At 52.6% G+C, this 206,148-nt stretch overlaps 7 protein-coding genes across 9 annotated transcripts; 2 read left to right on the top strand and 5 right to left on the bottom strand.

The window, feature by feature from the left end:
* Positions 1 to 4,847: 4,847 nt before the first annotated feature.
* R3HCC1L (R3H domain and coiled-coil containing 1 like) lies at positions 4,848 to 17,421 on the top strand. 2 transcript variants are annotated; one of them, XM_074908412.1, is made up of 7 exons: positions 4,848 to 4,919; positions 10,811 to 12,282; positions 15,967 to 16,142; positions 16,257 to 16,327; positions 16,446 to 16,541; positions 16,701 to 16,841; positions 17,020 to 17,421. In XM_074908412.1, the coding sequence occupies exons 2-7, from the start codon at positions 10,825 to 10,827 to the stop codon at positions 17,073 to 17,075; spliced, it is 1,998 nt and encodes a 665-aa protein (XP_074764513.1). In that variant the 5' UTR covers positions 4,848 to 4,919; positions 10,811 to 10,824; the 3' UTR covers positions 17,076 to 17,421. The 2 variants fall into 2 exon arrangements, with proteins under 2 accessions (XP_074764513.1, XP_074764512.1); XM_074908411.1 differs by lacking the exon at positions 4,848 to 4,919 and adding an exon at positions 5,335 to 5,373.
* A 1,690-nt stretch (positions 17,422 to 19,111) lies between these two features.
* Positions 19,112 to 24,454, bottom strand: LOXL4 (lysyl oxidase like 4). 2 transcript variants are annotated; one of them, XM_074908410.1, is made up of 15 exons: positions 24,184 to 24,454; positions 23,808 to 23,986; positions 23,746 to 23,748; positions 23,444 to 23,655; positions 22,832 to 22,870; positions 22,491 to 22,707; positions 22,158 to 22,341; positions 21,734 to 21,888; positions 21,245 to 21,412; positions 20,880 to 21,042; positions 20,504 to 20,747; positions 20,125 to 20,240; positions 19,891 to 20,027; positions 19,587 to 19,698; positions 19,112 to 19,474 (listed from the first exon to the last, which is right to left on the bottom strand). In XM_074908410.1, exons 1-15 carry the CDS (start codon positions 24,452 to 24,454, stop codon positions 19,404 to 19,406), a joined length of 2,271 nt encoding a protein of 756 aa, XP_074764511.1. In that variant the 3' UTR covers positions 19,112 to 19,403. The 2 variants fall into 2 exon arrangements, with proteins under 2 accessions (XP_074764511.1, XP_074764510.1); XM_074908409.1 differs by lacking the exon at positions 23,746 to 23,748 and having other exon boundaries at positions 22,476 to 22,707.
* Positions 24,455 to 27,535: 3,081 nt separating this feature from the next.
* Positions 27,536 to 32,171, bottom strand: PYROXD2 (pyridine nucleotide-disulphide oxidoreductase domain 2). Its single transcript, XM_074908031.1, has 16 exons — positions 32,015 to 32,171; positions 31,570 to 31,589; positions 31,239 to 31,332; positions 31,086 to 31,159; positions 30,828 to 30,974; positions 30,558 to 30,711; positions 30,265 to 30,326; positions 30,054 to 30,151; positions 29,485 to 29,626; positions 29,259 to 29,393; positions 29,085 to 29,157; positions 28,818 to 28,974; positions 28,555 to 28,709; positions 28,297 to 28,403; positions 28,068 to 28,188; positions 27,536 to 27,847 (listed from the first exon to the last, which is right to left on the bottom strand). The coding sequence occupies exons 1-16, from the start codon at positions 32,169 to 32,171 to the stop codon at positions 27,777 to 27,779; spliced, it is 1,767 nt and encodes a 588-aa protein (XP_074764132.1). The 3' UTR covers positions 27,536 to 27,776.
* A 1,249-nt stretch (positions 32,172 to 33,420) lies between these two features.
* On the bottom strand, positions 33,421 to 38,335 carry HPS1 (HPS1 biogenesis of lysosomal organelles complex 3 subunit 1). Its single transcript, XM_074908406.1, has 18 exons — positions 38,159 to 38,335; positions 37,891 to 38,028; positions 37,676 to 37,818; positions 37,342 to 37,450; positions 36,993 to 37,153; positions 36,808 to 36,910; positions 36,603 to 36,710; positions 36,442 to 36,511; positions 36,262 to 36,329; positions 35,500 to 35,667; positions 35,249 to 35,425; positions 35,111 to 35,178; positions 34,864 to 34,986; positions 34,697 to 34,761; positions 34,355 to 34,500; positions 34,144 to 34,257; positions 33,922 to 34,004; positions 33,421 to 33,639 (listed from the first exon to the last, which is right to left on the bottom strand). The coding sequence occupies exons 1-18, from the start codon at positions 38,255 to 38,257 to the stop codon at positions 33,477 to 33,479; spliced, it is 2,106 nt and encodes a 701-aa protein (XP_074764507.1). The 5' UTR covers positions 38,258 to 38,335; the 3' UTR covers positions 33,421 to 33,476.
* A 607-nt stretch (positions 38,336 to 38,942) lies between these two features.
* On the bottom strand, positions 38,943 to 154,159 carry HPSE2 (heparanase 2 (inactive)). The gene is made up of 12 exons (XM_074908408.1): positions 153,900 to 154,159; positions 152,648 to 152,805; positions 140,810 to 140,971; positions 77,596 to 77,769; positions 76,839 to 77,010; positions 66,050 to 66,097; positions 57,283 to 57,376; positions 54,653 to 54,759; positions 53,396 to 53,510; positions 40,715 to 40,860; positions 39,568 to 39,714; positions 38,943 to 39,486 (listed from the first exon to the last, which is right to left on the bottom strand). The coding sequence occupies exons 1-12, from the start codon at positions 154,157 to 154,159 to the stop codon at positions 39,321 to 39,323; spliced, it is 1,749 nt and encodes a 582-aa protein (XP_074764509.1). The 3' UTR covers positions 38,943 to 39,320.
* An 11,219-nt stretch (positions 154,160 to 165,378) lies between these two features.
* Positions 165,379 to 184,932, top strand: CNNM1 (cyclin and CBS domain divalent metal cation transport mediator 1). The gene is made up of 13 exons (XM_074908405.1): positions 165,379 to 166,894; positions 176,889 to 177,032; positions 177,573 to 177,713; positions 177,990 to 178,159; positions 178,350 to 178,449; positions 178,627 to 178,674; positions 181,705 to 181,767; positions 182,798 to 182,961; positions 183,175 to 183,350; positions 183,702 to 183,811; positions 183,914 to 184,030; positions 184,320 to 184,447; positions 184,817 to 184,932. The coding sequence occupies exons 1-12, from the start codon at positions 165,379 to 165,381 to the stop codon at positions 184,397 to 184,399; spliced, it is 2,829 nt and encodes a 942-aa protein (XP_074764506.1). The 3' UTR covers positions 184,400 to 184,447; positions 184,817 to 184,932.
* A 2,342-nt stretch (positions 184,933 to 187,274) lies between these two features.
* GOT1 (glutamic-oxaloacetic transaminase 1) lies at positions 187,275 to 191,713 on the bottom strand. Its single transcript, XM_074907534.1, has 9 exons — positions 191,506 to 191,713; positions 191,022 to 191,203; positions 190,323 to 190,446; positions 189,977 to 190,089; positions 189,673 to 189,777; positions 188,822 to 188,972; positions 188,521 to 188,686; positions 188,251 to 188,393; positions 187,275 to 187,965 (listed from the first exon to the last, which is right to left on the bottom strand). The coding sequence occupies exons 1-9, from the start codon at positions 191,618 to 191,620 to the stop codon at positions 187,826 to 187,828; spliced, it is 1,239 nt and encodes a 412-aa protein (XP_074763635.1). The 5' UTR covers positions 191,621 to 191,713; the 3' UTR covers positions 187,275 to 187,825.
* Positions 191,714 to 206,148: the final 14,435 nt, after the last annotated feature.

Genomic DNA, 206,148 nt, shown 5'->3' with positions numbered 1-206,148 from the left:
CTGTCACCGTGTGCAGTGCCCCCAGGTCCCCACTTGGACTCTTCCTGTCGCCGGGACATCATTAGAAATGTTAATTATTAATTATCACTAAAAGCCCTTTTTGCTGCATTGCTGTTCTCTGCCTATCTCTCTGCCCCATGCTGCCTGTAACCAGATCCGCCCGTGCTCGCCTCCCGCCTCGCAGTCCTCGTCCCTGCTTTCCCTCGCTACCTGCTGGGGCACAGGGTGGGGGAGTGCCCTCACTCCCCCACCCTGCTGCATGATGGCCCCATGGGACGAGCTGGACTTGTCCCCCCTGGGATCCTGGAGCTGTGGTGGGCATGGAGGTGAACCAGTGCCAGCACTCAGACCAGGGACTGCCCTGACCTGTGCCAGGAGAGGGGACAGCAGGCCAGAGGAGAGACCTGGCTGACACTGCAATGGAGCTGGGGACCATCAGCTCTTCTTGGCCAGGGATGATGGCATCCCTCGTGAAAGGAGCACTGGGATGGGGGTCCCTGGCTGGGGGAGTCTCAGCAGGGTGGAGGCAATGGACTGTGCTCTAGCCCATGCGGGCATCATCCCTGGCTGGGGAAGAGCAAACAGGCTGCAGGGAAACCTGGGGCACTGCCGACAGCTGGCTGGGTCTGCAGGATCTGTGGGGCTGGTACACACAGCTGGCTGCTTTGGAGGAGCTGTGCAGCTGCAGGGAGCCAGGAGGATGCCCAGCTTGCCCAGTTCAGCCTCCTCTGCCAGGGCTCCTGAAAGATTTATCAGCCCCGAGTGGATCCTACTGATGAATCAATTCAAATCACGGTTTATTGAAAGCAGCCAGGTTCCTTCCCAAGGGGCAGCAGTTGTCACCCCACATGGCAGCACTGCCATGGCCAGCACTAGGCGAGATTGGGAGCTGCTTCCAATCACAGAATCCCCAAGCACTGTCTGCCAGGCAGAAACTGACTCCTGGCAGCATCTCTGCCAGCCAAAGCTGGCCACAGCACTCTGGTACCTCCTAGGGACCATAGCAGGATGGGCCAATGGAGCAGGCTGCCACACGGTGCCAATGGGGCTACCTCGAGTTAGGATAAAACCTGGATGCCCCCTAAGAAGTGTCTCCTCTTTAGTCCCCCCCACCTCCTGAAGGAGCCAGGCTATCTAGGTTAGCAAACTCCTCAGTCTAGGGCTGTCACTGGCCACCCCATGCTGCTGAACAGTCCTTCTGAGAGTGCTGGAAAGCAAGACAATAGCGAGGAGACAACGGCGATAGCTCAGGGAGAGGCGTTCGGGGGGCAGGCTCCCGGGGGAGTGCAGGGAGGAGCACCCAGGCCGCTCCTGGAGCAGAATTGATTCCTGCAGCACAAACGCTGCCTCTTGTGCCTGTTCTTGTGGATGTGCAGGAAAATGGGGAACAAGAGACCCCGGCTCCTCCCTTCCACAGCCAGCCCACTCTCCTAGGGGCATGGCCCCATTGCCTCCCTGCCTGTGAGCTGCCAGCAGCACCGGAGCCTGCCCGCACCACGGGCTGCTTCCCCACATTATACAGCGCTGTCACGAGCTGCTGAGTCCCCAGGTGTTTGGTGAAATAATGCAAAACAGATCTAATCCACCCCAGCCCTGAGCTCTCTGCAGTCCCCTCCCCGCAGGCTAAGTGTGTCCCCTGGCTGGGCATGGAGGAAAGACCCAGGGCTACGGGTGTTCTGGGTGCCCCCAGCATGCTGCGATTCCCTCCTTGCTCCTGCGTGCCCGTTGCAGCTCCCCAGGGCTTTTCTCTGCCAAAAGTGCTCTGTAAGCATTTGCTCCGCAGCAATAAATCAGAGGGATGCTCACACGAGCATGGGCCGGCACTGGGCTCCCTGGGACCGGGGCGCAGTGAGGCGCTGGAGGCGATGCTCGATCCAAGAACAACTCCCAACATCTAAGTGCTAATCCCTGTGTTCACAGCTCAGTGTGGGGGTCCCAGGCCACACTGGCATGTCTTTGATCTCCCTGGGTTGTCTGGCTCCTTCAGAGCCGGAGCAGAGCAAGCAGGGACTCCTCTGCACCCTGTGTGCGGTCCCAGAGGGTCCCCAGGGCTGGCTGGGGGCTGAAGTGGTTGCAGCAGCCTCAGTACCCCAGAATAAGGTGGTTCCCTGTCCCTGGACCATGCCTGGCTATTGGTGTTTCTCTTGCTCACAGCATGGCAGGGAGCTGGGAGGGTAGCTAAAACCTTCTGACACCCCCATGTGTGTGTTGAGCCAGCAAGTTCTCAGCTCCCTGAGAGTCACAGGGATGACAGGCTCCCTGGCGACTGGAAGGAAGCTCCAGGACTCAGAGGCAGGGCTGGGGGAGAAAAGGCTGCCTGGGGAGACAAAGCAGAGCTGAGGTTGTCCTGTGCTGCCCCTCCTTCCCACCCTGAGGCCCAGCGCAGGATGCTGCATGAGCGGGAGCTGGATGAACAGCTCGCCTGCCATCAGACCCAGATCGGGAGGTGCTGACAGCTCCTTTCTCTCCCCCACTACTCCTTTCAGCCTGTGCCTCCCCACGGCCCCGGCTGACGCAGTTGCAGATGAACAGACAAGGAGAGCCAGGCAGCACTCCCGGCCCGCTCTGCCATCCCCTGGGAGGCACAGACATGGCAGCTTTAGATCAAGACTCTTTGGAAGCAAAGGCAGCCCCAGCTATCAGCAGATAGCGGCCAGCAAGCTCCCGGCACTTGCTCCCACTGCCTGCATGGCATGGGCAGTGGGTTTTAGGACACTGAGGCAACCAGGACTGAGCACATGGGGCATGGCTGGGCTGGGGGCAGACCCGGCAGCAAGAGCCAACACTCTGCCCCAGCACTGGGAGCAGTGGGAGCCCAGTGCCACCCTCTCTGTGCAGAACATCAGTCAGCTCCTGGGGAATGGGATGTCCATGCCTGGGAAGACTCCCAGGACCCCTGAGACGCCCCTAGCCCAGGAGAAGGTGGGATACGTCCAAGCAAAGTCCTGCAGCCCCACTCTAGGGTAGCTGACCTCAGGAGTTGGTGCAAGAGGGGTGCCTTTACACTACCCCCTTGTTCTCACCCATGCCCTCTTTCCTGGAGAGCATGGGGGTGGGGGTGTCAGAGGTGCAGTGGGTCCCTGTCCCCATGGGTGGCAGTCTGGAGGGTACCACAGTGTCTGTTGTGGGAGGCAGGAGCACAGACACAGCTGCTGGGGCTGGAGGGGACATGTGAGGATGTCTCCAGTAGGGGAAAACGAGGGGTTCCTTCGGCAGCCCACACCTCCCAGCGCTTGGACCGTGCTGCTGCTGCCATGGAAACTGCTGTGGAGCATCATCCTGCTGCACTGGCCAGGGCAACCAGGCCACCACGGTCTCCAGCCTTCCTTGGGCTCTGTCCACGGGCACCCAAGTTGACAGGGTGGGAGAGGCTGGGTGTTCCCTGCCCACCACACTCCCTGGGTCACCCTGGGGCAGTGATGGGAGAGGGGGCACCCCTCGGTGGGACGCCCAGGGCAAGGCAGGGACGGAGAGGCTGGGGAAGTGCTGGCAGGGGGTGTCTGGTGCCATTCCCAGACAAACCCAGCTCCCACGCGGCCAGGGGCTCCACGCTGCTTGGCCTCCCACAAACATAAATCATTTTCTAATTTATAACATGAATAATTGATTTTGCCTCTGTAGCTGGCGATAAATCTCCTGTGCGCACATGCATAAGAAAATAATAATAATGAAAGCGATCAGGATCTGCTGGCATCGATTACTTGCGAGAGGGACCACGGTCCCCTGTGTGCTACAGTGGGCTGGGGCAGGGGCTGTTCCCTGGGGGATGCCCAGTGGCTCTGCCTGGTGTGAACCTTCCTTGTCCTGCACAGAGTACACAGCTGGGGCAGGACGACCCTACATATCTGAGTCTGAGCCCCTGTGGCTGTACTGGGATCCCTCGGGGCAGTCGGGGACGTCTGAGTCCTTCAGGGCATCCCAGACCTCAGGCGTTAGCCCTGTAGCTGCCCCCGAGGAGCGAGAAGATGCTTGGCACAGCCCCATGCACTGGTGCCCTATGCAGTGCCTCAGTGACACCTTGCCAAGGTGGCAGGGAGCTGCTGCAGGCCCTGTTCGCTCAGCACCTGTGCAGCCTCTGGGGAGCCGCAGAAGCCACGCTGGCTCTGCCGGCTGCCTGGGCACTGGCCTTGAATCCACCACAGGCAGGTGGTGTGCATGCTATGGGGCACCGCTCCTCCCTCACCCGCACCATGAGGCTGCCGGGGGAGCAGCTGCTTGGGAATTGCATCGAAGAGCTTCAGCTCATTAGGAAGCAGGCCCTGGAGGGGGGGGGGGGGGCAGACACCCCCTGTCCACCAGCCATACAAAGCAGGGTGGCTGCACCAGCCTGCCCAAAGCCTTCACAGCCCTGTGCCCCAGTGAGCCCGGTCACAGCCGTGCTCTGCCCTCGGCCCGCAGTGACAGCAAGTCCCACACCTGCCCTGCAGCCCCTGGGCTGCCCCTTCTCCCCTGCCAGCCCTCGCCCTGCCTGTGGGAGAGCCCAGCCCAGTTCCCCAGGGCGCCCCATCCTTCCCTGGCAGGTGCAGGCCCCAGGTTGGGAGCGCTCTGCAGCATCAGCGCCTCATGAGGAGCTGGTGAGTGCTCGGGGCCCCGGGCACGCTCCGCTCGCTGCCTTCGAGTGCGTACGAGCCCTGGGGGCCCCCTTCGTTATCTGCCCGGCGCAGGCAGGCTGCTCCTCGCCAAACCCCAGGAAGGAAGCGGAGCAAACCTGCCTGGCGCAGGCACCTTCTGCCGTCGGGGCAGCCGGCGCGCCGGCCAGCCCGCAGCCCTGCGGCCGGAGCGGGGGATGTGGCCGGGGGCGCCTGACCCCCCCGGCAACGCCCCCCGGGCACCCCCTGCGGCGGGAGCAGGGTTCTGCCGGCCCAGCCAGCACAGCCGCAGCGAGCACCGCTGCCCTCGCCTAGTGCCTGACAGCAACGGTAACGGGAAACCCACGGCAGCCTCCCGCGGGGTCACCCGGGGCGGGAGCAGGGGTCGCTCGCCCCCCCGCAGCCCTGTGCCCATCAACCCCCCCCCCGCCACGGAGCGCCCCGGCCCCGGCCCCCGGCTGCTGGGTGGTGGCTGGGGGAGGAAGGGTCGCGGTGGTACCGGGGCCGCCCCTGGTGGTTCCAGCTCCGGGGACGCGCCGAGGGCCAGGGCGGGGCGGGGGGGTAAGGTGGCGGCCCAACTTCCCGCCGGGTGCCGGGGGCTGCGGGGCTGCCCCGCGGGGGAGGGGCGGCCGGCCGGGGCGCGGGGCGGGGCGGCTGCCGGTGCCGTGTCGGTGCCGCACTACAGGTCCCGGCGCTCCCCGCGGCGGGGCGGGATGGGGCGGGCTCGGCGCGGCGGAAGCGGCGGCGGCGGCGCGGAGCGGCGGGGGACCCGGCGCGGCCACTGGTAACGGCGGGGGCCTGGCAGGCGGCACGGCCCGGCGGGGCGCTCGGGGCGGGGGCACAGCAGCCCGGGGGCCGCGTCCTGCCCGGTGCGCGGGCTGCACACTGTGCCTCTGCCCCGCTCTTCCCCAGCCCCTGGCCCGGTCCTGTCCTGTCCCACAACCCGTTGTCCCAGCTCTGACCCCACCCCGCGTCCCTGCCCTGTCCTCACCCCCTATCCGAGACCTGACCCCAGCCCATGTCCCAGCCTTGTCCCTACTCCCTGCCCCAGCCCCGGCTCCACTCCCTGCCCCAGCCCTGACCCTCACTCCATGTCCCAGCCCTGTCCCCGACTCCGCTGGCATGCAGCCCCTGGAGCACCCGGGTAACACGGCACGTTGCAGACCCCATAACTCTCCCCAACTTACTGAGTCACGGGGTGATGCCGGCAGTGACAGCCCTCCAGGGCCGGGGAGTTATACGGCATCCCCGGGCACTCAGTGCACCGGGCTCCCATGGCTCGTAAAACACGTGCCTGGTGCTCCCAGGCACTGGATGCTGTCTTTCACAGCTGCCTGCCTGCTCTCGGTGTCCCCTCCATCCTTCATGCTGCCTGTGGGGCTCTGTGAGCTGCCCGCTGTGGGGCTATCGCAGACCTGGGGTGGCCCATGGGCACGGTGCTGGTGACCGGCTTCTGCCCCTTGCACATTTTGAGGTGGTCAGCCCGGTCACCTGCTTTCTGGTCTGAGCACACTTCAGGGCTCTGGGCCTTGCTTTCCAGGCTGCTCCTGCCCACCAAGTAGCTGCTTCAGGTTATTTTACCTTCGTTTTCCCAGACTGGGCTGCACTTGGTTTCTTGCCTACATTTCCTGGATCCTTTGAATGATTTCTTTGCTTTGGCCAGTGTTTGCAACACCTCTCTGCTCAGTATCATCCGCAAATTTAATTACAATTCACTATTAAAGTGAAAGTTTTGGAGATGGTGTAAAACAATACCCTGAAGTTCAGCTAAATTGTGTCTTGCTTGCCTTATCCAAAAGATTTGCCCAGCAATTCTTCTGAAATAACTCCTGCCAGGCAAGCCAACGTCCTTCATCCAGGAGCCCATTGCAGTGGGTGTGCAGGCTCCTTCCTCCACCCGTTATGCTCTGCGCTAGGGATGGGCACAGGGTTTATTCTGCACCCAACACCAGTTTTATTGTCCTTTCTCACACAGAAAATCAGTGCCTGCTTTGTTCTTGCTGTCACCAGGGCCCTGGTTTCTTCCCGGCACCACGTGTCTGTCAGCGGGTTAATCAGTTCATCTTGGCGCTGGCCACGCTGGCCAGGTGACCGTGTCTATGTGGAGATGCTGTTTTTGCTTTCCCTGCAGCTGTTTTTTGCGATGCCTCTGCCTCATTTGCATTTTTATGGTTAAAAACAGTAATTTTGCCCTTTTGAGTCATCTTTATTTTTGAGCCATCATTAATTTTCTCTCCCTCCTGTTTATTAATAGATCTTTTCACTTTTGTGCTGATTCTGCCTGGGTATATTTGTAAAGTCCTTTGTATTCCCCTTAGCCCTCTGGCTGTTAACTCCTGCTGGTTTGTCTTTCCTTTTCTCCCCTGCAGCTGTGAGGGGACACTGTTGACTTACAGATCCTCCTCCTGTCTGAAACGTTCCCCTTCTCTTATTCCAGGTATCTCCTAAGAGCATCTGTTCCAGGTATCTCCTAGGAGCATTGCAAATGAAAGGCATGATTGAAATCTCTCTTTTCTCGGTGCCTTTGCCGCCTCCTCGCCTAGCCAGCATTTGCTCTGTCTGCTGGAGAGCATCTTTCTCCTGACAGCAGGGGACAGGGACGTCATAAAGCCCAGGGGGCTGTGGGCAGGCATCTGACAGGACGTGGCTCTCTGCTCCTTGAAGCTCTTTGCTTTGCCTCATGCCAGCAGCTCTGTGTTCTTGCCTTTGCTTTGCCTCTCCCTGCCAGGTATCCAGGTCCTTCCCTGGCCCCGTCATCTGCTACATGAGCCAGGCAGGCTGGGCTGGAACTCTGCTGAGAGTAGGAGAGGTGCAGGGTAGCCGAATCCTCTGATAATCCTTACCCAGGCTGCCAGGCGCTGGTGTTGTGCAGTCAGCGAGCGTGCCACAGCATGTGCCTGGCATGGGATGAGTCCTGTGAGCGGCAAGTTCCCCAGTGGGGCTGTTTAGAATCTCCTTGTACCTGTCTTTTTATTAGTTTTGTTATTATATTTATTTTTTTTCCCCTCCAAAGAGCCCAATCTGCAGCAGGCCGTAAAGAGTGACATTGCGGGTGTGCGAGCTGCATGCTGAGGCTGTACATGGTCCCCCAAGGCTCCCGGTCCCCCATGCTGCCATCCCTGTTCACTGACAAGGCTTTAAGGTTATCTGCTCTATTGATGAGAGTATGGATTGAGTGGAATTAGAAACCTCGAAGGCTAAAAATACAGCTCCCTGCCAGGAAATGCGGCAGCCTGCTGGGAGGGCGCTGGGTGGCACCGAAACTTTTCCGGGAACTGGCATGCTCCATGTGAGCCCCACAGCACAGCATCTGTGCCTGTCCCTGGGTTACCTGAGCGGGACTGTGGCCGGCATCTCTGCCCACAGCAGCAGAAGGCGGCGGGAGCCCTGGCTTTGCTGTCAGAGCTGTGCTGTAGGTGTCCTCACCTGCCAGGCAAAGGTGCAGATGATGGAGGGAATTTGGTGATGCACTGTGCAGTGTGAAGTAGTCTGTGATGTGGAGAGCCCTGTCTTGCTGTTGTTGGGGTCCTTTGCTAGATGGGAGGGGGAGAGAAATCAGGGAGAAAACACTGCCTATTCATGCTGCATAGAATCGGTAGAGGAGAAACTCAGGTGGGCACATCACCTGGGCATCTGCTCTGAGACCTCGCAAACTCATGCCATGAGCGGTGTGTTTCTGGAGAATGGTGTGAGGGGAGCCACTGCCCATGGGGAGCCCCAGCCACCTCTGTGCTGATGCTGCAGCATCCCGCTGACCATGCCAGGCTGTGCTGCGCCGGGCTGGCGGGCATGACGTGCCAGGCAGCTGGGCAGTGCTCCCACCACCACTCTTACCATGGTACCATGGTGTGCCCCGTCCAGAGCTGCTTTTCCCTGCTTGGTGCCGCAATGCCAACCTGTTTTACTTGCTGGCTCCAAAAAGCAGGGCAGGACCTGGGGCACCACGGGCCCTTTTGGGGATGTGCGACCAATCACTGCCTGGCTTTGCGGGGCGAGCTCGGTCCTGGAGTCTGGAAGGGACAGGGTTGCCCTGCCCAGCGTAGTGTGAATGAGACCCGAAGCCAGGGCTGTTGCTCTGCCTCCTGGAGCGTGAAATCAGTCGGTGCCGACGCGTGGCCGTGGCATCGATGAAGTGTGTAATAGGCTGGAGGCAGGAGCGGTGATGCCCTGTGGGGGAAAAGCAAAGTGCTGCAGCATCCCTGCCAGTATGGGCCAGCCACCACCCTGCGGTGCTTCTCCCCAGGCTGCGGGAAGTGGCTCTTCCCCAGCAGCATGCAGCAGGCAGAGGCAAAGCTGTGCGGGGAGAGGATGCTCCCAGCACCAGCCGTCTGGCTAATGCTGCACCATCTGCTTTGAGGGTGAGGCAAGGTGAACGGTAAGCTTTCGAGGAGCCCATAAATCCAGTGTGCAAAGGCTCTTCTTGGAGGTGACTCAGGATGTGTGTGGAGCAGTGCTGCTCCTGGCTGCTCCCTGTGCTGGAAATTCTTGGGAAGTGGAGTTTGGGCGGGATCAGTGATCCCACAGAAGGCATTTGGTGATGTCCCATGGGCTGAGACTCTGCTTGCCTGGGAAAAGTCCTTTAGCAGACATGCTTTGGTGCAGCTGGAAGCTCTGCATGGGTGAAAATGGTGGTGCCAGGGGGGCTTCCAGTGCTCCCTCCCTTTCAGCACCTAGGCTGCTGCTCGCTGAGAAAATGTATAAGGCCTCGGTGTTGAAAAATGACTAATCCAGACCTTGGAGGGTTTGTAGGATATGTTCCTTTCTTGCGGTCGATAAAGATAAAGGGCATCGTTCTGCCAGCAAAATTAGCGTATCAAAGAAAGGGAAAAAAAATGACAAGTGCTACGCAGACAGAAAAATGGTTGGGGCAGCCCCAGGATGGTGCCCAGCATCACCACGGCACCCATGTCTGCACCTTGTGCTGCAGAAGTGTGCAGGGCTATGCACCCCACGTTCCTGCCCACCTCCGCGGCACGAGGTACAGACACAGGTGCCGCAGTGATGCTGGGGAACGCTGCCCTGCCCGGGCTTGCTGGTGGTTTCCAAAGAGCCGTGGGAGACCCATCCATCACACCGAGGCAGCCGTCTGTCTGTCTGTCTGTCCATCAGGAAGAGGGGATGATGCCGTGTGGCACGGGCAGCCCCGGCCGCTTTCCAGCCGGTGGTTGGCCTCCCCTCGCCTTCCCGGCACCGCTGCCGGCTGTCGGTGAGGGGCCACGGGGAGCGTTCGCGCCTCGGCCGGGGGCTGCGTGGAGGGGAGGCTAATGTACCGGAGGTGCCTCGGAAATGAGAGCCTTGGATGGGTTCCTGGCCCTATTGATCCGCCGGCAGTTTATGCATCCTGACATTCATAATCTCAGTCGGCGCTGATGGTCCAGATTAATGGGCCCGGGGGCTGTCCATCCGTCACTTCACATTAATTACTGAAGAGGTGTTTTTCCAGTGATTTACCTGACAGCGGCCCGTGATGAATCCCCCTAAACAGAGTGGGCAGTGATTAATCACGGGTCCCCGGCCCAGCCCCGCTCTGCCTTCCCCTCAACCGCAGCGCAGCCCCCCATGCCATCCGTCTCCATAAACCCTGCCTGATGCATATTTATAGGGGCAGGGGGGCCTGGCAGCTCATGGCATGCCTGCTGCTGCCAAAGATGATGAAAAATAAATCTCTGCCGGGATGGGGCAGCAGGTGAGAGGGGCTGTGGCATGCCGGAGTGGCAGCTATGGTCCTGCTCCAGGGTGTCCCCAGGCTGGGGTTTGGTCTATGGTGCTCCATGGCTGCTGTGGGCTTCTCCGTGGTTTTTGATGCATGTATGGTTCTATGTCCTATGGCCCTATGTCCCATAAGGGCTCTATGTCCTGCTTCGGCCACGGCTGCTGGCCCCTGGGTCTGGGGAGGACCCAAGCAGCAGTTGCCGGAGCGGGCCAGGTGCCCTGGTGATGCTGGCAGAGTTTTCCTGCTTCCCCCAAGTCCGGTATATACCCCACTGAAGGCTGTAGGGCTGCGGGGTATCCGGCTGCCAAACCCCATCTGCAGAGCTGCTACCATGGGTGCAGCGTTGGGGCTCTGCTATCCATCACTGTGTGCCAGCTGCTGTGGGAGTGAGGGTGGGTGCCAGGCTGGGAACCCAACCCACTGACCCGGGCGGGGGCTGCCCGCTGCCTGCCCAGCTGTGGGGCCATTGGGATACGGGCAGGGCAGTAACACTGTCTCTCCTTGACAGGCAGCAGTGGCACCATGCAGCAGGAGGTGGAGGGCGGCCGGCCGCGCCGCAGGAAGCCTGACTTGCCCCTCTACGTGCCCAAAGCACGGCGGGAGAGAGCGGCGCAAGTGGCGGGTGACACGCTGGCTGGGCACTGTCAGGAGCCCAAGAACCACCGCCTGGTGCAGGACACTTGCCGGAACAGTGGCGAAGGGCAGCGGCGAAGCCCCTGTGCCAGGACACAGGCGGGCAGAGCGTCAAAGAGGGAGAACAAGGTGGATGCTGGCCTGAAGGAGCCACGGGCAGCTTCTGCTGTGCACTGCCGGAGACCGGGCAGCAGCTGCTCCACTGCACTAGAGGGCCTGGAGGCATCACCCAGCATGCGGGAGCTGTGCCCGGATCTGGCTCTTGCCCAGTCCTGGGACGGACAGGACAAAGCATCCCATGATGAAGGACTTGGGGAGCTCAGTCACAGCCACCACATGATGAGGACTGAGCCTGACCGTCCATCCCCACCGAGTGCCCAGTCTGGGGCCATGGAAGCAACCCCTGAGCCTGGGGGCAACCCTACTAGCCCAGCACCCCCTGCTAGCCCAGTGCTGGCATGTCGGACAGGGCCAAGCGGCATGTCGGAGCATTTGGGGGACAGCACCCCAGATCCAGCCAGGGACCTCTCCCAGCACCCAGGAGAGGGTGTTATGCAGGTGGCAGTGCTGGAAAACCAGGGCAGTGTTCCTGGGCTGGCATGGGAGCTTGCAGGTCCAAAAACCCAGGAAGAGGAGAGGGAGTGTGGGGGGTCTCTTCTGGCAGGGCAGAGCAAGAGCTGTGCCGTTGGGGTGCTAGAGGAGGAAAAGGAGAGGTGGGAAGGCACGGCTGAGCTTGCTGGGGAGAGGGCCTTGGATGCACCAGGAGGAGCCAGCTGCAAACCTGGGTGCTCGAGTGGTGGCATGGGTGATGCACCAGTGCTCCCAGTGGAGAGCACCTCAGGGCAGGGCACTGTCAGCCTGTCCCAGCTCCCATCTGGCAAGGAGGAGAGCACTGCCAGTGCTAGGCATCCTGATGGGGATGGTGACCTGGTGTCTGCTGTGGAGGGAGCAGGCAGCACCTCTGCCTGCACAGACGGTAGTGCTGGGGCTGAGAGCAGCCTGCTGAGTGCTGATGAGGAGCCGGTGAGCGGTGTGTGGGAGGGGGCACCCACGGAGAGCCACAAGCTCCTGCCACCCCTCGAGCTGCTGTGCCATGGCGTAGAGGAGCTCTTGCCCACAGCCTGGGCTGAGGATCTGACGGGGGCAAACAAGGATGTGGAATTACCACAGCAGAACCAGTGTGACCAGGATGCTGAGGAGGAAGAGGGAGGTTTCCACAGAGATTCCCCAAAGGCAGAGCAGACCAGTTCTGGGACCCCGAGCCAGGCCAGCCCAGGCGCCGAGGAGAGCTGGGACGCTCTGTTCAATGACGACGGGGACTGCCTGGACCCACGCCTGCTGGAGGAGGTATGTCCTGCGAGCCAGTCCCTGCGGGGCTTTGCAGGGATGGCGGCTGCTGCCTGCTGGGATGTGGGGATGGGTCCATGGCGGTCGTCTGTCCTTGCGTCCTCTGGGGTGGGTGCACAGTGGAGCAGGCTACACCCGGGACACGTGACCAGCCCGGCTGAGCTGCCTGCTGTCACCGCCAGCCATCCCCAAGGGCACGAACTACCTGCAGTTCTGAAGCGCCTGGGACCTCCACCTTCCCCCAATGGCTGGTTCCCATCCTCTGCTACTGGTGAAGGCTGGGCGAGAGCTTTCCTCTATAGTACATAAAACGCACCCAGTAAAACCTGCTTGAGCACCATAAACCACAAGTGCACCCTCATGAAACCGGGGCTGGTGATAAAGAAATGGGCTGAGACGTATGGGCTCCCATTGAAATAGCAACGGGAAGTTTCCTCGAAACTACGGCTTCTTAATCAGCTGTGGCTCATTACCATCCCCTCCTGCACGCGTGCGGCTGAATTTACTACAATTAGCTGCTTAGCACCGGGACCCACGCCGTTTTCCTGCCATTCGTGAGGAAAGCTCGGCTTCTGCAGTGAGGCTGGATATCCCTTATTGCATTTTAAATCAGTAGCATCAAACCGGTAATTTTCCGAAGGACATTAATGTGCCCAAAGTAACAAACAACACTAATATTGTTACAGCCAGCGTCCGTCCAGCCCAGGCTGGAAGCAGGGTGTGAAGTGGCAGATGGTGCCTGATAACCAGCTTCTGGGAAGGGATGAGATTAACTCAGGATCATTGTTACTGGGGAACACTGGTACCCACCTCATCCATGGGGCCATGTTCGGGCTGGTGTGCCCTCGCCAAGCCCCACATGGGGCTGGGACAGGATGTGGAGTGCACAGAGCTTGCCTCTGGGGCTGCTCGGAGGGAGACGTGGAAGAGTTTTGGGTACCCTCATCCCTGCCTGGCTATGTTCCCCCCAGCTCCAGGCAGGAGGTTGCGGTGAGCACTGGTGTGAGGAGGACAGTACTGCTGCTCCAGTGTCAGCTGGCAGGTGTGGTGCTGGCACTGGCTTTCCATGGACTGGCATGGCAGGCATGGCTTTGTCCTGGGGCGCAGCAGAGCAGCTGCCTGGCCCCACAGGGAGGCAGGGCAGGGAGGGCCTGTGTGATGGTGCAGCTGTAGGATGCTGTGGAAAACGTTGTGTGATGCAGCACCCGTGCTAACTGTGAACAGCTCTGGAGCATCCATGTTAGGTCCCCTGTGCACAAGCTCTGAGCAAAGTTTGAGCTTTCCAGGGAGCTTCTGAAAATGAGTGAATAAGAACCTAAAAAAGGGATTTATCTATTAAAAGTTGACATCTTAACCCCCCTGCAGATTTCCATGCTGAGCCTGGAGCTTCCCAAGCCCTCCAAGCTCTCGGCAGGCAGACGCGGCTGCTCAGGAGGGCGCAGGCTCTTGGGGAGATGGAGCTGTTGTTAATTAACAAAAAGGACAAGAAAATTAGTAGTGTTCTTCCTCATAACCAAATCCTTATGTGCTGCAGATAGCTGGCAGAGAGCAAGATTTATGACTTTCTATATGTAGGAGAGATTTCTGATAGCAGACAGCTCTTTAATCTAGCAGGAAAAACACCACAGCGAGATCCATTGGCTGGAAGCTGAAACCAGACAAATTCAGAGAAGAAATCAGTTTGAACGCAGAGTGTAATTAAGCAGTGGACCATTTCCTTGCAGGCTTGGTGGACTCTCCATCAGCTGGTGTGGCGGGGTGGGGGCCATGGTGCATGCGTACCAGCACACGCCTCCCCTCCAGCTCTGGAGGTACGCTCCCAGCAAGTGAGCAGGAGTGTAAGCGAGCGGCCACGGCCCCTTCTGATATGCTCCAGCTAGGGTGCGTCTTTCCAGAGCAGCGAGGCATGACGGACAGGCTTCATTTCCTGCCTCCGCTATCTGTCTGACCATCCATTAGCAGACCCTTCCCAGTGCCAGGTGCCTGCCAGGCCTGGGGTCCATACCCCAGCTCCCGCTCCCTGCCCTGCCCCACGGCTGGGGGCTGTGGGAACCCTGTGTGTCCAGGCGGGCAGCGCGGCAGGACCTGTTGAGCTGTGCCTGCCGTGCGGCTGAGCCCAGCTGCCAGACGGCTCCTGTCCTTGCCGCCCCGCCACACTTGGTGATTTGTGAAGGTCAAGGACCGCTCTGGCACTCTGTGCTCCTGCTCTCTAATCATCTTCCCAGTGCCTGGCACTACCCGAGTGCTCCGCTCCCTCAAGCGGCACCACAGGGCTTCATCCTGCCCGGGGAGGGCTCCTTCGCCTCCCCTGAGGGGGCAGGGGTGCCTGATGAGTGCGCTGCCCCGCACGGGGTGCGCTCAGTTAATGGGTGATGGTGGTGAGGCAGGCGGCTCTGCTGGCAGCCCTAGCCTGTCCCGTGAGCTACATAACTCAGCTCTACCCTCCACCGGCATCCAGCCACCCTGGCAGCACCCCCTCACCTGCCGTGAATCCGTCTTCCCCATAAAATTGTCGGAATGAGCACTTTTTATTGACTGAGCTGGCTGGGATTTATGGACTCTAACCTTCCAGCCGTGGTGTGCTCTGCTACGATCGCTTGGGGGATCGGGCTGGGAACCTGTCTGAGTTATGTACCTGCTCCCCAGCACCACACCACCCCCATGCTCTGGGGGGGACTGGGGAGCCCCCACTGGCTTTGGGCTGCACCTGGCCCAGTGTCCCAGCCAGAGCAGGGCTGTGAACCCCCCTTGGCCTCCAGCACAGTGCAGTTTGGAAAGCAGCGGTGCAGTTAGCGGTGCAGGGTGGCCCATCAGCACGGTGTTGCAGGGTGGAGGGGAGCAGGGGGGGCAGCTGCACCCCTGTGTCATGGCAGTGAGAGACTGCTGCCCATGTTTTAAAATAAAGGTTAAAAAATGGGAGAGGTAGAAAAGTGCTACAGCTGTCATCTTTTAGGGCTGGAGAAAGTGCCCCGCTGTGAGATACTAAAGGCGCACAACCCGTTTAGCTTATCAAGACGAAGATTGAGAAGGGACTTGATTAGTGTGAGTAAGTGCCATCACGGGGAGGGGACTGGCGACTGAGGGCTCTTTAATCCAACAGAGAGGCAGAACAAGAACCGCTGGCTGGAAAGCGAAGCCGGACAAATTCAAATGAGAAATAAGGCATAAATTTTTAGCTGCGCAGGTGATTAACCACCAGAACTTGCTCCTCAGGGGAGTGCTGGCTTTTCCATCTTGGTGTCTGGGGTGCCGATGGGCTGCTCCAGTGCATGTGCTGCAGCCAGGGCATGTCGAGCCTGATGCTCCCGTGTGGCAGGCAGATGTCAGTCTTTCCTCCTGGCCTTGCTGTTCTGCTTCTTGTTGTTCCCCAAATGTATTTCCTGTAGAAGGAGGGGTGTGTTTGGGGGGTGCATGCGCTGTCTCACTGGTGCCATTCTACTGTGTCCCCAGTGGGACTGCAGAGCATGACAAGTGAAGGGATGCTGGTAATGGGAACAGCAAGTGCATGGCGTGAGAGCACTGGTCAATAACTCCTAATATCTCAATGCCATGAATCCATCTGCAGTGCTGGGGCGGGGTGCAGGGGCTGGGCCACTTCCCAGGGAGCGCTTACCATGGATCTGGAGCTGGAGTGGGGTGAGCAGGCATGGGTTGCTCATTGCTCTGCCTCTCCCATCTCTGCAGCTCTTGGGAGGTGAGAAGCACCGGGAGAGCCAGCAGTCACCCCGCTTCGACTACTATGGGGCTGAGCCCACCACACTGGACCTTAGCGATGCCGAGCTGCCCCACGTCATTGAGATCTATGATTTCCCCTCGGATTTCCGCACTGAGGACCTGCTGCGTGTCTTCTGCAGCTATCAGTGAGTCTGCTGGCAATGTCCTGTTCCCAGCAATGGGGTCCCCTGCCTGGGCTCTGCTCCAAACCCCTGCCCGCCTGGTGCTGATGCCTTGCTGAGCTTCCCTCTCTCTGACAGGAAAAAAGGCTTTGATATTAAGTGGGTGGATGATACACACGCCCTGGGCATCTTCTCGAGCCCCATAACAGGTATTGCTCCCAGTTTGGCTGGGGATAGGCAGAGGGGAGGCATCCCTGCCTCTTCTATGGCCAGATTCTGGGCATGGGGCTGGCCCCACACGCAGACACCGCTGCTCTCTCCCTGCAGCACGCGATGCCCTCAGCACCAAGCACCTGATGGTGAAGACGCGCCCGCTCTCCCAGGGCACCCGCGCCTCTAAAGCCAAAGCCAGGGCATACGCCGGTGAGTGATGCTGGCCTGTGCCAGCTTGTGCTGCAGCATCTTCATTCCTATAACTGGGGAAGGACAGGGCAGCTGGCATGGATCCACAGCATTTATGTACCGGGTGCCCCGTCCCTCCTGGGATGCCCCTACTGATGTCCCCCATCTCTGCTCACCCAGACTACCTGCAGCCAGCCAAGGAGCGCCCTGAAACATCGGCTGCCCTGGCCAGGCGGCTGGTGATCGGTGCCCTGGGGGTACGCAGCAACCAGACACCAGCCCAGCGAGATGCTGAGCGCAGGAAGCTGCAAGAAGCCCGGGGTGAGATTTGGATATCCAGGGGGGATGCCGTGTGTGGGGACTCCTAGTGGGTGCCTCTTCTCACAGGGTGCTGGGTGGGAAGGGGCTGTGCTAGGGTGGGCTGCAGCCACCTCCGTGGGGAAGTGGGCAGCTGTGGGGTGATGGGGACATGGGGTTGACCCTCCTCTTGTCTCTGCAGAGAGAAAGCGCTTGGAGAACAAGCAGCGGGAGGATGCCTGGGAGGGTCGGGACTGAGGTGGGAAGCTGTACCTTCAGCCCTACTGGGAACCTCCCTGGGGCACCTTGCATCTTAGAGCTGGGACAGATGCCGCACTGCATCCAAAAGCACTGGACTGCTCCCCCGAAAGGGCTGAGCAGGATGTGCGCAGGCTGGTTGGTGCCATGCAGATGTTGTCGCCGTCAGGCAGCGCTGCCCATCCTGCCCAGGGCAGGATCCCTGGTGCTGCCTGCTGCAGTGAGAGTAGCTGGTGGAACACAGGGAGCTCAGCAGTGAGCATGCGGGGCCGTGCGGGGTGGCCCTGGCCACCTGGCAGGGCTTTGCAAGTGAGAGTTTCTGTCCTTTATTTTGCTAATAAATACCATTTATTTTACTGTGCCTGGTCTGGACATAGCTCTCCATGCTCCTGCGTGCCGGAGGGGGTTTGCGTGCCAGAGGCTGCTGTGCATGGCCCCCACTGCCATGGGGATGTCCACCCCTCCCAGGTGGTGAGTGTCCCCGGCAAGCGGGTGGGGGGCGCAGGCAGGAGGGGTCGGGCAGGGCAGTGAGCAGGAATGTTCTGGCAGGGACCCTGTTTACTTCCATGGAGCAGCTGCGGCCCCGAACAGCAGGGCCCTTGTCGGTGCACAGGGAGGGCCCCGTTCCCGGCCACGTGTGGGGCTGTGATGTGGTGGCGCTGCTGGCCCTGGTGGGCTGGGGGCTTCCTGCCCTGCCCCGGGGTGAGGGTGCAGGCAGGCAGCTGGGACCTGCCTTTAGATCCTCTGCTTTGCATCATCTCTCAGCACCCGAAAAACAGCCTCAGCACTCCCACTGTGTAGCCCCCCAAACTCTCAGGGCCATGGTTTGTGGGGCTCCCGTGCCTTTCACAGCAGGTGGGGACGGGGACGGTGCTTTTCTGCCACCCCTGCCAGTGGTTTGCATGTTTTCAGTGGTGGCTGTCTTGCCCCAGCCTGCGCTTGTGTGGCTGCCCTGTGTCCCCTGGCTGTCCCCCAGCCTGGCGGCGGTGGAGCCGGTCATGACCCCGTGGCAGTGGCCGCCTGCCCCCGTGCTGGCGGTGCTGCCAGCTGGGGGCCATCTTGGCCGCTGCTCCCGGCCACTCGCAGCTCGACCCGTGGAAAGCTAAGGGCATGAAGCTGCTCTCATGTGGAAAGCATCTTCCCCACCGTCTGGCATCCCTTGAACTCTGACCACAGCGGATCAGGCCTCTGCCAGCATGCGCCTCGCCTTGGCCCCTGGCTTTAGGCCACCTCAGTGTGTCAGTGCTGTCCCTGGCAGCTCCTCCATGTGTGGGAACCATCACATGTGAGTATAACCCAGCCTGTCCTGGCTGTGCAGGGCTGAAGTGGGTGCTGGCAGCCCCCCCACCCCAGGCTGGTGTCTGCCAGCAAGGTGGGGATGGGCAGGGGTGTGTAAGGGAAGGGGTGGCACTGCCTGGTAGCTGGCTCGCCTTGGGCTGGGCAGTACAGAGTGTGGGTTGGTGGCATTCCAATTTATTTCCTTTTATTAAAACAAAGCTAGAAACCACGGGAGGAAAGACACACAGAGCAAGGACACGGTGTTCCCTGTGTCCCCACCCTGTGCCCAGGAGAAAGGGCTTCAAGAGCCCCATCCTTCCTCCTGGCACTGGGAAGCTGCCAGGGCAGCCCCTGGGAAAGCCCGGCATGGCAGCTGCAGCCATGGTGGCCAGTGGGCTGGCTGCCGGCCCGTGCTGCCACGGAGCTGGCCCAGTCCCTTTATGTGCATGGGGTCAGTCAGTTCCGAGCCAGGGTTCCCCAGCCATGAGCTGGCGCTGCTGGGCACCAGTCACAGGCAGACAGATAGAGGGTTGGTGGCCCTGGGTGGCAGCAGGGGGACACTGCCTGACCAGGGGGGCATCATCTAGACAAGGGTTGTTCCAGGCCAGATCCTGATATGGAAGAGTGCAGGGAAAGGAGCAGGGGCTTGTGGGGTTGATAAGGGAGTACCCTCTCTCCCATAGCACAGCACCTTTATTGAGGACAGGACTAGTGCACAGTGGCAGTGGCTGGGGCCTGTCCTGAGCCTGCTGGGGCAGGGGGGCCGGGTAGGCAGGCTGAGGTAGTTGTCCTGGGGGCACTGGAGCCACGGAGGTGGGGGCTGCTGCAGTACCTGGATCCTCTCTTGCAGGTCCCACCGGCAGCACAGGGCTGAACACCCCCAGGTGCTCCCCGCCAGCCCCAGTGCTCATCTCCACTCTCTGCAGCAGCGTCAATAAATACAAGTCTTCGAGTCCCTGAGCTCAGTCTGGTGCTGCCAGGGTGCAGGGCCTGGGGTGTGGGAGGCAGGCTGCCCTGTGGCGTTGCCAGGGGCGTGCTGGTGCCAGGGGGTCACAAAAGGTTGTTGGCCAGGCGCTCCCGTCGCTCCAGATCGCTCACCACATCAGCGCCATAGGCATCACCTGGGGAGTGTGATGGCATGGGTCAGGGGGACACGGGAGCTGCAGCAGCCCCAGGCCTGCCACTTACCCCCACTCTGCCCACCATGCCCTCTCTGCTCCCATCCCTCCGTACTTGTGTGGCAGCTGTGCATCCAGATGCGCTGCCCATCATATTTGCACTGGCATCGCATCACGTTGTTGGAGAAGTCTGACTCGGCCACCTCATGCTTGGGGTTCACGACCACCTGGGGAGGGTGAGGGGCAAGGCTGGGGGCACTGCTGTTGTGCCTTGCCCAGGCAGGGCCATGGCATGCACTGTGGGGTGCAGAGCAGCACCCAGATGTGCAGGGTGAGAGGTGCTGGTGGTGCCCATGGAGGGTGTCCCCCAGCCCTGAGCTCCGGTGGCTCGATGTGCCCCTGCCCCTCCGTCCCCATACCTGGAAGGTGTAGCTGCCCGGCGGCACATCAGTGATGTCGATCCACTGGCAGTCGATGTCGTGGCGGTAGGTGTCCCAGCACCCCACACTCACCCCCTGCTCCCCAAAGTTGGCACAGGCAAAGCGTCGCTGTAGCCCTGTGGGAGGGAGGGGAGGTGAGGGAGGGCACAGGCAGAGCCCCCCTCAGGGAGCAGGACTGGGAGGTTCACTGGCAGCTCTGTGGCTGGCACCTACCTTCGGGGCAGTTGGTATCCTCCAGGCAAAAGCTGGCCTTGTGCCCTTCAGCCACCTTGGAGCCGTTGAGTGTCAGCAGGTCATAGTGGGTGAAGACCTCGATGCTGTGGAAGTGTCTGTGGGGACAGGAGCTGAGCGTGGGGGAGTGCCTGGCTGAGGAGCATGCGGCCAGCCCAGCCGCCCAGCTGGGAACGGGCAGCACCCAGAGGCTCTGAGCAAATTACAGCCTTGAAGCCAAATAAAGCCGTAATGACAGTGCCAGCACGGACGCTGCTAATTACCCCGGGTGGGCCAGCTTCTGTGGGACGTGTGCCACCATGTCCTGCCTGGCCTGGGGAGGGGGCAGCCCCCTGCCAGCTCCTGCCCATGGGCTACTCACCGGTGGCACTGGTGCCAGGTCCAGGCATGGCGCCCCATCTTGGGTCGGAAATCGGCTCTGCCCAGGTTGTGGATCTGGGAGGAGAAGCGGAGGAGGCGGCGGTGGCCGTAGGGCCAGTGCATGTCGTCAGCGGAGCGGGAGAGGCAGCGCTCCTCATGGGCGCAGTACAGCAGCTCCAGCGGCCGGTCCTCCAGGTAGGCTGTCTCCTGCACTAGCTGGGCATTCATCACCAGGTCTGGGGCATCTGGCACGGAGAGGATCAGTGTGGATGGAGCAGATGATCCCCACCCCGCATAGCTCCCCCACCCCTGCTCTCTGTGACAGGAGAAGGGGGGTGCCCCCTCCCAGCAGTACCCTATGGGCTCCTGGTACTCACGGGCGGTGCAGGTGACCCCCGCCGAGAAGCGTCCCCCACCACTGGGGCAGTGGACAGGGCCGTGGCGCTGGCACTGCTGGAGGGCCAGCTCGGTGCCGGCGCAGCGCACCCCGCTCATCACCACCCGGGCGGCATCAGGGTTGCCTGCCCAGTACCACGTCTCCTGGGCAGAGGAGGAGCACAGCACTCGGACCAGCCCTTGCACACCCTGCCAACCCCCACCCCTCCTCCCCTGCCAGCCTCCCTGCCCCAGCACTGCCACCAGGGCTTGACCCCTTGGGCTGTCCCATCCCAGAGCCCCTGGCCACCCCATGCATCCCACTGGACCCCTCACAGTGCAGGCCACAGACTGGGACCCCACTCACCTGGAGGGCATGGCTGGCAAAGCCCAGCCCCAGCTGCCGGCAGACGACCATGGCCTCGTTCAGGCCCCACTGTGCACCACACACTGCACCCCACTGTAGCCGGCCCTGCACTGGTACCAGCACCTCCACCACACCCTCCTCAGGGCTGCGGCCCCCCGCCAGCCGCACCTGTGGACAAAGAGGGACTGAGCTGGAACGTGTGACAGACCCCCAGCCCTCCCACCTAGAGCTGCAATGTGGCAGGCAGCCCCATGCATCCAGCTGAACATCTCCCCCACCTTCCTCTTCTTCCTTTCCTCCCCACAAGGCCACTTTTGCCACCAGTTCATCCTGCGGACCCCCATCAGTGTGCTGCTCTGTGTTCCCCCATCCCCTGGATCACCCCAGGGCTGCTCTGAGCATCCACACACCAGGCACAGAGCCTGGGGGACAGGGGCTGTGCAATGGGGCTGGGGCTCCACAGGCTCTGGGGAGGAGGCAGGGGCTCACCTGGCTCTGGAAGTCCATGTGGGGCACGTGGCAGCGTACGGCGGCATCAGCCTCGTGCCGGCACCCGCTTCGCTCGGCGTCCTGGAATCGGCACTCGCCCAGGGAGCGCTCGTGGCCGGTGCACCGTACCGCACTCATGTGGATGGGCCCCAGGCCTGAAGCGGAGGGAGGCTCAGAGCTCCCTGCTCCATGCCCATCCTGGAGCAGGGAGGACCCCCACCCTCTTTCTCCTGGTCTGGGTGTTTGCTATGGGAACGGGGCTGCCTGTGGGTGGAGCAGCCAGAGGAGCCCAATCCCAGTGCAGAATGGAGCTGCCTGGGCATCCCAGGATGCTCCAGCAGCACCCAGTAGACCAGAGGCTTTCCCCATTGTGCCCCTCCGAGCTCAGCAGCACCCCAAGTCCCTGCAGTGCCACCTGCCTTACCTTGGCCCATCTGGGCTCCCACCAGGGCTTGCTTTGCCGTCCCATAGCCCAGCTGCCGGCACACCACGCTGGCCGCGGCCAGGTCCCACTGCTTGTCACACACGGTGCCCCACTGCCCGTGGTGCAGCACCTCCACCCGGCCCTCGCCGGCATGGGTGCCTGCTCGCAGCCGCACTGGGAGCACCTGGGCAATGGGGAGCAGCCAGTCAGTGGCCCCAGGGCATGGCCACCCGCCTGCACCATGGGCACAAGTACAAACAGGGTGGCCAGGTGCTTCTCGGCTACAGGACCCTCCGTTGGCAGGATGGGGTATGAGGCCATGCCGCGGCTCACCTTCCCTGGGGAGGTCTTGCTCCTGCCCTTGCCCGTGCTCTTCTGGAAGACAGGGCCAGGGAGGCAGCTGACGATGGCATGCATGCCACGGGGGCAGGCGAGCTGGCCAGGAGCCAGCGGGGCAACCTGTGTGGGGCAGCGGGCCAGGTGGGGCTCCGTGCCCTGGCACCGCACCCTGTGGACCCAGAAGCTGTTCTTCTGGCTGAGGGTCTTCAGGCTGCCAAGGGAGAGGCACAGGGGCCAGCATCAGCTCAGGTGTCAGAGACTCTCCCCCACCCAATACTGGTGCTGGGTGCCCACCCAGGGTGCCCCTGCCCACCCTGCCCAGGGCTGAGCCCTACCTGGAGTTGGGGTCCTTCAGCTTCATGTTCCAGAGCTTTCTGTGGGTCCAGAGAACCAGGAGGTTGGGGGGGGGGACCATGCCAAACCTGATGGGCTCTGGATCCCCCACCCCATCATCCCTGCCCTCCTCAGCACCCTGTGGCAGGAACTGGAGCCGTGGGGTCCTCCCACAGCATGGCAGGGTGAGGACAGGTCCCCTCCCCACTGGCAATTACCGTGCCAAGCCTGGCTGTGCCGTGTGTCCCAGCAGGACTTCGTGACTCCTGGCACCGGCAGGGGCTCATTATGGACTGTATTTATAGCCCCAGCCCGAGGCGGGGGCGGAAGGGCCGAGGGCCGCTGGTCTCTCCTCTCCTTCCACCCACGCTGTGCTGGCCATGGCTGGCGACTGTCCCCACAGCCTCCTGGCCGCTGCTGAGCCCCGCTCTGCCCCTTGTTGAGACCCCAAGAAGGGGACCCGGGCGTGGCCAGGCCATACCAGCACTCCACACACCCACCCACATGTGCATCCCTTCCTCGACAGCCCTGAGTCTCTTCCCCCACAGCGTGTCCAGCCAGGCCCCCTGCCCCATGTGCCCCACGGCTGCGATGCAGGTCTCCTGCATCCCTACCGGTAGAAGCTGGTGTTGATGTGCTTCTCCTGGGGGAAGCCCAGCATCCCGCAGACCACGCGGCTGTTGTTCCTGGTCCAGCCAGCATCGCACACCTGCCTCCAGCGCCCATTGTGCTTCACCTCCACAGCACCCTCTGTCACTGGCATGCTCAGCTTGGCCCGTGCCAGGATGGGCTTGAGCCGCACCTCCTCCAGGCTCAGCCCCGGCACCTGCCGTGGTGGGCACAGGGGTGGGCACGGGGGCTCCAGCATCCAGGGCAGGGTGTTCAGGATGGGGACAAGGGGAAGGGCCAGAAGGACCTGCTCCAGTCCCCCTGGTGTACTCTGCTGGGCACAGGGCAACCCCATGTCCCCCCACTCACCTCTCCCTGGTGACCAGAGGTGGTGGCCTGGGGAGGGCTGCCAGGCAGACGCTGTTCCAAGCACACCACACCGGCATCCTCGCCGTGGTGGCAGTCGCTGGTGCCCCAGCCATTGTGGATGCACTCTGCCAGGGAGCCCTCACTGCCCCCGCACCGCACGTTGTCCAGCCAGATGGGGCCTGGGGATGCATATGCAAGGCTGCGGGTCACCGTTGCTGGGGGGGTCCCCATGTCCCTCCCCAGCACCATGGGCCCACCCAGTGCCCCTCACAGCCTGCCCGCACCTACAGCCCCTCAGGCAGGCTCCCCCAGCCAGCGTTAAGCACACTGCCCTTGCCAGGACCCCCTGCCCCTCCATTCCCCACCTGCACCCTACCTTCCCCTTGGCCGTAGGTGGCACTGTGTGTCCAGGTGACGGCCGCGGTGTAGCCCAGCTGCCGGCAGGCGACGGTGGCCGCATGGAAGTCGAAGCCATCATCGCAGACGGTGCCCCAATGTCCCTGGTACAACACCTCCAGACGACCCTCCCCAGCTGGCCCCCGTGGCCCCACCAGCCGCAGCTGCACTGGGGCTGGCTCCTCCTTGCTGGGGGCCACCCAGCATAGCAGCAGCAGCAGGATGGGGCTCGTGCCAGCGGGTATCACCATCGTGGTTCTGGGGCGTGGGGTGCCTGGGGACAGCCTGACACTGAGCCCTTAGGGACCACGGTAGGGTGGGGGGTGCTGCTGCAGCCCCCCCTGTGCCCCAAAAGCTGCATGCTGGTGAAAGGGTATCATGCCCCCTCACACAGCAGTGACAACCCTGTCCCTGCACTGTGGGGGACGCAGGGCTGGTCCCCACTATGCACAGCTCACAGCATCCCCCACCCGGGGATCAGTCCCCAACCTCACACCCATCTGCCCCTCACCGGGGTCACCCAGCCCCGGCAGAGCTCTCCCAGGGACCCACAGCCCCGTGCTCAGCTCTGGCTGCAACACTCACAGGCAGCCCCACGAACACTGCCCTGCCCCTGTTGTTCCTGCCTGCCCCATGATTCGGGACGTGGGTGGGGGCTCCCCAGAGCCCCCCTTTATACCCCACCCAAACCCTGTGCCAGACACCTGAGTCCCATCCCCATCCTGCACACAGCCCCTGTTCCCCATCACCCCACCTCTCCCCCTGTATCCCCACTCAGAACACTAGTGGGGTTGCTGCCCCCCCCACTCCAGTTGCCCAGACCGCCCCCCCGGGGCCATCCCCAGCACTCACCCTGGCAGGGGTGATGGTGCAGGACAGGCAGCAGCTTGGGGCAGGCAGTGACGAGGGGACGCGGTGCTGGCTCACGCCGGCCTCCAGCAGCTCTCCTGCTGCCGAGCACCGCCTGCTGCCGCTTTTATGGTGCGGCGGAGTGGGCCGCCCCGGGTGGGGGCCCACGCTGCCCAGCCCGGCCCCGGGCCCCCCCGCACCGTGCCTGGAGCCCAGCCCTGCACTCTGCACCCTTCCCAGCCCTCCTCTGCCACCCTGGGGCAAACCTCCCAACCCCTTCCCCCCACGCCCAGCTTGGGGGTGTCCAAGCACCCCTGGGATAGCCCCTACCTGCCGTGAGCATGGATTCCCCCCCCCCCAATGAATGCACCCAATGCCTGCATTCAGGAATGCCTTCCCCCCAGTACCACCACACCGTGGGGCTGGCGCCCAGCCAGGCAGAACATGGGTTTTCTGGGGGTGACAAACTGCCACACTAGGGACACCCCAGAAAGACACCCCTTGCCCCTTCCCACCCCATGCAGCAGTTCAAGCAGGTGAGCAGACATGGAGTGCCTGGGGCTACTGCAATGGAGCCATGACTTGTGAGGCAGAGACCAGGGGAGGCTGTGGGGAGGCACGGGGAGCACAGAGCAGAGTCCTCCCAGGGCTCAGGGCATCACCTGGGCCATCACCAGACAGGCTGGCTGAGGGGGTCCCCAGGCACAGCCCCCATCCCTGGGACCTGGAGACAGGGGATGCCCTCCCAACCTGCCCCAGGAACAACCTCTGGCTTGGGGTGCTGCCAGTCCCCGGGGCATCCTGCTGCCCACCGTCCCGTCGTGCCACGCTGTGGGACTGGGATAAACAGGAAGCCCTGTGCCCATGCCTTGGCCGAGGGCTGGCCAGGAATGTGCCGGTGGCCACCAGGCTGTTTGTTTGGCGTCAAAGCAACTGGTTCCTGCCGGGAGGAGCCAGGATCAACACGGCCGGGAATAGCGCGTGAGCTCATCGCCACGTCCTGTGGGAGCCTTCAGCACCCCTGGGCATGCAGGGGTGCATGGCCCCAGGCCCCCCTGCAGGGCACCCTCATCCCAGCCCTATGCCCCAGCAGGGCTGGGGGCACATGCTGGAGCATCTCCTGGGGTGGGGGTCCCTTGCCAGCCCCAACATGAGGGCTGTGGAAAGCCCTGGGGAGGGGCAGGGCTGGGGCCAGCAGTGAAACCCATGACTCGTTCATGTCTCGACGTTTTGGAGCTCAATTACTCAAGTGCGAGGCCAGGAGCCCCCCCGAAGCTCCCCAGGGCAGCTGCTGTCAGGGGTGCAGGGCAGGCGGGTGCTGGGTCCGGCTCCCAGAGCTGCCTCTGCTCCTGGGCACAGAGAGAGGAGGGCAGCGAGGGGTCCGATGGGCTCTCCCACACCTGGGACCTGCCAGCCTCAACCCGCAGTGGCAGGGACACAGTGTCCTGCTGCTCACTGTGACCGTGGCAGGCTGGAGATGTGCCCCCTTGCTGTCATCCCCCTGGGGCTCACTGGGTGACAGGACCTGTCGCCCCGGGGCAGCCAGTAACTGCGACAGCTAAAAATACACTGCCGGCAGCAGGGCAGCCCCGTGCGCGGGAAGCTGTGGGCAGCGGGGCAGGCGTGCGGGGCTATTCTCAGAGGGCTGCGGGACTATTCCTGGCCAGTCAATATTGATTCAGCCAGCTCAGGTGCAACAGCTCAGCCGGGCAGCACCCTATTTAGGGCCCGGCGGGAGGCGAGGCGGGCGGCTGAATCGGGAGCATTGTCTGGGGGAGGAAGAGGGCAGGGAGAGGATGTGAGCTCTGTAATCTGCAGCGAGCGGCTGCCGGCAGCAGCCCGGGAGAGGGGCACGCCCCGGGCCTGCCGCTGGCTGAGGGGTGGCCAGCGAGTGCCGCTGGGCTGCACGGAGCCTCTGCCCTTGGGATGGAGGGATGGGGCCAGAACACGTGCGGGCAGCTCCCGGCAGGAATGGGGGGGTGGGGGTGGGAGGAGTGGGGCACGGGGGGGACAGCTGCCAGTCCCGGCTCCTACAGACTCTGAGCTGCTGGGCATGTGGCTGTTGTGCCCACAGCCACCAAGGGCCAGGGGGACAGAGAACAGCTGGGAGCTCCAGGTAGCAAAGCGGGTCTCAAGCAGCTCCCTGGTTCCCTGCTTATCCAAGGCACCTTGGGGTGGTCCAGGCCAGCCTGGAGTTGGGTGGCTCCAGCTAAATAGCCCTGCACATGCCTGAGCCTGCATCAGTGAGCAGAGGAGAGGCTGAGGGGCTGGTTGTTCCCATTCAGTGCTCTGGGACATGCCTGTCCCCTCCGGCAGCTCTTCCAGGGCAGTATTGCCAGCCCAGTGCAAGATGGCACAGTGCAACCCCCCCAGATTGGGAGCTGCACAAAGAGTAGAAAAACCACAGTGAGAGTGCTCCAGACAGAGCCTAGCCCAGGGTTTATTTCCACAGGTGCAGGCAGGGGCTGAGTGAGGCTCGCCATGGCCGCCTGGTGCAAGGCTGGCCTGGGGCTGTGGCGGCCTGGGAGCAGCCACATGTTCAAGGTCATGATAGCTGCTGGGAGCACAAGGGACCCTGACAGCCAGCACCCCCCAGCTCTCAGGGGGTGCTCCTGCCCTGCAGTGCTTGGGAATCAATTTGGGGACAGGCAGGCTTTGCACGGGGTCAACACAGCTTGTTGCAGCCACAACCCTACGTAGGCGAAATCAGTGTCACCACTGCCATCACAGGCACCTGAAGTCCTTGAGGGCCACCTGGGCAGCATTGCGTCCTGCTGCTCCCATCACTCCTCCGCCTGGAAGAGAGCAGAAATAGGGAGTGGTGTGAAGCTCCAGACTCAGAAGATGGGTCTCAGGGTTGCACCAGCAGAGCTGCCTCACCTCCCTACCTGTGCAAGGGCAGAGAGGGGAGTGGACATCCCCTCCTCGCCCCATGCTGCGCTTACGACTTGCCCACATGCCCCTCCCCTCCTTCTGCAGCCCCGAAGGAGGGTCTCAGCTCCCAGCCCTGCTCACCTGGGTGGGCTCCACTTCCACACAGGTACAAGCCAGGAATTGGGGACCGGTAGCCTGAGTAGGCTGGTGCTGGCCGGGCAAAGTACAGCTGGTCCAAAGACATCCCTCCATGGAAGATGTTCTGCAAGCAGAGCTCTGTGTGACGTGGCTGTGTCTGGCCCAGGGCTGTGTGTGCCCACCAGTGCTAGCACCAGAATGATGCTCAGAGCTGAGCCCACATGGTGCCCACCCCGCCAGGCAGCCCGAAGATCCTCTCCAGGTCTGGTGGTGTCAGGATGTCCCTGCCGATGACAGATGCCTTGAACCCCGGGGCATAGGCTTCGATGCAGTCAAACACTAGACAGGGATGGAGGGACTGGTGGGCAGCTTTGGGTGACATGGTGGCTGGCCCCTGAGCAGCTCTGCTCATGGGCAGGGACCAGTCTTCCCAGTGTTAGCTGGCTTCGCGTATGCATTATGTACCCACATCCACATACGCATTACGTACCCGTGTCCGCGTATGCATTTCTGGCCTGCTCATCCCAGGGCTGCCCACCCGCCAGCACAGAGGGGGTGTACTGGGTGAAGAGGGACACGACGTGGCAGCCCTGTGGGGCCAGCTCTGGGTCCAGCACCGAGGGGATGCAGAGCTCGATCATGGGCCTGGGGGAGCAGAACACCAGCTGGGTAGGCAGATGGGGAGCCAGCCACCCACCATGGCCATCTTGCCACTTAACCAGGGCACCAACATATGCTGATGCAGGTTCCTACCTGCTGGATGGGTGCCCATGGGTGGCCTCAGTGAAGGCCTGGTGCAGGAGGTGGGTGCCCTCACAGTTGAGATGGATGGAGCATTGGTGGTGGGGCAAGGGCTGGCCATCACGGGCATTAGGGGCAGCCAGAAAGCTGGGCAGGCGATCCACTGCCACTGGGCACAGGAGGGATGGGTGGGGGAAGTAGGGTCCAGCCTCTTGCTGAGCCTGGCACCAGTGTCCTTCCAATGGGGATGGTGGTGGAGGTGGCCCTGTCACTACCTACCGTTGATCTTAGTGACAGGGGAGCGTGTATCAACCTGCTGGATCCTCTGGACAAAATCCTTTGGCAGCTGCTCCTGGGGTGGGAGATGCCAGTGCAGAGGCTGGCTGTGAGGGGATAGTGAGGCTGGGGGGACACTGCCACGCCAAGCCCCCACCAGCCCTCTGTGCCCCATACCTGGGAGATGAGCTCCAGGAAGGTGATTTGGGGGGAGGCGTTGGACAGCACTATTTTGCTCTTCACCTCTGTCCCATCTCGCAGCACGATGCCCTGTGCCTGCCCATCCTTGCCCAGCAGGATGTGGCACACTGCCTGGGCAGACAGAGGGGATGGAACTTCACTAATAGCATCCCTGCTGACTGCAGGCTGGCCAGGCAGCTCCCCACGCCCTGACACCCTGTACCTTCTCAGCAAAGATGTGGGCTCCTCGGGCAGCTGCTGCACGGGCAATGGCTTGGGACAGAGCCCCCATCCCACCGGCCACGTAGCCCCAGGCCCCCCGCTGTCCCTCCAGCTCGCCCATGACGTGGTGCACCAGCACGTACCTGCAGTGGCAGGACCTCATGTTAGCTGCCAGCTGAGGGGATGGGTCTGTCCCCTGCATGGGCATAGTGAGGATGGTGCCATGACCCCCAAAGATGGGACTGCGTCAGCTCATGGGAGTTGGCTCAGTTACAGGGAGCACCCACTGGCCAGGACTTGACCTGACCTGGGGACAGAGGTGTCCAAACAGAAAAGGGGCAGGTGGGGAACACTCAGGAGAGCCATATGGCAGGGATGGGGGCGCAGTCCCTTGTACAGCCTCAACCCCTGGGCCACCTTGGCAAGGCTGAGCGGGTGGCGGAAGGAAGAGGCAGTTGGGCAGGACATGGGGTACTGGGAGGCAGCAGACACGAGGAGCTGCCAGCACAGAGGATGGTGTGGGGAAAAGGTGCAGCCATGAGCCCTGGGGTGGGGGAAAGTGACCCTCACCCGCTGCCAGGGGTGTGGGGGCTAGCCATGGCTCCAATCACTGCGTCAGTAGCCAGAGTTGCCTTCAGGGGCTCCGACTCAAACCACTGATCCAGGATCTGGCCCAGGACAAAAAGAGAGCGCCAGACTCAGGGTGGGGGGCTGCTGCAGCACCCTCGCAGTCAAGCAGCAGGGCAGCTGGTAGCTCCACACCGCTACGGCTGTCACTCACCTTGGAGATGGGGGCTGTGAGCACCTCGTAATAGTGGGGCAGCTGCCGCCCCAGCGCCAGCCCTGGGGGTGGAGAGGTGGTGTGACACCTGCATGGCTGTGCCAGGCCAGCCGTTTGTGCCCAGCTGGGTTTGGTGGTCAGGCAGCAGGACCAAGGTGGGCACGCCTGCCAAAGCCTGCTGCCAGCCCAGCTGGGGCTCCGGAGGAGCCTGTGCCCTGGGAGGGGGCAGCTCTGATCACCTGCTGCAGGCAAACGCCCACGGCCATTGGTGTCCCCCACCATCCCAGATGTACCTGCCCACAGCAAGGGCCGCAGGTCTCGCAGGGCCCTGAGCCTCTGGAGCAGGGAGCCCTGCCCCAGGGCAGCCATATCCGCTGGGGGGGCATCCAGCAGCGGGTTGAGGGCTGACACTAAGCCCCCCATGAATGCCTCGTACTCAGGGTAAGCCTGAAAGGAGACAGAGCAGGGACAACAAGGACTGTGCTGTGTTGAGTGCAATGGGTATCTCACCCAGCCGCAGCCCCTGGGGGCTTTGCCATGCCGGGTACATGCCCCCACCGTACCTGGGCATCCTTCTGGGAGAACTGAGCAATCTGCTGCTGGGTCTGGGCCATGTTGTGCCCCAGCAGGAGGGAGCGGGGGGGACTCCTGTCTTCCAACAGCGGGGTGAAGGAGTAGGGGTCCCGTGGGAGCACCCTCAAACCATGCCGCTGCAAGACAGGGACAGCAGGAACAACTCTGTGGGGACAGCCCGGAAGCAGGCACACCCTACCAGCATGCCAGGAGGTGCCAGCAGCCTGTCAAGGGATTGGTGCCAGTACCTGCAGCTCCAGCTCAGTGTAGATCTGTGGCCGCAGTAGGCTGAGCAGGTACGATGCCCGGGAGAACTTGAAGCCTGGAAGATGTGGGGTGGTGGGGGGTGCCCATGCCCAGGGCTGGCTGGGGGCAGGGGGACAGTGAGTGTGCAGGGGTACCTGGCACAATCTCCTCTGTGACAGCCGCACCGCCCAGCACGTGGCGTTTCTCCAGCACAGCCGTGCGCACCCCTGCCCGCTGCAGATAGGTAGCCTGCGGGGAGCACGGCATCACACTGCCCATCCCTCCAGGTGGGATATATCCATGTCACCCTGAGCACCCTCTTGCACATGGTACCCCCCTCATCAGGGAGCACTCCACTCCTCACAGCCCGCGGGATCCCCCAGCCCCATGGGCACTGCCACCAACACCCTCCCTTGGCCATGGTGCAGACCCTCCCCCTGTTCCCCACAGATGCAGGAGACGCAGCACCCCACTCTTGGTACTCACTGCCACCAGCCCGTTGTGCCCTGCAAGGAGAGAGCCAAGCCCAGCGTCAGGGTGGTCCCATGGCACAAGGCACCCTGCCATGCTGGGGTGTGGGGCTGCCACAGCCACCCAAATACTGGGGTTCTGGACACTGGAATACAGGTGACAGGGAGCATCCTCCACTGTCCCTACAGCCCTGACCCTAACGGTGCAGCAGAGGGGGACAGAGGTGCTCAAAGCAGATGCCCCAGCTGTGCTCTGCATGCTGGGAGGCTGTAATGTGTGTCCAGTCATGCCAGATCCCTGCATACTCCCTGGCACAAGTTGCACACCGGGGGTCTGCACCGTGCCCAGCACCACTGTGGTCCCCACCTGGACACTACCCCTCCCACCTGCCCTGGGGGGAGGCAGTTAGGGGTCCCCACTGGCTCCCCGCAGCCCGGCACTGGCTCCCGTGCTGTGTTACCTGCCCCAATCACCACCGCGTCATATTCCCGCTGCAGCCGGTCTGCAGCTCCAGCATGGGCCAGCCGTGCTCCTGGCAGCCCTGGGGACAGTCGCCAGCCCCGCAGCCAGCAGGAAGGGTAACCAGGGCCCAGCCTTGCCCAGAGCCTGGCTGCCATCACCCCGCAGTGCCCAGCCACGGCTGCCCTGCACCCGGCAGCCTGGACTTTGCTTTCATGGTGGAACTTTTCCCAGGGCTTCTGCACGCAGGAAGGGGACGGGGGGGGGCAGGGCAGGGGACGCTTTGGCACAGGGCCAGACACTGCATGCCAGAGCTTGCGGGGAGGCTGGGCAGGACAGGGGCACATGTTGAGTGCTGCCCCACCAACACTGCCCGCAGCAAGGTGCTGACCCTGGCAGAGAAAGCTCTGGAGACCAGCCCCAGTGATGAGAAAGCAACAGGGTTGGATCCTTCCTGGTGCTCAGCAGGATGCCAGGTGCTCCCCAGCCTGTACCCCAGGAAGGCGCTGGGCAGGCAGGCAGCAGCCTGAGAGCCCCGCCAGACCCTGTTCTGCTCCAGGGAGGACCCAAAGGCACATGGCCAGGGTGTTGGGCCAACAAGCACTGCAGGACAGCAGGAGCTTGGCCCCCCCTGAGCAGGAAAGCCCCAAGAACAACCCTGAGAGCAGTGGGAAAAGGGGCAGCTTAGGGGTGAGCAAACGCAGAACCCAGAGCTCTGGCTTGGCAGGGCAAATTCCTGTCCAGCAGGACGGGGCAAAGGCCCTGCCACGGTCCAGTGCTTCCTGAACTGTTGTCCCCAGCACCAGCACGTGGCACAGTGACATGGGGCAACGGCTGCCAGAGTCCTCTGGGGCTGGCCCCATCCCCAGCTGTGCCTGGGGGGTTTGCACATGCACTGAGCCCTAGCGTGCCTGGGAAACACAAGCTGCCTTGGCTTTACCCACTGTTCACAGCCGAGCTTGGCCCCGCAGCTGACTGCTGCCTGGGAACTTGGGTATGGGGAAGGAGGTGCAGGCTGGGCTGCACCTCCCCAGAGTCTGCCAAGCCCCCGAGGGCCCCACACCCCACATTTGGGGAGGAGGTGGAAGGGGGATGCACCCTGAGCCATTCCTCCACACAGGCTTGGCTACTCCCTTTCGTTCTCCAGCCAAAGCCTGGCGGTGATGCCAAGCCAACACTATAAATCCTGCTTTGGAAACACACTTTTCAGCAAGATGGTGATTTGCCAACAACCTCTCAGCCCCACTCTCCGCCTGTCCCTGGAGGCTGCTGGGTGCCAGTGAAGCCTGCGGGGAGTGGGGAATCAGGCAGTGCCAGCCCCGGCCGGGCTGAAAGATGGGAAGGTTGCCCGTGGCTGCCTGCAGGCACAGCCAACAGCACACAGACACCAAGAAAGCAGCCCAGGCGCCGGGAACACCCACACACCCACTTTAATCCCGGCCCCGAGGTGGCTTGGAGGCAGCTCAGAGCAGGGGGATGCGGGAGGGTTCCCAGAGGCGCCGGGCCAAGTCGGAGGCCTGCTGCACCATGAGCTCAGAGGGGATGATGCCCAGGTGCACGGTCAGCAGCTCGTAGCACTTCACCACCTCTGCCTGGTGGTTCTTGCTGTAGTAACGCAGCAGCTTCCTGGGGAACAGAAGGCAGGGGGCTCGGCAGGCACAGCACAGACCAGCACCCTCTTTCTAACGACCTTCCCCCTAGAAAGTCCCTGTCAAGGACACAGAGCCCATCCACTGGCAAGACCACGGCACCAGGCTGGGGAGAAGGGCTGGTGCAACCCCAGTGACACAACAGCACTGGTACCACCCTGCAGTGACATCCCAGCGAGGACAGCATCACTCACGGGGACCCCTGTGCCAGCACAGCCCCAGGCCCTGGTGATAACCTGCAGAGCTGGGGACTGCTCACCTGTAGTAGTCTCCTGCCAGCATCCCAATGGGAGCAGAATCATCAGAGAGAACCGGCACCTCCATCACCTCCAGCTTGTAACCCTGGGGAGTGATAACAGCAGACAGCATGAGCAGGGAAGGGACTGCCAAGGAGCTGGAGCTGGCTGTACCTACAGCCCTGCTCCTTGCCCCAAGAAGGTGCCAGGGGAGAGGGGTTCAGCCCCTTCCTGGCCCCACATACCAGCTCGTTCTCAAACCAGAGGAAGTAGGAGCAGCAGTAGTCGCCATCCTGCAGCATGAGCGTCGTGTAGCCCTTCTGTAGGTATCGCCGGGCCAATGTGATCAGGGACCAGACCTGAGGGACATGGGACACCTGAAGCCTGAGCAGAAAACCCTCCAACCATCACCGCCTCCTGTGGTCCTCATTGCACACCTATCCCCCTGAGCAGTACCTTCCTCTTGATGAAGGTGGCCAGGGGTCCCTTGCCCAGCTCTGAGCTGGACTTCTCTGTCATGCTGAGCGATGGTGCCATCATCTGCCCGGCCGTGCGGTCCACATAGATGAAGTGCACCAGGCCAGGAAAGTCCTCCAGGTATGTGTGGTGGGTTAAGGGTGTCCAACAACTCTGGTGCCCTTCCAGGACAGCCCTTGAGGCTTGCGGAAACCTCCTTTTCCCACCACACTTCTCCCCTTGAGCCCGGTGCCGCAGGGACGGGGTCCCACTCCCACCTCTGCTACCCCCTTTGGAACCCCTTCTCACTGGGCTGGGTTCCCAGCCGCAGGGACGGGTATGACACCATGGTGATATTGCGCCTGCTCTTCACCAGCAGAAAGTCCCGCCAGTCCAGCAGCTTCTCCCTGACAAGAAGAGGCATGGTGAGAGGCCAGGACCCCCCAAGCCCCAGCATAGCTGGGTATGAGGCCGCCCCCCAGGGATGCCAGCCACACCCATGCACTCACCTCATCAGCTTCTGGGCACGGTCCCGCAGCCCCTGGGACAGGCTGTGGCCAGTGGAGGCCAGAAAGAGCTGGCGGTACACAGAGCAGAGCTGCCGCTTCACGTTGGCCACTGCCTGCAGCAGCCTGAGCCAGGAGACACAGATGGTGCTGAGTTTGGCCCCTGTATCCCTCCTATAGCTGTGCCACCCCCAGGCTAGGAAAGGTCCCTGCCTGCCCTGGAGACTTTCCCTGACCACCCTGTACTCACTCCAGGGAGCTCCCAGGCTCGCTCCGTGAAAATATCTTGTTCTTGAAGTCCATCCATGTGTTCTGCAACTAGAGAAACAGGGCTCAGTGTCAGGCTGTGGGGACAGCAAGACAGGGTCCTTCGCATCCCCACTCCCACCTGGATGTCCTGCCCGCTCAGCTTCTTCACAAACTTATCCATGCGCTGTCGCAGCTCGACCAAGAATGGGTAGGAGCGTGGGGCTCCCATCTCCGGCCCCTCTTCCAGCTTCCTCTCCAGCAACAAGAAACCATCCAGAAGCTGGTACAAGGTGACAGCCACCTGGGTCATGGGACCCTGCCAGGGAGGGGAGAGGTGTGTCAGCCAGGAGCCAGCCCAGCATCGCTTCCCTCACCTTAGAGGCAGCTCACCTTGGTCAGGAGAACAAGGCAGATGCCCGGCCAGAGCGGGAGGCAGTGCATGGTGTGCGGCAGCAAGGGGCAGTAACCATCCCTCAAGTTGGCGTCCAGGAAGATCCTTCTGGGGTTTGAAGCTTCAGGAACAAGAGGCTCCAAGGTCTGGAGCAAGTCCTCTGCCATCTGGGGAGAGAGGGGAGATGCTCAGCCCCTTGTGGGGGTGACAGCCCGCACCAACCCAGGACACTCTGGAAGAACACAGCAATGCCCTGAAAACTGAAACCAGGCATGACAGATCCGAGGGAGCTGGAGAGGCTATGTGGCAAAAGATGAGCAGTGAGGGAAGTGCCCAGGGACCCCAAAACAGCAGCAAGTAAAGGAGAAGCTGTTTGCAAAGACATGGTTTGCAAACACCTTACACAGGGGCTAGCAGTTGCTTTCAGAGAGTGTGTGAGGCTCTGCAGTATCTGTCAGGGAAGCAGCCCAGAAAGCCCAGAGGCAGCAGAGGGAGACACCAGACTGCTCTGAGGCAGCCCCAGCCCCTCTGTGCTGACAGCTCTGGACAGGGAGACCATAAGCAGTGCCTCTGAGAGGGCAATCAGGGCTGTGACAGTTATGCACAACATGGGGGATGCAGGGCACACCCCCAGCCCTAGATCCTGGGGTACCCACAGCTGCAGCACAGCAAGGGACAAGTGACAAGAACCAGAGACCACAAAGAGCACCAGGACAGGCTGAGGTGTGGAGCCAGGAGGGACTGCAGGAATCCCTACTCACCTGGACATCTGCAGCATCTGCCTCCTCGGTGCCCAGCATCTCAGCGCCCTCCAACCAGCTCTCGCTGCCTGCAAGGAGCATGGAAGGTCATTGCCTCTCCCCACCAGCCCCCCACGCAGCCCTGGAGCCTCTGGAGGGCTCAGGGGCATGGGCAGGGCTGCTGCCCGGCTGGGCACTCACCCGTGCTGTGCCCGCCCGGAGAGGGCTCAGGTGTGTAGTAAACCTCGGGCACAGAGAGATCGTCTGTGTCCTGCCAGTGAGAACGGCTGGGTCAGTGATGGGAGCGATGCAGGCAGCCCAGCCAGCGTCCTACCCTGCAGCTCCTGATCCTGGGGACTCACCTGATCATCTGAGTCCTTCTCTGCAGCTCCGTAGGAGCCAGGACTGCTCACAGGGATGCTCTCGCTTCTCTTGGGTCCTTGCGGGAGCACCTTCCCGACCACAGGCTGCTGAGAAGAGGGAAAAAATATTACGCCCTGGCTGTCAGGGCATCACCTCACTGAGAAACTCCGACCTACTGCCCCCCCCCAGCCTGCTCTGGAGCACCTGGAGGCCGAGCTCCTCCTCGGCGCTCTGGCTGGGGTACAGGTCCTGCACCAGGAGGATGAGGATGAGCAGGTCGGCAGGGCGGATGGAGCTGGCGTTGCGGCTGTGGGCCAGAGAAAGGAAGGGTCAGCCAGGAGGGCAAGTGGCTGCCCTGGGGAAGGTAGTGGGGCTGGGGCCGGGCGCACCTGGAGTAGAAAGCCAGCAGCTTGGTGTGCACCAGGAGGAAGGCATGGCCCACCTCGTCTCCCCCACGCTCAGGGCTGGCGTTGATGTACTGCACCACCTGCCGCTCCAGGAACTCGATGCACTGCTCGCACAGCTGAGGGTGGATCAGCCGCTCCACGGCCTGGGGTGCAGGTGGGGGGAAGGCTGCTGAGCCCCCCCAGACCCAGCTACACAGCACCGGGGGCAGGTCTGAGCTTCTACTGCTCCAGGGAGCTGCCCCAGAGTCCTCAGCCCAGAGCCTTTCCCCACATCCCAGGACTCCATGCAACCTGACACCCCAAAGGCGAGGGACACCCTGGGGCATGGTACCTCCACCGCAAAGCTCTGGTCCTCCTCCCGTAGACGGCTGTAGGTCTCCAGCAGACCCCGCAGCAGGCTCCAGACACGCTCCCGCTGCTCCGAATCAGCCGGCCGCAACCTGCAATGGCCAGAGTGTGAGCTGAGAGCCGGCTGACACCTCCCCAGGTGGGATGGGAACACTAAAACCCAGCTGCAGGCCAGCAGGCAGGAGGTCCTGCCGCAAAGGGGAGTCCCAGCTGCAAACACCCACTCCCACCCCCCCGGGGCTGCATGAAGGTCCCGCTTGGCAGCTGCCCCAGCACCCTGGCATGCCAGCCCGTGCCGGTGAGCCATGCCCGCTCACTCCTTGCGGATGAGGTGGGAGTCGAGCGTGACGAGGCCACAGTGAGCCTCCACCAAGTGCCGCAGCACGAACAGCGTCCGGCGCAGGTCGTCCTCGCTCTCCGTCCCGTCACCGTTGACTGCGATGTACAGGCAATCCCCGAACTGCAACCAGCAGCGGGGTCAGGTGGGGGCCAGCCAGGGCGCCCCAGTCCCTGGTGCCGGTGCCGGCCCTACCATGTGCAGCACGTGGAGGTGCCGCCCGCGCTCGGTCGCGAAGCAGGTGTAGGTGTCGGCGAGCTTCTCCAGCAGTGCCGCGCAGGAGATGATGAGGGGCGCGAAGAGGGTGTTGAGGCTGTCCTCCAGCGCCGGGCCCTGAGGCACACGCTCCCGGCTCAGCGCCCACGCGCGACCGCGCCCCACGCACCCGCGCCGCCGCCGCCGCCCCCCCCCCCCCGTCCCGTCCCGTCCCGTCCCGTCCCGTCCCGTCCCGCCTCGTTCCCACCTGCCCGGCGTGGGGCGGCCGCAGCCGGCGGAGGAAGGCGGCATCGGCCCAGTAGAAGAGCAGCTCGGCCGCGGTGCTGGCGATCAGGACGCAGCGCATTGCCCGGCCCGGCCCCGGCGGGGAGCTGTGGGGGGGCACCGGGACCGCGCGGCTCCGCCCGCCCCGCGCCGCTTCCTGCTCCGCCGCGCGTGACCGCCGCACACACGGCGCAGCGCCCCCGGCGGCCCGGCGCGGCCCTGCAGGGCGGTGGCGCCCCGCCCCGGGAGTGCCCCGCCCCGGGAGTGCCCCGCCCCGGGAGTGCCCCGCCCCGGGAGTGCCCCGCCCCCCGCTCCCGGCCCGGCCCCGGCCCGTGGCGGACAGGAGACGCCGGCGCGGTTGAACAGCCCAACTTTATTACACCTCCGGTAGAGCCCCGGCACGTCTCGGCTGCTCCTGCCCGCGACTCCGCCCCTCTCCCGGGCAGGACACACCCACGGCCCGGCGGCCGCCGCCGCTCCCGCCCGTGGGGGGCCGGGGCTGCCCGCCGGCCCCGCCTCCCGCCGCTCCCCTCCGGGCCGTATAATTTAATTATCGACATTTCCAGCCGCGGACCCTCGAGCCCCGCCCGCTCGCCCGCCCGGGGCGGACCCCGGCGCCCCTTCTCCCGGCCCGCCGCATCCCGGCGCCGGTCCCAGTCGGGCTGGCGGCAGCAGAGGGAGCTGCTTCCATGCGCTTGCTGCGTCGGAACCCGGGAAGAGCGCAGGGGAAAGGGGGGCCCGGCTGCTAGAAGGGTCCCCGTGCGGGGCAGCGGGACTGTGGCGGCCGGGGAGGGTGCCCCCCCCGGCTACACCAGGGCTTAGCACCCCAGCCCTGCCCAGCAGCCGGTGGGCACCAGAGCCCGGGTGCTTCTCGCAGCTCGCGGGACGGATGGCAGCAGGCCCTGCAAATTCACCGTCACACCGCTCTGGCAGGATGGTGGCCAGGGCCAAGCGGAGCTCTGCGGTCACAGGGCGGGAGAGGGTGCCAGGCCAGAGGGCATCCAGAGTGCAAGGACGGGGGCACGACGTGGTGCCCACCCGACGTGGCCCTGCTGCAAGGCTGTGGGGGTTGCCAAGGAGGCAGTGTGTCTTGGGGAGTGCACGGAGGCAGGAGCGGGGCTGGCAGGTCCATTCTGGGCCACGGGCTATCGGTACCGGCAGGCCAGCGCGTTCACGTTCTTCACCACGTAGAAGCTCATGGTCAGTGGGGGGATGACCAGGGTGCGGCCGGCCCGCAGCGGGCGAGGCTTCAGCTCGGGGAGGGTCCCATCGTCCACCATGGCCAGCGGCTGCCCATTGAGCTGGACGGACCTGTGGGACCAGGAGAGGGTCAGGGTGGTGGCATCAAGGATGGGTGGTGGTGGCAGCCCCAGCCATCGGCATCACACTTACTTGGAGTGGAGCCCGTCTTTGCCGTAGGGCTGCAGCAGGTACTGGTGGACGATCTTATCCCGCAGTGTCCCTGCCAGCTTGATTTTCTTCCGGGAGCGATGCAGGTTGATGATGTAAAGGGTGATGGACCCCCGGACGTAGTTGTGGCTGCAAAGGGGAGAGCGGGAGCTAAGGGGTGCACTGGCACATGCCCTGGGACCATCGCCTCCAGTAAGTGGTTTGGGGATCTCTGCAAGAACCAGCCTTGTGCAGCCATCATCCAGAGGGGACATTGCTGTCCCAGCTGCCCCCCCACAGGGAGATGTCACCTCCCCATTGCAAAGCCTGGCTCTGTGATGATACCTTTCTGATCTCCTCCTCCCCTCCTCAGCCAGGGGTGGCATGGCTCAAGAGGGTGCTGTGCCAGTGTCTGGAGCTGGGGGGGTGGTGGTCCTGGGGCAGCCCCCCCAGGGTGTCACAAGGAGGAGGCTAAGAATGGAGGGGAGCTCTCTGCACAAGTGGCGTCTGCCCCTGCTGCCCTGGGCACCTAACTGACAGGTCCAGACACTGATCCTCTGTCCCTGCCTAATCAGGCAGCCCCAAACAAAGGCTATAAAGCACTTTGCACCTGTCAGTTACTGGACAAGGTTTCCTACCGAGCTGGAGGCATGTTGAAAGCATCTGGACTGTGTAAAGAAACAGACTCTCCTCCTCCACAATAGCAACTTGTGTCTGCAGAGGAGGTGGCCGCCCCCCTGGCTCGCTGGGGCGCTTTCAAAGACCTTATCAGCGAAACAATAACCAGGCCGGGCTCCCCGGCAGCACGGCCTGGCAGGTAACCTGACCGATCAGGGGCCCCTCGTGTGAAATCCACTCCCTTGATCTCTGCTGCTGGGGCTGCCCAGCGGCCACCACACCAGCCCTGGCCGGCCCCGTTCCCAGGCACAGGCCTGCCACAACTTTCATCAGAAGCATCGCCATTCCGGCGCGCTCCCTCCACTGCCACAGCAGCCAGAGCAGCGCCCGAGGGAGTCCCCTGGGAAGCCAACCTGCCTTGCCGGAGCCAGACACTGAGCTCCTGCCCCAGCATGCCTTTGGTGGTAACCATCTCCTGGGGGTCCCACTTAACCCCCCACCTGCAGCTCCCAGCCTCCCTCACTCCGCTTACTTGTGGTAGCTGGTGCAGTGAGCGTAAATGCGGAGCTTGTCACGAATGACCCTGCCGGGACGGGGTTTCCTCTGAAGACCGGCCACGTGGATTGCCAGGACCTTGGGACCGATGAGGCGCTTGTAGAGCAGGGACAGCCAGTAGTCCTGGGGGACAGAGGGGACAGTCAGCAGCACGAAGGTCCTCCCGACTCACAGCGGGAGTGGGCAGGAGAGGCTGGCTTCCCTCCTTACAGCCTAGCAAAATTTTGGCTGTGGGGGTGAAAATGTTGAGTGCCAGATATCTGCCTTGGGGTGAGCTTTTTTTGTGCAGTCCAAGCCAAAATGACATCGCTGTTTCCAGGAAAGAGATTAAGGGAGGAATACATTTCTCTGCCCACGCTGAGAGACATCAATACCCTCTAAAGGGGCTCAGCCTTTGGCTGGGCTGGCTGCAGAATGTGGGGAGTGGCAAGGATGCCCTCACGCATTCCCACGGACCTGCACAGCCATGCTGTGGCCCTGTGCACCAGCTCCAGCTGATGCAGACAGGATGGTGATGTCTCTGGAGCAGGCAGGTCTCCCTCTACCCCACTCTTTACACGGGGCTGGAGCACACCAGAGCTCCCCCATGCTCTCCAGCTCTGTTCATGGTACTCTGGTTTTGGTGACTGCTGGGGGTGCTCCACTTCCCAGAGGTATTTCTCCCATTTTAAAGCCTGCCATGGAGTTAAACACCCATGAACATAGCACAGGGAAGCCAAGCATTCAAGAAATAGGAAATGCTCAGCCTCTGCACACATGCATTAATGATGCAGCCTTTAATTACATCACCACATACTACTTTTTCCCGCAGGGCATGGCCTTGCTCAGCACAGAGGATGGGCCCCAAGCCCCAGGGAGGGAGGTGAGGCTGTGCGGTGACGGAGGCCGCTGCCGGCAGGGCCCCCCACTCATCCGCTGCAGAAGCTGGGAGGTGTGCGGTAAATGAAGCAGGATTCTGGGAAGGGAAAGAGAAGGCTCAGGCGCTCGCCTGCTATTCTGCAAGACAGGTTCTGGCCCTGCTGCTGCTCTGGGCACCCTGGGTGACGCTGGGGAGATGGAGCCTCTCACGCTGCTTCTCTGGGTGCTGCCTGTGGGTGCACTGGGCACCACCGGGGTGCAGGGGCACCTTCGCATTCATGAGCACTCTGGATAAACCCCCTCTGCGTGACCCAGATTGGCTGCCCCAGAGGGAACACGTGCCCCAGGGCAATTGGGATGATCCCCCATCTCAGCTGGCAACGTCGAACTCCCAGTAGCGATGGTCAGCTGGCACCAGGCACTGCTCTGCCTGGCAGCGTCTGACCTGCATGGCGAGGAGGGCTGCTGATGTGGAAAGGAGCATGGATCAAGCACCCTATGGCTCTGCACACTGCCTGGGGAGGCATGAAGAAAGTCCTGTGGTCAGGATAGTGACAGGAAGGGTCTGCCACCCCAGAGGGGCGGGGGGGGGGGGGAGGGGCCAGAATGGGCTGTCCAGGGCACCAGGCTACAGGGCAGGATGGGCAGGTGGAATTGCGGATCCCCTACCCATCCCGTGGGTGGGAAGCCCTCACAGAGAGCGCAATTAATAGTCATTTTGAATGAAGAGGCCAGCAGATGAAACACAAAGCAGTGCTGCAGTAGCACGAGGGGAATATCCACCCAACGGGCTGGACTGTGGGCCCCCTCCTCTCTCCAGCCCAGCTCAGCAGAAGCTGACCTGTTCGAGCAGCGCTGGGTTGGCTTGACAAAGGGAGATCCAAACCCACTTCCCACTTTCTGGGTAAGCCTTTGCCACAATGCTGAAGGAAGAGCCGCCTCCTGCTCTTCTCTCACTGCTCCCAGCCAAAACCACGGGGCTTTGTGCCACACCAGCCTGGTAACTGCTTCCTCTGCAAAACCCAGGCCCTGGAGGAGACACGAAGGTGAAAGGGAGAGGCTTGTGCATCCCGAGAAGGCTCAGCCCAAGAGGCTGAAGCTCCTGAGGAGGACGAGCTGCAGTTGCTTAATACCTCAGACGTGTGCCACCCCCCAGGTGCATGCCACCGTCTCTGTCCCTGCTGGCTGGCAATGCTGCCCCGCACCCTGGGGCTGTCCCTGCCTGCATCACGTTGCAGGGGCTGTGCCAGCCTTTCCCTGCCGTGGGAAGCTGTGTCAGCCCTCCCTGCTCAGACTCCTGGCAGGTGGCAGAAGCAGTGCCCAGCACATTGCCGGCTCCCCAGTGAGCCACGCCAATTAGCAGGCGTCATTAGATGAGTAATTACTTGAGTTTACTGCAAGGCCAAAGGTGAGCACAGATTGCAGTGTTTAGCCCCATGGACATGAGTTAAAAATAAATGAGTTCAGTGCCCCAAGCTACATGTCAGCTCAGGCTCTTAGGTCTTTCTAGCAGCCCCCTTGGGTCTTCTTGCCTCCTCTCCTTATTTCCACCGAAGGGTTGCTGCTTTCACACACAGGTTATGGGAATGCTAGAGGCCAAAGACTTCGTGGCTGCCCTCAAAATTTCCATATGGGTCTCAAAAAGCGGGGGGGGTTTGCGACAAACTTGTCATGATGGGGAGCTGGCACCAATGGCTCCCCTCCAGGCAGGGTGGTCCCCAGGGGTTTGCTGCTTTGACACCGGTGTCCCTCCACTCCCAAGGCTCAGCAGCAGTAAGGTGTGCAATGTGGGGTGCAGGGAGCTGCCCAGTCCCACGACCTGCCCTGGTTGCTGCCAAATCTCACGTCTCAGCATACAGTCTTCCCAAAGGTGCTCTGACAAACCCTGCTCCCTTGCAGAGCTGGGGGAGCTGAGCCCAGGGCTCTTGCCATGGCAGCTGAAAGAGCTGTGCCATTCAGCATCTCCTGAGCTGAGCACAAGGACAGATGCTTGTCTCTCTGGGAAGCATTGGCCACGTTCTGTGAGTTTCTGATCCAGCAAAGGGTACACAGCTTTTTTGAGAAAAACCGTGCAGATGCTATGAGTAAGGCAGTCAGCAATGATGCAGGGTGAGCTGTTCTGCAAAGTGTGAGATGACCACAGCTCAGTGTGTAGTATTTCAGTGCAGGCAATGCCCCCAAGGCAGCATGGGGACTGACCTCTCCCTCCAGCATCTGCAGAAGGTGAGGGGAGAGCAGTGATTTTAACTTGCCTTGCTGGCAAGGCTAGCTCTGAAGTCTCTGTTTTGAGAAGGATGTGGAAATACCAAAGAGAGTTCAAAGGAGGGCCAGAAAAACGACCCAGGGCTAGAAAAGGAGTTGTCAGTGCTGGCCTGGAGGCACTTGAGCTCTTCAGCTTACTGCAGGGAAGCGCTGAAGACAGCTGCAGCTTTTCGCATCATCGCAAGCCCGCTTGCGGCAAGGGCCAAAATCACGTTACTTGCAATAAATTACCAGGAGCTGGTGACACTGAGCATTTGGATGATGAATTACACACACACCTAGCATGATGGAAACAAACTTGCTGGGTGCAGGCGCTTCCCCCAGTTGGGCTGGTGCTCCGGGGCTGCTCCTACCACTGCCATGAGTTAAAATCACACCAGGGCTGCTGGGGACCTGCAGCTACTGGCTTCTGTTCAAATGGTGATCAGCTTGGGAAGCAGTTGCTCTTGAAACCCAGCTTGGCTGCAACCAGGGTGGCTTTTCCACTGATCAGTGACCTCTTCCTAGACTGCTGAGAGCACCTGGCACCCCCTCCCATATGGCAGCACTCTCATGCCCCTTGCAAAGACAAGTGCCCACCTGGCAGTGTGGTGCCTGGCATCTTGACGGAGGCAGCCCTGACAATGCCTAGGGAGACGTGTGGCTCCAAGCAGTGCAAACATAGAAAGGATTTGGCTTCTGGAGTCGCAGAGGGCTCCCGTTGTGAGGGCTGAGCCAGCACTACAGCTGTAGCAGCAGAGGAGGAATAGCAGACAGGAATCTGGTCTGCTATTAGTCCCCCGGGAATCAAGGGAGCTTTCCTGCTTTAATTGTTTTGCAGACCCATTAAGCAGTGCTGCCACTGCAGCCCTCAAAGCTGCAGGCGAGGAGCACCTGAAGGCAGAGCCGTCCTGCGCCTCAGGAGGTCTCCTGGCCAGGAGGGGCACTTGACTCCAGTGAGTTGATGTGCAGACCTCAGGTCAGCCACATCTTCCAAGCCCCATGGGGCCAGTGAAGATCCACGAACTTTCCACTAGACAGGGAAAGCTCAGAGGGTCACAACTGATCTCTTTGCACATTTTAATTAATTGCAGGAGCTTTTAGAGACTTCAGCTTTTGGAAATAAGACTGATTAGGCAGAACTTCAGACAGACAGACCTATTAACCAGGCTCTCCTGTCTCCAGAACCATCAGGAAGGGTGCAGGAGTATATATCCCCATGCTCCCTCCTAGAGGCAGCAAAGCAACTTTACAGCCCACCTGAGTTTGTTCAGCTTCGCGCTCACCACATGTGAGAAGATGTTGCCATAACCAGAAAACTGGAGTAACAGAGCTGTAGCCCTTTGCTCTCCCAGGGACTGTAACTGGCAAAGGAAGCCAAACTTAAAATGAGCAGGCTGCTGACCCCACAGTGCACAGCCTCCTCTGGCTGGGGCTGCCAGGGCATGGCTCTGTATCCCCATGTCACTGGCAGCATCAGCTGGCTGCTGCTCACCCACCTCCTCTTCCTTCTGCTCTTCCCTCTCCTAAAGCTGCCCAAGCTCTTCCTCCATCCCTCAGACACACTTGAGTTTCAACAGCCTGTTATAGATCGCTCCATTCCTGCACCTTCATCTGCCTTTTTCCACAGTCCAAGCAACCCGTATAGAGATAAGGTCTGCCTGGTCTGCCTTCCTGTACATCACAGCATGGAGCTTTGCTCTTTTATCCCTCTGTTGAGCTTGATGGCTCGTTTTTGGCAAAAGCATATTCCAGAAAAGTAGTGATTGTGGTTGTGAGGGCTTGGAGGGACGGAGAAGCTGCCACTTCCCAGGGAGTCTGTTCCAGCGGTTAAACATCCGCACTGTTAACAATCCCACCCCTTATTTTCAGCTTGAATTTGTCTGGCTTCAGCTTCCAACCAGTGGTTCTTGTTCTTTCTTTTTCCACTATATTAAAGAGATCCTCAGCATCCAAAGCTTTCTCCCTGTGGAGGTCCTTACATCCTGTTCAAGCCACGGCTGGTCGTTCCTTCAGCAAGGCTGGACTAATGCCGCTTTTAACATTATCCCTGAGTTTTATGTGCTTCTTGGACTGTGGGAGTTCGAGGCTTTCTCACCCAAATCCTGTGCCTTGCAGATAAGCAGAGCCTCTCCCCAAAGGGACCATTTGCTGAAGTCAAAATGATCGCCTCCAGGAGTGGGCACTGATGCTTTCCTCACGAGTTCACATGCACCCATCCTCAGGGACATGAGCTGTTTGCCATTTTGCATGTGCACCCTCCTTGTGGGGAGGTCCTGAAGAGCTGAGGACTTGGTGAGCAGTCTCCTACAATATTTGCTGCCTTACTGGGGGAATATGCAGGTGTGCCCTGAGCACCACGGGGGACAGTCAAGAGAGGGTCTATGAACAGGAACAACACTCCTCCCAGCCCCAAATGAGGGGACTGCCGGGACCTGGTGGCATCAGCAGAGCAGGATGGGGCCAGCACACATGGAGGTGCTGCAGCAAAGTGGCCCCTTGCCTCTTCCCTCTGTTGTGCCCACACAGCCCTGCCCGTCCGGGGTAGGACAGACCCTTGCTTTGATCCAGGCACCTGCATATATGAAAGGATTGGCCAACACTGCCCAAATCCTTTCTTGCATAGCCTCGGTCCCTGCAGGTGCCCACCACCAGTCCCCCAAACCTGCTGACATCTCTGCCTGGGCATCGGTTGCTTTAACCATCCTGATCTTCTTCCTTCCTGCTCTAATGGCAGCAAACGCCTCATCTCACACCACTCTTTCCTGCATCGCCTTCCACCTTCACATCTTCCTAGAAGCTTTCTTTGCTGGCAAGAGGTCTACAGCTGAAGTGTGACATAAGGAACTGCCAGTCCTGCACGCCAGTGCCTTTCAGTTAAGGAAGGCAAGGTGAAGAGATGGGCATGGCAAGGGAGGGCAATGGCTCCATTAGCCGGGGCAGGGGCAGCTCTGTAGAGCAGAAGAGTTGCTACTGTGGCTGTGTTGTGTGTCCTGTGCACTTATGGGGGATTATGGCAGACTGCTCTTGTCTGGCCCTGGGGACTGAGTATCTACTCATGGTTAGGGAAAGGAAACCAGGTTACATTTTACAAAAGCTCTTCAGTAAATCCCAAAGCGCAGAATGTGGGGGCAGACAGGAGAGTTGCTCCTGTCCCATATGATCTGCTAATGTGTGTGCACCCATGGGCTTGGAAAGCAGCATTCTCATCCACCGAGAAGCATCACAAGTTCTGTGTTTGGGCTGAGCATCAGCCGTTCATCCTACAGCCTGGGGTCTCCTCCCCAGCTATGCCAGCAGCACAACCCACCAAGCCTCCGATGAGCATCACGTCTTCCCAGCCTTCAAGACACTGCACCTTTTGCTCAGCTCCTCTCCCTTGTCTCTGTTTCTTCTGCTCTTTTTCTCCATCAGGGAGAAAGACCAAACACTGACATTAAGGCAAAATTCCTGCTGTAGGAGTGGCCATCACGGGAACTGCTGCCAGGCACTGGTGGCACCGAGGGGACCGCCTGTCCAGGCACTGGGAAAATGCCAAGTGAGAAGTGGCCCCTGCCTACTCCTGACCTTTGCAAGCTGGCCCCCAGCCAATGGCCTCTACCTTCCCAGGGAGCTGAGCAGATGGAGGAAGAGCCAAACCTTTCTTTTGTCATCACCTCTCCCTAACATGGTCCAGGCGATGGAGGCCACAGGAAGGGAGCAGAGCTGCTGGATCAGAGGGCTTGGAAACCAAATGCAACTTCTTTGCTGTTTTCTGTTCTTCTGCTGCTTTTCATCATAATGCTACTTCCCTCTTCTCCACCAGCAAGCACCAACCCACCCTGGGAAGGGTTTCGCTGTGTCCCCTCCTCCACAGCCCCAGGATGACTGTCATGAAGGTGGGCAGGTCTGCCACTAGCACAGTGCCTCTGGGAGATGTGGGCAGTGGTGTGTCCATCCTTCCAAGTACAAGCCACTGCTGCTGGTCCCAGATGGTGTGCGTCTGCCTCAGTCTCCAGTGCGAGAGGAGCAGCCCAGTTCTGGGTCTGCACATGTCCTGCAGCTCCATGGGTGGGTGCCAGAGCTGCTAGCTGCAGCGTGGCTTTGATGCATTTGACAGGCTAAGCATACGAACTTCAGAGACATTCTTTATGGTGCACTAAGATGGAAAGGCCCCTTAACCCGCTGACAGCAAGCAGAGTTTAGGTGCTTTAAATGTTTCCTTTATCTCAGGTAAAACAAGCTTCAGAGCAGACTTAGAGCTCCTGGAAGGCTGAATGCAGTGAGGGTGCAAGGAGCAGAGGATGCTGCAGTTCTTGAGACATGGTATGATCATGGTTGAAAGGAAAAGGCAGTGGAGGGGATGCCCTGCTCAGATCTGCTTCAGGTGCTTGTGCCAAGGCTGGCTGGGATGTCTCTGCAGGGCACCATTTCCACTCCGTGCTTCAGCGGGCCGTGCTCTGGCTTGACATCTCCTGGGAGAGCCTTTACCCTGCACACACTTGAACTGCCTAGGATTTCCGCCCTCCCTTCCATGGCCAGAGCAAACATCCCATACCAAGAGCTCCTGTCCATCTTTGCCTCTCCCACCCCTTCCTCATCTGCAGGCGTCGCTCCTGTCAGACCCAGTGCTCCAACATGCGGGGCAGATGGGGGTGCCAGACGCCTGCGTGGCAGATTTACAGTCACCGGGAACAGTTTCCATGTGTATGCGAGCTCCACTGGACCTGCTCCCTCTCCCCACCCTTTGACACTCCCAGGCTTGGGACAGTGCCTCTGCCTGCGTGATGCATGGCACACTGCAGCCTGACCTGGCTGCCCTCTCCCCAACAGTGACCACAAAGCTGAGGGTCCCTGCTGGGGGGAACAGCAGCCGCAGTCCTACCCCTGGCAGCTCGGCTGTCTGCCTGAGCGCAGCGCAGTGACTCAGTGCTGGGCGTGCAGATGGGCCGGCGCAGCAGCAGGGCTGAATTCCCCCGGCCCCACAGCCAGCTGGCTGGGCTCAGTGGTGGGAGCGGGAGCGCTTGCAGGAAAGGGCTCTCCGTAATCTTCCTGCTATGGATGCCTGTCTCCTCTTCACCCCTAGACACTGCCCAGCCCAGCAGCCAGGCAGCCACCAGGCAAGCGGATGGCAGGGTAGGGATAGGTGCAGGTGGGCGAGGACCTGGCCCCTGCAGCCTTGAGCTAGGGAGAGCCCCCTCCTGTGCAGCACAGGAGTGGGAGAGGCACTGTCTGGGGAGATGGCTAGGACCTCCACCTGCAATTAGCAACACCTCTGGCCAAGCCTGCTCAGCTAATGAGAGCACCAGGGAGTGTGTACATGCAGCATGCAGGAGTGTGGCCAGGCGACCCACTCCCACCCCTGCTACCCAGCACAGGACCTCCCTAGCACCCAGAGACTGGGGTCCCAGCCCGTGTCCCATTGGGGAGGTGTTCAGGACGCATGGGGCAGGTGCCATTGGTACCCAAACACCAGGTGCAGCCCAAGAGCACGGCTCACACCATGGCTCTCCCCTAGGGACCTCGAGGGATGCTGGGGACAGCCACAGCCTGGCACTGAGCTCGTTCACACCATGGCTTTTATGAAAGCCTGGTTAGGAAGGGAACAGATCACTAAGGACAGACCTGATCCAAGCCTGGGGTCCTTCCTCCTCCAAGACAGACAGTAACTTTCCCAACAAGTTCCTCAGTGCCTTTGGACTAAGCAAAGGAGGTGAGAAATCACCTGCAGCATCCAGGCATCTGATGACCACGGCACTGTCAGGCACAGACCTCTGCACCGCTGTGATGCTTTCTCAAGGACGCCATCAATTCACAGGCAATATCATATTGACTTCTACTACCACAGCTGAGCAGGCAGCCCCTGCTGTCTCTTCACCCTGTGATTCCTCTGGGCCTTTCTCATGCTGTGTATGAAACTTATAGTCAGAAAGGAAGTTTTAGCATCTACCTAACTCAGGAGAACCAAGTATCTCACCATCCACAGTCTTTAGGAGAAGGTCCAAGAGAAGCCACAGTTATCAGGAAATGGAATCCTAGATTTCAGCTTCAGCTTTTCCATGGGGTTTGTGTTGCTTGGGTTCTGCATAGAAATATGTCCAGTTTTCCATGCATAGGTATAACCTTACAGCACTGTGCATTAAGGGAGCAGAAATTACTACAAAGAATGGGTAAAACCCAGGCAAGTACCACGTGGAAGAGCATTCAGAAAGGTCATTAGCATGCTGTAACAATCTGAAGAGATTACCAACCTCTTCAATCTCTGAAGAGATTGTTACCTACTTGGGGGGCTCTCCAGTGAAATACATGTATTGGCATCCCTCTGGACTGTTTCAGAGAGATATTAAGGAAAGGGATGGAATATGTACACTGCATGCCTGAAATGAGCCTAGAGCTACTAAATGCTAGAGTGGCATTTCAAAGGCACTGCCCTGTGAAGGGTGAATATCAGTGCTGCTTCTTCCGTCCTTTCTTCTGCTCCTCACTCCCACACACATGTACAGATGGGTTTGGGTGCAGACAGGCAGACTGACATACCTGTGAAAGGTTTTATTTGAAGGGCTTCTCAAGCACAAGCCCTGACTATTATACAGCTGGCTGCCTCAATCACTCAGGAAGGCAAAGCACTCCAACCATACATGAAAATGTTATCTCAAAAATAACAAGGCATTAAAACACTTCAGCTCAGTTGCATTAAGGTCAGCTGGAACATTTCTATTCCCCAGCCTAATCACATCTGTGTGAAGGCCAGGGAACCTCATGTTGCCCAGTTTCTCCTGCTTTGCTTCCCATTAGTCCGGCAAAAGAAACCCACTTCCTTAGATCTGCACCTGGAGGGAGGCTCAGAGAGACAACCTTGCGTTCCCCTGCTGCACCCATCCCTCACATGGGACTTAGAGGTCGCCATCTCCGAGGAGAGGGTGGATGGGCAATTCTGGCAGCCAGGATGGGCACTCAGAGCTGCTCTTTCATGAGTGAAGGACCTGGATGGGCGCCCAAAGGCCATGCCCCTTGCAAGATGCCTCAGAAGCTATAAGACACTGCTTAGCTCATAAGCCAGCTGTGTGTGTAAAGCCCAGTAGAGACAAGTGCATCTCCTTCATTTCACCGTGAAGCTGCAGTGCCCCTTGGCCACACTGCTGGCACCTGAGACCATTTTTGGGGAGCCAGACTGCATTACAATGGTAAGCCACCATGGCCAGGGCATACGCCAGCTTAAACCTCTGCTTTCAAGGTTTCACTGCATTCCTGCCTGCAAGCAGCTATTTCCACGTGCTCTTGCATTTCCCACCAGTTTACCTGGCCAGAGTTTACAAGCTGACTTTCAAGCCAAGGCTAACCCTCAGAAAACACAGAGCAAGCCCCACCAGGCTGCCCAAGTTTGCTGCCTAGTGCCCATGCCCAGAGCGCTGGTACCCCTTGCTCGCTAGCAGCATGGCCCATGACAGCAACTATCACCCTGCTATACATAGAGCAGTGCAGTGATTTGTTTGATTTCTCTTGTACATAAAAAATCCCCCCAGTGCTGCAGTCCCTGGGGAAGAGGCAGAAAGAAACGTGGTGGTTTAGAAGCTGAGACGCCCACAGCGGTCCCCACCACATGACCTCCATTATCTGCATTCTCCAATCCCCAACATGGCACCCACACCACATTTTACAAGCTTCCTCACGCCACCCACTGTAACATGCTCTAACAGAGACAGTACTAACATGAGCAAGACCAGAAGCATCCGAGGGGCCCAGCTGAAGGACAGGAAGGAGGGCTCACATGGCAGTAGCATAGTACTCGTACAGCGACGTACTACAAATCACTTAGTTTTATATGGGAAGCTCTTTAGCACAAGGATGGAGGGTTGTATTTGTATCGCTGCACCATCCCTGGACCATGCAGGAAACTCTCCCTGGACCATGCAGCTACCTGGCACCTAAGGACACTGCTGTAAAAGACTCAGCTTCAGCTCAGCATCCCAAACCACACCATCTTCTTATCTGACAAGCAGGGATCAGTAGTGGCAGGGGAAGAGGAGGAGGTGCAAAGGCTGCTAAGGGGAGCCCAGCCCTGGCTCCCGGAGGAGCTGCCAGCCGGAGCACGATTGATGCTGTGGCAGTGCGACCCTTCTCTCAGCAGGCAGCTGCCTCACGCCCAGCCGGCATGCAGAAACCTCTTTGTCGTGGCAGCTAATGAGCAGATTGTATTTCACAGTGCCGCGGCCCTACGCAGGTACGGCCAGAGGCTTTCATCTCCCTGATAGCTCCCACGGGAAAAGAGCAGCCGCTGCCCCACAGAGCAGGTCACAGTTCGGTCTCACCAGGTTTTTTGGTGCTTGCAGTTTTTAAACCCCCTGTTAGTTTGCACCTGCCTGTGGCTCCTTCATAGCACATGAGTGGAGGAAAAGGGGTTGGGGAAGCACCCACTGGAGTTTGTGCAGAAGCACAGTGGTGGGACATGAGATTAACGCTGAAGAACATCAAAGAGTGAGGAAAAAGCCATGAGGGGGGTAGCATCTAACTTATGGGAGACATCTTTAAAACAACAGCAAAATCCATTTTAAAGACCTCCATTTTGTTTAACAGCCCAGAGTTTATTCCTCTCACTCCTCTCTTGGCTTTAATCTAGCTCTTAACTGCACGCCTGCTCCAGCCACTCTGGGGCTGCTGCCCCTGCTGAGCCACGAGAGCTGGCCACGGGCCACCCACTGCCCCTCCTGTGCCAAGAGAACTGGACATGGGCCACCTGCTGTCCCCACTTGCACAGCCCGCAGGAGCTAGCTTGCACCCATCAGCTGGGAGCAATCCGGGGGGGGCCCTGAGGCCCTGGGGAGGGGGGCAATGTGGTTTGACCAGGGGAATTGGCTCTTCCAAAGAAATTCATTAAGTCTCAGTCTCAGATTCATCTCAAACAATGTTCAAAGTCCCCCAGGATCCCCCCAGACCAGGACCCCAGAGCTGACAGGTCTTGCTGGAGGGGAGCATGTGGCAGCAGCCCAGGGTGCTCCTGGAGATACCCGGAGCAGCACAAGCAGGGGACCATAGTCTCCGGCTCACTGGTTTGCTCTCCAGAGCCACCCACCAGGCCATGCTGTGAGGGTTAGCACAGACTTCATTTCACCAACACCTCCCGCATCCTGCCTTGACACTCAGGGATGCTGTAGCAGGGATGCTGTTTTCATTGACTGAGTAGGTAGAGCCGACTGAGATGCAGCTCCAGCCTGGCTTCCCCCAGGCCCGCTCACCACTAACGATCCAGCTGCCCACCCTGTGTCATGCATGGTGCTCCTGCCACATTGCTCCCTCTCTCCGACATCACAGTCTGTGCTGGCATCCCTCAGAGGCACAAGCCTCCCTCCCATTCTACCAAGCCCGGGCACTAGATGAAGTTTGAGCTACAGAGGTATCACTCTCCCATCTGCCTCCAACATGTTGCATTTGACATGAACTAACATCTCCTATTAACACTGCAAGAAACAGATCTGGAAAAAAATTATTTTCAAGCAGAGTTCAGACAGGTCACAAGGAAAGATTCCCCCCAAAATGAGCGGGGAGAAGCCAGCATCAGCACGACGCCCCCAGGCAGACCTACCGGCAAGGGGTTGAAGTTCTGGTCCACCAGATGGTTGTGGCCATGGTCGAGGAAGGAGTGCCGCACCACCACGTCGATGCCCCGGCTGGCCAGCAAGCCCAGCGTGTTCAGCCACCTGGGGATGGAGGGAGCAGAATTAGGCCACCGCAGGGGGACCCCCCGGCCCCAGTGGCATAGCTGTGCTCAGCACATGGTGTAAGTCTGATGCACCTGACCTGGTGCCTGCCCCCAGCACCTGAGCTCAAGCCTTCAGGTGGTTTTGTGAGCTGGGTATTAACCAGCTTCCACCATCCCTATCCCAGCAAGCCTGCACACCTCTCTCCCCACCACAGCCACCTCCACCCTAGTTGTGCCTGGCTTGCATGTCCCAGCACAGTGTCTGAGCCCCTGCATGCACCCCAGCACTGCAGCCCTATGCCCCAAACCTGGGGTGCTCCCCCAGCCTGCCAGCACTCTGCACCTGCTGTCTCAGCAAAGAGAACTGGACCTTTGCACCAGTCTGTTTCCTCACAGTCCCCGGGGAAAATCTTCAACCCTCACAGCTTGTCACAGGCCTGATACCCTGGGCATGTCCCCACGCCTCCCCACAAAGCCTGGATAATCTTCCTCCATCTTTCATGACCACAGCCAGCTCTGAAGATCTGCACTGGAGCTTTGCAGCAAGATGCCCACGCCACAAGGCCGTGCCAGTAGGCAAGCCCCAGGAGCCAGGAATGCTTACAGCTTTGAAGAAGGAGAAAAAATGGTTTCCAGAGCAGAGCCCTGTTGAGCACTTCCCTGGGCAGATGCCCCAGGAGTGAATGCAAGCAAGGACACGTGGATGCAGCCTGAACCAAAAATGCAGAGCAGGTGAAGGGCAGGGCAATCCTGAGCTGCCAAGTGAGGCAAGCCTGTCGGGATGACAGCCCTGGGGTCCCAGAGCTGGCATGCTTGGATCATACCTCCCTTCCACACCCATACCCTGCAAGCACACCATAGGTACCGGTGTGGGACCCTGCGCTGTCCACTCCTTACGCTGCTACTCTGGGCATGCCAGAGACTGGGTCATCTGCAGGAAAGCAGAGCTGAGGAGGGGTAATAGGGATGCTATGGAGAAAACAATGGTCCCCAGGCTGCTGGGGAGTACCAAGGGGGTACAGGTGGTGTCTCTGGGCACAGAGCTGGCCCTCTCCCAACCGCAGTGTCTTTACAGCACTGAAGCCTGCAGAGCCCATAGGGGTAGCAGTGCCCCAGCACTGGTGAGCTGGCATAACTCACAGGAACCCAGCCGCATAGGAATCGGAGAGGTTGTTCATGCCTCCAGCCGAAGTTGCACCAACACCTTCCAGCCAGATCTTCTTCCCTGGTGTGTATGTGTTCACTACCTGCATGGGAGACAAAAGCAACCAAAGTGAGTTTCATCAACCTGTGATTTAAAGCCAAGGCAGACATCTCCTGTGCTACACCATGGAGAGAATTATGGAGACCTTTTGTAATGATGCTGCTGGGCAGTCAGTGCCTGCCTGGCCCTGGCATGATCACTCGGTGCCTTCACCATGGCTGGGTGGTGGGAGACTTCCTCACTCTCTTCTGCCACTGCCATATGTTCACTACACATCTTCTGGAGATGCTCCAAACACACTCTCCCAAACATGCTCTCATGCTCCCAAATCCAGACCCTACTCTTTCCCCATGGTCTCCCCACGCACTCCATCCCACAGGCTGCCCTGCCACGTTGCCTCAGCTCTCCATGTCTTCACACAAGGTGGCTGCCAGCCACAGGGAGCTCTGAGCCCCAGTGGCTCTATGGCGTGAGAGGACTAGGACACATACTGGAGCCACATGGAGGAATAGTGGGCACCCAAGAAGGAAGCAGTGAAAGCCCCTAGACACGGGTAGAGCCCCCATGGCTGAGCAGGGGCTGCTTCGCCTCCTGAGGGGTCCCTGGCACAGGCAGGACATGCATGTCCAAGCATGCTGGCCCACCCCTTACAAGGCTCCAGCTGCAGCACTAACACCCATGAGATGCCAGGTAAGACAGGAGGGCCTGGATGACTGGAGCTGCCCTCTCCCAGCACAAGCAACCTCCAGCACCACACAACACCCTGTCCTCTCTCCCGCAATCCCACTTCTCCAGGCCGGGCGATGAGTTCCTGCAACCAGATGTCTGCAAACCCAGCGGCCTGAGGAGCGCTCCGTGCAGCCTGATGGATCCTGCCCCATTAGTGAGGAGCGCTGGAATGTGCTAGATGGACTGGGATCCCTCAAAGATGTTAAATACGCCAGCTCTGGGCTGCCTCCCACTCACAGCCTGTGAGAGTCGACATCCCTGACTGAAGCCCCAGAGGTGTTGGCATCCTGCCTATAATTATCTAAGCCCGCCACCTTCCCCCGTCGGAGAGGAAGCAATAAAACAGGCAAGTGGACAAGCCCAGCTGCTCTAATCAGCCCCGGCAGGATGCACGGACTCAAAGCCAAGCTGGAGGCTATTAGCACCCAGTGCTGTGCTTTTGCTCAGCCACACTGGCATTCCCGGGAGAGCCCTTCCCCAGCACTGCCCTGTGCAGACCAAACCCTGCCCTGTGGGTGAGAGGGTTCCCCCAACCCACACTGAGGGTGGCTCCTTGCTGCCTCTGGTCTGGATGGTGTCCTGCTCCCTTCCCAACAGGTTCCCAACCCTCAGCAGAAGTGGGACTTGTGCCACCACTTTTGGTGGGGTATTGTATCCCCAGTGGGAGCGGGGTCAGCAGGTGCCTCTTGCTTGCCCCCACGCTGATCCCACTGGCTGCCCAGCCATGCCTCCCGGCAGCAGGAGAATCATTCACATGTGTGGACGATTCCCAGCTTGTGCCAGAGGACTCAGCAAGCAGCTCCTCTCCTCCAGTTTTGCTGTGCCAACCCTTGCATCCCCTTTTCTGGGGCCTCTTTGAGTTGTTTACTCATCCTATGGTTTCTCTCTGCAGGAATTTCAACAGTAAGACATTGTGGTGACTGGTATGGTACGAAAACCTAGAAAAGACAGATGGATGGACATCTCTAGTCCCTAAAGACTTACCCACTTACTAGAGGTTCCTTTTTTCTTCTGGGACTGACAGTTGAGTGGGCTAGTCACAGCCCTGACCCCTGTATCAGCCAAAGTGGGGGGACCCTATAAAGACCCCATCACCTACCCTGTTGCTAGAGATGCAATCCAGGTCCCCCCGACTGGCAGGGAGAGGAGTGCTCGCTGCAGGCTGCACTGGCCAGGCAGAGCTGTGGGCTCTGACACAGCACGCCAGCAACAGATGGGTTTTATAACATGATCATCAAGGAAAAAAAACCAGTTGTTCATAATGATCATGATTCTCTACTAGTGAAAATCATCCTGAAAATGCAACTGTCACAACTTTTAGTTGCAAGCAACATTTTTAGTCACTGACAGTAAGCAGGGCAAGACATTGCAGTAGGAGCCTCCTCCTCTCCTTGTCCCCTGGAGCAAGTTTTGGAGAATACCCATGTTACACGCTGCTCCCTTCAGGAACGGACAGATGGGAGACTTAAGTAAGACAGATGCTTGAGAAAGGCTTTGCACAGCAGTGTCTGCTCCTGTCCTGTGCACCCAGCCCGCAGCCTGGCACACCCGCACGTGCTACACCTGTGGCTGCTTCCCTCCTGACCCACTGCACATCCCATACTGGGGCCAGGCATCGTGCTGCCTGGTCCTTCCACCCATTCCCTGGATGAGGGCTGGCTGCATTTAGGCTGCGAGCACAGCCGCCTCAGTAGCCACCCTCCATCCCTGCCCCACACCAGCTCCTCTGGGAGCGCATCGGTGCTGAGGCCAGAGCCCTAGCCACGAGCTGTGCCAAGGCCAGGCACCACGGGCATGGTGCGCCCTCACCCCTTGCAGAACCTTTGCACTCACGCACTTTCTGGATTTTCCTGATCTGGTCAGAGAGTGTGTCTAACAGCCGTGTTTTCAGGAAGTCCGTCACTTTGGCCACTCGGCCATCAATGTAGTAACTGGAAGGAAAATAAGAAGATAAGTATCAGACAGATGGGAGGAGTTCTGCCCCAAATCACGTCCTCTTGTCCTGCTCCTGTCTCAAGCCGAGAAGCGTCCTCTGCACCAGGGAGTCCCTGGTTGCACCCTGCCCTGCCATGGCTCTCTGGCTGTGCCTGAGTCTGGCAGATGTTTTCAGTCTCCAAAACAAAGTGTGAGGTGGATGCACCCTGAATGCTGAGCATTCTGCACTGCGGAAACCACAGGAAGTTTTGCCCTTTCTTAACTATTTCTGATGAAATGCTGGGAGCAGAACACCAAAGGCTGGGAGCAAAACTCCACCCACAAAGGTTTTGCAGCACCCTTTTCACTGGTCTCACGGACACACTACAAAAAGAGACCCTCCAACACGATGCCTGTGATAGCAGCACCTGGGCTCCATGACCAGGGAGATCTTGAAAGATCTTCCACTCACCTGGCTTGTCCTGCCTGTATCTGTCCTGACTTAGGGACACACTTTTTCAAAATGCAGATAAGCTAGTCAGTCCTCAACCCAGTATCATTGCTACTGGAAAGATTGCTTTTATGGGATGGCAAAATGGAAGATGTAAATCTAATGGCTGAAACAAAGGGCCCCTTAAGCCACAGGAGGACACTATGCAGACACCAGAGAGGAGAAGGGTCCTGACTGGCAAATACCCTCTCTGAGACATACTGGAAATTGCTGCAGTAAGCACCCAGAAGGGGATGGAGGAGGCTGCCTGTGTTCCCAGCTGTGGGATTAACTGCATCGCTCTGCCCAGGTCGTGAGACACTCTCCTTTCAGCGGCTGGTCTGCAGGTGAGACTGTCCAGAGCCTCTTCTGGTCTGAGAACCAGAATTGCTTGTGGACTCCCTGCTGCAGTAACACCCCTCCAGGCTACACACTGATGGTGTTTCTGAGCGAGGATTAGTGACTGTGGGGTGTACAGGCTGAGGACCTACAGCACCTTGCACCAGAGCAAGCCCTGCTCCCAGCACCCCTGCATCACGTGCATCTTCCTCGCTCGATCTTCCAACAAAATCCGCAGCTGAATCCCCCACTCAAGAAATGCCAGGGCTGTTACCTGCAGGGGAAGTCCTGCTCTCACAGAAATTCCTTCTGCCCTGGGAATGCCAGGGAGTATTTCCCATACCTCTGTATGGAAATATCAGCAGGCTGATTTCTGCTCTTCATATGATTGCTTATATAAAACACAGCTATAGTGCTGCCAGTCATGATGTGAATCATCTGTCTCTTAAGTGTGGGGGGAAGGCTCTGAAATACCTCAGTAGTGTCTCCTGGCTCGAGGACATAAGGTGAAGCCGTTTGTCCTGGAGTGCAAATACCCTGTGGCTGGACGTAATCCCAACCAGCTCCTCCTGAGGAAGTACCTGGGCTGGCACCTCTGTCCCCACACAGGGAACAGTGGCAGCCCTTGCACATCTCCCAGACTTGCAGGGACACCAGGATGCCTGCTGCAGCATGCACTGGCATACCCCTGGGACAGCCGTTTGGCTGATAGATAGGTTTTGCAAGAGAAACTTTCTGAACTTCCTTCTCCCAAATCTGCAGCGTGCATCAGCTGCTTGACACGGCCAGCCCCAGGGTGTGTTGGACCTGTGCTGGGGGGACAGAAGGGCATGGGAATTACAGCAGCTCTGGCTGGGGCTGGAAAGGCTCAGCCATTGCCTCTGGAGCAGTGTCTACTCGGCATTCACCAGAGTTACACAGACCCTTCTCCCTCTCCACAGACTTCTGTGCAACCATGGGTGCTGGGATGTGTAACGGGCTGAAGACCTGAGGTCTGAAGAAAGGTGGATTCACCTTTCCAGGGCTGATTTCTCCATAACATGCATCTCATCCACACCAGCAAGCAGCTGTAGTGGCCGTGGTGGCTGCTTAACTTGGGTGCTGGAATACAGGAGCATTGCCAAAGGGTGCCGTGAGCTAACTCAGCCTCAGCCAGAGCACCCAGCACATGTGAAACATGCATGAGTGTTCAGAGAGGATTTTTGTGTCTCATTGCTCCAAGTCACTACCCAAGTAACAGAGTAAATGCACTTGGAGCTGTGCAGGGCTGTGGTGAAAGGGGAACAATGCCAGCACTCTCCCAGAACAGAAATGTGTTACAGGCTCAATTTGCAAATGCATTAAATGAGAAGAACCTCCTCTGTCAACCTTCCTCCAGGCGTGTGGTCCCAGCTATGTCCCCAGCAAAGCATGAATCATGCCAGCCACACCACAATTTCACTCCAACATTGTGTAACCTGGGGAAGGGGCAAGAGGCGTTCTGTGGTGACTGGAAGGTGCTAAGGGCAGAGAGTATCTCCAGGTGGAATTTAGGAAGTGTTCAAAATCCTTCCGATCACTTATACACTATCGAACCACTGGCTGCTGGGAGGAAAGCAGATCTGTAAGCAGCAGGCAGCAGTGGGGTTTACAGAGATTACTTTTTAAGACAAAATTACAAAGCAATGGACTCTGGGGATGGCAGATGTTTGGATTTTAGCACAGCACTGAAGAACTGAACAGAAACAATTTTTTCAGACTGCTGTGGACTAAAAACCCATCACCTGGGCCGAAAACTGGCTGAAAGGCCATAAAAAGAAGGTTTCACTGACTGGGAAAAGATGTAGTTAGAGAGACCTCAGCCTGCATATGGTCCCTCCAATGCAGCAGGCTTTCTGCAGGGTTCGGCTTGTCTGTGCAAGCCAATATGGCCCCAGAGCCCAGAATAAAGCCCTCGGAGAGCAAAGGCAGGCTTGCACCTCCTCATCATCTCATTCAAGCACAAGGGGTGCTCTGACCTACAGCTCTGCTGCCAAGGGTGAGGACCACCTCTCCAGGAGCAGCCCCAGAGGCGGCTCTGCCCTGCCAGGGACTGCAAGGAGGAGGCAGCCTGGGAAGGTGCTGCTGTGCTGAGCCCAGATGAGACCCTGCAAGGAAGAGACATGCCCCAGGACAGTGTCACGGTCACGTTTTTTGACACCTTCATTAACAACCCAGAGAAATAGGGACTGGTAGACGGATGAAAGACAAAAATAAACCTGCTTCAGTATCAGGAAGTAGAATGTCTCCTGGGGGACTAAGGAGGGCAGGGGAGCATCCTGGCTTTGGGTATTTAAGCAGAGCATGAAGGCAGTTACAAGCTTCTGTAAGATGGGCAAGGATCTCTTGCAGGTCTGCCTGGGAAGTTCTCGGGCACCAATAGGTACTTTCAACCTCCCCAGACTGGGAAAGAGTGAAAACGGCACCAGCTGCACAAGGCTTGCGAGGAAGAGAGAGGCACTGAGGTCTTCACTGGTACCAAGCTACTCAGGAACAGTGAGCCATTTCCAGCTGTAGGCTTTGTCACTGAGACGAGGGCACTTCCTTTTGAGAACTTTAACCATCAGTAAAGGCAGGGTAGAAATCCACAAAATGCAAACAACTGACAGGCCTTTAAAGCAGGAGAAGTGCTCGTTAGGCGTGGATTATTCCCAGCAGCAAAGGCTGCAGCTTTGCTGATATTTACAATGACTCAGTGCACTTGACTTTAGAAAAAAAAAACCCTGAACAGTCACAACTCTCCAACCTCTAAAAAAGCCAGCAGCAGCTGCAGAGCTCCAGCGCTGACAAGTACCTCCCCAGGCAGCAGCACAGTGCACAGGCAGCTGGGCTGAGGCAGACCCAGCAGTGGCAGCATCCACATCCTCCTCTCCCAATGCCAGTGAGGTCTGAGTGCCAAAGGAGACAAATGGACAGAACCTCCCCAGCACGGGCAGGAGTCTGGCAGCCACAACTCTGCAGAGGCAGAGGACATGTAGGTCATGGACAAGCTTTTTGTCTCCAACACAGGCTGGCAGATATTCCAGTGGGCGTTGGGTATGATGCAGCACCAGAGTTGGCCCTGAAGCCTAGGAAACAGCATGCCCACCATGGGCACAGACCATACCATTTCTCATAATATAGGAGAGAACAGATAGGGGCAATTACATGTAGAGCTGACTCATCGTGTCCCCCAGTTTGATCTACTATTGTTGCAGGCAGACAATCTGCAGGAACATAAGAACAGACAGCCCCACTTCTAAAAATCCCATTTGAATATGACCTAGAAATCCGGGATGGGATCAGTGCACTTTGCAAAGGGAGGTGTGACTCTATCATTCTGGAGGTGGCCAAACCAGAGGGAGAGGCTCAGGGGGAGGACTTGGCCAAGGGCTGGGGAGGGATTTGTGCCAGTGCTAGGAAATGCACCACCTCAATTCCCAGCACTCATCCCTGGCTGGAACTGTAGCATGAGACTTGAGACACAAAGACAAGAACTGGGAACAGTACTGAGTCAGGGATGAGCACAGCTGCCAGTCACAAATGCCCTTGTTCTGGGGCAGGCTGCAAGGCCAGGATGAACAAAGCTCCCCAGTGCCTCCCAGAGAAGGACAGTGGCAGGCACCAGGGCACTTGGGCAAACCTGGAGCTGCCTACAATATCTCTATCCTGTCACCTCCAGGTCTTGTGCTGCCTTTAAAATGGTTTTATGGAAAGAGTCACAATTTGGTGCATGGGACCATGAGCATCATCCCATGTTTAATGAAGGCAGTGCACTAGCTCCTGGGCAGCTGGTTTCATTTACCTCCTATTTCATTTTAAAGAGAAACCTTTGCCCCTATTACCTGACCTCTTCTTCTGTTGCAGTTAATTATATTAAAGCCCACTTCCCAAAGCTCAGGAATTTCCGGATCTACTTTGTTGCCTGCTGCTATGGGGAGAATCTGCTAGGAATTAGGGCACTTGCCTGCTGGGGACGCTGAGTGGCGCAGATCCCTGCTGTCAGCATGACACCCACTGTCACCACAACTGTGAAACTGAGACATCTCTGCTGACAGAGTGACCTCCATCCCTGAGCATCTTCCCGAGAAGAGGGCAGAGCCCTCATCTGCAGCACAGGACACAGGCAGCCCCACTGCTCCCCACAGAGAGGAGAGGTGGGATGCAACCTGCTCCCCCCAGGTAAAGACCTGAGGGCACAGAAGAGAGGTACTGCCCACCTCCAGCCAACTATTAATGCACTGGTAAAGAAGAATGACCGTGGGCTGCTCTCTGGCCCCAAAGGCACAACTCACACCTATGCCTTTCTCTGCCCCGAGTCAAGGTGCCTCTCTGTCTATCCTGCTGGTGAGAGCCATCTCTGGCCCATGCCATCTCCCTAGCCAAACCCTGGCATCAACCTGGGACCATGCTGGTGGACAGAGCCACGATGCTGCCAGGGACTGTGCCCTCTATCAGAGCAGAGGATGCCAAGCCAGTGGGAAAAGCCATGCCCAGCCAGGTTTATTTAGAGGTCGAAATGGGCCAGTGATTTCTTCATGCAACCCCTTCCTCCAGGCATACCCTCCAAAGACACTGTGTTCTGAGCACTCACAGAAGGCTCACACAAGCCCAAATATACACCCTTGGTATATACCTTGGTATGTGTGTGCATGCTGGGCAACTCTCCCCTGGCACCTTTGGGAAACCTGTCCCCTGCGACTGCCTCATGAGCATCTCCACCTACACACTCAACATGTCTAAGCCAGAACAGATGTCACACAAACCAAGCCCAGCAAAAGCATTTTAAGCAGCATCTCACACATGCCCATGTGCCTAGCATCTCTGATTTGCCACACAGAGCAAGTGACTTTCCATCTTGGAAGATAATATGGCATTCTCCAAGGAGCCACAGGGGTAGATATCCACTGGCTTTGAAGACACATTTACTTTCTCCCTAAGTAATATGGATTTGTGCTTCAGAGGCAGCATTGCATAACGATTTGCCCATTAAATATGCCAAATTTGGAGCTGTGCACAAGACTTCTGATGGAAAACCAGTCCTACAGCCTGGGAGAGCACACCCAGGGACAGAACTGGGCATGGCTGCAGGTTTAAGCAGGTAGTGAATCTTCACCATGCGTGAGGACACCAGCGCTGAGCAAAAAGATGGCTGTGTGGAGGTTTCTGAGCAGTGGAAACCTGCATCCAAAGGCTGAGAGGGTCTGCAATAAACCCAGCATTTACTCATAACCAAACACCACTGACAAACTAAATTATCAGGGAAATGCCAAAACTCTCTGAGCCACTGTCAGTCCCACCTGCCACACCCTCCTTTAGTGGAAATTCCCTGAGAGTTTTGAAGCCATTCACACATCCCTCTCCAGCAACACATTACTTCTGAAGAGGGAGGCACACATGCTGAGTTACATATGTAAGCAAAACCATACTCAGAAAGGCTGGCGAGGCTGCTTATTTCCACCCAGTGTCACTTTTCTGTCAGATACATTTCAAATATATTCTGTTTTCACACAGAGAATAGGGATCCCTGCAAAGTATTCCCTTCTCAATTCCCTTTCTGGATTGAGCGCAGCCTTTTCAAAGGAATAACAGATTTGACAAATTTATAACCAATATCCCAGGAGAACGTTAGGGTTTGGAACAGAAATATTCATACTTGAAGTTAGACAGCAGTTTAGTTTCCTGCTAATAATTTTCTTCTTGGATACAAAGGAACTTGTTTTGTTTTGTTTTGCTGTTTGGAGCAGAGGGATGAGACACTGTTTTGACATTTATTCATAAACAGTACAGAAGCCCAGCTCGGAGTTGTGGCCATTGCCAGTCCTCACAAACTCATACGGGTGCAATCTCCAGAGCTGCAAACCCAGGCTGGGAGTGAAGTGCCTCCTACGCTGCCAGGGACGTGGGTCAGCAAACAGCATCTCAGCTCTGCCGACCCTTGCAGGGAACTGCACCAGCCCTCCTGCTTGCAGATTGCTGCTTCAGCACAGCCACTCAGAATCAGAGCCGCCGAGCACTTTGCACTGCTCCTATAAGAAAAGGTTTCAAAGCAGTGGTGCAGTCAGATTCCCTGCACACCAGGATGAAACCCTACATCTGAAGCCTGGAAGTTTGTTCCTTCAACTCATCCAAGGGCTTGGCCCAGTGATCAAGCCCTGTTGCAGAAAGCAAATTCCTGGACTAAGTAAATGTGATCAGCACATCGTGTAATCATGAAAAGCAAATTCCCAGCTGAGACATAGATCATCATTGCACAGCATGAGCCTGTAAGTAACACAAATCTAGCTCCAAATGCTCTGCTACCCCACTGCCCCCATTGCAGCAAGCTGCTGCTGCCTGGCAGGGAAGCCCCAGGAGTCAAACACCCAAGCAAGCAACACTGTGGCACAGCAGGACAAGCTCAGCTCCTTGAGGAATGGGACTTGCTGTATGCTGGTCATGCCTGGTGCTATAAACCACTCTGAGATGCCAACAGTTGCTTCTGCAGGAGGCTCCAAGATTAACAGACCAACCCAGAGACTGTGAGTGCACCTGCAAGAAAACCTCATGTCTTAAAATCCGCTGAGCTCTTTTAAAGAGCCGGTCTCAGGTGGGCTTTACAAGAGATGGGCCTTGCAAACCACACTGCTGCACTTCAGCAAAGCAACCTGAGCACTCCACAAAGGGCCACTGTGAAGGACCAGCTTGGGGAACAAGCCCTGTGGGCAGCACACACAAGCCCACCTTGGACCTGAGACCCTGGCTCCTGTGCTCAAGGCCAGTGCCCCATGTGGGAAGTTTAACCCAGTGTCAGAGCAAACCCACTTTTTCTGGAAACAGGGGAGTCTCACCATGTTTTTTTCGCCAGTGAATGCCTGTCTCTGAAATGTGTCCTTCCTGTTGCAGGAAGAGTCTGCCCCACAAACCCTTTTTCTATCAATTCTGGCAGTCACTGCTGTGCTTGAACATCGCCTCACCTTTGCACTGGCATTTGCACTCCCACTGCAGAGAACCACAGGCTGCTGGGGAGCCTACCTCTGGCCACAGTGTGCAAACCGAGATAGTTGGAAATAAGAGGAGAAAAAAGGTATTTATGGATTTTCCTCCAAATAAGAAAACCTTTCTCTCCACTTGGTGCTTGTCACACTCAGTGCTACAGCTCAGAGCTTGCTTTGCTCTTCTGAACAGCAGCACACGTAGGAACTCACATTATCAGCATCTCTCTGGCAGCCCCAGCTGAGCCTGGATCTTGGATGTTCACCCCCTTTCCATCGACACCTGCTCCTGGGGCTCCATCTGCAGTGTAGGACTGCAGCATGTCTATGAACATCCGAGACCCTTACAAAGCAGAGCAGGGACTGGGGCATTATGCATTTACCATTGGACTAAGCTCCTCTCCCTCCTCTGGGCCAACCCAATTTAGCTTCAGGCCAGCGGTCACCAAGAGACAGTGATTAGGGTGAAAGGAACAGGGCTTTCTGATAGTCCCATACATCTGCCACACACGGCTTTTTCTTCCCTGCCATCCCCACCCCATCCACCACCAGAGCTGCCTGTCCTCCCAGCTGCCTCTGGGGACCCGGTGGTCCAGCGCAGGGCTTTGTTTCCAGCAATCAGGCAGGCCAGGCAAACAGGCAGTGGTATTTTTAGCCTCTGTCTCAGCTACAGTGGTAAAGGTTAATATATCCCCTCCTGTATTTGTTCGAGAGACTCCAGAAGGAGGGGCAGAGACTCTTACATCTATTTAAATGCAGCAGGAGGACAGAGGAAGTGGCTGTCACACGTTTGCCCCCTTTCACACCCAGACAGCACATCAGCTCTGCTCCCAGCATTGTCTGATCACTGCAATTAGTGTTGGAAAGTAGAAGGAATGATGAATACCTACTGTTGCCAGGTAACAGCATCCACCGTGCTGCCAGCCACTTTCATGAACCTATAGGAAACAGAGGAAGAAACTATATAAACCAATGTTGTCACAGGGGAACTCCTAAAACAACCGATGACCATCCAACATGATGAGACACCAAAGGTGGTCACCACACTCACAGACCCTTTCTAATGAAACCTTTGCATCCTTAAATGGAAGGAATCACTTAATACACATGCCTGTAGCAAGCACACCTGAGAATAACAGAATAACAGAATGAGAATAACAGAATGAAACACAACTGGCAGCAGAGCTCTGAGCATCATTTTAGGGCAGATAGGGAGAGCTTTTGGACCACAACAGCATTTCAGGAACAACACCTTGGTGTATGTACTTAGTTCTATGACTGCAACAACACTCAACAGCAATTAAAGAAAAAGTTTTAAATGCCCATCTTAAAAGGACACACTTCTTCACCCAACATGTATTTAAGCTGAGGAACTCCTTGTCTGGATTCAACAAGGACTAGAAAAATAGAAGAAAATTGAAATAAAACCTAGCAAATCTATTAGATGCAAAGACGCCACCTCCAGCTCAGGAAGCCCCTGAGCACTGGAGGATGGGAGGAAAGGCTGGACAAATGCTGCTACATGCTTCCCTTTTTTGATGATCTTTCTTTGCCATTGGCTGTTAGCAAACTGATGGGATTTTGAGCTGGGTGCACTCTGGATTTGTCCCATTCCTATGACTAACCATAGCACTTCCATGCACAAGGTTACAGTGAGTTATAGATATGTATTAGACTTCTGATGGCTTGTGACCCAACTATCTTAAAGAAAATACATCTCTTCCAGACAGCTCCTGTTTGATGCAGATTTGAGGCTACACAGGTGTATCTGACTACACTGCTAATGTCAAAAACAAAGCGATTTCTAATCTTGGGGACCATATGCAACCCCCAAAGCAGCAGCCTCTAGCACAGGCTTGCTAGAGCACAGGCATCCAGGATGGGCCCTCCCTGGCTCCCTGGTCCAGCAATCCAAACTGCACCTTGGAAAACTGCAGTTCCAATGAGGAAGCCCAAGCAGCTACTATATTCTTACTCTCAGAAGCACAGATATGAAAATACACCAACTGCACAGGCACACTTTTCTGTTCAGTAGTGTAAAGTATGCTGTGTGGTTGATGCATTTTGTTAGTGATAATGTATGCACATGGCCAGGGACACTGGCTTGAGCAAGTGAACATGATGAGAAAGAAACTGATGCTGTATTGTCCCAGGCTGCTCTTTGGTGCATGGGGATCCCAGGAACACAACAGGAATCACACAGCTGTCCTGATCCACCAGGACACAGAGATGAGTGGCCCTGGGTCCTGCAACCCCAACTCCCCCAGGACAGCCCCATGACCAAGGGTGGGGAAAGGAAGTTTTGTGAGGAGAGATGAGACCTTTCATCAGACTAGTTGTCATGGCAGGGATGAGCAGCAAGCTTTCCAGCACACGAGCCTCTCATCAGATCTAAACCAAGTACATCAAGCTTCAGGCTAAATATAGCTCAGAAACAACCATTCTGACTTTAAATTAATGACGATGGTCAATTATAGACGGGGACAAAAGGGCAGCTGGACCCTGTGAAGCATAAGAATACACTGGCAAAGGCAGCAGTAATAAATCCCTGCAGACAGAGAGGGAAGAGGTACAATTAGAAATGGAAAAACAGTAACATGCTGTAAAACCCTGTAGCACTGATGCATCCCTGATTCTGCTGCCTAGCAGTGCTGTGAACTTGAGTTCCTGGGCTCACCTTTCAAAGACGCTTTTCCATTTCTCTTGAGGGTCAGGCCCAGGAGACCAGTGCCAGGGAAGTGGTTTGAGAATGATTCCTTCCCAGCTGAGCAGGGTGAGGAGAACAGCTGGACCAGCCCCAGTGCAGCCAGAGGGAGAAGTGTGAGCTACTTGCCACCCACACTGGTCATCTGGCCAAAAGGGGATTTTGCAAATATTGCTAAGGAGAGGCTGCTGTTCTACAAACCTAGGTGTGAAGAAATATGCCAAAAGGATCGAAAAACCCAACTCCCAGGTTTTAAATGCTCAGCACAGGGACTGCTGCCTAAAATATAATGCATGCAGTGTACAAGCATGAACTAATGATCTCTATACTGAAATTATGGATTCAATCTATATTGGATTTGAAGATCGATATATTGCACTTGGGTTTGAGGATTAGCCCATCTTGCTTTCTAACCTCAAATGCTTTATGTTCTGGCTGCAAAAGAAACCATCCTGGTCTTTACTAAATCACCTCTTCAGGCTCAGCTTTGCACTCTCCACTCATAGTCCAAAACCATGAGCAGACCAAGCTCAGAGGAAGAAGCTCTCCAGTTTTCCTCGCCACTTCCACAGTGTCTACAGCCCTGCTCCAGACACACCCACTAGTGGTCTTTGGGAAGGGACTGAAAAGCAAAGCAAACCCATGGTATAACCTCCAGCATCCCTGTAGCAGCAGAAGCAGGACATCCATCTATCCCATCTCCCACATCTCTTGGAAGCTAATTGGACTGTTGCTAAAAAGCTCATGAGAAAATTTTGTTGTAGGACACGGTATCACTCAGACAAGCCAGTGCAGACCAAAAGCAGGACAGAAAAGGCCCTGGGTTGCTTAGTGTTGCTCTTCTGTCTCCATAAGACAAAAATAAATTGGTTAGTTCTGGTAATTTTCAAATTTTAACATAAAAGATACATATCTAGCTCAATTTTTGCTTTCCATGTCTGTTTTTCTTTTTTTTTTTTTCTTTTTCCTTTTATTGAGATTTTTTTCAGGATAAAGTTCAAAAGTTCCTGGTAAAACTTCAAGTTCTGCCTTATGGTGGAGTTGTGCCCGGAGTACCCCAGATGACTTGGACAATGGTCTCTACCCTCCAAAGGGAGCCTAGAGCAGCTCAGCAGCCAACAAGCCATACTGCACGAGCAAGAGATGAAAGCCCAGGGCAGGTGGAGATGCAGTGGTGCACAGGTATCTGAATATCCCCGGTTTAGGAATACAGATGTTACTAATCCCTTTATTCCTGTAGCACCTGTGGTACTCAAACCACAGATTTTGAGGCCAGTGAAGACCCATATGGTCCAAACGGCCAGCACTGGCACATTTTTATCTGGGATTTCCTGGACTGTGATGTCCGTGTGTGCAGCACAGCACAGGCAGAGCAAACCAGACGCTTCCGGGAGGGCTCAGATCCCTGCACATGTGCTGCACAGATGGGCTGGGCTGGCGCAGTAAATCTGCCATTTTCCTACACATTGGGCTTTCTCTGTGAGCACCAATGGACCGCACAGCGCATGTGTAGTAAATCCCAGCCAGGAGCGGTGGGACAAACTCAGCCCGTGCTGTGCAGGCAATGTGGGCAACCCCTGTAGAGATACCCCATAATTCAGATGGGTGGCAGCCCCAGGGCATGTCTCTGCAGTGTCCCAGGCTGGACTTCCATACAGCAGAAAGCTGGGCAAATGGAAAAGTCCTCAAAATCTGCTGGGGCAGCATCTCTAGGTGGGAAAGCAAAACATGTCAGAGGCACATGGAGGAACAGGAGCCTCAGGCCGGGAGTTGGTGATACTGAGGATGAGACAAAGCCACTGAGCCTGGGTATGTCCATCTCCTTACCCTTGCAGCTGCCTGTGTGCCTGCATCCCATGCCAGCATTACTACTTTTGGGGTCCTGCAATGAGATATAACTGAGGTTCAAACTTGTTTTTAAATAAGCACTATGAAAAATGTAATTTAACATTGTTCAGTCACCCAAACAGTTCACAGCTCTGTCCCAGAAATGGTAATACTGGCACAAGGTGGGACAGCACCTCACAAGTCAGGAATGAGCTGTGGGAGAACTGGGTGGGAGGTCTGCAACACCACAAGATGTTACTGACCCCAAAACTCTGTATTGTGAAACCATGGCTCAAACCTGACCTCTCCCAGAGCATCTCCCATAGCCACATGTCTCAGGACCGCAACTTTCACTTGAGTGTGGGCACGTCTTTGAAATAGATCTCCTGTCCTGATTCAATACTTACCAGTCATGGAGCACCTCCTGCAACCTTAAGCAAATTGCTCCCATGGTTAATTAGCTTCCAAGTATGTTATTTCTCAACTGAATGTGTCTGGCTTCAGCTTCCAGTCACTGGAACTTCCTAGGCTTATTCCTGATACATTAAAGAGCCATCTGTACTTGGAAATCGCTTTCTCATGCAGGTAATTGCAGATTGTCATCCTTTAAATAATTTTTAAAAGTGATGCTGTAACAAAGAATGCAGCTGCACAAGAAGACAAGTTACCATCACACAGGCTCCCACGTGGTTTAGCATTATTGTCTGACTCTAGGGTGCTGGACTTCACAAACACAGGTTATTTCATCTGCTGCTCCCTGGAGTACTACAGAAGTAAACTGACCCTTCCCAAGTCCCAAATGTAGGAGCAGTACTGGCCTGCCTGTGGTACCATGGTGGATCTCTAGAGGTGGATGGCAGATCTCTGCCCTTTGAGCCAACAGTGATGGGTAGAAATAGCTTTATCTGGTGTCTGAATTGGTTGGTGAGGGGGACTAAAGCATAGGCTTCACTTATGAACTTTTTCAGGTTCCAGCAGCACAACCAGATACCTATAGCAACAGAGAGACCCAATTCATGCCACCTGCTGCAAACACTTTGACAAGCAGTGCCAGATTTCAGACGGGGTTTCTCTCCCAGGAGCAAAACCTGGTGGGCACTATGTATAAATCTGCTGCTATATTGTATTCTCTCTCTGCTCAGCACCATCTTTCTTCAACCAACCTTACCTATGGTAGGGCTGCACAAGCCTTCTAGCAAAGAGGGCTTTATGTCCCAGATTGCCCCACCTAGCCTTGGTAATCTGCACTCCAGGGACTGTGGAGGTTGCATTTGGACCATGACGTTGCATTTCCATTGATGTTTTTTCCCACCATTGATTTGTCCAGGCCCTTTCTGAACACGCACCTCTGGCCTCCACAATACCCTGTGACAATGACTTCTAAAATGCCATCGCATACCATGTGAAAAAGCTTCCTCCTTCTTTCCAAAGCTTCCTTCCAAACTACTTTCTGCACTGTGAAAAAACCCACCTCATTCACAGGCTCACGCACCTCGATAACATTCCCCCTGGGCTGTCCATCTTCTGAGCCAAAGAGGCACAGCCTATTTAATGTCTTATCATGTGAAGACATAGCATACCTCCACACATCCTCAGCTCCTCTCCCTGTAACCCTCCTGATTCTGTTACATCTTTTCTGAGATGAAATTACTAAGATTGTAGATAGCAATCAGGATGAAGGTACACTGTGTGCTTATACAGTGACATAATCTTATCTGTCTTTTCTTACTCATTTTGTTCTTCCTATACAGGTGACTCTGATTTTGGCATTCCAGCCTAGATCAAGTTTCAGCAACAAGTATCTTAACCCTTTCCTCCTGGAAGAATAATAGCTAAATCCTCTGCTTATACCTCAGATCCTTGACCCTGCTATATAATGAACCGCAGAATGCCTCATCAAATCCTTCACACCTCATTTCAATGTACTTATGAATGGAGGCACTCATAAATTGAATGCTACCAGAGCTTGAGTTCATGCTGCAGTGACCTCCTCCTCCCTTTGTATCATTAGTTTAATGTTGTTTGTCTTGTGGCTTGATTTTTTGCACAAAATTCTTGCTCTGGACCTATTCAGTGTCCTGGGACACTCTGTGCCACCAGCCTTGCTGTATCTTGCATAAGGGTGAAGCTTCTTTCTCTGCTGACCGAGAAACACTCGCCTCTGTGGCATCACTAAAGAGCCTTAGACCAATACAGAAAGGATGTACTTTTTAAAGAAAGTCAAACAGACAAAGCAGAGCTGCTAAAAAATGCAGTGCTTACAAGTCGCCTGTGTTGAACAGGGCAGAAGTCCTTGTCAGGAAGAAGACAGGACAAATACATACATTTATTCCTGAAACCCACCCAGAGTCATTCCCTCTGCCAGATACCACCTACACTGGGCTCTCCCTGTTTCTTTTACCCACATGAATTTAAACAAACAAGCTCTGTCCATATGATGCCTTTGGCTGCTAATCCAGAACAAGTCATGAATAAAAAGCAATGCCTAGACCAACTGATGCATGCTGGCCCACTCAGACAGCCGTAGCCCTCTTTGTCCTCGTGGTGGCATGGGCAGTCATAATAAAAATACTACCAAAGACTCTCACATTTTTAGCATCTTGATTTTTGCTTTGGCCACTGGTGGTTTTGGAACCCAAGTGTACAGTCTGTGCCATTTCATTAACTATAAGCTAACTCCTCCCTACCACATAAGGATCAACACAGGAACTTGGGTTTGAGGTTGATTTGTGGATGCAAGGAGCAGGTCTGAGGACTGGGACAGGTTTTAAACTGACCTCTACCTGGGCTGCCCACAGATAATCAACACATCATCTCCATGCCCCCTCCCAGCCCTGCCATGCCCACAGCTGGCAGGGAGGAAGGGCTTCATCATGACTGACAAACATGCTTCCTCAAGTTTATGGGCTCCTTTCAGAGCACTGTGGAATAACATCATCACCAAAAGGAGCCAAAGTGACCCAGATGGGTGGTTAACTCTCCACATTTACTACAAACCAGGAGTAGGAGGCAGTAAAGTCATGAAAGATGAGAAATTCTTGTGCCTTGTGAGGTAAGGACTGACTTGTGGGAGCTTCCTCGCCTGCTGCTGCCACCTGTCTGGAGGTGCTGTGGCTCTGTGACCAGAGTCTGGATGTGCAATGGTGACAGCAGTAGCAAGAAGGGGCCAAGAAGGCTGGAAGAGGGCAGACAGAAATCCAAGGAGGCAGCTGGTCTGGTGGCTCTGAGAGCTGGGGGATGAGGAGGTAGGGAAAGACTGTAGCTCCGGACAAGAAAGATTTTAACTTCTCCAGTGACTTCAGCAAGGTCAGGACCCAAAGTGGTCACAGAGCATCAACAACAGCCAGCCTAGTGTGGACACAAGTGCCTGCCAGCCTTTATCCTCCTGGCACTGCAGCTCCTGCCATCATGGAGGTAACACCCCAACACTTTTGAGTGTCCCGTGGCAAAATCTGGGCTACACCAGCCGAGGAACAACAGGTCATGAGTTCGCCAAGCCAAAACTGCCCAGACATGCTGGCCTAAGTTTTGTACCAAATGTTCTGAGCTTTAACACATGTTAGCATCTCTTCTTCCTAATAGCTTTCCCTCATGTTTCTTCTCTTCCAGCACTGAATGTGTGATTCAGTCATGCATTAACCTTTGTGTCTGATTTCTGATCTGCTGTTAAAATCTATGTTAATTCCTTAGAATCTCACAATCTTTTCCCCAAGCAAATTCTGAGCAGTTCTGGGATTCCTGTACCCACAGACGCAGTAGGTAGCTAACATGGTCTGCTCTCCAACAGCTCAGGCTGCATGAATGGTCTAATTAACACCTCATCAAACACAACTCTTGGTTGTGTCTGGAGAAATTCCCTCTTGCACCTGTGCATTCACGAGACACCACTTCTAGCCTCCCGCACAGCAGGCCCCAGCCATCAGAGCCATGCTCCCTCACAGCAGAGCCTGTCCTTGTATCAGCAGTAGTGGCCCTGGCCCTTGCCAGCCCAGTGTGACACTGATTATGCTCTGTGACTGCTCTGAGCCATTGCAGGGTGGTGCAAGAGTTCGGGAGCAACGACTCAACAGTGAAGGGTGTGCAAAGCCCATGCTGCTGTGTTTCAGGTAGGGCTCTCCTCCTCTCATCTTATCTCCATCATCAGAAAGAGCATGGGTTTCACCCAGCAGAGCTCAGTGTCACCCCCCTAAGGACAGCCTTTGCAGTGAGACAGCGTGCACACACCCCTGCAGGCTGCAAACCTTCGGGTACCTGATTTGCACTCATCATCTAGCCTGTCTAGCAGACTCCCAGAGAAAGGGGTTCAGTCCCACCGTGTCCTGCAGGACAGGCCCTGGAGGTGTCCATCTTCCACCACTGAGACAGACACAGAACCTGGTGCGCAGCAGAGAACAATGCCCAAATCATGATGATACTGTCATTATTGCAGGAAAATCTTTAAACATAAAGAGTAAGTTTAGTTTGGTTGCTTGAGATAACAGTTAAACAATAGACTGCAATGTTTGGAACACAGAGTATGCAACAGGAAAATGTAATTTTAGGTAATACTTCACAATGAGACTTTTTTCTCTGAGTGTTTCAGGACGTCAGGTAACTCTAGGGTAGGGACTTTCCCTGGAGAACATCAAATACCAGCTTCTACTGTCAGAGATCACTCCCTGGGCCTCTCTGAGCTGTCCTCTCCCACTTCAGCTCATTTCCATTATTTCCCCCACCAAAAGCTGCTTCCTCACTGTGTAACAGAGCACTGCTTGCCTGGCAGACTAATCCACCCACCCTGACTGCTGCTCTGGGTGCTTATCTCTCCCCTCCTTACTTAAACCTTACTTAAGCCTTATTTAACACGTGAGTCTTAATCTTCCACTTGACATATCTCTTCCTACCTGGTCGACTTTTGCTGTTCATCGCATTTTTTTAAAATAAGCGAAAAACTGTGTAGATTTTGCGTCATCAAGACTAGTAACTGCACACACTTTATTTGCTCTGGACCTACTTGCTCTTCAACCTACTGTGAGCCCTATGTAGAACACCCATGGTGGTCTAGCAAGGCAGACAGCAGGCTTGCCATTGAGAGCACCTTCTTAATTTTTTTCTCCTCTCTCCTGCTTGCTGACTCTTTGGGGTTCATTCAGGATTCTGAGAGGCATGTCCTGGCCATGACAGCCCCAGGCACATGCTGAGTCACAGCCCATTGACCAGTTCTGTGATGCTCCTGCAGAAGGCAGAGCTCAGTCGCACTGAATGCTGAAGTGTCAGGGAGCTGCTGGGAACAAAGCTCACACTGTCAAGCAGCTTAGGCACTGGGGTTTATTTATTCATCCTTTAGCAACTCCATTTCCAAATACTGCAAATGAGCGTTTAGCCCTTTGTCTTTGTGTAATCAAACCTGCTCCTTCTCTTTACGCCCTGCCTGGTCATAATGGGGTCTTTATGTGGAAAGAGAAACAACTCTTTTCTCAGAGGACCCCATGGGCTGTAAGGTCATGCAGGCACGTGCCACTCGCCACGAGCTGCATGCACCAGGGTCTGGAGTGCAGGACACAACGTTTCTCCATGGGAGAGAGAAATCACTTGAGTGCTTGTGGACCAGCGTCACCCTGGCAGGCAAGGACGGCAGCAGAGAAACAGCATACAGCTTGGAGATCAGGCATGCTCATTACAGCTCCTTCAGATCAGTGTGGGGGTCTGGTGAGCCCCCACCATCCTGTCACCAGGGCTGTTCAAACCCTAGGTGTTACCTACCTTTCCTTTCATTTGAGATGGCATTTCTGCCATCCTCTCCATCAGATTGTATGCTACAGTCTCGCTCCCAAGGTTGCCGTCAGTCAAACTGCAGCTCCAGCAACACAGAGCCGCCAGACCACCCTGGCCGTGCAACTCAGCTCTTCCGACCCCTCTTCCCTGGGACCCGGCTGCGGCGCACGAAGGGCAAACACAGCAGTAGGACTTCCCTTTCTCTAAGAGCTTCTTGGCTCTCTCTCATCCCTGTTGTTTTCCTTACTCAGCCCGCTCCTCCCGGCGCTAATAGATTTCCTGCTGATCAAGGCTACTACAACATTTTGTAATTCCCCTTGCGCCACTTTCACGGCACCATACCGAATGCGGGGGCTCCAGCAAGAGATGCGCTCACGTGGCATCGGCGACAGTCGTGGTGTGGGTGCATGGGCTGCTCCCCCACTTTCGTCAGCAGGAGGGATGCTGGTGTTGCAGATGGTTCAACCAGCTTTATGGTCTCTTTGTGCTGCTGCAGCAGAGCTAAGAATCTGGCCCTGGCTCCCTCCCCGCCTCACCAGGGACTGCATCAGTGTGCTGTTTATTGTTTCTGCCAGATCATTCATGCAGATGTTAATGAATGCTAGACCCAGCTTTGCTCCCAGCAGAGTCCCTTCCACACCTCCCCCTGCCCAGCCCTCTGCACTGGAGTTTCTGTTTACAGTCCTGCAGGGAATTTTCCTTCTGCTGCACGGTCTTCGAGCCACACAGTCCCAATTCCTGCTGCCAGCAGGCTCCCACACCTCCCTGGTTCCTGTAGCTGTCCAGTGTCACCTCCAGGTGTCTGCATCCCTCACTGTCACCATTCTTTCTCCACCTCTGGCCTCCCCAAACTAGAGACATTAGAGACATGCCAATTCTCCTAGGAGGGAGCCAAGGGCTTGGCCAGTGAAGAAAGTTGCTACAGGTTCTTCCTCTGCACAGATGGAGAGAGCACAGGGAAAAGAAGTCACCAAATGGGAAGAGCAAAGCAATTTGTCCAGAAGGACTCTGAGACAATATCTACACTGGTAAGGGGTGCCAGGATCTACCTCCTGGTCCTGCAGTCCACAGGAATGCGGAAGCCTGCATCCACACCGCTGCATTATCTTCACATCCCAACAAGGTGGGCACCTCAGTCTGCCTATAATTGGGAAATGCTGGGAATACTTGGGAGAGTGTTGATCAGCCCAGCCAGAAATCCCACCAGGGACCTCTGCAGAAGCTTAGTAGCACAGATTACCATGTCCTCAGGCCTGTGGTACTGTTGTGGCTGAGCCACACAGATCCTTGTTGTCCTGGCAGCTGTTGGACATCAGGAAGCCAAAGAGCAAGTCTACCTGCTGCAAAGGGCATCAGTCTCAGGACAGATTTCTGATCTCTTCTTGATCACTTACCCTTCCAGGAGACCAATGACATTCTTTCTGGGCCTCCCAATGTTTGGCCCATAGAGGTTTGCTCTGGAATAAGTGCGGATAAGCTGCAGCAGGCTTCTCAGCTGGATGTAGTCCTTCCCCAGCTGGCTGCCGTTCACTGAGCGGCCAATCAGGGTCCGATAGTTATTGGGCTCTGGGAAAACAAAAATAGACAAGCAAGGCTTGCCAGCTCTGCTCCTTCATCTGTGCTTCCGGAGAGAGACACATAGCTCATGCTGTCACACAGCTTGAGCTCCACAGAGCTGCCTGCCTACTCTGCGGAGCAGCAGAAGGAGCCTCTGAGGAGTGGATGAGGGCCATCGTTTGTTCTTCTGTGCCAGCATTCCTCCTGCACCCCTTTTTCTGTGTGCTGGGTGAAGCACCTGCACCTTGGTGTCATGCTCCTCCCCTCGTAGGGTCCCCCACTTCCCCTGGTGCTGCAGCCACCCTACAAGTCCATACAGCTGCTGGTCTGGCCACCCCAGAACTGGCTGTGCCCAGCAGCCAGGGCAGAAACATTTCATGTGCTTAATACCAACTGATGAAAACATCCAGCTAAGGGTCTAGCACATGCCACGTCCATCTAAAAGGTTGTGCTGCTTTATAGCAGGGACCTTTAAATCCCTCTGAAACCACATTGGCAAAGCATCCTGAGATCTGCAAATATCCTCTTCCAAAAGGGAATACCTTTCTGCTACAGTGAGCTCCATTCCTGTGGCTCTCCTGTTCTCACACTCACCATTGCCCAGCTCCCAGGAGATGTTGTACTTCTTGCTGGCACTGTACTTCAGCAGGCTGAGAGCATTGGAGCTGTTCCAAGAGTTGTTGGGATTTCGGCGCAAAGCATTCAGTGCAAAGATCAGGTGAAGGCCAGAGCAGTCAGCAAAGTTATAGAGTTTGTCTAGAGACCTGGCTGGGAAGAAACAAAAAACAGTTTGTAATTCAAATGAAAGCTAGTTCCAGGGAGGTTCAAATGATCCTGCTGTCCATCAGACCTTGCCTTCTGTGTAGGATGAGCCAGGGTCAAATGCCATCCCCACGACATCTGTAACTACAGAAATGCACCTGACCTTTGAAACTGGGATAGGGTTCCAGTTATAGGCTCATCTCCTTCCAGCATGAAACTTGGATGAACTCCACCACTGTGTCAAGAGCTAGGGGCCATGTTACCAGAGACAAGTGACTTTATAACATCTCTTTTCATCTGCTCTTGGCAAGGAAAGTTCAGCCTTTCCTGTGCTTATCCTGCCCTGCATCTCTTTCAGAGCAGATCCCTGCAGTGCCTGGGGGGCAGAGGAGGAAATCACCACTCCAGGGTTGCCATCTCACAGCCACCTCTCCTGCATGCCACCACAGCCTGCTCTCTGCTCCCACAGTCCCCTCTGCAGTAACCAAGCCCCAGCAATAATCCAGTAGAGCCTCCAAGGTGTGCACCACGCACCCAGCTAACCTCCACTCTGCATGCAAAGAGAGGAGCTTCATGCCACCCCTTGAGCTTGGGGATAGAGGAGGACTCCCTGTCTGGCGACAGTCTGGCCAAGCCCCGCAACTGGGGTGGTCCTCCTGGGGTGCTGGGGTCTTTGTGGGATTCGTCTCCTACCTGCTGGCCTCAAAGGTCCCCAGCTGGCATCTCGCCTGATGTACTGTGGCCTTGATGAGCAGTGGGGCACCAGCCACCAGCAGGAGGGAAGGAAGAGCTGATTAGGGAGGATTGCCTTTAGCACAGGGCATTGCTAGGAGAGCCAAAACACTTTATGTCTTTTTTTGCTTCAATCTTCACTACAAAACTCAAAAGCAATCAAAAGCCTGACGAAGCTAATGCTAGTGATAGCAGGATACAAACTCATGCGACAGCGAGAGGAGATTTGGTTAGAGAGTAATTAGATAACTGTGGTGTTTTCAATCATCCCTGCCTGTTGAACTGCATCCCAGGACACTTCACGAGCTTCCTGAAGCAGCCTTGGAGATGCAACCACTTAACTGTGAGGAGCCACCGGGGATGGGGAGGTTCCAGGGGGCTGGGAGGGCAGACCGAGGGCTCCGCTTTCAGAAGAGGGGAAGGAGGCGCTGGGGAATTACAGAGTAGGCAGACCAGCTTCAGGTCCCAGAAAAATACTTGGACAAATAATCAAGCTGCTTGTCAGCACTTACAAAATATAAGGAGATGATCAACAGCCACAGGAATGTGTCAAGAACAAATCACACTGAAGCAATCTACTGACAGGAGAGCAGGGTCTGCAGGCAGTAAAGCAGCCGTTTAAGTCTTATACCTTGATAGTTTTTAAGGCTTTTGACAGAATTGCACATGACGTTCTCTCTAGAAAGTGAGATAACCCTGATCTAGACTGGACTGCAGTAAGAAATATGCACACCAAGAGCATCTACCAGTAATTTGCTGTTAAACTGAAGGGTCTAGGCAGCCTTCTCTGGGTCTTTTTATACATTTACAATAAAGGGGGGTATAAAGGATTAGAGGATACATACATTAGACTTGCCATGGCATTAAGGTGATAGCGTGCACCACCATGGCCAAGGGAGCTGAAGGGGTTAGAGAAGAGGCGGCCCCACGCCCAGGGAATTGCTCTAAGCCCAGGGGTGATACTCTGAGATTCCCCGTACCCTTACTGCCCGACCAAAGTGCAAGTGAGCTGGAAGTTACTTGCTCCAGCCAGGATAAGCTGCTCACAGCCTGTATGTCTGTATTTATTCTGTCACCTTTCCTGGTCACTGAAAGCCTTGGTGAATATGGAGCCAGCTCTGAGGTCTGAGAAGAATAAACTTATTTTTAAAGTACTGTTTTAAGGAGGGTCAAGGAAATAAGCTAACTGAATAGCTAATGTTTAATGGAATGCAGCAAAGACATGCAAAGGAGAAGAAAGGAAAAATGTGGAAAAGAAATTCCTAATCCCTTTCACAACCTTTTTTTTTTTTTTTTTTTTAAATGCTACTGGTTGTTTGAGTGAAAAGTAGCTGAATTAGATTAATCTAATGTATTCATTTCACTAGTTCAGGCACATTAGCTGTTTTTCTGGATGTTTAGTGAATTAGAGACAGATACAGTTACTTAATACTCCTTTACTTCAGACCTCCAGGCAAAAAGCTGCACTTGAAATGGCACTCCAATAAAGAGGGTAAGACAGACACCTAAATGACAATATGAAGATAGCAAAAAGGTGTTACCTGCAGTTCCCTTGCTAGAAATGAAACGGTTTTGCTGGTGCAAAACAGCTGTAGTTCTTAAATACTACAGGAGGAGATTTGGTTCATGTTTAGGAGCCTCTGCAGAGGACTGGGAATGGATTTTCCATGCATCCACCAGAGGAAACAAGCCGTCTGTTTATCCCAAGTGCAGGGCCTGCCACTGTGAAATTATATTTTTCCCATGACACTTATTTTGTTTCTGTGCGCCTGGACAGAGAGATGCCACGTGTACTTCATGTTCTGCCATGACTTTCCAAACTGGAAACCTCAGCGATCAGGGGAGAGAGCTAGGAGAAACACACAGATGTCTGCGGGTCGCTCCTGAATGTTTCCAGTGATCTCCCAGCATACAAACCGACCTACAGATTGCAACAAGGCCACAAAGAGCAGAAAACTACTAATAAACCTATCTCTGCATCAAACCAGATTATTAATAAGGGCACTCTTGGTATCAGGAATATCAGGTATCAAGTCCACTTATCTCCTTCATCCTTGGCAGCTGTCTTGGGATAGTGTGAACCTGGAAGCACGAGTCTCTCCAGTGACTCTAGCAGAGCCTTGACCAGTTTGCACAAGATGCCCAACCGTTAGTGGTTAAAGGGCCTGTCTGACCCCTCCTGAGCTGACCGATTTAAACTGGATGTCTCTGTTGCAGACAGCTGCAGTTAGATGAGAACAGTACTGTCATGGGTGGCTAAAACACAAAAAGAAGCATATTTAGAAGACCTCGAGTGATGTCCAGCCCTCCATAAGTACAAACAGAGCCAAAAGAGAATGCTATAAATATTTTACTGCCATGACTAGGGATGGCCACATTACTTCTGAGTAATGAGAACATGAAGAATCGCAGTATTATTAACAGCTGGCTAAAACTCACTTTGAATTCTGGATAATTGCACTGTTCTTCAGCAAATACAGAAAATCTTGCAGGAATTTAACCTCTTCCCAGCTAACAGATCATTAGGCAAGGCTTTCACAAAGCATTTCAATAGAAAAAGCCATTGTCATACCAGAATGAATCTTAATAGAGCAGAACTAGATTTATAAGACATTCTCTCTGCCCCTTGTGCAGAGACTCACACACTCAGCATTCACATGCCACTGAGCTCAGGGAGAAGGAATAAAACAAAACAAAACAAAAAAAAAGAGAATAAAAAAAGTGCAAGGATACGGAGAGCCAGCTTCTGCCACTTACTAATGCTCACGTAGTTGGAGTGAGGCTAACCAAGGCAACAAAGCTATGTGCTCTGTTCCCTCGCACCGAGCGGCAGTGCTTGCTGGCAGGTTTCAGCAGGGATGGGCGCCTGCCTCAGTGGGTTTGGGACTAACAGCAGCCAGTAGGTAGAGACAGAGGCCCCATGGCCTTGGCACAAAAAAGAAATCAGGAGATATTTGGGCTTTCTCAACCTTTTACATCCTCGGTTGCAGAGGCTTGAACGCATCTGGAGAGTGAATACTGCCCGACGATGCATGGCTGGGTGGCCGCCGGTGAAGATCTGCTCGCAATCCTGCTCTCAACTGAAGCTCTGCACAGGAATTAAAGATTTTGGCTGTTTGCATAGATCTCTCACCCTGCAAAGAGGGATACAAACAATTTCAAAATGCAGGAGAAGGCGTCTGTGAGGCCACAAATGGCGGTGGGGTTCATGGGACAAGTACGTTCTTTGGGATCCTTTCCCATTTTTCTTCTTTTTATACAAGACTAAATTTTAAAGTTCTCTGAAAGATGGATGGCACTTAACTCTATGGCATGCCAACACAAAATCTGAGGCACATTAAAACGTCTCTGGCAGTTTAAAATAATTGGAAAGACTTTCTAGTTGTAGTTACTGAATTAAACATTATACTAGAGACTTTATAAAGAACATAGTATTGACTGCCATTTGGTAAGAGGGACAGTTCAACAATCTCTGGGTTTGAAAGTCTTCCACGTTTTTTATTTTGCTTCAGGAATTTTGCTTTGGCAGGATTTAACACAAAGAGTGGAAATTCATGTGCACACTGAGATGGAGGCTGAAATCAGCCAGTGGGCTGAGGGGTGGCGGGGCATGGCATGGTGTGCTGGGGGCTTTCGTAACTCTGGGAAGACAACCAGGAGGACAGGAAAGAAGAGCCTGTTCTCCCTCTACCCCCATCGTTCACCACGTCTGTCTCTCGCACGTACAGCTCATGCCAGTGCTGAGGAAGACAGGGCAAGAGCTGAGCACAGAGCGGGCAGCACACACCACACTCCCCAAATCTGCAGGTTAGCTGAGAGACCAAGAAAACGCACAACAGATGAACCCTTCTGTTGATAAAGCAAAGAAATGAGGTTCTAGAAATATCGATTTCAACTAATCATGGGTATTGCTCGACTCAGCATTCCCCATAAATTCTGAGCAATGCCTGGAGTATCCCTGCAAAGAGCTCCTAGTGCCAACATCAAAGCCAGCAGCATCCCCTGCTCCTCAAACACACCGCAGGAGATAGCATAGGGAAGGGATTGGGAAAGACCTGGCAAAGAGCAAACAGAAGCCCAAAGAGAGCTTTACAGTGAGGGGGTAGAAAGGGCGGTACAGAGTGTTCAGACAAGAGATGAGTAAGACGGCTGGCGAGAGCAATGACTGGAAAAAAAAGGTATTCCTGCTTATAGAAGAACAAGTGGGTACATGGAAAATTTATTTACAAACAAATTGCCACCATAGTCCACTGAATCCCATTTGCACTGGCTCTCTTGGGCGAAAATCCTCATAAAACCACATGTGTGTGGCAAGGACTTAATGTTTTCTTAGCAAATAAATATGAATCAGAAGATATGCAACAGGCAATCAGAGTAACTCTAGACCCATGGAACAGGTCTGCCAAACTGGCTTAAAATCTCCCCATGGATTCCATCCCCAGTCACGGTAGGGTTTCAGATAGGGAAACCCCATCCATAATTTGCACAGTCAGAGCACCAAAGAGTAACCTTCACCACCACTGCAAGTTCAGAGGAAAAGCAACATCCCACACTGTCCGCATGCACTATAACATCCAGCTTGATCCACTGGATCATGGGACGATTTTCCTATTCTAGCTGCATGCTAAACCAGTCCTTCAAAGTTGCTGCTTAATGAGAATTTTAAAGATTTTGAGGCTACCAAGAAACCCACACAGTTGCTGGAAATTGCATTCTAATGATGACCATCCCAGCTGGAAAGCTGTTTGGTTTTAATTCAGTCTTCTGAAGCATTTTGCTATGCAGTAAAACCACACTATGTAAAGATGCTGAAGAATTCCCAGGCAAAGTTGCCGGCAGGAGGGAAAAGTTTGCTTGCCTCAGAGACGCGTTTCACCTGAAATGCTCCCTCTACCTGATCAGCTCCTGATTTCCCTCAAAGAGGATGGAGATGTGCAGAACCGTCCCTTGCTCTCATTTACTTCCCAGGCTTCCTTATTGCTTTACAGGACAGCAAAGGCTGGGGGCGTGCTGCGCATGGGAAGCACTTCCCAGGGCAAGGTACAGTGTTGGAGGTCCGCTCTGAGTGACAAGAAGTGCTTTGGCAGAGCCTAACAGTGCTATAGAAAGGGGATCTAGTTTAATCCCATCAGAAGAATACCTGAAAGTTGGAGGAACTGGCTTTAATACTGCCAGCCAGTAAAGAAATGCTGCACACTGTGTTAATGAGAACCTGGATTTTATATCCAGCTGGATGACAGATGGGGGATCTGGTGCTATTCCCCCCGGAGTATCAAGGGGGCCTTGTTCCAAGGGAATTGTTGTCATCATCCATGGTCTTTAAGCAGCTGAACACTGACCCTCAATATTCATTCAAGTCTTTAACTAAATTTTTCATTTCACTGCCAATGCAGAGGTGATTATGCTGACCACGTGAGCTACGTTTAGGCCTTAACACCACCATACAGAAATAGCAGTCTGGGGGCTTGGTGTCAATCTCTCGCCAATAAGGAGCTTGGCCGGCAGCCATGGATTGTGGGCTGAGTTCCCAGCTGGCATATAACTTGGAAGACAACCACGAGGTCTGGGTTCAATATCCAATTGCTAAGGAGTCTGGCTGACAGCCTTATTTTGTGGAATGAATCCCAAATTAATATAATGCTTTTGATACCAGACAAGGGGCATGGCCCACTTCCAAATGCTCTAAGGGCTCAGATAAAAGCCGCAGGCATTGGGTGCAGTGTGTAAATGGTATCAAGGTCGGATAACAGTCAGGATTGGGCTTAATCCTCAGATGGTGAGAAAAAGGAATGAGCCCTGAGCTCTGCCCTCATGCAAAAAAGAGCTCAAACGAGCAGAATAGCTCTGTTTTCAATCCTCATGTGGTAAAGAGTGCACAGGACAGTAATAGTTTCTAGAAACAAGTGTAAATTGTCATGGAGCTTCAGAAGAGATGTGGGATCTGGGTTCAATCTCCAAATGCTGTAAAGCTCAGATAATGGCCAGAAGGGCAATTTCCAAACCCTGGTGCTTGGGAGCGGACCAAGATCACATTACAACTAAGAAAGCTGTTTTCTTCTGCTGCATAACTTAAGGCATTTGCCCTTTTGGATCAGGATGAATTCAGCATCTTCTAAAATTTCAGAGGCAGATGGAGGTGGGTGGGTAGAGGACTACAGGTCTGAGCAAAGCAAAAGAACAGAGCAAGAGAAAATAAGACTGTGAGCATCACTTGCGCACCTTGTTGGCCACCCTAGATCACTGGGCTTGAGCCACGGAAATTGCTCCACAGAAAACATGGGTACAGCTCATCAGCATCTTCCACAGTGCCTGAAACATTGGGTGTCCTCGGGGCCTCTGTGGGAGGCAGCCCATCCCACAGAGAGATGGTGACGGCCTGCATTGTGGTTACTTCTCACAGACACCGCTTGCCCAAGAGATTGGTGTGAAACAGTGTGCGCAGCAATAACTCACTGCTGCTCTCATAACTCACTCGTGGAGTAGCCTCCTGATGTAGCTAGGCTAGTTTACTTGAAGTTGTTCCATTTTGCATAAAGGAATGCAAATAAAATGTGTATAAAATATTCAAATACTATTTTGAGCGGGCATTTAAAGTTGGTCTGTTACATAGGAAACCCTTCCTGGATGATGTTTTATCAACAGCAATACTGATCCCGTGAAAAGCTTCAATTTGATAAATTGGCACTATCTCCCTTCCCTTGAGGAAATTCTTTAAAATCTAAATCTGGTCCTTGATACTCTCAGCTTTAGCTCTAAAGTCCAAATAGGATGGACCACAGAGGACAGGGCCTGATTGTTGGGATTCTAGAGGACTTTCTGCGAGAGAATGGACATGTGAGCAATCCTGCATGAAAACAAGACTGATAAGAGCCTCAGCCAAGCAAGAATGCGATAAGGATGTGACCCTAAATGAGGGGGGAGAAACTCGATGAGACAAACAACCCCTGGAAGGGGTTGGGACGGAAGACGAAGTTACACAAGGCAGGAAGCCTGGCAAGGCTGATGTGGCACCTTTTATCCAATCATAAGAAGGTTTAAAGCACGGGCTAAGTTAATGGTCCAATCTTGAGGACTTGTACTGCATGTTACTCACGTGTGCGGGAGAACATTATAAAAGGGCTTTCTTAGTTGTAATAAATGGGCATTGCTTGATCACATTGGTCGTGTGCATGCTCAGCTCTCCCACACCTGATCACTGTGAGTGCTGCTATAACAAGATGTGGTTTGTCAATCTGACCTCTAGCTACCCACTTTTGAGCAGCCACTGCAGACATGGTGTAAAAAAAAACAAAAACACCTTCTCAGGGCAGCAACTACCCATTCCTAACAACCAAGGATGCTGAAGACAAGCCCTGTCAGCACCATCTCCTGCAAGGGCAGTGGGCAGAGCCCAACATTTTGTTCCTTGCCCCGTGCAAAACTATGACGCTGGAGACAGGTTACAGCCCATGCCACAAAGCCACCTTCCTCTGGGCTTTACCTAGGCACGTGGAGGGAGCAAACCCGCCAGGCTTGGAAACACGGCTGCAGATATAACCCAGCTCTGCTGCCAGACCGTTTGCTGACAGAATGACTGTTTTATATGGCTATAAGAGCAGCTATAAGCGCAGCTGTCTGAAAAGCAACAAAATCTATGATGTGTGTTTCTAAATCCAATGACAGCTGGCAGTGCTGCACTGCAGCTCATTCCTTCTTTTACACAGTTTAGCTAAAACACTTCTCTGCAATCACCCTGATTTATCAACAAACAGCAGTTTCTGGAACAATTTAAAAGCATTCCCAAATAGGCAAGAAGTGGTCAGCTCTTCAAGCACTCAGCGATCTGCGAGCTCCCAAATAGGCAGGCAGCTGGAGATGGATGGGGACGGCTGATGAGAGCACGAAATGCCCTCCCTGGCCACCTCACAGGGAGGACAGGGCTGTGGATCACATTGGGATGGGGGCCTTTGAGGTAGGGGTACCTGGGCAGCTGCAGAGCATTACCCATGGGTGGGAGGAATGTGATTTACATGGTTTAAAGCTGGCTTAGGCACAAAAGTGAGCCTTTTCTGTGTTGCCAGGGAGGGGAAGTAACTTGGTCCCTGCATGGTGCTGCTCCTCAGCCGAGGAAGCCACATGGAGGTGGATCTCCTCCTGCGACCGAGTCTCACCTCCCAGACATGGGAAGCCCCATGCAGCCCGAACCTACACAGGTGTGTAGAAGATAATGCTCTAACTTGCTGTACAGCCATAGACTAACATGAGGCAGAGTGAGAAGACACAAGGACAGGTACCATGCCTGTCCCCATGTTCACCTCCTCCTGCCAGCTGCAGGGCAGACAACACTAGCCATCTAGGGGACCCACTCCCCTGTGCATCACTTCCTGCTCAGGCAAGTTGCATCCGTATCATTCTTTCAAAGTGCCACAGTGCAAGGCAGAGGTTTTCTTTATAAATACTTTTTCTTGACAGCACCTGAAGTGTTAACACTGCAACAAGAGAATGGATGTTTTCAGCACTTTCCTCCAAAAAGTGAGCTGGACAGCATGGGCTGAGCAACACCCTGTGCACATGCTGTCTGACTAAACTGAAATGAAAGATGTACAGGTATGAAGCGTGTTTTTAACATGTTCATTTAATCCCAGTAAAATGCTTGACCCAGGTAACTGTGCACCTAGCTCACAGATTCCCTTCAGCCTGGCCAGCAGCTCCCATACTTTGTTTTTGCTGCCTGAACTGCTGTCATGTGGCAGACACACAGCTTGATTCAGAAGAGCCTGGGGCAGGGATGTGAGCCAACCTGAGAGCATCCCTGGAGCCGAAGAAGGTGTGGCGCCTTGTACCGGACCTCTCTACCTCCTGCCTCCTGGGTCTCCTGTTGCTCCAGAGGAGAGTGATACTGATCAGTCATGGTAGGAAGCCGAAATACCACATCGGGAACAAATTCAAACTAAGGACTTCAGCGTTGCCAAACCCCAACATTCAAAAATCATGAGTCAAACTCCCAAAAATCATGGGACTGGCTCTAGAAACCCGTTTTTAACATAATTTTCATTGTCTGCTGTTTTCAAAAATTTTGGGTGCCTTCATAGGACATTTTAAATCTCTTCTATACCAGGAGAGCTTAAATCTGGCTTGTTTTTATTTTTCCTTTTAACAACAGTTGATGTGCAGCAAAAAACCCTGTTTTATTTTACAAGTTGTTTGGGTTGGCCTTGCCTCTCCACGGGTGGGAGCTGCAACCGGGTGGCCAGGGATGGCAGGGACATATCTGACACCCCTTGCCAGCGGGCACTGCAACAGAGATGCTCTGCCATTAAGCAAGGATCTGCCCATCTCCTCTTACAATCCCTAGCTATTTAGGGGGTAAACCCAGAATCCACAAAAATCAGGTGCTTCATTTTACAGGTCTGAGTCAACGTTTCCTATCGTGCAAGGAGCCACAGCCATGGTGTGCCTCTGAAAACTGCCAGTCCCTGGCCTGGCCCATCCTCTCCTGCCGGCTGACCCTATTCTCACCATTGGCCGTCCCTGGCTGTTCCCGCTTGGCGGAGCAGCTGATTTCCCTGGGAGGAAGAGGGAGTGACTGGGGCTCTTTGCACACTTTGTGAGCTGGGCATCTGGTATTTTTCAAAACTCTAAAACATTTTAACTGAAAACGGTCCTAAAAAAAAAAAAAACACAACCAAAAAACAACGCATAAAACCGGAAATGTTTCAATCTGAAATCCTTAATTAAAACCACACTCTTTAGTACATAAAGAAGGAAGTTAAAACAGAAATGTACTTTTGCACATTACAGACAGCATTATAATAAACACAAAGCGCTGCCAAGAAAGAGGCATTTTCAAGGCTAAAGTAGATGCCTCCAGCTGCACTCAAATAATGTCAGAGGGCTGGTCCACACTGCCGAGTGTCATTGCATTTGAACGCAATAGCAAACAACCAAGCTAGGCAGATGAAGAAGACAGCAATTATTGGCGCGGACCGTTAGCGCTGCAGCAAGGACCACAATCCGCTGGGGTCTGTGAACTTCACTGACTTCCCACAGATCCCAGACCCTGGTCTTAATCTGTAAAATATTTGAAGGAACTGGCCCTGGCTCTTCCTGCTCCTCTGGGCTCGCAGATACAGCTCAGCTGGAGGGACCCGGTTTGGCAGGAGCTCTCCCCAGCTAATCTTTGGGGAAATCTTGTACCAAAGGACACAGGGTGGAGTCTGAACCTGATTTTGGAGTCATAGATGAATGGCTGGAAAAGGCAAGCATCATTAGCCTGATGTCCTGCATCACGCAGCCTGGGACACACACAAGGAGTCAGGAGTCAAACCCAGTCCCTCAACAGGACAGATCAGATCTTTTGTAAAGGTATCCACTGCCATCTTAGAATTTGCTGCAAGTATGGAAATCAGCCTATCCCCATGTAAAAATTTGCAGTTATTTAACCTCCATGTTCAAAATATGCACCTGTCTTCTAATCTAAACTTACCTGTTTTGGCCTTCTAATGACTGAATCTTGCTATACCCCTGCCTGCTAAGTCTTCATTTCTGGTGGATAGCTCAAGATTAAGATCAAGCCTCCTCTAAATACACTTTCATTAAGCAGCATTTGTTTCAGGTCTTCAGTGTTTTCACAGTAATGCAAGTTGTTCCAAGCTTCCAATCAATTCTGCAGCTCTTTGCTGTCCTACAAGCCTTATCAGGCTATATCAACAAACCAATGCTACATAAGACATTTAGGATCTCATAAAAAAATACTGATGTGCTGAGGGAGAATAGGTGTGCTCAGACTCCTGCTCCTCCACACCAGCCACGGAGCCATGCTCGAGTGCTTGCTGCCAACAGCCCAGCGCTGCTGCCTGGGCAAGATGGTCTTGTGCAGAGTGAGGATGCTGGAAAAAAGTAGTGTCTGGGTGAAGATGATTGGTACCTCTCCAATCTAGAGAGGGGTCTCAAAACTAGGTCTGAAGGAAGACACTCACAAAAGCTAGTGGATGCCCTAACACCAACTGAAAGCTTAGGCTATGGCTAAGGTAAAGGGAAATTGCAGTAAACTCAGGGAAAAACTCTGATTGAGAATAACACGGCAGCCTTCTGATCGTATTATATGTCTGCACATAAACGCCAGGAGAACAGAAAATAAACAAGACTGCTTTAAAGCCCCCATATACAACTACAGCATTTAGCTTCACACATGCTTCATGGAAAGACATTGTTGGATGACTTGTTTAGGAAACAGAAGAAGGAAATAGGAAGGGGTTTTTTATATGAATGATACTTTGGGGTTCAAGAAGAGGTGACAAATACACTCTGTGCATGTCCTCAGAAACAGAGAAAGACACAAGGAGCACAGGAGATGTCCCACAGAGCTCCATTAATCAGAAGTAGGACACGGACGACATCTTTTTGAGAATCTGACTGAAGCAGACAAATACTTGGAGTTGGTAGGAACAGATAATTTTAATTACCCTGCCATCTGCTAAAGACAGAGCAGGGTACATCCTAGACACACCAAGCTGCTGGAATGCATGGGGAAAGTTGCTTTGGAGAAGAGAAAGTAGCAGGGGAGGAGATGTTTATTACTTGGATATTATTGATAGAGCAAGTTGATTAATAGTCCAAAACTGGAAGTAAATTTGAGTGCAAGTGGTTACAAAACCATAAAGTTCAGCAATTTAAGGCAGTGAAGGAACAAGAACAACGGATTAAAGATAATGTATTTTAAAAAAAAAAAGGCAAATTTGAACAAATTCAGGGCACAGGTCAAGAGGATCTCTGGGGAAGGGAGTTTAAGACAGCATTTCCCAACCAGTGAGACATAGAGAGGCAACAGCTGTGCTGTGGGTCCAGGGGAGAAAGCAGCACAGACAACAGCAGGAAAAATACCCTGCAAATACACACAAATAAGAAGAAGAAAGAGGAAGACATCAGTCTATAACTCAGTGCAAAAGAGTAAACAATGTATTGACACAGAGAAAGCTTTTTGCTTTAGTTTTCATAGAAACAATTAACTGTGACATGGCTGTTAATTACATTAATTTTAAGTGTGAAACAGAAGCAGACCTGAAGAGAGAACAGATGAAAGACCACTTAGGAAACCTAAACCACAAAAGTACTTGGTTATCACTATGACATCTGTGTTAGATTGTTTTGTCAAATACAGAAGACTCATATGTATTTAATAAATACTTTTTCTGCATTTTCATGCAGAAGCTTGCCATTATCAGCATGCCCTCTTACAATAACGCTGGGCTTTGCTGAAATGGTTAGCATACTATACTGCTTTCCTTCTCAGGATACATACACATTCCCGATACCCTCAGTATACCCTCACTGCTTGTCAGCATTTCAGGGGAATGCATCTCCTCCAGCTTTACTGCAATGGAGATATCATCTGAACTACTTTTACTTATCATTTTAAGGTGAGCAGGGAAGAACAGGCATGACTCCTTGTAAAGCGATCACTCAAAGTGGCTCAGGTGAACTCTATAGGATCTTTATACCTCCATTTTCCTGGAGAACAATCCAAAGCCAGCCCAGCCCTGGAGATCAACACAGCAGATATATGGACTTGGATAGGATGGATGTTAAATTTCACAACAGTTACTCTGCAGCCACTGCTGCCAGCATAACTCCTCCACATTAGTTAGCACATCCTCGGTCGCTGTGGAGATGGAGAGGGGTCCTCGCACAAGCTGCCAGGACAGTAGCTCCAAATATCATCCATTAATTGTATCATGCCTAGAGTTGGCTGTCAAAAATGCAGAGAGCCACGTAGGCAGATGAAACAGATGAGAGCATGGCTCGCTTGTGTGGTATGTGCAACATAGCTAAACACACAGCAAAAGGCTCTGCTGTGAGTTACTCCAATCAGTGAATTGATTTACATGTCTGATGTTAGCTCTTTTCCAGAGAGAACCTCTGCATGTTTTTTAATACATCTGTGTACCCAACTGCTGAGTGACCTACAGCACTACCCTCCCTCCTTTTCCCCTCTTAGTACTGGAACACAAATCCTTCAACTGAAAATATATCATACTATGGAGCTAAAAAGTCATATTAAAATCGAGTATATGAGGTGCTGGATTAAGCTAATGGTGTCATTGGCTTGCCTCCTGGGAGAGGGATCTGAGATTTTTGCAATGTACTTGTCAGATTTTTAAACTTACTCTGCTAAACAAATGACCACCGTTAAGCCCCCGAAAGGGCTTCTGCCCCCAGACAGAGAAGGCAGCCTTCTGAGACAGTTTTTGGGGATAAAGGTTGGTCTAAAGAAGCAGAATTTCTCAGGGTTTAACTGAATCTATCTCACTGGTTAAGTAAATGGTTATCTTTCTGGATATGGTATAATCTTAACTGAAAAATAAATTCATGGAAAATATTAAAATCAACTTATTAAAAAAAAAACCCTGCTTGGCAATCTCTAATTAAATAATTCCACCTGATGATCCCATCCTCTTTGATCACATATGGGACATGCCCACTGGCTCCCACCTTCGGTAAATGGAAACCATGTGGGCAGCATTAGAAATGGGAAGTACAAGAAACGTTGAGCCTAGCAAAAGGCAGATGAGCACACCATGGTATGTTAAAGAAGATCAAGGAGGGCTGAAAGCTTTTGACAGTGGAGAGCAGGAAAGTTTCTGTATCTGAGAAAGGTTATGGACTTGCTCTGCACAAGAAGAAAGGTGTTATCAGTTGGAAGAAAACACTAGGTCTTGTCCTGGGAGGAAATGATTCAAAAGCATTTACTTTCCAGCTTAGCAATGACCTTGCTCCATTTATTGCTGAGGGCTGTGGATGTTGAAAGTCTGATCCTGCAAAATGAGGCTGGTTGTGCATTATCGTACAGCTGATAAATGTTACACTTTCAGAATTGAGAAATACATTTATGCTCGCAGCACTCAGAAATGACTCAACAGATTCTCACTCAGATTTCAGGTCATCTCTTCAAGCCCTCAGTCTGATACTTTAGTGTAAGGAATTCCCATTTAGGAAGAGATGGTAGGATAAAATTATAAACACTCAAACAGGGTTTGCAGCCACCAACCCATGTTTCCACATGCTACATCATGTTACACCAGCACTAAGGGGACAAACAGCATAAGAGGTTGGACATCAGGATGACAAGTCAGGCACCAGGAGCACCTCCTGGAGAGAAAACTGAGAGAGACAGAGGGTGTCCAGGAGGAAGGCAGTAGCAGCAGCAGCAAATGTAGGCAGCTCCAGCCTCTTCCCAACAGCACTGACTAGACCTAGTGGTGTTGCGCTGCTGTGCAATGCAACAGCTTTGGTCAAAAAGACTGATGGACATGAAGAAGTAGATACCTACAGTGATTTAGGGAGGAATGTGAAATATTTTGTCTGCACATGTGCAGACTACGTCTTTCTAAAGAACTTTTGGCCACCCAACCAAGAAGCAACATATGCAACACTTGTGTTAGAAGAGGTGGCAGCATTCGGGAAAAGTTTCTCAAGCTGATCCTTCAGGCCTTAGTTGATCATAATTTCTTTCTGGTGAACTTTACTGACACCCCAGCGCACACAAACTCTGACATGACAAACAGAACATAAACCCATAATTATCAGAGGGGCCTGGAAAACCTCATTCGTTAGCTGATGGCTCTTCACCCAAGTACAATTTAATCACCACAAGGCCTGAGCAGAAGGGAAACCCAGCCTCCATGGTGCTCTGGAGGAGTTTCGGCAACGTTGTTGATAACCATGCTCCAGGAGGGCATTGGCTAGGGCACTGCATTGAGAGCTGGGTTGAAATCAGTGTGTTTCCTGCATGTCCCATTCCTTGAAACAAGAGGTGCTGCAAGTCCTATCAGTGATGATTTCCCACTTCTCAAAGGATGGAGTTCCGCAAAATTTCCTTAGCCTCTAATGGCTCCTTCCCAAGGACAGACTCGCTAGGAGGTGCAAACTATTGGCAGCTCAAGGGCCCAGAGGAGCTGTTGACCGTGTTTAGGCCACAATCCAGAAGACTTGATTTCATCCAGTGTAAGTGGAGCTGTTTTATTTATTCTAATTGTCTGATGGTGAGGGAGGAGTGCTCCCTGGCTGCCCGCAACACCCACAGACCTGTTCCAGACATGGGGTCCAGCCGTGCTCCAGAAAACACTGCTCACAGGGATGAGATGCCCATCTTCACATGCCACCTGGAGGCAAGGTTTTAGCAGATCCATGCTGCCTCCCCAGAGATGTTTATTCTTCTCCTAGAACTGTCATCTGACTCTGTACATCTTCCCCAGTCAGGTGAGCCCATGTGGTTGTTCCACATCATGCTGGAGGACCATTTAAATCTCTCATCTTCATCAATGGCCAAGAGGAGATGCCTGGAGAAGAGTGCAAGAGGGGCAATCACGCCATAACACCTTCTGGGGTACACTCCCAGCCTCCAGAAATTGGTGGCATGGGGCACCAAGCATACAAGGCGTCAGGAGTCTTATTTCCCAGATAAAAGTAATAGCAAAAGCGAGTAAATAACGATAGCCCCAGCACTTTACATGCAGCATGAGTATGACGAAACTCAACTCGGAGTAACCTGCTGTCCCATCTAAAGGTCTGAGAGCAAGATGTCCTCGTTCGCACAAAACAGTGAGTCTGCTGAGCCCTCGGAACAGACTTGCGCCAAATTATAAATAAAGATCCAAGAAGACTTGACACAAATACTGAGGCAATGACTAGAGAAATGACTTATGAAGTGCACAGTGAATGCCTGCAGGGCTGACCAAATGGAGGAGAAGCTTTTAAGAACTGCAGAAGCTTTCCAGAGGAACAGAATCTAAGGAGTGCCAATTTGTGTCAAAGATTTTCCATCTGCACATAAATAAATAAATAAATAAGAAGGAAGCAGACAGGGAGAAATCTGTATTGTCCATCACAGAGCCCTATGTGGGTGTAGCTCCTCCAATGCAGAGTTTGTGCTGGACTCCAGTGAGACTGAAGTGTTGCAGATGGCCGGCAGTAGTCATCTGTGTGAAGCTGAATTATGCTTTATAGGTCCAATTCTGCCTCTAAGATTAACACTGTGTCCTCTACGTGTCTGAGGTACTCTCTGGATCTGCACAGCATTCACCTGCTGGAGAGGGAGCAACAATATCCCTCAGGCAGAGCATAAGCTGTGAGGAGAGCAAGAACAAAGGAGCAAGAAAAGATGATGCAGGACAATACGTATAAAGGAAAAAGAAATAAATTTATTAGCCAAGCCATGATATCCCAGCTCACATTAACTCCTACTATTGCTCACCACAGCACCTCCAGCATAAGGACACCAGTCTTGCCACCCACCAACATATCTGCAAAGGAAGCAGAGAGGGAGGGATGGCAAGCAGAGGGGACGAAGGCAAGCCAAAGAGTGCAGGAGGAAAAAAACATTTTGGGGTTTATTTTTCACACAGGATTCACAACATTCCTCAGAAAATTTAATTTTGCTGTCCTGTTCTTGTTTGCTAACCAGAACCAATTTAATTTTAAAACAACACGCAGAGCCAACGGGGGGAAAAACATTTTGCAATGGCTCTTCGCTCCCACTTGGAACGGCAAGCACAGCTTAACTCATTCGGCTCCCACAGCCACAACACCAGCTTGTGGGGAGCCGGCCCGCCGGCACGGGAAGACTCCGGCTGAGAGGGAACAGGGGACTCACTGGCGCCGGTAAACGATATGATACAAATGGCTTTTTGTGAGCAACTTGATGAATCCCACCCTGCTCATCTGCAGAGGCTGGAGGTGGTGGGAGAGGAGAGCAATTTGTTGTGCGGAACATCTTCCTCTCACCCCGGCTCCCTGCTCGTCAGCTCACTCCACAGTTTGTAGAAAAAAAATGGCTTGTTACCACATTTAACAAAGAGCAGAAAGCTCCTATTCCTCTTCCACTACCAAGAACATGCACATTTCTCATATCAGCATGTGAGTCTTCTGTGGTTTTATGCTTTGTTGTGACAGTTTGGTAAACAAGCTGATAAAAATCAAGCGTTTTTCAAAGGCAAGGTTAACACACTCATGTGCAACCTGGCTTGTCAGAGAACACCAGAAACTCCAAACAAGTTGCTTCTGCTTTCCATCTGCATGAGCTTATTCAGACTAAAATAACAAAGCGTGTTTCCTGATCTCCGTCAACGTAAATAGAGCCATTAAGCTGCAAGGCTGTTTACATTCTGGGAAATAGTCATTGCATTCATCCTGATTGCTCCTCATCCTGCAGTCACAGCATCCCCACACTGTGCTAGTGGCAGCTCTACTGCAGTCCGCAGCCCCACTGACCACTGGTTAACACCAGGCACCAGAACCTGCCACGTCTGTGCCACAAAGCCAATGTAATACCCTTCACAAATATTACACGCTGCTGTCAAAGTTTGGTTTTATAACTATTTAGAAACAAGGACACACTTGAAGGATCCAGCTCTCCCAGTTGTAATATCTGGCAGGCAGAAGTAGGAACATTCATGTTTTTAAAAAGGAGCTCTTTTGGTAGGTAAAATTTTAAATATTAGAGCAGAAGAGACCTGGAGCTTGCCGGCAGCATGCTTACAACAGCTCTGTCTTCTGCGTCATGCAAGGACCAACCCTCCAATGCAAGCATGTAGAGATGGCACAGCCTCCATCCCAGAGGATTTATGTCCTGGAAGAGGAGGGGACGGTACCATCTGTAAGACGTTGCATCCTGGAACGCTGAAGCCAAATGCTGCGCTCTTTTGTCTGAGGAAACCCATCTGCTTGTAGAGAAGGGCTGAGCGCGAACATCGCCCAGCGCTGCGGGGGTCCCACCGCTCCAACCAGCGCCTCTTCGCCCATGTGGGGACCAGGCTCCTGGGCGCTGTCAGGGACATTTCCACAACCACCCAGGAACATGTGCCATTCTGGATGCTGGCCTGCGTTGCTAATCTCGTTACAGCCCTAATAGGTGCTCCCTGTAATTGCGGGAGACCATTGCTTTTTCTTGGCCTAGCTTCACCTGCAGAATTGTAGAAGAATGAGAATTCCACATTTGGAAATAATAACAAAGGATAAAACTGGGCAAATAATGGTGCAGGCCAGGTCACACATTCCCGTTTTATTAGACTCAAACCCTCCTGAAAGAATTTCCTTGAATCTGTGTACTAGCTAAGTGCAAATATTTTCTAGAGGACATTCTGTTTCACAAAATGGAGGGGCTCCGTTTCTGCGAGGGTTACATCATAAATTATCCATTATAAGTTCAGCAAGTTTTGCCTTTATGTTATCTAGCATAACAGCTCTGGATCTGCCCTCTTGGCTCTGCTTGGCGAGCCAGCTCCACAGTTTCACGGTCCTGTCAGAAATGTTCCCCACTGCAAGGCCAGAAAGTTGTGCCTCTGTATTGCAGCTCTTCACAGCTTGTGGCTTTGTCTCCCTCCCAGCTGAAAACATCCCCTTCCTCTTTTGCATATGGCTCTTCCCTACCCTCTCCCTCTGCTGGCAGTTAACTCATTGAAGCATTCAGGAACCAGAACAAAAGACAACGTGGAAAATAAATCTGTAGTCCCACTCCCCATCACACTGATGGGGACAACGCTGCTTAGCCCAGCTTTGTGCCAAAAGGCAGCGTGCAGCAGAAAGCCGGCATGGTATGAACAAGGATGAGAAAGAAGCAAGTATGAGTGCGTTTGCTTTAGCTGCTGATGTTCTGCCAACCACGTCATACGTAACCGTTTAACAACGGAGCCTGTGAAAACCAGCACACCAATATTTGCTTTTACCTTGACTTTCAAGGCATTCGAGCTATGCAAGCACTGTTTTTAAAAGAGTAAAACAAATATGGTTTTGTGCTTGTATGCGAGCAACGGTGAGGTCAGATACACCATGGGAATGCCATCGCCCTTGGCAGAGCCAAGGGAACTGTCCTGCCTTGATTCAGAGCTGTTAATCACGTGCCAGGAACCATCACTGGTTCCAGAGCTACGCACCCGCTGGGAGACAGGCTTTCATCACAGCTCTGTAATTAAGGGGAAATGTTAATGTTTCATGCTAATAACTTGGAACACCAGTTATCCTGGGAGTTCACAGAATTTTAAAAATGTAAGTATTTTGATAAAGCTAATCAGTTTATATACCAACTTTAATTTAACTCCAAATAAATCAGGAAGGTTTGACATTTTTACGCCATGATATTCCTGCAGAAATAGAAAGTACCCAGGCATAAGCACAGCATGTCTCAGCCATGATACAGGCATGCACAGCATGGCAGCATGCAGCACCTTGCATCTGTCCCTCCACATCTAAACCAGTTAAAGAATTACTCAACGCTTTGCACAATAAACTCTGAATACTCTTACAACCCCTCAGGTTCGCTTGCAGGGGGAATGTTGAGAGAAAAAAGGATGCCTGTGGCTGGACTGTGTGTTTTAATCATGTCCAGCCCTTTCCATTTGAGGTGTATGTATCAAGTATCTGTCCAAACAGGAAGGACGCACACACGGGATAGTCAGAACAGCTGAAGCTCACGCACTTGAGAAGGAAAACATCTCCCGGTTGTGCGTGGGTTGGCTCTGAGGATCAGGAAATACATGGAAGGCGATGCCCAGGGACACGCTGTCTCAGCCACAGGACGTGCTTGGGCACACTGTGGTAGGGTCACTGGAGAATGGGTTGTTTCAGGTCAGGGTTGGAGAGGACACTGTCACCTGCCCAGGGTCAGGTCCTGCTCAGAGGACACCTAACCTGGATGGGAGAGGTGAAACCAGCAGTCCCAGTCCATTCTCAAGCATGTGGCAATGTTTCACTGTCAAAAAGACTGTACTGGCCAGAAATGTTACTACATTATTCAGCATTAAGAAACATTTTCCACTTAATAACAGACATAAGCTTGAAGCCAGTGTAAAAGCACCCTTTCAATCAGTAGTAACAATGGCATCATTCAGTTCTGCTGATGCTTCAGTAGAGATCAGTACTTTTGCCTGTATGGTTTTAATAAAAGCAGCCAAATAATCCAGGGATGGGCTCTCCAGAAAGCCCTATGGAGGGTTTGTGTACTCAAAAACGGAGCATGGGATTCACAACAGTTAAGGTGGTACTTGTGTGAACACAGCTGCCCTGGGATAAAGATGTTCCCGGCACAAGCCGAAGCAGTACAGAGCTGTATGCAGACAAGCCCCTGGAGAGGCAGAAGAGAATTATGGAGTGTTGAGCTAATTAAGTTCACAGCCTTAATTATTGGAGCACTACAGCTGATAATGCAAAACCAGCCTTGTAAACAAGCTTCTATTTTCAGCCACTCATGCCAACAACTTTCTTCCGAAAGCATCTGCTGCAGAAACTCAGACTTGTCCCATCCCAAGGGCACGTTCTGGAGAGTGTAAAAAGGCGCTCTGAAGCCCTGTAGCGTCAGGTAATTAAAGCAAAAGAGATCTTGACAATTCCCATTTTTAAACAAATAATGAAAACATGATGGAACATTTCAAACTCATATGTGGGCTGGATCACGCATGGCTTAAGTGCTGGTTGCAAAAAAAGAAAAAAAAAAGAACATGGGAATTTAGTTTTATATATGGCTTCCAAACTCATAACCTTTAGCTTCTCTTCAGAGCATACTCTCCTGAGATCAGAGGAACAAGAGGCAGGGTCACACGCAGACCCTCTTCTAGTCCCAAGAGAGCACAGATGGAGTCGCAGGCTCACACCTTAACTGGCCTCATCCTTCCAGCCACACTAAAACTTCACAGAGGCTCTAAAGCCGGAGGAACCATCAGATCACCTTGTCTGACCTCTTGTACATCACACGCTATAGTATTTCACCCACTTATCCATGTGCTGAGCCAAATAACTCAAATCTGGCTGAACTATATTTTCTATAAAGGCATCCAGACTGAATATAAAGCATTACAAGATGAAGAGAAGACACTTTTTTTCTTTTTTTTTTTTTCTTTTTTTTTTTTTTTCTGCTTAGGTAGTTTATGCAGCCGGCTAAATATTTGTGTCCCATCCCTAATTGGAATTTTTTGGTTTTGGCTTCCAGCCCCTGATTCTTGTTCTGCCTCTAGCCATTAGATTAAGAGACTCTGCAGTAGATTATGTTGGTTTTTTTTTTCTTGAGAACACACAAATCAAGTAACTTTTTGGTCTTTTTGATACACTAAACTGACCAAATTTGTGAAGGCTCCTGCAGTGGGGTACTCCCTCCACATGGTGAGCCACTACCTCTCAGACCCTATAGAGCACCCTCCACACCCTCCACCCACACACATCCATGTGAAATAGCAAATTGAATATGTGCAGTAGATATGTGCCTCAGCTGGTGCACAGGGACCCCAGGGAGGAAGAAGCAAAAGGGAACAACAACTCTCAGCCATAAAGAAGAGTCAGGGAGCTTAGAGACTGCACTAAATTCTGCCTCGTAGAGTGCCGGTATCTCCAGTTACAGCAACATCCAAAGCATCATTCCTGTTCATACATGTGATTGACACATCAATGCACAGAAAACAATCCTTGAAAAAAACCAACAGTCCAACCCTCAGTCCATATGAAGGCCAGAAAACTTAATCACATTATCTAGGTGACCCTCCCGCAAAGCCAGGTATCTCCCAGAGCAACCTTCACAGAACTCAGTAATTTGAATTTTACTCAATAGCAAAAAGCATGAGCATTTTTATTTTTTTATTAAATGGAAAACACATACACCAGATCCACTTTTATACTGTTACCCACTCAGAGAAGGGTTAAACGTTTCCTGGGACAGGGTGCAAGCAATGACGTAAAGGTTTGGGAGCCTCAGACATGGGCAGCTGGAACAAATGGCCCATCATGAGCTGTCAACATGTGAACAAAGACATCAAGTATGAGATGGGATTCTTGGACATTAAAATACACACTTCACAACTCCCACAGCAGATGGTGATTTATAACTCACCCAATTATCCCTGTCTCATGATGGTGTACAGCAGAGATGTTAATGAGGGAACTAGAGCTACGGGGAGACAAAAATGGATCTCCCCGCAGTCATGCACAATGTGGTACATATTACGATATTCCAGTGCTCACCCAAGGAACCAGTACTGGGCCAATGGGGGAAAGTTAGAAGAGGACCACATCACCTATTTCTGCTGAGTAGCAGTCTGAAGAACAGGAGAAGCCAAGATACCGCACTTCAGTTCTATGAGAGTGGCAGTGACTGATGAGTCAAGCTCAGACCCTCCAGATATTGCAACCTCAAGGACAAACCTGATCTTTAAATGACAATGCATTTTGTTATTTCATACTTTGCATACTGTTATTTCATATTTTGCACTCTAAGAATTGCAGCCAATGGCTCAATGTCCCAGAGGAGAGCAGTGACGAGTGGTGTTCCTCAGGGGTCGGTGTTGAGGCCAGTGCTGTTTAGCATCTTTGTTGGTGTCATGGACAGTGCGATTGAGTGCACCCTCAGCAGGTTTGCCAATGACACCAAGCTGTGTGGTGCCATCGACACGCTGGAGGGAAGGGATGTGCCATCCGGAGGGACCTGGACAGGCTTGAGAGGTGGGCTGTGCAAACCTCATGGAGTTCAACAAGGCCAAGTGCAAGGTTCTGCCCATGGGTCAGGGCAATGCCCAGCACAGTTACAGGCTGGGTGATAAGTGGACTGAGAGCAGCCCTGCAGGGGAGGACTTGGGGGTATTGGTGGGTGAAAAACTGAGTATGAGCCAGAAACGTGTGCTCACAGCCCATAAAGCCAACCGTATCCTGGGCTGCATCAGGACAAGTGTAACCAGCATGTCGAGGGAGGGGATTCTCTCCCTCTACTCTGTTCTCGTGAGACCCCACGTGCAGTGCTGTGTCCAGCTCTGGGGCACCCAACATAAGACAGACATGGACTTGCTCAAGCAGGTTCAGAGGAGGCCACAAAGATGATCAGAGGCTGGAGCACCTCCCTTATGAGGACAGGCTGAGAGAGTTGGGGTTGTTCAGCCTGGAGAAGAGAAGGCTCTGGGGAGACCTTATATCAGCCTTCTAAAGGGGGCCTACAGGAAAGATGGGGAGGGACTCTTTATCAGGGAGTGTAGGGATAGGATGAGGAGTAATAGTTTTAAACTGGAAGGAGGTAGACTCACATTAGATCTAAGGAAGAAATTCTTAACTGTGAGAGTGGTGAGACACTGGCACAGGTTGCCCAGAGAAGCTGTGGCTGCCCCCTCCCTGTCAGTGTTCAAGGCCAGGTTGGACGGGGCTTGGAGCAACCTGGGCTAGTGGAAGGTGTCCCTGCCCATGGCAGGGGGGGTGAAACTAGATGATCTTTAAGGTGCCTTCCAACCTAATTCTATGATACTTTTGCCCTACCATTGCCAATCCATTGGGGTCAGGCAAGTTAATGAAATAGTGTGTCACTTAAGCCCTGCTTAGCGGTAAACCTGACCCCAAGGCTCTCCACCACATACCATGCCTGCCCTACATCCCAGAGGAGTCATGTCAGATGGGCTGCAAGCACACTGCTCTGTCCATGTTGCACAAAAATTGGGGGTCCCCCCCCTCACTAGGCTGTACCCCAGAGTGCTATTGTGTTATTAGAATTTCTCTGCATCTTTTATTTCACAGTACTTTCTAACTTAACTCAGGCAAATCCCCCACTTAACTAAAAGGACTTGGTCATTAAGCAAGTAACATGAATTGGCAGGTTACGAGAAACATCTTTTCTGGAAAAGGTTAGCCTGAGCTGCTTAATAAATTACATGATAGCAGAGAGTGTGTCTAAGATTCAGGGGTCACCAGGAACTCATTGCCAACACAAAAGCTTTTACAGGTTCTCTTGGACCTCCTAAAAAAGCCACTCAAGAAACAGGTGTGAAATCAATTAGTCACAGAGTAGCAGAGCTATGTGCCTTCCTCATTTCAAAGTACAGGTCAAGCACCATGCAATAAAAAAAGAGATACAAGGCTGATTTTATGTGCATCTTTTATACAGACTGGATGTAAGGGCCAGGGATGGAGCAGCCCCTGGGGTCCCTGACACAGCTCCCCCTCAGCAGCACAAAGAGGCACCTGGGACACAAAGATGTGATTTTAAAATCATAAGTGTCAGCAAGGACAAAACAGCAATTTTAATTTCTAGCATGACTTTTAATTAAAGGAAGTAATAAGATTACAGTGAGACTCTTATACCACCGAAGTATATAGGATATCTGCTTCTGCGCTGCTTTAGCAGAAACTTCCTTCAGACACCAGGAGGCACTAGCATCCTGAAAGGGATGGACTTCTTGTGGGTGATGCTCACAGATAACTCCTAGGTATCCACATATGCACTTTCTCCAGCTGGGCAAGCACTGCTTTTCCCTAAGTGTGAGGTTTGTATTTGTATGTAGCTTCCTATATCCCTTCATTTTCCCCCAGGCTTTCTGGTATATGAACTTTTTCACTAGCTGCCATCTTGATGACCTCTTCATTCTTTCCAGAAACTTGCACTTGCCTGTCACCCATCAAGTTACTTAAAGTAAAACTTTGCTTTTTCTCCCCAGTGTATGATAACCCTGATGTGTGCAGCAGAACCCAGCAGAACCACAGCAGCACCCAAGCAACCACTAGCCATTACTAGAATCACTATCCTCAAGTTTCTTCTTCATATCATTATTGTCCCCAGTACTGTCACACCTGAATTGCCACTGGGAGGAATGCGCATTTGCATTCTGAGCTCCAGGTTATTTCTGAGCATATAAATTGCATGTCCATGTTAGTTTCACACCAAGGCACTAAAATGCTGAGCAAGCCAAAGCCCAAACGTCTACTGTGAGAGATGCACCATGGCAGCTAAATCCCCAGGTTGTATGCAGTCCATCCGTCTTTACTTACAAGCCAAAATGAGGACACACCATAACACCTAGTGTTACTGTCCTCCTCATCTCTTCTGTCACACTGTTCATCCAGGGAGATAAATCCCTCCCAAGGACAGAAACCCATGGGACCTCAATTCCCAGCCTTAACATGGGCTGTATGTAACTTCCTATTCATAAACTTTATCAGTGGGCATCAGGCTCCTTCGGTGCCCAAGGAGGAGGCTACCAGAGAACTGTGTTCCCATGTTGAGAGCTGACAATCCAGACAGCACAAAACCAAATGTTTCTATAAATTAATTAACAGCAAAAGGAGTATTAGGGAAAATCTCCCTCCTTTACTGGATGCAGAGGGAAACATGGTAACTAAGAATGAGAAAAAGGCTGAGGTGCTCAATGCCTACTTTGCCTCAGTCTTTAGCAGTGGAACTGGCTGTTCCCTGGACACCCAGCCTCATGAGCTGGGAGATGAGGAGGGGAAGCAGATTGAGGTCAGCACAGTTGAAGAGGAGGTGGTCAGAGACCTGCTACACCACTTGGATGCACACAAGTCTGTGGGACCGGATGGGTTACACCCAAGGGTTCTCACAGAGTTGGAAAATGTGCTCGCCAAGCCGCTTTCCATGATTTACCTGAAATCATGGCTAACTGGGGAGGTCCCACTGGACTGGAGGATGGCAAATGTGACATCCATCTACAAGAAAGGCAGAAAGGACGATCCAAGAAACTACAGAACTGTTAGTCTGATCTCAGTGCCAGGGAAGGTCATGGAGCAGGTCATCTCGGGTGCCACTGAAAGTCATATAATGGACAACCAGATGCTCAGGCCTAGTTAGCGTGGGTTTATGAAAGGCAGGTCCTGCTTGACAAACCTGATCTCTTGCTACGACAGGGCGACCTGCTTATTGGATGAGGGAAAGGCTGTGGATGTTGTTTACCTTAACTTCAGTAAGGCCTTTGACACTGTTTCCCACAGCATTCTCCTGATGAAAGTGGCTGCTCGTGGCTTGGATGGGCACACACTTTGCTGGGTAAAAAACTGTCTGGATGGTCGGGCCCAAAGAGTTGTGGTGAATGGAGTTAAATCCAGTTGGCAGCTGGTCACGAGTGGTGTCCCCAGGGCTGGGTTTTGGGGCCACTCCTGTTTAACATCTTCATTGATGATCTAGACGAGGGGATCGAGTGCACCCTCAGTCAGTTTGCAGATGACACCCAGTTGGGTGGGAGTGTTGATCTGCTCGAGGGTAGGGAGGCTCTGCAGAGAGACCTGGACAGGCTGGAGCCATGGGCTGAGGCCAACTGGAGGAGTTTCAATAAGGCCAAATGCCGGGGGCTGCCCTTGGGCCACAACAACCCCCAGCAGCGCTACAGGCTTGGGGAGGAGTGGCTGGAGAGCTGCCAGTCAGAGAGGGACCTGGGGGGGTTGATGGACAGCCGGCTGAACAGGAGCCAGCAGTGTGCCCAGGTGGCCAAGAAGGCCAATGACATCCTGGCTTGTGTCAGCAATAGCGTGGCCAGCAGGGACAGGGAAGGGATCTGACCCCTGTACTCGGCACTGGTGAGGCCGCACCTCGATTCCCGTGTTCAGTTTTGGGCCCCTCACTACAAAAAGGACATTGAATGACTCGAGCGTGTCCAGAGAAGGGCAACGGAGCTGGTGCAGGGTCTGGAGCACAGGTCGTACGGGGAGCGGCTGAGGGAACTGGGGGTGTTTAGTCTGGAGAAGAGGAGGCTGAGGGGAGACCTCATTGCCCTCTACAGCTCCCTGAAAGGAGGTTGCAGAGAGCTGGGGATGAGTCTCTCTAACCAAGTAATAAGCGATAGGACAAGAGGTAATGGCCTCAAGTTGCGCCAGGGAAGGTTTAGACTGGATATTAGGAAGCATTTCTTTCCAGAACGGGTTGTTAGGTGTTGGAATGGGCTGCCCAGGGAGGTGGTGGAGTCCCCATCCCTGGAGGTGTTTAAGAGTAGAGTTGACAATAGCGCTGAGGGATATGGTGTAGTTGGGAACTGCCAATGTTGGACTGGATGATCTTCAAGATCTTTTCCAACCTAGACGATTCTGTGAAATGGCACTGAAGTTTCTGGCACTGTGTTGGAGGCACTCTTCCCTTGGGAATCCACTTCAAGAAATGCATGCCATGGAGGGGCCCCCATCTCTGGGCACACCCAAGCCTCACAGCTGCACGGGAGAGCAGGAGGCAGCATCGATGTCACGGTGTGCCAAAGTGCGTGGCACTGCTCCAAGCCTGTAGAAAGCCACCAGCATGGATCTGGCCCACAAGGTCCTAGTCAGCATTTCTGCAAAGCATAAACCCCTTAAACCTTACGTTTCAGGAACTCAAATCTGCCATTTTAAAGCAGCTTAAACGTGATGTGAACACTAATAAAAACACCATCCACCAGCTCTGCTGCTGCAAAGCAGCTGGCTTTGAAGTTGGATAATTCACTTAACAGGAGCTCAGCCTTGCAGTGCTCTCGAGCAAGGACAGAGGGACTTCAGAAGCATCACTAACAGCAAAACTTACCTAAAAGAACTAGCAGGTTGTTTTTATTTACTGCTCAGGGTACTAACAAGTCCAACAAGGAGAAAAGCACATAAACTTTCCTGCTAAAAAGGAAATGCGAGCAGCCCAAATGCATGAGGTAACTAACACATGGGCTTTTTAAAGCAATGGCTGTGACCATTTCTGTGGTTCAGGACATGTTTGCCCCAAGGGAACACATAGATACGTGACACACAACCTCTCTCTGAGATTCACACTCTCGAGAATTCACTGAAGCTAAAGCTTTTATTGCATTTTTACTTTCTTTCAGGGCTGGGTAATTTTATGGCCATTAATAACACTTAAATGTAAGTAAGATATGCCTATGAAAAGGTAATCAAATGTCATGCATGAATCCAGAAACCAGCACTGGTTCATTCAGAGAGGGCTGAGGAAATGACAAAATAATTATCTTTGAAAGGAAAGAGAAGATGTATTTATATATTAGCAGTTAGCAATATGTACTTACATATCACGAAAGCATACACCAGTAAATTAAACACGGGCTGGTGCTTTGAGTGATGGGAATGCGAGCACAGCTAGCTCAGAGATGGACTTCTGTCAGGGGTAAAATACCCCAATGCCTAGATTACAGAGTGGGAATGCGCGAGGGGATGGATTTGACCTAAATTAGGCATCACCACCTTGGTGATGGAGGCATCCCTATGCTGATATGGCAGAGGATTAACCTTTGCAGCTAGACAGTCCTGGGCTGAGAGGAAATAAATGAGAGCAAGGAGATCAGAGGCCTGGAGTGCAAGAGACACGGCTGATCCCACTGAAGGCTGGCTGTGCCATGCAAGAAGATCCCACTGATCTGTCACAGCCACCCCAGGAAGCAGCCGCCCTGTGATGGTGATTGATATGGGTGGTGACAGCAGCACTGCTTGCTCTCAGCCAGAAGCCGGTCTGCTCCTTCACCACAGCGGGGGTCAGTGGGATGCTGTGGGGCAGTGCATCCGTAGCCACAGCAGCCAAGCATCTTCTGGTTGCACGGTATCAGTGTAAGTGGTGTGCCCATGAGGAGTTTTTTTCTGAAGATGTTTCCTGAAAGGTTAATGTGCTTCTGACAGCATCAGACGTACACACAGCTGATCTGTCCAGCTCAACAGAAGTAACGACTGAGGGTCTGTTTGTGGTGTGACCTCGACATCCTGGTGCCACACTAAATCACCCTCTTGGTCAGTGTTCAGCAAGGAGAAAGCAGGCTAAGGCTGTGGCTACAGCAGGGTATGTTACTACAGTCAGGATGCATTTCTGCACCCAGTGCGGTGACACTGGGGTCTTTTTTAATTGCATGTTTTCCTGCACTGGCCCCTTGGGTCCTGGGCTGAGGATGGAAGGGAAAGAGACACCACAGCACTTGTCAGAAAAGATTTCTGCATACAGGTTCTTGGATCATAGGGAAGGAAAGGCAGGTTGGGACATTTATGTGGGAAACAAACCCCCAAGAACTACCTTATTGCAGAGTGAGGAAGAGTCTTTTTTTTCTTTGAACTCCAGGCGGACTATTTAAAAAAAAAAATCACCCACAGAAAAAGCATAAACTCGGGCAAATTAAATGTGTGAGCATAATAAAGCAAGTCAAAAAGATTTTAAGAAACAACTTACTAAAGCCTTAAAAACCAATAAAAGCTTTTTTCCAAACACATCAAAAGGAGGAAGCCTGCCAGAGAGCCTGTAGAGCCAGTAGATGGCTGAGGCAAGAAGATAAGGCTACAGCAGAAAAGCTAAATTAATTCTTGGCATGTATCTGAAGAAACTTAAGAAGGTTCCCACAGCACAGTCTTGCTCTACATAGGATGAGCCAGAAGAATGCCACAGCAACAGAGGTGTAACCACAGAGGTGCAACTACAGAGGTTTATGAAGCCAGGCAGGACTGGGGAGCTTTGGTCACTGATCCCCACTGCAAAGGGAACACCAGCACCAGAAAATCACAAGGTGGAAATACAAACTTACACAGCCAGTGCCTGCTTCCCTCTCACTCTACGTAATTAAGTGGAGGAGTTCACTACCAGAAGGGCACTGAGGGTCCCACAAGGCTGGTTGGATTCCCTGGACTCCAAGATGAATGAGCAGGAAGGAATCCACCGCTGGCAATGAGCACCAAGCTGTAGGTGATGCACTGGCAATTCCACAACTCTCCTGTCCAGGGTCTCCGTTAAAGGTGAGAGACACAGGAGATCCCTCCAAGGGAGAGAGAAGCAGAAGGAGGGAAGACTGAAGGTGAACACCCAAATGAGACTTGCCATAACCCTCATTATTTCTCTGGGAAAAGATCCCTGTAATGAGGACTTACAGTGCAAGTTATAATTAAGGGATGACAGCAGAGAGAGGGAGGATGATACTTTGAAACAGGCCAGTCTTTTGGGGTTTCAGAAGAATTTTGTGGTGGGTGCTATAGAGGGGAAGGACTGTACCTACAACCACCCTGGAAATCCTCTGTCATAATAAAACCTGAACCACCAGTAGCTGGGTAACGCATCGGTTCAAGTCCCTGGCTGCTTCCAGCACAAATTCCATGTGATTTGGTACTAAGCATATTATGTCATCATCATTCATACAGCTATGAAAACTAGTCACAGTACCACAGATGATGAAATTAGGACCAAGGTGCTTATGCTGAGCAACACTTCTTGGCTTCACAAAGTGCCTCCCAGGAGAGCCTGCTGCAATGCTGTCTGTAACAGGGTTGTATTATTAAGGTTAATATTGTTTTTATGGGGAAAAAAACACAAATATGGGAGTGGTGGAAAATTTGGGGGGTGGAGGTGGAAATGTGTAGGCTAAGGAAAATTGTAATTTTATAACTGGACATTTGATATATCTTTCTTTAATCCCAGCTGCTTTGAGCACTGCACAAGCCCCTTCCTCTCACCACCCGCTTACACCCTGCGCATTTTCCAGCCTCAGTTTTTCACCACTACACCTTCCTGAGGGATCAGGCTGCTAATCCAAGGCAAGTCCTGATCCATTTCTCAAACTTATAAAAATGGGTTTAGCCTACCAGGGCATATGGAGCCTCATGGATGAGGGCACTGCACAGCCACCACAGTCCCTTGGTGCCCATGGGAATGCAGCACCTATGGGTACTCTGTGGGACACAAACCCAGGAAGCCCAACACCTGGTGGTTGTCATTTTCTATATATGAGCCTAATTCCCACCCATAACCCCCTTGAAAATTTCATGGTTCATGCAAAAAAATAGTCTACAGATTATATATTCATATATTTGGTTTAAAATAATTAACTCTCCCTTTCTCTTATTCACTTAGACCTCCTTGGGGCAGGAAATGAGGGCTTTCAATTTGGCTATAGCAAGGGGAAATTTGCAGATGAATGAAAGATGGCTTTGCTCCTAGAAATGCTGGCATAATGACTCCACAGTGAGATACCAAAGAACTTCAAGCTATTCAATTTATTCTAGTGACAGATAGCATGTCAATCACCTCTTAAGCACCGGAATACTTAAAAAGACTTTTTTTTTTTTTTTTAATTATGTTACACTTTAATTTATCAAAGCCAGAGCAATTTTTAGAGACAGAATGAAGCAAGACAAATGTATGTACTAGAAATAAGCCTTCTTTTTATACATACATACAGTGAAGGCAGTTAATCATTGGAACAATTTATCTACATTGTGGAGGATTCTCCATCACATGTTATCTTTTTAAGGCAAGAACAGAAAATTTTATTAAAATCTGCTCTGGTTCAACCAGAAATTGAGTTTTAAGTAGGAATTTCTGAATAAGAATTTTTGTTCAATGTTATTATGCAAGACACACAAGATTTTTGCATTAGTGCCTACTGATCTTAAAAGCCAAGAATGACTGTAATGAGAGAGGTTTCCCATTAAAGGAGATGATATTAAGGGCATTAAATTGTATTTCTTTGAACTACTCTGAAAATTTTTGCTTTGATATAGATATTCTTATTTAGTCAGTGTTTACTTAGATATCAAAAGGTACTAAAACTAATCATGGGACTTTTCCTTAACATATATTTAATATAGCACAATAGACTTACTGAGGCACGTAAAGTATCTGAAGTATATTAAGATTTTAAAACCTTGTAAAACTATGGATTACTAACCCAGTGCTATGAATGCATTTGGGGATTTGATGGGATGTTGCAGGATATTAAATCCCCCCCAATAACAGCAGCAGGGTGAAGGGAAAGCTCCTCCAGTCCCTCTAGCAACAGAGACAAAATATTACAGCCCAATAATGAATTTCTGTTCGACTCGCTGAGGTTTAGGTGCATGAAGGTCCTTCTCTGGTTGCACACATGTCCTTTGCTAATACAAACAACCACCGATGAGAAAGAACGCTGAACTCTGAGTCAGAACTAAAATAGGTAGAATAGTCAAGTATTAAATTAAACAGAACTCTGGATCAAACTTTTCCACATTAGAATGAGCTCCAGCTCATGCACACCACACAACCTCTTTTAGTCAACACAGACACAATCAGATCTGATTCATATTACAGCTAAGGATCAGCTCTTAATTCCCTCAAACGAAATCCAGACGCAAGGTGCCCCACGTTCCTACACTGTGTGGATTCTTAAACATTTTCCTCCTTCGTGTATGCTCGGGACACACAAGCATACACCACCTTGGAGCAGGCAAATACACAAAGATGGCTTTTTGCCAGGAGTGCTCCTCCACAGCAAGACATAGCAAGCCTCTTCTGTCTAGTCCTTGCTTAGCTAAAAGCAATTCCTATTTGAACCAGACATGAATAGCCCAAAATTACAACAACAACAAAAAAATCAGGCATTGTCCACAAAAGGCAAACTTGTAGCTGACCCTCAGTTTCCCAGACGTGCTTCTGCCCCAGCCATGTCGTAACATCTTACATAGTGCCACTGTGCTGGTAACATAAACCTGCCCAACACCTAAAGGAAATAGGTATTTTTTTCAACCAAACTACAGCCAGATTTTCCAGTGCTTCACTCCAGCTGCCTTGAATTCAAAGCTTTTATACTATCTGTAGAACAATTCAAGACGGTTGGTCAAGAGCTCTCAATTTATGCTGTTTTCTTCATCTCCAAGCCCTTTCTATAGGTTATGCCTGTGCTGGGGGAAGAAGGATGGGTTAAACCTGGACTGGTCCAGGTCCAGTAAGTGCAGTATCTCACACCACTCTCACCCTGATGATGGGGAGGGCTTCTCCTTTCTTCTCAGCTGTCTTTATTAACAAACACTTACATGCCACAGGAAATAAACAGTGGAAATGTGCTTGTTTGAAACACCTTTAAATTGCATCTGAATGGAAGGAATGAAGTAAGTTAATGAAACTACTGAATAATACTGGACTTGGCCCTTAAGGCTTCCTACATGATTTATCTTCCCAGTTTGACAGAAAACTAGCTGTAGTTATTATTTGAATACTTTTTTCACCTATTTTGTAATGATTTCATCCAAACCAAGTGTCTTTGGTTTGCTTCTGAGATATTACCTTACAGTTAAAATATCACAGCTACTATTACCTTCCCAGATCAATTGATGTCAGAAGAGAAAACAAATTTGGTCTTGACTGGTCTAGGTTAGATCAGTGTTTCTTGTCATCTTATTATCCTAGAAATGTTTTTAAAAGGTTCATAATTTGCTCTAGTATCTTCCTCATTATCAGCCAAAATGACCAGTTTATAATTACCCAGGTCTCCTGTATTAGAGAATGATTATGCTTGTTGTGCTAGCTTCTGCCAGGACACAACTCTACGGACTGTTGAAGATGACTGTTTTGGTGCAGAGACTGGATTATCTACGTACTCTCCCCACAACCTTTTCCTAAAATATTTTCCTACCCCAGCTACATTCAAGCCCCACATTCATGGATGCTTTTGGAAGGGCCTCGTGTTCTGCATTCTTGGCAGTGCCAGCCAGGCTCCAGCATGGTTCCCATTCCCCAGAACCACACACCAACACAGCTTCACTTGGTCCACTGCTGTGCCACAGCATCAGCTCAGCCACATCTCTCTGTCCTTCCGGGGAACAGAGCAGGTGGGCCCCAGGAAATCACCACCCCATGGATTTGAAAAGCTGAGATTCATCCCTCTCTCAAAGGCTGATAATGGGATTTGGCATTGCATGGCATAAATAGGGCATTCATATCCCTGATCATGGGCCCAGCAGGGATGAACGAGACAGGCTCTGGAAGAATAAACGTCATGCAAGACAAGAGGGTGGGAGCATGGCTGATTGTGGGTGAGGAAGACACTGGGAAGCTAGGATAGGCATCCCTGTTCTGCCTTTGAAAACACCTTGCTAAGTCTTGCTTGCCATTAAATGATGCCCAGAGTCTTGAGCTCTACCCAGTGCCAGCTCAGCACCATGCAGAACTGATCCTTGTATCAATTATAAGTCACACTTTCACATCAAAGGCACAGGAGACGTCACCATAGGCAGAACCAGCCCCAGTGCCAGCAACAATAGCACAGCTTCGGGCTAAGGGGTCTGTGAGCACTGGCTCACCAGCAGTTGTTTACATGTGTTTGTCTGAAGTTTGAAAAGGAAAGAAAAAAGAAAAAAGGAAAGAATAAGAGAAAATGAGCATTTTAATTTCCCAATAAAATCTATGCCACAGTATGAGTCATTGTTTGCTTTTTTACACTAGTTGGGAAAGGCCTTCTGGTTTTAATAACTAATACTGCTGAGTTCAATAAAAAGCACTTAATTTAATTTAATCCAAACCCTGATTAATGCCAGCTTCCCCTGGAATTTTATCTTTGTTTTAATTTGAGTCACTACGTTAAGGGGAAAAAAAGACAGAAGGGGATAGAAGTCAATTAGTTCCTGTGCTTGTTTCTGGGCAAAACACTGGAAAAATGGAAGATTGACAGGTACAGTCTCAGAGTGTATTTTTCCCCATTCCTTGGGCTAACTTTCCCCTAAGAATGTAATGTTTGCTTAGTCTTAAAAAAAGGAAGCTTAACGGCTCACAGCTCAGTTTGGAAAATAAAATATTCCAGGGCCAATTAGGATCAGATTTCTTTGCTGGAAGTATACTGCTTTTAATGTGTTAATATTCAGGAGATATGCTACTGTTTAATTGGACACAGAGAGCCCTTAAAGCTTGAGAGCTCTAACATGAAAACAGCCAGCCTCATTCATGGACTCTGGAGTGGCTACAGAAGGAAATAATCCAGGATAAAGCCTCTGATAAGAGGTTTTCATCCTTTCCCTACAATTGTCTGCATATATGTTTATTCAGATTCATATCTTATACAAATAACCAGTGCTAACGGATTTTTTTAGCCTGGAAAGTTGAATATTCAAAAAGCTAGTGTAGGCGAGTTGCTGATAATGGAGTTCAACACCCTCTGTGGCTGCAGAGGGATAGGCTCTGCCCAGCATCACGCAGGAATCCTATGACAGTGCCAGGGTTAGGATCCAGTTCTCCCACATCCCTCACCAGTGCCTTAACTACAAGTAAACATTCCCTCTCTTCTTGCAGTCCTCTATCTTATTCTGTGCAAGCAGCAAGCCAAGGTCCTGCCAAGCCAATACTTTTTAATTACATGATCACATACTATTGTAATGCATATATGCAAGGGAACTGAATTAAGGTTGCATGGGCCTGGGTATTTTCTAACTTTTGTATGACTGATTTCCGCACCTTTATAGAGAAGGTTTTGGATACGTTGTCTAAGATTACCTTTCATGAGAGAAACAAGAGAGAAAGAGAAATTAAATTATGCAAAGGCACAGGACTACTTGCAAACATCTGCAGCAGAACTTTAAGTCAGGATCTTAAAGGAGCAACATAAACCTTGGTCTCTTCAGCAAAGAGAGTAACTGCTGGGAGCAGAAGGCGGGAGCAGTAATTACATAACAGGCACTTCACTGCATATGTGGTTTAGATCTTTTTTCTCCCCACTGTAAGCAGTCAGGGATGCTGGAAATTAGCAAGTCTGAGCTCTTTGCTGTGCTAAAGGCACTCAGCAGCACTCTGGCGTAGGCGGGTGTCGCCTGCTCATTCTCAGAGTCAGATGTCTGCTTGAACAAGACTTAGTTTTTTTATGTGTGTTAGAGACCTGTAAAACCATGAGAAAATGGTGCACAGGGCGTGTGTGTGTGTGTGTAATTTCCCTGGATTTGCTTGATCGCAGCTCATCCCATCACCCCGAAGCAGAGGGGCTTGGGGAGACCACTGCCACAACTCTGCTGGCCTGCAGCACTGGGACAGAGCCATGCTGGCTGGCACCCTTGGGCACTGATGACATGAGCTGTTCCTACTGACCTCCAGCACTAATGCCTTTCCCAAGGAGATGGAGACTGAATGGCTGAGCATCTTCTCCTAGCCCGAGTGCAGAGCTGGCCCAGGAGATGGGGGGGCCAAGGCCAGCCAAGCAGGATGCAGGACTAGACAGCTCCTTCCAAATCACAGCAGGAGGAGCAAGCTCTCTCCTCCAGCACCCTCCCAAGCCCAGGTACATGCATCTGCACCAGGAACCCCAACAGCCCCTGCCCCAGCAACAAGGGAGCTGGGGTGGCTGGTGCTTAAGGGTCTCTCCTCTTCTCTGGTCCACAGAGTGTGAGGAGCAACCTCCTTCCTGGGAGCAAACCACCACTCTGCTGAGCATGAGAGTCACTGAGACAAAGAAAGGGGCACAGACACTATCCCTTCTCCCTTCGCAACCTCGGTTCCAGCCTTCATCCTCCCCCTGCTATCACAGAGCAAGGCAAAACCAGACAAGCTACACTACCAAAGAAAAGGGTCAAAGTGAATGAAGGAATTAAAATTTCAACAATGTTTTCAGGGAAAAAAAGAACTTGCAAAGGAAGAATTAAAAACATGTCAGTCAAGAAAGTATATACAGGACTTTGTGCCCTCAGTTGTGCACACATTAGGTAACAAAGCTTATTACTCAGAGGTGCAGAGAGGCACTCATGAGAGGATGCTACCACCACCACCAGCCTGGCTACCTAAAGCCCAGAGCTAACCATGTGCACCCTGCAGATCCCTAGAGTAACTCAGGCGTTCCTGCTTACACCAGCAATTACGGGAAAGGGATTTCAGGCAGTGCCCCTGTACCTCCTAGGAAATTAATTCCCTGTGGTTGTTGGGCAACCCTTCTCTAATAAAAATTAAACAAACAAACGTAATAAAGAGTTTTATTCAGAATAGGGGCCAATTTGCTACTAATGGCAGCATTAAGATCCTAAAAGGGTATTGAATTACAGAGCAGTAAAGCCACAGAAAACAGCCTGTAGTTCTAAAATAACTACAGGTGCCAGAATTAAGGAGGACCAAATTACCCGCTTGTTTCCAATGTTGGCCTGCAAATACTCACTATGACATGAAAAATGAATGGCAAATGATTGTTTTTATATTAAGAAAAAGTTGTTTGAATATATTAAATGTGTTTCATTGTGCAATTTCTATGTTTGCTCTGTTCCCAAAACAGAATTATTCACCTAACAGATTAATGAGATGACACTAAGTGGAGGGGGAAGATCACACAGTCAGAGCACTTTCAGACAGTGTTTATAAAACCTATTTAACAACACTGAGGACGAAACCATTGTACTTAAAGCTGAGTGCTTCTAGGAGGGGCTGAGCACCTGTGCTGCTCAGCATGCACAAAGGCTTTAAACCAAACCAGATCCGCCTTCACATGAAGGATGTCAGTTTTGTATGACAGAGAATGAGATTTCCTGTCAACTGACCTCCCACCTCCCAGGTGATGGGAAGTAGAGCCAGCCATTGGTAGCATCACTGTTCAATTTGAAAGAGCACAAGTTCCTTGCCTGAAAACATAAAATGCAGATTCAAGGTGCTAGCTGCCTGCGCAGCCATGTGAGGGAGTATAATGGCACATGAAAGAAGAGGTCAAATTTATGAAGTGTTGAGGAGGTGTCATCAAGAGCCACATATTACTTCAAGATGTGTCTTCATCAGCAGAGCCCGCGCGAGCCCCTCTCACGCAGAAAACTCTTCCACTCACTGGGAGTTGGTGAATTCCTCCCAGCTTCAGTGGAAGCTGCCGATCTGCACAGGCTTGCATAAGATCCAGCTCTTTTTCCTGCTCTGTCCTCCCTTAAAGAGCCACAGAATAAAAACAAACTGATGGGAACAAGCCTCTGGCAAACCCCTGCACTTCTTTCCCATTTGCAGAACCATAAGCATTACCTATGGACAATTAAGCTTTTGTAGAGCGGTGGTGGTATCCCACATCATCAAACAGCTGCTTTCATCTCCCTCAGCTTTCATTTTGCTTCAACTTGAGTTATCAGTTTCCTCTCACAGGTGGTAGCAGCCTGATGCCTCCCAGGGATGGGGGAGGCAGATTTTTACCTGTGAGTAGATGGTTAAAGTCAGAGTCCCCAGACCCTGCAGAAATGCTCCAAACTGGTTCCTGACCCATTAACACACTTCCTTGTCTCTGTGTTTCCCACTGAGCAGCACAGCACAGGTGGGAAGTGCCTGCCCGGGGTCAGGAAGCCCAGCCGGCAGCACTGGCTCCACACAGCACGACACCTTTTCCTCACTGCTGTCTTCCTCACTGCCACCCCCCTGCTACTTTCCAAATAAAACCACTGCCAGCACAACTGTCAGCAGCAAGAACAATGTGCTAAGGCAAGCACCAAGGCAAACAGAGAAGTCATCAGGCTCTCCACAGAGTAAACATGAGTTAAAATCCGGAGTCACATAAATCACACAGATACGTGCAATTCCAGGGGGAGAGGAGGAAAAAGAGGGATTAATTTGTCTTGCACCAGCCCTGGAGGCCCCTTCCCAAGACCAGAGCAACTTGTCCAGAGGCACTGATGATGCACCACCTGATCTAGCCAAAGCCAGGGAGGAAGCTAGGAAGAAGACCTGTCTGTGCAGATACCTGCTCCTGGGCTCCTCCAGGACAGTTTTCAGCCTCACGACTAGCTAATACCACTCTTCTGCAGTGGAAGAGCTGCAGCCAAAATGCAAAGTCCCTCTGTTCAAACACCTGTTGACGGGAAGTGGCTCTTGCTTCTCATCAGACTGTACATCACAGGCCACTTCTAAGGGCAGATCTGCAGCCCCAGACCATGCTGCTGAGATTCAGAAGAGTTAGGGGTTTGACCTGATGAATCACAAAGGTCTAGCTGACTCTCCACAGGACATGAATCCCATAGAGATTACATATATGGGCTGAATATCCCAACATATAAAGTAACTTCTGTAGCAATTCTAGTTTCCCCAGCCATGCTTGGGCTAGAAGCACTGAGCAGATGGACTTCCTCACTGTCTCTTTTGCAACTTCCTTCTGAAATGCAGGAGAAAAGCCACAGACAGGGAACAAACAGGGTAAAAGTATCCAAACTCTCTCGAGCTTCAAACAGCCTCAGACATGCCAAATAGCCATGGAAGGCGCAGGAGGAAGAGGAGGGTGTCTTACTGCACTCGCCCTTTGCCCACCCCCAGCATGGGTCACGCTGTTTCGTGGCAGATCCACAGGTCTCCATCCTTTCTCAGCAACAGTTCAGTTACGATGAGTGCCCAGAACAACCGGTATATATCCCATGTGTTCATCTTCAGCAGAAACAGGATTTGCCACAGTCTGTTGAAGATACCCTGAACTGGACTCAGCACAGTAGCAGCCAAGAATGCTCATCAAGATCATGGCTCCTGATGGGCCTTAGTCCCCCAGAGGACAGTCACTCCATCCACTAACTGCAGCACTGCAAGATGAACTGTGATATAACATTTCAGGCTTTTCACCCAGCAATTTAGTGGCAGCTCTCACCATAAATTGCAGGACGCGGGAGGAGGAGATATTCACCGTGTTAGAAAATTAAAGGCTGCCACAGTCAGAGTACAACACAAGAAATCTCTTCATTCTCCAGACTATTTCCCCTTTTTTTGAACCACACAACCCTCACACTGGACTGCCCTAACACTTGATTTTAAGAAATCTGCTACTGCAAATGCACTCTTATTTTTAGTGGAAATAAATATGTTTAAATATATATATATCCTTGGATACTTTGATCACCACTTTTTGGTTGTCTTGCAGCTGCAGCACCAAGTCACACAGGGTAATACATCATTACAAGTGTAACAGTGGCAGAGCATTAACTTGTGAGAGTCCCTAAACAGGCATGGCACAGGTCATGAAAAATTCGAGGTAAAGTATTAATATCAAGGTTTAAAAGCATAAGCACTTCAATGTATTGAAGTGTCTAGTGAAGCCAGCATTTTCAGAAGACTTTAAATTCATTAGTCATACAAGACTAATCATTTGGGGACAAGCAACTGTTCACTGAGGGCAGTGAAAACAGGGGTTGGCTGTGCACATCAAAGAACAACACTTGTGCCCAAGTTTCCAGTAAGTTAATGTGCTTTGTGTTATGTATTCTCAAGTTCAGCTCTCCATTTGCATTATTTGGCTGCTGAAGAAACTTCGAGCTTTGTACAAACAGTAACAAAGATATTTCAATATTAAACACATTTTCAATTTTCTGATAATCTCTGCCTGGCAAAAATCACAGAGAAAATAAATAGATAATTACAATAAGCTGCTGAAACAGTGAACGGCAGTTATTTCTTAATTCAGTAGCCTCACATTTTATGTGCATGTCTGAGCTCATAACATCCACCAACCACGGTACCAACAGTACCGTGTGTTGGTTTAACCTATTTTGCAAAGCTTGGGAGGAAAGATTAATTTAGCTCTCTTACAAGTCTCTCCAGGGTTGAATATGCTCTGCTTCAACAAAGACATTGCAGGCAATCCAGGAAATTGCAAGAAAAAAAGACATTCAGACAGCGCCATATGTGATGTTTCTGATACCTACAGAGATAAGGTGACTTACAAACTTTCCCATCATGAAACAGAGACAGAAGGAAAGGCACTTTTTTTTTGTTATATGGAAGGGACCAACTGAAAGCAGTGTTCCTAAATGCGTTGAAACATTAACGGTGAAATATTTGTTTTGAATTAGTACTATACTTACACTTTTTTTTTCTCTCCTTATTTACAAAGTTAGTGTAAGATCAGGGAAGTTCTGAAAATCTTCTTGAATAGCAGCTGAGGGTGGCTTTGTTCAAACCCAGCAATGTATTTGAATCCCAATATAAAAATCTGTCTTTACTTAGTGTCACCTCCTTGCAAGAACTTATTTGATCCCCAGTCAAACCAGCCCTGATAATTCATGCATCTGAGCTGTGCTGAACATACAGGACATATGTTTCCAGGGACTTTCCAGAGTTCTGCTGCCTCTTCTAGGCTTTCCTGTCTCTATTGGTAAGCTTAGAAAATTATTTTCTTTTCCTCTATTTACTTAAAAGTGGGCTGTGCCCATTTACACACACGATCAGTTTGCATCAATGTGTAAATAAAAATGCTACCTATCTTGTTGCAGGCATCTAGGACTTAAGGACCAGCTTAGCTGGATGGCTGCTGCTCATCCCCAGACATGATGAGGTGCCCAGCTGAGCCTTCGCCTGCTTCTGACGACCGTGGCCTTGGGCAAGTGCTCCCCTCTCCATAGTAGGGCAACAAGGGCTTGGCAACAACACACCTGCCAGTGGCAAGTGCTGAAAGATTGAGTTGCCCTCTTGCCAAGACTGGGGATGTTAATGTACTCAGTACACTTTAAGAAATACTATCTGTGCACACAGAACAGCATAAATCCACAAAATTGCTCCAGATAGGTGACCAGGTATACAAGAAGTCATAGTCATCATCTTGTATAGCCAGACATAGTTGAAAAGAGAGTATCCCACATCCCTCATTTCTCCCCACTCTAAGAAGTCAAGAGACTCTAAAGCAGAGAAGAGGTATAGAAAGTGCTCAAAGTGTATATGGATGGCATATTTTGAAGAGTTTGGTGCCAGTACATAACCTGATTTTTTTCCCTTACACTGCCCACATGCATATATATTGAGTGGGCAACCCTCAAATCCCCCTTCCAGGGCACAGTCACATCCCAGGGATTAACAACTCTGGAGTCTTTACAAGGGCAAAGCCTGGAGGGCTGCTGTGCCAAGTGCTATATCATGCCTGGAAAGTGGTACAACAGATCAGCACTTGGCAAAGACATGAAAGGCCCTCCAGACTACCCAGTGACACACCAACAAACATTACTCAGAGACACTAGTGGATACCTGAACGTTGGACAACACACTGGCAACACCACAGTTATTCAACCTTGAAGCACTCACGCTGAGCCCTGACATAGCTCATCCTTCAGTGCAACAACCCTGCTGCTCACTCTGACAGACACGTGAAGCCTTGACACAGAGGCAAAGAAGGGAGGGTGTTTCCCAAATGTCATTTTATGTACATATGATAAAAGTTCCCCCAAAGAGTACAGAAAGGGTGGAAAGCAGTTCATTGCCCATACAGTATGGGGATGCTGCAAACATGCAGCACGTCTGACACTCCAGATGTGCTCTGTGCATATGCAGATGTGCTCCCATTTGAAGTCTCTGGTATTCCCCAGCTGCACATGTGACTCATCAACACACGTGCGAGAGTGGTTCCCAAACCGTGAGATTCCCATGGCACACTTGGGTGGCACATGTTGAGAGATTGCCCGGGCACCTCCGCAGCAATTCAATCCTCCCAAGGAGAAGAGCACCCTTCCTGTCAGTGCACATAGGCACCACACTCCTCATGCGGTAGCATTTAAGCATAAGAGTAGTTCTGCTTTATCCTATCAAGGTCAAAGCCAAAAGCACTGGATTACAATATGGAGAGTTATAAAGAAGGCAGAATAACGGATGCACAGTCAACAACTGCCTGAAATCTAAATCCATGATTTGCTGTTAGCTGATTTCTTCCCCATGGTATCACCCGGTCATGCAGGTTGAGGATGGGCTGTAGCCAAAAATCCCTTGCCAGAACATGCTCTGAAGAAATAACCTCAGCTTGGAATACAGCCTGTGAATATCTGCTCACTCGGTTCCAGTAAAACACTGAAGGGAAGCGAATCTTCAAATAATTTCTGGTCTCTCCTACTCTTTTTCCGGTTGCTCAGTTCAGAGATGGTAACTATTTCTCTCCTCTTCCATCATCTGCTCAGAAGCCCACTCTCTGCTAGCTCACACTAACACTGATGTTCACACTTCTGTCCAAAAACCCTGGTGTTCACTTCTCCATGTGGAAGGGGAAGGACTGCTTGCTTCAGCCCAAACATTTTTGCTGGTTTTGTTTTGTTATTCCTGATTTACCTTTCCACTTCGGACAACTCCACTGATGCATTAAGCTTCTGATAAATTCCCATAAGAATCAAGAAATAATTACCCTGTGGCAATCAATACATCTTCAGTCATGTGCTGAAGTTCTACAACATGCAGGTAGAATAAGCAATTACATTAGGAGGGGGCGTCCAACCATGCTCACATCAGCAGGTACCCAGCAGGGCTTTAGGCTGCTATCACATGCTTGGGCCAGCCATGACAGGCCAGCTGAGAGGTGATGCCACACAGCAAGGCAGGGAGAGAAGGACAAAAGCCAGGTGCCCACTGTCTTCCAGCAAGCTGGGCTACATGAGGCATCCATGCCTTTAATTCCTGATGCCAGTACTCAGCTCCTGGCAGGAGCTGGAGGGATTTTAACATTTGGCTAAGCACAAAGCCAGAAGGACAGGGGCAAGCAGAAGGAAGAAGGATGCACAAGTAAGGAGCATCCCTGCTTGTCCCTCAGTCAGCAGTGAGCCGTCAGCCATGACTTGCACCAAATTTCCTAGTGACAATTCTGCTGGCAAAATGCTTTCTGTAAACCTTAGCACCAGGTCTTGCAATATGTTCATCCCACCACATAGATCTGACTAGCATATAAACACCACAGTCTTCACCACTGCTTGGCACGTCATAAATACAACTGCTTGAAGCTGGCCGTTGGTCACTTGTCCAAGGGATGGTGCTGTAAATTCAGAGAGCAGGAGAGTCTGCACAGGAACAGCCCAGGAGGGAGCGGGAGACAGCTGTTTCATTTCTACATCTTACAGGAAAATATTTCCATGAAGTGTAATGTTTGGAAAATGTCTAACAACCCAGTTCATGCTTTCTACAGATTATGTGGATTTAGCATTTCTGTTGTCTATACTGGGATAGATGAATAGAGAGATAAAAGAAAGCATGAAAATATAAGACACTTGGAATGCAGGAGAATCTACAGAATGTGCGAAAAATGTAGGAAAAGCTAAATAAAAGAAGAAAAGACAAATGACATATTGTCAAGGCAGCCAGTGAAGCAGCAGGGTCCCAGTTCAGAGGTGGAATCATTAAATGACAAGAGAGACAGCTCTTAGAGAAAGCCTACGCGATTTTTTTAACCCTGGAATTCACTAGGGGGAGTGTGTGGACAAGGGCGAATGCCAGAACAAATCTGTTTTCCAGAAGAAAAAGGGAATATATCAGGAGTTCAGTCACCCCAGAACAGGGGCTCAGGGAATGAGGCGGCTTCTGCGCTGGCCACACTCAGGGCACGTTACCCAGCAGCTCTGGAAAGGTGGGAGGCATCCACCACCCTTCGCACACAACAGCGGCTATGAGAAAGCAGGTTTGCTTGCTTCCAGAGCAAGGACCAAATACCCTGGCCCTATAAATGGGAAGTGAAGAAGCGCCACAGAGAAAATATGGTGAATTTGCTTGCATTTTGCCTGGATCTAGGAGAGAATGCTATTAACTCTTCTTCCCCTTCCTTCTCCAGTCTGTTACAAAAATCTGGGATCCTGGTCCAGAAAAGCCACAGTGCAAACACAGCAGCTTACACTCAAGTTACAGTCCTCCCATGTCCCAAATGCAAGCAAGCAGCACGTCACCATGTCCCACATCCTCTGCTCTTCTCTGATGCAAAAAGGAATGGGAAGGTACAGATCTCTGGGGGGACCTGTGCAGAAAGGGGATAGAGAAGATCAGCAAGGAAGTACAAAGCTCAGGCAGAAAAGGGAATTTTAGGCACAGGACAAATACAAGGTCTTGCCTCAAAGCAAGACCACAACACAGAGGGCCTTCCAATTGATCTTGGTGGAAGATACCCCCATCTAGGAAGGGAACGTAAAGGACGAGGACAGTCTGGCAGGGACCTCCAAAGTATGCACACTTGTACAGAGAAGTCTATACATGTGCTAACCTAACCCTAAACCTCTGGGGACGTACTAGGCTTGGACACACAGACCAACTTCTCTTTGGGATCTTGTGCTTTCTTCAAGTGCACTAAAAGCAATTGCACAACACATGTACAGTTGGCCCATCCAAAACTCCTCAAGAGTGTCCAATCCCTTGCACATAAAAGTATCAGTGATTTCCAGACAAGCAGCAAGGTCTAGGCTCCTATGCATGTGGGCATATCCTACATTTCCAGACATTTGGCAGTCCTTCAGGATTCCTGCATCTGTGGACACATCTGGGCTTCCCAGACACAGGGCAGTCCAGTCAGAGTCTCTGTACACGCACAGCAGTGTGCAAGGCTAGGAGACTCTTGAATCCTTCAAACCTGTCTGAACAGTGACAGACAAGAGGACACATCTGGGGAAACCTGGACAGTTGGTCATGTGAAGAGTAGACTAGCCCAGGACATGCAGCCAGCAGAAGCAGCTGTTGGCATCAGAGGTGAAAGACAGGCATGGAGCCTATGTCCTTCGCCTCACATCTTCTACCCAAGGGCAAACCAGCACTTGAATCTCTTGGGGACAGGAACACAAAGCTTGTGCTGCTTCTGGACTATCCTGTCCTCATAAAGAGAAACAAGAGGCATGGAGTTACTCCCAGTCCCCATGGGGCTGCCAGAAATAACACAAACCTAACATCTCACACCAGCTGGCGAAGACAACTAATCTGGCTTCAGGAACTGCTTGAAAAAGAGCCAAACCTCCCATCCAGTTCTCATGGCCCCCTCCACCTCCTCCCAGACCCAGTTCCTTTTCTGGCATGATGGTATCCTCAGCTCTCGGCTGACGGCAAGCCTCTCCTCGCAAACTGCTCTGCTGAGCCACCCTGCAGCAGCATGCTTGCCTGGGACTTCCTGGCACTTTTGCCATCCCACACTGTGGCCAGACATGCTACGACAGACCCTAGCTCTGCGGTGGCCAAAGGGTGATGGGGCAGCAGACACGGCAGGGAATTCCACTCCTTCCTCCCTCCATCCCAACCCCTGTCATTGCAACTGCACCTCTTCCCTTGAATTAGGCATTTCAAGAGCTTCCCCTGCCCAAGAACCTGCATTTCTCTCCCTCCTCCCAAGAGGCTGTGCCTCTTTTGAACCCCCAGCTCCAAGGCCTGCACTCCTCTGTAGCAGAGGAACTTGGTCATATTTTTGTTTCCCATTACCAAACATCTCTGCTGGTTCTACATTCATTTCAAGCTGTGAGGGGGCTTTTTTTTTTTTAATAATTATTTTCAAAATGCAGTATAATGACCAGAGCAGAAGCATCAGCATCATGGTATCTAGGTCTGTCTTCATTTCCACCACCAGCTTGCAAGATAACGTGAAAGAGTCATTTGACAGTTGTATAACTAATTGCAACTAATCTGTCCCTTTGTTCCAAGATATCTGTGTAGCCCAAACCAACAGCTGTAAAGCACAATTTAATTTCGACTGTGGTGGTAAAGAAGGGTTTATTTGCATGATTGCTGTCATGTAGACCTCGACTCTGCTCTTGCCACCACCTCCCTCCCTATAGCCCTGCCTCACTGTGGTTTCTGCATTAGAGAAGCTGCATAAAAAAAAATAATATATGTAAGAAAGCATTTTTCCTCTTCAGTCAGTGCAAAGGAAGAAGGCTGGCACACTCAGCAGCCTTCAGGCTGCATGTAAATGAGCCAAAAGACAATGTGTTTCAGAAAGAAAAGCTGAATCCAAAACTGAATTTTTAAAGGGCGAGTCCCTTATGAAAAGATACCCTGCATAACAAGTGGACAGAGCTGGGCAGAGCTAAATTCAAAACATTCCTAGCCTGATTTTGTCTGCAAGTTTCCTATCTTCTTCTGTCACACATTATTAAACGTAGATCAGAAACAGGATCTGGGATTACAGAACAGACTGAACTTGGGACATCAGAAGACACCTGTCCTATAAATAGGAATCATTTACCAATTCAGAGCAACACACATATGTTTTGGCAGCCTCTCAGCCAATAAAAGCAGGAGCCCCAACACCAGAATTATCTGAGTGCTATTATTTTAAATGTGGAACAATCATTTACATCATCATGATTTAACTCCTCATTTCCCAAATTCTCATCATGCATGTCTGTGCTGAATTGCACCAAGAATTAACCCTTCCCAAAGAAAGCCCATTACCCAAATCCATCCCAATTTCTGAATTGGAAAATTGTCTCTTCTTTTGAAGAGAAGAGCAGCAACAATGACAAAAAGCAGAACTTCAGATCTGGAGCTGTTTATTTGGAGCTATTGATTCCTTCAATAGCTTTTTGCTTATATCCCCACACCCCAGAATTTCAACTTCAAAACTCCAAAGTCAGTTCAGTCACTCAGACCACAGACTTTCCACAGTAAAGTGCTCAGAAACACACCAATTTGGGTTTTTACACAGAGTTGCAATGCAGGGGCTCCAATTTGTTGACACTTGGGTTTCTAGGAAAAATTAACAGAAACACGTGCAAGAGTCTGTATCAGAGAATAACATGAAGCACCGCTTCCAAACAGGTGCAGCCGATTATCTGAGGCAACGTTGTGCTGGAAAAAAACACTGTTTTCTTCACAAATTTTAAGAGCACTAAAAACTTCCAGATAATGGGAAGTCCCTGAAGCTTTTAGAAAGTGTTTTCTCATACTCCGTACCTGGTATGACAGCTGCTTCTTTGCAGCTATGGGGAGTTGTGGTTTTCCATTTGTGAAAATTCAAGTGAAATCTATCATTTTTTGGAAAGAGTCTAAGTCCTGGGGTTCTCAAATATCTTTACAGGTTGAACATTTGGAAAGGATCCAAGACTCCAATCAGAGCATGAATATGTGGAAATATTTAACTCTCTAAGAAACAGTATATAAAATAAGCTGTTTCTCTGCTTGATGACTATTTCAGGATTGACTAATGACTTGTCGTGGTGCCAAACACCACGGAGATGGCTCAAGAGGATAATTTCTGAAACTTCAATTTGTAACATTCTATCAAATGAAGACTATTTCTGTGTCAAAACCCTAGATCTGGGAATTTATATACAGAAAGATCATAAATGAACTTTTGGACACCAAAGTTCAGAAGTAGCTCTCCTACATTTATTTAATGAAATATCTGTTAAATCTTGGGGGGGCGGGGGGATGAACAAGCTTTAAAATAAAGCAGAAAAATAAAGACTACTGTAGCAAACATCGGTGCCTTCTGGGGAAGCTCTTGCATTTCAGCTGGTTGGTCTCTGGATCTTCTTTCATTTGGTGGCAGGGACGAAGATTGTCCCACTGTCCTAGGTCAGGGCATCAGCTCCTCCCTGGGGATGGTTATGGCAAGGAGAAACAACTAAGCTCTCCTAAATTCATCCACCTCTGGCCAAAAAACCCTGACCTAAATTTGATCTTTCTTTCAGTACCAACGCACATCACACCAAGGCCAGACAGATTCTGGCCTAGGCAAGGGTTAAGTTCAACTTCTGTCTTAACCCAGACAGAACTGGAACCTATAGTCTGAGCTCAGCTTTGCTCCCAGCAGAGTGAAAGGTCCATTTCACCAAATTACTAGCAAAGGCTAACAAATTCAGTTTGGTTTCAGGGAGCAATTAATTCCTGCCATCACCTATTCTCTAGGAGGCACAATACTCATGTTACACATTTATTCCGATTATAAGTATGAAAAGAACCATTAATATAACATAATTTTGCTTCCTGCTTGATAGAGGTTAGAGGGTCTAACCTAGTAATTACTCCACAAAACCTGTAACTTCTGTCTGAAACAGTTTCAGCAGGAGTCTGGCTTCCAGGCTGACAGTGACTGTTAATCCACCTCATACTTAGGTAGAAACATTCTGACTTTTATTCGCAGCATTATGAACCTGCACATTATTAGCCCAAGGTTGTCCCACATTAGGCTTTTTTTCCTTGTGTCTTTCTTTGATAACATTTCAAGCTATTTGCTCCAAACTTTTTCTTTCCCTTGTTGGTACTTGTATATTACAATCAAGTTCTTTTTTGATCTTCCATAAGTAGATGGCTCTTAATAAAAGTTTGTCGATAGCTCCATATTCAGGATTTTGTCACATTTATTGCTCTTTTCTGAATCTTTTCCAACTATACAGCATCTTTCCTCTGTTAAAATGGACAAGAGGACATGGCGCCCAACACTGCCGCACCAATATAATTTCCAGCATGAGAGCTTCCCAGTGACATTTAGAGGGCTCTGCTTGTGCCTGTCCTCCCAGCTGCTGCTCTGCTCATGCAGCTCATGCCCACCCAGCTATTTGCAACATCTCCTTTTTCATTATCTGCTTCCACCTCAAATTTAGTCTACACTCTTTAATCCTGTAAAGTCCAAATTCATACCCAGTATCAAAACACATGAATGTGTAAAACTATCAGATGCCACTTCCAAGCTCAGAGGTGTACAGGACCTGCTGCTGCAGGAGCTTGCCAAAGCCAAGCAGCAGATTTTACACCGGTCCCCTGACATGCCATGTAAGATAACTGGAGGCTTTGACACAGAGAGGACAAAGATACAGCAGGTGTTAGAGCAACAAGGTCTATTTAATATCTTAGTATTTTAAAATAACCTTTTACTTGTCACTAGCATTACAGAGGAGCTGCACCAGGTGGATGTGGGCATTGTGTGGGGTTTTGGGACCTTTTACTGATGCCTGGAGGGGCTTAAGCACAGCTCAACACCAACTGGGCAGTGAAGTGGGCAGAGGGAAGAAAAGAGGATTTAAGGTGTGATTAGCAAGAGAGGCTGCCATATCACCACAGGAGGGAGAATGAGAGGGAGCTTTAAAGAGGAAAAGCTGCAAAAGACAAGCAGAAGGGCCATGAGGCTACGGTGTGGGCAGATAACCATCAGAACAGGCAGAGCTCTGGCACCGCAGGAGGAGATGGCAGCACAACACCTGGTCTGTGAGAGAAGAGGAGAGGGAGCTGTGTGAGCGCATTACGAGGCAGCAGGGAAGATGCAGCTGTCAACCACAGCCCTGCAGAGGTTTGAGCAGGCTCAGCAGGGGAGAAAGAGTTTGGTTTGGGCCAGGCTGAGAAGAGCAGGGAGCCGTCCATCATATAGGCTACGCAGGATGTGGCAGAGGGAGGGAAGAGGTCCCCTCCAGGGCATTCTCCATCTCAGATGGGCAAGTTGGATCCAAACCAACACAGCAACCCATAATCCTGAGGAGAGGAGAACTGAGAGCAGGATCTCATGTTTGTACAGCAAAGGGGCAGGCTGAGAGCACTGAACCTGACTAGGAAAGGGGGAAAGCTGTGTGGAGCAGCATCCATTAGTAACAGCTCTGGTACTTTGTTTATATATGCCAGCCTCGCAGGGCACAGAAAGCAGCTGTGACATGGGGCCACCTTGCAAACCCTGACACCACCTGCATGCAAGCACAGAAATCTCCTTTTCCTTCTTTCATATTCACCTGCTGAAGGGCTCAGAGACTGGCAGTGCAGCTGTCTGGCATGCAAGGTACCCAGCACCACAGGCAGCCTTCTGGAGGTGCAACGTCCCTGCCTGCCCAGCTCACCCCAAGCAGCATCTTCCCTTGTTCACTCCCAAGCACCCTCCTCACACAGACTGTTTCCTTGCAACCTCAGCACAGCTGACAGAGCATCTCACCCTGCGGCTCACACCAGCAGCATGAACTAAGTGCCACAAGCCTGGTTGGCTCCTTGGGACAGCCTTCTGACACCACCTCCACAGGTCTTGTATCTCCCCAGGCTCTCATGTTATACCACATGGCAGGCACGATATGCCCCCAGCCTCCTGCTCTGGCACCACTGCTACCTTGGGGTACCCAGAGCCAACCGTGCCCATGAACACACTCACAGAAACCAACACCCTTGTCCCACAAGGGAATGGAGACACAGGTTAAGTGCCATATGTGCGAGCAAAAGCAGACAGCTCTGCAAGGCGCTACTGCTGAGCAGGTTGGGTATGAGGCAGCTCATACCAGCAGGCTCAGACATCACACCCTGGCATACCCACTTAAACGCAAAGCCTCTGTAGGTACATACTTTGCTGCTATGCATGTATACCCCTAGGGTTATAGTCTCCTGCTGATCTAAGGACTGTCACCGATCCCAGGTTCCTGTTTTATGTAACAGATAATGGTTTAGACCCACAGCTTCCCTGGGAGTACCTAGGAACAGTTATACAAGATCAAAAGGTTTACAGAAGGACCTTCTGCAGTTGGTACAGCTGTAACTTTGTCAAACATCTAAGCAATTTCTTAGCCTGTGTCCCCCCTACTCCTTCCCCCCACAAGCATCAGGCTCCAAACAAATCCCAGAGCTGAATCAGTTTCCTCCATTTAGAGGCTCCACTCAAATTGTTTCTAGGATTCCCATCTTTCTCTCCTTCTTTTTACTTTACAAATATATAAATAGTCACATCGTCATACGAGACAAGTAGAGACTGACTCTTACGGGTAAAAAACAGATGTTTCCCAATCTTCCCTAACAAAGTAATATTTTATATATGGCTCTTCAATGGATTTATAGCCAATGAAGGGATGTTACTACATTAGCTCATGGAGGGGGTGGGTGATAAAAACTGGAAAGGAAGAGCCAGACAGGGAAAAAAGAAGCTATCCAGAGCGCTGCAATTGGAGAAGCATGACAAATGGGCAGCACAGTTTTAGAGGGCTTCAACAGCAAGGCAGATTGCCTGGCTGGGAATGATTGTCCACAGCTGGAACATCGCAGAGACCATCTGGTATTTCTTAAACATGCTTTCCCCAGGTGATCCGATTCTTGGAGTACCCCAGCAAAGAGAAGAAAAGAGGCTTGCGAGTCTCAGCCCTATTTCCAGGGTTCCCCTAATTAGTTAATAGAATTATATTTGAACCGGTTTCAGTTTCTCCTACAAAACCTTTGCTTTTGCCACCTTTTCAACAGGAAAAGTATTTAAATTAATGGAGTTTTTAATTTCTTTAAGAAGGTCAATGATTGTGTCTCTTGGCACAGCAACCCAATATAAAACTTAATGAAGTAAAGAGATCCAAAATTTCATTTGAACACCTTGTAACCTCACTCTTCCCCACACCACTTAGCTGCACAAAGCATGAATATCCACAGGCTCTTAGGTTACTCTCCCACCCCAGTGTGCCCATCCCCACTATAAGCCTCTGCAAAAGCAGTGTGGACCACGTGGGGGACTCCAACAACTTCTTACTTCCAGGATTTTGACCCTTTTCTCAACTTGGAAAAACGTTAAAGAATTTAATTAACTGTGCATGCCACACACTTCTGTCCCCACAACAAGGAAGGCTGGCAGAGGAGCAGTACAACAGCATTTGCTGCTACCTTGTGTTCTCTGTAAAACATCCCCTTCCTGAGCCAAGAGCATTGAGAACTAGCTAACGAAGAAAATAGCAAGAGAAAGTGGTAAATAATAAATGAACAGACAGATGGAAAAGGGGTTAGAGCAAGCAACCGGAGAACAAACCTTGGGAATCAAACTGCGTTCCCACCAGCAGGCAGTGCCCCCACCGAGCAGCGCGGGGCAGGCGGGAGCCAGGGTCCGGCCGCAGAGATTATCTCTGTCACTCCCCGCCAAGCCAGGCTTACCAACTGCGCCTCTCCCCTCTCCTCTCCATTTTCTCCATGAGTTAGCCCAGCCACAAAGCATGAGTCTGTCAGAGATGTATCCTGCACACCACAGACACACACCCCTGATCCCGAGCTGCAAGCTTCCCAGCAGCACGAAAAGAACCATTTCTGTTGTTTTTCACCAGGAGCAAATACATAGGAATGGTGGCTGGAGTGCTGAAGCTGGTAACACTGCAGTGAAATTTGTTTCTGTGTCACAATTTGCTAGGATTTTTTTTTTAAATGTGGAGAACTCAAACACAGAATTCCCTGCTCTGTCCACATCAGAAACTGCCTTCTCAAAGCCTACATTTGAGAAAAGCTAGTGGGACTACAATCACAATCAGAAATATACATACAAAGTGCTTCCACTTCTCCAGGCTAAGAAGAATTATCCAATTAAATCACTGGGAAGAAAATATTGTACAAAAAACCCCAAAGAAATATTTTAAAGAGGTTTTTTGCTTTGTTTTTAGGTGGTTTAGATGGCCAAAATCAGCATATTCCACCACCCGGCTGGAAGGGGATTTTGGCTAGAAACCCATCCTTACGCAGTGGTATAGACTGCAATAATAGAAAACAATATAAGCCATGATTGTAAAGCTAAAGAAATAGCAACCAACTGCAAATTACAAAGTGTAGAAAATTATTAAAGTATTTAAAAAACGCGATGGAAAAATTCATGCCTTGCCAAGGTAATAGTGGGAATTTATAGAAGAAAGAAGGGAAACGTGAACAGAGTCATAGATCCATTATTTTGTGCACACAGTAACATTACCAGTATAACTACAAAAATATAAATATATGCCCTCTCTATTTGGGAAAAAGATAAGATGATGGATTCATCGTACAACTATGATAGACTTCACAGTTTACTCATGACCAAGAGACGTATTAGATAACATCTGCTTTAGATAAACACTGTTAAATCACCCACCCTGGATAATTTGCACCTCCAAGTGCACTAAGGAGATCTCTGACCCATTGATGCTAATTTTTAATAAATCTTGGAATGCCAAGTAATTCTAGAAGGGTAGGAGAGCCCTAGCCCCATGCCGGCACTTAGGCAGGAGTAGCTGACCTAGGAAGCGACAGCCAGTCAGCCTGACAGCAGACCTAGACAGAATAATTAAAAGCCAATATAAGAATCTACCAATAATTCATTATATTCATGTCTCAGCTAATTACCAGCCAACATATGTTGTACAGAATCAAGTCCTGTCTAACTGATGTTACAGCTTGATTTAAGAACTTGCGTTAATAGAAATAATTTGGCGTAACTAGATAGATGGAAGTGGCTGATGAGACAAAAACATATTCATTGCCTGCTTCCCATCCCACAGGATGTAGGGGTTTTACCAATCACTTAAGATAAATATAAGATCCTTAGAGGCAGCTTGCAGATAGTACAAACGTAGGTTAGTAAATAACGAACAAAACAGCCCCTGTGTGCCCTGTGATCCAATTTGTACAGCTAAATGGCCACCATACAACCAAGCATGCTTTAATTCAGCCAAGCGCAAGATAATACACCTATGGGAAAACAATACAGAGCTCGTATCTCCAGGATGGAAAAGTCTATCCTGCATGGCCACAGGACAAAGGAGGAGCTATGAAGCAACTCTGTCAAAGCAAAGCTTAAGGAGCCAAATCTGTTCAGCTTATGAAAGGAAAACCCACAATATTTGAATGTTGCTCGTAGGCATTACATCAGCATAGGGGGAGAGAGGGTTTCTAACCTGATGGTGAGAGGAAAAGAAAGTCCCAGGGTTTGAATATCAGAGTTAAGCACAATGCTGACAAAGAGGAAAGTTATCATCAGAACAGCAGAGAAATGTCACACAAGAAGGTCTGGATGATCTTGGGGCCCAGCATAAAAGCAGGGGGTGAAATTCAGTAACACAAAGTGCAGGTATAAAAATCTCTGTGTAACGTAAGAGTGGAAGGAGCCCAGACACTAGCACACTGGGGGTCTGCTTTAGGCTACAAAATCACGGAGATCAGAAGCACAGGCTTATTGGGAGCATCTGAAACACAGAACCCGCTGGTAATTAGGGACCTTTAACTGCCCACACATTTGCTAGGAAAGGAAGACATCAGACACAGCCTTGCATCAAGTTCCCGGAATGCACCAAGAAAAAAAAAAGTGAAAGAAGAGACAGGAACAAAACTAGGAAGGAGGCTCCTTGAGGTTTGATTCTCATCAACAGAGGAAATATGGAAAAAAACACAAAGGTGGAAAGCACCATGGGTGAGGGAGCTCAAAACTAGTCTTTGTACTGGTTAGGAATAGAAGGTAAAATAGAGGCAGAATTAAAACAGTGCTTTGTAAGGAGGGAGGCAGTCTCAGAGGGTTGGCAAGTGAGATTTTGTGCAGAATGAATAGGGAGTTCAATAAAGATGGCGTTTTGTAAACACACAGCAAGATAAGGGAACAAATGCAAATTATCTTAGTGTGGGGGTACAATAAGGGTAAATCACAGACTCCTCCATGGCTTGCAGCACAGGAAGGAGAAATGGAAACCCCATCAGGCTGATACAGATGAGCACAAAAGAACGGCACTAGGAGAGAGGGACAGAGCAAAAGAGACAAGTGTTCAACAGAAAGAGCTCACAGCAGGGATCACCAGCAGTACCGAGGAGACATTTGATAACTACATCAGCGGGAAGAGGCAGACCAAAGAGTTCATCACCTCCTGAGCAGGGAGAAAAGGTTAATAGATTGGTTTATGCCACTGAACACACCACAGGCCCTTCTAAAGCTGTTAGTGCATGTCAGCCCTCCCCCCTCCCACCGAAATCTGTTTTCTGTTAGGTTTATGTGTTTTCTTTATTCTCTACACAGCACCCAGAACTGGCTGGTTCTGGTAATGACATTACATATTCTAATGTACGTATAATTGCTAATTTTAAGATGTACAATTTATAAAATATCTTCTCTTGTGAGGCTAGTTAAATTGGATGGTAAATTGAATTTAATAAATACTGAACACATCGTAAGAAGCTACGTTCCCCACAGTTACAAAAGCAATAACCAAATCAGATAATGAGAAAGCCAAAGTGTTGCCTAACAGACTAGAGAGTGTCACCTGAAAAAGTGATTCACCTTCATGACCTCTCTCACACACACACATGCCGTCAGCACACAACGAGTTGTAAAACTACTAATTAGGGTAAGGGGAGGCGGGGGATCCCAGGGGTTTGGCTCACAGCTGTCTCAGGAAGAAAAGAGGTATAAGTTGGGACACAATTTCACAATAGCCAACAACTTGCAGAGTTAAAGCTGAAATGTTTAATGTTTTTGTTGGTTCAGACTTCATGAAAAAGTTAACATAATTAAAAGCAGTAGAGTAGAAGTGTAAGGTATAGCAGCACATAAGGAGAAAGAAGATTACTGAAGTCTGATGTTTTCAAACAGGCTGGGGTACGTCAGCAACTATCTCTGGGAATTTCTGGAAGATAAATGAAGTTTCAAAAGACTGGAAAAGGGCAAATATAGTGGCTATATTCAGCAGGTTGAAAAATCAAGGAAATTGCAGGCCAGTCAACATAACTTCAATTCCTGGAAAAAATTTGAAACCAATCATCAAACGATCCATCTGCAAGGAAGGGCTGGAAGCAATAGCCCTGCCATGTGAAGGCAACCTGCCTTCTCTTTGACAGAGTAAAAGGGTCTCGTATGTGAGAGAGGCAACATATGTTCTATACCTTTACTTTTGCAAGGCTTTACCTCCAGTTTTGTATAACATTTTAATTAGAATATTAGGAAAATAGTCTAGATGAAATTCCATATGGGGAACGCACAGCTGGTTGGGAAATAGTACAAAAAAGTGCAGGCATGAACAATCAGTATTGTACAAAAAAATCCATTATTATACAGGGCTGTACAGACAGGAGTGTCATGCACAAGGTACATGAAATAACCTTGCTGCTCTTCTCAGTCAAGAAAGACCTGGGCTACAACACTGGGCTCATTTCACAGCAACATACTTCAAAAACAGCCCAGACCAAGTGGAGACAGCCCAAGGGACCCCAACAAGACACAGAACCACAAAAAATTTTAAAGAGGGCTGAAAGGGACCTCAAGAGGCAGAATCGACCATGCATGTGTCATTCAACTTGAAAATAACATGGCCATGAGGAAAGAGCAAACGAAAGGCAGTTGTTCAGCGTAGAGAACAAAAGCCTTCAGGGAAACATGATAACAAGCCTCAAATATGTAAAAGATTTCTGCAAAGAGGAAAGGAGTGCTGTAAGCTGCTCTCCGTGTCCACAGGGAGAGGACATGCCGTAATGGGCTTAAATTGAAGCAAGAGATTTTAAAAACACCAACTCCGTAATGATATAGATAATTACACCCTAGAGCCGACTGATGAGAGAGAGTACATCACTCCCATCACAGGAGGTTTAAGAACAAGGATAAAGCCACACCATTTGATTCAGTTAACAGTGATGATCCCATAACCTGGGCAATGCCAGTGCCTGGCTGCCAAGCCCTGACAACCTGCTGGCTTTACACAGACATGCCCAGGAACACAATATGTTGCAGCTACACACCAAACGCCCTCAGAAGGCTGCGTAGTGAAAACAAACAGCCAGTTTGCTTCAGAATGAGCTCATATAAACAACTGATAATGGCACAAAAATACTCAGTTACAAGAGATTGTTTTCCACGTTGGATTTTTTTTTTCCCAGCACAGTCCCCTCAGTTCTTATCCTGAGGCCTCAGAAGACACCTGCAAACCATCCTCAGAATGCTCATTATTGAAAACCTAAACACATCCTACCTAAACACCTGAACACCGACCCAGCAACTCTGCTGGTTATTAACTATGGGCTCAGCACAGATATTGTTTTAATGACGTATTACAATTTTTCTGGTCCCTTCCTCCCAGGAAACCCCCAAGTGTTTCACAGCAATTCTGTCTCCCTCTCGCTTTCCCATATGAGCTGATGACATTACTGTGTTCCCCCCTTGCTGAGATGACTTCACCAGTACCCCTGTTGTGCTAATCAAGGAGACAAAACTCATGGAAATTATTTCCATCATATATTTAGATTTGAATGTTGCTTTTTCTTCTTTAGCCCCAACAAAGGGTTTGAGCCCCACAGAAGTTTGTCTGGTTTTCCAACTGTATCAGCTGATCACATAAAAGATATTGCCTCTCCTTATACACCTTTCCCCAAGCAGAGACCAGGTACAGCTGATTTGTCACGGAAAAGGCTAGAAGATGCCCTCTTGAGGTCCCTTTCAGATCTCTTTTGTGCAATGCTGTGGATAACGTGGATAACGGAAGGGGCTGCAATAGACAGAAAGGCAGACAGCCTAATCCGAAAGCCACTCACAGGTCTGTTACACAGCCCCAGAGATCACTGTCCTTGAAGGAAATCTGGAGGGCAAGCACAGTGCAGACCACCCCAGTGCAGCACCCAGTAAACCAGCTATAACACGTATCACTACTGTGCAGACCACAGGATGTTTAGGCTGCTGATCCCAAACAAGGTGCCAAAAAGGCATGGATGCTGCACTTACCTCTGCAGAAACCCTCCCAGGTCCCATCTCATGATGTGGCCCCCACCTCCAGCCCCATGGAGTTAGCTGTAACTCGGGATAAAACCATATATCTAGGGAAAACTCCAGCAAAACCAAGTAGAGCAGCCTTAATGCCCAGCAGCACATGCACCAAGAGCACACTCTGCCCTGTGCCCTACGCTCTGCATATACCCCCTTGCAAGTGCAGCCTCTGAGCCATGGTCCCCTCCAGAACTAGCACACCATGGGACGGGGCCCAGGCCCTGCAGATATGTCCTGCTCCAGACCACCATCTCCCAGAGTCACAGCATTCATCAGAAATCACAAAATCACCAGGGGAGGTTCGTAAGTGCAGGAAACACAAATGTCACAGGTGCTCAACCTGAGCCATGTGATTCCCCACCAAGGAACAAGCACAACTGTGACTCTTGATGTCTGCAGGGGAGAAGAGAAAAACGTATTTCTGTGGGGCAGCTTCCTACCTGCAAGCTCTTCAGGCAGACACACTGCTCTCATCCCTGCCCTGCACCACCCCACGCATGGTTGCTCTGTAGTAGCCACACACACACTATGCTCTACTTTGCTCCACTCACCCTGCCATTATGCATCCCCACTTGGGAAAACCTGGCATGCACCATCCATCATCACCTCACACACCTGTGCCACTTACCCTGCATGAAAATGGTCTACTGCCTGGCTGTTAATATCACCAGAACATACTTTTCCAAGGAAAGCCTCACACAGAGCTCACAACTGCTGTTATGGCAGAGTTTAAGTTATCTAATGACCTTAATAGGGGTAAGGGGATGCCACTATAAAACACAAGATTACAATGTTTGACACAATGAGATGCACTCTTCAGCAACTCTCAGCTCTGTTCATAGCAGCTCCAACCTGATTTTAATCCCCTCAAGTCTCTCTCAGTGCAGCTGGAAAAGACCCTCTATTAACACCCTCAGCAGGGTGGGGCCACAGAGGGCCAACTGGAAGCATTATGTACCCTGTGGGGAGGGTACCTTCCTTTAACCACTGCTTTTGGCAGCTGTATCACATGATGGAGGGCTCCCACCACACACCCTACAGATACCTCACTGGCTTTTCAGTACAGATGTGGTGTGGTAGAACAGGCTAGAGAGCTGTCATCACCAGTCTCTTGATGCAGTGAAGTAATCTGCATTGTAGCTTCAGGCAGAAGGTAGAGTAGAAAGAAGAGACATTTCTCCACTGTTCCGGATAAGTGGGGCACTATTCTGTGTCCTCAGGATGGGAACTCCTAGAGGGGAATTTATGTTCGTACTTTTATCTTGGGAAGCTCAGTTACGCTTAAAACTTTATGTAAATACAGGAGGGGGCAGTTTTTCACATATTTCTATTGACCTAAGCAACTCCCTCTTCCATTGGGCTTTATAGGTTTTACTTAATAACAGTGCAGGAACCTGTGGATATCCAGTCTCTTAAAGCACAAATGCAGTACAAGAACCCACCCCAAACTGGCACCGCAGATGGAGGGATTCAGATTCAATCTATCAAATCTCTGCCTGCTGCTGCCCCACTCGCTCACTCCCTAAAACCTGCATGCACATTGTGTCTCCACTGCCCCAGGCAGTTCCTCACACCTCACCTGCTGCCAGCCCAACACTATGCATTCACCCCTCAGCTCCAGGGCTCCAAAATCACCTTAGTGTCACCTGGACATTTCTCCTGAGGGCTGAAAATGAGGGGAGCCTGCTGTGGTGATTGCAATTTCTACTCCAGTTGATACAAGCCATAAAAGAATCACCACTTGCTCCACCTAACTCAACTGGGAAGGAGTAATGTTTCTAAGCAAAGATTCCTCCTCCCTATCCTACTGCAGGCTGAACTGAACGAGCTGGTTCCCAGAGGAGAACAGGCAATGCTGTGCACTCTCCCCTGCTCTACCACAGGCTCACCTGAGAGCATCAGAGACGCTGATCTGTGAAATAAGATACCTATTGCTGAGCACCAAGAGGGAAGTAGCAAGGATTAATAAGCCTCAAAATGTTATACAGCATTTAAGTAGTACTGTCACAGATCAAAGACTATCACTCATCTCAGGGAAGCAGGCTTGGTAAGCCTAGAAAGATCACGTACCGAAAATAAATGCAAGATGCAAGAGAAAGACTGCAGACAGTTGCTGAGGAAAGCTAGAGAAACTCAAGTGGCCTAAGCCAGAGTCTAACATGTGTGCCTGGAGGAACAAGAGCCAGAAAGACTGCCTAGTTTCACTCAGTCTCAGTGGTGTCTTAGCACAAAAAAAACACATTTCATTTTAATAGACCCTTACCTTGGAGGTACTTGCTGCTGGGAGCAGCTTAAATCCCAGTGCAGAACCCCGACCCTGTCGGATCACTGAGATAAGGAGCACACTGAGAACCATGTGCAAGTGGCAAACAGACTTGAAAAAGCCCCCAGTTTACACTGATGCCACAGGGACTGCAGAATCACACTCCCTGCACTCTAAAAGCTTTCATTCTTAAAGCCACGAGGATACTGCATGGCAGTTTGATGGTAATATCACTTGCCCACACTTGCAGGCAGTGTGGGAGGCCTGATCTTTCAAGTTGTTCATGTAACTATGTCATCTGGGAGGAGGCAGAAGAGAAGGAGACTTTTTAATACAAATCACTACAGTTGTAGTTGTAGTAGCACGGAAGTAAAGATGCCTCACAATGGTATTCCTGCTTCCAAGCTTTCCTAGTATAGCTCTCCCATTGAAAAGCACCTTTCTTCTTACATGACTTTGGGCAAGACACTCCATTTCCATTTCTTTGGTACAATTAAAATGCTGCAGGCACTAGCAGTAGTAGGAGCCCCTCTTACACAGAGGTGTGGGGTTGAATCCAGTCTAGGTCAGACACTAGTGTCATACACAGTACATGCACTGCATGAGGCCAAGTGACTCCTGGATACAGACCTCCAGGAGGAAAACCTGTTCCCCTGCAAACTCAGTCCCTCCCTAAACCAGGTCTGGATCCTTGCTCCTGCACCTCCCCTCACGACCTGGGGACTCCCTGCAGCACTGTATAAAATCATGGTGCCGAACAAAAAAGAAGTCCTCAAGCAAACTCTGGCTGATTGAATTCTGAAGGTAAGGAATGCCCTTCTGCAACAGATGTACAGCCCCCTCTGCCCACCCCAAACACCAGATCCATCACGGAGAAGGGAAATATTTACACAAGTTAGTAGAGTTCCAGTTAAATATTATGCTTAGCTGTCTAGAGTCCATGTTCTCAGACTATGTCTACGAAATAAAAGATTAAACTTCATAACAATTATGAAGTTGCTCTGCTCACATTCAAAGGGAGTTAAAGGACATTAAAATAGTTCTTTGGGTAATATTCCAGTGAAATTGCTCTTTCCCCCCGGAGAGTTAGAGCTAAAACCTTCTGAACTATCCTGTAAACACACTTGAAAAGGCTAAGAGCTGAGCTGATAACCAGGTAGCACCTCTGCTCTGCAGGTTCTGTAAAAAATGTGAGCAATGCTGGAGAGCTTTTGAAGCAGTGAGGGAAGGAGGATAGGGGAGAGCAGCTTCTCTTCTCAAGGGAAGTTTGTTTAGTGGAAAGTAAGCAAGTTGTCAGGGGAAAAGCTGACAATGTTGATTCCAGCAGTTGTACTGGGAATAAACAGCCAAGTGGATTACGTTACAGAGAATGAGAAACGGCTCTCCCATTTAAATGTTGGTCTTTCAGGAATGATGTGATTCAGCCACACTCATGGCCCTGATGCCCACTGGCCCTCTGGGCTGAGCCCTCTGCCAGCCCTGGTATTGCCATCCCACCTCTGGGGTCCCCGAGGGGTCCAGCACAACCAGTGTCCCCAGGAGAGCCAGAACTCACTGCTGCACTGGCAAGGACACAGACCCATGCTATCTTCTAGGCAGGGGATGGACACTGAATTAGAGACAGCAGCAGAGGTGGGGGGAAGTTGCACAGGACCCACTTGCCTCTCCCAGCCCAGCAGCAGGGGAGGGCCACCATGGGGCTTGCCATCTCCTCCCCAGCCAGAGCACAGGGCCCTCCCTCTCACAAAAATCAGATGCCTCCCCGTCTTTCACAGGAAAGGGACCCAGCAAGAGGAGAGAGAGATCTTGTTTGATTTATTAGTCTCTTCCTCCTTGCCATAGTCTGTGGCTCATCCAGCTGTAGTGATAAGGAGAACAGCTATGAAAGGACACTGCTGGCTGCTGGGATCCCATCCTTCTGCCTGCTCACTGCCCGAAGACTTCAGTCCTTTACAAGCACCACGAAATGTGTATCCAAAATGTGGCAGTCTCCTCCACCCTTTGAGATTCTGCTCCCTGGATAATACAAACAGTTGCCAGAAAAAGAGTATCCTCTCATCTCTGTCTGGGCCATTATCCCTTTATATTTGCTCTTTAATATTTACTGGGTTCACACAAAGTGCATGCTCTGGAAAGAAAAAAAAAGTCAGCTGCAGCTTAAAGGACTCCAAATTTAGTAATTGCTGCAGCCCCATCGACGTGAACTGTTAGCAGGGAGATTTCTCTAGCACTTCACGTGCCGTGGTATTTTGCTTAGGTCAGACTGTAGAAAACATTCTGTCCAGGGGCACCAAATCTGGAGTGTCTGTGTAGGTGCCAGCTGCAGAGGCCTTATGAGTCCACCACCAGTTCCTGCAGATCCTTTCCCTCCCAGCACCCAGTAACCTTGGTAGGAAACAGAGGCAGCCAGAGAGATGCTGATTCATACAGAGGTGAAGCATCCAAGAGTTTAACTTATCTGTGAGTTAGCAAGAACTAGCCCCAGCTCCTGGTTCCAGAGCTGGTCTTGCAGCCTTACCTGTTAATGTGAGGTTGCTGTATGTGTTTGAAAACTGCTCCTTTAACAAAACCAAGTGCATCTGAGCTGCCTTTTCCCTCTGTAGCTCCAACATTATGTCAGGATGCTGGGCGATCTTACAGCCTTTCTGCTTATCCAGGGCAATGTCGCTGCGAACAATGTCTACAGCAAAAGGGAAAGAAAAAAGGGAGATGGCCAAACCTCAGCTTTCATTTTCACCAGATGCTTGGATCAGCACCAGCCAACATGACAGCCACACAACCATCCCTCAGCACAAGCAACCCAAAAAAAGGGTCTAAGCCCCTTGGATCCACCTATCCAATGAACCCTCTCTGCCCAAGTATCCTTTTCTCCCACAGAAAATTCAAGTCATTGACTTCAATATGCTCACTCAACCTACTGCCCCTTCCATCCTTCACCTGCCTAGCAGCTGATGTCTTACAATGGTGACCCCTCCCTTGCAGGAAAGTGCAAAAGTCTCCCGACCTTTATATTACAACCCTATTACTGGTCTGTTTGACACTAAATAATGAGAAAAGACTAAATCCCATTCTGGTGACCCCTGGCTTCCATTTACCCTTGCCTGTCAAGAGGTGATGAAGAAGGCTTGTTCTCACTTTGTTTATCCTCACTGCAGCTATCACAGTTAGAGTTAGGTCAGCATGGCTTATGACTCTGAACAGGTCTCTGTACCATTCTAACTCCTGACATTCAATTCAGAAGGACTCTTTAACAATTGTTTTCTCTTCATATGAGCATTTTATAAATCATATTGTGAAATAAGAATATGATAGTCCTTCTTCTAGAACTACTCACCTGCTGGGGAAATGGAAAGACGGGGGCAGCAGGGCAGAACAAGAATCAAGTAAGATATGTCCAGTCTAAACAGGAGGGGAGTGGTGCAAACTAGTCCTTGTAAGGTCCCTTTCTGAGTTTAATAAACTCTGCAACATGCTCAGGTCCAGAGGCACCATATGCTGTGTCTAATTCTTACAAAACCTTAGGCAGCCAGCACTGATAAGAATGGATGGAAGTTGGAGTTCTTCCACCACATTGCATGAGGTCATCCTTTGCATCACGAGGCTGCACTTTACTTGGTTTAATCCCTATCTAGCTAGAAGTTTCTGAAGGACCTTATTGTCAGAAGAGAGTCATGTCCTGCTCCACATACTCTCTCCAGCTTGGTTCAATTCCCATGTAACTAGAAGTTGCTGAATGAGCTTGTTGTCAGAAGAGTCACATCTTGCTCCACATACACTCTCCAGCTCCATTATTGTTACACACACCAAGGAAAACAAAAGATGTTTCCAATGCTCCTGTCTTTCAAGGTGTCAAATCTCAGGTTCAACAAACTTGGGTTCAAAGCTCTGCTATGTCTTGGGCTGGCAGGGAACCCCCTCCAAAAGTGGGTGGAGGACTGGAAGCCACACTATCTTCCTGTCTCTGAGTCTCATCCTAAAGTCACTACAGTTGTCTTGCCCAGGCTGTGCTCTGTCTGTCTCTTTACTGCATAGTTTGTGATTAACACGGCTTCTCTAAAGCCTGCCTGAAAGAGACTGCTCAGAACAGACAGGTCATTAAAGCACCTGTCATCTGTAGTTAGGGACAACCTCTTAGGTAGACACTGAGTAAGATTTGGGTCTACCCAGACTCTGTCCACCTAATGAATGACACAATCTTCTGTTCTGCAAGATATGTGCAAGAGCAGCATTTGGAGTCCTGTGTTTAGGTGAGGGAGCTGCCGTGGCAGGGATTAGCACAAGGAGGTCAGGTCACATTCAGAGAAATCCCTGGGAGAATCTGAGAGAAGGTGTGACAGCACAGAAAGTGGGTGCACTCTCTGGCAGTCATCTCCATGGGATTCTCAGAACTGCCACTGCAGACATTCAGGAAGCAGAGGCAAGACATGCAAGGTCCTGGCTTCTCAGATTGATGAAGGACACAAGAAACTTGCCCAAGACCTAAAAATGGAGGTGGACCCCACATTCATTATAGCTCCAGTTTAAACAGTGGGCAGATATTTGGGATATGGAGCTCCCCAAACAACTCAGTGTCTGGTCATCCAGACCTCGCCAGGCTGTACTCAGTGTAGAGGAGGAGACGCCTCTGTGCCACTCTTCTGAACCAGCAGCACCGAGGGAAGAGGGGTAGCAAGCCACAGCTTCTGGAGGCTCAGGGGAAATCTCAACAAGTGCAACTTAGGAGAAGCAGCCCTGAAATCTTAAAGAATGAGATAGAAAAAAGAAAGACGCAAAGAGAGCAAGGAGGAGGGTACCCCAGGAGGTGCTGGACAAGGCAGCCCCTGAGCAGGAGCTCCAGGAGAAGCACAAATACAGGCTGAGTGGGTTGAGAGCAGCCCTGCAGAGAAGGACTTGGGGATATTGGTGGATGAAAAGCTAACTATGAGCCAGTAATGTGCACTTGCAGCCCAGAAAGCCAACCATGTCCTGGGCTGTGTCAAGAGAAGTGTGGCCAGCAGGTCAAGGGAGGTGATTCCTTCTACCTTGCTCTTGGGAAACCCCACCTGCAGTGCTGTGTCCAGCTCTGGGGCACTCAACGTAAGAAGGACACAAACCTGTTGGAGCGAGTCCAGTGGAGGCCACGAAGATGATCAAGGGCTGGAGTGCTTCCCTTACGAGGACAGGCTGAGAGAGTTGGGATTGTTCAGCCTGGAGAAGAGAAGGCTCCAGGGAGACCTTATAGCAGCCTTCCAGTACTTAAAGGGGGCTACAGGAAAGATGGGGAGGGACTCTTTATCAGGGAGTGTAGGGATAGGATGAAGCATAGCAGTTTTAAACTGAAAGAGGGAAGATTGAAATTAGATATAAAGAAGGCATTCTTCACTATGAAGGTGGTGAGACACTGGCACAGGTTGCCCAGAGGGGCTGTGGCTGCCCCCTCCCTGGCAGTGTTCAAGGCCAGGTTGGACGGGGCTTGGAGCAACCTGGTCTAGTGGAAGGTGCCCCTGCCCGTGGCAGGGGGGCTGGAACGAGGTGATCTTTAAAGTCCCTTCCAACTCGAACCATCCTCTGATTCTACTCTGTGACACTCACTACGATTTTAAAAAAATAGAAACAAGCCACCCAGCAAAACGCGAAACCCAGCAGCTCTTGCCAGAAGTGCGAAAGAAGAACTCCAGATGTGGGAGCCCCAGAGGATGCCAAATGGTTTCCGAAGGCGGCAGCCGGGGCTGCGCCCGAGCGGGCCGGGCCGTGCCGGGCCGTGCCGGGTCAGTACCCTGGCCAGCTCAGGCTCCCGCGGCGGCGGCCCGGCGGGCAGCGGCAGACCCCCGGCGGCGCGGCGCTCCGGGGCGGCCCGGCGGCAGCGCGGGTCCCGCGGCGCCGGCAGCCGCCGTGCGGTATGGCGGGAGCACACCCGTGTGGCGGTCAGGTGAGCTGCGGCTGGCGGGAGGCACCGGCGCACGGAGGGGGAAACACGTCGGGCGGCGGCGGGGGGCACCCGCCGTGGGACCATCGCCGGCCCCAGCCCCGCTCGCCTCCACCCGCCGGGAGCGGCCGCGGCGTCGGGCTCCTGCGGGAGCTCTCTCCTCGCCGGGCTGCGAGCCCTGGATGGAGGATGCGGGTTTGCAAAGGCGGTTTTGTTCCCGAGCGCCTGCGCGTTTCTCTGTCCCGCCTGGGGATCCGCACGTCTCCAGAGCTTACGCGCGTGCTGCCCGTGGAGGGCACGGAATCTACCAACGGAAATTCTGAAGAACGAGTTAGAAAACACCCCTCAGGAGCGACACGAGCACAACAATCCCATCCCAGGGCATCCCAGGATGAGCTCTAGCAGCCGCCTGCACCAGGGGGTTGCACTAACCATTTCCCACCACACCTGTACCAGGCCGGAGAGCTCCCAAGCTGCGAAAGCCCAGGGTGGCACACGGAGGCAGCTCCCAGCTGCCTGCTGGGGAGGGTCTCCCTCACCCACGGAGTGACTTCTGTGCGTGGGAATTTACAGGGCATCACCGTGGCCTGTGTGCAAGTGCCTATCCCGTGGCTCACGCCACCATCTGCCCTTGAATTCCCTTCCAGGAGTCATGGAGCAGACACAGGCTATTGCGGCCGATCAGCTGCAAGATGGGAGGAGGAAGGCACAGACCCAGGCTTGTGGGGACAGGGCAGAGGGATATGGTTATGGTCAAAGGGATGTGTGACAGAAGGGTGAAGAGAAGTGACTCATCTTTCTGTGTGTGTGAGAAAGCGAGCACTGCTCACGGCCATCACCACTCCAGCAAAAGCCACAGTCACCCCTGCCATGGCACCAGAACAAGCTGAGCTTCCCCATCACCCGAATGGGACTGCTTGCTTCAGCTTTCCAGTCTTAGAAAGTGAAATTAAAAGGAAAAAAACCCAGACTCTTTTGATAACAAAAACTGGATATTCTTACTAAAATATTGAAATATTAGAAAATTGTGTTAGTGCAGAAGTTAAATAGATGCTTAATGGGTCACCAGGCAAAACTCTTATGAATTGCAGGTTGCCAAACTTGTAAAACAACTATTGTTTTAAATTAACGTATTATAAAACGCTTTAAAAGACAGATTTGTCTGCTGAAATTATTATAAAATGCCCATAAACTGTGAAATTTGGAACACAACTTCTATTTAGAAAGCCAGAAGACTTCTCAAGCCAGAAACTGCATCCTTATCATGTCTGTCTTCAATAGGCAAATTTCTGACACATTAGTATCATTCCTTTTTTTTTTAGCTGGGAAAAAATCCCTGACAAGGAGTTCCACAAGTTATTTCCCACTATATTTTTTTTTAAAAAAATCATATTTGTTTGGTTTATATGTAATAATTCCACTGGCTGCTCCCTATTTCTTGTGTCATGAAAACAAGAAAATAATCATTCCCAAATTGTCTTCTCTGTGTGCCACTGGGTTAACAGCATTTATCACATCCTCAGTCAGTTTTTCCAAGCCAAAATAAACCCCTTAATCTCTACGACTGAAAGTTGTGACTTTGATCACTTCCATCACCCTGTTCTACACATATATATTCTTTACACTGGTTAGTATGTCATCACCTAGATTGCTTATAGCCTAAGAATGTTCTCAACGAGTTTCTCCAATTCTTTTCTACTGTTCCTTACACAGGATTAACTTTTTACTTCCCTAAATGCATTCGGAGATCAACCCATAATAAATTCAAAACATTTTCCCTGAATGGTACCTGCTAATTTAGAACCTATAGTTGTATACGAAAAATCACATGCATTTCCCTTGTGCATGTAACTTTGCATGAATCACTTTTCACTCGTAAGAAGATGTAGCATAGAAAGGTGTGGAACTAGCAAAAATATGTTATGTTTTTTAGAGAATTTAAGTGTGCTTATTATAAACAACCAAACATATAACCATAGAAGTCTTTCATCTCACCCATATACCAGCAAATAGCTAACAAATCAGGATCTGATGGTTTGATTGTACCATTTTCTGCAGTTATTAAAGCAATTTTCATGTATGATTCTAGTAAAACAGTTTGAAATTTAAAAAGAAAAAATTGAGATAAACAGGCAAGCTTTGGAATTATCTCCTGCACAGGCAGTATGTCACCTTGTATAAGGTGACTTCTACACCTTTATTTTTTTTTAATTTCTGAGGAAACAACTAAGCGCTGGAGCCTGGAGCTCCTTACACAGAACTCCCTGCCAGGCAGAGCAGGTTGCAGTTTCTTCTCTGCAGTCATGGTTCCTGTGAACGAGAGAGCAGGAGGCTGCCTCAGAGTTCACACCAAGGCACAGAGCAGCCCCAGGTCCGGCAAATCCCAGAAGACTGAAGGACATCAGAGGTTTTACCCATCTTGGGGACTGAGTGCTTGCAATGTCTGAAATGCTGCAGCCCTCCCAAAGGAGCTGTGTTTTAAACACTCGGAGGGTGAAAAAACAACTGTTTCCTTTGCAAGCTCTGAAAGGACAGATGCCTAAACCATCAAGTGATGCTTAGGCAGACAAAAAAAAGGCTCTGGGTGACCACAAACAGGAGGTAATTCCTGGAATAAAATTCCTTTTTACTGGGACAACAGGGTTGTTCTTCATTCAGAAACACCTGCTGCAATGTTTTATGAGCTGGCGGAGCCAAAGGGGCAGTCCCAGCCACATGGCAATAACCCTCCCCAGCTCCAGTTCTGGTATCCTCATACTCATATCCTCATGATCCTGCTCACTAAATTCACAGTAAAACAGTTGCCTTTTTTTCCTGAATTAGTTTTCTGCTGGCTTAGCAGAGTATCAGAAACATGCCAGAGCCAACACAAGGGAAACAGCAGCAGGACATGGCACGGAGCAAATCGAAGGTATGGGAACCAACACTTTTGGTAGCAGAGAACCAAGAGATGAGTTTCACCACCTTCAGGACGCAGTTTTGTACAATTTAATCTGACCAAGGCTGAGGCTGCTGCAGTCCCACCTTGCACTGCAGGCTTTCATTTCCCAGCACTGTCCTCTATGCCTCTGTGGTTACACACCATTAATCGGTTCAGGCGGCTGAATGAGCTGAACTGCAGTCGCCTCTCCACCGTCACGTTTTGGCCATCTGAGGTCCCTGAACTGACTCACCATGTAAACTCAGGCTCCAGGCATAGGAGAGAGCGGGAACATGCCAGAAGGGGCAGTAGAATGGGATCAGCAGCCCTGGCTGATGTCAGCTCCAGCCCTGTGCAACCACACAGACATAGAAAGGAATCTTCAGGTCATTTAGCAGTTTATTATCTTCCTTTCCACTCAATACCTAAGACCCTCATACATACTCTAAAATTGCAGCATCCTAGAAGCCACTTGTGGAATACAAGACCAAGCAAGGGTGGAATGATGTACCCACTGCCACACAAGTCTCGAGGGTCAGATGCAGGGCTAGGTACCTGAAAGCATCTGAAGGAATGGATCCCAGACTCAAAGGATGCCCAGAAAACCTATGCCAGGATTACACTACATAATGGGAAGTTTTCCACACTATACGGCAAAATCTCCTGACTAGTATGGAAGGCATAAGAAACATATCTTTATCCATTTTTTTGTGGTAATTGGCCATTTTTCCAGATGCCCAGTATCCTCTCCAAAAAAGGAGACAAATAGAAGGAAGTAACTTACCAGCAATTAAGAGAGTATTTTTGAAATGTGTTGTCCATATGCACTTCAGCTCAGAAACTTTTCTGACGCACTACCTACAGCATGCATATGTTCTCCCCTTCCCCTCTCCCTCCCATGACCCACACAGGGCCATACTGGCTGTGTGTGGTAATGTTCTTTGGTCTCTTCTCAGCCACAAAATCCCAATAGGCTACACAAAGCCTGAGGGACAGAATGGAGAAGTTGTGGCTTGGGCCAACACATCTTGAAGAACTCCAGCTATGAGTAACTTCTCTTTTTCCCTTGAGTTTTCTTCCACAGCACATATGCACAGGGAAAAACTCTAAGCAATGTTTATGCTACCACAGGTCATCCAAAGCTGGTCTGTGTGGCTTCAAGGTGAGAGACAGTTGAGGACCACCCTGCAGATGAGGAGGTTCCACTTTAGCCCACAAAATTCATGCTGTAGCACCAGCAAGGAGCTTCCAAAATGGGCTCTAGGTTCAGGCAATGAGACAGCACCTGCAGCATCCCTTGCTGAACCGATACCAGGTGTCCACATCACACGTAACACCCCAACACCAAGCTCCAGGGCACAATACAAGGTCAGGTTTTAGCAAACGCAACTTCAGAAGACATTTTGTACCAGCAACTACAGCCTGAGCAAGCAGGTAGCCCTGTGCATTTGCTTCAAAAAGGAGCTGCTCAAGCCTGTTTTTCTGGAGAGCAATGTTTCTTATTGCCCCATTCCTCAGACCCAACTAGTCCTTGGCACATGCAAGGCAGTTGAAAGGACAGGCCAGACAGATTGCTTGGTAGACAATCCAACAGCAAAAGGAGAAACACACGTCTGCTACATGAGACCTGTACATGACACCTTGCAACTTGGTACCTGCCCAGGGATCGGACATGTGTCTATGGCAGGAAGGAAACACATCCCTAGGTAATAAAGCACAACTCTCAGCACAGCTAGTGAAGAAAAACAAACTCAGCAGGACACATACAGAGAAACACCGTTTAAGGGAGAAAAAGTCAGGCTAAAAATGTTACACCTCTAGATCACTAAATGTCAAAAAGTCTCTGGCACAGCCCCACCTCTTGGTACCACAGAGCTTGACATAGATTAAACTGGTTTTCTGCTTCTAACAGACCTCAGGCTGGACAACATCATATGCAAAGCAGGGGCTGCAGGGGATGGCAGCCACCTGGTGTACGCTACAGACAGGGGTGTCAATATAACAGATTAGTTAGATGACCTTCTAATATTTATCACAGTTCACGGGGTACATGCAGTCGTACTACCATCTACAGGGACCGCATGCCCTACGACTCACCTAAACCATTTATCATAGGCAATTGCTTTTACAAGTTGCTCTGTCACCAGGTGATGAAACCGCTGTGCCAGCTTCCTATGCAGTGCTGAAACAAGTCACCACATGCACCCTCTTCGTGGGCATCACAGGCTGGCACCACAGATCACTCACCACTTTGCTACCTTTACTACCCAAACATGACTGGTCTGGACTGGGGTGAGGCTGTTTGGAGTTACAAAGCAAAGACGCTGTACACACCTGGTATTACACAATACTTCCAGGTCTGTGCTTCCAGGAAGAATTTGTACAAGAAAAGAATGACCCTGAAGCCTTATTTCAGAAAAATGAAGTACATTTTAGAAACAAGTCAAAAGCAACTACTATAACTGTCAGAGAGCACCCATGCTCTCTGTGGAGGAAAGGAGAGGAAAAAGATGGGCTGGTGAACTCGAAGGTGGGTCTATGTAAAGGCAATTTTCCGAAGGTGGAGGTACCCATGGCTGTAACAGTTTGCAAGGAAAATAAATATAATTTTAAATGGAGAGGAAAGAATAGGGTGAATCTCTGAAAAGGTCCAATCATCAGGAAGGTGGAGCTCTACAGAGAAAGAAAAGACCATCAAAGGCAGCAGTGGGGAATACCTGGTCTGGAGGGCACTGGGGTGGCAGAGGGACATTTACAGCACAGAGATCCCTGCACAGAGATTCATTCCAACTCCAGCAAGCACGGCCACAGAGCAGAGGATCCATGAAGGATGCTTTAAAGCAGGCCTGTTGCTGCTGCTGTCCCTCAGAACACCAGAGATGGCCACATTGGGGTGGCCCGTGGGCACGCAGGGGAGTGCAGCTGCCTGTGATGTGAACAGCACTCACAGAGTCACTCACTGGTAACTGAGTTCTCAGAGCAGTCTCGCACACATGTCCTCACCCCTCAGTTCTGCACCCTGCCGAGCTGCTGCATCTGAGAGGAACATCAGGTGTGCCCTTCCCTCCCCATCTATGCGAGGACCACATGGGAGCATGAGGCACGGGAGGACCCACGGGGGCTGCAAAGAGAGCCCAGGCACTGGGGTCATGGGCCTAGAGTCTGCGTGCATACCAGAGTGAACAGCAAAAAGATAAACACTTGAAGCAGAAAACAACTGAGCTACCACTTGTCATGTCACCAAAAATCACTAAGGCGATGCATAAGACTTAGAAATACACTAGTTTCACTTTTAATTATTTTCTGACTTTTTAAACTAGTCGAGGCCCCCCAGTTTCTTCCCCACTCCTGTGCCACTAAAGCTCACACAAGAAATTTTGGAAAATAGATGCTGGACTTACAGAAGCCCACAGACATGGAAAACAACCCCAACCACCTCAGATAACGTGAGAAGGAGGAAGGGTACCTAGAGGGATGCTTGCCGGCTTCCCCCACACTCAGGTGCCTGTTGCCATCTTTTTTCTGTGCTGTCTGCTCAGGCTGTAAGTTCTTTGCAGCATCTGTGCATGCCCTGATCCCACACAGGTCCTGGGTGAGCCACAGATGAGGGAACAAAAAACAGATCAGTGCTTCAAAAAGAGAAGATGGCTGCTCAGATCCAGTACAGCAGGGCAGAGAGTTGAAGTGGCATCAGGATTTCATTTTGGAGAACTGGATCCCTCTAGTGAAGCGCTCAGTGCAGCCTCAGCACAAAAAGATGCGAGCTACTAGCAACTCTAGCCCTGGAGTTTGCACACAGAGCTTAAGAACAAATACGAAAGCTTTGCTTCCAGGCAGGAAATCCCTTTTACCACACCTTTCTGATTTACACCAATGCTTGATACACACCACATGTGTCCCCTCCTTCCTTCACCCACATTCGCAATGGTTCTGTTCCATATTTTAGTGATGAAAAGTTAAGACCTGTGGTTACAACTTCTATGAGAAGCTTCATTTCGAAGGGCTGCTACATTTCAACTTTACTGCCACGAGGAAAACTGAAAAAAACCAAAAGCTTTCAGTGCTTTCCTAACACGAAAGCTGTTGTGAGGACATTTAATAAGTGTAAGTTCTCTCCTGTAAGCCGCTGAAATATGGAAAGTGGGAAAATTTACTTCTACAAATGTTTTGTACGAGTCCCATTCCCAATTTTACGCACTACACTTAATTTCTTCCGTTCAAGGTGGCTACAGCAGGTTTGGTCAGCATTTTCTCCTGAAGTGCATCTTAGTAGGCAGAGCTTACAACACTTTGCCTGTGATTTGTTATGAGGAGAAGAAAAACAAGGAATAACATCAGGATCGCTCCAGCTAGGAGATCAAGCAAAAGACAGAGCACACAAACTTACCCACCTGCCTGTGTGTGGGAATAGAGGGACATTCATGAGATCAGATGTTACATGGGGGAACAGCAGGAGCAAGAGCCATCAGAAAACTGGCAAATGCATCTGCTTTTTCCATTCAGCACTGTGCTGCTGACTAGATCTCTGCAAAAGTTCCTCTGTTCTACAGACCTGCCCACTGGGATCTGTCTGGCATTAATTGGCCTTCAAAATTACTTATGGAAATATCTTCAGCTAATTTTTGTTAAGTCATTGAGTAAGAAAAAAAAAAAAGGGGGGGGAATTTTTTTTTAAAAAGCAAAATAGAAAAGTCAATAAATTCTTGCATGTGGACATGGTATTCTGCTTCTTAAAATAAACGCCTGAGGACGGAGACTTGGCCCTGACTTTTCTACGAAGTTTCTTTGTGTGAATTAAGGGCCGCAAAAGGTGAAAGCCTTTTGTGCAGCCGAGGACCGCTGGGGAGCAGGGCAGGGTCGCGGGGAAGAGGGGAGCAGCCGAAAGCCCTGGGCCAGGCGGTAACTTTCGGCAAGACCTACGATGGCAGAGCGGTCCGGAGGGGCAGCGGGAGCGGCCCCGGCCGGGCACCGGCAGCGGGGACCGAGCGGCCCAGCCGCGACCGAGCCCGGCGGGGAGTCCCGGGGCTGCGGCGGGCGGAGAAACGACGTCGGGGGCCTTGGGGAAAGGCAGGGCTCCCCCGGAGCCGCGGGAGAAGAGCGGGGCGGTGCGAGCGCAGGCACCCCAGGGCTGCGGCGCCCGGTCCCCGCCGGGAGCCGGGACAAATCTCCCTCTGCGGCCGGCGCTGCCCGCCCGGGGCTCGGGAGCGAAGGGAGCCGCAGGACGCGGCGGGGCGGCGCGGAGGGGATACGAAAAGCCCCGCTCCCCGGTACCGGCCTTTTGTTCCCGGGGACCGGCATCCGCCGGATCCACCAGCAACGGGCGGACGGGCTCCGCCGAGCTCCCCGGCTCCCCCCGCTCGGGAAGGAAAGGGTACGGGGAGGCTGCCCTGCCCGGTGCCCGGCGGCAGCACTGCCCGGGCGCGGCACGGCCCCGCCTGGGCGCAGGGAGCGCGGTGCAGACGGAGCAGCACCGCCCGGCGCCCGCAGCCCCCCGCGGCCGCGCCGCCCCCCGTCCCGGCCCCGGAGCTCACCGTCCTCGTAGTTCTTGAGGTAGTAGTCGGGGCCGGGCCCGCCGCGGCTCTTGGCCGGGTTCTTCACGTTGTGGAACTGCAGAAAGTCCGTCCTCTTGCCCGCGAAGCGCAGGAAGGCGGGGGCCAGGCCCCGCGCCAGGGTCACCAGCCGCCGGGAGCTGGGGAGAGGAGAGAACGGGCTGAGGGCGCCGCGGGCCGCGACGGGCCCTCCCTGTCCCGCTACCGACAACGACCGGCGGCCACGGGCCCCGGGGACCCGCCGTTGCCCTCCAGGGTCCTGCTGCCCCTCCCGGCGCGGTGCTGCGCCGGTCCCACCGCAGCGGCGCCCGGTTGCGGGACTTCGCGCTGGCCGAGCGGCGCGACCCGGGAGCGGGGAGCCGCCCCGCCCGCCGGCGGTGGTGGCCCGGAGGCCGGCGGGACTCCGCTGTTCGTCCCCCCCCCCCCCCCCTCCGCTCTCCCCCACCCTACCCCCCCCCACCGTCGGCGCCCCCCGGACAAGTGCAGCGGCGTCCCGGAGGCAGAAGCGCTCAGCTGAGCGCCCCACGCGTGACCGTGCCGCGGGCCGAGCCGCCGGGGAGGGGAGCGGAGCGGGAGGGGAGGAAAGCGGGAGCCAGCCCGGCTCCGCTTCGCCCGCGCCCTCCCGCCTCCTCGCCCCGCTCCTTCCCCGGAGGCGGCAGCCGAAGGGACCCTCGGAGGGGGCGTGCGGGGGGGACCCGCTCTCCCTCCCCGACTTACCCAGCAGGGAGAGGGGCTTTCTGGGCGCCCCAGTGCCTCCAGGCCGCGGCCGCTCCGCACCGCCGGTGGAGCCCAGCGCAGCTGCAGCCCGGCTGGAAGTTCGGGGAGCAGAGGGCTCTGAAGACCTGGCCGACACCCCGCTCTCCGCCCGTCGGGACCTGGGGAAGGCTCGGCTCGGCAGGCGGCCCCGTTCCTGCTGCTGGGTTTGGGGGTTTTTCTGGTTGGGTTTTTTTTTTTTTTTTTTCCTTCCCTGTGCTGCCTCGGCCCCGTGTTGTGCTTTTTGCAGAGGAGCGGTTGTTGGAGCGAGGGGTGCACGACATTTTTGCAGTCATAACTGATAAGTCTCCGAAATGCTTTCTCCATTGCAAACATGTGCATCTTAATGGAAACCATGGCCTCGCTCCCTCCGTCACAACAAGCGCCGCCAGCAGCGCGGAGCCCGGCGGGGCTGAGCGGCGGGGCCGCCGGGGCGCCCCGCGGGCGGCGTGGGGAGGGCGCCGGGGGGCTCCTGCCTTACCTTAAGAAATCGAGCCAGCCATCATGAATGATGGAGGGGTCCAGCTGCAGGGAGAGGAAATTCTCACTGATTATCCTGACAGGGCTCTTGGTGTTGACATCAAGGAGAATGAGAGTTCTTCCCTTCACACCTGAAGGTTTCTCCACCGGCAGCGCTCTCCTGTCCCCGGCCTGGGAGGGCAGCGAGAAGGTGGCCATGAGAGCCAGCCCAGGTGCCATCAGGGCTAAGAGCCCGGGGGGGCAGGAGCTGGGACAGGGCATGCCGGAGAGCAGGAAACCCCTAATTAACTCGCTGTCTGCAGGGGCTCGCTGGTGGCTAATTGTCCTTATCTAAAGTGTGGGGCGCTCTGCCTTTTTTTGCAATGTTTTGGTGCTGGTGGAGGGGAACTCACGCCCCTGACCAGCCTTTCTCGCAGCCGGTGCCAAGACTCCTTGCAGCCAGCACCGCCCCTTTAAGAGATGCAGGCTCCAGACATTTTTAACTTTTTGAAGGTAAGGGGAGGCTCCTGGTTTAACCCCCTCGGCTCGGGGCCCGCCGGCCCGCCTCGGCCCCGCCAGCACCGAGCTTTCGCTTTGTGCCGGCTCCGCCGCCCACCGGCGGCCGCTTTCCGCCGCGGGAGCTCCCGCACGGCGCAAAACCGGGCCGGAGCCGGGACACCGAGACACCGGGAAGCTCGGGACCGGGACCGGGGCTGGGGCGTGGCGGTCGCCCAGCGCGGCCCTAGCCTGTCGCCGGTTGCGGGAACGGTAAGCCAGCGGGGGCGGCCCTGGTTGGGAAAAAGGGCGATTAATCACCCCGAAAAAAAAGAACCCAACAAAAAAAACCAAAAAAACCCAAAACAACAAAAAACAAACCACCAACTCGGGGAGAACTCGCCCCGAGCCAAGCCGGGACCCGCCGTGCTGGGCGAGGCCCCCGGGGCTGAGCTCTGGCGGCTCCGCGGGACCCGACGGGCGCAGCAGCGGGGCTGGGGGACGCCGGCAGCCCGGAGCCCCGGCGCGGCACGTTCGGCTCGCCCTGCCCGGGGCCACCGGCTCGGCCGGATGGCGCAAAAAGGGCGGTCGGGCACCGCGGGAAACCGGACCGCCGGCTGGCCTCACCCGCCGGCCTCGGGGCCCAGCGGTGTCCGACCCGCGGCGGGGAAAAGAGAGGGGCGGCGGCAGCAGCGCCCGCTGTGGAAACGTCCGCACCGGGGTGCAAAGGACAGCACGGTTCGATGGAACCGACGGTATCCCCCCTGCCAGGGCCAGCCCATGGCCGCTGCAGAGGTGCAAGCCGCCGCGGTTCGCGGCGCTGGGCGCAGGCTGATGGCACCGGGCCCGGGATCGGTGGCGGCTGCCGAGCATCCCGGGAGCGATGGCCCACTTCGGGGAGCGTCCACTCGAACTGGGCATCAAACCTCGGGCTCCCGCACGCCAGCAGACGGCGAGCTCCGGGACGCATAAGTCGCCCCACCTGGGCCCTCCGCCGCTGCCGTGGCCCACCCCGGTTCCCCGTTCGCCCAGGCCGGCCGGCACGCCACGCTGACAGCGGCTGGGCTGAGCCGGGCCCGGTGCGGTCCGTCGGGGCCCCGCAGCCCCGGGGCTGGGGCGTCCGCAGCACCATCTGCTGGTGAGGGGCCCGGCGCGGCGGGGGATCCGGCACCCACCTGCGGCCACCCCCGCGCCGGGGCCGGGAGGTGCCGGGGCCGCGGGGAGCAGCGGGGCTCCGGGGTCGAGGCACAGATCGCGCCCGGAGCCGCACGGAAGAGCGGGCCGGACGGCGGGGACCCGCCAGCCGCCCTCGGGGAGCCCGGCCGGGGTCGGGTACGAGCGCTGCAGGGGGGCAGCCCGCTGTGCCGGCAGGGCTCCCCGCGGCTGCAGCGCCCCCACCCCACTCTTCCCGGTGCCCGTGCGGAGCCGCTGCGCTCCTCGTCCGCCCCAGCCGGGGCCCGGGAGGCGCAGGGAGCGGACCCGGTGTTTCCCACGACGGCAAGTCCCGGAGCTCGGTGCGCTCGGTGGAGCCCCGCGCAAAGCGGAGGCAGCCGGGCCTGGGTCCCGGGGAAGTCCGCGGGCAGCGCCGTCTCCCGTGGAGATCTCCTCTCCCCTGGTCTCTCTGCCCCACGAAACGCTTTAAGCCCATCGCCCCAGCGGGCAGCCAGCCCTGCCCCGCTGCTAGCCCCGGGTGACCCAGGCAGGGCTTGTGGGGACACAGAGGCACCGTGCACTGAATCGTAACGGCGCGGGGGAGGATGAAACCTACCTCTGGCTCTGCTAGGGGTGAGCAGGGGATGCACAAATCAGGACTGATCATGAACTCATCCCGGTAAGGCGGAGAGGGGCTCAGACGCGCCTCGGAAGAGGCTACCGAGCGCAGCACAGGCTGACAAAAAAGCAGCAAAGGGGTGCCCGGAGCAGCGGGGCTTCGAGCGCTGGAAGAAGAAAGAGGATCCGGGGGAAAGGGCTGTGCAGTTTCAGCTGTGCAAAGCCCTGGCATCCCGGGACAGGAAGAAGGCAATTTAAGCCTGGAAATTTGTGTTCGGCTGCAAACGCTTCGGCCGTAGTTTGCAATGGCGCTTAAAACTGACCCGGGACCTGAAGCTTCCGCTTCAGAAGCTGCTCAGTTTTAGGATCACCTCCGAAAGAGGGACACGAGTTTCTGAATCATCTCGTTATTTTATAATTCCCCCTCCCGTGTTACCAGAAGACGTCCACAAGGCTTCAGGGACATTTGTTGCTCAAATCAGTGTTGTGGTTGCAGGCCGAAATTTTGCATTGTGCCTTCTGCTAAGGATGGCTCTATTTTGAAATGAAACTCTAGTGCGTTATGTAGTAAAGGACAAGAAAGAAAACAAATTTTCCTGTTTAACATCCTTTATATTTTTTTTTTCCTTACAAACAAACTACTTTGGAAGAGAAATGTGTTTATTCTTAATCGTTCCTCACAATTAGTCTCTGCTTTGAATGCAAACTCCGGATACAGTGAAGTCACTTATCTGCGGAGATATCACCAACAACATAAAACAGCAGGAAAAGGAGCAAAAAGCCTCCCAGCTGCCAGTGTCAGCTTCCAGATTCTGGGAAGACGGCACTAAAGGAAATAGTCACTTACCTGTCTCAGCTTTCCAGACCAACACCTGGAGTCTACCCCGATCCAGTGGCCTCAGAAAAGCAGTTGCACCCCATGCACCCCACTTTGCATCTGACTGCAGCAATGGCAAGTCGAATCTAAAAATAAACCGGTGTGGGGGTTTTGTTTGTCTGGTCGGTTGGGGGGGGGGGGGGGGGGAGCGGTGTTTTTGTTTGGGGTTTTTTTAACTAAACTGTAGGTTTGCTATAGAAGCCCTTTAAGTGCTAAAAAACTTTGGTTCCCTGCGAGCGCTGGGGCAGCAGCAGAGGACCAGGGAGCCCCGGGAGCCGCTGCTGCCGCCCGGGGACAGCCCGGGGACCGGCAAGGGGGGCCGTGGCGCACCTCCTTCACAGCAGTGCATACCAGATAGGAGGTATCTCAGTTTACACCAGCTGCGACCCTGGCTCGCAGTCCACCGGCGCGGTGAAGCACTGGTCCTTTCTTATATTACGATAATTACTTCAGAAAGCCTGACGCACATAAAAAATTCTATAAAGATTTAGTCGAGGTTTTGTCGATTTGGAAATACGTTTCTCCATTTTCCATCTACTCTAAACTTGCTGTTTTTAATCTCCAAAACAGTCATTGGAAAAGAAAACTGGGGGATGAGAAGCATGTCTATAAAGAGTTTAACCAAAGCACATTAAATATTTTCCCAACATCACCAAATAAACAACAATCCTCCAGCTCCCTATAAACTATTTAAAGCATGTCATATCATCTCTTCTGCTCTTGCCAATGTACTTTCCTTTTAATTTATAAGCCGATTAGAGAAGGGGCCTGTCTTTTTGTGTATATTTGCAAAATGTTTGGCACCCTTTCAGTCAGTCGCAGCACACAAACACTTAAATCTACATTTAACTTCATTATTATAGGTAGTTAATTCGATTTTTCCTCACTTTTGTAGAGATACAGCCTGTGAAAGTGCTCGTTGTAAATGGTCTGAGCAGTTGTTGAAGGGTTTCAGCAGAGGAAACCTCTTTGGATGTCAGGGCTGATTTAAAAAAAAAAAAAAGAAGAAAAAGTACAACGGAAATCTAAACTGAGATCTCAGGCTGTACAAACCAGTCCAAAAGAAAACGGGGAAAACCTCCTTAGGAGGAACATTTTTAGTTCGCTAGAAAATAAACTTCTGCTCATAAATGATGAAAGTTATTATCATCAGAGGATGTGCTGTACCAAACAAACCTCCATTAGGCTGGGAAGGATAAAACAGGCTAGACAGCCTTTTTTAAAAAAATATCATCATGTCTTTGATTCCCAAGATATCAACCATGTCTGTTTCTGTAGTGCTGTCAAGTAAACCTGAGTTATGGATGCTCTAAAAGAAGCCAGCAAGGAGAAAATTAAGCAAGTGAAAATTAAGAGCATTATCCATAGATACTTTACAAAAATATACTTTCTTTCCAGACTCTTAAGTTTCTGCCCTGTACCATGGCATGACAATTTCTGAGAAGAGCAAGGCCAGTGAATGTGGTGAAGCAATTGCATGACAGATTCTTTTTATTGAGATTTTTGTTCCTTCTGCACTGCAGTGTCCATAATTTTCAGCACAAAAGCCTTAATGTCTGGAATGCAACCTACTAAAACTGCCAGTGGCTCAAGGTGGGTGTTGCACAGTCTGAACTCCACTGCTGAAACCATTTTCTAGCATGTTCATGTATCATGTCTAACCTGAACAAGGAGGCAGAGGACAGCTGCTTGATTTAATACAGTATCCATGCATTGCTCTTTAATGTAGATGACCTGGGAAGTTCTGTAACAAGCAAATACATTTGTCTGGGTTAGGGGGACTGGCTGGCTAGAGAGCTCAGCGACAGCAGGAGGAAGGCAAGCCTACTGAGAGTGCTTCCTCCCTCCATACGTGCAAAAACCAAGGCATCGATCAAAAACAACTGCCTGGTCAGGAAGAGCACAGTCGGCAATGCTGTCTTTGCATTTTTGCCAGCATGAAAGGAACACTTAACTGATATTTCCAAATCTAGCCATAGGAAAATAGAGCATGGTGGTGCCAAGCTTTCCTTTGAGAGTCAGTCTGTACTCACTAGCTGACTAAGTAAGAAACGTATTAAAAAAAAAAAAAAAGACAGGGACAAAAAGAAGGCACTGGTCTGATAAAGGTTGTGAGTGTGGGCTCTCCCTGGTGGGTACACCACAAGAAGACATATGGGAAACTGGGGGGATGCAGCTGAGTTTCAGGCAGCTGCAGATCAATGATTTTTTTTTTTTTCTTTTGTAACTTAATTCCTTGAGCAGTTAGGTACCATGTCCTCTGCTAGAATAAACTGCATTTATTAACTTCCTTAATCTCCCTAATTTGATGCATGGTCTCAAAAATACTGACAAGCCCAGGATACCCTAGTCCTGATTTGTCTATGGGGAGAACTACTAAGTTCCCAAAGTGTCTATTTCCCAACAGGTATTTTGAGGTTCTTGAAAAACTGAGATGCACGATTTCCATAAGGCTGTGGGAACTGACTGCTCTGGAAGCCAGGTGCCATCCCAGCAGACAGAAATTCCCTTTGCCCTGTGCCTCTTCAGCAAACAGAAAAAAAAACCACATAATGACTGAGAGTACCTCTGTGTATAATGCCCTTCGACAGAGAACACTCTTTGGATCCATGAACTTCTCTGTACTCATCAATGGCTGGGTCTGATTTAGCTTTTGTCTTTCATATCTTGAGTAGAAGCAAATGTGGCAGCAATTTGTCATAGTCAAAGAGATACAGAAGAAAAACACAACAGTGAGATCCAGAGCTCTGCAGTGCTCCAAAGACCACAATAGCCTCAGAAATATTTTCCTCAAATTGAGCCTAGCCCTGAGGAGCAGAGAAATGTGTAGAATTATCCTTGTTTCACATCATCACGTGAAAAAGAAGTAGTGAATACGCCAATTTTACAAGCCTGAGAATGAATGCAAGCAAGTATTTGTCCCACCATCTGGGAGGAGATGATAGAGATGAAGGAAGAGGGAATACAGGGGGGATGGTAAAAGTTCACAGAGACCTTCTATTTTTCTGGAGGGATGCTTCACATTCCAGCAGCAAAAATGAAGGAAGCGGACATGAGGAGTAGATCAGAGAGGGGAAATAGGAAGATGGATGAAGTGCAACGCTGGAGGAGCAAACGAGTCAATTATGAAAAAGAGGAAGGGGCTGTGTGCAGAAACCAACGAGGAGACAGAGCTCAGGGGAAGAGACAGCAGCCAAAATGCGCTCAAGTTAGAGACACTGCCGGGGTAAAAAAGACAAAAAAATCAGAATATTTCAGGTAATGATAAAATTGTAAACCTCTATCCTCTGTATCTATTTGATTATGGCACCTCTGTCACCAGGTCTATCAGGACAACTGAGCATGGCCCTGCTATAGACAAAGACGGGAGAAATCAGCTATGCCAAAGCTTCAAACTGTTGGTTTGCGTAGAGAAATCAGAAGCAACACATGCAATTCACAGCTAGAGAGCAAGAGGAGGAACCACTGAGAACTGTGGGTCGTGCCTGAAAACCACACCAGTAGATGAATGAGAAACAAAGGGAAATGCCAGAGTGTAGAAGCAGTGAATGCCCAGAATGAACCCAGGAGATGAGGAGGATCAGCAGTGAGCATCACCAAATGAAGGGGAAAGGCCAGCAGTATATCACTGAGCTGTACTGATGGAGGGAGGAGGAGATGGGCTGGTGCTTAATAGGCCTTAAACCAGTACACTGCTTCCATTGGTGAAAGTCTCAAATAAATCCAGAAAAAGCAATCCTCTTTCTGCATAAATTCCAATAACAGTTAAGTTCCTGAGATGCTCTTCTTTAAGGTGGTGATGGAGAGACAAAGGTCTGAAAGCAGCATTGTAAAGCTGAAACTATGCAAAGACACGATCTGCCTGCAGCTTCATACAAATCTGATCTAAACCCTACCTCCTCCTACTGACAATGAACAAGCAAATAGTTCCTTCCCCTGTCTTGGGGGGAATGGGGCAGGAGAAAAATGTTGCATGATGACAAAGAGCTCTGAGAATAGCATTTCCACAGCCCTTACAGCAACACAGCCTCACCTCAGCACTGCTCCAGTGCTGGCACATCTGCAGAAGTGAGGGGGAAGGCGCAGGGTCCCTTGCTCAGGCACAGTAGCTTATCGCCCAGAAACAACTGCAGGGAAAGAGCACATATTCATAGCACAGACGTCTCCTTTGTCCTTTCCACCATGATCTGGGTGTTGCCTTGTTTCTTCTCGCTCCACAGTTTCCCTTCTGTTAGCCTTTTAGTAACAGCAACATGGAGAAAGCTAAAAATAAAGCTATATAAGCAATGTAATAGGCATGCAATTGCATGTCTATTTTCTTTGAAAAAAATGATGCTTTATTTCCTGTACAATGGAAACTACAGTTTGATGTTACAACTATTGGGTTTTGACTGAATGCAGAAATTTGACTTAAACAATGACATTTCCCCCTGTATTTAGTATTACCATATGTCACTGATTATATATTTAAGTTACAGAAATGAATTAAATTTCATGGCTTCCTCAAGTTAGATGCTCTTGGAGTGGACTGTCTTTTGTTATTAACCAAAATGCCTGGAAAAAGTTTAAATCAAAACAGCAGACTTTTGGTATCATTTCAGGAGAAAATTGGTTATCACAAACCAAGTGCTTAACATGTCATCATCCAGAAAGCTGGGTAAAGCTTAGCAAACCTGCAGCAACCGTGGCCAGGAAAGAGAAAAGGGGTTAAGTGAACACCACAGACTCAGAGGTGGAAAAAAAAAAAAAAAAAAAAAAGACACAGTGCACTGTTTGGAGCTCCTTTGCCTGGGGTCTTATTCCTTCTGCCTCAGAAGTTACCGTATATCTCACATCTCAGTGCTTATTTCACGTACTTGGGGAAAGTATCTTCTCTCAGCTGGCTACAGAGCATTAGTGACAATCACACTGCACACATGTTCCAGGAGAAACCAGCCCTGTGCTTGCTAGATTTTTTCCTGCTTTCAGGGGGGGAAGGGGCGGGGGGGGGGGGGGAATCCAGATTTTCTTTACTCCTTCTGTTTCCCATCACGATTTGGATTGCTAACATTTCTATCCCCACTAGCAGTCCCCCAGTGGCTCCTGGCCCTTTTCTAGAGGACCAGCAGACAGCAGACCCCCTGGGCTCCCTCAACCAGGAAGGAAACAAATTGCAACCTGCAGCCTCTGAGGCTCTGACCTCAGACCTTGAAGTCAAGGTGATGTGAAGAGACTTTATAAAACCGCCCATGTCTACACTTTCCTCCTCCTTCAGGTCCTGCCTGGACCTGCATAGTCAGAGCAGACGTGATCAGAGATGTACTACTGGCAGGGGCTGTGGACATTGTGGGCTGTGACACAGAAGCTGCAGAGGGAGCTCAGTGGTGGCAGACATGGTGTAAAGCAGAACCTGAGCAGTGCTGGTGAGCAGGAAGCAGGTTATTATTCCTAACTGAAGAGCAATGTCATAAGGGGAGAACAGGTAAAAGAAGGAGGCTTCAGCATAAGAAGAAAATGAGGACAGCTACGCTGTCCTTGCTGAAGGACTCACCAGGCAGGATACATCCAGGACAGGCCTCACTGAGAGCCTTGCAAATTCATGTCATACTTTGCCAAAGACTCAATCAATTGAGCATGTGCTAAAGCTCAGTTTGTTTTGTCTTATTTGGAGCTTTGGAAGATATTTCCTATCTTGACTCACTGAACATGCTCCAGCCACACACCTGCAACTTCTGGAGTGCATCCTCTCAGCAAGAGGCTGCCTAGCACGTCGTCACTTATGCAGGGCAAATCCTACTGAAAGCACATCAGACCACAGCTTTCGCACCAGTTTACTTTTACATGTAGCACGTGTAAGCTAACATCTGGCAAGAACACAACTATGTCCTGATCGAGATGGAGCTTATTGCAACAGATGGCGTTTGATACTGCAGGACCAGGGTAGCTCCACCCCAAACTACGTGTTATTTCTCTTAGGCATTTTTACACCCTCTGGCCACATCTTTTTGGGAGTGGACCTGTTGTCACTAAGGCCTTGCAGTTCCCTCCGGACCACAGGCCACACTCAACCTAGAGGTCACTGCCTGGTCCTAACATCCAGGTTATGTTGCTCTCATTGAGACATCTCAGTGCATGAAGCAGGATCCTGACGCAACTGTTAATACAGCACATTAATATAACATGAGGTTAGCAATACTCTGAACCAGATAGTGCCTTCAGCGCAGGAGGAAACTTTCTCTCCAAGCAGCCAGTGGCTCTGCCAGCATGCACACAAGCAGCACTGGTAGTTAGCAATCTAACAAGCAATGTCTGGTGCCCATTTTGGGGCAAAGGATGGAAAAGCCACCAAAAAAGCAGCCTCCAGTGCCACCTCTTCAAGATTGAGACTTTCATCCTAGCAGGAAAAGTGTTCAGAGGAGAAAATTCAGCATCAAAACAAACGTTGCTGCAACTCTGGAAGATGCGAGACGTGACCAACCGTCTCTGCAGCTTTACACATTTACTGTCCGAGATCGTTTTGCGAGAGGTTTATTTTGCCGGTAGACGTACGGAGAGAGATTGCCACCTTGTGGTTCCTCGTCCTGCAGTGCCATGTGTCTTTTTTAATGGTACTAGCCTAGACCAGTGGTTTCAAAACTGCTGTCTGAGCATTTCTGGTGACGAGGGTACTATGAACGAGAATACTTTCCAAGTATTTAACTAAAAAAGCAAGCCTGTAACTCACAGTCTTCAGCTCCTATACCGCAAAACTTAGTACCAGAGAATCTTTCAGGAATCTAATCTGCAAGTTAAGAAACATGAGTACCTACTGGCATGGGTACACAGCTTCCAAACAGTCATCCAGAATGCTGTGGCAGTGATGCGTCTTTACAATATTATCGGCGTCAAGAAAACTGTAAGAAATTCAGTGCTGATGTCGGCCTGCAGTTTCAAAAATCTGTGATGGTCTCAGACAGTAGTTCCCCCAGTGTCCTAAGAAGGAAGGAGCAACCATGTGCCCATCCCCGCCACCTGCAGATAGGAAGGCAGGAGCAGACTGAGCTCGTCCCTGCTCACTCCGGGTACCGCTTAGGACAGTTTGTGAGATCTGTTCCTCAGGTCGTACAAGTTAGGGTAAGGTCTGCAAACGGAGGGTACCAGTTGTCTCCTCTGTGAATCATGCCCAGGTAGAGCACCTGGGAGTATTTCCCCACTGGAGCTAGGGGAGAGTTAGAAAGGGGAAGATCAGCAAGAGCTTGTGAAGCAAGCACACGACCCCTGTGAAATCTCAGGGAATTAATCAAATTTGAAAAAAATTTAGCAACCTGTCCCAGAGAGGGGAAGAATCTCTCCTAACACAGCAAGGAGCACACAGCTCCTTGGCAGCTTTTCATGTCAATCTGCCTGCTGACATACTGACACAGAAAGTGGCCCATTTTCATGGGTGCAATAATGAGTGAATAAGCAGAATTTTTGAGGCACTTCCTTTTCATCCATGACATTTTTTGACTAGCTTCCTGCTTTGCCACTAGTAAGCCTGTTATAGTTGTAAGCAACTGACTCTTTTCCAGTTCTCAGCCTCGATTCAAGGTTGTTGTGGATGTTGGTCCAGGGAAGACCCAAAAGTTTCAACAGTCCCCAAGTGCCTTCTTCAGCACATACTTCTGAAGCTGTTAAGCCCTGTTTGTGTACCATGTTCCTCATCAGGTCTAGACATGAGAATCAATGTCACAGTGTGGTACATTTGTTTCCTAGCAAGAGTGCAAAACCTAACGACTATCCGCCTCCCGTTATAAAGAAAATAAAATCGCTTCGACGGGAAGAAGGGAGATTAATTTGAACTGAAAAGCGGGAGAGCTGGGCCTCAGCAGAGAGCAGAGGGACGCTGACTGCGGATCCCAGCTCTAGATACTGCTGGCAGAATCCTTGCAGCGAACCTCGACTGCGGAGCGCACGGGCCCCCACAGCCCCCCCGCAGCCCCCCGCAAGCAGCGCACCCGGGACGAAACCGGGAGCGAGGGCAGTGGCGGGGCTCGCTGCTGCTCGGGGCCCGCAGACCCCTCCAGCTGCCGTGGGGAGGGGGGGACACGGCCCCGCATCCCCGGGGGTGGGCTCCTGGGCAGCGCCGCCAGCGTCGCACCAGCTGCGGGGAGAGCGTGCCGTGCCGGCCGCCGTGGGGATGCTCCCGCGTGGAACGTGCGGGGCGGGGGCGCCAACCGCGCCGGCCCCCGCTGCGCCGGCCCCTCCCGCCGGGGCGCGGCGGGCCGGCTCCCGGTCGCACGTGGCGCGGCGGCTGCCCGCCCCCCCGGCCCACGTGTGCCGCCGCGCCACGCCGCGCCGTGCCGGCTCCCCGCCGCAGTCCCGGTGCGGCGGGCGGGCGCTGCGGTGCCGGCGCAGCGGCATGGCGGCGGCGGGCCCGGGGCGCGGCGGCGGCGGCGGCTGGGGCCGGAGCCGGGGCGCCGTGCTGCTGCTCTTCTTCTCGTTGTCGCCGCGGCCGCCGGCCGGGGCCGCCTGGCTGCTGGGGCTGCGGCCCGAGGACACGGCGCCGGGCCGGGTGTCCCTGGAGGGCGGCGCGGTGCAGGCGGCGGAGGGGAGCCGCTTCCTGCTGCGCCTCTACTTCCAGCCGCCGCCCGAGGGCAACGGCAGCCGCGGGCCGGCGGGGGAGCGGGAGCCGCGGCTGGTCTTCATCGAGGAGGCGGCCCCGGCGGCGGGGGGGGGCAAGGCGGCGCGGGGCCCTGCGGAGCGGTGCCGGGAGCGCAGCGCCTGGGCCTCGGACGTGGAGGTGGTGGGGCCGCTGCGCTCGGGCGGGGCGGCGGGCTCGGCGCTGGCCGAGGTGCGGGTGCGGGAGCCGCGCAAGGGCGAGGCGGCGGCGGCGGCGCCGGGCGGGCGGCTCTTCTCGCTCTGCGCCTGGGACGGGCGGGCCTGGGCGCACCACGGCGCGGCGGGCGGCTTCCTGCTGCGGGTCCGGCCGGCCGCCCCGGCGCTGGGCGCCTGGCTGCTGCCGCTGCCCGAGGCGGGCTGGCTGCGGGCGCTGGGCGCCCTGCTGCTGCTGGCGCTGTCGGCGCTGTTCAGCGGGCTGCGCCTCTCGCTGCTCTCGCTGGACCCGCTGGAGCTCCGCGTCCTGCGCAACAGCGGCTCGGCCGCCGAGCGGGAGCAGGCGCGGCGGGTGCAGGCGGTGCGCGGCGGCGGCGGGACCTACCTGCTCTGCACGCTGCTGCTGGGGCAGGCGGGGGCCAACGCGGCGCTGGCCGGCTGGCTCTGCGCCTCGCTGCCCGGCGGGCCGGCGGCGGCGGCCGGCGGGCCGCGGGGAGCGCCCTGGCTGCCGGTGCTGCTGTGCGCCGCCGCCGTGTTCCTGGGCGGCGAGGTGCTGCCCTACTCGGTCTGCTCCCGACACGGGCTGGCCATCGCCTCCCGCACCCTGTGCCTCACCCGGCTGCTGATGCTGGCCGCCTTCCCCCTCTGCTACCCGCTCAGCCGGCTCCTGGACTGGGCGCTGCGGCAGGAGCTCAGCGTCTTCTCCACGCGGGAGCGGCTGCTGGAGACCCTGCGCGCCGCCGGCCCCCACGGCGACCTGGTGCGGGAGGAGTTGGCCATGGTGCAGGGCGCGCTGGAGCTGCGCACCAAGGTGGTGGAGGACGTGCTGACGCCGCTGGCCGACTGCTTCATGCTCCGCGCCGATGCCGTGCTGGACTTCGCCACCGTCTCCGAGATCCTCCGCTCCGGCTACACCCGCATTCCCGTCTACGAAGGCGATCGGCGCGACAACATCGTCGACCTGCTCTTCGTCAAGGACCTGGCTTTTGTCGACCCCGATGACTGCACCCCCCTGCAGACTGTCACCCGCTTCTACCGCCGCCCGCTCCACTGCGTCTTCAACGACACGCGCCTTGACACGCTGCTTGAGGAGTTCAAGAAGGGTGAGGCCGCCGGGCCGCTACCCCCCGGGCTCCCCCTGCACCCCTCTGCACCCCCAGTGATTCCCAGGTCAGCAGCCCCCACGGCCCAGGGCGCACGGCCTCCTGGCAGGACCCGGCAGGTACCGGGGATGCTGGGGGGAGTTGGGCCCTGCATGCGCTGCTGTGGCGGTGACCCTGGTGTCACCCGGTGGAACAGCCCCCGCGTGGATTGAGGGCCTGCGATGCTGGTCATGCCAGCGATGTCATGGAGATGGTAAGAGCCTTTGGCCTCAGAGGTTGCTGGCTCAGCAGGTGAGCCTGTCCCACAGGGCTGATGCCTCTGTGGGGGTCTGGCAAAGTGGACATGGTGCCTGCCTCGCACCCCTGCCCAGGCAAGGCAACATTTGCCACTCTGTTCTGTGTGGAGGAGTTTATGGTGGGAGATCGCATCTTCTTACTTAGCTCTCATGTTTTCAGCTAATCAGTGAGAAGCAGGTCTAGAAAGTGTTTCCATGCAAGTGATTTAAAGAAAGAAGAAAAGCCTAAACCCTTAGAGCTGTCCTTTTTTTTACAGCTGTGACAGTATTCATAACACAGCAGCTGCCAGCAGCCCCAGAGATGCTGAGAGCTGTATTTCATTAACCATACCTTGAGAATACACACAGCATGTGTTTGTTCCCCCCACCGGGACTTGTGTTTTGCTGCATGTTACTTAGTACGTCATATCGTGGTGTGTGAGTCTTTAAGAAATGTCTGCAGCAGTGACATCCTGCATTATGTAATGTGGGAGGACAGCACTGGCTCCCCAGCTGCCTGGGGCTGCTCTGCCGCAAGCAGAGCTGATCATGTGAGAAAGGCCAACCTGGTCCATCCCAGATACAGAGAAAGCTCCTCTGAGTCATTGCCATGCTCGGTTTTAGAGCGGGGAGGAGGGGAGGATAGGATGTTTCTTGTGTGCCAGGAAAGTGATCATCAGATACAGGCAGGTCAGCATCTTCTTTGGAGGTGCACAGCTGTGTCCCCAACGCCTCCCGGGATCACAGGGAGAGGAGTCCTATGTGGCACACCCCACCTACACTCTCTGCTCCTCAGCAGCACTGGAAACTGCCAACAGTACAAGTCAGCAAATTTCCCGTTTTCCATATAGAGAGTGTTAGCAAAAGCACTAAGACTGCTCGCTGGCTTCAACATTGATGAGCTGCAGTAGTTCTCCTCCCCTCTCCCCCTTCTGACACAATGACACAATCAGTTGTGTCTCCTCTTCCTAGTTCCTTAGGTGCTTCGCAGTTCCTTCTTAACTGTGGCTTCCCACATGGTACTACAACATTACTGAAGTTCACCTGAGGTCTCCGCTACCTCTCCCTTGTCTAGAGAGTTCAGTCTTACCAAAGATGTCAGATGACTTTGGCACAGTTCCCCTTAGTCATCCTCCCCTGCACTTTATCTGATTTACTTTGATGCATTCAACTACTTCCCCCTCCAGGTACCCCCTATAGCCTGGTAGCCTATGGATCAATAGACCTATAGAAATGGACTTGTGGTTGCTTAGCTCACTGCCCTTGGCTTGCCATCCTCTCTGCCCTGACCAAACAGAGATGTTTTGTGTGTCACTCCCTGAGCTGACAGGTGCGTTAACAAGCCTTGCTATCTGCCCTACACTTTTACATGCTAGTCCTCATCTCAAATTAAGATTATCCATCCTTCTTCAGCTTTGCTCCGTTAAACTCTTGGCATTTTGCTTCAGACTCTTCCTTACATCTGTTTGCCATCATGGCCTTCTGGGGCATTTTGCTACAGCCCCTATGTAGAGCTCTCCCTAAAACTTACTTCTGTTCCCACCTCATTTCTCTTGTGTTTTCTAAATTACATGGCTGAAAAGCCTCGCTTTGGTCTTAGTATCTAACTCATCATGGTGTTTAGCAATTACACCTCTTCCCCAAAATGTTCACTTTCCCAGGTGTTGCTGTTTTCTAATGATTCCTCTTTCCCTTATTTACAGGCACTTGGACATCCCCAGCACCCTCTGTTTCTAGATAGCTACACCCCAGCCCAGCCCTGAACCCTTCCTAAACTCTCATTTACCAGTTCCAAATACAGGTTCCTGTGGCAGCTCCTGCACTGTGACAGACATTCACTCCCAACTACCGTCAGTCCCATCCACTGCTGTTTCAGCCCTGTTCAACTGACTATTTAATTTCTAAAATAAAGACTTCCCATTTGTAATTAAGAACCTTAATCACTGTCTCCTTTTCTGTGTCCGTTTGAATTACGGTGAAATATCTTGTTTGATCCAATGCTTTCCATGGCCAGGTCTTCTGTGACACCTCCACTAATTAGAGAGTAGGCTGATTGCTTGTTGGTTCAGAGAGTGCTTAATGAAGGCATTCATTGCTTCACACATCCAAGATGCCTGCAGGACAGCAAATGCTCCCTCTCCTAAGGCCCAGTGTCCTTCTAGGAAATTAAAGTCTTCAGTAAGGATGGGCACTGATAACCACCTCCAGCTCCTTAGGTCCCTGACAGACTTCTAGAGAAAGCTTGACAGCTTTCTTTTCCTTCTCCTATGGTTAACTCAAACAGGTTTTGTATCCCTTTTTTCTTTTTGTTACTACAGTGTTTATACAAAATACCCATCACATTTTGTATCTTTCTTTCCTGGATAGCAGTGTATACTTCTGATCTGTTCACTAATGATTAATGTCCTGTCACATCCACTATACCAATAATGTCATTTTTTTGGATAATGTATGAGTAACATAATTTCATTGCCAGAGCTCCTTGCTACAGTACACAAACATTTGTTCTTTCTTACTGAAAATGTCAAGGAATGATCTAAATACAGCACTTTGGAACTCTTGCTCACACCTCTGGCAGCACTTCGCCTTTCCTCCTACTCACCAGTATCACACTCTATTATATCCTTGTTTACCTGATGCATTTCTTTTCTCTCATTGTCTGTTCTAGCTATGAAGATAATAATCTTTTTTTCCTCTCTGATCTTTTATAGCGGGGTTTGAGCGGAAATTTTCCTTCATTGGTTTCTAGGTATGCTCACACCTAACCTTGTTTGAGCTCAGTTCCATTAAGATGCATTGATGTTTGCCTTGAGTTTAATCCATGTATGTCACAGATCCCCTCTCTCCCAGCAGGATCCCGTGTAGGTGGGATTATCCTTCATGGACTGGGGGAAGGGCACTCTGTAGCATCAACTTGCCAAAACATTTAAATTGTATGAAAATAGTAACATATGCTTCAGTAGCACCTATAAGAGCTAATGGCCCAGCGTGGTTACAGCACCCGAGAGCAGCTGTGAGCTCCTGGGTGACAAAACCTGGCCCTTCCCCATCACAGCAGCACTGGTCAAACCCTTCACATCTGCTCCTTCACAAACCTGCTGCCGCTGGCATCATTTGCTGTCTCTTGGCACCAGTTATTGGAGAAAGATGGTTAAACTGGGGCCACTAATAGGAACTGGAGAAAACCCAGAGGAGGCTGCAAACAGGGGCAGGGGGTTGGGGGCCCTGCAAGAGGATAGCTTGGACTTCAGCCTACAGCCCAAAAGAGGAGGGCAGCTGCAAAAATTGTACTGAAGAATGATATTACAGCAGCATGAGACAGGTCCAGCTGAAGGAAGGAAATACTTATGCTAGAAGATGGCTTTATCTTCTCATCAAAACTCAGTGGAATGAACTCATAAATACTGAGGCCTGAACACCCAGTTTGCTATCTTTTCAGGCAAGTTAGACAGGGTCATTATAAAAGGTGTGTATAGTTGTGCAGCATTTACGTAAAAGTGCTAAGTGGAGGACACTGCACAAAACATGTCCCCTCTTCTCTAGAAATAAGAAAATACATACCAGTATAGTAACTTTGCCACTGGCAGCCTGAAAGAAGCTGAAACTGCTGAAGGAGTGAAAAAATTTGGACACAATTTCTGAACAATTTGTATTGGGAAATCTCAGAGTACCTGGCTTTATTCTAGGCTCCCAGGAGGAAACACCTAATAGACCAGAGAAATAACTGCACCATATTTAACAAGCTAAAGCATTGTAGAGGGGCAGTTGCGGTCCAAGCAGGATAAACTTCACCTTGGGAATATGGATTTAGAAGGAAAGGTTTATTCATTCATTCAGTGTGAAATGCTTTGGGTGATGCAGTCAGTTTCTCCCCCATCCCTAGAAGACAGCCAAAGCAATGCACGTTGCAGCTTCAGTCCTGTTATATAACTCCTCACGGGGAACTCCTCCATGAGATCCACCTCCTTGTCTGTGGTGCCTTTGGGAAGTCATAGTCTTATCTGATTCCTCAAATCATTTATGGATTTTGTTGAGTAATTTCCTGGGGGAATCTATATACAGCAGTGTCATCTTTCAGCAAGTAATTTTTCTCTGTCAGATGAACAGTAGAAATTTGCTCTTATGTTCATTTTCCTGCAGCGGGGCCAAGGCTGAGGTGCAACTCAAATTAGCCATTTGTGGTTTGGCATCTTTTAAGAGTTACTAAAAGTAAATTCTCCAAAACAAAACTTCCTGGCTTAGCAGGGAAAACAGCCTGTCCTGCAGAGGACAGCTCTCTGCCCTAGGGTCTGTCTTTGCTTTTCAAAATACTCCACAGCCTCTATTAGACTTCTTCAAATTGAAAGTGGCTGGAGAAGGTACTTACACTTGCCAGGAACTGGGATCAGTACAATTTCAGCTGCTTTTCTGGCTGTCCTTCTGAGCCTTCAGTCATTGCAAGCACAAAGCATGGCTTGAAATTTAAATCAGGCTTCAAGAGATTTCTGCAAGTGTCATAGCCACTATCTTGAGCACCTTGATGGGCTGAAGCAGTGATGTCCCCAGCCAGTTGTATGGGTTAAGGAGCGGGCTATTACCCAGAAACTATCCTGTACATGGGCGATTGCCAGGCTGAGAGTGGGTGAGGTGCTGATACATAAAAGACAGTTTCAGTGACTCATTCTGCAATTCTGCCCGAAACATTACTTTGTTTTCTCCCTCAAAACAAAACTGCTAAATCTTACGTTATGAACCCTGGGCTGTTTTACCCCACCCCAGCAAGCCCAGGAGCAGGCCTGCTCCAGAGAGGTGTTCAGCAAAGCAAGAAGGGAGCTGTGTCCTTGGAGGAGGGGGCACCCAACCAGCCATATCCCTCTTGGGAACTGTCAAAGGCACCTTCAGACTGAGCTTTGAGAAAGATTAAAGTGACCTGTGCTACAGACATCAATGAAAATGGTTTTGCATTGGCTATTTAAAAGTTTTTAGCTTCAGAAATCCTTGTAGGCTTCCTTAGGCTCCAAGTAACATGCAAGGGGACCCACCGAGTGTGGGCAGGCAGGGTCATACCCAGGAGGTCAGAACGCTGTTGTACAGCAAATGGAAGATGAGACTCCGTGTCCCCTCTAATCTTCCCCTTACCCTCCTGATCTGTTTTGTCAATGGTAATACATCAGCTATTCCCAATAGTCCATCTTTTCCCCAGTTTTCCTTAGCATTAGAAAAAGCACTAAAGCGGAGTAGTAGAAAGGCTTTTGTATTCTGTTAGAGCCAGTGAAGTTCTCATCTCTCAGGAAGGTCTGGATTAGATTAGGATTTACAGTTTCCCCTTGACATAGCTCTGATTCTCCATAAAGATGAGTGCCCCTGCAGCCCTCCTGGTTATTTACCCCCTATTTAGGTGTAGATATGCATTGCCTCTGGGTGCAACTCCTCAGGTGTGTGGTTTCACCCTTAGTGCCGAGTTGTGGCAATACAAGAGCACTCTCATGCAGGGTTCCAGTTCAAGAAGTTCAGATCAGGGTCCCTACCTACTTCAGATGCAGGTCTGCAAGGAGGCACAGAGATGCTCGCAGCCCCTGGCCCAGAGAAGAGCTCTGATGAAAAGCACACAGAAAACAGATTTCAATTACATCACGGTTGTTTCACAAATCAACCTTATCTACCAATTACTTTTTTTTTTTTTTTCTTTTTTCCTTTCATTTTGTAGCTGTAAATGGTTCATGTCTTGTGTCTGTACCTTTGATCTCCTAGTAACAGCTATAGATCTTACCATAAAATTCATGAAAATAAATTTCATGCTCAGAATGCTCATCCCATGGAACGAGAGACAAAGGCTAAAGCATCTTTAACATTCCTCTGACAGAGCACCTACATAAAAAAAATGATAAGGAAGTAGTCTGGGCTATATTTGCAGCCAACAGCACTTTTTTTTCCCACAAGTAAAGGCATTTCCATATGTTCAGACCCAGTTCTCCCATCAGGGAGGATGCTTTGAGGTGGATCTATGAGCTCAAGGTCATTTAGGTACCTATGAAAAACAAGGCTCCTAAAAATGGACATAAAAGCTTTAGATATCTGCTCAGATGCTTGCTGCATCCGGAAGCTTTCAGCTGTTTATATTAGCTCTGTAATTTAGCATTTTGAGGCATTAACTTTCCAGTGAAGCTGCTGTTTGAAAAGAGCAGATTTCATGTAGCTCATAAAGAATTTAGTACAGTTGTATCCCATGCTGAGCAGACACTTAATCACCTATAGACTTCCTGTGCGAGAGGAGTCCTGCGGAGGCCGGTGAAGCTATTTGCACAAGTAAAGTTAATTGCCCATTTGTTCTAGCATTTGCCAAACCAAGGCTTTGATTCTCAAGTGTTTCACTGTGCTTTCCTGCATCAGTGATAGCCCTGTAAAATTCACATGTGACAGCTTGCTAGTGGGGAAGCAGCTCACCCTTATAATTCATTTCATTTGAGCTATCAAGCAACAGTTACAATAGCATGGTTTTTGGAGTCAGTTTTACAGATCTTAAAGCTGGTTTAGATCAAGTCTGGGGTTTTGTTTAAGTGATTTATCTGTCTCTATTGTAATCCCACTGAAACAGACCTGCATGATAACAGCTGGAAAAGAGAATGTGACTCCTCTGATATCCCCAGGTCTGTTCCTGTGCCACCCTCCCTTGGACATTACTTCCACCTCATAAAACAGCTCAGCTTCTGCCCTCATACCTGCTCTAAAAGCCACTGAGTTTCCTCTATGCAAGTATAGCAGCTCCCAGGGCTGTGGCAGGGGACTACAGTTGAGCTTGGCAGCATCCAGCAAACCCCTGCCCTCCTCTGCTGCCAAATATATAGGGTCTGTTAAAAAAAAGCGGTTGGAGGAGACCAAGGACACAACCGGGTTGAGGGGCAAGACTTTGTAAATGGTCTCATGTTCCTCAGATGGGAAATCTGGGCAAGTCTGAGTGGGGGCCAGCTGGGAGCAGCAGTCATTTGCACCCAGCTCTGCAAGGGATGGCAGCAGGCTTTGGGGTGTTTTGTGATCAGCTGGCTGGGCAGGGACTAGGATCAGCTCACTCGGTGTGGGCCAAGAGCAACCACATGAATTACAACAATTTTCCATTGGTGGGTACCTGCCCCATCTCTAATGTGGGTGTTAGCTTGGAAGCCTAAACCTGGGGGGTTATAGCATGTCTACAAGTGTTTATTTTCTGTGAAAATAAAGAACTCTTGAGCACTCTAACAGCCCTCCTGGCTCTGCCCCCAGCACAATGAAACGTGGGTCTCCTCCAAGACTAATGGTGCTGGGTTATTTCTGAATAATCTCATTTGCCGCTATGTGAACATGGAACTGGAATCACATTTCTCTGAGGCTGCTCCAGAGTAAATTACAGTGTCGATGTAGGTGTTTGGCCAAAAAAAGAATTGCCTCCATTACTCTCTGACTGCCTTTAAGTAGTGCCTAAGCTTTTTGTAAGGGCTCGGTGGTTTTGGGTTGCATGTAAATGTCATTAACAACAAGCTTTTGGCCAAAAGAAATAACTTCTCCCCTCTTCTCTCTCACCCGAGGACTTGTAGGAGACCAGATGGCCCCAGTGTTTGGGAGCGGGGTTTGGCAAAGGAGACATTTTCAAAAGTTGGACTTTGCTAAGATGAAACGTAGCTGTTGCTGCTGTCTTGCGGCCAACTCCGCTGCTTTTTTTCTTTTTTAAGTCTCAAGTCGTGTTGCTTTATTACCCACTGAACAGACAAGATGCACAAACACGTGTACAAAAAGGAGTGAAATAGCCTGGTCCAAAGAACATGCTGAATTTTCAGTGCCCCAGGGCTATTGATTTGGTTTTTTAAAGTGCATCTTGGTGCTACTCGCTGCAATGTTATGTTCTCATTTCTAATTCTGTAGGCGTGGGAGGCAGTGAGCTGCTCTCTGAAATCTTGCAATAAAAGCTTGGTATGAGGAGGAGGGAATTTATACTGTGGAAAATGCCCAAGCTTTGCTGTGAGAAATGCACAGTGCTGATCTTCGGCTGAGAAATATCTTTTGCTCATCTCAAATCCAGGGCAGGGTTATTTGAAGGTCGCATGGTCCCCAGCAGGATGGGTTTGGTGGGACTGCCAGGCTGCCCTGGATGCGCTCATCCCTGTCCCTCCATGGGGATGAGCCAGAAGGCACCGGCGGGCAAGGAGAGAGCTGTGCAGCAGGCAGGAGCCCACCCCTATTGCATCTTTATAGATAAACACTGCTGCCCAGAGCAGCAGGCGAGTTTGTGAGGCTTCCTTTATGGGAGAAGAAGATGCAGAGATAGCTGCATAGCAGAGGGGGCCTGCTCCCCTTTTGGGTGACCGTTGCTGTTCAAGACCTCAGCTCCAGGCCCGTGGGGAAAATAGGCATTTGCAGGTTTCTGAAAGTCCCTGCAGTGCCCACAGTACAGTTGGGTTTGTGCAGGCATTGCAACAGGAGACCAAAGGGCTGCAGAGCAAACGGAGGGAGGGAAAGTTGTTGGCTGTGGGACCAACAAAGGACATTTTTAGCATTTTAAGTAAAACTAGAGGGTCAAAACCTGTGTGCATTGCTGAGCAGCTTCAAAACCATAGGGGCAGTAAGAAAATCTGCTGTTTGTTGGTAGGTCCAAGAATACACTGGAGCTAGAAACCCAGAAGTTGTCTGTGGCTTGGAAGTTGGGTTCTGGTCAAGCTACTGATCAGGAGCATAAAATCAGAGCAGACAATAAAGAAGGGGAGGAGTTGAAGAAGTCAAAACAGCTTACAGAGAGCTGGACATGTGAAAACAAATAGTGATGTTTCTAGTATGCCAAGAGCAAGAAGCCTGGGAATGTGTCAGCAGAGCTGCCAGCTTACTGGGGCAAGTGACGAAGCTGAATCTGTAATCGAGACACTGTGACTTCCAAGCAGGAGTCACCATCATTGCAGCTGAAGGTCCTGGTCCCAGTCTGCTTGTTTAAGGTGCTGGAGAGGAGGTGCTGTTAGGGGCAGGGTTTGAAGAAGACATTCACACGCAAGCTGATGGCTTGAAAAGCATTCAGCCTTTGCGTCCAGATGGTTCACCCAAGAATTCTGCAGGAGCTGGGCTGAAAGCTGCAAATAAACATGTGCATTTCTGCATTAAAACCAGCTGCTGTTCTGAGGAGCTGAAGGCTTTGCCTGTATTCTGAGAAAAGCTTTAGGATCAGTCCAGACAGTGATGGATAGAAAGAAGTAGGGGAGCTGTTCCTGACAATTGATAGGAAAGATAATTAACAACAGAATGGGAAAACACCAGGAGGATGAGGGAAACCAGTAGAGCCCAGAGACGGACACACATTTCTGTGCTGGAGGATGCTGTCTCCTTGTTCTGTTAGTTATGCCAATGAAGCTGAGGGTAAGCAAGAAGCAGCTGGCACAAAGTACAATTCAGTCCTGCACAGGAGGCTGTCAAGGAGCTAAACGGAGTGACTTGCAGTAGATTGCCTGGGTAAAGAAAGCAAGCGGCCCCAAAAAAGAGCCAAGCAGAGTCCTGTGACACCTAGAAATCAGCCTGAGGAGTATCAGCCCTGTTAGGCTGGGCTGTGTGTCCAGCCCTTCTCCTTGGGGTAGCATGATTGGGGTGGGTTTGAATGACAGTGGCTGCTTCTGAGGTTTGGCTGTGATCTGTGCTTCCCACCAAGCCCTGTCCGCCTGCCAGCCCGCTGTGCTGGGGACCCCTCTTGCCAGGGGTGAGGGTCTCACTGCCACTCTGCTCTCCCCCTGCAGGAAAGTCCCACCTGGCCATCGTGCAGCGAGTGAACAATGAAGGGGAAGGAGACCCGTTCTACGAGGTGATGGGCATTGTCACCCTGGAGGATGTCATTGAGGAGATCATCAAGTCCGAGATCCTGGATGAGACGGATCTGTACAGTTAGTGTCCCAGAGCAGCTACTGCGGTTGCAGGAGCCAGGGTGGGAGCCCGCACAGACAGACAGGCATGTGGGTAGGAAACAGGCCAGAGCAAATCACAGTCCTTCCCCAGAGCAATTCAAAGTCATGGTAGGAAAAGCAAGAATGATGGAGAGGTGCTGGTCAGATGTCAGGGAGTCTTGAATGCTCAAGATAAGCATCAAGCAGCCAGTGGTTGGGCAGGGCCTGACCTGGGGACACCTGTGTTGGGCGTGAAGTGCCCATGGGTGGTTCCCAAGCTTCTTTTCAACTCTGTGTGGTGCGCCGAGCCGAGGCAACCCAGGACTTGTTCCTGAGAAAGAACCATGTTTCGCCACCCTGCTCCCTCCCCAGGGAGCGGCTCCCAAGGCTGTGATGCATGGCACATTTTGTGCACCTTGCTGCTTTGGGTGCAGCAAGATGTGCCTCTTTCTATATGTGTGCATGTGGTGTAGGGCCCTGCAGCTGTGGTGGCTTTGTGGCTGCTGCAGGTGGGCAACTACTCTGCTCTCTGCCCCGCAGCGGACAATCGGAAGAAGGAACGGGTCCCCCACCGGGGACGCAAGCCCCAAGACTTCTCCATCTTCAGGCTCTCAGACAGCGAGATGAAGGTGAAGATCTCCCCACAGCTCCTTCTGGCTACGCATCGGTTCATGGCAACAGGTACCCTTGTCCTTGTGCAAGCCCCACGTCTCCCTGCAGCAGCACCAGCCCTGCAGGGCATCGCTGAGCTGTTCCTGGGTCAGGCCTCCCCTCAGCGAGCAGTTTTCACCTACCTGGACCCCAACCGTGGGCATCCTGCTGCTCCACCATCATTGGTCTGCGTTTGGCTCCCCTCTGTGCAGTGTGGTGCTGAGGCTGAGGCCATGCAGCTCAGAGGACAAGGGGTTCATGGCAGCCCTGGCCCCACTGAGTGAGCATGTGTTGCCTCCCCTCTAGAAGTGGAGCCTTTCAAGTTGCCGTACCTCTCCGAGAAGATCCTGCTGCGGCTCCTGAAACACCCCAATGTCATCCAGGAGCTCAAGTATGACCGAAAGAACAAGAAGGCAGCAGAGCATTACCTCTACCAGCGCAACCGTCCCGTTGACTACTTCATCCTCATCCTGCAGGTGCCTGGAGCAGTGGCAAGCAGAGGGTGGCAGGAGGTGGCCCGTCTCTCCTTGCTGACTTGCTCTGGGCTACTTCTGCCAGCAGAGATGCCCATCTTCTCGTACAGAGCAGCGGGGGTCCCTGCAGCCCTGGGTGGGTCAGTGGTAAGGACCGCGAGGTGCCTGTCTCAGAGGGTTTTCCTTCTTCCAGGGGAAAGTGGAGGTGGAAGTCGGCAAGGAAGGGCTGCGGTTTGAGAATGGGGCGTTCACCTACTATGGTGTCCCTGCCATCATGGCTGTCGTCTCATCAGGTAAGAGCTCTGTGGGCTCCCTCCAGCCCTGCCTTCACTTCTGCAGCCTCCACAGGGCTAAGCTGGCTAGTGGCCAGGAGAAGGGGCTGGCCGTGGGGTGTGGTGGCCTTGCTGTGAGGCACAGGGCAGGGGGGAGCCCTTCCTCTGCAATTCCTACACCTCCAGCTGTCATTTCAGATAACGACATGCGGAAAGTGGGCAGCCTGGCTGGATCCTCCTTCCTATGTAAGTGTTTTGGGGCAGGCTTGGCCTCTAAAATCTCTCCTCGGCAGCACTGGCTGGCTGCAGGAGGTATGGGTTTACACCCCACACAGAGCAGCTCAGGCTCTGCACCAAGGTCACTCCCTTTAAAAAACTTGGTGGAGAAACAATGAGCTGAGGGGCTGATGGAGCAGAATCCCTGCAGAGGGACTTCTGAGGTTTCAGCCACACACTGGATCCCTGCAGGAAGATCTCAGCATGGCTGGGCACTGCAAGGGACACCGCCCAAGAGCAGCAGCATGCCCTTGTGGATGGGAGCAGTAAACCCTGTGACTTCTGGCATGGTGCATCTAGGTCTCAGTGTAACACCACTGGGCCCATTTGGATTCCCAAGGCCTGGAGCATGAGCTGAACAGGAGTCCCATGCTGGAGACACAGGAACTGGTTGGGAATTGCAGAGATGGGTCAATTTATCTGTGAGCTGTTTGCACATGCAGGTGGGGGAAATCAGCTGAGTTAAAAGTAGATGCCCCAGTCCCAGTAAATTCCCTACCTGCAGAGCTGATGGATTAATGAGCAGATCCCCTGCTTACAGGAGTTATGAGGGAGCTCTGATCAGGGGAGACTGTAAGCCTCCCCCTTCTTTGCTGATAACCCCTGCAAACCTTTAGTGCCTCATGGCTTGGGAACAGGCAGAGGTGCTGCCCACCACCAGTCTGGCACATGCCTCATCCCAAACCCCAGATGTTGCAGTGCTGATGGTAAGCCAAGGATGCTCTGTGTGCCTAATCAAAACAAGAACCCATGAAATTCAACCTTTAGGAAGATGTAGGGAGGGATGTCATGGAGAGAGAAGGGACGGTGACTGTCACTCCTATGCATTCCAGTCTGCATGCAGCTCTAAGGTTCACCTATTTCTTGCTGCCTGCCTGCTTCCGTTCAAAAGGCTGGCTTGTGGACTGCTAGATTAACCCTGCAGTGCGCAATCCTGCTCCTCTGTGTGTCCACAGCTTACTTGGTTTGGACAGAGGGAATAAAGAAAGCATCCATTTTCCCCCAGGACATTGCTGTGTGGCCCAATGCCCCCATGTCCTCGATGACTGTCCCCAGGGCCCCAACCAGGGCTCAGGCAGTGGGTGCTGCCTGCAGGCCATGGGACAGGCAGGGCATGAGCCACCGTGGGGGCTGTGTCGGTGCGGCCAGACCTGTCCGCAGTGACGCCTGTCAGGATGCTGCTGCTCAGGGCTCCAGGGCTCCCTGCGCCCACGCGTGATCCTGTGTCACAAGATGTTTTCTGCCATCCTGCCACTCCTGCCTGCTGCGGAACGTGTGTGGTGCTGCACTCCTGGCCAGCGAGGAGGCATGGTGGGGGGCAGAGGTCACAGGGTATCTCCCTTGTCTAGCTGGCATCCTCCTTCCTCCTTGAAGCAAAGCCCAGCAGAAATGAGTTTGAGCAGTGTGTAACAGCAGAGAGTTCAGACATTAACCCTCGAGCATTTAAAATTCGTTATTAATTAACTGTTGTTATGCAACTCTTTTATTGCCAGGTGATCTTTGGCTGTGGCGGCTGGGGCAGGGGTGCGGTGGCAGAGACCCGTCATCACCAGCCCCGCAGCGGGTCGGGCAGTGAGAGCAGGGAGCGAGCACTAGTGGGTATCAACCTGTCCTTTGCTCCTGGCTGGGTCAGGTTGTTCTGGGCAGTGCTTCATACTAGTCCCTTTGCTTGGACTTTTATTTGCAGAAGGTTTCGATCCAGGGGAGAACACAGAACAAGAGTTACGGGGGGAAGAGCAGGGAGATCAGGAAGGGCCTGCAGGGAAACCTTCCTAGGGGTTTTACCTTTGAAGCAATTTGAAAACATTAATCGCACAGGCAGCAGATGGTTCCTAGAGTGTTGCAGCGATGCTGCGGGCACAGTGCCTGGCAGGAGGGCAGCGTGCCTCAGGCAGGAGGGCTGGCGGCTGGGGGAAGCATGGTCGTGGCTGGAGGAGGGGGCTGGAAGCCAGCTGGCTCACATCTCCCGCTGCTTTTTTCGAGGTGGGCACTGCCAGCAGTGAGAGCAAAGATGAGGCATCAGGAGGTGTTAACGAGTGCATCGCTCAGGCTGTGTGCCGGTCTCTCCATGGTCCCCCATGGAGCCCTGCACCCCTGTGACATTGCCCAGGGATGCTGTGGAGGGCAGCAGAGCAGCTCCCTGCAGGCAGCGAGTCACAGGGAGGGGGAATGCCTGCCCTTGAAATTGTCACTGCTGCTGTAACCCATGGCAATAAAACGTGGAAAGTGAATTTCCAGTGGTTTGCCCTCTCTGTGGCAATGGGTCAGGCATCCCCAGACGCAGCGTCCTGGATTCTTGCAGTTTCCGTGTGGGGCAGCTCCCAGTGGCTCTTCTCGGCATTGCCCCAAAACTGTTGAGACTCAGGGCCTTGCAGGGAGCTTCAGTCAGCGGGCATGAATGCCTTTGCTTTGCATCATGCTGGCCCCTGCCTGCACCTCTGGGGCTGTGTGGAGGCAGAGGCTGTTGCAGAGCACATTCCCTCTCTGCCACCTGCCTGCACACACAGAAGCATCCCAGATGCCAAGCAGAGTGACCTGGGCTAGCTTCCACCAACCTCATAGGTGGCACAAGCTGACCGCAAAGTCCCCTCTCCTGGCAGCAGCTGGTGAAGGGCTGGAGCACAATGCCAGCATTCAGTTGATGGAAGATGCTCTGTGCCCACACCATGGCTCTAAGGAGATGTGTGGTTGTGCAGACAGGCCTGGCAGGAGCTGATCCCCCCAGCTGCACCTCCTCTTACCTTGTCGCAGAGCAGCCTGTTGATTTACAGCATTCAGGTCTGTGTCCCTGTCCCAGGGCTGGCAAGTGCCTCCCCAGAGCAGAAGCAGGAGAGTGTAAGAGGGGTTGGGAAGGGATACTGGAGGCAGTGGTGTAGCCCAGCCAGGGCTGTTGGCACATGATTCTTTTTCTCATTCTTTCTCTTGGTCTGTTTCCCACCCTCACCTCCATCCCTCGCCTTCCCCTGTCCCCTCCGTCCTTCTGTCTCCCTCTCTCTGCAGTGCCTGTCTCAGTGTCCCGAACCTTCGCTTTCAGCAGAGGGGATTCCCTGGCTGGCTCTCCAGGTAACAGGGCATAGGTTTGGGCAGGGACATCTGCATGTGCCAGGCTCTTTCCAGCTCCCTGTGCATGATGCACCAAGCCCCCTCTGCTCCACATGCCAAGCAGCACCAGGAGAGAAGCACCCATGGCACCCTGCCCCGGGCAGACCCTCACTGGTAGGAGCATGGGTGATCGAGGCGGGGGGCAGCAGCCCTGTTCCTGCTGCAGCCTCCCCAGTAACATGCAAACCCCAGGAAGAATGGGATGGGGACCGGGGGGAGCCATGGATGGCTCAGGCTTTCTTTGGTGTGCAGTTCTGTAATTTCCTGCACTTGGTGCTTGGGTTTTCTTGCTACTTTGTGCTTCTGACCATGGTTACCTGCAGCCCTGCGTGCACACTGCTCTGCTTTGCTTGTTTTCTGGCAATCCGGGTAATAGAAGGGCGTCTTAGCAGCAGAACAAAGTCAGCAAGATGTTGACATCACCCGTGCAAGGAACAAGCTGCCTTTGTTCCCTAATAAATCACTGAGCAGACAAAATCCATCACACCGTGTGTCAGAGGCCATCAGTCAACGTGAGTGACAGGCCAGCTTGCCATGGCAGCCTCTGCTCCTGTTCTGTCAGAGTCGGGGTGGACAGGAATGTGCCCTCAAGGCAGGTTAAGTAAACCCCGTGGGCTGCCAGCTGCAGCCAGGAGATTTTGTGCCAAATGCCATGCAGAAGGCCTGTGTTAGCAGGAGAGCTGTCAGTCAGCTGGTGTGGCAGGCAGGTGGCAGGCAGCAGCCCTAACCTCTGCAGCCAGCGCCAGGTCGGACGCCTGCCTGCCTGGTCCCTTTGGTTTGCATGGGGCTGGCATGGCTCAGAGCCTCTGCTGCCAGCGTGCACCAAGGAAGACCCCCAGTGCAGGTCCCCTTAGGCCCCTGCCAGCCCCGGAGTGTGTGGGGAACAGCTGCCGGAGATGATGGGTCCACCCTGGCCCTGTGTGGCACTGGGGGCTCAAGCAGCACCATGCATGAGAGTGAGTGCTTGCCTCTCTGCTGTCTCCTCCCACAGTGAACAGGTCACCGTCACGGTGCAGCGGGCTCAACCGCTCTGAGTCCCCCAACCGGGAGCACAACGACTATGGGGGCAGCACCACGCAGCTCCACAGCAGCAGCAACAACGTCTACACACCCGACTACTCCGTGCACATCCTCTGTGATGTGCAGTTTGTTAAGGTACTGCTGAGCTGGCAGGGACTGGCCCACGCTGGCCACCCCCTGCTCAGGCACCCACTCGACCTGCTCTGTCCCAAGAGCCTGGTGGATGCCCAGTGGGTGCTGGGGAGTCCCCACACTCCTGCTACCTGGGGGCTTACTGCCACCAAGTTCCCAGGGTGTCCTGGTGGGACTTGGTGCCTACTGAGCTGGGTGTGCATGTCTGTGTATCAGGTCACCCGGCAGCAGTACCACAACGCGCTGGTGGCCAGCCGCATGGACAGCTCACCCCAGTCCCCCGACATAGAGGCCTTCGACAGGGATTCAACCAAGGCCTCAACCACACGGGGAACCCCACAGACGCCCAAGGAGGACCCCACCACCCTCATGAATGAGAGGAACAGCGTTATGTGTGAGTCACCCAGCAGCACCCCTTCCTTGCCACAGGCCAATGCCACGTGTCCCCTGGGGGGGTCTGTGCTGGGACCTGCTGGCATGACGGGCACACCACTGCTGAGATGCAGTTGCATGTGGACTGGGGCACATGGGCTTTTGCATGCACACACCTGCGGATGTTCTGCGCCTGCACGTGAGTGCAACCGTGCAGGCATGTAATTCCTCATCACCATGTGCTCGTGTCCCCTGCGGGTCCCTGGCACTGGGACCTGCTTTTGTGGCTGGCATCATGCTGCGTCCTGCCCCAGGGCACAGCACCTCCCACCCTGCCACCATGCCTGCCTGCCCTGTGTCCCTGCAGGCAGCCACTCCGAGGGGCAGCACAGTCCCAGTGAGTCAGTATTCCTGCGCATGGAGGGCATCCCCTTCATCCAGGAGGAGCTGGCTGACAACGAGGAGAACAGCAAGCGGCAAAGTGAGTCTGGCCGGGACACACACACACACACACACACAGAGCCCTGGGGGTGGCGAGGGCTGTGGTGCTCCGGGGTGCTGCAGCCACTCTGGGCTTTTGCAGACAGTGAGTGCTGTGACATCGTCCTGGAGGCAGAGTCCCCAGGCAGAGAGGCTGGGACCACCTCATCGCCAAGCAGCTCTGAGGAGACATTGGGCAGGAGGCTGCTGAGATCTCTCAGTGAGTGACTAACCCAGGGGAGGGAGCACCCAGGGGAGAGCTCTGCTCCAGGACCCTACTGCCCGGGTCAGCTGCTCCCCAGCCTCATGCTGGGGACACCCTGCATGGGGCTGGCAGGGAGCAGGGGAGCAGTCCAGTTCTCCAGCATTACCCCAGCAGCAGGCAAAACTGCACCTAGGGCTAGCTCAGGCAGAGCCAGCCATGTGGTCCTGGCTCAACCCTATACATCCCTCATCCTGAGCACCCTTGGCCTCCAGCACCCCAGCCTTAGGCACCCTTGCTGCTGCAGGTGGGCGCAAACAGCGGCCAGCACCGGAGGGTGAGAAGACACCAGAGGAGAGCTCCAATCTCACCCCGTTAATCACCTGAGCAGCAGTGTGGCCGGAGCAAAGTGCTGGAGGCCCACGCAGACTGGAGGTAGGAACCTGCCTGTTGTGCAATATTCCTTCCCCAGCAAATGGGAGGTTGCTCAGTTTTAATAGCATAAAGGCTATTCAGTTTCAAGTGGCAAAACCAACCAATGTGGTTTGGAGCCCATGCAGGTACATGTGTCGCTGTGGGCTGAAGCAGGATCAAGGGATGTAGCAGCAGACCCCAACCATCCTTAGGGCAGGAATGGATGTTGGAGACAGACTGAGACTCTGACTCATGTTTTCACAGTTAGAAATGTGTGTCTGCACCAGTATCACTGAGCCTGGCTAGGAAAATGCTGCAAGGCTTGAGGAGCAGCAGGTCAGGGAGGGCAAGCCCTGGATGCCTGCACCAGGCTCTGCTTGTGTCTTTCAGATCTGCAGCATGAGGGTCTCCTGCCACGAGGCTCACGTTCAACAGCAGCAGGTCTGCACTTGCCCGCTGCCTGCCCGCCCACCTGCCCGCTCGTGCCGCCCCTCCCTGCAGGACTTGTGCAGAGCCCCACTCCTTGGCAAGAAAGGATGTGCCCCCGGTGGGGCTGAACCACCCAGGCGGCCTGGACCAACTAGCTGGAGTCCAAGGGCCCTCGCCCAGTTGCTCCCTGGTAGCATCTGATCTCAAGGAAGAGGTGGAAAAAGGAAGAGTGGAGAAGTATCTGGCATGGTGTCCCTGCAGGCAGAGCAAGGAGGGGCGGCCCAACCCAGAACTGCCCTTAGCATCATTTACCATCCCCATCCCAGCAAGGCCTGGAGCCCTTCAGTGCTGGGTGCTGCACAGATGTAGTCTCCACCGTGAGGAGAATGTGCTATTTGGGGGGTACCACATGCCGCTCAGGGCCCCAGCACACATTTGTGTTGTGCCTAGTGACACACACTTGCAGCACCTTGCGCATGCTGACCATCAACACAACCCGGCGCTCCTGAACCCCTGCTAGGCACAGGGCAGGGAGCCCAGCTCACCGCCAAGCGCAGCCCCCCTGCCTGGGGAGGGCTGCTCCACGCTGATTGAACCATCCTCCTCTCCAGACATGGCTGCCTGTGGGAGGGAGGCTCACGCCGAGCCTTCAGGTTGGTAAAGACCAGTCAGTAGTTTTTGTAGAGGCTGAACGCAACGGGGATATTAACATTAAAAGTGATTTTTCCCTGAGCAATGCCCTGTCTGTGTCAGTGGGTGTAGGGAAAGGCATGCTCACCTCTCCCACCATGTTAGGCTGCCCTCATACCTGCAGCCAGAGGTGGCTGGAGTAACAGGACTCAGCATCACCAAAGGGAGCATGTAGAGGACCAGGTCAGCAAGTGCTTCCCAATTTCTCCCTGTGAACTTGGGCTCTGTCACTCTTGCTGACAGGAAAACCCTCAGCAGTACAGTTACACCATGGCCGTGCAGACAAGGACTGGGGAAGAACAGGAGGTAATATCATACCACTGCAAACACAATAGTGGGATACCTATGCTGGAGTACAGCCTGACACGACGACAGAAATCTTGTAGTCCACCAGTGCTGATAAAACTTCAGTTGGAGTAACTGCATCCCTGTCTGGGCACTGCCCCTCTAAGGAAACACACAGCAATTGAAAGGAGGCCAGAGGAAAGCAAGGGCTGGAAAACAACCTACCCCAAAGGCTGAAGGAAACAAGGTCGTTTAATCTTAACTGGTGAAGGATGCAAAGGGGAGAGAGGAAGTTTTCAAATACATAAAAACCTGTTGCAAAGAGGAAAGGAATAATCTGTTCTCTGTTGCCATGGTAAATGGGATCATGGGTAATGAGCTTACACTGCAGAAATTTAGGTCACTCATTAGTGAAAACAAGGCTGGTAAGGCTAGCAAAGCACTGGTACAGATCATATGGGGTGGACCAGGCTCCACACTTAGAGGTCTGTAAGGACAGAAGCGTATGCAGAGGTCAGAAATAAAGCAGAGTTGGTTCCTTCAAGTCCATCTCCTGAGATCACCCCTAGAAGTCATCCTTTAACCACCACCCCATCATCCCAGCTGTGGATGGACACCAAGGAGAAAAAGCTCTCTACCTGCACAGAGGAAAGGCTGCCTCTGGCTCACCCTCTTATGTGACAAGAGCACTAATCTGAAAAGGACAAACAGATCCCACACACTATCTCTTGGCAAACACAGCAAGGGAACAAGGCACCATTTTCACCTTTACTGTCTAAGACACAGCACAAGCAAAATCCATCAGGGGAACAGTGACTATCAGTAACTGACCCAAGGAAAAGGAACGTTCCCCTTTCTTCACAAAGATCTTGCAGGAGGCTGCTCTGTCAAGGTGGTGGTAATAGCTGACAAATAGATCTGCAAACAGGGACTGCAGAGAGCAGCAGCAGATGGTCCCAGACCTTTTTCAGTGCCAGAAACAAAGGCTGAAGCCAGGGGGAGGTGGTGGTGGTTCACCAGGGGCCTGCTGAGAAGGAAAAACAGGAAAGATCTGTTTTTTTACATGCTAGTGGCAGGCCAGGAGCTCTGGGCCGGGGAGAGATGGCCAGATGGCTGAGTAACACACAACCATCCAGAAAGCAAGTACATACAGCCCAGCAGGACAAGCGGGACAGTACAGGGCAGGGGGGCAGAAAGAACACAAGACAGACATGGGAAGAACTGCTCAGCTTCATGTAGAGTCAGAGGGAGCTCTCAAATACACTCTCCCAGTAGGACTGTGCCCCATTACTTGCAACCGTGATCATCAGAGATGCAACACACCACAAGGGAGAAAGGGAGAGCCTTGATAAGCCCCAGTGGACAAACGAGGATGCTGAGGTTTAACCTCAGCCTGGGAAGAGGTTATTGCAGCCTGAATGCACGACATCACAGAAGGCAGGCGTAGTGTTGAGATGGAAGTTTAATTTTCTGTCAGCAACACAAAGAAGCAATTATCACAATTACAAATGTTTGCTCGCATAAGGCTCAGAACTCGGGGGGGGGGGGGGGGGGGGGGGGGGGGGGAAGCCAGCAACAGCTTCACCCCTCCCCAAAATACTACTGAGTGATATCAGTTGATAAGCTGTACGAGATCCCAGCTGATTGGGCAGTTATCCCACAGCACATTGCACTGGCCTCGATCAAACTGATCATTTACACGAGTTGATTTGCATGTGATAAAGATGCAGCATTAAGAGCCTGAAGACCAGGCTGCTGTCAGTCAAGTAAGAGACAAGGTGACTCATGCTGTCCCCACCCTCTTGGGGGCACTGGCTTACCATAGTGCAAGGGGTACTTCAAAAAGGTCAGAAGATGATTATCCCTGACTGAGCTACCGTTCCCATCTTTATTAAACCCCAAGAGGTGTGGAACAAGGCAAGCCATGAGCAGAAAGACACATACTACACACTACGGCTTTGGTGACTTCATGTTAAGTTTGGTTGTTCATGGGCTTCATTGGATTTTTGTGACGGCTTCATGGATGGACTTGGCCACGTAGTCCAGGTTCTTGGTAGTCAGGCCACACATGTTGATGCGCCCACTAGCCATCAGGTAGATGTGTTTTTCCTTGATCATGTACTCCACCTGCTTAGCTGGGGAAACAATTGGACATCAGGTCAGAGTAGTGACCCCACAGCTCAGAAAAGCCCAAAGAATCAGTTGTGGCTGCTTGAATCTTTCACAACCAGCAGAAAACTTCAAGCACTGGCCACTAAAATGCTGTCTGATGCTTCATCCCTGCCAAGCCACAGAGACAGTGATCCCAGGACTTCAGTGATGTTCCCAAGAGATTCCTGCCTGGACTGCTTCAGCCCAGTTCACCCCCAGCAAAACTGTCCTCACCCAATCCTCCCTTCACCAGGCCACTGTGTACTTACGGTTCAGCCCTGTGAAGCTAAACATGCCGATCTGCTCTGTGATGTGGTTCCAGGTGCCTGGGGTCCCAAGGGACTCTAGTCGAGACCGGAGCTCTGACCGCATCAGCAAGACCCGATCTGCCATCGTCTTCACATTGTCCTTCCTGCAGCAAGCAGGAAGCAGAGCGTGGGGACAGGCACCTGTCTGGTTTGGCGCCATCTGGCCAAGCCTGGCACTCAGGGAGACAGCTTCCCCCCTTTCCCTCTCCCACCAGCCCTGGCAACACGTACCACTCGGCAAAGAGCTGCGGGGAAGAAAGTGTAGTTGCCACAATCCGTGCTCCCTGGGAGGGAGGGTTGGACCAAGTGGTGCGCACAATCTTCTCCATCTGGGAAAGCACACGCTGCACGTTGTCTGCATCCTTCCCCACCACAGTCAGGTTCCCCACACGTTCATCTGTGGATGAGCCAAGAGACGTGAGCCATTGGCCCCACATTTCATGGCAAAGCAGAGCTCTCCCTACCCCCCAGCATGCCAGCCCCATCTGTCTGGGCATGATGCTACTGGGCCAGCTTACTGCCAGACACTCACTGTAGAGCCCAAAGTTCTTGGAAAACGACTGTGCACAGAAGAGCTCAAAGCCCTCGGAGACAAAGTATCGCACAGCCCAGGCATCCTTGTCCAGGCTGCCAGAGGCAAAACCTTGGTACGCCGAGTCGAAGAACGGAAACAGGAACCGGCGCTGCAAGGAGGAACAGTGTTAGAGGGAAATCCCTTCCCCACAACCTTCACTTTACCCCCCACTGTCCCCACAGGAGGGAAAAAAAGGACCATCGAGCTTCCAGACGAATACAAAAGAAACGTGGTCCAGCAATACCAGACTGGGACATTTTTTTTCTACTGGGATAAAAGAATAGGAAGACTAAAGTGGTCAATAAAAGGTTCAAATGCAGGAGAAAACTGCATTTGAGGATGCAGGCACAAGAGATGCACCACCTGCTATCCAGCACCTGTGAAAAGCAGGTGCCTGTGGATAATCTTTCCAGTCCAAGAAACCTCATTGCAGCCCATGGCACAGAGTTAGAAAAATCACAGAATCGCAGAATCATCTAGGTTGGAAAAGATCTTGAAGGTCATCTAGTCCAACCATTAACCTAACACTGACCATTCTCAACTACACCATATCCCTAAGCCCTACTGAAATCAAAAACTTGGAGGCATGAGCAGAACTAAGATGATTCTGTTTTCTGAGCAGACCAGCATCCTGTCATCCAACCAGCATCCTGTCAGCCTCTCCCTTCAACACCTGCCCTGCAGGACTCTTCCAGCTCCTGCCACATCTCATGCGATCTCCTACAGCCTATTTTGGATACAAGTGCTCTGGCTAGCTCAAGAGCTATCTGTTCCCTCAGCATTGCTTTAGCCCCAGCAGCAGCCCATACCTTCATAACAGCAGCAATCTGCTTCCACTGCTCAGGAGTAGGGTCTGTGCCTGTCGGGTTGTGCGCACAGGCATGGAGGATGAAAATGGAGAACTCTGGGGCTTTCTGAGGAGAGAGCGAGAGCAGGTCTTGGTCACACACATGGACGAGACTGGGCACCCATAGCAGAGGGAGAGGCCCCGAACTGCTCTGGGCACTAGCAGTCTCTTTCGCAGAGATCCAATTCCAGGCAGAGCACGCAATAGCCCAGCCAGGTGCTGACAGCACAGCACCAAGCTCAGCCTGTCCTATGCGTTTTACTAACCTCCATGTCGCCCAACAGCCCCTGGAGATCCAGACCCCTCTTTGCAGCATCCCAGTAGTGGTAGGTTCTAATATCTTTAAAGCCAGCATCCATAAACACAGAATTGTGGTTCTCTGAGGAAAAAAATCACTTTTCAGAAAAGAAGGCTCCACCTCCAGCAAGCCACCTTCTTCTCCAGTCCCAGTATCTTCCTACATATCACCAAAACACAATGGAGATACTTACTCTCCCTTTACTCACAAGGAGAAGGCCCCTTCTCACTGCTCAGGCTCCTGCCATTCCTCCCTCACCCGCTGACCCACAGGGCTCCCTGTGAAGAGGCGGCAGCACTGATGACAGCACTCACCCCAGGACGGAGCAGAGACGTAGACCGGGGTCGTTGTGTTGTTGTTTCCATTGTACCACCGTCTCAGAAACTCTGCGCCGATACGCAGAGCACCCGTGCCACCCAAGGACTGAACGCTTCCGATCTGCAACAGAGAGAGTTGCCAGCAGGTTCCACCCAGGTCAGTCGGTGCACAGAGCACAGCAGCACTTGGGAGAGCAACACAGGATCCTAGACGTGCTCCCTGGAGTCACCCCAGCCAGGGCACTATCCCCTTCCAGTAGTCTTCAACTTCCTTTGGTGCTCAGGCCCATCCTGATGCCTTCTACAGTTATAAATAGACTCCAGTTTATTCCTGTTGCTTTTTGGCACAGAGCAGGTTCCCCCGCCAGTAGCTTATTTCAGGAAAGGTGGTCTATGATCTGACTTCAGTTCCCATGGGGCAGCCATTAAAAAATGAGGGAAAAAAACAATTCCTGTCACAGCCCACATCTGGCCTTTCCCAAAAACTATGACTACTTGCTCAAACAGCTTCAAGTACACGGGTTCATCAAGTAACCTACAACCAGTAAAGACCATGTCAGTGAAATCCCCAAATCCTGCCAAAACGCAGTCACGCCGCACATTTATGCTCTTCTGCTCAGTCTGCTACCGAGACACGCCGGGGTTCCCAGCAGCTTCCCGAGCAAGGAGCAGTCTCATTCCCTGCCCACCACCTACCCGGTTCTCCTTGATGGCGGGGCTGTCGTCACCCAGGGCGATCCGGGAGGCGTTGGCACGGAACTCGGGCAGGCCGAGGATGGGCAGGTACTCGTGGTTCAGGCTGTGGTCATTGGCGATCATCTGCTCCACCTTCTTCACCACCGGCAGGACCCATGGCTTCCCCTCGTCCGTGCGGTAGGCTGCGAGAAGAGGGAGAGCTGTCCCCTCCACACCCGGGAAGACGCTGGGCTTCCCGGCGCCTGGCGGGGCCTGCCCGGGGCACCGACACGCGAGGCCAGCCGGCAGGCCACCGCGGGGCCGCCCCCACGACCTTGACGCTCTCCGGCCACCCGCTGCCCGCCCCCGTCACCCAGCCTCGCCGCGGCCCGGTGACCTTCCGAGCCCGGTCCTGCTGCTGCCGCGCAGCCGTTCCGGCAAGGGCACCGGCCGGCCTGCCCCGCGGAGAGGGGCCCCGCCGCGCCGGGGGAGGCCGCGGACTCACCGCCCACACCCAGGTTGACCTTCCGCGCGTCCCCGTCCTCCCGGAAGTCCGCCGTCAGCTTGAAGACGGCAACAGGCGGGGCGCGGGGCACGGCGGCGAAGATGGAGGCGGCCATGGCGGCGCGGCGCGACCCCTCCGCTCCGCTCCGTTACGTTACGGACAGCGCGCGGCGCCTGGAGGAGACGCTCACCTTCACCGGCGGGGCGGGGCCGCCACACGCCGCCACCAATCAGCGCGCCGCCGTCGGCCCCGCCCCCGCCTCCAGCCAATCGCGGCCCTGCAGCGCGCCCCGGGCGGAGCGCGGGCAGCCAATCGCGGCGGGGACGCCGGCCGGCGGCGGCTGCCGAGACCGGTGACGCGCGCGGCGCGGGGACGCAGGCGCTGCCTGGGGGCGGCCACCGCCTCCTCGGCCCCGCCCCGCCCCTCTGCGCGAGGGCTGGGAGGGCGGGGTGCGACGGGGCCGCCCCGAGGCGCCGCGCCCGGGGCCGGGGGCGCCCGCGTGTGGCCGGGGCCGGGTACCGACAGCCCCGGGGCCGCGGCGCAGGGGCTGCCCCGGTGTGCAGTGTCCGGTGAGGGAGGAGCGGTCCCAGAGCTGCAGCGGTGGGGCTGCGGGGTGGTCTTGGGCTGCACTGCCCGTGGCACGGGGTGCTGCTGGGGGTGCCGTGCCCGAGGCAGCGCGGCTCTGCGGCGGTGCTCGGGGCATGCAGTGCTCGGGGGGCGGGGGCCGGTCCCCACGGGGCAGCCGGGGGTGCAAGTCAGCCCTGGGGTGCAAAGCTGGTGTGCACGAGAGCCCCGGGAGGGCCGTGCCCAGGGGCGCAGGGTGGTGCCAGGGCGCAAGGCTTGGGGGGTGCAGGAAGGCGCCAGGAGGGGCCGTGCCCGGGTGTGACGGGTGCCTGGGGTGCGGGGTGGTCCCGGGGGGTGCAGTGACCCGGGGGCGGGACGAGGACGGCTCTGAGAACTGCGGGTGTTTCCACCCCAGGGCGGTTCACGGGCATCTTCCATCTGCTCCGGGTTTTTAAGGCGTTTTCCCGACTCCCAGCCACCTGCAGGTCAGGCGCTGTGGGGTGCCCCCCTGAGACCCAGCCCCGGGGAGACCCCGTCACCTGGGGGTGTCTCACCTCCCAGCAAGACCCTCTGGCCGGTGGCAACCACCGCCAGGGCGAGCCCTGCTCCGGCCCACCGGGAGCAGGCGGATCGCTCGTTAGCTCGGGACCCTCCTCCCGGAGCCACGGCCTTGCACTTCCCCGCAGGGAATTTCTGGAGGCGCCTTGCTGCCACACGCCGCCATCCTTCCTGCGGGCACAGCGCTCCCCACGCTGCCCCGACCCTCCCGGCTCTTGCGGACCGCTCACCGCCCGGGGAGCCTCCCTCCAGCCGTGCGGGGAGCTCCGGGGACCCTGGGCGTTGGGGTGAATGCCGTGGCGGGCGCGGTGGAACGGCACGGGGCCGGGAGCTGCGGCTGTGCCGGGCGGTGACGGCAGAGGGCAGAGCCGGCCCGCGCATCGCTGCTGCCGCCGCCGGACCGCCCCGTGCGGCCCCGCCGCTCATCCCGCAACCCCCGCGGGATAACGGCACCGCAAAGCGTGACCGGCTCCGGCCAGGCGGGACAGGCAGGGGAAGTGGCCCGGGGCTCCCCCGCGCCTCCCCGGGGACGGGGCTAGCTGCCGCCCGGTGCGGGGCCGGCCCCGTTAGGATCCCCGCTGCCTGTCTCAAGCGGCTTTTGAAGTTTGTGGGAATCCGCCCGCGATCCTGCAGCACCTGGGAAAGGCTTCGGGGGAAACGAGAAGGACGTCGCGAACAACAGCCCCGCCAGCGCGACACCCCCCACTCCTCCCACCCCTTGTGACATAAAAAGCGGGGATACGGGACGGGAAAGGCCCTGCTGTCCCCAAACGCTTTTGCAGACAACCTTGGGTCGTACACTCCCTTTGTTAACCCAGCCAAGATCCCTCTGAAAACCAGTTTGGCTCCTCGCCCCCCTCCCATGCCGAAGGTGGCTCCACAGCCCGGCTGCCTGGGAGGGAGCCCGGGGGCACAGCCCTCGCTTCCCCAGCTCCGGGCAGCACCTGGAAGAACTGCCCAGTGCACTTTCTGCTTAGCATGAGAGCGGGGAAGAGGCAGAGCTGCCCGGCGGCACAGCAGCATGCCAGTGCTTCTGCCTTTGGAGAAAACAGCGTAATGGGAAAGGCAGAGGAGCAAGACAGTAGCGCTAGAGCAAAGCCTTGGCCCTGGTGTGGTTTTTACCCCAACTCAGACAAAACCTCTATCAGACCTTGAGAAAAGGCCAAGTGGAAACGCAGAAAGGGCTTCAGTTCTGCACTCTGCAATAGCTGTGAGCCCCCCTGCAAATGTGTGACCTTGTCAGGGTGCTGTGAGGGCATTTCCAAATCCCACCCTTAACTCCAACCCTAAGCTTAACTCTAACCCCAACCAGATGAAGAGTGCTTGGGTTTCTTGATGGTCTAAATGAGAGATGCTACAGTTCTGAGCAGGAAAGCAGCTGACAAGAACAAGGCATCAGAGGTAAATGGGGGTAGCCCACTGCAGGGTGAGTTGTGTTTCCTGCTCATGAGGAGTAAAGCTCTGCGCAAGTGGGATGTTGCAGTGGGAAAAGCCGACCAAGGCTGCTTAGAGCATCCTATTTCTGGAGCAGACAGAAGTGCTGGGGAGTCCCCAGACTAGCAGGCTCTCACTGCACTTACTGGTTTCTACCACTCTCCAAAAGCACTGTGATGTTTGGGGACATGGCCAAGCCCTTTCCCAGTGCAGAACAGGGAAGTCACGAAGGCACAGGGGTGCTGCCAGCCAAGCTGGCTGCACCAAGTTGCTGCTTGGGACCACCAGAGCAGGCTGAGCATTTCCAGTCACAGGAAAAATAAAAAGCAGTTTCTCCAAATCAGCACCATCTTGCTCGCCTTCCTTGGGGGTTCTTGGGCAGTCTGAGCTCAGCGCTGCCGCTCCAGTGGAGACCGTCTGTGCTGCTGCCCGTGCCTGCAAGGCCAGGGTCTCTGACCCAGCAGGAGTTACCTGCTGGTGTGCCTGGCTGCCCCCAGCCCAGCCAGTGTCCCGTGCTCTTGGCAGCACAGAGCGAGGCTCTGCTGGGAACAGATGCAGGAATGAGGCAGACAGGCACAAAGCAGCAGGCCGCCAGGCCCCTGAGCTGGGTGGCTGTGCGTTAACAAGATCCCTCTGGCCCTAAGCTTTCATCTCCCCAGCCTACACAAAGGGTGCCACTAAAATGTATGTAAAAGCAGGAGAAACACGGGAGGTGGCCCTGCAGCAACACTCCCTTCATCTCCTGTCTCCGACTGACAGCCAGCAATGACCTGCCACTCAATGGGAAGGTCTGTACACCTTACCTGGAGCAAAGGAGCCCCCCGGGCGCACACTACTGCGCCGCACGCAGGCACGGCCCCCCGCACTCAGCCCCTCCTGGGAGCCAGAGGCGAGAGGCTTGGCAGCCAGTCAGGCTCCTGCAGGCCACCACAAAGATGCAGGGACTGTTGGGGACCAGGTGCTGCCCTCCCTGAGCCGTCGAGCCCTGTGTGGACCTGGAAAAAACCCTTCCTGGGAGGGTACAGATGAGCTCTGCTAACCCTGTCCCCTTCACTCCCCCTTGGGAGGTGCAATCTCGTGACACTCCAGCTTCTGTCTCATCCTCTTCCTCTCCAAAAAGCCCTGCACAGTGCTGGGGCACCCTTGACCCTGGCATCACAGCAAACCCTGCCCTGAGATGCTGCCCATTTGGGGTTGAAAGGCAGCGCAGGCAGCGTGCAGACAGAGAGCAGAGCTGTGGCCATTCCCAGCAAGTGCTGCGCCGGGGCTGTTTTCCCAGCCATCCTCTGAATACAGATGTTTTCTCTGTGCAGGATCCAGACAGAGGAGAGTAAAATGTTTTCATTCCAAGCTCCCAGGGTCAGGTCATGGTTTGTCTAAATGGCTTTTGTTGCTGTAATTATCAGATTAGCTGATCTCTGGCAGTGCGTTTAGGAGCAGCTACATTAACTGTGGATCCTGACCCTCCCACCGCCACCCTACCCAGCTGGGGCAGTGGGTTTGCAATGGGGCGCTGGGGATCAGGGATGCCAGGAGAGCCAAGTGAAAGGTTCATGCTTGGTTTTCAGCTGGTACCAGTTGGACCCTGGCCCGGGAGCAGCTGGCACATTTGGGGAAGACAGCAGCGAGCCTCACTGACCTCCTCAGTGCACATGACGATTCTGAGCTGGGCCTGATCCTTTCCGCTTACTCCAACCCGCAACGCATCGCAGCTGCAGAGCCCCATCCCAGGCACCTGCCGGCTGCTGTGGCTGCTGGTCAACGTGCAGACACAGGATGGGGGCACCTGAGATGCCTCCTCTTGCTCAGGGCTGATGCTCCTTGCAGGCAGTGAGCCCAGCAGGTCCTGGGGTGCTCTGGGACCCCGCACTGCAGCTGGGAGGGGGGAATGCAGGGCCAGTGCCTGGTTGCAGGTGCTGTGAGGGGTGGACAGCCCCCCCAGGAGCCGGGGAGGCGCAGGAATAGGGGTGTGAGATACCAGGCAAGACAGAAAGCGTGACGGGGAGATGAGAGAGCAGGGCGAGGGGCAGATAAAGAGGGATCAGGAGTTTCCGGCCCCTACCAGCCCCTTGCTGGGTCTGCCTGTCAGCGCCTGCAAGTGCTGATGGCACTGAGCCCTGGTGGCATCTGGGGTGACAGGTCATGCCGAGGGGCACCATCGGGGGGCTGGGAAGGGGCCCCCACTGCTGCCTTCCTGCTGCACCAGGGCACTGGCAGCAGCTCAGACCCCACCGTGGCCAGGGACGGGCAGTGCCCACGCACAGCCCCCAAGGCTGAGACCCTGGCCATGCTGCCCTGCAGCACTCACCTCCTCCCCCCCACCCCCCGACAGTGAGTGCCAGGGATTTCACCAACCAGCACCAGAAAAAAATCATTTCCCACTCTGCTGAGCTGCAGGTGAACATGCAAGTGCTCAGTAGCTGCTCACTTGGGCACCGTGCCTGTGGCAGCTGCCTACCCCCTGACACATCGTCCCACCTCCTCTCTCACCTGCTGTAGGTGGGAGCAATAGGAGTTTCCCTTGGGCAAGGTAGAAGCTCTGAAGAAATGAAATAATTCCAAATCAGAAAAGACTTCATTGTTTCCCCATAAAACAAATTATTTAGAATGTGGTTTCACTGCATTTCAGTTTCTGAAGTATTATAGTGCCAGAGCATAACACCCCACTGAATGAAGACTTCTGGAGCGGGACATCTACATCTCTTTCAAAGAGCATGTCAACTTCTTTAAATGTTTCAGAAAATTTCAACAGCAAAATTTTGCCTTTCAACACCATGCTTCTGCAGGAAGCTTCAGCAAAACATAATTAAAAAAAAAAAAAAAATAGTGGAAGCTATATTCCTGGTATTTTTCCTAACTGTCACCATGACAGAGCTTGGTTAGCTCCAAATCCATCTTACTTGCTTCCAGCCAAAAGCCAGAGGTCAACCCAGAGCAGTGAGGATGAAGCCTGTGAACACCCAAGAAGGAGAGATTATCCACTGACCCAGTCAGGCTAAAACTTCTCCTGCCATCACTGCTGCCTGGGCACAGCCAGACATTCACCATTTCTCTATCTAAAACCATTTTTCACATTAGTCCTGGTGCTGCTGGAGTCCCAGCCTAGCCCATGGACCACTCAGGACCTGCCCTGTGGCCATGCTCACCTCCTCTGCATCCACTCCTTCCCCAGGCACCCAGGAGGCACACAGCCACCCCAGAGGAGTGCTGGCCCTGAAAGGGGAAAGGGATGGGAGGGTCCCAGTGCTCACCACAGGACAAACCACTGGGGCTGGGAAAGCATGTTTCTCCTCATTTTTCCTTTTGCATCAGCACCTGCTGGCAGATGTCAGAAGACTGGCCCAAGGACTATGACCTGCCCAGGCGCTGATGCATGGTACCCCGGTGCATTAAAGATGGTTTCCCGAGGTTGCAGGGGACCAATGGAGAAAAGGCTGGACTTGTTGGTCCCTGACCATCCCTAGCCCTGGAGCAGGATAGGCACTGCTATATCAAGGCATGGACTCCCGCACAGCCAAGGAAGCTGTTTTTGGGAGGCCTGATATGGGGAGATAGCTGCCACCCCCAGGGCCTGAGGTGCCACAGAGGCAGTGATCCCCCTGCCCAAGTCACTGTGCCCCACCAGCAAGCCTGGCTCGTGCCTTGGGACAGAGACACCCAACGTGTTACAGGGAGCTGCTCCGCCACAGCGTGCCCAGGCTGCCAGCTAACTGTGGGAGACCAGCTGCACCCACAGGGCCAGCAGGATGGAGGCATCTGTAGCTCAGCACGTCCCAGCTGGACCTCTCCAGGGAGGACATGTGCCACTGTATGGCTGAGATGAGGCCAGGAAAGAGGACTTCAGCTCCCTTGCAGGGAGCCTGGTGCTGCGGGTAGCTTTTGGACCTTGGTGCAGGAGCAGATTTACTGAAAACAATTTATTTAATATAAAAAATAATTTCTTACAGCGTTTTGGCTGGCGTCAGCCGAGCGCTTACTCACCCGGGAATTCAAACAAAGGCAGGTTTGGCGCCCAGCCAGGGGGTCGGGCGCTGGGTGGTCGTGTCCATCGCGGCCTTGGACCCTCCTCTGGGTCACTTGTGGGCTTGTGGCATGATGTCTCTATTTATTTATTGGAAATGTTTGAACAGGAAATGCTAATGGTTTGGGTTTGTGGAGACAGCTGGAGGGGTCCAGCCGGAGCTGCTGGGAAGAGGAGGGTGCGCTGGGATGGGGCAGCTCAGTGAAGAAGGGGGAAATCAGTGCTGCCAGTGGGGATCTGTTGCCTCTGTATTTGGGGTAGAGGATCCAACAGGAGGTGAGACAGGGGAGGGCCCCGATGGCTCTGCTGCCTCCTCCTTTGCCACTGACTGCAGCTGCCTCTTCAAAACGCATGGCCATGCAGCGAGCATGGGGCTGTTTCTGGCACCCCACTGTGCCCACTGCCTGCAATCCCTGCTGCCGGAGTGCATGAGAACAGCACTGCCAAAGTGGCACTGGGGGAATGGTGACCACAGGGCCATGACTGTTCCATCCCCAGCCCTCAGGCTCGGGCCTGGCCGGTACCCATTAACGTGGGAGGGATGTGAGGGAGCTGCCTCCCCCTGCAAGGGGGTCGAGAGGTTCCTATGCAGCCCGGCTCTGGACCGTGCTGTTCCTGCATTTGCTGATAACAGCGGAGGTGAGGCCTGACCCAGGAAAGCAGGCAAGATCCGCAGAGATAAACTCCCCGCAGCAAGACAAAGGCACTGACCTCCGCTCAGCCCAAGCCGCCTCATTCCCACAAGCACAGCAACAATTGCCCAGGAGCAGCAGGGAGACCTGCACTAAACCCTGCCAGCCAGCCGCCGGGAAGGGCCTGCGCAGCAGCCGGCCACACCTCTGCCAGGATCGCTGTGCAGAAACCACAGCTTGGGGTTTTTAACCAGATCTACTGTAGATGTCAATTGCCCAGGCAGTGACAGCAAAGAGAGCCTGCTGTTATTGCTCACTCCTTGCTTAGCGGTGCAGCGGGCTTGGCGCTGCCTGCTTTGCACGGCTAGAGGGATACTGTGCAAGCACCCCTTCATGTTCCCTACCTTACACTTTTATGCACATACTTGCAGCACAAACAGACTTTAAATTTCATCCCTAAATGCAGCTGAAGATCTTAGGTGCTCCTGCAATTCAGGTTTCAGTACCTGCTTTGAGCAGAGGCTGCTGTGGCACCACACACTCCCAGTGCACCCAGAGAAATGAACAGCAGGCGTGGGGCCAGCTCTGTCTCCCTGTGCCCAGCCCGTGCCCAGCTCATGGGCTGGGAGTTTGGAGCCCACCTGGCACCTCTGCAGGTCCCTGCCCCAGAACAACACCAGCTGAAAAAGGCAAAGGCGCTTAATGGGATTTGCAGAAGCACCCAGATCAGCTACAAACCGAATGCCTGTTGTCTCGGGCATGTTTTTAAAATCTTTATCTCTGCATCATTAAACACTGATCTACATTTGAAAAGAATCCCTTTGGTTCCCTACCTCTGAAATGAGGATAACTATCCTTTACCTCATAGCAGGGTTACAAGGATAAACAGATTAAAGACTGCGAGATATTGTGGCAAAGAAGGTTAAACAAGCCCCTGTGACAGACAGCCCAGGGGCAGGGACCAGCATCAGAGCAATGCACAGCATAAGCCGCCGACCCACGTCTGCACCATGCTAATGACCCCAAAATCCCAGCACCGGGTTTGCCACTGTCTGCCTTCGCAGGATGCGGTCCCCAGCCAGCCGAAAGCCCGCTGAGGGCTAGTTCCCCAGCCACTGATGGGCACCCATGTTCTAAGCCTGGGAGCAGGGAGTGCAGGGGTGTAGGCGAAAGGGGGACATGAGGTGCCCATCCAGACCACGAAGCTTCGGGAGGACATCAGTGACCCAGGTGCAGCAACAAGGGGCTGCAGGGTGCACACATGGTGCGGGCAGTGGGACAACTGCTACCCCTGCACATCCCTCCCCACATCCTCAGAGCAGGGCAACCCTCTGCTACTGCCCACCATCCCGCTTGTCCCTGTCCCACCGGGTGCCCCAGGCAGGCAGGGACAGCAGGAGATGTGCACTTCTGCAGAAAGAGCTGGTGGGGGAGAGGATGAGCCAGACAATTACTGTCTGGAAAGTCTCACCCGGGTCCCTAGTAAAATAATGGCACAAATATTAAGAAAAGGAGCTCTGTAAACATCTAGAGGATAATGAAACCATGAGCTATAAGCAGGATGGGATTTGTAAATAAAGGACTGTGCCAAAAACAACAAGCCCTCCATAATTGTTTTGGATAGAAGTACAAGATTAGTGCAGGAAGGGGACTTGGCAGATGTCATGAGAGGAGACCTGGGAGCAGCAGGTCTGTCCTCCCACCTGGCCATTAGAGAGCCCCTGACATGTTTGGGCAGGTTTGACGGGGATGACCTGCACAAAAAGATGCCCCCAATGGCACAGCTGGCACCTGGGGACAAACATACCTGCCTTCCGGAGCCAGACACCTGCAGTCCTCCAGCCTGGCACATGCCACACCAGCACTGGTGCGGTCACTCACGCCTCGGCCACCTCTGAGTCGCTGGCAGAGAGTAAGACTAAACCTGAGCCCCCATCCCAGCTGGGTCACATCCCACCACTGTTCCTCACAGGGCTGAGACCCACACAGTGTGGGAACAAGCCAGCTGGATGGTCATGGAGGGGCAGAGTAAAAAATAAAACTGAGTGAAGCCAGAAGCAGGAAGATAAAGCTGGCACATTCCACGCCGTTCCCAGGTTTTGGCAACGCTTTGTCTTTTGTGAACATCAAAATGGCCTGTTCTGCAAAACTGGAGGGTTCCCCGGTGCTCTCAAGTTTCGGATTTTTGGCCAGACATACAGGAAATGTGCACGCACCTCCTTGCAACCAGCCCTTTGAAATGCTACGCTATAAAAGCACACGTAAGCGTTAGCAGTCATCTGCACTGCACAGGCCAAACCCGTCCAGCATTGACATTGCATGGAAGGAAAAGCAAGGGCCTGGCCAAAATGTACTTGGTTTTGTACCTGAGTCTTGGGTCTCCGCAGCGTGCAGCCGTGCTGGGCTGGATAACACGCGCTTGCTGGGGAGCAGCTGGCTGCATGCAGCATGCAGGGTAACGCACGCTCACAAGCCGAGGTTGAAATGCACCATATATGGTGAAGATATTATTAGGCCATAGCTGTCTTCATAGGATCTTCTGAGGAAATCTTGCTTGAAAATGGGAAACAAAGAAGTCTGAATGTAAGACTCAAGCAGGGACTCAGACTGCCTGTAGGACCAAAAGCAATGGCTTCAGAGAAACAGGGAGCAATGAGGCTGTGGGTATCAGACCCTTGGGTATCCGCAAGGCGCTTAATATTCTAGTTAAGTATTTGTTCTAATTAATGTTAATTGCCCACCTATTACCTACATCTCGACTGGTCTCCAGAAGTCTTTCTCAACGGAGAGATGTTGCTGAAATGGTGTCAAGAAAGGTCAGAGCTGGACTCTGGGTACCCAGCACAGGCACAGACGGGCTGAAACTCAGCACCAACTCACTGCTGCCAACCTCAGCTGCAGGCCAGTGTGTGATAGAGGGGATGGAGTCACCTGGTCATGGGTTTTGACTGAGCCGAATGCCAAGTTGGATGTGTCAGCAAAGAAAGTGGCCTATTCCTCTGGGTGGCAGGGGCTAAGGTAGGGTTCTGATGCTGAGCAGGGTTGATTTGTGGTCCCAGGGGTGAGCAGCTGGATGTCAGCTTGATGCTAGAACTACACAGCAAATGCTGTCCTGTGCATCAGAGCAGGGAGCACAGCAAACGGGAGTTAAGAGGCAGTGTCTTAGGCAGCAGGGGATGAGATGCCAGCTCTGAGATACTTCGACTAGCCTGACGCCTGATTTTAAAAAGATGAAGGGAGAGGTCTAAATGTGATTCTCCCCCCATTTTCACAGTATCCCACAGCATCCTTGTAGTCAGACTGGAGAGGTGTGGGCTGGAAGCAGAGGGGATACAAGGTGGGTTGAAAACTGAGCACTGGCACAGGGATGCAGGGAGGCCGTGGGATCTGCATCTTCAGACATTTCTAAAATTCTACGGATCGAGGCCCGACCAGTGGGCTGTACTGCCAGAGCTCCTGAGGCCAAAATTATTCTGTGAAATGAGAGAGGGTGCAGAAAACAGCCACAGAAAAGACACAAGTGCAGGGGAACGCACCCCACAGTGACAGAATCAAGCTCAACCTGTTTTCTTCTTAAAAAAGCTTAAGAAATTTGACTGCTATGCACAAGTACTCTCACAGTAAGAAAATATCGTGTTCTGAAGTGTTTTTATTCCAGCCAAAAAGGGCAGAACAAGAATCAATGGCTGGAAATTAAAAGCTAGACAAACCTGCATGAGAAATACGACATACATTTTCTGAGCCATGCTGATTAGCCAGTGGATTAACCATCAGTGATTAAGTAAGACCAAACCATGAACTCCCTCGCTCCTCCAGACCAGATGCTTTTGTGCATTAGCAAAACACCAAGTTATTTGGATCCAGAAAGAGTAACAAGACAAGGCAGTTGAGGAGATCAGCATAGGTGATCTAATGACTAACTGTGATCTTAAACATCGTGAGTAAAAATACACCGTGTTAATAATACACATAGAAAAGTTCCCATCACACAACCCAGTGTAAACACTGAACAGTTGACATCTGCAAACCCACATATGGAGGGGAATGACAGTTGCTAGTCCTGTTTTAGAGAGACAAAACCACCCAGCCCACGGATGACCCGCAGGGGCCTTGCGATGGGAGTGAAACCATGAGCAAGACATGAGCTTGCAACACCAGGAGTCTGCCACCAGGCAAGTTCATGAGCAAGATGGGGTCTGCTCCAGGATGCTGCTGGATCCCAAGTATAGGCATTTTAGTCCATTGAATGGGGAAGAGAAGGTGTCTCCATGTAGGGCTTGCGGGGGACCACACAAGGCATGTGACTATTCCAGGAAAAGTAGGACCACAGGGATGTACAGAAATGGGCAAAAAATCACATGAGAAAAAAAAATGCTTAGGAGCGAATAACAAAAAAAGCTGATGGAGATGATGGAAACCTGGACGACATTCACAGCTGAAATAAAACACACCTGGCAAGGACCAGTCACAAATAGACTGTCTAGAGGGAAAATCATCTTCTCTCTTTTTAGTATCCATATTCACAGAATTATAAAAAATAAGCCTGGAAGGCCCTTGAAAGGTCACCTAGCCTGTCTGCCTGTGCCCAAATGAGGCAAACCCTTCCTGGTGGAGTTTTTGTCTAAACTCCTAAAAGAAGCCTCTAGTGGTGAAGATGGCTCCCAGGAAAAACAAGTTTTAATCTATTTTACTGCAGTCATTGCAGGGTGAGCCTATGGCTTCTGCTTCTACCCACCCTGAAAACAAGGAAAAGCCCATTATCTCATGCTTTGTAGCAGGGCTTTATGCATTTAAAGACTTTTATCTTATTTCCCTGCAGTCTTTTAGTCTTGATACTAAGCTACCCTGGTCCTTCAGCCTTCTCCAGTATGTCATGTTTTCTGATTTTCTGATCTTGTTCTTCCCCAGGCTTTCTCCAAGATCCGCAACTTGAAATGCTGAGCCCCAAGTGGGATTCACCGCTCTGGCTAACACTTTCTAAGTGCAACAGGACCATGTCAGGTGTTTTACAAACACCTTGTTTGTACATCACAGCCTGATTTCACTCTTCTCACTCGGGATGCTGCTGGCTCATGCTCCCTGTGGGACCACTGTCACCTCCGGCTACTTTCCCACAGTGCAACCTTACTCATTCCCCAGCTTGAGATGTTGATTTTTCTCAAGTCATAAAAAAGCCTTATATTTGTTCTTATTGACAGTTTTATTTCAGATTTCTCCAATTTCTCAGAAGAGCACTCTTGCAGGCCCTACCAGACTGATGCTGCAGGTAAAAATCACTGATGAAAGCACTGACTAGCCTAGACACAGACCAGACCCTGTCTGAAGGTTGAGAACCGGTAACTGCCTTTTCAATACAGTTTTCCAGTCAGCTGTGTTCTCATGTAGCCACACATTCACCTAGACCATATTTCTCTCCATTGCTCACAAGAATTTAATGTGGAAACAGGACTAAAGTCCTGCAAAAGTAAAGATTTAGCACATCTTCTGTTTCTCCTGTGTCAGCCAACATAGATGTCCTCAAGTAAAAGAAAATTCAGTTTGTTCGGCTCTTAGCTGATGGCCAAAGCTGTCACTTACTGGTTCATTATCTCTACTCCCATGTTGTGTCCCTTAATGATGTATTTGCCTGTCTTCAATCTGTTTATGCCAACGTCCCATTTTTCCTTCAGTTCTGCACCCCTGGTCTTGAGTAAAGCTCAGGAACTTGGAAAGACACAGAGGTTCAGTTGAGAAAAAAAAAAAGAAGGGGGGAAAAAAACTGCTCAACAGCAACTAAATCCTCGGAACTCACATGTTTATCCAAATTCATCTGAACCTTCTGGGGACAGTGACTTTTTAGGGTAAAATAAAAACAAGTTCAAGTGAGTTTTCCATCCCTGCAACAGTACGGTGATTCCAGCCAATCTGAAACAATTTTCCAAGAAGATTTCCTGCAACCTCACAGTGATTAAAGGAAATAACATTGTGAATAAAGGGACATTCTTCAAAGTCAATGAAGGAGCCATAAACCGTACATTCTCACAGAGGGCCGGAAAGCGCCGGCATGAGGTGGATTTTGCAGCGTGTGGCCCCCCAGAAGGAAGAGGGTGGGATGCCGGCTCCATCCCTCTTCCCTGTGCAGGGGTTGTGACCGGGCTTCTCCCAGAGCAGATGGTGAAGGAAGAGGGCCCCCATGCTCCCCGTGTTTGGGGATGAATGGCTTGGCCTCACGGGCTCTGACTCCCTGGCTCCATGTGAGTGTCTACTGGGTTTGGAGTCGGGGCAAGGGGCTTGGCATCTCTCTGAAAACAAGATGCAAGAGCCCATTGACCCTCTCAAAACAACCCTGCAAAGAGCAGCATCCTGCCAGGGCGGCTTCATGCCACAGCCTCCTTCCTAGGAAACTCCCCCACACCTTGCTTTGTCTGAATCAAACCCTCAGTGCATTTGCCTGGCTAGGCTCTGAGATTGACACAGAAATGCGAACGGGCCCGAAAAGCCACTTTGGCAGAGGTGAAAGCACCGCGCCGTACTGCTGGGCAAGCAGGATCCTGCCCAGCCCCAGCCTGCAGCAGCCCCTCACTGGGGGTACCCTGGGACCAAGACCAGAGAGGATGGGATGAGCGTGTGCCCAAAATGGTTGGGCCAAGGGACTTTTAAAAACCTGCCTTCTTAGCTGAAACAAAGAGAAGGGAGTAATAAGGAGGCAAGGAGACCTGGGGAGAAAGGCGAGAGAGAGCTGCCTGGAAGCCCAAACACACATGCTTCAGTTGATGCTGCGTAATAAGGGAATTAGCTAATGAGCTTACTGCGGCACATGGGCAAGTCCTTTAGAAATATCATGGCCACCTGGGGAGGCTCACAGAGGAGCCGGGCAGCCCTAATCTGCAGAGCTGGAAAGATGAGCCCCCCCCCCATCCCCCAGGACCAGCCCCACTTTCCCCCTGGGCAGCACATGTCCAGGGGTACCACGAGGGGCTGATGCAAATCCAGTGAGAACTGGTTGTGGAAACGGTAATAAACAGTGTTTTGAAAAAACACCAGCCCATGCTCACAGCTGATCTCAGAGGGCTGCAGCTCAGCAGCCCCACGAAACCTGCGCAGCAGGGCCGGGGCTGCAGCTGGGGCTGCTCAGGGACCAGCAGAGTCAGGATCCCCCCGGACAGGGAGCACTGCTCTGGGCGGCCGACACAGGGACTTCCAGAAGTATGGGACGTCTTCCCCCGCGCTGGTAGCTGTGACGGGTATGTCAGACAGAACCACATAACTCCAAAATATGGATTGCTTTTTTGAAAGTCGTTCAAATACAGCTGTGTAAAATCCAAGCCGAATGCCAATTCAAATGTGCGTGTGAACTGCTAATTTGAACTGAAAGTGGGTGAGAGGACCTAATGTTAAAAGTCACTTAGAACAATTCAATCATTAAATATACAAATACTCACCAAATACTTATTT

The sequence above is a fragment of the Athene noctua genome, chromosome 5, assembly GCF_965140245.1.
Source record: "Athene noctua chromosome 5, bAthNoc1.hap1.1, whole genome shotgun sequence".
In the NCBI taxonomy this organism is placed as follows: domain Eukaryota; kingdom Metazoa; phylum Chordata; class Aves; order Strigiformes; family Strigidae; genus Athene; species Athene noctua.
The sequence above is the reverse complement of the archived record's forward strand: the minus strand, read 5'-3'. Positions and strand labels throughout refer to the sequence as shown.

Coding starts and splice junctions, on each gene's coding strand:
- R3HCC1L (XM_074908412.1), top strand. CDS start 10,825: ATGCAGCAGGAGGTGGAGGGCGGCCGGCCGCGCCGCAGGAAGCCTGAC. Junction 12,283..15,966: donor ACCCACGCCTGCTGGAGGAG/GTATGTCCTGCG, acceptor CCATCTCTGCAG/CTCTTGGGAGGTGAGAAGCA. Junction 16,842..17,019: donor GAAGCTGCAAGAAGCCCGGG/GTGAGATTTGGA, acceptor TTGTCTCTGCAG/AGAGAAAGCGCTTGGAGAAC.
- LOXL4 (XM_074908409.1), bottom strand. CDS start 24,454: ATGGTGATACCCGCTGGCACGAGCCCCATCCTGCTGCTGCTGCTATGC. Junction 23,987..24,183: donor CACCTACGGCCAAGGGGAAG/GTAGGGTGCAGG, acceptor ATGCATCCCCAG/GCCCCATCTGGCTGGACAAC. Junction 20,241..20,503: donor ACCTGGCACCAGTGCCACCG/GTGAGTAGCCCA, acceptor CTGTCCCCACAG/ACACTTCCACAGCATCGAGG.
- PYROXD2 (XM_074908031.1), bottom strand. CDS start 32,171: ATGGCAGCCAGGCTCTGGGCAAGGCTGGGCCCTGGTTACCCTTCCTGC. Junction 31,333..31,569: donor GGCACAACGGGCTGGTGGCA/GTGAGTACCAAG, acceptor TGCTCCCCGCAG/GCTACCTATCTGCAGCGGGC. Junction 31,160..31,238: donor CACAGAGGAGATTGTGCCAG/GTACCCCTGCAC, acceptor CACATCTTCCAG/GCTTCAAGTTCTCCCGGGCA.
- HPS1 (XM_074908406.1), bottom strand. CDS start 38,257: ATGCGCTGCGTCCTGATCGCCAGCACCGCGGCCGAGCTGCTCTTCTAC. Junction 36,711..36,807: donor AGGAGGAGCTCGGCCTCCAG/GTGCTCCAGAGC, acceptor CCCTCTTCTCAG/CAGCCTGTGGTCGGGAAGGT. Junction 34,005..34,143: donor TCTGGTTTGAGAACGAGCTG/GTATGTGGGGCC, acceptor ATCACTCCCCAG/GGTTACAAGCTGGAGGTGAT.
- HPSE2 (XM_074908408.1), bottom strand. CDS start 154,159: ATGCCCTGTCCCAGCTCCTGCCCCCCCGGGCTCTTAGCCCTGATGGCA. Junction 57,377..66,049: donor GATGCTGTTACCTGGCAACA/GTAGGTATTCAT, acceptor TTTTCCTTCCAG/TTACTACATTGATGGCCGAG. Junction 39,487..39,567: donor AAAGACGGGCTCCACTCCAA/GTAAGTGTGATG, acceptor CTGGTCCCACAG/GTCCGTCCAGCTCAATGGGC.
- CNNM1 (XM_074908405.1), top strand. CDS start 165,379: ATGGCGGCGGCGGGCCCGGGGCGCGGCGGCGGCGGCGGCTGGGGCCGG. Junction 178,450..178,626: donor CATGGCTGTCGTCTCATCAG/GTAAGAGCTCTG, acceptor CTGTCATTTCAG/ATAACGACATGCGGAAAGTG. Junction 183,351..183,701: donor AATGAGAGGAACAGCGTTAT/GTGTGAGTCACC, acceptor CCCTGCAGGCAG/CCACTCCGAGGGGCAGCACA.
- GOT1 (XM_074907534.1), bottom strand. CDS start 191,620: ATGGCCGCCTCCATCTTCGCCGCCGTGCCCCGCGCCCCGCCTGTTGCC. Junction 191,204..191,505: donor GGTCAACCTGGGTGTGGGCG/GTGAGTCCGCGG, acceptor CTCTTCTCGCAG/CCTACCGCACGGACGAGGGG. Junction 188,973..189,672: donor AGATTGCTGCTGTTATGAAG/GTATGGGCTGCT, acceptor TCCTCCTTGCAG/CGCCGGTTCCTGTTTCCGTT.